Consider the following 260239-nt stretch of genomic DNA (forward strand, 5'->3'; position numbering starts at 1 on the left):
GAGACGATGACATGGTCAGAAATCGTCGCAGAAGGTCCGTCTTCGCTTGAAACTTCCACTCCGACGGAGGAGATAGTGGATGAAGGCCTTTTCTCGTTGGTGGCACTTCGTAAACGCCAGCAACGCTCGAACACTTCGGCGGTCAACGGACGCTCCATGAGTTCCGGCGTTTCTGTGCCTACGAATCCTGAAAAGTCCAACCCTCAGCTCTCGGAAGCAGCGGGGTCGAAGAAATGGCGGCCCACCGCTATGCCTCGACTACGCAAAGAAGATTTCACGATTGTCATCAAGCCCAGAGTGACGATCTCCCTGAAGACAGCCCTGCAGAACGGTGAGCTTGGTGCTTTGCTCTCTGCCCTATGTAAATCCATCTTCGGTGGACATTCTTAGTGTCTGGCCCATCTGGGACCAGAATATTGTCATTGCCACCACTCAAGACGTCAATGTGGCGAACACGCTCTCTCGTGAATTTACACTCAATGCTTCGAAAGGCCCCATCCCGGTGGTCGGACACGCCAAAGTCAACGGTGAAGTTTGCAGGGGGATTATTACGGTCCATGAGCAGGAAACTTCTACCACCCTGAAATCTAAAGTCCAGTGGCGCGGAGGAGAGATAGCCTTCATCCGCAAGCTGGGGAAGTCGACGATTGCCCTGCTCACCTTCGTGGGACACAGAGTACCGCGTTACGTGCACTATAACAGTGTGGTGACTGTGGTGCGCAAATATAATCGGACTATTCCCGCGTGTTTCCGATGCGGCACCATCGGTCACCGTCCGGATTTATGCCCGAATCCTCAAGACAACCGCTGTGGACACTGCGGCGAAACGGTCGCAGTCTTCGAAGACGGCAACATGGCGCCCCACGAGTGCACTCCTTCCTGCATCGTGTGCGGTGGCGCTCATCTTACGGGCTCGCAAGACTGCAAAGCCAAATTTCGACGGCTGCAACAACCGGGCAAGCCGACCGGTCGACGAACCCAACCTCGGACTGCAGTGCCCTCGAGTTCTGACACCACTTCAAGAGCTCCCACGACTAGCAACAAGAGGACGAAAGGCACAACCGGACCAGCGCCGCCGGCGGGCACCTTGCCTGGACGTGCCCCCAAGTCACCTCGGTCAACTAACCCGAAAGCGTCACGGGATACAGGCGCCCCTACATTCCAAAACGGGGACTTTCCGGCTCTCGAAGTGCCCTCCGTCTGGCACACCAAAGAATACGTCTCAGCCCAAGGTAGGCAGCCTAGACGGGCCTCATCCGCCTCCCCGCATTCCCCTACCTTCTCCCCCACCAAAGATTCCTCCTCATCCCCCCCTTAATTCTGACGTCGCGGACCTCCGCCGCGAGCTCGAGACTCTCCAGGCACAAAATGCTCAACTTAACGCCAAAATTCACGCGCAAAAAACGGCTCGGTCCTCCCCGCCCCCTGCCCATGTAGCTCCGGAACCGATGCAAGTGGTGCAGGCGGACCTGACACCCTCTAGCTCTGACGCGCGTTTCACCGCCCTCGAAAACGCCCTTGCCGAATTAACGGCTCAGATATCAAATTTTGGCCAAATTCAAGACAGCCTTCTCAAGGCGGTCACAGCTACGGTTACGGCCGCCGTGACGGCCAACATTAAGACGTGGCTAGAGTCAAACCCCCGGATTTTCCGCCGAACAGGACCCCTCAAAGACGCGAACCGCCCATCAAAATTGTAGGGGGCGCCGACAGCAAGCTCTCTCTCTTGTACAGTGAAACTGTCGGGGCTTCAAAGACAGGACGAAACGCGCCCACTTAAGGGCGTACATTGAAAATCTCGAATACCCCGCCGCAGTCCTTGCACTGCAAGAAACCGGGGCTGCGGTTAAGCTCTCGGGCTATAACGCTTTTCAGCGAGACCCGTCCACCTGTCTTCTAGTCAATAAAGGCTACACAGCGCAGGAAGTTGATCCCGACCTAAATATGGAATATTCGTACGTGATGCTTTCTGTCCTCCCCCTGCGGCGAACAGATAGCCCCGTACTCATACTTAATATATACTGCCTCCCGAAACTAAAGAACGTTACTTTTTCTAACATCTTTAGCGCAGCACTAAGTATCGCGGGTCGCGATCCCCAGATGATAGTGGGCGATTTGAACGCCCCCTGTCCCATGCGGGGCTATCGCAAGGAAGAGCCGCGTGGTCGTAAGTTGGCGGGACTTATATCTACGCTGGGCATCACTCTTCTAACCGACCCGGTCCACCCAACACGTGTAGGGAATTCTGTCACTCGGGACACCTGCCCCGACCTTACCCTCACGAAACACATCCGACACGCAGACTGGATCAACACCGAGGAGACCCTCGGTAGCGACCACTGCATACTGAACACTATCATTTACACTCGACCCTTACATCGCCCCCTTGCACAAGCCAAACTCCCCGACTGGAATGCTTTCCGCCAGGCCCTCCCAGTAACTTCTCTCTTGAAACAAGGCTACTCCACTTGGGTGCACGGACTCATGCAAATACTCCGTTCACACGAAAAACAGATACAGCTTACGGAACGTGCACCGGACGTCGAGAACCACCTGATGCACCTCTGGGAAGCTCGCCGCAGCTTAACCAAACGGTGGCGGCGGCAGAAACACAACACACGCGCACTACACAACTTTCAAGGAAACACGGAGCAGCTAGCGAACGCTTTGCGCTCACAATACCTCAATCAGGATCGAGACCCGCGAGGGACGGATTATTCGTATGCAGGCTGCGATAATCCGGAAATGGATCAGCCTTTCCAGCTTCACGACCTTCGCGCGGCTCTTGCACGAATGCGCAGGGGGACGGTGCCCGGGAGGGATAAGGTAACAGTCAAACTATTGGCAAATCTTCCAGATCGGGCGTACGAAACCCTACTAGAATACATCAACGCCATTTGGACAGGGGACACTTCGTTGCCAGCCGATTGGAAGACATCGTTGGTAACCTTTATCCCGAAGGCGGGGAAATCGGTAAACATAGACAACCTCCGGCCCATCTCCCTCACTTCATGTGTAGGGAAACTCGTGGAAACGATGGTCCGTGACCGCCTCTCGGAATATCTCGAGAGCAAGGACACCTTCGCCGACAGCATGTTCGGCTTCCGACCTCATAAGTCCGCACAAGACATCCTTTTACAGCTTCATCACGAGATCCTCGAACCCACAGAACACTCGCATAACGACGAGATAGTCCTGGCACTAGATCTCAAGGGTGCCTTTGATAATGTTAAGCACGCCGTCATACTAAAGCACCTTAGCGAGACCAACTGCGGCGCTCGTACATTCAACTATATCAAACATTTCTTAACAGACCGCTTGGCCTATATACGCCTACAAGAGACCGAGTACGGCCCATTTGTGATGGGAACACGGGGCACACCACAAGGCGCTGTGTTGTCCCCGCTTCTTTTTAACATTGCCATGGCCGACCTCCCGGCACAGCTGGCGGGTGTCGCTGGTGTTCAGCATGCGCTGTACGCCGACGACATCACCATCTGGGCCACTACGGGAAACAGGAGAGATGGAGAAATGCCTGCAAGCAGCGGCAAGCATAGTAGACCACTATGCCACGTACTGCGGCCTCCAATGCTCCCCGTCCAAGTCTCAATTTGTGCATATTCGAACTTCCCCGAAATGCAAAATCTCAGTTCAGCTTTCTCTCGCCAGTGGCCCCATCCGAGAAGTGGAGGAGATTCGAATACTCGGTCTCTTCATTAATCAACACCGCAAGGCAGGCACAACTCTTGCCAAACTCCGCAAGGTCGGCGACCAGGTGGGCCGGATGGTTCGCCGCGTTTCCAACAAGCGAGGAGGGTTGCGAAGTAAGGATGCGGTGCGGCTCGCACATGCCTTCGTAACTAGTAGAGTACTGTACTCGACCCCATACCTACGCTTATGGAAACATGATGAATATTGCTTGGAGTTAGTACTCCGCAAAATGTTCAAGAGAGCCCTCGACCTCCCGATCTCCACTTCCAACGCTCGTCTTCTCGCGTTGGGGGTGGTAAACACCTATCGAGAACTTCGCGAGGCGCATCTCGTTAACCAATACACGCGTCTCGCCCAGACCGTGTCGGGTCGCCGCCTCTTAGACCGGTTACATATTAAACATGACCACCATGCGATGGAAAGGGTTCGAGTGCCCGAACTGTGGAGACGCGCCCTCTACGTTCGACCCCTTCCAACTAAGATGAACAAGGAGGACCATAATTGCCGGCGCCAGGCGCGGGCGGATGCCCTGCACCGCCACTATAGCTCTAAGAAATACGTCTTCTACGTCGATATTGCAGGCCCCAACCACTCCAGGGGGGGGTGGTACACGGCTGCAATCATACACGAGGAAAGACAAGTGGACGGCCTCTCGTTCAAAGCACCCAGCTCAACGCATGCGGAGGAGGTGGCGATCGCCCTCGCAGCCTCCCATCCCGACTCTAAATTCGTCCTGACAGATTCCCGTGGAGCCTGTCGTAACTTTCAATTGAGATGTATCACTCCTCTCACTCCTCTCGCTGAGATGTATCACTCCTCTCGCCGCCCATGAGGCAGCCCGCGCACTCACCGGGCACCAGGTATCACTTGGGAGGACCTTACCCAGATTAAAGCCCTCTTCTTTCTTTTAAAGACATCACTGAGCACTATCGTGCCGAACACCGCCGTTACCCGGTTCCTATGAAGGGACTGGGTAAAGCTGGCGAACGAATTCTCCTTAGGCTCTTTACAAACATCCTGCTGTGCCCGGCAGTTCTCAAGTACTTTGACCCTTCTTTTGACGGCCGCTGCTCTTTCTGTAGGGAGGTGGCCGACACCTTCCACATGGTTTGGGCATGCAGGCAAAATCCTTCTTTCCCCCCCATCACCCCTTCCCCTGCCCGAGAGGACTGGGAGGCGGCCCTACTCGGCTGCCAGGAACTATCGGCCCAACAAGCCCTAGTTCAGCGGACCTGCGTAGCGGTCAAGACCAACGGGGTTCCGGAATGAGAGACTCCGCCCAGTATATTGCAAGGGGCGCGACCAACTAGAGGTATCTCCCCGAGCACCTCTCTGTATATATAGCCCAATAAATGCTTTTCACCACCACCACCACCACCTGTACACAACGTTAAATAGTCATAAATTATCTGTATCCAGTACCTGTGTCTGTTTGCGTGTGGGCGTAACTTTGTTTTCAAATACCTGCCGCACCCGGTATAGGCGCTGGATGTGCGACTCATGTGGAAAACGCCCGTCGTGCGCCAGATGCACGAGTTTCATAGTGATATATTATCACCGGAAGCAAGGATGTCGCAATGTGATAAGCATATATGACGATCATATTTGATTGGCTTTTAGGTTCAATCTGAGCCTTTTGAACGTATTAAGAGATGATATGCCGCGACGGTGAGTCGTTAAAGAAAGAAGAAAAAAATTACCGACGATTACGTTACTTCCTAATGCGAAATTTGAGCGCAGCAAATAAGCTGTTTCACCTTTTCGATAGATTGAGGCAAAGAAATCGAGCAACACATGTATGCGCTATCACAGAATTTTTTTTTTATTTTTCACACGTATTCCTTTAACAAAGACTCCACTAACAGTTCTTGACAGTCATGAAGGAAGCTTTGTGGTCGGAGAAATAGACTGATATATGTTCGACTTGGTACACCAATGCTTGATTCTCAAAGACGAGATCTATACAAGTGCCTCGCGAGGTTGTCACAGCCGTGGGACGCGTTACGAGCGAGAGGAACGGGATGTTCTCCCGCATAAGTGTTAGGAAATTGCTGTTTGTCTTTATGTCAAGCCGCCACCGATCTGGCTCTCTGATTGCCACCGCACAGGGCGAACGGCAGCGGCAATTTCGGCTCGGGCGGTGCACATATACAGATCCGCCGCCACCGATCTGGCTCTCTGATTGCCACCGCACAGGGGTTGCATTGGAGGAGGAGCGAAGAAAGGAATTAAGTTCGAGCCGGCGCTTTGACAACCGGAGACTCGCAGGAAGAGGGGGGAGGGGGGCGGCGTGTACACCCAGCGGCAAACGATGGGGGCAGAAGCGCGCGCAGCAAGCGGACAACACGATAAAGGGAGGAGGGAAGAGATAGCAGCGACTGACTGATGCCGCTGACGCCGATAGTGAGTCAACCCCAGCTGCGGAGTTGGTTTCAGGGACAGCGCCGCCGATGCCGACACAAACAATATGATACCCTCGCTTCCGCAGCGCTAAGAACCAGGTCTAGCCGTGGGAAGGTGGTCACGTATTCGTCGACGTGCCGGGGCCTACGTGAAATAACCGGCGCGTCGGCAACTGAAGAGCACCCTATCCGCCACACAAGAACAGGGGGGGGGGGGGGGGACCCTTTCCTCCTCTTTCTGCATGGCGGCGACGGTGTTCTATGCAGTCACGATATCTTGACTCTCTAGCGGCGTCAGCGGCATCCAGCGGTATCAGTCGGTCGCTGCTAGCGCTGGGGGGATGAAAGGGGGGCGGAGCTGGTTACGAGGCCGACGACAACGCCGACGACGACGCGAAACCCAGGAACGGACGCCAAAGAGCTGCGCTCTAAAATGCGTGAGAGTCACGCTATTATCAGCGAGTCGACAAGTGTAGCTTCCACTGTCCATCGTGGTGCCAATATAAGCTGCTAAAAGTCACTATTCTGCGTGAGCAACTACTTTGATTGGTATAGCAAAAAAAAAAAAAAAAGCTCAAGGTGTATTGTGCTGTTCGGCCGTGGAAAAAAGAATGACGCGCAACGTCCAACTAATTAAGATGTCCCACTGTTTCCACTTCGTTTATATTCGCAAATATCATATGCGAATTGGCATGAGTAGCGCGAACGTTGCTCATACGTCACGTCAGAGCATACGAACCGCTATTCTTAAATTTGAAAACAGTGTACGTTATCTATTTGACGCATTTTACAAATAATGTACGAAGTGTGCACATTGTCCTCGGCGGTAGAACGCCATAGCCACTGAGCCGCCGTGAAGAATTGCTCTTGGCAATGATTGACAATTTTTTTATTTACGACAATGAAAGCAGAATTACTACTTCAGGCCTTCTTATGCGATTGCAAATTAAGTGAGTAGCTGCATGACAAAACAGCATGAAACCTCTTGCTAAGGCTCTTCTAATTTTCGGGTTGCGCGATACCGCTTGCTCATAAGGCTGTCAAAAAGAAAAACGGTTCTACATGCCAAATCCACAAGGCTCTCAAGAATGTTATATCCGTTGCTGAAGACGAAAGAAGAATGGGAAAAGAAAAATGAGTTTAAAGCGATATAATGCGGAGATAACCGCAGCAGGCCAGCGTCTTTGCAAGAACAAATAGTGTTGGACGCACTGAAGTTCGCAATGAATACCTACGTTGAATAAAGTCTAGCTTTCACAGCTCCGTTTCATTTCCTCCATGGTCGAGCCCGGAACAGTTGAGCGTCATCTGTCGCTTCCTGCGTAAATGATATAAGAAGGGCTTTCGAATGAAATTACGTCGCTATGCAATGACACTCCCCCCCCCCCCCCAATAATAATTCGTGACCGTGCCCACGGAGCTCAGGCGCGTGGTCGCTTACAAAAAAAAAAAAAAAAAAAAAAGTCCGATGATCCGCGTCAACCGAGCGAAGCGTACAGAATAGGAACCGAGCTTGGCTTTCCGCCCCTCTCGCGACAGGCGGATGTCGTGCGTGTAGGCACCGCGTGGCGCAAGAAAACACTACACATGACCATACCCTCACCCCTGCCGAGCCGCGCTCGGGTCTGCTGCTGCCGCCTCTTGTCGCCCTTCTGTCTTGCGACACCGAACGCGCGCCGAGGTTCAACTCGCGCGACATCCACCGGCCGGTGGTCGCTGTCGGACGGGGTGACGTGGCATGCGCGACTCGCTTACTCGCGGATGCGCGCTCGCACCCTTTTGTGTTCTACACAGGCAGCCAGTTGCCATCCACACAGCTGTCAGTTGACACCACCTGTAACCGTTTCTCCGGTTTCAGTCGTCTCCTCTTCACGGAAGCGCTTCCGCATTCTTCTTGCGTAATAGTACGGCAGTGGGTCAAAGGAAATGGAGAGAGACAGAAAGAGAAGAAGAAAAAAAACTGAAAGAACTGTGGGTTCAGGTTTATTGTGTCATTACAGGTGCATATTTACAGAAGATATTATACATAAAGAGGTCCCACAGTTATGAACTGCAGCGGGACCTCTTGTTCTTAGTTACATGATAATATATTACTAAAAAGGCGACAATTGCGGTTATGAGTAAACAAAGAACAAATGACACAATTTCTACAGTGTTAAAACATTCAAATATATGCCAACGTATCAGAACATAAGAATGTACATAATAAGTAACAAATATATACATAGAAGAACAGATCCAATTTACAAGGTAACAATATAAGCTCTCAGGGAACGTTGGTATGATGATAATGTAGGTGAAGATTTCACATGAACCGGTAAGTTACTCCACATTTTCACACTGGCGTTGACGTATCATACGCGGATCTCAGTGATAGCAACAAACGGCTGCTCACGTGCAGTCGTGCTCTTTCCGGAATGGGTCGACCATCGCCGACCTCTGAAATTTCGTATGGTAAAACACCGTCCGTCACCGCTCGTTAAGTAATGAAGAAAAACAATTCGGGCATTCAAGGGACCCCTTGATCCAGGGACAGGCGGGCGCTGCCGGCTATTGGCTATGAGCTCATCGGCGACAGCATGTGGTCGGACCATTCATGACGCTTGCGAAACGCGCGTCAGGGAAGGACGCCGAGCCGATACCAAGAAGTATTCATAGAAGAGCGTTTGGGATGACGACAACCAGAGTTCCCGCTTAACATCGCCAAAGGAAGGCGATGACGGGCGTTAAGGATTGCGTCCGGCTGAGGCAGAATGGTGGAACACTCAAGTGCTCACACCTATTTCCGAATACAGAAGAGGCGGTCTTACTTTTTTTTCCGCACAATGAGGCATATAATTAGTTTCCTTAGTTCTCATTCTTTCTTTTTAATGTATCGTTCTTGGCGTCTGTATCGTTTGGCGAACTATGTGATCGCGTTCCAGGCTTCAGGATAATATTGAATGACGGCATATGTATGCAGGTAGGATATTTTTTTTTTTTTTGATCGCTAATGGTCATGGCCCACGGCTACCTGGAATAAGGAGGCCGCCCACCTAGGGCGCAGAACGCGCTTACTCGTGATAAATGTTTGTTCTGTCTCTTACAACAATTCTATTTCTTGAGATGGATTACCCTAAAAGGGGCGGACATTATTTGCGCCAGAAATCGAAATGCATTATACAGACCAATTACCCAAATATTGGTGATTTTAAATTTAAGATAATTTACGGCGCCTATTGAAGTTGTTTAGCTGGTGAGTTCACAAGTCATATTAGAACGAATTCTGTGTATGACACCAGTTTCGAGATATGCGTTCCCAAAGTGTACTACGAAATGAATTGGTGTTCCTATTATTTTTTAGCTTCAATGCATAGAAAGGCATTTTGTTAAAAAAAAAAGTAAAGGTAACAATTGGGAATTTTTATCGCAAGTTTGACCTCGCTTATCTCAAAACTGGTGCTAGTTTCAAAATGTGTTCTTACAGATGTGAATGTGTCTCGCGAAATCACTGGCTTCAAATCGTAAATTGCGTGATGTACGCTGATGCAACTGGTTAAATTGCTGATTAAAGAAATTGGTAACTATTAAATTATGTATTTTGATTTCCTTGGGATGTATGTCCACCTCATTAGGCAATAAAATCAGCGAGCAGATTTCTGCTATATGCCGCAGACATTTCTTTTTTAATCCAGTTAACTTTTAAAAATTTGGAGGGCGCTAAGCTTCTTCGCCTTTAACACGCGATAGCATTCAAAGATCCCTGACTGCTTCTCACGCTTCCCGGCAACTGGAGCGTATGTAACCGTAATGTTTACCGGGAAACGCTTGCTGCGAACGCTGTGCACGAGGGCGAGCTTTGAAGTGGAACCACGGCCTCTTGCGCGGGCCGCGATGCGGCGGAGGCGAGCGCCAGCTTGAGTTACTGCAAGGAACCGGGCGCGCATTTGCTCTTGCTAGTAGGTACAGCGGGGCGTGGCACTTGTGGAGACGCCGGACGTTTGCGCGCATGCGCGAGTAAGAGTGGGTGTGAGAGAGGAAATTTGGGGGCTTTTGCTCCTTGAATATACGACTCTGCCTAGGCACTACGGAAGAGTTTCGTAGCGCGTGCTGTCTGCATTTGTCCCTATAGACCGTTTCATCGGGCGAGGAGGATAGGGCGCGCTGAGAGCCTTTCCTCCTCTCTGGCTTGGGCTATCCGGCGCGGCGCTGCTTGAAAGTATTGCTGTCGCGTGCTGCGGAACGATTTCGAGATGTTTAATACCCCTGTCAAGCGGGCAAGTTAAGTGCACTTACTGGGAGTGCACTTCGGGACCTTGAGTCACACTTTAGGCAACGCGCTTCTTAACGGGAAAACAGAGTGCACTCCCAGTAAAAAAAAAAAAAAAAATGGCGACAGACTAAGAGCGCGTTTTTAAAGGTGTAAATTAACAAGAGAAAGCTGCTAAAAAGCGATTGTTTTAAGTAGAATTATATATAAAAACAAACTTCATCTATTTGTCTCAACAAAAAACCAAGACGTTTTTATTATAAATCTGTTGCAAGTCAATGCTGGCCAAGACGAATGCCTAGCAAATCCAAAACAACATGGCGGCGTGCGGCGAGGCGGCAGTTGATCCTGCTAGAACAGAATATGAGCAGTTATATATGAGCAAAGACGGCGAGTTCGATATTTAGCTACACTGCAAAATGCCACGCACACGGCTCAAAGCACGACCGGCATGGTCCCCCCCCCACCCCCCAGCACGCTTTCACACCAAAATAAACACGAACTGAATGAACCTGGCGGCACCGCAGTGCCGCATCATTCTGGCGCCGTTAGTTGCGTACATGATAAATTCGTTTCTTTATTGTGCTATTTCGCTTTTCGCTAAACACAAATTATATTGTTAAAAGCTGTTCACTAACTGAAATGAACTTCTGTGTCCTTTTTCTATGCATTACATTTTGCGTCGTTGAAAGCGTTGGCGGCGAGGCTACGTACTCGGCCAGCAAAGTGCGTTCCGTGAACGTACTCCGACTTGAGTGCACTCATCTGAGAGTACACTCCGCTGCGACGTTAAGATTTGGGAAAGTGCACTTAAAAACTGAGTGCACTCGCCGTAAGTGCACTTAATTTGCCCGCTTGACAGGGGTATTAGATGGTACTTTGTGAAATTTACGCCGTGTCCGTTCATATAAGGTCGTCAGGGAAGCCTTTCGGTGCATCGGTAACTACAGTAGGCGGAAATATCTTTTGGGGGCGCAAAAATGTGACGCGTTTTATCAGCCGCGGTGTACGTACATTATCAGTCGCGGTGTGTGTATGTGTTGTGAACCATTTTGCTTATATCGGTTTTAATTCAACAAAGAAAAGCGGTGTGTCTGTATTAGCAGCATGAAATGGTAAATCTGCTCAATATCTGATCGCTTGGCGTAGGGAGTAAAACATAAAGCATAAGAGCGCATGCTCGTGCACGGCCAACCTAAGGCAACCACGAAACATCTAAGCGGCAGGCGCAATCAAATATTTGTGATACACCGGCATCGTTCTCGCGAATTTCAAGTTTAGTAGGCTTCAAATTACCATATGTCTACGCTAGCCTTCCTGCATCAGGCCGATGGCACTGCTCAACAAAGCGATCACTGCGGTTGGTGAACCAGCACGGTGCATATGTAAGCTGTGCGCTTCGGCATTGCCTTTTGGCCTGCATACAGCCATAATATATGAGGGATCGCATAAAAAGGATGCGATGCCTATTTTTGAGGACAAAATTTCCGTAATGTGTGTGAGTGCGTCGTAGAGAATGTAACGAACACAACCGAAAAAGAAATTCGGTTATCATCCTCTTTCTCGAAAAAGCAAGAGAAAACGGGCTAACGCCGCAATAGGGCCTCGCATAGTCACGCCGCACAACGTTTATAAATATGTAACCGCTGATGCGGTATGCTTGGACCATGCGGTATATAGAACAAAGATATATGTAATCCAGCACCTACCACTGCTTAGGACGCTCGCGCAGTTCGTAAACAGTCCCTTTGCTGGACAAGCGTAATTCAGACTGTAAGGTATGCTGCTATCACTTGCCAAAACTATTTTATTCAGGGGCGGAAACCTCATCCATCGAACCAAGTAGTCCCGCGATGTAACCTGCCGCGAACAGTTTGAACGCTTGTCAAAGTATAACATCACAGCTCCTATCGTAGTAGAACGGTACCCACGCTCACGCTGTTACGATCGTCGCGTATGTTTCACGGCTCCTAAACCGCAGCTTAGAAATAGAGGATAATACTGAAATAAGGTCACGTTAGTGACTGGAACATTCAGAAATACACAATTCATCTCCGAGGCTGATTGTAGACTCGAATATGCGCGCACGCATCGTGCTGCGTGTTCCGTCCAACTCAACGCCAGCAGAAATTCCGGCCATGACTCCTTAAACCACTTCGGCACGTCTCACAGAACCGTTTACCACGTAGAAGACGCACGTCATACTAAGCAGACCGCACGACCGCGAAAACATACGCCAGAACCTGCCGCCGAGCGTATACCTGCCATGCAAAAGACCGCTTTCACCCAAGCCAGTATGGCGCTGCTCATAGGCGGCGCCACTGCGTTCACAATATGGCGGCGCCTACGAAAAAACGGTCTATAGGCGTGCCGGCAGAAGTCGCGGGGAGCGGTAGGGCTGAACTTGGCGTCGCAAGTTGGCGGCTGGACGTAATTATATATATTCAATTGTGTTTCTTACTAATTGAACGAACGTGTCATTATTTCGCATTATTGGCGGCGCCTCCAGGACACCAAAGCCGCAACGGGGACACCAAAGCTAGAACCAGGACTGGTCCGTGGGTTGGGGCTCGCAGAGGCCTGCGCGTGCCAGGGGTGTATAAGCGCGGCCAGCCAATTTTTTGTGCGAACAGTCACCGTGAGACTCGTTTTCATAACCGAGCCTCCCTCGGAGGAGTAGCCTGCTTATATGTTTCACTTCTTTTCAAGCTCAGCGAACGCCGTGCCGCGCACATAACTTGAAAAGCCGAAGCTAAACTGACCACCGGTGTCGCCCCCGGTACGAACCTTTAGAGTTTTTGGCCGTGGAGAGACCGTTTAGTCAATGACTGTTCGAGCCACTCACCAAAGTAGGGCTGTTTCTGCAGCCTGCACTGTGATGGCGGTGGTTACACAAAACTTCAAAAGCCCAGCCGCTAAAAAGAAAAAAGAAAAAAAAAGAAGAAGAACGAAGAGACACACGCACTTTGAAATGTGCTGAGCTGCTTTAGAGCTCTACATGTCATAGCCATTATTGCCGTTTAAGCGAATTTTCAGCTAGATCTATAGCGGATTTCAGGCTTGCGAAAAGGCCAATATACTATGCGATGGTGGATTTCTAATTATTTTTGACTGATAGCGACGCTGACTGCGCAATGTAAAAAAAAAAAAAAATCCTAGCAGATCCGAATAATTGGTAGCAGATGGGTGAATCTTTAGCCGGATATAAATGTTCCTAGCGGGTATTGTCGCCTATGTTTCGGACACTCGATACGCTTCATCAGTTTTATTCAGTCGCAGCTATTGTAGTATATGCACTGCTATATTAAGATTGGCCTATCTTACCAGCCCGTTCCGATTCACGCAGCAGTTTTGAGAACTGTCACGATAACCATCAGCCGATCTAGAAGATGCGATAACGCCCCTACAGAGGAACCGAATGTAAACCGCGGCGCCACTCCATTCTATTACCGGAGCGACTGGCGAAGGCATATATCTCGCTATCGCTTCCGCCTATGTGTTTTGCTTAGAAGGCTCACGTTTGTTCATTGAAAAAAGTTTTCTGTCTGATCTCGAGTCGCTCAACTTCTCAATCGCCTGCGCAGCCTGGAAACGACAGGACAATATTATACTGAGTGACGTATATAAGATATAAACGAGAATAGAGGCGGTTAACCGAGGGTCCCGGGGGAGGTTTCATCCACTTTAATTTCCATTAATTTGTCGTTTCTTTATTTTCATTTATTAAGCACAAGTAATTTCCCCTATGTTGTCCTTGGTGTCAGTGTTTGCTGGCTTCTTATATATATATATATATATATATATATATATATATATATATATATATATATATATATATATATATATATATATATATATATATATATATATACGTATGCAATGCGGCAGAGTTTATTGCAATAGAGAACTCTTGGAGAGAAAGTTATAGCGGAAGCTGCTGAATTCAGTCTCCTGGACACCAAAACGTGTTTTCAAGCCCGTAACAGGCACGAGACCAATTTTAATACTGCAAGGAGCGGACGAAAAGATATTATAGATTGCGATAAACATCATCGCTCATCTATCTGCGCTGGCAGATTTAAAAACAAAGGGGAGGGAGGGAAATAAGCGCACGTATATTCCTAAAGTGCTGCCGTTATCATCGACATAACCGCAGGAAACTATAGGATGATAATGTTTAAGTTTTCCGTAAATAAAAAAATGTCCTGTGGTGGATAGCGTAATTATTTTCCCTTAGATGGATTGCTACAAGAGAGGGGCGGGCATTACAAGCACGAGAAATCTAAAGACATATTGAACTAATTAACAAAATTCACTAATGAACTTGTTAAAGAATCACTTTACGGCACATATTACAATTTACGAATTGTCTCCGGTGAGCTTGCAAGACGTATCCTCTTGAAACGAATGTCCAGGATGGCACCAGTTTCGATATATTTCCCACCCGCCGTGGTTGCTCAGTGGCTATGGTGTTTGGCTGCTGAGCACGAGGTCGCGGGATCGAATCCCGGCCACGGCGGCCGCATTTCGATGGGGGCGAAATGCGAAAACACCCGTGTGCTTAGATTTAGGTGCACGTTAAAGAACCCCAGATGGTCAAAATTTCCGGAGTCCTCCACTACGGCGTGCCTCATAATCAGAAAGTGGTTTTGGCACGTAAAACCCCAAATATTATTATTATTATCGATATATTTCCCAAAGTGTGGCACGAAATTCATAGGCGTTCCGGGTATACCTTTGTGCTTCAATGCATAAAAGCGTTTTTTCAGAAAAGTCGCGCCTTCTCACGAAAGGCGAAACATCGATTGCGATAGCAAATTAGTGGGCAGCTATATGAAGTAAGCATAGTAGTTTGACTGGCCATATAAACTTGTAAACATAAATATATTAACTGAATTAACCAGCATGGTGTCACGCGCGCACAAGCAAACATGAACACATCTCACTCGATGACCACGGAAACTCGCTGTCAAAACGCTGGAGTGACGAAACGTGGCAGTAGCAGCGAGCGAATCGGCCTTCACGCTACTTCTCGTATCAAGGCCACTCCGTGATCCCCCAAGGCTAACCAAGCCGCGAAAATGCAGCGCACGACGGACTCAGTCCCCGTCGCAGATGGCTCTCAAGATGCAGCGGCCTAGGCCGACAGGCGCGGCCACCCGGTCCGCCCGGTGAACGCCCCCACCCCTCCCTCCCCTCTCCCTGGAGCTTTGCGCGCGATGGAAGACGGCCCGCATCCTTCCGGCGTTCCTCCCTTGCGTGCGCGAGTTTGAGCCGCGAACGCCGGCTCACCCTCGACCGCACGCTTGTACTCGCATACAACATACGGCGTGCGGCGACGATTTCATTGCCCTTGAACTTTATACGGAACCTCACGGCGACGGTGACGGCAGAAATGCGCCTGGAGTGTCCTTATAATAGCTATCGCAATGAAAGTAAGCTTGACAGATCATTTTTACGGCGAGTTTGATGGTGGAACGCATCTGCCGCAGTCGGCAAAAATCCGCGACCTCTAGCAATGCCAGAGTCGCAAAGCTACTACAGTGGGCACAGAAGTGTTGATTTGACGGTTGACCGCTTCTGTAGTGTCGCGGTGCGCTTTAATTAATGCAGCTCTGCTTCTGCACGCCCTGCGTAATTTGTCTGCTTGACATATTAGCATGGTGCTTATTTTTCAGAAATAGCAGAAACGTACTGTACCGGACCTTGAACAGAAGTTTAGTTTAGTCTTAAGTTTTTAGTTTAGTCGTGTCTGTAGTAGTAGGGTTTCCTTGCCTCCACCAATGGGCGCGCACTCTGTACTGACGTCACGAGCCGGACGGCCGGTGACCGCGCTGATGGAGAAGATGGCCGCCCGCGCTTCGAACTCGGCCGATTCGTGCCAGTCGTGTGCGTCTGCCTCTCGTCAGAGCGAATTCCCAAACTGTTTGTGGCGGTCTATCACGCCGGCGATATTATTTCGAGCTTACGATGCACCATTTCTGCAGCGTGCGTTTATTATGAACCATGATCCGGCGACGAAAGGTAGCAGCGAGCATCGGTGACGCTACGCTACGCGAACTGGCGAGACTGCAGGCTTGCAAAAAAAGCTTGAATAGGAACGAAAAGAAAAACACAGCCTATCACATTCTTGAACATAAGTTTTTTGAAAACACAAAGGCAAGACAATATATAAATCTTATGCTATTTAAAACCAAGAGTATTTATTTAAAAGGATGAATGACGCATTTTTGTACCTCTCCTGCCTCGATTGTCTTCTCACCCCAGGTGTGTAATAGTTTCGATAAACGCGTTGTTTTTTTAAGTACTTGTTAAATAGCAACTGATTCATTTTAAGCTCGGAAAACGAGTAGTAAATGTGCCGTGTACACATGTAAACCGGCGCAATAGCCGTGCAGAGCTGCTCTTTCTTGTTTTGTCCCTTGCAGTGAAGCTAAAAAGCATACGACGCGCAGCTTTGTCGAAGGCACAGGTTATTTTTTTCTGTGCTGTAGTATTCCAATCACGAGAACTCTACCAAACGAGTCATCAAAGTACAATAGTCTTTATTTATACCGATCCCACCCCATGCGAAGGTTGTGCGATCGTTTCCCACCCGCGGCAAGTTGTTTTTTCATCCAGTTTCATTGCCATTAATTTATCGTTTCTTTATTTAATTTATTAAGCACAAGTAATTTCCCCTATGTTGTCATTGGTGTCAGTGTTTGTTGGCTTCTTATGATATGATAAATAAAAATCGGGCCCCTCGGTTAACCCCCTTTCTTCTCGTTTATTTATACCGAGAATTACGCGTTTTTGAAGCACGGTTTTTTGAGCGGGATCATTTTAGTCGCGGGGTCAATCGGCTGTCACACATCGGTCATTAGGGCGGGACCTCCCCTTTTTTCTGAATTTGTACCTGACTATAGCTGAATATGTTGAATGTGCAGGTAATTTCCGCCTCTCTGAATAATCCAGCTCAACGACTAGAAGGATGTTATCTGCAGCAGGCGATTTTTAAAAGTTCCGAAAAACTTGAAAATTGTCGCCCCGTATAGTGTCATGTGAAAATTTTGGTACTGTAAAGGCTTAGGCCAAGACAGTGGAAAAATGGAAAACTAAGACTAAAAGATATAAGACGAGCGAGTAGTTTGCAGTATAAGCCCTTTTAGGTTTCTCTTCTGCATCTGGGAAGGGAATGAAAAGTTGGGCATACAAAAAGAGATGAAAGTAACGCACTATGATCATCATCAGCCTATTTTATCTCCACTGCAGGACGAAGACCTCTTCGTCCGGCAGTCAGCTGACCTCTCCTGCGTCAGCTGACACCAGGTCTGACTGGAAATTTTAATATTCCATCACGCCACCTAGAGTTATGCTGTCCTTGACAGTGCTTTCCTTTCTTTGGCAACCATCCTGAAACTCCAATAGACCACCGATTATTTGCCCTACGCATTACCTGGCCTGCCCAGCTCCATTTCAATCCTTAATTTAAGTCCTTAACGCTGCATCGCCTGTCTGAGTTTTGTTTCGTAATATATGCAACTGGTTACATGTGATCGGTCATTGAAAGAAGTAATTGAATTACAAGGAGCGTTATCGAGTAAACAAATTATTCGTTAAATTACAAAAAGAAATGTGACTGCATGTAGTTCATTAGTTACAAGTCCGGTATGAAGTATTGTGTGACTGACCAATATTTTAAAGCGAAGACATGGCGAATGATTGGCCATATGTCATGGTGTCCAGACACTGTCGGACCCTCCCAGAGAAAGAGAGAGCGAAATGGCTGAAATTGGAAAAAGCTTATGTCCTCACATTTATGGATCCGTCCGTTACCTTTTCGTTGTAGTTTGAGCGGTGCCTTATATTTCACCTTGGCAAGTAGCTCCTCGCATTGGTACGCTATAGCTCGCTCGGTGGGCAGAAATTTTGATTCGTGGGCCTGTATAATGCCATCGTTCATCTTAACACACTCAATGTGAACAACTGTCGTTTATCAAGTCGAGGATAAACAGAGGTCCTCGAGAAAACGAGACATCTAATCATTCGCTTTTGCATTTAAGGACGCCGATATCGACGCACATGGTGTTCCTCTCGCTCCTTTCCTTTTTTTTTTTATTCGAAAGCGTCATGGCCCATTGAGCGAAAAAGCTGGCGTCTGTAGCAGCGAAACGGCACCTAAATTTCCATTGGCTGCGACGCCACGCCACGTGCGCGCCTCGACGTAGCAGAGCGGGGGAGAGGGCACACCTGATGCCTCGCTGGCGCGCCAGGTGTTTCGTGAGGGGAGAGCGCATCGCCGCGACTCCCACGTCACCCCCTCTCTCGCTCTCGGAAGCCTGCGTTACCCACGCGTTCCTTGTCCGCGCAAGCTCTCGCCTGCGTCCTAGCTTCGCCTCGGTTATCGCTATACATAAATTAATGTATAAAAAAACAGAATACATTCTTAAGGGAAAATGTTGGCGCTAGTAAGTTTCGAGCCTTCGACCCCACACTGTCTTACCCACTGGGCTGAACCAGCGCCTTCTATAGGGTAGCAGGGCTGCGCACTTGCCATTGCCAAGCCCGGCGTGACAAAAGTGGTGACGTCAAAATCACCGCGGCTTACTCGGGAGCGTCCCCATTAGGTTCTATGGCAGTCGGGCGAGGTAGCATGACGTCACGGGTAGAAGTACACCGGCCTTGTGCTATCTACAGGCCAAGCGCCTCAACACGCTCGCTTGCCGGCAAGGAGCTGATATCTCGAAGGGCCGCTCAGTGACGTTCAATTGGACATTGATGCTTTCGCATTCACAACTCATAAGAAGTGCGTAGGTGTCCTTGGATTTTTGTTTGTTTGTTTACGCATGTAACGCGTTACGATTATGCGTACTTGTTTTAATTTGTTGAATTCTTCTTTTATTTTTTCTTGTAACCATGCATCGGAGATCTGTCAAGGACGTGCGCTGTACACGTGGGGCCCCGTGCGGTAGCTGTGCCCCCACGAGCCGTGGAAGTCCTATAGGCGAACCATTGGCATTGCAATGTGAGCCTCCCGTCGCGGTTAGTGCGAGGCCATCGCGCTACATGCACTTGGCGCGTGGCGCGTCCTTGCAGGTACGCGTCGCCCCACTTGTTGCATGACGCGCATGTACACGCTGAGCACGGGGAAGTGCGCATGGTTGCACGTGCTCTACGTGAAGCTTACGCGCCCTTCGGAGGACGCCTGTCGTATGTATACAGTTAAGTTTCTGTCCAGAATCGCGTTCTTTATTTTCTTCATTTCTTCTTCAGCCGGCACCGCACTAACGGCAATGACATGCGCCGCGACGGTGAGCGAAGAAAATGATCGGCACTACATAGGATGTATGTGGCCGGCCGTTATTCTGCACGCGTAATGTAAAGAAATTCGTGTGCATCGACGGAAAACTGAAACTTTTTGGTACGAAGAACGAGCTTATATACGAAATCCGACAACGGAAGCGCGGGAATTCGGCCATGAAACCAAGGTTGTAGTAAACTTAGGAACCATTTACACCGGAATGGATGGTTTCAGATGTCTATGCACCACGCCCTTACACGTAACTAATAACAAAACAAGAGATTATATTTTTAAAAATCACCTGGCCTATACATGTTATTTGCGCCTATAAGAAATCAAATCGGAGAGGTTGTCGTAAGAGCTCCTACGGATATATTGAAGCAGACTTTCCAAGTTATAAGGTATTCTAAAACGAATTTACACTTATGTTTCGTGCATGCGAGGAGAGAAAATGCTTCACTCTCAACTAAAATACGTTCATATATGTTCCAGCGCTTGAAAAGTAAAAAGAAAGCGAAAATGTCATCTTTACTGCACGATTACTTTGAAAACCTCTCAAACACTATTGCGCGCACTTTTTTGAGCGTTGGATCCAGGAGGACACCCTTAAGGCACCCCTAGGGAATTTTAAGGGTGCTGAAGGGTGCGCTTTCGAATTGGCGCTCCTATATCGCAGGTGCATGTGTAATTGTTCCTTAGTGCGTAGGCAAGAGAGACAAGTCGTAGTGCGTTTCTGTGAGTGAAAAGGGACACATTTCAACTTATGATAAATTTTTGGCCTGCTGCGCACGCACCCCGGGTTAAGTTAAAAACACGTCGGCGTGTCGGACCTTAGTGGATTGGGTGCGCACTATATATATGCCATCGCTAATTGGAGCCATCGCTAATTGGAGGTGAGATACTCATATTATTTCTGCCTAAATTTCATATTTAGGCTTAATTAATTAACGAACTTCTGAAATATTATAATAATATGAAAAGTGTGTTTTACAAAATTGTAGAGCAACATGAAAAACTCCCGATACAGCTTTCTGTTGCTCAATACGTGCGCTACATAAAAGTGATTTTTCGAGCGTGAATGAAGCCCACGAATGCAGGCAGAATTACCGTGTGGCTGGCCGTTCGATGCACTTTGCATGTATACGCGGGCTTCGGTCACGCTCGGAAAAACACTTTTATGTAGCGCACGTATTGAGCAACAGAAAGCTGTATCGGGAGTTTTTCATGTCGCTCTACAATTCTGTAAAATACACTTCTCATCTTACTATAATATTTCAGAAGTTCGTTAATTAATTAAGCCTAAATATGAAATTGGGCGGAATGGAAACAACAGTCTGAGTATCTCCAAGTGACGGCAAGCAACGTTACCTTGGTTCTGTACGTGGCATTTGCATATCTTTAAATCTAGGTGCATGATAGTTGGGACACTGTATATATATATATATATATATATATATATATATATATATATATATATATATATATATATATATATATATATATATATGAAACCCCGTTATTGCGCGCTGCAGTCTGTTCTATAGCCGACTATGATATAGCCGTTCCGATATTCCCTAAGGTTAGAATAAGCACGCACCAAATGCCCAAAAACCTCTAATGGCAGTCCCACTGACTCAGTTCTTGTGCAGTGAATACCTACGCCAGTGCCGGGAACTGTACAGCTACATGCACGGGATAGAGAAGTGTCTATATAGCGGCGAGTATGGCGTCTGCGAAACCAGTGTATACGTTGACACGCAAGAATGTAGGAACGGAAACACGTGCCCGTGCTTGCTCACTTGAATATGCACGCATCTGAGTCCTCGTGCCCATGCCTTGCCGGCGTTAGTTTCACACCACAAGCTATAGCCGAATCAGTCGGCTGTCCCATAGTTTCTTGTCCAGCGCCCGTCGCGGCTCACGAGTTCGAGGCAAAGGTTGAAGTACTGTGTTGCTGGGCGACACGGACTAGGGAGAGGAAATACTGAGCGAATTATTATTGTTGTTGTTGTTTTTGTTGTTGTTCGCTGAAAAAATGTTCAGTGAGATGAAAATAAGGATCAGTGATGTTAGACTTTTCTATCAGAATTTCGTGGATTACGCACAAAGGTGAACGAATTTCGCTCCGATGTCACTTCATCTTGCTTCCCCGTCATTGCCTTAATAGAGACCTAGTTGTGCCCTGAAATACTATCCAGTTCATACTTACCGCCCATTTATCAATTTTTCCGACGAGACCGCGATCCTCCTTCACCGAAATCAAAGGACGGTGGGGTCCTGATTGCGATCAATCAATCATTCGGATCCGTTCGGCGCCTTGATTTAGAATGTGCAACGCATTGTGTCTGGGCAGAGATCTTTAGTGCTGGTAGTATAATAGACTATTAGTAGGGAGTTTCTTTGTTGCGCCTGATATGAATATTGAGATGTACATGACTATTCTAGCCACTATTGAAAATGTTATGTCGGCCAAGCTGACCATAAAACACCCATAATTGGTGATTTTAATACTCCTGGAATTTCCTGGCAAACTGGTGAAATTTCAACCCATTCTTTTTACTTATGTGCCAAGTCCAACTCGTTACTTGATTTTATGTCTTTTACATCTCTGTGGCAATCGAACGATATCCTGAACTCACGTGACAATGTATTAGACCTATGAGTTAGTAACTCAGAAACTGTGAATGTGTCCTGTGGTGATTTTCCCCTTGTCAAGCAAGATAAATATCATCCCCGCTTGATATTTCATTACAATTCGCGATACCCAGTAGCAGGATAATAAAGGATACATCAACAACCCCGGTCTTTTAATTTCTCAATCGGAGATTACGGTGGTCTTTTCCACTATCTTAATAATGCGGACTCGATTTCAGTAGTAAAACTAAGAGACGTTAATGACCAAGTCATGGCATTCACGGATATTCTTCACGTTGGAATGAAGAACGTTATACCACCTAAAGGTGCTTAACTGCTTTAAATTTCCCCACTGGTTTTCTGTTGAACAGAAAACAGCTTTAAAGCTTAAAGACCGTGCTCACAGGAAGGCACAGCGTACAAATCAGGAACACTGGCACATAGATTTTAAGCTGTACAGGGCACTCTCTAAACGTCTTTACAAGCGTGATCATTCCCACTATATAGCACATGTGGACTTCTAAAAATTAAGAATGTTTCTGGAGACACGTCCGCGAACAGACATCTAACAATACGAAACAAGATATCTCTCTACTTAGCGGCGACGGCCTGCTTGTTTCAGATGTCGCGGGCGCCTTCGTCTTACACTTCGGGCACAGTAACGGAGTTAGTCAGCGCTTCGAATCACCCGTGCCTGGACATCTAGTCTATCAGTCTCAGATGAATTTGTTTTTAAGAGCATCAAACGCTTAAAACCGTCTTTTTCGTGTGGGACACATTCCACCTACTTTGAATAAGACGTACGGGGCCTTGCTTGTTCCAGGTCTTACTTGTACTTTTAATTCTGCTAAAGGCGAACACATTCCTAAAGGCTTGGAAAACAGCGCGGGTAGCTCCCGACGTTAAGTCTGGGATAAAAACTGCTGCGAGTAACTATACAGGCCTATTTCATTCCTATGCGCAGCATCTAATTTTTTCGAGGCAACTCTGCACTCCATAATTTCATCCTCTATTAAAAATACTATCATTCCTCAGCAGCTTGGTTTCATATCGGGACGCTCCACAATTACCAACCTCGTTAGCTTCATGATGCATGCCTCTCAAGCAGTGTATAATAAAGGACAGCTGGATGTCACTTATTTTGGCCTCAGTAAGGCGTTTGATGTCGTATACCACAAAATACTCCTTCAAAAGTTAACAAAACTTGGTGTGCACGATTCTGTCACTGCGCTGATAAGAAGCTACCTACGCGACCTGTACTGCTACGTTAGCGTGACTGGTATGTCGTCAGAACTTCATGCGGTTACAAGTGGAGTTCCTCGCGGGTTTGTTCTATAGGCCCTTTTCTTCTCGCACTGTTTATTAACCACGTTTCAAAACTCTTCAGTTTGGTTATATGCTGATGATGGTGAAACTTTTCAAAGAGGTTTTTCTTTTTTTAATGTTAATGATTGCGCAGCTCTTCAGAAGGACATCGCGAATTTTACGTCATGGTGCGCTGGAAAAAGCTGATCATAAACGCATCAAAAACGAAAATCGTAAGCTTCACGCGGAAGGCTGACAGGATCGTAATTTCTTATAGCGTTCTCCTACCAAAAGCTCAAGGAACTAAGGACCTTGGAGTGCACTTCGACAGCCCTCTGAGCTTCTTCACGCTTAACAGACGAGGCAGCGCGCACTTCGAACTCACAGGACAGTATGTCTTGTGACGAGAGACTTCAAAGAACCCGGGCCAATTGTAACGTTATATAAAAGCGTATGCCTTCCTGTTCTTGAGTACGCCTCTCTGGTTTGGGGCGGCACTTGTAATTCAAGTTGTGAACTTCTCGAAAATGGGGAAAAAAAGTTCACATCCATATTTAAACGTCGATTCTGTCAATTAAAAGCCTTCCATCTCCATGAGCTAACAGACATTCACGTTACCTACACTCACCTGTAGACGCAATAAATCGGATGTTCTTTTTCTCGACAAATTGATACATGGAAAAATCTGCTGCTCGGACCTGCTTTCTAATGTACGATTTTACATTCCGCAGAAAAGCACAAAAAAAAAAAAACAGCGAGAAGGCTGAGCCTGAGAAGTCTTACAGCATGAATAAATAAGTACAAAAAAGATCGTGATCGAGTAGTCAATTCGCAAACTAAAGCTCGCTCACAATTCTAATTACATTGTTTGAAAAAAACATAGAATGCACATATGTGCTTATACAAAGGGAGCAAAAGGTGAAAATTACACATTAAAACACTAATACACACACTAACACATATACACATATACACATAAACACATATACACACTAATAAGCATGCACATAGAATGCTTTTACTTAGAACTATTGCGTGGATAATTGCTGAAAATTGTTTTTTTATATACCCGTGCAATCTATGTGTTGCCTTGTTCTGTTTCATATATGGTATGTAGTTCCACCAATTTCGTACCAATAAATTCTAGCAACCCCTGTCAATATACAGTCAAACGCCTTTATAACGAAGTGCTCGAGTCCTACAAAATCCTTTGTTATATAATGACCACTTCGTTTTAAAAATCCCGCACCGTCCTGCTCTCATTGGAGCAGGCTAAGCACCTTGAACGAGAAAAAAAAACATCTTTATTTAACATGAGCTCCAGAGAGATTTAGTGAAATAATTGGCTAATTTTTTTCTTGCCCACGTTGCCTGTCACAATGTGCGACATGCAGCCAACGTTGTTGCGTCGAAGTTCACAGCATGCTGCGCGGCAGAACGCAGAAACAATTACGCAAAGTAAACATGCATATTGTCTAATGCCGTTACCGCCACCCTTTCCGTCCAAAATTCTTGGTTCGTTTACACAATCTTCATGGTTAGTGCCTTCGCTGACGTTCGCATCCTTTCCACCCTAGATGATTTCAGCGACGTCGTCGGTCTTCAGTTGCGATTGCATCAACTACGTCAACTACGAATGCGTCATAATCAGCTGCGACGCATCCGTCAACCATCGCACCCGCTGATGCGTTACAACAAGCAGCCTATGAGCTGAGCGATCAGTGCAGCATGACTGCATGTATACAGGGTGACCCAGCTAATTTTAGCCAGAGTTTAAAAATATGCGAATGCCACGTAGTTGGACAAAACCAAGATAACGCTGTGTGCCTACGCCATGGAGATACTCAAATTGTATGTTTTTTTTTTCATTCCGCCTAGTTAGATAAATAATCTTAAATAATCAATCAACTTCTCAAATATTATAATTAGATTAAAAGCGCCCATGACAAAATTGTAGAGCGACATGAAAAAAACTCCCGATACAGCTTTCTGTTGCTCAATGCGTGCTACATAAAAGTGTTTTTCCAAGCGTGAAAGAAGCCCGTAAGTGCACACAAAATTGCCGCGAGACTGGCCGCTAGAGGCACTTGGCGTGTTTTCCGCAAAATTCAGAACTCTTCCTACTCAGAGCCCCTACAAACCGCAAATCCGACACTGCGCCACTCCCAGAAATCACTGTGCGAGCCGGAGGAGGCGCGATCCCGCTGGTGACCACCATCCGTGTACTAGGCCTCTTCATGCAAGCTCACGGGCGCAACGGCAACACAATTCATAAACTGGAAGCATGCCTTCAGCAGACGATGCCACTCATTTCAAGAATTGCCAACCGACACTCTGGCATGAAAGAAGCCAACCTCATAAGGTTCGTACAAGCCTTCGTTCTCAGCCGCATCACCTACATCACCCCGTACCTCTGCCTCAAAGCGGCTGAGAGAGAGAAAATAGAGGGAATTATCTGGAGGGCCTATAAACAGGCTCTTGGGCTACCTATAAGAACGGCCAACGTTAAATTGCTAGCCCTAGGTGTGCACAACACCCTCGATGAACTTGTAGAAGCGCACCTTATATCTCAATACGAAAGGCTAGCTCAGAGTGCCGCCGGGCGAAACATCCTCCAGAATCTCGGCATCATTGCAACTACTAGTCGATGCACAGCATTAAAGTTGACATTCCTCACGATCAGAGGCGCCATCTCAAAATTAATCCACTCCCTAAAAACATGCACCCCGAATTCCACAAGGAAAGGAGGGCCGAGCAGTCCAAAGCCCTACATCAGAAATTCCACGCCTTCAAAGACGTAGTCTATGTCGACGCAGCAGAATACATAGAACGCAACTGTATGTCCCTTGCAGTGGTGGACTCCTCAGGTCAAATACGCGCTGGTGGTTCAATTCGCACCAGAAGCTCCGAAACAGCGGAAGAGGCGGCTATCGCTCTGGCAATAGCCTCCACACATTGTCATTACTTTATTAGCGATTCCAGAGCAGCAGTACGCACTTTTGCGAAAGGTCGGGTCTCGGCTCCCGTAAAACACATAGTAGACACCAACCAACACCCACTACCAATCCAGATTATTTGGGCACTAGCACACTCCTCCCTACCCGGCAACGATGCCGCCCACACCGCCGCTCGAGGACTCGCCAAACGAGCACCCGGACGGCTCACGCTAGGATCAGAGAGGGATCGCATGGTCAGTTACCAGGAAATAACTCAGCACTACAGGTTAGCCAGGGCAGTGTACCCGCCAGCACACAAATCGCTTAACAAGCGACAAGAAGTAGCTTGGAGACGTCTTCATACGAACACCTACCCCAACCCCGTAGCCTATCACTACTACTACCGGGACCAATGCCCTAATACATGTAAGCATTGTAAGCAAAAAGCGGATCTATTCCATATTATGTCGTCGCGTCCAGCCGAAAATCACACAAATCACGAAATAAGTAATACTGAGCAGTGGGAGGCCGTGTTGCTCAGCTCCGACCCTGACCTGCAGGCCAAGGTCATCGAGAGAGCTGAAGAAGCCGCCCGGGCACAGGGGCTCGTGGCTGCCTAACAACAAGGTCATCCGTCAATACCTTGTTTTTAAATAAAGTCTTTACTCACTCACTCGCTCTCACGCTCGTAAAAACACTTTTATGTAGCACGTATTGAGGAAGAGAAAGCTGTATCAAGAGTTTTTCATGTCACTCTACAATTTTCCCAGTGACACTTTTCATCTAATTACAGCATTCCAGGAGATAATTAATTAATTAATTAGGCAGAATGCAAAAAAATCTTAGTATCGCCAAGCTACGGCAAACATTGCCTTTGGTTCTGTACAGCTACGTGGCATTCGCATATTTTTAACCTCTGTCTAAAGTTTCTTGCCAGTTTCCCGAATGCCATATATATATATATATATATATATATATATATATATATATATATATATATATATATATATATATATAACGTCATCATGCTGCAAACTCATCGAACATATTATAGCAAAAAACATAACCACATATCTAGAAAAGCATTCAATTTTAACTAACTTTCAGCACGGGTTCAGAAGAGGGTATTCGACTGTCACACAGCTGGTCACTGTAGTTCATTCCTTTGCATCAACCCCTTGACAAGGACGGACAAATAGACATAATTTTCCTTGACTTCCGTAAGGCATTCGATACGGTCCCTCATGATAAATTAATTCTAAAACTTGAAAATGCAGGAATCCGTCAGATGTTTATCTCTTGGATTTCTGTTTATTTGTCTAACCGGGAACAGTTCGTTGAGATAAATGGCGAAAAATCGGGCTGCCTTCCGGTCACATCGGGTGTTCCCCAGGGCAGTGTGCTCGGTCCTCTTCTTTTTGTTCTATATATTAATGATATTGTTAACACGGTTGAAGGTGGTGTACACATTCGATTATTTGCCGATGATTGTGTGCTCTTTAAAGATATTGTTTCTCTCCATGGTCAAACTAGATTATGTTGTAGTTTAAATAATATTCTTGAATGCATGGTTCGGGTGCTGGGGAATGACACTAAACATAGATAAAAGCGTACTACTGCGAATGACACATAAGAAATCACCCCTGCTTTATACATATAAGTTGGGTCCACCACCTATTCATGAAGTCACTAGCTATAGATACCTAGGAGTGACCCTTAACAGTACACTATCATAGAATGATCACATAACTAACACTTGCGCTTCAGCCTTCAGAAAACTATGCCTGTTGAGACACAAACTTAAGAAAGCCCCATCTAACGTTAAAATGCTATGCTACATCTCCATAATTAGACCTAAGCTGTAATATGCTTGCATAGTTTGGGATCCATACACAAAAACTAATATCAATAGTCTTGAGAGAATTCAGAGAAAATAGGTCAGATTTATATTTAACAAATTTTCCAGATGGTGATTCCCCCACCGAACTTATGGAAATTAACAACCTTGAACCACTCGAACTTAGAAGAAAAAAACAGAGACTTGAATTCCTTAAACTACTTCACACTAACAATTTATCCCTTGACCCATCTGAACATTTATCGCAGCTATCGACCAGAACTACACGCCACTGCAGACATGATGCATTAACCCCTTACTTTGCAAGAACAAACACATAGAAGTTTTCTTTTTTTTCTCGAACTGTAACCGAATGGAATTGTATGAATTGAATCCACTTCCTAATCTTGTTTTTCATGGTTCTGTTTGTTTTGTCAATCTGATTTTCTTAGTATGTACCATATGTCGCCCTCCCTGCTTGGACCACGTGTCCGCAGTATTCAATAAATATACATATATATATATATATATATATATATATATATATATATATATATATATATATATATATATATATATATATATATATATATATATACACACACCCTCTGTGGTTGCTCAGTGGCTATTGTGTTGGGCTGCTAAACACGAGGACGCGGGATCGATTCCCGGCCACGGCGGCCGCATTGCGATGGGGGCGAAATGCGAAAACACCCGTGTAATTAGATTTAGGTGCACGTTAAATAACCCCAGGTGGTCGAAATTTCCGGAGTCCTCCACTGCGGCGTGCCTCATAATCAGAAAGTGGTTCTGGCACGTTAAATCTCCATAATTTTTTTAATACATATATTTTTTCTTGCACTTGAAGAAACTTCGTGTGACCTTGAAGAGTTGTTCACTCAAGTGACGGCTTTATATGAGAATTTACAAGACCTCATAGTCGGAGACAGTTCAGTTTTACAGCCTGAGTCCTCTCGCACCACCAAGAATCTGGCGTCTCTCGGTGGTGTAATCTTCCTTCGTGTAATTGGCGTGTATACTTCGCTATCACTAATACTGCTTCGCCTTTCCGGAAAAACTGCAGCTTCTGTATCTCGCTCTTTATTTTTATTTTTCTGTAAGTCCGTGTATAAGCGCTGCTGTGCATGGCAGCCGTTGATTCTGATTTCGAGTGAATCCAGCTTGGCCGCATTTCGGTTACTGAGTTAATTATACAGGGTGCCCCAACTATCATGCACCAAGACTTTAAAAAAGAGCAGTTGCATTACTCGAACAAAACCTAGTGCATATTGTTTCCAGTGCAGTGGAGTAGCCGCCAGTAATTATTTGGTTCCGGAAATTTAATTCAACGATTGCAATAATTTTCTACTTTGAGAAGTACTGTCCTAATTATCAGTGTCAATGAGGAATTTGTCAAAGTGTCAACGAGGCATTTGTCAAAGTGTCAATGAGGCACCCCCAGGCACCCTCAAATGACACCTAACTGCTATGTTTTCAGCGACGTACCGACGTACTAATTACGTGCAATTTTTTCCGACTGGCAAACAAACCTCACGAAATATGAAAAATACCACGTGACTGTGCTCCCACCTTCATCATAAAGCAGCGTCCTCAAATAAGCTGATTAAAAGCAACTGCATTGTCTGTCGCTATTCCTTCCTCTCTATGTCGCACTTATTATCTGTCTCTCAAGGCCGACTGATCACATTGATAACAAAAGCCCCTTGATAACGCGGCCGAAGCGCCGCTCTGACCGCGCACGAAACCCGAAAATCAATGTAATAGGCATAGCATGTTTCAAAATCCCGGCTTTGCTCGCACCGCATCGACAGAGTGCGCGCGCATCTATTTTTCGTGCCAGAAACTTGCGTTGGACCAAAGCCAAATTAAAGTTATGGTCGTGGTTTCCATGAGAGTGTAAACGTGCTGCAAAAACAGGTTCATGGCATAAAATAAAAGCGAAATAAACAGACTGGGAAGCGACTCACTTGTTGAGGAAAGCCAAAACCGATGCGTTCAAGAAAGTAAATAAACACTTCTAAATGAGCCGAATTCGCAATCGGGACGCCTGCAAAAAAAAAAAACAAAAAACATAGTAATGAATAAATAATAAACGAATAAATACATCATATTTCAGTGCGCTCTTACTCTGTATGAATACGTAAGCGCCGTTGAACACCAGCTGCTACCTAGAGGACGTGTTCGAATAGGTCTCCTTCTGCAGCTACGCAGAACTGAGGCTGCTTTATCACATCTTCAGTGTATGGCTTTCTTGATGACCGACGCTCGAATTCTGCGGCAGACATCAGTTATCCGAGTTGTCTTGAGTTGATCTGACGTCCGTCTCGATCATGTAAGCATGATCATTCACATAACCCCAAAGAAAGAAATCGAATGGAGAGAGATCAGGTGACCTAGCCGGCCAAATTACAGGTCCGTGTCTTCCAATCTATTGCGCATGAAAAGTCGAATCCAGCCAGTTTCGTGCTCGGCTGCTGCTGTGTGCTGGGGCTCCTTCTTGCTGATACCACAGAAGTGGAAGACGTGACAGCGGGACTTCACTGACATGGAATCATCCACCACTCCTTCAAGGATTTCTTCCACGTAACGCTGTCCAGTCAGTGTGTGATAGAAGAAAAAGGGACTGATTACAGCACCGGCGTAAATTCCGCGCGCCACTTTAAACGACCACTGGTACTGGTGCCAATTGCGCTTTACCCAGTGTGCGCTGCAGTCGCTCCAATATTGTGCATTATATGCAAATTTACCTGAGCGTTTCTGTGAAAATTTGCTTCATCTGTGCACATGGTGCTGCTCAAAAAGTTCGATGACTCATCGGCTTTTGTGAGGACCCAATTCGAGAAATCTAGACGATTCTACGGGTCCGTATCCTCCAAGCATTGGTGCAGGTTAAGGCGGTACGGGTGAAAGGCCGAGTCATTTAGAATCCTCCAAACTGATGACTCGGAAATTGGCACCTGGGCGGTCACGTTCCGCACGCTAGCATGACTGTTTGAGGCCATAAATGTTAGAACATTCTTGCGTAGGCTATATATGGACTCAAAGATGGAGTCCTCCGCTACTCTTTGTGGAAGCTGCCGGTTTGTCTCAGGTTTTCATAATTTCGGATTATAATCGACGCGTTTGGTCTACCACTGCACACTTCCATGACTTATAGTATATATTTGCGGTCTGAATTCCTCTTGTCATTTGCAGCTCCCAAGGCTAGGATAATTTTACCTTCTGCTCATTAGAGAAACACATGGCGACTGGGACGAAAGAAAACACACCTTTAAACATTTGCACTGACGTTGTCAATTCGCTTTTGTGGTGATAGGTTTTGTAACCGAAACAAGAAACAAAAAAAAAAAAACATCCGTTCACTTTACGTTAAGACAACAGCTATCACAGCTTGTTTCCAACTAACACCAAACGCGACGTGTTACTTCGGCCGAGTTGCGGCAGATAAGGCAATAGCTCGATCACGATATGGGTAGCCGATTCGTCTGTCTGTCCATCTATCTCTTGCACGCAGAAAACTCCTCAGCGCAAACCCATGCGAATGCACGAAAAAAAAAAGCGAAAGAGAGGCGCGCGTTCTTCTGTGTACTTCTTCTCTTACGTGTACTTTTTCTCTTACGTCCGTGGTTTCTTTTTTTTTTTTGTGCAATAATATTTGAGTAGAGGCGCGCGATTGGCTGCGCCAGTAGTGACGTCGTTGCTTTCCGTCGCAGCCGAATGGGCGCGCAGCAGTTCTTCTGCGGCTCCGAAATGGGTAGGCCACGCATCATACCTACTCCTGAGGATCAGGCAGCTTTAGATCAGCAACGCCGCTAGCAGAACCGGGAACGAGCTCATCTACGCCGTGCCGATGCTGCATCCCGGGCACAAGAACAGGCTCGTGCAGCCGAGCGCAAGCAGCAACTACGTACCGAGGATCCGGCAGCTTGCCAAGCCGTCGTTTAAGGAACCGTCGAGATTAACCCAGTGATAAACACCGGGTCCGCACGTTTCAGCTTAGCTGGTTAGCCATATATACGGAGTCCCTGGGCGGTGATGTTTCATTGATGAGGTCCGAGACGAGGCGGGGCAGGAACCTACTTACCTATAGACCTACCGCAAAGTGCGTGGAATGAGGCAAAGAATGCGCTTTGGATTAAAATTTACATTAAATGGGGAAACCCCGCATCCTGCAGGAAGCCCCGTGATGTTCCGTAAATAAAGTCATATTCAATCCACTTGCTGAAGTCAGCATGCCGGTCATTGCGCGCAGGCCAGCGCTCAGGGCGGCGGACAAGTTAAATGCGGAAAACCAGTGCATGCAGAACAATTGCTCACGATAAGTACAGGATATACGCAACTTTTGCATCACAGTAAGCAAGAACACGTCAGCAGTCGGCGTTTGTGAGGCGAACACGAACCGCCGATGCAGTATTTGATTTACGTTTCCTTAAAGGGGTTACACGCATGTGCAAGGGTATTTTTATCATGGTATTTATAAACCGTTTGTCGCAGAGGGAGTCATTCCGGCTGTACAGGTGGATTACCCTAGGATGCGTACATGCGTGACAAAGAGCGATCACAAATCGCAATTTCCCACTAATCAACTTTTTGGTTAATAACACAAGAGCACACGTTATATAACTGATGAATTCATGCCAGGAAGCAAGAAAATTGTGTTTCAGAAACTCTCCTAAACGGTCCAAAGAGCGTTCCTTCCACGTGCGCTGGCTTTGCCGTATATAAGTGGCGTTGGCTAGCGCTCCCAGAGCTAATCTTGAACGCAAGCACCCAAGCACCCAAGCACCCAAGTGGACGATAGGAGAAGAACAACAACTTTATTTAATCATAAATGTGAGTGGTGTATATGGGTGGAGACCCTATTCCAGGGCACCAATGGCTTCTGCGGCTCGCCGGGCCTGCTCGAGGGTCGCCAGCTGGCTTCCCAAGTCCAGTTCGGTGAGGATGGACGACGCGGTAGCGTAATCCTCCTGCTGCGGCAAGCTATCTTTTTATCCACTTTAATTTCTTTGTACCTGATTATTTCTAAATTTCAGTTAAACATAACAATTAACTTCCCCTATGCTTGCTCTGGCTTCATTGCCTGTCACTTCGTTTGTATGGTTATGACGAACAAAAAAATCGAGCCTCTCGGATATCCCCTTATTCTTCTTGTTCACGTGGCCATTTACCAGAAGTCATGAGTCTATGGTTTCAAAGTATACACGTCCCCAAAATGTATGAGGCGTTCCCAAAACAGAGATTGTTTCCACTGCGGATGGTTATCACGGCAGGGGATAATGGAACGATTCCATTCCAACTATTTAATTTTCGCGCCTCTTCAGCAGGGGTGGCGCCAGATCATTTCTGCTGGGGAGCAGACATGATTCTCCAGTTCTGTCGGGGGTGCAGGAGGGCATTACCTCTCTCTCTCTCCCTCACACGCACGCTCGCTCGCACGCTCGCTCACTCACTGCTTTAGAGCCGCGCCTACTCTTCATTGGTCCGAGCGGCACTCCGCCAACGTTGTCACCAGGATCGGCTAGTCGTGAGCGGCGAATATTAATAATTAGTGAAAGGAATGGCTATGTGACATAGCGGCCCAGCTTGCCCAATTTCCTTTTTAATCTGCATCTATAATTTGAGCTAAAGCGTTTCTCTTTTTGCTCCTGCAACACTTCGAAGCAGTGAAGGTGAAGCAAGCGAAGCAGTGAACTAAAGCCGAAGACGAGAGTTGGTTGGAGCGCTGGTGATGCAACAGGTGGTGCACCTGTTGAAAGTTGAAAGCAAGAAAACGCGTGATCGAGAGCACAAAAGCGCGATTTCGATTCTTGGGTGCGGACACCGCGTCCAGGAACCTTCCCTTCCCGCACTGCTGGCCGCGGTTGCAAGTGTCGGCCTGAAGATGCTACGATGCCGTCAGTATCCGTTTCCTTTTTCCCGTTCCTCTCTTTTTCCCCTCAATAAATAACATTTTCCTCTCTCTAGTCGTCCTGGAGTCCCTCAACAAAGTAGTAACTGGCGTTGGTTGGTTTATCTTGCAGATCTGACTCAGCTTCGCTTCCCTGAAACAATACAAGGAAGTGATCAGCGTGGTCGAGGTCAAGTTATGGATCGAGTGTCATTTAGGATGGTAACGCTCCTGCGGCAAAACAGATCCTGCTGGACTATACGCGGCGTCTATCATATATCCCTCTATGTTGATTTTGAGATTTTAAACAAATTAAACCACATCAATCAGTGCGCGCGTTTGTGCGTGTGTGTGTGTGTGAGTGTGTGAGTGTGTGTGTGTGTGTGTGTGTGTGTGTGTGTGTGTGTGTGTGTGTGTGTGTGTGTGTGTGTGTGTGTGTGTGTGTGTGTGTGTGTGTGTGTGTGTACACGTGCGTACGTACGTGCCTGTACATGTTTAAGAAACTCGTTTGGTTTACAGAATGATAGAATATTGTGCAGAGCAGAATACGGGAGAACCACCACAAAATGGGCGTACAAATAGCTGCGATCGGTGAGTTGCGGCATATCTCGCCGGCGCCACCGTGTTCGCTGCAAATACCGACATGCAGAATCACATGCTACCCGACTGCCGCTCTGCTAACACCCACTTCACACGCTACAATGCAATCTTCGCCGTTATCACTTTCGCCGCGTCGCGCGATTTGCTTCTTTCTTTTGAGGGGCTGGAAACGCTTGCATGGTGCCAGCCTGTACACGGTTCGTGCTCTGCAGCTCCCTTCGGCTACCGTCGCGCGAGACCGTGAACTGCGCGCGCTGCTTTGTCGCGTTCCGAGGGCCTCCCGTTGCGCGCAACGCTTCTCATCCTGCGCCCGCTGGCGCGCTTCCCCGGCAGGAGCACCGCCCCCGGTGTGTGACACACGGCGGCCTCTGCGACGCGGTGCCGCTTCCGGCGCGCTCACCTCTTTCCTGCGGAAGCGGGTCAAAATTATTCCCCCATTATGATGCGGTCTCCTGGGCGCCCAGCGTCGAACGCGCCCGAAAGAAGAGTTCCGAAGGGGGGGGGGGAGGGTGCACGGCGGTTGACTACGCGACGGCATGTTCGCCGTGCAGCACAACCCTGACCCGTTTCGTTGTCTCGCCTCCCAGCGGTTTTTTGGCGCGCATTCTTCGGCGCGGGATGCCGAGCGGTGATCGGGGGCTTGCTTGCATGCGCTATAGTGTGAAATTTCATCCATCCAAACTGGCAAAGCGCCATTGTTACTGCTTAGCTGTTGTCGATATTTCTACTACCCCCCCCCCCGCTTTTTTGTTTTCTTTTTTACTCCCTCCCTCCGTCTGCAATGCGTTCCTTCACTGTAAAAAATAAGTTCTATGTAGCGTGGTTATCGGTACTTGTGTGGTCTGCGGTTACCACATCGCCACGTTTGACCTCTTTCGTATTCCCAAAGAACTGCATGCATTCATGAGGGGAGTATAAGTTACTCTCATAAGGGAGCAAACTATGTAACAGATGTTTGGTGTATAGAATGAAGGGAAAATTAAACGACATAAAATATTAGCGAAACTACAAAAAAAGTACTTCACTAAAATTGCCTTACTTTTTCCAGATTTTTCTAAACAAAAATATTACAGTGAGTATAAAGATCCGGAATGTGAGCTCTGCGTGCGAATGTCTTTGCCAGCTTCATATAGCCATTGTTGCAAATGGGTTGCAAGCCCCAAGGGTAGCGTTGGCCTGGCGGCCTGGGGCACAACTGGAAGCATCCGAAGGTCCTGGCAAAGCATGAGTCGACTGCTAACAGAACGACTTGTTTATTATAGCATCGCAAAAGAGTGGCCGGTCAGGTCGACTGAAGTGGAGAGACGGGAGAGCACGTTACTCGACGGAAGAAATCGGAGCCTCCCTCGGCGTCCGGGGCAGCTGCTTTTATACTCTCGGAGTCAAGGGCAAGAAGGAACGGCTTGCAAGAGGCGCCCGTGACGGCGGGGAACGGACACGCTGAGAGACACGTTGAGACAAGAAGTGACGCATCCGCCGGGCCGGCGCCGTTCAGACCTCCTCGCTTCACAGTTGGGGAGCTCCTCTCCCCGGCTGCCGCGCTTTGACAAGCGTGGGCACCAACATGCACACACTCACACACACACACACGAAGACACGTGGCATTGAAACATGCCTGGACGCGCTTGGAGGGAAGCGTTACGGCAGCGCTGAACGGGCCAAAATGTCCGCCGCTTTGAATGAAGCCCCGGCGTCCGTTGCAACCGCGCCGGCTATACCGCGCGTCGTAGGCGAAAGGTAACACCATGCATGCTTAGGCCGGCTACAAATTCAGCTTTCTCGCTAGCATTTGTGTTTAGAAAAGTTCTGTGAGCTATTCCATCTCCTTCGCAGATGCCATCCGCAGCTGAATATGCAGCCTTCAATTGCTGAGAGCTATAAGGGTGTGCAAATATTAGAAACTTTCGAATAATGAATCGAATATCGCCCTATTCAATTCGATCCTCCAATCTTATAGTCACTGTTAGCAAATTCATTTTTTAAATAGTTTTCACATACAACTGTGCATGATCAAACATAAAACTTAAGCGAAAAATGCGACAACTTTCATTGCTGCCATAACGGACAAAATATGCACGGGAAGTTGCGTACAGGAGAGCGCGCTGCGTCACTCATGGAGCCATACAGTAAACTACGATTCAGAAGGGATACTGAGATACTGCTTGAGTACTGCTAATGGACGCTGCACCTGTGCCTTCGGATTAATTCTGAATACGCTTCGTCGCAATGTATATTAGCACCGTCGGCCGCGGACGTTCAAATTAGAGAAAAAGAAATTTTTTTTTTATTTTCGCTCTGCCGTCGGCCGCAGACGACACGCGTTTCTGATTCAGCCTCGACGGTATACACAAATGCCAACTGCCCCTCTGTTAAGGTCATATAATGTATGCCCGCCTATGTTCCGAAAAGTTCTCAATGTGTGAAGAAACTGCTTATTTGCCCCTAATACTCCATTTCTGCGTTCAATAAAACCATGATTCATAATGTGCAGTGTAATGACCAAGGGCGTGGTCGGGATTAGAAACAGCGGGCACGTCCCCCCCCCCCCCCCATAAAAAATAAAGAAAGGAATTCTGCGCACCAGGGATGCCTGGCATAAAATGACGTGTGACAAAACCCGCTTACTTGCAATACTTCTGCAAGGCTAGAAAACAGTTTAGCTCACAGACGCCAAGTGGACCCTGTACTTTTGGCACAGAGTGGATACTATAAATGCCAGGGTGCGCGCGTGCATATCGCGTTGAGTCCTTCGTCGTTCGTATACAATGAGCGCGCTGCCGCGTTCAGTTGCACTCAGCTTAAAGGTTACCGATACGGGTGTTTATGCTCATATGTTGTTTATGCCGACCAACCCCGCCGTTGCTTTCTCAGCTAGGCTAACGACCTGCAACGAAATGGTCCTCTGCGCGCGCAGGTGAACACGTCGGCCGCTTTCGCCGCTGTGTAGTCCTCGCAGGTGGATGGGAGCTACTACGCGGCCCCCTTTCCATGCGAGGCTGGAGATCGGTGACGTTGCACTTGGCCTTCCACCTCTGAGGTGCCGCTTACCGGCGTAGCGGCAGGGCGTCGGCGCAAGAAGCGCAGCTCGCGCGCCTCCACTGCACTGAGACGCCCGTAGCGAAGTCAGCTGCGTGCGAGACTTGAAAGGTCTCCAATACATAGAAGGGAGCAGCAGGTGCCTGCAATGCGCTCGGAGCCTGCAGCTTGAAGGCTGTCGCGCTGACGCTGTTGCGAACGCGTATACAATGTATATCGAACATCTTTGCAACATGTGCGACGCACATAAGCTATATATAAAGACGTCACTTCTGTTATTGCTGTCTGAAACAGCGCTTTTCGAGCCACCACTGTTTCAAAACGGAAACTGCTTGTTTTTCTCCGCCGGTCTTATTATGCACATCTGATCTTGTCTTTCTTTCAAAGCGAAGCTTTTTAAAGCGACGCTTTCTTTGCCTCTTCCCTACACTTTTCTACTACTACTGCTGCTGCTGCTGTCGCTGTCTTGCACGCCGTGTCGGAGGGTGATTGATAACTGTATAATGTACACCCGGCGGCAAAAGTTTACGGACCACGGGATCTCCAAAAACGTTCAATTCCCTAGCAGCCTGATGCAGTAGCCAGTAAAACTGTATACGGCAATGTTGTTAGCACATTCTAGTAGAGTCCTGAAATGCAAATACCAGACTGCGTTGTGAGGTTGCGGAGATATTCAGCTTTTTCTCAGGTCTCATGCCCAGCAATATTTTGTCGCCGGGTGCACGTGGTAGGGACGCGGGAGAGACGTCTGTGAGCCGTTTCTAGCGATAACTTCGAGGGCGTCGCCACAATGCCCTCTGGAGTCTGGAGTTCTCTAGTCGTTGTCACAATGTCTTCTGGAATTCCCTGGCCATCGACACAATGCCCCATGGACGGCTGGAATTACGCGTTAGCACCCCACAAAATCATTGCAGAAGCTGCAGCGCTTACTTTTGTACTCACATGCAACAACAGCCCAGGCGTGAGATCGTATACGTAAGTGGTAGAAAGAGCAGACAGAGAATACCTAAAGCCAGCGCCCTAGCGAAACGGGTGAATAATAGCCACTCTTTACTCGTGGTGGCTTGCATACATGGTATGCATGCATGTATGATCGCAGGATAAAGGGAAGGCGCCGTCGAAAGCATGCATCGGTTGGGGTCTCTTCAAAAAAGAAACGCTACTACTATAGCGACAGTTGCGGACAAACTGTAAACATTTTAGTTCAAGGTATTATGTGGCACGCTTCTGCTATTTCTGAAAAATAAAGATACCGTGCAAGTTTGTACATGCGGACAACTGACTGCAGGACGCGCAAGCGCAACGCCGCACTAAAGCACCACAGCGTCAAGACAACACGCAAGCGGCTGTCCAGCAAACCAACATTTCAGCCACTATGCGATGCGCACGTGTGAGGGAATGGTAGTACTGACTTTCTCGCAGGCTACGAACAATGGAGCACAACAACGCCCTGAGCTAACCTGTCTCAGTGTGTGTTTTCTGTACTGCGTAGACAAACACACGTGGTGCACGCGAGGTCACATTTAACATCACATCACGACTCTCGTAGGCCGTCAACATCACCGCCAAATATCGTCAATGAATGCCAACAGCACATAAATCTTTGCTTACATCGATTCCCACAGTGCGTGGGATCTCCATAATTATTTTTTTTTACTTTTCCCCTTTCCACAACACACCTGGCTGCCTTTTTTTTTCTCACTGTCTGAGACTGGCTATACACCACCTGCGAAAAAGTGCTTGCATTTGGGTTGCGCCCGTCTCGCAGTGTTAGCCGGACTAAAGTTGGGTACCGCCATGCATCCACCTTCGGGGCCCGTATTCGCAAGCTTAAGCAGATCGTACGCTGCAGTGCGATTCGTAAGAGCAGGCGCAGTCATGCCGTCGTAGCGGGGTTAATGATAAACAGTTCTTACAAACGGAAAGCTTCGTGAATTCGGCGCCCGATTCCTTGAAATCCTGTTCCATTGTCACACTTTCTCGCCACTGGTTTCCGCATAGGTTTGTCGGTTAATCCTCAGAGAAATGGCGCAGCACACGCTGGGTAATCGGGCAAGAATCGGACAAGTAGGACCGGGATCAAGAACATAAAAACAACTTTGAGAAATATGTAAGACGTGGCGAAATAAATAACAGGAAATTCTCCAAATGGTGATGATGATGATGATGCATGATACTTAATAATAATAATAATATTTGGGGTTTTACGCGCCAAAACCACTTTCTGATTATGAGGCACGCCGTAGTGGAGGACTCCGGAAATTTTGACCACCTGGGGTTCTTTAACGTGCACCTAAATCTAAGCACACGGGTGTTTTCGCATTTCGCCCCTATCGAAATGCGGCCGCCGTGGCCGGGATTCGATCCCGCGACCTCGTGCTCAGCAGCCCAACACCATAGCTACTGAGCAACCACGGCGGGTGCATGATACTTAAGCATGACACGTACCCACAATGGCAGATGGGCCAGGAATCTGGTGGTTTTTGGAAGTTTACAAACAGTAATCACTAACTTAACTATATAAGGATTAAACAAAGAGATAGGATGGCAAAACTGGGAAATGAACAGAGTGTAATTGAGTAGTTATGCCAGATGAATGGACAATTACATTTAAAAGACAAAGACGATGCACTGAACGACTTTGGTTGGTAACAACTTTATTTATAGTCCTGCAGAGCTTTCGCCGACGGGGCCTGAGAACGGTAATATTCTGGAAAAGATACAATAGCGACAATAAAAAAAAAATAAAGTTGTAATTAACACGACAAACGTCTTTTAGCTTGAAGGAACTCACAAACAGCGTCAACCACACCCCTGCCGCAAAAACCTAGTGACGACACCTCAAGGGAAAGCTGTATACCTAAAACACTTAATTCAGACCGAGTTTCCGAAGCAGAGTTTCAAGGCGCCTTTTTTTCCTTAAATAGCAATCAGTCGACAGATTTAAAGATGGCGCTCAATAGATAATATTTCCTCACAGTAATGGCACAGAGTAGAGATGACCGGGCCAGACCTGTATAGCTATAGAGTTAATGGATGGATACGGCAATGTAACCCAGTAATCGAAACCTCTAAATGTTTTTTTTTTTTTTATGGGCACCCCTGATTCTTCCAGATAAAACCGAAAATGTTGAGACAAAAAGTGTTGTTGTTGTCGTTGTTATTGCAAAACAAGCGGGGTACAGCAGACCACCGTATAATCCACCCTATCTCTCTCTTCGCGCATGTATGCGCAACTCGCAACGTAATAAGCACGCGCGTGCCTGTTGCAATGCTCTGCGAAGTGTGCGTCTCATGCGCACCGCTTTAGAGCGGCTATCTTTCGGGCCTGTACAGCTGCTATTCCCTTTTCGCTTGCGTTCTCGTCCATTGTGCGCATTGCATTAGCCGCGGAAAACAACCAGGGCTCATTCCAACGAGTATACTACTCAAAACGTTAAAAAAAAAAATACAGACAGAAAGTGAAAGGGCTACACATAGCTCCTATTATATTGCCACTGCGAATTAGTCACCACGTAATGGAAGTCGAGTGGCCAAGGCTAGCAGCCATGTGAGTCACGCCGCTACAGCTGGCGCAGCGCGCGCGGGGCAGTTTGAGATTCTCTCGCGATCGGGAGAACAAAAGCTTGGAGCCGCTGGGCCGCCGAAGCGCTTCCTCCCTCTGGTCGAAGGTCACGCCCTTGTTCGCCCTCGAATTTCACGCGCAGCGACCGCGGACCGATGAATTTTTTTGCTTTCCGCCTTTCATTCGATCACATCTGGCGCGCTGCGGCGTAGAACAGGCGCCGCCTAGAAAACTCGCTTCGCTCCCTGCACACACTGGAAAGGCAGAGCCGGTCGACTTATTTGCCAGCTTCGAATCGCCGACTGTTTCGACGAGTCCAAAGGCGCATAAAAGGAAGGGGCGGCCCTCGAAGCACCACTGTTTGAAACGTGCGAAAATCTCCTACCAACGCTTATATTACATGTCCACGGGCGCAAGCGGTGGTCCACGTGGTCTGGGTGCGGCTCGTTGCTTCACTATCTATTTGCGGCCACATTATGTATGCGTGTTTGTCGGTTGTCTTGATTTTATTTTTAGTTTCTTGAGGAAGAAAAGTAAAATGCCAAGAACGGCACTCGCGTGCGGGGGCTGACATGAGCGAATAACTTCCAGCACGGAGGCCTTCCGTTGATAACTTGCCGTTACTTTTGTGCTTCACTGCATAAAACAGCATTTTCTTTAAATAGTAACTGGAACGTTAATGCATTTCGACGGACAGTTTGAAAATTAATATCTCGGAACTGGTGCTGTCCAGAGAATTCGTTCCAAGTGGATACGCCGCGCGAACTCAGCGGCTAAAATTCGCAGATTGAAATGGCGTAATTTAATTAATTTAAAAAGTTAATTAACGTAATTACGTTATTTATTCCGTCGAAGATTTTGATTTCTCGTAGAAGTAATGACCGCCTCATCGAGTAATTTAGATCAAGGGTTAAAATTGTGCTATCTGCCATAGGCAATTTTAAAAGAAATTGGTGCAGCAAAAAAAAAAAAAAAAAAGAAAGAAAGAAAAAAAAAACACCCTGTATAGCATTACACGTGGTCGAAAAGAGTCGTTACCGCTCGGCTCTTACTGTTACCTCCCTAGTCAGATAGCACCTGCGCATGCGCGACGTGGATTAGCTGACACCTTTTGGGAATGGTAACGGTAAGCGGTAACGCGCGGTTTAGCGTCATACGCAGGTGGCATCGCGGCCGGAGAAGTAGTAACGCAGTGGTAAAGCGGCTGCACTAATGCAAGCATTTCGCCGTTATCACCCGCGCAATGTGCTGCAGCTGCGCACACGCTATCTATAGCTAATCCGCGCCTCACAGGTACAGTTGACGCCTGACATGGTACAGGTAACGGTATGGGTCGATCGCTACAACAATATATGCTGAACTGTAATCTGATAGAAAATAAGAAAACGAAAAAAAGAAAACGGTGAACACGAAAACGAGACGACCCGCCGTGGTTGCTCAGTGGCTATAGGTGTTGGGCTGCTGAGCACGAGGTCGCATTTCGATGGGGGCGAAAACACCCGTGGTGCTTAGATTTAGGTGCACGTTAAAGAACCCCAGGTGGTCGAAATTTCCGGAGTCCTCCACTACGGCGTGCCTCATAATCAGAAAGTGGTTTTGGCGCGTAAAACCCCATAATTAATTTTTTTTTAAACGAGACGAAAAAGACGGCGGGACAGTTTGGAACTATCCAATGAGAATCATTGCGGAAGAAGGACAAATATGCCTTCCGGCAAAGCTCCACAAATTGTACATCAGTTAAGCTTCTGAAATCGCACCGCTCAGGAAACTCGTCTCTTTAACACTGAGGCTCAGAGAATTAAGTGCCACGGACGTTCTTCTGCCTAATTATGTGGAAGACCTCAGTAATCTCCCTCTCTGTCCTCGCTTTTCCGCTGCCATGTATTTTCGAACGCAGGACGGCTACAATTCTAGCCACCCTATAGCTGTGTAGCTGTGCACAGTACAGTAACTGTGCACAGTACAGTACACAGTATAGTCACCTGCATACTGTGTACAGTGATTTGGCAGGTGAGCTCCGTCAGTCGTGGAAAGGGAAGCCTTCTGTTCCACGAGGCGATCACGGATACACCGGAAAATTTTGGCCGGAGCTATTTGCTACGTTTGGCTATCTTTATTTCCTGTCTGCTTGCTAACATATGTACCAACTGGGGCGGTGTATACTCGGATGATCACTTTCGCGTGACGTAGTATACAGGGCGCATTGAATGATTCGAGGGGTTTTGCTCAACCAGCCAATCAGCTCAACCGGTTTTGCTCAACGAGCCGATGAGCGAGCACTGAAAGTGAAATCTCCGAAAGTGATCGTCCGAGAATACGTTCCATGGCCCAGCTCACCACTTTGATATTCGGGTATGTGTTTTGTTTGCTGGATTTATTGTATCGTAAGTTGGTGGTTTTTGTGTTTGCAAGGATACTTATGGAAACTGAGCGGATCGGTCTTATACATGCGTGTTCTTTAAAGTTTTACTGAATTTCTGGCTGGATCAATTTCTCGCGGATTGTACTGGAGATTTCCGCCTGCGCATCTGAATCGTTGAGCGAGAGAGAGGAAAAAAAAGAAGAAAAAGGGAAGAGAAAATGCACGCAGACAGTACTCTGCATGTAGCCGAATTATAATGAAGTCTGCGAAGGCTGTCATTTAATATAGTTCTTTATACGCTTAGGAATGCCACAACGGATACTCTGCTGCTGAAATTTACTGCTTTCTGATTTCGCGCCACCGGCGCACTGTTTTTTAATCATGCGTAACTTTTTTCTTGATGGTGCAGCCAGGTGCGCGACAACCCGCCTGTCATCGTTCGATGCGAGAGCGTTCACACGGCTCAATACGATACAGCTTGAACCGCTCCGCTAACATTTCATGCGCCGAGGGACAGCAGAGACCTTTGCAAAACGACGAAGAAACGAAGGGGACGCATCCACGCTTATCGGCTCTGCACAGGAGCGAGGTCAGCGTTGTTGCTTCCCGCTGCCGGCTGGGGCGCGCATGTATGTAGCGTTCTCGTCGATCGGCTGAGCGGACTGCAAGCGCTCAGCTAATGAGAGCGCTCTTACGCATTCAATCAATCAATCAATCAATCAATCAATATTTATTTTTGACAAAACAAATACAAGATGGGTATAAGTACACATTCGGAGGTCCCGAAGTAACAACTGTCGGGGGGACCTCCTAACAAAACATGAAAAGGGGATAGTAGGATCGTGGCAAACAGTGAGTCATGTCATAAATTATACAGTTTCTACATCGGAAATAAACGATAAGATAGAAAAAAAAATCTGTTAACAATATCACAGGTGTATTCACAGAGTTAAAAAGAAGAAAAATAATTGAAGAAAATCTTAAAAATAACATGCAACAATTCAAACGAGGATAAATGGCACGTAAAGCTAACAACGAGGAGAAGTATCAATTAAGGCAAAATTTAGTAACTCGGTAATTGAAAAGTACATTGCGTAATGTTAAAGTGAACAACATACTAATTAATTCTAGGTTTGTTAAATTATGCTACGCGTCAGATAAAGTGTTCATGAAATGCTCCTTCGTTCTACGCTTGAATGATAATAATGTAGATGTCTTCATGTCAGATGGTATAGAATTCCAAACAGAAATGCCTGAAAACGCGACGGTAAATTTCCCATAGTTAATTCTTGCTTTTGGAAGAAGAAGATTGAGTTGAGCTGAAAATCTTGTGTTGTTATAATTGATGAGGCTAGAGCGACTAAAACCTGGAATATTAAACTCGGTATTTATAAGACGAAACATAAGTAGCGACAGCTTATGATTGAATAACATGCGTAAAGGTAAAACATTTAGTGAACGGAATATTCCACGAAATAAGTAAGGTTGAAAATTTATCTGAGCTTTCACGGCACGACACGTTCAACTATAGTCTTCTACGTCGTGCAACTTAGGTAAAAATAAAACGAGTGCAAGGATGCCAGTGATGTTGGCAAACGCCTCGAACATGAGAAACCTGCAACACGAGGCCCGCGACGCCCTCGTGCGCCACTGATCCGTTTTCACCTGCGCAGCCTCACAATTTGCCCTCCTCCCTCTTTTTCCTATTCTTCTAAGGGGGGTTGAGTGGGTGTTGGCCGTCTATCTTTTTAATCATTATTGCCACGTTTTAGAAGATTATGGGGTTTTACGGGCCAAAACCACGATCTGATTATGAGGAACGCCGTAAGTGGGGGACTCCGGATTAATTTTGACCACCTGGGGTTCTTTAACGTGCACCTAAATCTAAGTACACAGGTGTTTTCGCATTTCGCCCCCTTCGAAAGGCGGCCGCCGTGGCCGCGATTTCTGATCCCGCGACCTCGTGCTTAGCAGTGCAACACCAAAGCCACTAAGCAACCACGGCGGGTTAAGGAGTTGGACGGTGAATAAAGCTTTACTTTCTAGATTATTTTTTTTTCCTGTTCAATGCCCAGATGTTTCAGTTGCTTTTCTTCGCCTCAGCTGTGATGAGGCTTAAGAAACCGCAATTTCGTCCGAAAGAGGTAGCAATGTGTTAGACAACATGAAGTAAGGTTCGTAGTTTTTTCGGGCGTATAAATTGCAGTAAATATTCGCTTATTAGTTTAATTAACAAGCGTGGCGTCATGCGCCCACCGGCAAACATGAACAGATCCCACGCGATGACCGCGAACACGCAGTCACAACGCTGCCAATATGAAGAGCGCAATCACATACATAGGCTGCCAGCGCTTAGTGCTGCCTCTCGCTTCGAACGCTCCTCCGAAACTTGCGTTTGGTACACGGGAAGACAGCGCACGCGAAGCCACCAGCCGTCGCCCAAGCTCTGCACCTTCCAAGATACATGGCGCGCGGGCCGCGTGTGCGCTCTGCCGCGCGGACAGCCACGACCGGGCTGGAGGAGCTCGCCCTGCCCATTTATGTTGTATATCTAATAAATATTATTGCGATAATATATAATAAATTCGACATGGGGAAAAACATTTAGGGCGTGCACTGGAACACCTGCGACAAATATGCCTTGTCGTCGTTTCCTTCCCCGTACATTCTTTTCGACTTCGATGCGCGGGGCAAGCCCGGACGAAGGCGTCACTCGGCTGCCCGGCACTCGGTGCGGCTGCTGGAAATTTTCGAAGTTTCATTCTTCGCATTAGTTTTCATCGATCATTTGAAGAACTATACAGCGCGTCTTACTCTTAGCCGCACCACGATTTTAAAGCTTGCCTGTAGCAGAGAGCACAATTCTAACCCTTGAACTAAGTTACTCGATGGCGTGGTCCGAGCCATTACATGTACGAGAAATCGAAAAGCTTAATTGCATGAGTATCATAATTACGGTAATTTTTTTTTGTTACTTACATTACGGCACATATTTCAATGTACAAATTGGAATTCGCAAGGCGTATCCACTTGGAACGAATTCTCAGGACTACGCCAGTTTCGAGATATTCATTTTCAAGGTGCCCGACAAAATGCGTTGACGTTCCAGTTACTTTTGTGCTTCAAGGCATTTAAACGCGTTTTCTTCAAAAAGTAAGCGGAACAGCAGTGCATCTTTACCGCAAGTTTGACGGCGCATATCTCGAAACCGGTGCCATCCTCAGAATCCATTGTTCCAAGTCGATATGCTATGGATCACACGTATGCCTTGCATACTGACTAGCTACAGTTATCTGATTGAAATATGTGCCGTAAAGTGATTAATTAAAATATAATTAGCGTTATTCTGTTAATTATTCACTTAAGCATTTCGATTTCTCGTAGAACTATAATGGCCCGGGCCGCGGCCCTCATCCAGTCCAGATAAAGAATTAGAATTGTGCTATCTGCCACGAGCAATATTTAAACACATGGTACAGATAAGAGTCCCTCCCTACGGCGCGCCTCATAATCAAATCGTGGTTTTGGCACGTAAAACCCCGGCAATGTTTCAATGAAGAAAACACCCTGTATATAGAAAATCGTCAGCAGCGTTGTTCACGACGTGCTGCGGCTGCTCAGCAAGTTCATATTTAGTTGGACGATGTTTCATTTTCGTTTATGCATCGTTCGAGGCAAAGACCTGTCGAACAGTGGGAAGAGGAGGGAGAGATGTCAGTGATGCTTCAGACGTGTTTAGGTGCGTGTGCTCTAAAAAACGTCGGTGCGCTCGCCGGGTGCGTTTCATAAACAGTCATCTGAGCCTGTTTGAAGTGGTGGGCGTTGCGTTTTACGAGAAATCGCAGGGCACAACTTGATGATTCACAAATGTCCACAAGGTTTGGACCTTACGGCCATACAGTGCAATTGCACAACCGAAGTCGTTAATTGTTTTGTAGAAGAGACCTAAGCTCAGAACCGGTTTTGCGGTATGCGTTTCCAAAATGAGGCGCAAATACATATTTGTCGTTACACATGTATAATATTCCAGCGGTGCCCTCCCGACGACTGGCCGCAGTAACTCTAATGAGGTCGCGGGACGATTGCCTAACGTGGCCACACGCATTCCGAGTTGAGCGGAATACACACACACACAAAAAAAAAAAAAAGAAAGAAAAAGAAACCACGCTCGTGAACGTTGAGGAGCTCCAGGCAATCAGAATCAATCCTAGCCCGCTATGGCATATAGCCCGGGCCATGTATCGCTTTGTGACGCAATTATAACCTAATAAATCCTCCTGACCCACTGCGGGACTACTACAGATTAACACGTCAGTCAGTGTATCTCCTGGCACATTTTGACCACGAATTCGTATCAAAACTTGATCTCAGGACCCATACTAAATGCTGTTCCCTGAATAACCTAATTTAATATTAATTGGTGTATTTTTGCTTATTATCTATCTGCAAGTCGCGCTTCACTTGTAGTGCAAGTATACGTCCACCTTCGCGTAATGAAGCTGTAGAGCGACAAAAAAAGAAAAGAAGAAAGAAAAAGAAAGGAAAAGAGAAAACATTTAAAAAAGCAAACTTTATAGCATTTTGAAAAACAAACAGTGATTGCGAAAATGGGGCGATAGTGCACGACATAGGCGGCTGTGGTCTACATGAAATGACAGCTGTTTGCCTTCATGGCAATGGCCCAGACACGCGGCCCTAGCCCAGTGGCTATGGCGTACGTTGCGCTACTGCAGAGCTCGAGGTGGCGGGATGTAATTGTGATGTATTTTGTACAAGAGCGAGTCTGAACTCGGTGGTGCGCCAGACAAAACAGATAGGCAAGAACCCTTGCGCGTGAGCGCCTGTAAGCCTGCCATACAGCGCAGAAGAAAACAAAAAAGAAAACACAATAAAACAATTGATTCGTATACATAATGTCAGGAGTGAGTGAGTATGCGATGAGTAAGTTCAATACCGGCCCCGGCGGCCGCATTCCGATGCGGGCGGTATGAAAAAAAAACCCGCTCGTGTACCGTGCATGACGGTGCACGTTAAAGAACCCCAGGTGATCAAAATTAATCCGGAGTGCTTTCAAGTGCTTGAGCGTGGAGCTCCTGGGAAAGAATGGATTAAGGGCGCATTGCGCTGCGCTGTTCCGCTCTCATGCGCACGACTGCATATGACCGTGGCTGCGCTGACAGCGCTTTGATGGCATGTATGACACACACGCACACAGCTAAGTTCTCTCGATGTTGCTTGCTTCGCCCAGATTACCACTGTGGTCAATATACGTATAAGGGGGCGTTTAATTGAACTATCTGTATGTTCTTGCACGATATTTGTTTTCTTGAGAAATATTTACACGAGGGACACACAGAGACGTGTTGTACGTGTACATCATCACACCATTCATACACGCGAACTATTTGCTTCAGTATAACGAGCGGCGAACGAACAACAAACAAACGAACAAACAACACTATGAAAATGAAACTGGGTCGAATCGGTGGGTCGGCCAGCGCAGGAGAAATTAAAGTGCGGAAGGGGAAATAAATTCTCTTCCAGTACGTGCAAGCGGAGCAACCAACGGCTAACTGCGCACACCGGTTATCTGCCCCTGTCTTGCGCCTGCTCTATTCGGCCGAGTGCGGTTCGAAACCCGAGATACGTACAATCGCTGAGAACGTTGATACTAAAACGTTTCCCGGGAGGCGGTGGTGTACCACGTGCTTTTCTATGAGATCATTGCGTTACTTGTATTGATCCTCTCTCCCAGTGACGTCTACTTCGCCTGAAGCGCGCATGCGCGGGTTTGCCACAGCCATTTTGATTTCGGCTTCAGCTGCCGTCACGGCGAAGTCAAGTGAGGGTATCTGTGATGCCTGTGCGGTGCGAGTTTTGCTGAGGGCTCGAGCTACCTTTTCATCTGGGGGCCGTGTTCGAAAATGAGCGGCAACGACGGCATGGAAAGCCTAATTCCTATCGTAAACAGGCTGCAAGACGCCTACACTCAACTTGGAGCGAGCCTCACGCTAGACTTGCCTCAGATCGCCGTGGTCGGCGGACAGAGCGCAGGAAAAAGCAGTGTGCTGGAGAATTTTGTTGGCAGGTAGGTTAAGCACTGATTATTTCAGTCTTCCACTCCTCCGTCGATCTCCTATGGGATGCTTGCAACGCAATGTAGGTTTTGTTCCACTGGACGCCCCTGCGAGACAACGGTAAAGCGACCGCGTCGGCGTCGTCGGGCGGCCGCGAAGCGGGTAGTGGAAGGGTGGTCTGTTACTGCGTTGAGTGCATTTTTCGAGAAGAGTTGTATATGTGAACGTTAGTCCCCTGCAAAACGATCGGACGCACCCCGCCTTTGCCGCAGTCATACCCGTGAAGCGAACCGTCACTGGCATGATGTTGACAGCGGAGGCGGTGGTTGCGCCGATGTTCCGACGCGAGAAACAAATAGGCCTACTACTTAAAGTGAACAGTAATCGATATTAATTACTTTCGGAACGCCAGTCTGTTGTACTTAATGTGTTTTTGGGCATTGTGCAGCGCATCTGATGCTACTACTCAGAATTTGATGGTAGTGAGTCTTAAACCTGTAGTTGAATTCCGGTTTCGGTAGAGGTGGGTCCGAGTAGCCGATTATGAGGTTTTTCCTGGAAACACCCCCAAGGCTGCGTAAGCTGGTCGTATCGGAACAAAAATATTAGACTAACACAGTTGTTTCGATGTGAGTGCTGATACTTTCTCAGTATTGTCTACCGCCTTGAAAGTGCTCCTTACACACTTTGTGCGTTGAAACGGCTTACTGTAGCGCTGCCGGCGTGATAATGCTTGTCAAGTTCGGAGGCAGCCTTTGTCCTGAAAGTATTGCGATAACGTTGAAAGTCGCAGAGTGAACAAACCTTGAACAGTATATCGATGTCAGGGGCGTATTATTGCGGCATACATGATCGAGAGCAGCGACTATCGGGATTTGCGGAACTTGCGTAACGATGTAAGAGCGCAAAACACTTCACTTCGGACGGCTCACTGTTTCCTTAATTATAATGGCTAAGCATGTGCCGTCGTTTCCAATAATACTAATAGGACTTGAGAAGATCGCTTAAGTACAGATGGCTGGTTGGCAGCGAACCTCTGAATTGGGCAAACTTTTCACATTCTCCTGTTCATAAGGTTTTGGTCAGGACGAAAGAGTTTGCATTCTTCATAAAAAAGGTGAAAAGTATTCGTTTAGACCTTGTTTTCGTACTTCAAAAGTCGTCTTTGAAGGGCAACTGCTATGCATTCATTTGGCACTTGTCCTTACATTTAAGGTAGTTCGGAAATGGCATGTTCTATTACTTTGGTAGGATTCAGACACTCAAGAGGTCCAAGGTAATATGCTAAGTTCATTGTAACTCATCATTGGTGCGCATGCATGTGATGTAGAACCTTAAACATAGGTACTCAGTAGTTGGAGCGAGCTTGCAAAATACCATGTCACTTTTTCAGCTCTAAGTATTGTCAGAAGCACCAGTTTGCAGGTGGGTTTTTGTTTAGCATCGTAACTGCTTATTACATGTAACGAAATAATCATGAGTTTTGAATCTTGTCTCAGAAAGATGGTTGGTGTTTTACTCCCCTGAGCAAAAGTATACGGAAAGGGTATTCTGTGATGAAGCCATTTTTTTTCTCTGCATATGAATGTAATTTGAAATTGAGGACTGCAGTCGAAACCTGACATTGTGAACTTTCCAGTGCACTCGCCGGTTTCAGTTTGTGCATTTGAATTACGAATAAATTACGTTTTTATGACAAGCCTGTGGTTCGTATACTATTGCTTGCAGCTGTACATATTTGTTTACTATACAACATCAAAGAACCCTCTGAAGATAGCACAGGAATATGTATTCAGTCGCAACAGTCCTGAGTTTCGAGCTTATGACTGTATGAGTGAATAAAGAAATGTTGAATGGGGGATACATGGGAATATTGTTTGTATTAACTTGTATTGCTACACATATGCTATACAGGGAAATATCTGCTGATCACACATCACTTGAAGACTTTGCAGATGAACTGACAAAATTCTACGTGCCAATAGCAAGCCCATTCACTTATGTTTCGCTTGAATGAAGAGCTAACACATTCTTGAGGTTCCTTTAAATTCCAAGTTTTACTGTATTGAGCGCCACAAGGGAGGCAATACACATCAATTGCCTGAAGACGGAATATCTTAATCTATCTGGATCAATGCAGTTGAAACGAAGAAAATTTTATTTTAGCATTGGTTTTGGTGATAATTGGTGCCATGTAGGAGGTGACTATGAGGGGCTCCGGGGCCCGAGCCCTCTTCGAAGTTTTCCAGGAGGGGGCGGAGCAACCCCCCTCCCCCCCCTTGAAATGCCAAAGCCTACCCCCTCCCCACCACCACCTAAAGTGTCATCACTAGAGTTTTGTCACCCACATCATTAGACATTTCTTTTGAGTTGCCTCTACCTTTTCACTTAAAATTTTATTGTGGCTAAAAGCTTACTGCGTCATTGTTGGTGGGGAGGTGCATGGCTTTTAATTCATACTTTCGCTTTATTTCTGCAAATCCTGACAATAGGAGAAGCGCATTAGAAGCACCAGCAGTGGCTACTTCATCTGTATTTTTTCACTAACATAAAAAAAAATTCAACTCTAAACACCATGCACAGACATAGTACATTTAAATATATATGCAGGACAAAGTTAATATTTTTTTGAGATGGAGGTAGCCAACTAACAATTACTTCTAATGGGATGTATATCCTATGCCTAGAGAATGAATATGTTGCATGGTCACCTCGCTTCAAATTGCTTTGCGTGATTTTTGGACACTTACGAAATCCTACGGACTTCAGTGACTCCTTCAGCGGAGTCCTTTATCAACGACATAGGAAATGCATGGGAATGATACGTATCAATATTGCTTCTCTTTCCAATAGTAAATGCTCAGTTGCATGCAGAGGTCATAAATATTTGATTCACTCAGTAATCAAACTGAGGCCAAGCTGGATTCACTCAAGATCAGAATCAATAGCAGTCAAGCGCAACAGTGCTTAGATGGAGACTTGCAGTAAAAAAGAGAGGCTGCACTTTTGCTAGAAAGGCGAAGCAGTGTTAGCAATAGCAAAGGAAGATTACACTTACAAGAGACTCCAGATTCCTTGTGGTGCGAGGGGAATCGGGCTGTGAAATTGAACTGGCTCCTACTATGAGGTCTTGTAAATAACTCGTATAAGGGTATCACTTCGGTGCACAATTCTTCTAGGTCACACGAAGTTTCTTCAAATGCAACTGTTATTTAAGGTAATACAGATCTATAAGTGGCGTTCGGAAAGCTGGTTGGGCCCCAGCACCCTCCCCCCCCACCGCTGGAAAAATGAAAACTTTCCACCTATGATTGGTGCCAATTCAACTGCCATACAGCTTTGTTATTGAAGGTCTTCGTCATTGCAAAACAAATTCACTTGGCGCAACATGTACATTTGTCATGGCTTGCATTCATTGCAAAGTGCTGTTCTCCTGGAAACACTAGCCAGAAAAGACACTGCTCTGTTCTTTGGCAATATTAACTTCATTACGACTGTCTCTTTAGATTTGTTGTTAGTTTCTATAGTATTGTACCGTTTTGATTCTCCACTATAAATTTTCAGGACTACTTGTAGTGAGCGCTTCACATTAATTTGTCAACGCACTGCAGTGGCCGCGGCATTCAACCAGCCGCTGAGCACGAGGTTGAGGTTCATTCGTGGCTGCAGTAGCCATGCCCTGACGGGGCTGGAATGCAAAAATTCTCGCATACTGAGCACTGAATGCACATTATAAATAACTCCACTGGGCCAAAATTAGTTAGAAGCCCTCCTTTTTACATCTCTCGCAGTTGCTGTGTCACTTTTAGATGCTGTTCTCAATTCCCAGGTTGTTAAAATTTATACCTCCGTTATGGTACCCGCCGTGGTTGCTCAGTGGCTATGGTGTTGGGCTGCTGAGCACTAGGTCGCAGGATCGAATCCCGGCCACGGTGGCCGCATTTTGATGGGGACAAAATGCTAAAACACCCGTGTACTTAGATTTAAATGCACGTTAAACAACCCCAGGTGGTCGAAATTTCTAGCCCTCCACTACGGCGTGCCTCATAATCAGAAAGTGGTTTTGGCACGTAAAACCCCATAATTTAATTAATTTTAATTAACCTCCATTATGGTGTTTGCATGGCCCAGTGACAGCTTCAGGATATAAAGGTCAGCCAGAATTTAGTTTCGTTTAAAACATGGAGTAAATCAATAGTGATGTTGTTCTTGCCATTGTAACCTAATATGTTCAACCTATGGCTGAATATAATAGGAACTATAATGGTGTGAAGTTTATATTTATTCTCATTACAGTACATGGAAAGGGACCTTAGAACAAGATGCGAAATGTGGCTTTAAAGTATTTGAGGCCAGACAACTGGCTCAGCAAATGGTAGCACAGCATAAGTGTACCAGCACTCATGAAAAAGAGAGTTGGCTCTGTATCATCACACAAATGAGGGCACAGATGGCATCTTGCAGGCAAAATAGACAGACTATATACAGACAGCTTATACAGACAAGGAAGACACTTATCTATTTCAACATTAATTGTTAGGCATTTGATGTTGCAGAAAGGAGAAAAAAAACTACAGAGTTACATGGCTAGTACTAACGAAATATTATAGAAAATTGCACTGCATGGCACAAGTTTTGCTAGTGTGAAAAAAAAAAAAGTTTAAAGTGCTTTCGGGGCAATGTAAGAACGCTTGTAGGCTCCTAGAATGGAATAAGTCTTCTATTGAAGCATTATCTGCTCCAAAGTTGATACCATAAGTCATATTTGTGTTTTACTTCATTTGTACACATGTGTACAATTATTTTTTTTACTAATTTGGGGTTGGGACATCGGAAGTTACCTTTTATGCCTTATGCCTGTTCTAATAGGAATTTTGACACCTTAGTATGTAATTTCTCTTTCAATGCTGTAAATCTTGACCAGCAGTTTTCTGTCGGAATTTCATTGTTTGTTGAAAGAACAGTTCTGAATAAGGGTGTATCACATTATTTATGCTTTGAAATAATCATTGAAAAGCTGCTGTGCACAGATCTTTTCTGTGGCCTAACAGAGTACAGCAGGGGTCTCATATCATGGGGCTGCTGTCAGCCTGCAAAGCCATTCTGTGTGGCATGGTCAATCCCTGAGCTTTCGGCCTTCATACTTTAATTACCTAATACTCCTGACACAAAGGCAAACTAAAGTCCTTTGAATTAAACCCTTTTGTTATACTCTGAAGCATCCCTTACCAAAGGCAGTTTTACTGGCGGCACAAAGGATGGTGTCCTTAAAATGATTCTATAAGCTATACAGGACAAAACAGTGGCGCTGCTTGTTTAAACAGAATTTTGATAGAAGTCCTGAAGATTTAGTTGTGTATGTGGTCAAGGCAAAGTATAAAAAAAAGGGTGAATTGTATTTTAAAGACTCGTTGCAGCATTACAATATGCATATTTGTGAAATGTCGCTTTCCACTTGTGTGTTCGTGTGTTATCAGTCCTGGGGCACTGCCGCTGCCAGATATGGGGTGTTTATGATGCACAGGCATCCATGATGCACACGCATCTGCTCACATGAAGAGGGAGCTAAAACTAGACCACGTTAATCGCATTGCCCTGGCAGAGTCATACCTGTAGGGCTGATTTACGCTCAAACCGGCCATCACCGCAAGCCGCACCGCACACGCGTGGTCGTGTGAAAGATTGCACGTATCAAACACATGTGCACAAATTTCGGTTTACAATGTATAAGGTATACACTGTGTACACAGTGTAAGTGGTGATTTGTGCGCAAGTGCTGGATACGTGCAATTTTTCGCGTAAGCGTGCAGTGCGGCTTGCGGCGATGGACGGCTCGAGCGTAAACAGGCCCGTAAGGAGCCACAAAGTGATGAAGCTGCTAGAGGGCAATTTGGAAGTGTGACGGTGACTACAGTGGCGGCAACTACAATGGTGTCTTGCTCTTGTTTGAAAGTAGCTGCAGCAAAAGTTTCACTGCCAGACAAATTGCTTGACTACTAAGTATTGAAACATTTTTAATATTTACAAGCAATAATAATTGTCAAATGAGGCACCGTTATGTTTCATCAAGTTATCTGTTGAACTGCACAAGATGTTACCCCTTTAGTCTCATAAAGGAGTTTGCATGTATCCCCTTCTGCAGAGGGCCCCCACCAAAAAAGAGGTACTCCCTGCATTAATGCCTTTATGGTAGATGTGCCTAGTCCCACGTGATGTAGTCCATGTAGTGCCCATGTGATGGGATATAGGCAATCATCCTGGTTCCTCCTCTGTGCATGTGACACTGTAGCTTGTGGGGAGTAATGTACAAGGGGCCTGATGTGAGTTAGAGAAGTGTCTGGTACAGTCTTAGGTAGGAAGTTCAATTTGTGTGTGCGTCCTGATAGAACATTCTCATGTGGTCAATTTTAAAGTTGTTAGTAAAAGTTGTGAACTATGAAAATGCTCCTTGTGGACACTGTTAATTTTAAAGACTGTCGGACGTGCACAGCTCTTAAGTATTCTTTTCTCAATTAAATATGCAAGCAAAATGGGCAGTAGCTGCTAATCTGTAGCAATATATAAATAGGGTCCTTTGCTTGTGGCTTGTATGTTCTTTACAATTTGGGGCGGGGGTGGTAAAAATCTAATGTTATTTTAAGGAGTCAAACCGAGGAGAAATCGGGCTCTTTGTTGTCTGGCAGGGAAATCGGGGGTTTTGTTGTCTGGGAGCCTGATGTTTGAGATTTTCCGTTAACCTTTACAAATGATTAACACAAGCAGTGGTCTCCTTTCGGACACAAACATTCAGCTTAAACAAGTGAAATCACTCGCAGGAATGTGTAATGGCAAATAAAGGTGATCACAAATGATGGGACGATCTTACCTCTACAAACCCTCATTGTCAGGCATTGTTACTACATTTAAAGGAACCCACATTAAAAAAAAGCAACAAATAGAGACTGGTCTGGTGATCCCTTCTTTACTTTTTCCTCAGCACTTTTTTGACAAAGGAAAAAAGTACAAAAAGTAGTGTACATGGGCATGCTTCACAGGAGGTGTGATGCTTTTCCTTGTCTTGCAAACCCTTGGATACATACATTATCATATTGACACATGTACTTTCTAGAATGTTATCGATGGTTCCGTCCACTGTCTTTCACCGCAACTTGTGTAATCTGATTGCATCTATGCGCGACGCGAATAGTGTAGAACTTTGTGGAAGACTTGGGTCTCAGCGGTAAATCTGTAACATTCGACGACCGATCTATAAAAGCCGACACGCTTGACCTGCTGATCAGATTTTCGACGATCGCTGACCGTATTTGCCGCTATCGTTGTGTATATGTGTAGCCTGTTTTGTGGGCACAGGTTCACCCAATAAAAGTTAGTTTTGTCGTTCACAGTATCGCTGCTGTGTTCTTCGTCACCACCACGTGACATCTGGTGGAGGTGCTTTACATTCATGTACTAGACGCTCCCGACAAGCCGTAATCCAAGCCCGGACCGCAAAGACAACACCAGCGTCGTCCAAGAACACCGAGCAAGCCGCCGGCTACAGCATCTGCCCCCGGAACACGGTCTTCTACTAGATACGACCAAGAAGACAGTCCAAGAAGATCGTCCAGAAACGACCAAGAAGACATCCCCAATGGCAGCCGCCACGGCCCCAATAATTCTCCAGCAGCCCAGGGAACCACCGACATTTTGCAGTTCCACATTTGAGGACCCGGAAAGCTGGCTGGAAACGTATAAGAGAGTGGCTACGTTTAACAGCTGGGAAAGCGACGACAAGCTGCGACATGTCTATTTTGCATTGGAGGGCGCCGCCAGGACGTGGTTCGAGAACCAAGAAGCCACCTTAACGACCTGGGACCTGTTCCGAAGCGCCTTCCTGCAGACATTCGCAAGCGTCGTACGCCGAGAACGAGCCCAAGCGCTATTAGAAACCCGGGTGCAGCTACCTAATGAGACAACCACGATCTTCACGGAGGAAATGAGCCGTCTATTCTGCCACGCCGACCCTGAAATGCCCGAGGAGAAGAAAGTCCGTCTGCTCATGTGTGGTGTGAAGGAGGAACTTTTTGCCGGAATGGTACGAAGCCCACCGAAGACCATCGATGAGTTTCTTCGTGAGGCCACCAGCATCGAGAAGACACCCGAGATGCGAAACCGGCAATTCGACCGCCGCACCAACTCTACAAACTATGCCGGAGTTCAATCACTGGCCTCCGACGACCTGCGCGAGGCTATCAGGGCAGTCGTACGAGAGGAGCTTAGAAGATCTTCCCGTCGTCGCAGCCTCAAGTGGCCTCGATCGCTGACATCGTCAAAGATGAGGTTCAGCGGTCGCTTGGAGTTCCGGAGGTGCAACCTCAATTACCACAATCCAAGCCAGAAGCGATGACCTACGCTGCTGTCCCACGCCGTCAAGGTCCTCCTCCGCGACCGCGCCCAGGGTCATGTAACACCGCAATTCCGTAGTCCGCCGCTGCCGCCGCCAGCACGCGCACCCGTCGCCCAGCGCACCTACCCGAGGAAGACAGACGTTTGGCGCGCTCCTGACCACCGCCCACTCTGCTACCACTGCGGAGAAGCGGGTCACGTCTACCGACGATGTCCATACCGGGAGATGGGACTGCGAGGTTTCGCCGTCAACGCTCCACGCCCGCAGCAAGGTGAACGCCCTCGCGATATCGCTGACTACCTCGCCGCTACTCAGTGGAGCTCTCGACGACCGTTGCGTTCGCCATCACCAGGCTGCTACCTGTCGCCGCAGCGCCGACCATACACTGGCCCAGCCCGGGGCCGGTCAGCGAGCCCATATCCGGAAAACTAAAAGCAGCAACCGATGGAGGTGTGGTTGCTGTTCGTCGAACTGACGAAGATCCTCCGCCGCCGCCGAAGACGCCAAAGAAACTACCTCGACGACATAACAACACGCCGCCGTCCCGACGAAGTCTGGAAGCAAAGAATGCGACGACAAAAGACGACCTGATGACGTCACATACCAGCCACAGGTCAACGCGACGCAGTCATGATCTGACGCCAAGACCGAACTGTAATGCAAGACAAAGAACCACCGACCTCGACGTGCTTCTCGACGGCCACGCAGTCACCGCCTTAGTCGACACTGAGGCTGATTACTCCGTCATGAGTGGACACATCGCCACCCAGTTGAAGAAAGTTAAGACTACGTGGGAAGGCCCTCAAATTCGGACCGCTGGAGGACACCTCATAATGCCGACTGGAGTGTGCACGGCAAGAATTGCCATTCATGACCGCACTTACCCTGCCACCTTCGTTATCCTCCAACAGTGTTCACGAGACATCATTCTCAGCATGGACTTCCTAAACCAACACGACGCAATTATAGACCTGAAGTCGAAGTCAATAATGCTGTCAGATCATGCGATACCGCCAGAGAGCCTTCCTAGTCACCGCGCCTTGAGTGTGCTCGAAGATCAAGTGAGCATCCCGCCTCGCTCGAGCATTGTTATTTCGGTCGGCACAGAAATACCCGCTGACGTAGAAGGCGTCATCGAAGGCAACCAACGTCTACTGCTCAACCGTGAAATTTGCGTCGCTAGAGGAATCGCTCGACTGCACGGAGGAAACACGAAAGTGTTGCTGACAAACTTCACCCAGGAGTTCAAGCACATCAACAAGGGCACGACGATCGCATACATCGAGGAAATCCTGGAAACAAGCAATGCGTTTGTGCTCTCGGATTCTTCCGCATGTATCCCGACCGTAGTTCCCGAACCAGACTTCGACATAAATCCAAGTATCCCCATGATTAAGCAAGAACAGCTGAGAAGTTTACTTCGACGATACAAAGAGGGCTTTTCGACGTCATCAAGGATTCGACAAACGCCAGTCGCAAAGCATCGCATAATAACCGAAGAGTGTGCTCGACCACTCCGCCAGAGCCCTTATCGAGTTTCGACGCGAGAACGTGAAGCTATAAGGCACCAAGTCGACGAAATGTTGCGCGACGACATCATCCAGCCGTCCAAAAGCCCGTGGGCATCTCCTGTAGTCCTGGTGAAAAAAAAAAGGACGGAACCCTACGTTTCTGCGTCGATTATCGTCGTCTGAACAAGATCACGAAGAAGGACGTATACCCCCTCCCACGGATAGACGACGCATTGGATCGGCTCTGCAACGCTAAATATTTCTCGTCGATGGACCTCAAGTCTGGCTATTGGCAAATAGAAGTCGACGAAAGAGATCGCGAAAAGACTGCCTTCATCACCCCAGACGGCCTCTACGAGTTCAAGGTTATGCCATTCGGACTGTGCTCGGCGCCTGCAACGTTCCAGCGCGTGATGGACACAGTTTTAGCAGGATTGAAGTGGCAGACCTGTCTCGTTTACTTGGATGACGTCGTCGTCTTCGCCGGAAATTTCGACGATCACCTGAGGCGGCTTGCAACAGTACTAGAGGCCATCAAGTCATCAGGGCTCACTCTGAAGCCGGAAAAGTGCCGCTTCGCTTACGATGAGCTTCTGCTTCTAGGCCATGTAATGTTGTGCCATTACCACCAGCCCGGATTCCGAATCTACAAGATGCAGAACTTATCCTGCGAATGCCCTTTGGACAAACCCGGGGCTGCGCCGAAAGGCACCGCGCCCTAATTCTCCCTTGACAAGTCAAGATGCTGAGCCGTCAGGCAGCGGTGTCCCCGGAGAAGCATCGGCAAGCGACATGTCCAAACGTGCAACAAAGTGCTAGACAGCCTGGCGCCGTATTTCCTTTTCCCTGGAGGTCTCTGCGCACGGCAACTTGGAAGCGGGTGGCCAGCGTGGTCGCTGGTTTGACCTCTCGTACCACCGTCGAGTGCTGGCTTTGTATTGGGCCGTTTGAGTAACAATCGTTTCTCGGGGCTTTATAAGTCCCGACGCCGCCGCCTGGAAAAACCGGATCCACCGACCCACCGGGAGCCGAGTGCCGCTCTCTAGTGGAGTGAGATGTGTCACGCGTTGCAGTCTCACCGGACGTCGCCGAGCGGGAACAGTCGCGTTTGCTGTGAGCTCTCAGCCCCCGTGCTGATCCGATCTTGTCCTGTATAATGACCTGTATATAGTGTATAAAGTCCCTTTCGTTATTCTCACCGACGCCTGACTCGGAGTCTTCGCTACCAACGCTTTGTCACGAAACGGGTGACGAGCGCTACGGGACCACCTCAAAGTCGTAATAGTGGTGGCAGCGGTGCAAAGGGGTAACAGTAATCAGCAAATCTGGTGTCCTCCTGGACCTGCAAAAGACAGCTGCCATCGCACAGTTCCCGCAACCCATCGACAAGAAGGCAGTGCGTAGATTCCTTGGCATATGTGCCTACTACAGGCGCTTTGTCAAGGACTTTTTATGCATCGCTGAGCCGTTGACACGTCTAACTAAATGTGATGTTGAGTTCAAGTGGGAAACGCTGCAGTCCGACACATTTGAAGAACTCAAACGACGCATGCAGTCGCCGCCGGTACTTGCGCACTTCGACAAGTACCCCGATACAGAAATCCATACTGACGCCAGTAGCCTAGGCCTCGGTGCCGTTCTAGTCCAGAGGAGAAACGGAGTCGAACAGGTGATAGCTTATGCTAGCTGGTCGCTGTCAAAAGCGGAAGGCAACTATTCGACGACTGAAAAGGAATGCCTCGCCATCGTTTGGGCTACAGCTAAATTTCACCCTTATCTATATGGCAGGCCATTCAAAGTTGTCAGCGACCATCACGCCTTGTGTTGGCTAGCGAATATAAAGGATCCTTCAGGACGACTGGCGCGGTGGAGCCTCAGACTACAAGAATACAACATCACTGTAACCTACAAGTCCAGACGAAAACACTCCGATGCCGATTGCCTATCACGCGCCCCCATTGACCCGCCGCCGCAAGATGATGAGAATGACGACGCATTCCTTGGAATGATAAGCGCGGAAGACTTCGCTGAATAGCAACGGGCAGATCGGAGCTAAAAGGCCTTGTCGAATATTTGGAAGGGCACACCGACGTTGTTCCCAGGGCATTTAAGCGCCGATTATCTTCCTTCACGCTTCAAAACCATCTACTCGTGAAGAACTTCTCACCAGTCCCACCAACTACCTTCTTGTTGTTCTGTCGGCGCTGCGTACAGAAGTACTGCGCACCCTACATGATGATCCGACCACCAGGGACCTCAGCTTCTCCTGGACGCTATCGAGGATACAAGAAAGGTATTACTGGCCGCGCCTAACAGCCGACGTCGCCCGTTATGTCAAGACATGCCGAGACTGTCAGCGACGCAAGACACCACCGACAAGGCCAGCGGGACTACTACAGCCGATGAACCCTCCTTACCGACCTTTTCAGCAGATCGGGATGGACTTGTTGGGACCGTTTCAGACATCAACTTCCGGAAATAAGTGGATCGTCGTGGCGACGGACTATCTCACCCGCTTCGCTGAAACTAAAGCTCTACCAAAAGGCAGCGCAGCCGAAGTGGCGAAATTTTTCGTCGAGAACATCCTGGTGCGACATGGTGCTCCAGAAGTCCTCATCTCTGACAGAGGAATGGCTTTTAAAGCAGAGCTCATGCAAGCCATTCTGCAATACAGCCAGACATGTCACAGGAGGACAACTGCCTACCATCCGCAGACGAATGGTCTCACTGAGCGCCTGAACAAGACCCTCGCCGACATGCTTGCAATGTACGCCGACGTCGAGCACAAGACGTGGGATGTGGTCCTGCCGTACGTAACATTCGCTTACAACACGGCGGTGCAAAAAACAACACAGATCACGCCATTCAAGTTGGTTTACGGCAGGAACCCGACGACGATGCTCGACGCCATGCTGCCGCACGTCACTGACGAGGAGAATCTTGAGTCGTCGCTACCTATCTCCAGCGCGCTGAAGAAGCCCTACAGCTCGCCCGCCTGCGGATCAAGAACCAGCAGAAGACCGACAGCCAACACTACAACCTCCGACGACGCTTCGTCGAGTACCAGCCCGGCGACCGTGTTTGGGTATGGACCCCGATACGCTGACGAGGACTCAGTGAGAAACTACTCCGACGCTATTTCGGACCCGACAAGGTCATCCAACGTATTGGCGCTCTGGACTATGAGGTTGTGCCAGACGGCATTTCGCATTCACAGCAGCGCTGCACACGATCTGAAGTTGTCCACGTGGTGCACCTTAAACCCTTTTACGGACGCTGACGAACTTCCTTATTTTTGTTCTTTTCTTTGCTACGAGTGCTTTTGTTTATTACTTTCGTTTGTTTGCAGCATCGGGTCGATGCTTTTTAAGTGGGAGGTAATGACATGTGTACTTAACTTTATCGGGTGACCACGTTTCGCCACGTAACAAATGTTATCGCACAGCGCAGGACATGCCTGCATGTAAAAGAAGTTTCTGGAATGTTATCGATGGTTCTGTCCACTGTCTTTCACCGCAGCTTGTGTAATCTGATTGCATCTATGCGCGATGCGAATAGTGTAGAACTTTGTAGAAGACGGGCGGGTCCCAGCGGTTAATCTGGAACATTCGACGACTGATCTATAAAAGCCGACGCGCTTGACCCGCTGATCAGATTTTCGCCGATCGCCGACCGTGTTCGCCGCTATCGTTGTGCTATATGTGTAGCCTGTTTTGTGGGCACAGGTTCGCCCAATAAAAGTTAGTTTTGTCGTTCACAGTATTGCTACTGTGTTCTTCAACGTCACCACCACGTGGCATTACGTATTGAGAGCATTTCTGTGTCCTTCCTAGACCTGTCAGGCTTTTCGTCCTTGCATGTTGTCGTCCTGTTTTACTGGTTCCCAATATATGCTCTTGCAACAAAACTAATATAATTACCCTTCTTTGAACGTAATGTAGTTGGGTAAACATCTTCTCCATGTCACAGTTGCAGTCTGCAATGCAGTGAATTACTGCCCTTTACATGTATGTGACGTGCAAGAAGTTTGTTGCAATGTGTCATTGTTGTATTCAATTGAGCACAGATACTAAAAAAAGCAACAAGCTTTCGTTCGCTCAGTGTTGATAGGTGCTGAATATATTATATCTTTATATATGCTGGTTATTGCTTGAGTGTTACACGAGAATGAGGCATACACATTATTTAATGATGTTATAATATTATGATACATTTTAACTACTTGTTCACAAGAGGTGGGCAGTGCTCATGACTTTAACACTTCCATTTATTATTATTATTATTATTATTATTATTATTATTATTATTATTATTATTATTATTTAAAGAAGGGCGGACTTCGAGGAAGAATTGTATTTAGCCCGATTTTCATAAATTGTTTGGGGTGAAAAAATCTGACATTATTGGGTTTTCCCTGTAAACGAAGGACCCTAAATATAAATTATTAATGCATACTTCAATTTTCACAATGCATGGTGATCAGGTTGACTGAGCATGATTGCTAGCTTATAATTAGCAGCATTACATTGGGAAGCATGTGATAACTATAGTGTAGCAGATATGACAGTGCTGTGTAAAATATTGTATTAACTTTGCGGAGGAATTTAGCGACGGGCCTAACCAGGATTTTAATATCTTTAAATGCAAATTCAGAAGGACGCTGAAAGAGAAGCAGTACCTGTGAAATTGGATGTCACCACAATTGATTTGAACTATCAAAACTTGTTTATCACAGAAATGAGTGGGAGTACCGATGTGGCACTGGAAGCATCAATGTGTGTAGTGGGACAAATTTACAGTGCACGTCCTTGAGGTGCATGGTCCTCGGCACACCACTTCACTGTGTTCACCTGGGCATGTCTGTGTTCGACGTCAACAGCTGGGCTTGGGCAAAGTGGTCTATTAAAAAACGATTTAGAAAAAATTGGGGATAATAGCACACAAAACTTGCTGCAGGTCTCAAGTGTCATTTGCTTCTTCAGAGGTTGTCCACATCTGAAATGTTCTGCTTGGCGATCCAAGCAAGTGTATTATGCTGATTTTAATGCTTTCTGTGCTTGAGGGGTCTTAACACCTTTAGTACAAAAGATATGAAAAGTGAGATCAGTACAGTAGACTTCCGTTAATTTGATTTTTTGGTTAATTCTATTTTGACTGAAGATCCCGGCTGGTGTCCATGCATTTTTCTGGGCCCTAACTTCAGTTATCTTGATCCTGAAATTGGCCTTTGCTAGATAATTTGAACTTGACATGGCAGCATGAACGTGCCTAACCCCTTTGGTGTGGCAGCATCTGTCTCGGTGAAGCTTAGGAGACAGTGAGTGCATTGAACAGTCATCTCCTGTCGAAAATGCCTATTTTCTGCCCTAAGAAGATTTTTAAGCAAGAACCGTAGCTCGCAATGTCTCATTATGGTATTTACCTGATTCTAATGCATACTTTTATTTTTTCAAGGAAATTGGGCCGGAAATTGTCGGCACCGTGCAAACGGATACGAAACCAAAACCGTCTTCCCGGCTTTTGTATACTTTACTGCATAACTGGTGTATTGCGGCAAAGTTGACTTGAAAATATCCGAGGACATACGGGCACTTTATATAAGTTGTGAATTAAATACCGCTGAGTGGCCCTTTGGGTTAGGAACTCCTTGCGGGCAAGTGAGCTTGTTGAGACGCTTGGCATATTTTGATTTGGCCTTTCCGAGGCGCAGTTAGAACACTGGCGAGAGCTTGCATGGACAAGGAATGTGCAGATAACACAGGCTTCTGAGAGCGAGGGTGACGTGGCGTCGCAACGATGCCCTCTCCCCCCATGCGACACTTTGCATGCTACTGCGGTAGCAGGTGTACCCTTTTGCAGTGCGCTCATGCCATGGCGTCCCAGCCAATGGGAACTCCATCGCGGCCGGCGCATCACGTGGTGTCGCAGGCAAAGGGGATTTAGGTACCATTTCGCAGCTACAGATGCTGGCTTTTTTGCTCAATCAGACATTTGAAGCTTTTGCATCAAGAACTTTACATGAAAACTGACTTTTAAGAAAACAGCCGCCATTGTGGAACACAAATTAGACCCACGCCCATTTTTCTTGCTAAAAAAATTGGGTGCATGTTAGATTTCTAAATTGTCTAGGAGCTTTAATGCAATTTCTACATTAGTTTTCTGCTTTGGATACATAGAAAGTGGGTGCACGTTTGATTCGGGGGCAGTTTAGTTTCGGGCAAATGTGGCCAAATGAATCAGCAGTGTGTTTTGGCATTTTGTTCTGAATCTTGTTTAATTTGACCTGCCATATAATTAGATTACTTTTGTCAGTCCCATCAGGGTCGAATTAACGGAAGTCGACTGTACAAGGTGCGCACACCACTATGTAGTTTTCAGCCAGGTTGACTGCTGCATGGGGGCTTCAGGTGCCATGTGCACATTTATACACATACTTAGGTTGCCCCACCTACTGTTTTCACCAATGTATCACAAAAATGTTGCACCTGAAATGAGCCTGAACAGTAATCTTGAGATGCAAGGTATGTGTTTCAGCCATGATGCACCTCAAGAAACAGAGTTTGCAAGGCACTTAATGTACTAATGCATAACATGTGCAGGTATCTATAGTTTCTGCCTTTTTATGCTATAACTTGCCGCACAAAGGCTAAACTGCACCAATGATCACCAAAGGACTGAATGTACAAATGTGGCAATCGTGTCTTGGAACCACTGGTAGGTATGAAGAGTAAAGGCATAAAAAGTTGCAAGCACAGTTGTGCACATAGCCACTGGATGGGATACATTGGTGCCATTCTTAAGGTTTACTCTACTGTGTTGTTTCATATTGGTCACTACAAATATAGAATTGTGACGAAGTTAATATTGTGTACACCATTCCTAGGGACTTCTTACCAAGAGGATCTGGAATTGTCACTCGTCGACCACTGGTGCTACAACTGATTAACTGCAATACAGGTAACAAACAGTCATAGTAATATTTCAATTTTCTTGCCTGCAATGTTGTAATTGTAACAAGTTTTTCAGATGTCACTGCCGTTTGCTAGATACTGACTGATTCTCTTCTCTCTTTTCAGAGTATGGAGAGTTCCTGCACTGCCGTGGCAAGAAATTCACAGATTTCGATGCAATTCGTAAGGAAATCGAGGATGAAACAGATCGGGTGACAGGCAGCAACAAGGGCATTTCAAGCGTGCCAATTAATCTCAGGGTCTACTCACCGCTTGGTAAGAAAGCGGATCGATTTTGTGTGCAGTTTCTTGAATAAGAACAAAGAGCATAATCGGCAATGTTAACTGCTAATACATGTGGAGCTAGTCAATACAGAAGGTCCTTATAGGGCACCTACAAGACCATTTTAATGGCTCAAGTAATTGTAGGAACTTTCGTTCTAGTTAACCCGCTGCGATTGCTTAGTGGCTGTGGTGTTCGGCTACTAAGCATGAGGTCCCAGGATCGAATCCTGGCCACGGCAGCCGCATTTCGTTAGGGGCAAAATGCGAAAACACCCGTGTGCTTAGATTTATGTGCACGTTAAAGAAACCCAGGTGGTCCACATTTCTGGAGCCCCCACTGCGGCATGCCTCATAATCAGATTGTGGTTTTGGCACGTAAAACCCCATAATTTAATTTTTTTTTCATTCAAGTTGTACATGTGGCAGATGTCTGTAATTTTTTGTCTTTTGATGCAATGAATGTCAGCAAGAAAATTTTAAGACTTGGCTTGTGTTAAGACCCATATTGAACATTAGGTTAATATATGACCCTTGCGTTTTAGACTTGTATGAAGCTGCTGTAATGCTACTTTCCATAAAACCAAATGGTTAGTGCTTTACCTTAGCCGCGAGTGAAGTTATGTTCGTCATTGGAACACGATTTCTGCTTTTAGGAATTTCGTTGCTTGTCACCTTGCTAATCATTCAGTGTCCCACTAACCATAAATGTCCTGCACTTCTTCCTGCACCTCCCATCACCTTGCTCTTGTGCCCTGTGTTGGCCTCCCTTAGTGCTGAACCTGACCCTGGTTGACCTTCCGGGGTTGACTAAGGTCCCCGTCGGTGATCAGCCTGCGGACATTGAGAGTCAGATCCGGGAAATGATTCTCCAGTTCATTCGCAAAGAGAACTGCCTTATACTGGCAGTCACATCGGCCAATCAAGATCTGGCTACTTCAGATGCCCTGAAGATCGCCAAGGAAGTTGACCCAGAAGGTATCAGGCTGTTGAAATATTTAACTCTTCTTTTTTCTCTTTCCTCTTTTGGCCTTGGGCAGTGCTGAACCTGACCTTGATTGACCTTCCGGGGCTGACTAAGGTTCCAGTTGGGAGTCAGCCCCCAGACATCGAAATGCGAGTGCGGGACTTGATTCTGAGCTATGCCTCTCGGGAGAACACAATCCTTTTGGCTGTGACACCGGCTAATCAGGACTTGGCCACCTCAGATGCGATAAAACTGGCTTTGGAGGTAGACCCGTCAGGTTAGCTCAACCATGCCAATCTTGGCATGGCGTGTGCACAGGTTGGAGTGGTTTGGTTTGTGCTAATACTAACCTTTGTTGCTCAAGTAGTAGTTAAACTGCAACATGCAGGGCATGTAACTAGCTTTAAAAGTTTAATGAGGTCAGCATTTGCAACCAGTAGCTGTAGTAGCCACAATGTCTAGATGCAAGCAGGCATTTGACATGCTAGGAAATGACTGAAGTGTGCGTAAACCACATACACGTATTGGGCCTGAAGGCCCAGACACCTGGAGGTGACCCACAACATGTCTGCCATAATTGAGTAGTAATCATAGCGCTGGTATAAAACACTTCATATGGATTTGTTGTGAGTTGCTAGTGCAAACAAGACTACGGAAAAAAGGGGGGACAGGACAGAGCGCTAGACTTCAACTGACAAGCTTTATTCAGAAAAACACGCAAAGAGGCCACCGTATGCTCAAATATTGGCTATAGTGGACAAACAAGCAGGGGCCTGAATGACTGGCTTAGGAGTACCAGAACACTGTAAATGCTCTAGCAGGTGCTGGCAACTTGGCTGACCACTCCCCAAGATGTACTTGTAAACTCTCCCCGTGTGTTCATAACACGCAAGTGCTCAGACGGTTCGCCAGGCAGTTAGATAGGGAAATATTTGAGGTGTTTTGCATTTCAAAAGCTGCTGATGAATGCGTAAGTGCTCCACCAGTGGCACTCACTGATAAAGAAGTGTTGTACTTCGAGAAGAACCTGGTGTATGCTTAGTAATGGCTTATTGTGGGTGATTATCGGCTTTGTTGCGCATTTGGTTGTCTCCTATGTGGCACATTACGCATCTGTCTGCGCATTTGTTTGAGCATACGGTGGCCTCCTTGCATATTATTCTGAATAAAGCTGGTTAGTTGAAGTCTAGCACTCTGTCCTGTCCCATCATTTTTTTCGTAGTCTTGTTCGCGCTAGTAACTATTCACAGCAGATGCATCAACACCAACTAGCCTAACATTCTATGTTAATCACTTGATATGGAACGTAAGGAGAAGAGGACTACGTCTTGGTGTCATTGAGGATGCTTTTTGATAACTTCGTTGAAATGGCTGCCATCACTTTAGAGTGGCTTGTACAACACTAGTGTTTGCTCATCAGTGTAATCAAGCTGGATGCATAAGAGTAAAATAGCCTTAATGCAGTAAGAAACTGATCTACATTATGAACCAATATTTTTTCCTTTGTCGGTTTCATGTCATTATTTGGCACCTGACGCATATAACAATGTATATGTAAAGAATTCAAAGTGAGTGTCCTCTCCTGTGAGTTGTCTGGGCAGATGTAAAGAGGGAGGAGAGTGGATTTGCTGTGTCCTTTTGTATAAGCATTCGGTACCATTTAGCTTATTTTGGATCTGTGGGAGCCACTTTTCTTGCCTTGTGCATTTATACGTGGATGCATTTCAATTTATTATTTCTTTGAGGAAAATGTTTCATAGTTTAGTTTATTTTAGGAGAAATTATTTCTGTTGCAGTTCTAGCATAATGGAACGTTTTCTTGTACCCAAAGGATACTTAACTACAAATTGTGGACGCCTTGAGTCTGCGGCTGGTTATCTTGGTCAAACTTTTAGAATCAAGGTCATGGCTTTTGTAGTTTCATAAGTACATTTTTGTCTATTCTCAGAGCGTGCCTTTCAGTACTTCTGTTGCAGCAGCTGTTAGCTCTTATGTACAAAAAAAGATGCAGTATTGGTTCAGCTTACCTCTCCTTTATATTTCAGACTTCTGCTGGGTGTAATACATCAGTTAGCAAGGTGAATTTTAAATCATAGTTGAGTTTTGTACGAAAGAGATGGTGACACATGAACTCAGGGTGTCTACCAACCGGGAAAACCGGGAAAACCGGGAATTCTCAGGGATTTTTAGCAGTCTGGAAAAACTCAGGGAAAACTCAGGGAATTTGTGTCTCTGTCAGGAGAAATTAGCTGTAATTTTATTGAAAGGGTCGAAAGTCGCCATAATGCTGGCTCGAGTAACAGACAGGAATCGTAACGAATCGTCTTTGACGCCCTGTCGTCGGCTGGAGGAGTTGCCAGTGTAGAGTCAACGACCGACTTTCCGGATTCCCGATAATTTGGACGGCTTCGCGGCACCCCATAGAGTCAATGTATCAGAACTTCTGAAATTTCGGACGCAAGAACTCTTTGCCGTCCGATTTTCCGGACGTTCTGCACGACCGCAGGTCCGAAACGGCATTAATCAAAGCCACCACCGCTGCCATTTTGATTACCTCGCCGCCTCGAACTGGCGCTATCGCACGCAGATCCGCTGGTAGCCGTAGCCAACACTGCGGCAACGCTACGCCTAGCTGCTTCGAAGTTCGCTATTAAGCTTCTTGCCGTTCGATGCCGTGTTTCTTCATTTCTCCGCTGTCAGCAATAATTCTGGCTTCGAAGCTCGGAAAGCACCGCGTGTTCCATGATGCTGGTTCCGGAAAGTTAGTTTTGCCTCAGTACAGTCATGTAACGCGGTGAAGCATTCGCAAAAGTATTGCAGTGAAGATTAACAAGCGTAGGAAGGGGCAGTTGTCACGGGACACAGTATGTATTCTTTAATTTTACACGCGTGCACCCGCCCTCTCCTGTCACAGTAGGAGCACCGCTATGCCTAATAAGTGTACTGACAGGCATTCAGAGCTTTTCCAGGCGTGCCTGTGTCGGTTTGAGCCCTTAAGAGCAGTAAAAGACATGCATTTATTTTGTCGGCCTGCCTGATTTTTCGGAAGTTATCGCGGCCCCTAGGGGGTCCGAAAAATTGGACGTTGACTGTAAACTGACCATGAGTATGGTTCAAATGGTCCGTAGTGCGAACGCGCGACAAAAGGAGCATGAGAAGAGAAAGGATCGATGCATTGAGGAATGAACGGGGAATGAAGTATGCGAGCGCTTCTTTGAAGGAGCCTGAGCTCAAAAAACACTCTTGGCTGACGCTGAGATGCAGATGTCCCTCATACAAACCAAAATAAACTCTTTAAAGCAGTGAAACACAACACTGAGGCGTCATGCGCTGGCTGAGAGTATGTCAGGACAGTTGAGGTTGACTTACGAGCTGTTGAGAGAGACTCCGAATTGTGACAAAATTCGGGCCTCACACCACTTAGCTTGCTATCAGTTAGTATAAATAGCTCATATTCAAAAATATTTGCTTCTCTATGCATCTCCTTTTTATTTGTATTTGAGAATGTCTGACTCGATTTGCAATTTCTTTCGAAGACATTTTATTTGCTGTGCATTTTACTAACCCCTACCTTCTGTTCCTTTTTTGAATAACATAAACACTACTTGAAGAAAGAGGGTTAACCGAGCGGCTCGATTTTTATTAGTCATATCATAGGAAGCCAACAAACACTGACACCAAGGACAACATAGGGGAAATTACTTGTGCTTAATAAATGAAATAAAGAAACGATAAATTATTGGAAATTAAAGTGGATGAAAAAACAATTGCCGCAGGTGGTAACCGAACCCACAGCCTTCGCATTTCGCGTGCGACGCTCTACCAATTGAGCTACCGCGGCGCTGTTTTCCCATCCACTTTCTTGGGTATTTATGTGCCTTAGTAGAACCCTGGGAGTGTTAGCCAGCGCCACCACTCACAGACCTTGGCGGCGGACATGGAACGTCCTTTTTGCCGCAGGCGTCACGAGATCGTGATCTTTTTGGGTGAAGGCAACTGGCCAATAAACCCACATATGCTACCTGAAGGCATCAATGCTGCCGGATTCGAGACCATCGTTATGTAATAAACGAGAAGAAAGAGGGTTAACCGAGGGGCTCGATCTTTATTAGTCATATCATAAGAAGCCAACAAACACTGACACCAAGGACAACATAGGGGAAATTACTTGTGCTTAATAAATGAAATACAGAAACAATAAATTAATCGAAATTATAGTGGATGAAGAAAACAACTTGCCGCAGGTGGGAGCCGAACCCACAACCTTTGCATTTCGCGAAGGTTGTGGGTTCGGTTGTTGCTTTTTGTTGTTTTTTCATCCACTTTAATTTCCATTAATTTATCGTTTCTTTATTTCATTTATTAAGCACAAGTAATTTCCCCTATGTTGTCCTTAGTTTCAGTGTTTGTTGGCTTCTTATGATATAAACACTACTTAGTATTCAAATTGGATTAAGTCAGTTCTTATAAAAAATTTTTTTCATATGCTTATTAAAGAGTGACAGCATCTCGTGATATGGTTCCCGCCCGTCTTGACATAAAACCTAGTTCTGCATCACTCAGGGAATTTCGCAAAGGCACTCAGGGAAAACCTGGAAAACTCAGGGAATTTGAAAATGTCAACTTGGTAGACACCCTGGAACTGCACATTTTCTCACAAAATACATGTATTTGAAGTAGAGGCTATTTAAAGTTTTTCATGGGGTTCTGGATGCGTGCTTTTTTATTTCATCAGGTTATTGCATCCTAAGGTTACAGCTACAAAATGGATACTTTTCAATGTATGTATTGGGCAGAGTTAATGAAAATGATAGTGTTTTGACGTGTTCATTAGAGCTGTGGGTGCACCTTGCATGTTTGGTATTTTATTTACATTCACAGCTAATGGAGTGTATTACTCTACTAACTTTGTCATTTTCTCTTTCTTAATGCATGAATACATGCTTTTTCATTTAACTTTTTTTTTTGTCCTGCTCAGTAAAGATTATGTGGATATAAAGTAGTATGTCAAAGTGGAGACAGTATCGTGACATCAATGGGTTGGGTATAGACAGTGTGCCTAAGCACTTTAACTACAGTTGTCTCTAACATTGCCGCTTTTAATGCTTTTTTATATAGTATCATGCAATATTTCATACAGAATGAAGTGTTGAAGATATAAAGATGATAGTATATCATTCTCTTGGGTTAAGCAGCATTTATAAGTTTTACATAGCAATATAGCTAAAACATTTTCTAATTTCATATACACTGGACTTTCTTCTAAAGCAAGAAAATATAGTGGGTAGGTACAATCATTACTTTTATAAAGAAAGGTACGTACTGGAGGACCAAATTTCAAGCTTTTTTTCTGGCAAGGATGGCATGGACTTTCTTTTCTGGCATTATTTCCTTTTATATCATTATGATGACTGATCTTAAGGATGGCATGCCTGTGCCATTTTTAAGGCTTATGGTGTGCATATTAGCATGCCATTTGGTGGTTATTGTGACGGTGTAGGATCTGCACTGGAGTTTAATTAAATGCAACTGTGAGTGCTCTGAACCACAGTATTGGAAAATGGTCGATCTCATCTTTTTCGTTCTCGCACTGTCGGCACATATACTGTAACATAAATCCCCGGGTGCAAACGCGCCACAGTATTGGAAAATGGTCGATCTCATCTTTTTCGTTCTCGCACTGTCGGCACATATACTGTAACATAAATCCCCGGGTGCAAACGCGCCGTCCTGGTGCTGCCTAAGGTATATGGGGCTATTCCGAGTGGTAGGGCTTGAGCCTCGATATGTGTACAAGTTCTGTAGCCGAGGCCGCAGACATGGTGGGGGGCAAACACAGGTAGATCTCGTAGGTCAAGTGTGTCACTTGGTGCACCACACGATAGGGTCCAACGTAACGGGGCAGCAGCTTTTCGCAGAGGCCCATGCGACGTGAAGGCCACCAGAGGAGGACCTGTGAACCAGGATCAAAGTGGGCATCTCGGTAGTGGTGATCGTAAAGCATTTTATGAGCAGTCTGAGAAGCTCCAAGAGTGTCACAGGCAATGCGGTGGGCAGATTCGGCGCGGGGAATGGCATCCAGGGCGTAGGAGCAAGTCGCAGGGGAATCTGTGGGAAGCAAGAAATCAAATGGCAGGAGTCAGTTGCAGCCATACCAAGGATAGAAAGGTGAATAACCCGCAGTGTCATGGTGACTAAGGGCAATTCACAGACGCAATTCACAGACCCAATCCTGATGATCTTCCGACACATACTGTGGGGGTCTATCCTGTGCTCTTGGGACAAAGGAACGACAACACAGTAGTGCAAACAGTCACAAGGGTATTTATTGTACCTTTCATACACTGTTTGCTAGCCAAGTTGCTATCCACAAAAACATGCCGATGGGCACACAACAAATCGAGGAAGTCCGACTCGCCGTAACCGGATAGCGAGTGAATATGTTCTCCCCATGCTGGACACTAATGCCTGGTCGTTTGTGCATACGGTCATGCGAACGGTGGCGCATTCAAACGATCGTGTTCGTCCATTCTGGTGTAGGCCTCTCGAGATGGTCTTGCAGAAGCATGGATCAGCGCACGCACGGAATGGCTGCTCCGCTTGCCGACCCAGTTCTAAAGAGAGAGAGCCTATTCCCTGTCGCGCCCGACTAACCCTGCGGTTAGATGGCGTTAGCAGCACAACACTAGCGCCATCTCTCGTGATGCGCTGCAACCAGATCGACCGCTGCCGGCACTAAGCTACGCGGAGAAGTCAGACTACAGGAGACGCGAGCTGTGCAGGAAAAACAGCATATCTGGTCGCACGACTTTCGCGCATCCCCACAATACATACTGAGCATGTCGGTAAGTGTGCTGAGGCGCTCAGTCAATCAATTTGTTTGGGGATGGTAAGCTGTCGTTAACTCGTCATGAGGGGAGCAGGATTGTAGAACATTGTCAATGACTTTGGCAAGGAAGCAACAGCCGCGATCTGTTAGGAGCTGACGAGGAGCACTGTGTTCCAGAATAACATCTTAAAGGAGAAAATCGGTGACATCAGTGGTACAGCTCGTGGGTAGACCTTGTGTGATAACGAAGCGAGTCGCGTAATCCGTGGTGACTGCAATCCATCGGTTGCCAAGTGCTGACACAGGAAAAGGTCCAAGTAGGTCCTTGCCGATACAATAATATGGCTCGCTGGGAATATAGATTAGCTGGAGTAGTCCATCTGGACGCAAGGAGGGTCTCTTCCGGTGTTGACAGCTCTCGCAGGTTGCAGCGTATCGTCGAATGGAACGGTGAAGGGCAGGCCAGAAGAAGCGCCGATGGACGCGGTCATAAGTTTGAGCGATGCCCAAGTGGCCAGTGGTGGGGGCATCGTGAAGCTGTGCGAGCATATCCAAGTGTAGGTGTTCCTCAATGACAACTAGAAGCTTGACGCTGTTGCAATCAAAGTTGCGCCTGTACAACATACTGTCTTCTAAAACGAAAAGCCGGAGTGGGGGGTCCGAGGGTTGTGCAATGAGGCAATAAATAATAGATCGTAAGGAGGGGTCACGATGCTGATCGATGGCAATGTTGAGAAAGTCCGTAATGGGTAGAACACAGGGATCAGTGTCGTCGTCAGGGAGATCAGGTAAGCAAGCCAGATGTCTAGACAGGCAGTTGGCGTCCTGGTGCAGTCGTCCTGATTTATGTCACAGAAAAGGAGTGTTCCTGTAACCATAATGCCTTGCGGCTGAGGCGTCCCGTAGGGTCTTTCATCAAAGATAGCCAATAGAGAGTACATGGTGATCCATAACAACAGAGAAGTGTTTCCTGTGAAGGTAGGGGCGAAACTTTGCCAAGGCCCTCACAAGCGCGAGACATTCACGTTCAGTTATGGAGTAATTCTGCTTAGAACAAGAAAGGAGTCGGCTAATATAGGCAATAACGCGGGACAAGCCATTCTGTCGTTGGGCAAAAATAGCGCCAATGCCATGACCACTCGCATCTGTACAAACTTCGGTTTTGGTGGCCGGGTCGAAATGAGCCAAAATGGGTGGATTCGTGAGTCTAGTAATAAGTTCGGAAAAGGCGACGGCTTGATCAGGTCCCCACAAAAAAGAAACGCCGTTCTTGAGAAAACCAGTCAAGCAGCAGGTGATGTTCGCAAAGTTCATGATGAAGTGTCAAAAGTAGGAAAATAGTCCTATAAAGCTACAGACATCGTTGGAAGCATGGAAGCGGATATTCTTTTACACCATGGCACCTTGTCAGGATCAGGCTGTATGCTGGCAGTGTCGCCGAGGTGGCCAAGGACTTTGATGTGACGGTGCCCGGAATGGAATTTAGCAGAGGTGTGCTCTAGACTGGCATTTTGGAAAGCAGCAACAACAGCGGAGAGGCGATGGAGATTGCTTTCGAAGTTGGGCAAATAAACAAGAACGTTGTCAAGGTAGCAGAGGCATATCGACCACATAAGGCCTCGAAGAAGAGAGTCCATCATGCGTTCGAAAGTGGCAAGGTCATTGCAGAGCCCAAGCGGCGTGACTTTAAATTGGTAGAGCCCATCAGGTGTAACGAAGGCTGTTTTCTTGAGATTGTGTTCGTCCACAGCAATTTACCAGTACCCAGAGCGGAGGTCAATGGAGGAAAAGTAACTGGCACCGTGCGAACAGTCTTAACACGTCATCAATCCGTGGAAGAGGGTAGATGTCCTTCTTGGTGTTCTTGTTGAGATGGCAATAATACATGCAAAACCTCCAGGTGTTGTCCTTTTTCTTCATCAATAAGACTGGGGAGGCCCAAGGACTGGAGGAAAGCTCTACAATATTCTTCTCAAGCATTTTGTCAACCTCGTTTTGTATAATGGATTGTTCGGTGCTGACAGACGATAAGGTCTCCAGTGAGTGGAAAGGGCATCACCTGTGTTTATGCGATGCGAAACCAGGGTGGAACCAGGGTTCGACGTGATGGGTCCTCACAAGTCGATTCTGCAGCAGTCAAGTCAAGCTGAGGATCAGTAGCCAGTGCCGAAACAGTAAATTGTTGCAAGGAATGCAGTGCCGCTAAGGAAATATTCAGCAGAAGAATTTGCGTCAGTGAACTGAAGTTCAGAATGGGAAGGCATGCTTGATTATTTTGAACTGTAACAATGGTGTTGGGTAGTGTAACATGGCGGGTTAAGAGAACGTCCAGAACAGGATGTGCCATATAGTTTGTCAGGGAGAGCAGGGTAGGGCACCATTGAGATGTAGGTTGCGGCATGGGGTGGCAGACGAACGAATTGGCCACATATAAGGTGGGGCTCGTCTGTGGTATCGTCAGCAGTACATTGGGTTAGACCTAAGTGCAGAACGCCGGAAGAGTAGTTGATAAGCACAGAGTGCAGTGTCAAAAAGTCAATACCTAGAATCGGATCATGAGGGCAGTGGTTGATGATGGCAGAGACGGCAGGCGTAACACGACCGGCAATATTAATATTGGCAGTACATAGTCCGAGTACAATAGTACTCGAACGGCAGGTGAGGCGGCAAGTGTGAACATCTTAAGACGTCGGCAGAGGGCAGAGCTCATTATGGATATCTGGGCACCTGTGTCTGTTACTGGAGTTATGGACAGACAATCAATGAGAACTTCGATACAGTTGCGTCGAGGAGCAGAGGTCAAGAGAGGATGTTCGGTCCAGGTCGTCAATGGAGCGTCACCTGCAGGCGCTGCATTATTTAGTTATCCAAGTTGCGACGGGAGTACGACGGAGATGGCGAACGTCGACGAGGCAGTGAGTGGGATTGTCGAGCTTTAGCCGAGGGTGAACGGCTGGGATTATACGATGGAGCCGGGACGTTACCACTTGGAGGATTGGAGGAAGCATAAAATTGGCCGCGTGAGTTATATGCCGAGCTGCAATCAAAAGTGACATTGGGACGTGGAGATGAGTACCAGCTGCTGCAGCAGTACCGAGAGATGTGGCCGACGCGACAGCATGGGAAACGGATGGGCCGGTCGTCTGTCGTTCGCCATTCAGCTAGGTTTTTATAATGCACTGGTGGGTACTGCAGACTCGGTGCAGCTGAATCGACCACTGGAGCATTTGGGAGCGGACTGCTACTTCCTTGACTGGGGTGACCCATGCTGGCAATCTCTTGGATGACAGACTGAATAAGTGATAGGGTCGTCGCGTCATTGTCGAGTGGTCAAGAATAACGGATCGCTGGAGTTATAGCCTCTAGTTCTCGACGGATTATTTCTGTCACGGTATGTGTACTTGACAAAACGCTGGAATGTTGATGCAGGAGGAAGTAGCCGCGGTGTTTTGCAGGCGATCGAATCGCTGAGCAATGCGTCGGCTTTTAGCTCGTTCGAAGCGTCAGCACGCCGCAAGGATGGCATCAGCTGTCGCACAATCCTTGCACAAAAGCAAATTGAATGCTCCATTTGCAGTTCCCTGTAGCACATGGCTGACTTTATCCGATTCTGACATGTCTTTGTCGTTGCTTTTTCACAAAGAGCCAGCATGTCCTGTATATAGAAAATACGACTCCGTGGACGACTGAGCCCATGTCTCAAGCTCTTGTCTGGCTTATTGCTGACGTCCGGCAGGTTTTGCAAATACATCATGCATCTTTTGTTTGCGGACTTCCTAGCTAGTCAGGTCTTCTTTGTGTGTGTCATACCACATGCGAACCGTGCCTTGGAGGTAGAAGATTGTGTTGGTAAGCATGTGTTGCGTCCCATCTGTTTATGGTCGTTGACATGTTCATACCGGGTGAGCCAGTCTTCCACGTTGGTGCCATTTGTGCCGGTGAAAATCCCTAGGTCACGAGGGTGCGATAGCACTAGATGAAGCCTGTGTGGATGTGGACGGGGCATCGTCGTTTGAGGACATTGTGACGGAACCGATGTGGCGTCCACTATGGAGATCCTGCGCAGCGTTGTAACGAGGGTACCCTGCGCCTCCACCAAATGCGACTGTGCAGATCTGCACCGGAGTTTAATTAAATGCAACGAGGGCTCCGAACTGCAGTGTCTGAAAACAGCTGATGTTGCATTCTTGCGCTGCCAGCACATACCATATGTAATAGTACTTGCCAAGAATGGCTTCATATTTTCGCGCGCGCACCCCCCCCCCCCCCACACACACAGACACACAAAACTTGGCTGATTTTCCCCTCCATTCCACCTTAAAGCATGTTTAATTATTGCCTGCTTAAATTTGAAGCATTTAAGTTGCATAACAAATTCCAAATGCATCTGGGAATGACAGTTACTTAGGGTTTGCGAAATGTTTTATTTGCTTTTTGGTGGGGATTTCGGCATTTACTGTCCTCCTTTTTTGACCGTGCGTCACATGTTTGAGGAGCCACTTCAAATCCAGGACTCATTTGACCACTCTTAACTTGACCCAGTGGGTAGTGGTCAGGCCACAACTTTGCTGCTGGAGAAGTCTGGAATTTGGGTTCCCAAGTGCTTGTACCCTCACAGTGGCCTTTAACAGCAAATGCACTTTATATGCTTGTGGTATGAATACAGTCAAATTATGTAAATGAACTTAAAGATCTGGTGCATGGGCTATACTAAAGGTGTCACTTATCAGGCCATCACATATTCCAATCTCTGGTTCACTTTGGCCAGACCTTCATGAATTATGACATCTTAAGTTTTCTGCAGCAAGGCCAGCACAATTCAAGAATAGTGCTGAGTATGCTGTTCAACTTTCAGAACCTCTTTGAACAATATGCAGGTATGCATAACTGATTGATCTTGCATTCTTTTCTGGCATATTAAAGTACTATAAGTGTGGAAAAAATGGTGGGAATCTATATCTCGACCAAATATTTGACATAATTGGCCGAGGTATCACATGTAATGTGCCTGTGCAATGTGTACTAACCTGGTTCCGTGTGTTGCAGCATGTTTTGCTTGACATATTTTGGCTCTTTCACATGTACTCACTGAAGTTGCTTCTGCACCATTTCATTTGGCACATTTGCTGGCTTTCTGAATTGTAGGTCTGCGCACCATAGGTGTGATCACCAAGCTGGACCTTATGGATGAAGGAACTGATGCCAGGGACATTCTAGAAAACAAGTTACTGCCATTGAGAAGAGGTAAAAAGGCATATATTATTATTAAAACAGGAGTGTTTTTCAATGAGGAGTATCATACTTATTCTGTGGTCTCCACTTTTTCAGGATATGTGGGTGTAGTGAATAGGAGCCAGAAAGACATAGAAGGCAAGAAAGACATCAAGGCAGCCATGGAAGCAGAACGGAAGTTTTTCCTTAGTCATCCTGCATACAGGTCAGTTAAAGCATACTGGTAAGGCTATGTTGCATGGCATTGTGGAGGCTACATTTGGCTTATCTTTAGGTGGTTTTATGGCCTTACAAGTCATCATCGTGTGCATTTTTTTTTTGAAGGGGGCTCACTAAGCATCTGGCCTTGGACTGGGTTCTGCCTTCTACTGTTCTGTATTGTGCTAAACATCGTTACCCGCTATTGTAATTCGGTGGTCGTGGCGTTCTGTTGGTGAGCACAGCACTGCAGGTTTAATTCTTGATTCTTAGCGACGTCCACCATATTCCGATGGAGGCTGAAAGCAAAAATGCCTGTGTTATTAGTACGGAGCACATCATTAAAGGATCGCAAGTGGTTGAAATTAATCCGGAGCCCTCCACTACAATGTCTATCCTGGGTAGTGTGTTGCATTAGGGCTTTCAGATAAACCCAAGAATTTAATTCCATAAATATTTGAGCATTTTACCTGCCGTGGTTGGTTAGTAGCGATATTGTCTAGCTGCTACCACGAGGTTGCGGGATCGAATCCCAGCCATGGCGGCTGCATTTTGATGGGGGTGAAATGCGAATACACCCGTGTACTTAGATTTAGGTGAATGCATACCTGCCAACCCTTCCGATTCACCCAGGAGACTCCCTATATTTTACTGAACTTTCTGATTGTAGAATCACTGTCTTATATCTCCCAAAAAGTGGTCGCTGTTCGCGCAATAATGTTTTTTGCGAAACCGGCACCGCGAAATCTACAGCCACATTGTAATCGTCAGCATCACCAACAACGGTTGCACTAGCACCATCGGTATCATCGCATAAGCAGCTGACTACGGTGCCTAGTAAGCCGACCAAAGCTGGAGCCAATGTAGCCCTTGCATTTCATGCATGCTTTCCTCCATGGTGCATCTTGTTGCTGTTGCTTGTGTGTTTGATTAGTGTTGGCTAGGCAGTGTGTGTGCAGTGCACCATGTAAAGTTAGAATCCTCGTGTGCTTGATGCCATGGTGCTATCAAAGCCCCAGAAAAGGTATTTGCAGACGTTTTTGCAATCTTATACTTCTGAATTTCTGTGCTTTTTGGCATCAAGAAAAGAACATTTTGCGTTTTGTACAACATGTGGATGCGATGTCAGCGTGTCTCACGGTGACAAAGGTGACTTGAAACTGCACATTTCCACTGCGAAGCATCAAAGCTATGTTCACACCGCTGAGCAGCAAGACAACATAGTGAACTTTCTCCGGAACAACTGTGACGACAGTGTCATACTTGTGGAGTGCCTGTTTACAGGATTCCTTGTCAAACACAACCTACCCCTTAGTGTCAGCGACCACGTTGGGCCTCTTCTACGGAAAATGTTTCAGAAATGCGATGAGGCGAAGCGTTACGGATGTCGACGCAACTCTGAAACACAACTCAGGAATTCGGACGTGGCCAACCTGAAATTTCACAGGCATCGCTTTCGAGTTTTCGTTTCTTTATTCAGAGTTTCTCTTAGCTGCTGCCCCAAGATTCCAGCGAATCTGCAGAAGATGCTTTAGCTGCTCTTGAAGCTGAGTTTTCCACACTACAGGCGTAGTCTTCCAGAGGACATTCTGAATGAACAAAGGTGGGATGTGCAGTGGTCTATGGTTGGAAAAATGAAAAACACTGATGGAAAACATGTTTCACCGAGTTGCTAAGGTGATGCTGGATTTACTTGTGATACCGCATAGCAACGCAGAGTGTGAGATGATTTTTAGCACGGCGCGAAAAACTAGCACTGAATTCCGCTCGCCAATGGGCAACACAACCCTCCAACACCTGCTGGCAGTGAAGGGACGTCAGTGTGGACCATGTTTTGAGCAAAGCTACTCAGACAAATTTGGGAAGTGAGCAAAGTCTGCTACTGGGGGGGGGGGCAAGGTCCCTGCAAAAGGACGCAACGAACACTGCCTCAAAGTTTGACTGGAACCCCCCCCCGTTGGCGCAAATAAAAAGTATCCCGATTTTTGATCTTGCCAGGTGGTCCCCAGATAAAGAACCCCAGGTGGTCCAAATTATTCCGGAGTCCCCCACTACGGTGTGCCTCAAAATCCAATCGGGGTTTTGGCACAGAAAATACAATTTAATTTGAGCATTTTAATAATGTGAACCTAGCAACCTAACAATTTAACCTAACAACTTAACCTAACTAAATCTAACAACTAGACCTAACAACTTTGGTTAATGAGCTTGGCTGTTAGAAACTGTGTTACAGTTTGCAAGTAGGTGCATATTTTAAAGGAGTTCTTACACATGCATGTTAAAGTTGTAGAAACCCTACTGCGTGCTTCTCGCATGTAAAAGCATGACAACATTATGAAATATTTGAGGTATTTTCAGATGATACTAATACTAAAGTTGTTTTCAAAACACCGGACCGGCCATCATCATTATCACAATGTCATGACACAGAGCAATATGTATTTGTGTAAAATGTGATGCAAGTACTCCTGCTGACATGACATTCCTGCCGTGATATTGCTGTTGCTGTACAGGCACATGGCTGATCGTATGGGTACACCATACCTCCAACGGGTACTGAACCAGCAGCTGACCAACCACATTCGAGACACCCTTCCAGGTCTTCGGGACAAGCTGCAAAAGCAGCTCATTTCCATGGAGAAGGAGGTGGAAGAGTACAAGAACTTTCGCCCTGATGACCCATCCCGCAAAACCAAGGCTATGCTTCAGTCAGTGCCAGCTTTTATTTTTTTGTTCGCCTATTTCGAATCTCCCATTTTGGATCTCCTTCCAACATATTCTTAATACATATGGTAGCCACAATAGCCACTTGTTCATTTTGTTGTTCTCTTGGACTGTTTCATCTCACCTTCCAGTTTCTACATTATGAAACATTGTGTGGGAAAATAGATTTGTACTTGTCATAATTTAAAATTAACTATGCAGCTATTGTTGCCTTCATGACTCTCGTTCCAGTATCTTGCATGTTAATTGTCTGGGGATTTCTCTTTTCGGTTGCCCACTGGGTTAAGAAGTAGTACGCATCTCTCTCCAGGGTGGCCAGGCAAACCAAGGCCAGCAAGTGGCTAGGTGACTGAAGCCCAAAGTGGCATTGCATATCCAAAAGCAGCCCCCAAACCAAGTGCCAAATTTCATCTGGCCAGTTTAATACATAATGTGACTGAATCCCCGTAACTGTGTACTCTAGAATTCTCACTTGTGTTTTGAAAGCTCTCTCAATGTATTTATATCACTGAAGAAAAAAATGCTTCAGAATCATTTTTGTCGAGTGCCATCTCGGGCTGTGCAATAACTGTACTGGTGCTTTCTTCGTTTTTCCTGAAATAAATGTGTAAGAGTGAGTACTATTTATAAGCCACCTAAACAAGCTGTTAAGCAAGAGGATTTGTGAATATAACAATAAAACTGTATATAGAAATAAAGTGAACTGGCCCAAAGAACAGTAACGCATGACGGGGTAATTTTGCAAGGAACTGGAGGACTACGACTCACTTGAGCTAACCTGCTTGTAACAAGCGGGACTGGCCTTTCTATATCTGTGTTCTCGTAGGAAAGCACCTGCTACATTACAAGAATTCTGTTTCAGAATGATTCAGCAGCTTCAGACAGACTTTGAACGAAACATTGAAGGTTCTGGCTCTGCTGCTATCAACACATCAGAGCTCTCAGGGGGTGCCCGCATCAACAGATTGTTTCACGAAAGATTTCCTTTTGAAATTGTCAAGGTAGGCAGGGTTGGCTAAGTTTTGTTCTTTGTTGATTCATTTTTTTTTAACTGGATTCGACTCGATGAGTTTCGTTTTGCTTACTATTGATATCATGCGATTGCCTTTTCAGATGGAATTTGATGAGAAAGAGCTACGTAAAGAGATTGCCTTTGCAATTCGTAACACACACGGCATTCGGGTCGGGCTGTTTACTCCAGATATGGCCTTTGAGGCTATAGTGAAGAAGCAGATTGCCAAGTTGAAGGAGCCTTCCATCAAGTGTGTAGATCTTGTCGTGGCTGAACTGGGAAATGTGATTCGGCGATGTGCTGAAAAGGTGCGTTTGTTTACTTACCACTGCTACTTTGAAGTATCTAATCTTTGTGAATAGGAGCACTGTGGTGTGATGTTATCGTGGAAATTTGAATCATTGTCAGCTGACAGATATTCCTGCTTAAAGGGCCACTGAAACACATTTTATTAAAGTAATGAAATGCATCTGAAATAAAATAGACTATTTGAGAAATAATTTGCAGCAAAAAGTACTTTTCAATGCATTTAGTAGAGGCGGAGTTATAGGGAATCAAAAATCACCTGTGATCCTCTTAGTGGTGCTCCCGTTCCTATTGCAATGCCTTACACTGCAAAGGCTACAACTGAGTGGGGCGGGGCCCACAACGGTCTGCTTACTGAATGTCACCATGGTGCGTAGTTCAAATTTGAATTTCGATGTTCACGTGCACGCCACTACTTCCGATATTGGCACCTACAATGCACCGAACTCTTCGGCTATCCCTCAACTTGCGGTTGAGTTCATTGTGCCTCCATGGGTGCCTCATGCCTTTGCTGTGTTGCATTGTATGGGATAGCTATGCGCGGCTCTGTTTTTTTGCGTCAAGTGGCATGAATAGCACATTTGCTTTTGCATTTATCTCTACGGCTATCACACAATTTCTGAGGGTCGAAGGTGTGGAGATGGGTTTGCGCAACGCTCGCCCTACGAGCGACGGTCAGGAAAGGGCACGACGCTCCTCCACTCTGCAACACACAAAGGCGCTACGGCAAGGTTTGTCGACTCTCCGACACAGTGCAGAGAAGGCTCCAGAGTCAGATCGCCAACAAAGTCGGATTTAATCACCCAAGATACAGCACAGTGTGACAGTCACGGCGCTCACGGGCAAAGGCACACCGCAAGACCAATCGAGTATGTGCGCCCACTGCGCTAGGGCTGACCGGTAAGCGGGCCGCCAAGTGCAACAGTGAGGAGTCGCAGGAGGAAAGGTCCCATGTAGCGAACTCATTGCGGGCCTGTGAGCATCTGCCGCGGCGATGAAGCTCTCAGCAGAAGAAAGCTCGAGTGGAGAAGGCGCACGGGGGCCGCGCCACTCGGGAGGCCAATCAGTGTGCGTCCTGGTCACACTTGCTCGTGCGGTGACTCGAGCCAGGGAGAGAGAAGCACGGTTTGCGCGGGAAGTTAGCTCCGGCGCGCTAGCCGTGTCCGCCATGTTGCCGTTACGGTGGCAGTTCCCGGAGATCGAGCTAAGAACAACTCGCGAGCAGGGCGATGACGCATGGGGAGGTACCTTGATCCCCACAAAGGAAACATTGTCGTGGGCTGGTACTTGGGCTAGTATGTCAGCAATATGCACGTCAGGTTAAAGGTGCAGATATATGCTGGCAATAGCCAGTTTGGAGCACGTGTCTTGCATTTTGGCTGTGATCCGGTGTAAAATGTGGATGTGCGCCATGCACTGCGCACTTCGCTATGTTGACGTAAATTCGATATCTAGATCTGGTGCAGTCAGCATTACCAACAGCGCTTGGTGCACTTTGGCGTGGCTGGCATGGGAATAGAACATGTCCTACCTCATGCCAGAGCCACGAGACCAGAGTGCATCATGCGCTAGTTTGGCTGGCTGGCACCATGCTGGCCTACAGTTCGGGTGCACTGAAGCGAGTGTGCCGAGTTAGCGCCTTGGTCATCCTGCTCTTGCCGGCATGACTTATCCAAGTTTGCTGGCCATTGCCTGGCACGTTGGATACGCCAGACTACAGTCGAACTCACTTATAACAATACCGTATTTACACGATTGTAAGTCGACTCGAATGTAAGTCGACCCCCCCATATCGCTTGACCGGAAAAAAAAAAAAAAAACCCGAGGGCGCATTCAATAACGAAAATTTATTAGTAGCCGACATGGTCACTGGACTACTCGTCTTCACTAGTGCTGCCATCGTCATCGTTGCTGCGGTCCCACAGCGCGTCGTGGTCCAGCGAAATTTCAAATTTGGCAAACGACCGCACCAGGACATCTTGCAGAACAGCAGCCCACGCCAAATGCACGCAACCACACGCAGCCGTCAGGGAGGCTCTTTTGACAGGTCCGGTTGGCGTAATTTCGCAGTCTTCTGCCGCCAGCCACTCTTTGTACTCACGGCGGAGCAGAACCTTAAAATTAAGGCGAAGGTCCGGGCTTGTTTCATGACCACGTCGCACTTCAATGGCAGGGACCGATCACGCATTTCAGCAACGTACGCCGCAAGCTTAGCCTACAGCTCCGGAAAGCGTCCAGACTTCGGCACGTGGGAAATTTCTCACTTGCCGCCACAGGGTGAAAATTTCGCTTCGCTGCAGTCGCCACTCTCGCACCACCCGTTTAGAAACATCGAAATTGCGGCCCCGCTGCGCAGTGATTTGTTTCTTCGGCGTAAAGGATGGCAGCTCTCTTGAACGCTGCTGTGAACGAGTGCCAAAAGATTAGTGGGCCTGCAGCACTCATGACGACTGGGGAAGCATAGAAGTAGCACGTAGCCGGCAGTCAAGTGGAGCGCGTCAAGAAGTTGGTCAAACCAATACCAATGCCTTCAAACAGAGAAAGAGAAACCCGCGAGCGGTGTCTGCTATTCCATGAACTACCGATACTCCCCGCAAGCGCCGCCGTTCTGAGGGTGCCGCCGCAAATGGGAACAGCGGCGCTTCATCATCTATCGACACCCCCCCATGAGTGTTACATGCACTGTAAGACTTTCAAAAATGTTGAAAAACCCTTTCGAAAAGCGAACAAACACGCGGGATAGCGAAAAGATACGGGTAGGGCCATAGAGCAAACATAAAATTGTAACTACGTTGTAGCTTTTGTTGGTATCGCTTTTTTTTGGCGGGCCATGTTTTGGTTTCGATTGTAAGTCGACCCCCCCAACTTCAGACTTTCAAATTTTAAAAAAGGGGTCGACTTACAATCGTGTAAATACGGTATTCATGTTCCACGAAAATTCCATTGTTATAACTGATAGTTGTTATGACCACGTTGCTTGAAAAAAATCAAAATAAGGGGATGGCAGAGCTGATGTGAAATGGCGGGGAGGTCATTGCCCCTCCCCACCACCTTCCTTCATCCGGCTGCTGATTGTGTTCCCTCGTTTAACTGCTTCCTGAGCACTCCGAACGCGTGTAACAAGCTGCGGCTGTCGGTGTTAAAGAATGGCACTGCTATAACAACTGCAAAGAGGGGTCACGGGCGGCAAGCAATATATGAGATCTGCCGAGGCATTGCTTTGGTGGCCCCAAAGGGGCCTTTTAAAAATGTGAGAAGGTTGCCGTGGCAGCTTGTTAGCTTGCAAAATCCAGAAGAAACGCTGAGGCAAGATTGCCACAAGCATCTTGCCACGCACTTCTCATTGGCTTGCACAAGAAAACCCTATGTCCGTCAGCCTTGCATGCTTTACGTGAAGCTTGCAGACATCCTTCTCCAAGGCATCCAGGTGCTCCACATAGTGCAGTGGAAGGTTCCTCGCGAAAATGAGTCCCTGAAAGGAGTAAATCATCTGCCGGGCCTCCTGCGAGGACAACATTGAGGCAGCCTGCCCTACTGCTTCATCGCTGCCGTCATCGCCATTGCTATCCAATAAAAGCATGTTTGCGACAATCGCCTCATCGGTTAGAAGCACTTGTTTTCCAAATCTATAGCTGTGCGCTTTCTTTTCACTGGCAACGTTGTGCATTGCTGATGATCAGCGGGTGGATCTGCCATCTTCCGTTTCGGCGGCGAGTCAAACGAGGCTGTGAAACCGTGTGGCTAGGGAAGATTTCGACACAACCAGCAAAGATGAACATGAGCGATTAAGCTGTTTGTGCAACTGCGCTGAACGAGGAGCCAGCGAGGAATCTGGGAGCAGTACAGTTAGCGCGGTCAATTCGTGTTTCGGAGGGTGGCACGGCTTAGAGCTATGGGCGCAGCCTATTCGTGTTCGGAGGGGTGAAAGGACGACGGGGGAGAGGTGCGCGGAGAAGGCTAAAAAATGAGTGCGCGGTGGCTGTTGGGGCAATGGGCCATCGTGCAGTGACTCGAATTTATTTTCTTTTTTCTTTTCAAGGATTTCATATTTCGCTGCCTTTCGGCACAGACACCCAGCAGCCAGACTTTATTGTTATAACCGATGATGCGGCATTGGGGCATTGTAGTAAGCAGGTAATTTCAACGTCGAAAACATGCAAAAGTTGATGGTGCAGCAGCTTCTCATTGTTCTAACCGATATATTGTGAAAACCGGTGTTGTTAAAAGTGGGTTCGACAGTATATCCGTGCCTTAAGCAATGGATGCCACACTTCAGACTTGCATTCGTTACGAGCTTCGACCATGATGGCAACACACCTTGAAGATGTGCAACTCGGGAGGCAGACAACCTGTTCGTTAGATGTTGGCGCTCGGGCTGGCTCGCCAAACGTCTGGTGTAGTACTCTTGCCTGCAGCCACATCACCCACAGACACCAATCAGAGCATACGGTTGTCCTCGGTGAGCGACCTCGTCACGGTAACTCGTCGTAGCCTTGGTAGCTATGCTACGCAGCAGATACAGCTACATGCAACTGTAGTGGCTAACTACAAGTGTGTATGGCAGGGCTGGAGTGTGCGTGCTCGCGCTCGAGTGCTCCAGTCCGACCGTGCTACATGGTGTGGACCAGCTTTGCCTTGCATCAGCTTTACCAACAGATAGTAGCCACATCCAAATTGTGAATATTGAAGTGCTATCAATAGCTCATTACCAAATGATGTTTGCCAAGCCAGGAGTGGCCAGGAGCATGCGCGCGCTGTCAACTGTATGTGTAGTCTGATCTTTAGTTTTGCGTGGTTAGAGGGTAGTTGAGTGTTCAAAACTAATAGAAATTAGTGAGACCTCAGGCCTATGCCACTGAGAAACATTGTCCAAAGTTTCATTCCTATGTGGGTGTATGCAGCCGATCGTGAGCAGACAATAGTCTGCTTCTTCCGGAAGTATGTAACTCTTACTGAAATTCAAAATGCAGATTTTCGCTTACTTCACCCTGTTTAGTAAACTGCGTCAGTAAATACACCCAGTAACTGCAGAAGAAAGTGCACTGATCCAAACACGCTTCTTGATTGATGTGAACTATCGGCCAGTGGCTACGCTCTATGAGATCTGCAAGCTTACATTCTCTATGGGCTCTGCGCTCTATGGGATCTGCAAGCCAACTGCCCTGAAACGGGTGAGAAGGCCTCTGTTGAAAAGAGTGCTTGAGCAAAAGGTGACTTTGTGTTCCGTTTGTGAGCCCGATGTGCCAAGTACGAGTGCGTAATTTGGCTGAGGTGTTCACAGCAGCATATGCTATCCGCAGAATGTGTTATTTCACAAAGTCTGAGGGGGTTTCTGGCCCCTGTAAAAGGTCCAGTCACAAACATTTATAGCATTCATTGCAGTAAGGATATGCTGGATAGAAATTTGTTGCACTCACTAGCAGTGAGAATTAGTGGTTGCAGAGTATGGCCCTAGTTCTTTGACAAAAAAGATTGTTTGGTGTACTATAAAATAGTAAAAAAAAATGCACTCAAGTAGTGCTGAACGAACACCCCAAACATATCTTTATAGACCACCACCACCACCATCATCATTATCATCAGCCTATTTTATGTCCACTGCAGGATGAAGGCCTCTTCCTGCGATCTCCAATTACCCCTGTCCTGTGCCAACCGACTCCAACTAGCACCCGCAAATTTCCTAATTTCGTCGCACTGCCTAGTCTGCAGTCCTCTACTGCACTTCCCTTCTCTTGGTACCCATTATGTCACGCTAATGGTCCCATGGTCATCTAATCTGCATGTTACATGATCTGCCCAGCGCCATTTTTTTCTCTTAATGTCTATTAGAATATCGTCTATACCTGTTTGCTCTCTGATCCAAACCACCCTCTTTCTCTCTTAAAGTTATGCCTAGCATTCTTCCTTCCATCGCTCTTTGCGCAGTCCTTAATTTGCTCTCAAGGTTCTTTATCAATTTCCAAGTCTCTGCCCCATATGTCAGCACTGGTAAAATGCACTGATTGTACACCTTCCTTTTCAATGATAATGGTAAGCTTCCAGTCAGGAGCTGGCAATGTCTGCCGTATGCGATCCAACCCATTTTTATTCTTCTGAGAATTTCCTTTTCACGGTCAGGGTTCCCTGTGATTAGTTCACCTAGGTAAACGTACTCCTTCACAGACTCTAGAGGCTGACTGGCGATCCTGAATTCTTGTTTCCTTGCCCGGTTATTTATCGTTATCTTTGTCTTCTGCATATTGATCTTCAACCCCACTCTTACTCTCCCTGTTAAGGTGCTCAATCATTTGTTGTAACTCGTCTGCAGTGTTGCTGAACAGAACAATGTCATCGACAAACCGAAGGTTGCTGAAGTATTTGCTGTCGATTTTTACTCCTAAACCTTCCCAGTTTAATAGCTTGAATACTTCTTCCAAGCATGCAGTGAATAACATTGGAGAGATTGTGTATCCTTGTCTGACCACTTTCTTAATAGGTATCTTCTTGCTTCTGACCACACTCTTAATAGGTATCTTCTTGCGTTGTTTGTATAGAATTAAGGTGGCAGTGGAATCTCTGTAGATATTTTTCCGGGTATTTACGTAAGTGGTCTGTACTCCATGATTACGCAATGCCTCTATGACTGCTGGTATCTCTACTGAATCAAATGCTTTTTCATAATCTATGAAAGCCATACAGAGAGGCTTATTGTACTCTGCAGATTTCTCAATAACCTGATTAATGACATGGCTATGGTCCATTGTAGAGTATCCCTTCCTGAAGCCAGCTTGTTCCCTTGGTTGACGTATTTCCAGTGTTGACCTTGTGCTGTCGGAGATTATTTTGGTAAATATTTTATATAATACTGGGAGTAAGCTAATGGGCCTACAATTTTTCAGTTCTTTAATGTCACTCTTTTTGTGGATTAGTATAATGTTTGCATTCTTCCAGTTTTCTGGGACTGCTTCTCACTTATCCTACCCCACAGGGGCGTCTGCGTCAGCAGGTGTTTGGTGTGTTGTGACACCACGTACCCAACCACACGAGGGTTGGACCCTCCTGCATGTAGCCGTGCGCGGCTTAGCTGTGTCTGGAGAAAAGGGGATCCTAGAGGTTGAGCCGATGCTGGGTGTTTGGACCGTTAAGGCCCCCCCCGGCGGAGGCGACACACCTCTTCGGCCTCGGCTTCACATAGACGGCACCTCCAGACTGACCCACCTGGAGGAAATCGGCAGTCACCTTTTCCTGTCCTCCTCTCCAATCTTCGTCTTTCTCTCCCACTTTTCCATCTTTCCTGTCTTCTCTTCACTTCTTATTACTTCCGTATTTCCTGGCGGCAAGGGTTAACCATGTGTAATATATCCAATCTTGGGTATATATATTAGGTTATAGTGGCCATGCATGGCTGGTGTCTGCAGGTATTCTTCCAATCTTGTAGCGTCCCCTCGTTGGGCTCGGTGGTGGGTGGCCACCATTGCCTCGGAATTTTCCTGCTCTATATGGCAAATAACATTCCTCCCCTACCTGATCGCTCCCTGAAGAGGGGGCGCACCGATGAAACATTAATTTTCTTCATGCAGCCAAAACAATCTTTTCCAAAGTACCACGTTGTACATAGTCAGAACGATAAGAAAACAGTCAGAATGATCTCACCATTTGTTGTAGCGAAATCTCTCACTGAAGCAATTGGCCCAGGCTATAAAGTAACGAAGATGGGAAGTGGCGATCTTCTTCTTGAACTCTGCGACAAAGTGCAGTATGACGAACTCTCGAAAGTTGTAGCATTTGGGGAACTTCCAGTCTCAGTGGGCCCACAGAGATCAATGAACACAGTGCACGGGGTCGTCTCAGAAGATGACCTCCTCGAACTGAGCGAAAGCGAACTGCTTGAAGGATGGCAAGACCAGAACGTAGTCAAAGTTCAAAGAATAACATTGAGGCAAGATGACAAGCAAATACCTACCAAACACATAATCATTACTTTCGGAACCTGCAACTTACCTGAAACAATAGAAACCGGTTACTGTAAGCTTCGCATCAGGCCGTATATCCCAAATCCGCGTCAATGCTTCAAGTGTCAGCGCTTTGGGCATGTGTCGCAGAACTGTAGAGGACGTGCTACTTGTGCCAAGTGTAGTTCTTCTGAACACGCTTCTGACATCTGTACGTCAACAAACCACTGTGCCAACTGTGAAGGAGATCACCCCGCCTACTCGCGATCGTGCCCTACTTGGGAAAAAAAAAGAAACAAATCATAGAACTGAAAGTAAAACTCAACCTATCTTTTCCAGAGGCACGTAAGCGTTTCTCACTCCAAAATCAGTCCAATCCTTCCTACACCGATGTAGCGCGCCGGGGGGCAGTGCTACATCTTCTGGCGGCCGCGCAAGTTACACGGAGTGTGACGGCGGTTACGCCATCAGCCCCCCCCCCCCCCCCCCCTGGCGGGAGCAGCCACGGCTCTTCTGCCCCCTACCACGAAGGGCCAGCAGACCTCCGAGCCTGCCGGTCCCAGGGCCACTGCTCATGCAGACAGGCCCAAAATACCCCTGCGCGTGCCCGCTGAGCGACGTCATCCAGCCCCTCTGACGAGGCGATGGATGTAAAAAAACTTCTCCGGCGTCTCAGACACCGAAGGAACAGCGTTGCTCTCTGGAGCACGCCAACAAAAAGGAAATACCCCGCATCAAGGGGCCTTCAAAGGTCTCTTGAGCCAACCTAATTGACCTCTTGACACATACCATAAAACACTTCCAATATGAACACACAGATAATGCATTGGAATGGAAGAGGTTTAATACACGATCTTGATGATATTAAGGAACTCCTTCACAAGTTTAACCCAAGGGTGCTGTGTGTGCAAGAGACATACCTCAATCCTTGACATACTAACTTTCTGAAACAATATGCCATTTACCACAAAGATCGCAGTGACGCTCTCGCCTCGTCAGGCGGTGTTGCTATTATAGTTGATAAGGGTATCGCCTGCCAACATTTACATCTGCAAACGCCCCTTGAGGCAGTGGAAATCAGAGCCGTGCTATTTGATAAGTTAGTCACAGTTAGCTCTCTGTACATCCCTACATGCCATCAACTTTCCACAACAGAATTCCAGAGCTTTATCGCAGAACTCCCCGAACCATACATTGTAGTAGGTGATTTAAACGCACATAACACCCTCTGGGGAGATTCTCGTTGTGATACGAGAGGGCGCTTATTAGAAAAGTTCCTTTTATCCTCCAATGCATGCTTACTAAACAAGAAAGAACCCACATTCTATACAGCGTGGCGAACAAAACGTTCTTATCTATTGACTTAAGTATAACATCAAGTATACTAGTTCCATACCTGGAGTGGGAGGTGATCAAAAATCCATATGGGAGTGACCATTTCTCAATTGTCTTAAAATTAAGAAAAAGCGATAAGTTTTTCCCACATCTGCCCCGTTGGAAGGTCGACTGTGCTGGCTGGAAATGATACAGAGAGCTGACACATTTGACCTGGGATGACATCTGTACTCTCTCAATCGATGATATAGTGTCATATTTGACGGCATTTATAGCTGATGCTGCAACAATATGTATCCCTCCAATGAATGGATCACCCTCTAAACGACGTGTTCCTTGGTGGAATGAGTAGTGTAAGGAAACCCGCAAAAATCAAAATAAGGCTTGGAGTCACCTTCGTGACTGCCCAACTACTGAGAACTTGATCAGCTTCAAGAAAATAAAATCAGAAGGTAGAAGAACGCGCCGCCTTGCCAAAAGGGAAAGCTAGCAAAAATACATCTCTAGTATTAATTCATATACAGACGAAAGAAAAGCCTGGAACAGAGTAAACAAAATAAAAGGCCGCGAAACTCATCCTCTACCATTAGTAAACACGCAAAAAGATACTCTTGAGGACCAGGCTGAGACTGTCTAGGAGCACATTTCGAGCACATTTCCAGTACATCTCATTGCACAGATACATTCCTAAAATTCCGGCGACAAGCAGAACAGATGACTCTGGGTGGGAAAGGCACATCCAATGAAGTGTACAATTGTCCATTTGGAATGGCTGAGTTCCAATCCTCACTGATCTGTTGCAACAAGTCCGCTCCAGGAAGTGACAGAATAATGTATGAGATGATCAGACACTTACACCCTGAAACTCAAAAAACACTACTGTCACTCTTCAATTCCATGTTCTCTGCCGGCTGCATTCCTTCTGTCTGGAAAGAATCAATCTTAATCCCTATTCTCAAAGAGGGCAAGGACCCTTCCTCACCCAACAGAGGCCTATAGCTCTGACTAGTTGTCTATGCAAATTATTTGAGATGATTAACTGTCGCCTCATCCATTTTCTTGAAAGAAACAAGATACTCAATCCCTTTCAGTGCGGATTTAGGGAGGGTAGATACACAACAGGTCACCTTGTCTGCATCGAGACAAATATCCGTGATGCCTTTGTCCACAGACAGTTCTTCCTGTCAGCATTTTTAGATATTGAAAAGTCATACGACACAACCTGGCATTTTGGAATCCTCCAAGACCTGTCTGAAATGGGAGTTCGAGGCAACTTGCTGAACGTGATTCAGTTACCTCTCCAATCGGACGTTCCGTGTTAGAGTTGGTAACGTTCTGTCTCGTCCATTTACGCAAGAGGCTGGTGTTCCACAAGGTGGTGTGCTGAGCTGCACTCTTTTTATTGTCAAAATGAACTCTATCCAGACTGCCATACCACATACTATGTTTACTACATACATACTACATACATACTACATACTACCACAAAAAAGTACATGCGTCCTGTTTTCTAACAAGAGGCATACTGGCGGACCCCGCAATAGATCTAAATGGAGAACGGCTATCTGTGAGCCATGAACACAAATTTCTAGGAATCCTTTTAGACAGTAAGCTGACTTTTGTACCACACCTGAAGTATCTGAAATCAAATTGCCTCAAGTCTATGAACCTGCTGAAGCTCTTGTCACGTACATCTTGGGGAAGCGACAGGTGGTGCCTTTTAAAGCTGCACAAAAGTCTAATATTATTAAACACGCCTTGACTACGGAGCAATAGTCTGTAATTCTGCCAGACCCCGTGCTCTGAAAATGCTAGATCATATTCACCACTTAGGTATCCGCCTTGCTACAGGCGCCTTTAGTGCTAGCCCTGTGCAAAGCCTCTACGTTGAATCAAACGAATGGTCACTGCACTACCAAAGGACATATTTAACTTTCTCCTATGCCATAAAAGTTGTCATGTCTGGCATCCAAGAACTGGGCGGCGTAGACGTAGCGTCGAAAGAACGTTTATTCCTGTTGCTTGGCAGGCAGCCAACAGGTTACATACTGCGCGCGGTGGGCCCGTGCGAGCGGTCTTTTAAAACCAGCACGGGCTACCCGATAAGAGATAGCCGGGCAGAGAGCATGCGCAGACAGCACGCGATAACACGCGTGCTTGGTTTCGCGCGCACACAACATCTCCTTCCTCCTAATGAGCACAAAGTCCTTTTGCCACATTATACAATGCAACTAATGCTATGGCTGATATCTGTCAGGAGGTCGCCGGTCCCTCTGTGGATAGCGTCGCTCCCCTGGAGGGTCGGTCGTTGCCGCAGGGGCCGCAGCTGGAAATGGCTTGTTGGCGCTCTCAGGATCCCTGAAATCTGGAATAAAATCTTCCGTGATGCTCTGCTTTGAGCTGTCGATGCTGAGCAGTAGCTGGTCTTGATGACGACGCCAAATGAGCACCCCATGATTCGTTCTAACGCGAACCTTGTATGAAACGGGGCCAGACTGCTGAATGATAGTGCCAGGGACCCATTTCTCAGGACCTCTGTAATTCCTCACGAGGACCTCATCATTGATGTTGAAAAGTCGCTCACGTGCCTTGCGTCGCACCATATCGGAGAGCTGTTGCTGAGCCACTCTTCCCCCGACAGAAGGCTTGACTGCGTCGAGTCTCGTGCGCAGTCGTCTACCTATGAAAAGGTTTGCTGGAGTTTCTCTTGTAGTCGCATGCGGCGTGTTGCGGTACGTCACCAGGAACGTCTGTAAGGTTGCCTGCAAGGAGTCTTGGGGTCGTCCTTTCCGCAACGCAGATTTCATTGTCTGTACAAATCTCTCCGCAAGGCCATTCGTGCTTGGATGGTACGCTGCACTCACGATATGACGACCACCGAAGCCTTTGACGAAGCTCTTGAATTCTTCGGAAACGAACTGTGGTCCGTTGTCGGTCACGATGGTCTCGGGTACGCCAAAACGCGAGAACAGGTCTTGGAGACACTGAATTGTGTGGTACGCCGTAGTCCTCTGCATGACATAAACTTCCGGCCATTTTGAGTGTGCGTCCACAGCAACAAGGAACATTTTGTCTTTCATGGGTCCAGCAAAATCCAAGTGAACTCTTTGCCACGGCGAAGTCGGCCATGACCATGGATGAAGCGGAGCCGGTGCTGGTTCGTTCCGTTGCTGTTGACACTCTTCACATTTCTTCACGTGTTGCTCTAGGTCCGCGTCGGTACCAGGCCACCAGACGTAGCTCCTCGCGAGTTCTTTGCATCTTACGATACCGGGATGACCCTGATGAAGTTCCTCAAGCAAGAAGGCTCGGTGTTTTGAAGGCACAACTACTCTCATGCCGTACATTAAACACCCTTGATGAACTGTGAGCTCCAAACGCTTGTCGAAGAAATGTTTCAACTCCTTCTCAGCGACATGCGACGGCCAGCCAGCACTTGTGAAGTTCAGTACCTTGCTTAGTAATGGATCACGCCTCGTTTCACGAGCGATGTCTTGGCCTGTGACAGGCAGCGTTTCCAAACGAAGCGAATAAAAAATTTCGCTTTCTTCTTCTGATTGCTTTTCACTGCTGTCGAGCGGCAAGCGCGATAAACAGTCTGCTTCCGCATTATCGGAAGATTTCTTGAATTCAAGAGCATAGTTGTAGGCTGACAGCGTCAGCGCCCAACGCTGCATGCGGGCAGCTGCCATCGCGGGAATGCCTGTTTTCGGGCCGAGAATTGTTTGCAGTGGTTTATGGTCAGTCACAAGCGTGAAGAACCTACCGTAGACGTAGAAGTGAAACTTCTTTACGCCGAATACGAGGGCAAGGGCTTCTTTCTCGATCTGACTGTAGTTCTTTTCGGCACTTGACAAGGTGCGGGATGCGTAGGCAACCGGTCGAACTGATCCATTTATCATTTTCTGCGAAAGAACTGCGCCTATACCGTACTGAGATGCGTCGCAGGCAAGTTGAAGCGGTCGCTTCGGATCATAATGGGCAAGAACTGGAGGGGAAGCCATAGCTGCTTTTATCTCCGTGAAAGCAAGCTGGCATGACGCATCCCACGTCCACTCCGTTGTTTGCTTTAGCAGCCTGTACAACGGCTGTGCCAAAGTCGAGAGACGCTGAACAAACTTGCCGTAATAATTGACCATCCCAAGGAATGACTGCAGTTGCTGCTTGTCTTTTGGAGCAGGCGCATTTAGTAGTGCCAGTACCTTTTCAGGCGATGCGCAAACACCCTCGGCGTTGATGACGTGGCCCAGATAACGGAGCTCTCGTTGAAAGAACGAGCACTTATCGCGCCGGATGCGCACACCGCGTTCCTGCAATCTTGACAAGACGGCTTCCAAGTTACGGAAGTGCTCTCGCTTGGTCTTGCCTGTGACCAGGATGTCGTCAAGGTAGCAACTGACTCCTTCCAACCCTTTCAGCATGTTGTCCATAATTCTTTGAAATATGCTTGGGGCGGACGAAATGCCGAAAGCCAGACGGTTCATAGTATACAAGCCCTTATGCGTGTTTATCGTCAGTAGTTTCCGGGAGCCTTCCGCCATAACTACCTGCTGGTAGGCCCTACTCAGGTCAATCTTCGAAAATTCCTCCCCTCCTGCCAGCGCTGCGAGAAGGTCATCTATCCGAGGTAGCGGGTAGCGGTCTACTTCTAGACAGGGATTGACGGTGGTTTTATAATCGCCACACAGTCGGAGGCTTCCATCCCTCTTCACTACCGGTACCAAGGGCGTTGCGTATTCGCTTGTAGCAACAGGCGTTATGATGCCAAGCTTCTCCATTTTCACAAGTTCCGCTTCTACTGCACGTTGCAGAGCAAAGGGAACGCTTCTTGCCTTTACAAACTTCGGCTGTGACCCTTCGCGAAGGACAAGCTCGGCCTGCTCTTCCGTGATGGTACCTAGCTCATCCTTGAAAAGTTCGGAATGGCTTTCTAGCATGGCTTCCAGCTTTTCTTGCCAGTGCTTTGATATTTCTCTAGAGAGACCAAGGTGATTAAAAAAAACTAGGTTCTTCCAATCCAAACGAATATCTTGCAACCATTCTCTGCCGAGGAGTGCCGGTCCTGTAGAGTCCACGACGTACAGGGGAAGCTCCACGCACTGGTCGTTGTGGCGCACGACGACTTTCGCCAGACCCTTCGGTTTTACTATGGCCCCAGTATACGTGCGCAGCTTTAACGATGCTGGCTGAAGTCGCTTACGTGGAAACAACCTCTGGAATTCGCGCCATGATATGACGGATACGGCTGCGCCGGTGTCAAGCTCCATCGTCAGTAGGACACCGTCAACGTTCACGGGTACAGTAAATGGGTCTGCGTTGAATGATTTAAGTGAGACAGACGACTCGTTTCGGACGGACGTGAGCATCTTCACACGTTTCCGGAGCTTTGCCTCCCTAGCTTTCTTTCCTTTCCTGCAGGCGCGTTGAATATGCCCTTTTCGGTTACAATTGTAACATGTATCGCCGATATGAGGGCATGCTTCGCTAGAGTGATTGGGTGACCCGCAACGGAAGCAGCTTGCCGACATCACAGACTGCTTTTCGCCTCGAACCTTATTCACTTCGTACGCCGGGGATGCGCTGTTATGCGTGAACGCCGCGCTAATCGTTGCAGTTTCCATGGCAAGAGCTCTATCTACGGCCTTTTGGAAGGTTAGCTTTTTGTCTTCCGTGAACAACACACGCTGAATGTCCTCGCGGAGCAGGCCGCAAACGAAACAGTCCCGGAGCGCTTCATCCAAGAAACTTCCAAATTCGCAACTCTGCACCAGCCTTCGAAGTTCCGCGACAAATTCGGTAATGGACTCACCGCTTCGCTGTGACCGCTTGTAAAATTTAGCACGCTCTGCGATGACAGACGACTGCGGTGCCAGGTGATCGCTCAGGAGTTTCAGGAGACTGTCAAACTCTCGTGACGACGGTGCGTCCGGTGCCGTCAGCGACTTGAGCAGCGCGTAGGTCTTCGCGCCGATGAGACTCAGGAACGCAGGAACCTTCTTTGCTACTGGAACATCGTTGACCAAAAGATAGGCTTTCAACCTTTCCTCGTACGAGCGCCAGTCACTCGTGGTCTCGTCGAAAGGTTCAATGTGGCCGATGTGACTCATGACTCACTTGGAAGTTTCGGCTGCCGTGATGCCAGTTTCAGGAATTTCACCGCAGGGAAATCTTCGTGGCGGGAAGCTTTTACACAGAGGCCAGGTTCTTCACACTGCGAATTCCGTACGGCGGTCATCCCATCTTCGTCGCCAATATGTCATGTCTGGCATCCAAGAACTGGGCGGCGTAGACGTAGCGTCGAAAGAACGTTTATTCCTGTTGCTTGGCAGGCAGCCAACAGGTTACATACTGCGCGCGGTGGGCCCGTGCGAGCGGTCTTTTAAAACCAGCACGGGCTACCCGATAAGAGATAGCCGGGCAGAGAGCATGCGCAGACAGCACGCGATAACACGCGTGCTTGGTTTCGCGCGCACACAACAAAAGTTAACTCAGATGTTAAACATCCTTGTCATTCTACTATATGCGACTTGTCCACTGCTAGGCTGTTTCGTAACTGCCCAGCCACTAGGCCTCCTCTGTCCCTCCGGTTGGAAGTACTCTCAGAAAAAACAGGGGTCCCTCTTAAACACAATGTCCTAATGGCTCCTACACAGCTTCCACCGCCTCGGGAGTGGCAGGCTATCCAGTGTGACATCTTTCTTAGAAATATCGAAACGAGCCTCAGGGGCACACATATGTTCACATTTTCTGGAACTCAAGAAGTGCTCATGTGATGAATTTTACACAGATGCTTCGAAGTCTCCAGCTGGTGTTGCTTACGCAGCTCTGGGACCCTCGCTTTCAACATCTGGACCAATAAACCCACAGACCAGTATCTTTACAGCGGAAGCATACGTAATCCTTAAGGCCATTCAACACATACGGCTGACAAATATCGCTAAGGCTATTGTCCTCAGACTCATTAAGTCGTGAGAGCCCTAATTAGCTTACGAAAGCATAAGAATCCCGTTTTGAATGAGCTGTATAGCTTGTTATGCTCCACATATATGTGCAACCAAGCGATTATTCTATGCTGGGTACCTGGCCATAAAGGTATAAAAGGCAACATAGCTGCTGACGAAAACGCTACGTCAGTGAGTTTTAGCGACACAGATGGAAATATCCCCATTCCTGCCACAGACCTAAAGCCCTTTCTGCGCCGTAAACTGAGGAATCATTGGCAAGCACAGTGAGATACAAAAACATTGAATAAGTTACACATCATAAAACCAAAACTACGGAATTGGATAAGTGAGAAAACGGCACGGTACAAGGAAGTACTTCTTTGCCGATTAAGAATAGGACACACTTACAGTACTCACTCCTACCTCTTGACTGGCGGGGATTCTCCTACTTGTAGTAGGTACGACGATAGCTTGACAGTGCTCCATGTTCTTATCCAGTGCCCTGCAGTAGAAACAGAGAGGAAAAAGTATTTCCCTTATGCATATCGGGAAAATATACCACTTGACCCTTGATTTTTTGTTAGTGATGAACCGCTTTTTAAACTGCAAATAGTCTTAGATTTCTTAGCCGAACCGACATTCTGAAAATAATTTGGCCAGGGAATTTTAACACGTGATTACCAGCCCTTGTATTCAAGGGCCGTCTTGATGCTTTAGTGTAACTGTTGTTTCGTTTTCGTATGTTTTTATCAAAATACAACTGCCATCGTCCACGTCCATAACTAATCAGTGTCATTATTTTAATAGCTATATATTTACGTCAGTTACAGCGAAAGTTTTTAGGCCCTTATGCAGCCATGTCACACATACCATAATAAACTTACTGTCCACGCCATTCAGAATAAATCCTTTAAATTACCATTTGTCATGGCGCTCTTTGGCCATAACTGGCCCTTGTGCCATTAAAAACCACATATCATCATCATCATCATCATCATCATCATCATCATCATCGCTTATCCAGCGAGCAAGAAACTTCACCTTTCTTTGTAGTGTAGACATCAAGTTTCTTGGTTTCTTGAACAGTGGTGTCTTTCTTAGGCTGACACAGATTCTGTTTACCAAATATGACTGTTGAGAAACAGCTAAAAGATACTTTCATTTAACTCATTCGGGGGGTCAAAAGATCCTTTCACTCATTCAGGGGGTCTCTGAAAGACCTTTGGTTGAGTTGAGAGGTGTGTGACAGTGACAGCTACATGTTTGTGGACCACTAACATATAGATCACATACATTGTGCTGTGACCTTTAGTTTGTTTTTGATGCTTGTTATCTCATTTTAAATAGCCTGATTTTCTGATAATGTAATTGGGACACATTTTGTCTTGTAGATGAGTCGTTATCCACGACTTCGGGAGGAAACAGAACGCATTATCACCTCACATGTGCGTGAGCGGGAGCAGACATCTAAGCACCAAATCTCTCTGCTGGTTGAGGTGGAGCTTGCATACATGAATACGAATCATGAAGACTTTATCGGATTCACAAAGTAAGTTCAACTTATCTTGAGCTCCAATTCCTTTTCGTCAGCTGTGTGTTGAACTGTTTTGTCTTTCATATTGCAAGATATTACTATGCATGATATGTTATGCACTGTTATGCCTTGATTATGTGCACATGTTCTGTGCCAGTGAGTGCTCTATGTGAATCTTCTTTTACTCAAGTTGCTTTGTCCAGTAGCATGTATGTGTGTGTGTGTGTGTGTGTGTGTGTGTGTGTGTGTGTGTGTGTATGTGTGTACACTCTTTGTTTCTATTGTGATTATTGTAGGTTACTGCTGCTTGGAACTCTGGCCATATTGCTTTTGGTACTCCTAGTGAGGCTAACTGAAGCCTGTTCATGTTATACTCCAGTGTTGCAGTTTGCATGATATGAAATAACCTGGAATGCTTATTGCATGCTCTGTTTTTGGATCTAGGTTCATGTCTTTGGACATTTGCTATGAAGCAGCTTCTTATTTGTGAATGCTGTAAGCAGAGTTGTTCAAGTATTATATCCTGTGTTTGGCTTTTTGTTTTAGTTCTACAGCTACATTTTCAGCACATCCACTTTTGACCTGTGCTTCTTGGCTTCAAAAATTTTTTCGGGTATCTTCTGAAAACAGTTGTGGATTTTTGGTGCTGTGCCGCATTGCAGATCCTCTTGTGCTTACCTCCTTCAGTCAGATCACACAGATTTCCCTCTCCCAATTCTTCCTTTTGTCACAGGCAGCGTTTTCCATGGAGCTAATTTGTTATTTGTATGAAAATGGTGTATGGAACCAAAGCAGTCTTCCTTCTTATGATATTTCCAGCATTGCTATGCCTTATCTTGTTAACAAGTGTCTTTTTATCTGCATCTTATCCTTGATGCTGCTTTCCTCCATGCTTTTGCTTTGTGCTTCTGTAGGTAGTCTTTCATTCCGTGTTTTGCGGCTGTCCCCTGATGCTACCTTAGTCTTACTCTGGTTTAATAGAATAGTGCTTGCTAGTGGCACACTAGTTTTGTGCTTGTTCCTGGTTGCTTCACACTTTGTTGTAGTAGCTGCTGTGGGACTTCAGTGGCTCTGTTTCTTCCCTTTTGTTCACGCTTGGTTCTTTTCCCCCATTGTTCTCTTGGCTCCTTGCAACTCCCCCTTCATGACGGTTCATCTTGTGTTCGTCTGCGTGTGTGTCTGGGCAAAATGTTGCACTCGCAGGGACGATTATCACTCTGGGTGAGTTGGACACATGTTTTAGCGTCTGCTTTTTTGAACGGAGCACGCACCAACAAGGTGGTCATTGGAAGCCACGCGTTCGCGGCCATCATTTGGGGCTCCAAGATGTGAAGGGAGGTACCTCTAAATGCAGGCAGTTTCCTAAGCAGGGGATCTAGAACTTGATCTGCCGATTATGTGCCTACTTTGCAGTTAAGTCTGGTAGGTAAAGCCAGTGACAGGGCTTACCTTGTGGGCATGTCAGTATATTGGTGCCTTGGAATGCATACTTGGAAACTTGCTTCACATTTACCTACATTTGCACAATTTATGCTTTCTAAAATGTTTTACAGCAATATTGTATTGTGCATTATTTCAAAACAATATGAAGAAGCTAGATATTTTTGATTACTTCTGCTCTCTGGTAAAAAGTGTGACAGAGTGACAAAGTTTGGGATGTTCATTGTGTGCTTGTGTACTATATATCTAATTAAAAGTTGGCACATTGTCTGGATCTGGCAAAGGGTGCACTCTGGTGGTCCATATGCCTGCATCTGTGGACCTCTTTGCAGTCATTCAAGAGTTCTTTTTCGAACACTCTGCAGCGGTACCATTTTTATGCAGAGTTCGCAAGAAGTGGTTTTATTTCTGCAGCATTGCTGAATAATATCATCCATTACGGTGTCTATTTAACCCAGCGTACTAAGTCATTGCCCTGGCTTTGTGCTGTGGCATTTGGTCGGCGGACACAAGATTGTGGGTTTGATTCCCAGCAATAGTGGCTGCATTTCAATGGCGCCAGAATGCAAAAACATGAGTGCACCAAGCTTTAATGGAAAAATAAAGAACCACCGCAATAGCTTGGTGGTCATGGCATTGAGCTGCTGAGCATAAGGTCGTGGGTTCAATGCTGGCCTAGGCGGCTGATGGGCATGGAATGTGGAAACTTAGCTGGTCAAAATTAATCTGGAGCCCTCCACTACGACATCTTATAGCCCCTGTGTTGTTAAACCCGAATTCCATTCTTGTGCCCATAAGGGGTACTTTACTGTGGTGTGGTAATGCTCATTTTATCCTCCTGGCTGGAGAGTGGGCTTTATGCTGCAGACCCTACAATAAAATAGTCTGTTATTTTACTAAAGAGGTAGACTTACATTATTTTTTGTAAAAATGCTCTGGCTTGCTCATCTCATGATTCTCTGTAAAACAAGTGGAGTAAGCTAGCCATGTAATGGACGTCTTAACCTTTTCAGGGTCAATGACGTAAATATATGGCGCCGTGAACAAGTTCAAAATGGCCGATGCAGTATATTTACAGCGCCGTCTGTATGTTCAAAAAGCGTGCCAATTTCTTAACTTTTTCTTTTCTGTCATGTACTTCCACTATGTGGGAATACAGGGAATTTTTTTTGGGCGCCTCCCTCTCTGTTTTCGTTGCATGGTTTGTTTTAGAGCTAGTTTGCTCCCATGTGCCTATATACTACCGCGCGCGCGGTGGTTTGGGTTTTGTTCCGTGGGCGGTTTCGGCTTCTTGCGCTTGCAAAACTGATGGCTATCTCGTTACTAATCGCTCAAAGGGCAACCGCTTGTTTCTCGCTCGTTTAGTGCTCACAAAGGTGCGCATAGGAAGGATGTCGCCGTGCATGCTTTCCGTTGCTTCTTCTTCTTCTTCTTCTTTTCTTTTTTTTTTTTTGAGGCTCGCGAAAATTAATTGCCTCTGGTTTGCGATAAGATAAAGATTAGCGGAAGTTTGTCACACGTTTTGTTTTTTTGACGGGCACCCAACCTCACAGTTTTCTTGAGTGAGTGCACCTTCGGAGTTCGATTACGCTATGGATATACATATTAGTGTAAGAGCAGGAACATTTGAGGCTTGCGAAATATTCTCGTGTGCGCATTTTCAAAGCCTTGAACTATGTGTATAACAATGCATCAAATCTTTAATTCTTATAAGTTTATTTTCTTTTTTATTGTTGTTATTCACGAATGAAAAGCACATATTCCAACACAGAATATTTTTTTCTCAATTTACGGACTCCCTAGAAAAATTACGGTAAATTTTTTTCGAAAGAAGTCCCCCAAGAAGAATTGGAATCTGCAATAAAAAAAAATCGACCTTGGGCAGTCGCATATGGCGGAAAAAAATCGACCCTCAAAGGGTTAAGCTAGGAAAAACATGGCTGCAGTATGTAGGACATGTGTTGTATGTAGGACATGCAAGTACATTGGTCAAACGTTAAAAACTGTTGACAGCTGCTGACGTTATCCAAGAAAAATGTCTGCTAGCATGCTCATTTAGGTGCACTCGTACTTGTCAGGCGCCTGACAAAAGCTGACTTTCACTGCTGTTAGATGCGGACTGACATTTAACTGCAAAGAGTTAAAAATGGCATGGGCCTAGCGTTACTGCTTCACGATCGGTTCTATCTGTGCTGCCTTTTTACACATACAAAAAAGAAAACGTGACATTTTCCATCTGTATAGGTAGGTTTCGCTCTTCCCTTGACTGAATTTAGATTGGTGTGCGTTAACTGCACTGCCTTAGCAATGTGCATACTTTCATACATATTTATGCTAGCTTTGAGCTGGCAAATTGGCTGAAAAAGCCATTCGACTCTTTTTCAGATTTGAATTGGAATTTTTGCATTTGTAAACCTTTGTTGATGGTCGCAAGCATTTTGTTTTAGCAACTTTGTGATACAGTTCGACAATTTTGAAGTGTGCGATAATATTGTGAAGTGACTAGTATCTAATGAACTTAAAGGGGCACTAAAGGTGCATACTAACTCGACGTGGACTGTTTAAATACCATCCCAGAAACCTCGTAACGCTTGTTTTGTGCTAAGAAAATACTTAGTTTACGAGCAAATTGCATCTGAAGGGTCCGAATGCCTTTTTTGAAATTTTAATCTCCTGCCAACGGGGGGAGTGGCGACATTGCATGCACCATCACCACCCCTTGCTGCCTGCCGTCGGTGAGTAAAACAGCGCCCGACAGACTGCGGTACCGAGTCAAGACAGAGCGGTGGACTCGCCGCTGCAGCTGATTTTTGGCCAAGTGGCATGCACCGTTCGGGCATCCTGCGACATCACATGAAAGTTGAATTCTCTGCTACTTGCAATTTGTGAGAGTTTCGCGAGCCAGCAAAACCAGCGCAGGACTACGCGATCAGGAAAGTGCTGAAAAGCGAAAGCGTGGGCGGCACAGTGTCGAGCGTAAACCAAACCTTTTGACCGCCCGCATCATTGTCAACGGCAATGTCAGTGAGTTCTTTTTTCTAAAAAATGAAATATAACTGGACAAGTGGCATTTTATTTCATCTTATAATACAACACAAGGATGTTTCTTTGCAATGAGCAATTGAGCACTAGTGACAGAATTTAACTGAGGAGTGCCTTCGTCATCGGGCAAGTGCTTGAATGTCCCGGGGTAGTCTCGAATCATGCCCTGCATTTACCTCAATTTCTCTATTATTAAGGCTCTGTTCACGATAATATTGATGCCTTAGAGATTCTCGAGCACTAATCTATCACTTTAGCTTGACTTAGTATTTGCCTTTAGTGTCCCTTTAAGTGAGCGGAAGTTATTAATAGCTGTGGGACCAGTTCCATGCAGCTTTTCCATGCTTGTTTTTCATAGCCATTAGTCACCGGTGCACTCCTTTGTAGTTGTGCTTGGTGTCGCAGCAGCTAGTGGCAGTTAGTTGCTTATGACCTTAAAATACGTTAGCAGAAACTGTTGAAAATGTTTGGGCATCACATTGGTGCAGTGATGGAACAGCTGTGCCACTTGTGCTAAACAAACCTTTGGACCGCCTCGCACCGAAACAGCATTTAATTAAGTAGGAAATTGCGTCAAACATGTGCTAATTGAAGCTCTCATAAAAGCAAGCTGCAGTTCTTTGTACCTCTGTGCTTAAATCAAATCAAATTATGAAGTTGTTTTAGCCAAGGGTGGCAAAGCAGCAAAGACCATATTAAAGATCGGTACCAGCACAAACAAAAACTTGCAACATTGCATAAGCTAAGCCAGCATTGCAGTGCACATCCACATTAACTAATGGATATGCATGCACGCACTGTGACTGTTGCTGATTTGTTGTTTGAATATAAAGGCCAAGTGCCCAGTGTTTTTAGCTGCAAAAAAATGAAGAATTTGATAACTAATTAATTAGCATTGAGTTGTTGTGACTAGTATGAAGCTTACTTTTGAAGTACGCTGCCTTAACCTTAAGTGAAGTTTTGGAGCAACTTGCAGCTGTCTTGTTGCACAACAGTTCATTGGTCGAAGTACATTTCACCCCTAAAATATCTACTATTTTGCACCTAGCAAGCAACTGATTTAGTAACAAAGGCAACTAGATTTTGTGGCAGTGGGTTGCAGTGGTCACCATATTCAAGCACTGCTAGCATTTTAAAAAGCTGCTTCATAATCTGATCTGTGTATGTTAATTTTCTGTTCAGTAGCTCTGTGTAGGCTTCAAGTGGAGTTTCATTCTGGTGATTGTGATGTCACATGAAAGCCAAGAAAATGATTTAAGAGGTCTTGTTAGAATACTTAATAACTGAAAAGGAAAACTTCTAGCCTGTTTTCTTCTTTCATTGCTCCAAATCACTTTGATGGAGGGACATTGGAAGATTACAAACATGGCAGATGTACTGTCTGTGGTGAATGCAACAGCAGAGTGCATTATGTTCCATTTGTCGCTGCTAGTATGTCACTTGTGGTGAGTCCCTAAGCCTGCTACTTGCCTTTCCTGACCTCACATGCTTACTTTTAAGGATAGTCTAGTGTTTTTGCTACAATTTTGGTCACGGTTAGTCCTAGCACCCCTCCATGCCATATTTATCACCCCATCGTTTGGCTCCACTCAATAGAATCCTCACAGAGAAAGCATATGGCAACCAAGAAGCAGCTATTGATAGCTGATTAGTCACTGAAAACGTGTGAAGCGAGGAGGTAGCTTTTCTCAGAATCGCTAAGTGTTGTGATGCTCGTGGCACTTTAGTGCAGTGGGTTGAAATGATAATTCAGTGAAATATGCAGATATTTTTGGGTAGAAATACAGGAGCATATGTATGCTTTAACAATGTGGAGGCTACTGCGACAATGGAACATGATGCTATTGTGCCTTTGGCCATATGCTCTATTGTTCGCATTTCATTTTCCAGTGATGTAACAATACTAGTAGGCAGCAAAGCTTATAGAAATCTTCTTAAAATGTTTAATCGAAAATGACAGTGAGGCTCTTAACTCTTTCATGACCATAGGAAAATTGGTCAATTCTTGAAGGTTGTAGTAATTTTTTAGTGTTATCATGGTTACAGTGTCAAGATATTTTATCAATCGAAAGCTAAATAATTTTTCTTTGTAAAGATTCTAATTTTAAAACAAGTGTTAGGGCGTAACATGTAATATTACTTGTGAAAAACAACTTATTAAGAAATGGGTAAATATTTGCATTGTTGCATTGATAACATAAAAATGAAACAAAGGAGAAAATCTGAAATATACAAAATGTTTTCGCATCAATTGTCTATAACACATTAAAGGTTTACTGTTTTAGGTCAAAGGAACAGGAGCTGCAAAAATTTTTTTCCACTTCATAGAAACTGCCTAGTGATTCTGAGGGTCTCCTTCGTTGTCCGAACTAAAATCTGATAAACTCCATTCAGCCTAAGAGTCACTACTACTAGATGCATTGAAACAATCACTTGAGGGCTCAACAGAATTGTGAGAATGTTTCTCACACTAAGGTCTGGCGACTGAAGCACCCGACATCATTGCGATCAAATGATACAAACCACTCTTCGTACTGCTGTTAAAGCTCGCCGCCATTTGGGGGGGAAAAAGAAAAAGGGGAAAAAAACACTCAAGAAATGAAACTTCAGTTCTTGGACAATAAAATAGATAATGGAACAAGTTTTTAGAAGTGCCAGTAGTTTTAAATTATTGCATATATAACCCACGCTTCATGGGCATGGTAAGAAAAGAGTTGATAAGGTACACTGCACTATTCTCATTAACCTGAGCTGTTAAACTTCGGGCCACATTTTTTTGTGGGAGACACTTTTACTGATGTGCCAGAAATCAGAAATACTTGTGGTTGTGCGAAATTCACTTTTTACTTAGAACATCTACGCCAAATGGTAAAATAGCTGTTCCATCACTGTTCGTGCTAGTTGGTATCGCTGAGGGATATACTATTGCATGCTGTACATGGGGAGTAGGCTTTGGAGGCAATGCTGGAATCTTAGTTGGAGCTCGGAGTGTAGGCTGCATAATATTTAAGAAAGAAAAAAAGGGAATGGCTGGTGTGCCAGTTTTGTATCGACAGAGGCAGTAATTAATGTGTGTTGCTTTGCTATTACTGCTTAGTAACACAAATGTTTTTGCTGGCTTCCACTGACTGTCTTTTGGTTTCCCTATATGTTGCATTGTTTGTGGTGTTTGTGCTGTTTGGTGTGTTAACTGTCCTGACGAAATGATTTGGCCTTACTTGTTCACTGAATCAACTTCATCAATTCAGTAAGAGTAAGTTGTGACTTAAGCTGAGAAATTATTGTTAACCACCTGACTTTTGTTTTCTTCTCCAGTGCACAACAAACAGCAGACGTGTCGTCAGCTGGTAAAAGGAAACTAGGCAACCAGGTTAGTGAATTGTATGTTCTTAGTAGTGCATTGTAAGTCACTTTATGAAGAATTCTCCTAGTTATAAGTGCTCTTGGGAAACAAGTGAGGGCTGGTAATGTACTGCAGCATGATGTAGCTGGTGTTGGCATTCAGATGGAACCACAAGTTTGCATTTAATATTAAATGGCACGAATGGATTTACTCATTGTCAGATCTTGTATGAGAGCACTTTCGATTAAGTCTCCTTGATCAAGCTGGTTAGCTGATACTACTCTGTCCGTTGCAGTGGTTTTGTTACTAATGCTGCAATGCTATGTGATAGGAATGACTGTGCTAGGGGTTCAGGCTCAGCAGTTAGGTGTACAGCTTGTCATGCTGGAGTGTGCAGTGTTAGGTCAGTACATTTTGTGTCAGTGCCATTTTAACTTTTTTGCTTAACCAGGTGTACCCATGTTATATGTAGTTGGCTGCCTCTGGAACTTGCTCTGAGGGTGCTTTGGCAGCACAGATACCATATTGTTACACAGTGCCATGCTTAGTTTTTCTGACCTTTACTGCCCAAAGCAACAGCCGTGAAATACTTGTGCTTCATTTGAAACAGTAACCTAGAGAAAAATAAATTTCGGTTTCGTGAAAGGGCTTAGAGATATTGAGGTATTCATATGTAAAATTTTTATTTGTGTTAAAGGTACACTTATCATCTGGCTTTTGGTTGCATCATTTTGTTTAAATGACTGGACCAGCTGCTGTTAAAATTGGCACCGCCATAATTTGAGTTCATTATCCTCTGCTGCTCTAATATAGGTCTTTCATCTGTGTCTGTTCATAAGCTAGAGAGACCCCTTCTGATGTGTCAAACTACATTAGTACACCACTGACAATGCTATTTTTGTTTGCTTTATTGAAGAATGCCATTGCACCATAACAGAAAGTGCCAGTATGGCCAGCATTGCAATAAGGTGGCCTTCTTTGATTTTTGCTAATGGTCATATTATATTGTTCATACTGCACACAATTGTCTGGTCTTAGCTTATGTATTTCAATGAAATAAAAATTTAAGTGTTTCATGGTGAAATAGATATTTGAAATACTCGGATTGTTGACGTTTGCACATTTCCTTGGCAATAAACGGTGCAGGGATAACAGCACCACTGCATCCTTTGTTCATCTCTGTGTCTGGTTTCACACTCTGAAAAAGTGAAGATGAAAAAGTGAAAAGTATAGTAACTTCCATGACTGGCTGTGAGGGCTAGCTTCTGTATGGAAATGGTAACGTAATGCATCTTGTAAACGGTAATCCACAAACCTTTTTTAACATATTTTTAGTTTGCTATGCAAACTTATTGATGCATATAATTTTGTAGCGCCCAATGCAGATTCGTTAGTGGTCAAAACTGAAATGACTTGACATTTTCTTTTAATGAAGTAGCTCTCCTTCGCATGTTTAACAGTGAATACTTGCTTGTTTAGTGATTAGTGCCAAGCCTATCTGTCCATCCGTCGCCTCACATCAGGGGCATTGTAAGCGGTGTGGCACCACTGCTGCACGCTTCCAGTAGTTGTTGGCCACACCGGGCGATGGTGCTACACACATTGGAATTGCATGGGGGCTATATAGAGGTGACAGCACAGCCAGCATACACTGCATTCAAAGGTTTATGCTATAGCATAAATGGAATAGAGTGGCACATCACCTTTTGTGGACTGTGGCTGTGGAGGAGCAGTGCAGAAGTGTCACATGGGAAATTGTGCATATTGTGTAAATGGCTGCACCAAGGAAGTTTCTGTTGCTCGAAGGGATAGCGTGCTGTAAGGTGAAGAAAGCCGTGGATTAGACCAATCAAGCTTGTTGGAGGGGAGAGGACATTGCTGTTTGTGATGTGTAGTTAGCGAAAATTTCTCAAATCTCCGGTCCTTATAATTTCTTCCTGTACAAGTGACACAAGAACAAAAGCATGGCTCTGCTGTAAAGTGCACAGATGTGCAACTTGGCACTCATGAAGTTCCTGCTAGTAACAGCGCAAAATATAGACAAGGGACGAGAGAAGAAGACACCACAAGCGCTGACTTTCAACAACGTTTATTCTGAAAGAAACACGGCTTCTTATAAACATTTCAGAATAAACGTTGTTGAAAGTCAGCGCTTGTGGTGTCTTCTTCTCTCGTCCCTTGTCTATATTTTGCGCTGTTACTAGCAGGATGGAAAACCAGCAAGCCCAAGCTGCTATTCTAGCGAAGCTCATGAAGTTAACTTGGCCATGTGTGTGCATGAGTGTGCTATGTTAGCATGTGAACACACTGCACCATTTCATCTGCACAGTATTCTCTGTTGTAGTTACCATCACTTTGCACTTCACGTCTGCCTGGTTCCACTTCCACTTTGGTGCTAGAACAGTCTTATGGTGATATGGGTGATAACTGGGTTATGACAGGTTGAAAACAGTGCGACAATGGTCTGCACAGAACCAAGAAGACATGCTTGTTTATGACCTGCAAGCAAACCTTAGTTTAATAATTTTAGATTGGATAAAGTTAATGGAACTTTTTCATTTGCCTGGAGTGCTTTCACAGTATAAACTACATTGTTTCTCTGTTTAGCAAAATAATTTTGCACTACTGTTTCAATTTATTGTAGTCTTTGTGCATCACACAGTCACTTTGCAGCCTCTGTTAAGGTGAACCATGTTAAAAGGAAAGATCTGTTTGCTGACTGAGTGTATTTTTGGTGCCTGACAGAGGAGCTGTGACACACTTGTTCACCAGTCTGACCTCTTCAAGTGTGTCTGTGTTCCTGAAAAATTTTGTGGTTCATAATCTGAGGGCTGTGAGCATTTATAGGCAGCTTTTTTCACTTAACTTGTTTGTATTGGACACAGAAAAAAACCTGTGGCTTTCTCGCACTAATGTGTGATGAAATGAACTGATAACGACTTGAAATTTGTGTGTACTGCTGCAGTCAACCTTTTAAGAGCTTTGATTGCATTTTAAATATTGGACAAATGCATAAAGCCATTCGAAAGGAACTCGTAGTTGAATTAATTGTTTGTGGCCAGGTATGTTTCAAGTGGTACTGGCTTGAGGAAGGCAACAGCTCACTATGCTGCAAATATATACATGCAACATAGCAAATTTGTGTGGAAGGATGAGCAGTTGATTGCGTGCATGCACATTATGAGTAGTCAGACCATGTGGGCATTGAGAAGCCTGCACACTGCACAGATAAATGCGCATCCTGTTTGGTGCTCCGCTGTAGCAGCCGCATGGGGAGAAAATGGTGTGTATTGTGTGGTAGCACGCTGCAGAAAAGCATGCATGCAGGCAAGGTGTGTCAAGTAAGAGGAAGCACGTTGATTTAACAAAAGCCCATGGGCGCAGAACTTACTGGGTGGCTCCGGAGCTTTGCAAACCAATGGGTGCAAGTGTCACTGATCCTGTGCAGATGCAAACACATGCAGACAAGGAAAATGAGCGAACGTCAAGTTAGGCACGTAAATGCATCATAAGTGAAGCAATGAAATATGGATGGACGCCTCCACAGGCTTGCGATGAAGTGCTCTCTGTAGGTTCTTGCTCATGAAAAAAAAAAAGTGCTCTTAGTGAGGCATGCACATTGTCTCTGCTTTGGACTGATATGAACTTTGGCTAAAATGATAGCACAGTCTCCTGTGAGAAGCCTTGAGAGTACTAGTCATATGCATCTATTCTAAAATCAAGTTTAAATAGTTAGGCTTTGACTTTGGAACAATTACTTCGGTTATGTGAACCCATCCTTAAAAGTGTCCCTTTGACATGCAATTTCAAGGTCTCTAAATTGGTAGGTGAATTGGCAAGGTAGTTCTGTTGTACAGCATTCTGCAAAGGTTTGATGGCTGACATCTTCTTCGCGACTGGACCTTGAGGAGCACATGCAGCGGTAACTAGAGTTGAAGCATGAGGCATTTACACATGCATACCTGCCAATCCTCCCAAATTATTTGTAAATTTTACGAATTTGTGCTCGTTTTACAACTTTACAAAGGCTGCATCAGGTGTTATGAAAAATAAATTCTGTTTCGGAAAAAGATTCATTCATCAGTCTCGGAACTTTCCATTGGACGTTTTTTTGATGGTGAAAGGATGCCAGAAGGGTACTTGCTCTGAGCAAGTTCCTGAAGCAGGTGAAATCTAGGTGAAAAACTAGGTGAAACTGCCCCACCCCCTTTCACCCCCTTTCACCCCCTTCTTCCTTGGTGTCATGTCCAGGGATTTTGCGAATTTCGATGTTCACAGGTTGGCAGGTATGCACGTGCTGTAACAGCTAAAAAACGACCTCACGTTTGTTTTTTTGCTGTACAGAGGAATGACAACCTCAGAATAAAATTTGATTGCATACTATTGTCAGTTGATTGCCTCAGAAATTGCAGTGGAAGTAACCCAATTCATGCCATTATCAGTTAAAAAATTATTTAGCAAAGGTAAGTCATTAGCATTATTACCAGTGTGTAACAATTGCATCTTTTATGATTTTACTGGCACTTCTTAAATGTTGTTCCTGCTTGCAGAGCTTTCAGCCAACTCAATTCTGATGCTCTATTGCAATGATTTGACGTGTAAATTTGAACTTCTCTTGTAGCAACCTCACTAGGGAGAAGCTTGCACAGGGAAAATCTTTGTCTGCGGGGATACTCCAATGCTTGCAGTCAATGAACACACCACTCGCATGTTGAGCTTACGCATTTGCATTTTAAAATCCTTGATAATTTTTAACCGTTCGTGAGATGCTGTCCAAAGACCTTTTAAAACCTGATGCTAGCTGTGCATTTAAAAAAAATTACCATAACAGTTTTCTTAGAAGTGATTTGGAAAATTTTTTACTGCTATTTCCTCTTGTACTTAAACTAAGCTGTGCAACCAGGCATGTTTGTGCAGCATAAAGAGAAGGTGATGAAAGACTAAATAAATTTCAAATTTAATTTCAATACATACAGATACCTGCAATTCCGATTACTTGCAATCTGACAGGCCTGTAATCTGTTTTAGCTAATTGTAATGACCTTTTTCTGTTGCAGTTTTTTGTCATAGCATAATTTATGTTGCTGTTGTTCGTTGACAGTATGAAGCTGTATTTTGTAACAATCATTTTCCATTATTTTTGCCCTTTGTCATTGACTTGGACACTGCCACACAGCCATTATTGCTGGGATCAGCCACTTGACAAGGCACATGATAGGAATGGAAAAGGAAAGTGTTAGAAACTGTGGTTCCTGCTCCCAATTATAGATTGATAGTCAACCCTGCAAGAGAACGTGTTTTCCGCGACAGTCAGAAGCATTATTTTCTAAACTAATATGAAATAGATTGAGCACATTGAATATATTCAAATGCACCTTAATTTGAACTGGCTTCATATTTGTCCTTTTTTGAATTTGTTTCCCTGCAATGAATCGAAGTTTTGAATTTGTTTTCTTGCTTGCAAAGTTTCATGCATGGCTCAATGAAAGTGTTTTACTAACATGTTGCATGACTTGTTTAATTATGCTTTGCATTCCATTTTCTTTGCTAGCATGTGCAACTAAAGCTATTCTTATTCATTGAGATATGCACATAACGCTCTTGCACTTGACAAGCATTTGTCTAATGTCTGCATGAAAGCTTTACTTTGTCAGATTTTTTTTGCTTTGTGATGGTGTGAAAGAGTACACTAAAGAGCTTGTTATTTTGTCTTATTTTGCATATTTGGGTTTCCAAGTTGGCAAGAGTTATGTTTCCTCCCATTTTGTCCCTTTGGTGTTTCCTAGTCGGTTTTCGCCGTAAGTCACGGTCATTCTATTGTATCTCTTTACCTTCTTGCTTTGCAGTTTCTTGTATTTTTAGTTCTCTGCAGCTCGGTTTTGACAGATTCCCCGCAGCCACTTAAAAAGAATTCTGTGCTACTTAAAAAAAAGAAGTGCATGCTGTAGACCTTAATTAACTGCTTTAGGATGTTAAAGTTGCAATTTTTGTTTGCATGAAAAAACTGATCTGTCCTGGAATGGCTGAGCAAATTGTGTTTCAGGGCAGAGCTTGCTTAAGTCTAATAAAAGTGGCTTGTACGGTTGCGACTGGGGGCATAAGTCAAAGCATTGAGCTGCCTCTTGGTGTGATGCTGATCGGTGTGCTGCAGAGGGCTTGGAGCGCTCCTTGGTGCATTGTTCAGAAGGCAAAATAAGGGCTTGAAAGGCCAACTGCAATGAAATTTCACTGTGGGTGTAAATTGGTTATTATAGATGAGCAGTATAAATTATTGAAACAATTTTGGCAAAGCTGCTTGGCTGGCACTTGTCGAATTTTCTTATTAACAATCTTTAATTAGTGCCTAAGCAGATGCATGCACCTGGTGCTTATCACATATGATGCAAGTCCCAGGAGATTGCATCTGAGAGTTTGTGTGCTGTGGGCACTGCCGTATCTCTGAGGTTATGCCGAGGAGCCACACAGCTTCTCTACGTTCTGGGTCATGCATCATTTCTGGCGAGCGGTAACAGTGGCATTCTTTTCAGTATCTATATGAAAAATGTATTTTTGCAAGATTCTGTTGGGCACCCACTTGTATTTCAAAGGTTAAATTTTTTCATGGAAGGTGCTTTATGTCCAAGTTATCTGGATTTAGGCTTTTTATATGGTCTAAAATTTCATTGCAGAGTGCCTTATATCCCTGCTTATTACTGCGCTCCTAGGGAAGTGGTTTGGGAGCAACTTGTGTTGTGAATATCTGTTTGCATGTTGCAAGAGTGCTGGCGGCCGTGTAGCCATTGGCCATTGATTGTTACGCATCTTCGATCTCTTCAGTGGTTGACACATCCTCTTACTCAGTGACACCTAGTGCTTACTTTAAATCCTTTAAAACACACACATGCACGCGGAAACGAGGGAAGGGCGAGAAATTTTGTGAAACTGAAACTAGGGAAACTGTGCAGCGCATTATGGCCTAAGATGCCGCTGTGCCAGAAAAACCCAACTGCTACTACTACTAGGAAAACTGCAGGAAGCACACATTTTAATTGCTTCAAAAAGTCTTTAAAATGTGCACTTGCCATTTTTGGGAACAGTAATTTCAGAAAGCACATGAGCTTTACTTCATACATATTGTCAATTTACTTCACTCCACCATTTTCTTTTTCAACTTCCTCACTTTCCCAGTCTATAGGTGGCATACATAGCTTTTTTTCCCTTCTTTTTAGGAATTACCAATTTGTAAATGTTGACAGAGCAATGAAAGCACCATTGCATGACAAAATAGTTCAGCTGAAGCTTTCCTGTGAGGCCTGTATGTTTGGTCTTGTGTTCTACTGTAGTGAAACCCGCCGTGGTTGCTCAGTGGCTATGGTGTTGGGCTGCTGAGCACGAGGTCGCGGGATCGAATCCCGGCCACGGCGGCCGCATTTCGATGGGGGCGAAATGCGAAAACACCCGTGTGCTTAGATTTAGGTGCACGTTAAAGAACCCCAGGTGGTCAAAATTTCCGGAGTCCTCCACTACGGCGTGCCTCATAATCAGAAAGTGGTTTTGGCACGTAAAACCCCAAATATTATTACTGTAGTGAATTATGCTGTTACTCTAGTGAAAGCACCAATCATATATATATATATATATATATAATATAGGATTTTTTTTTAGCTGCACCGAATATTTAAAACTAAGTCAACATAAATTGCGGGGACATTATTGTGACCATTCAAATGTCTAGATTGGCAGCTTCTAGATAAGTAGCAATTTGTGCAGTTATGTGCATAATTAATAATGGCATGTTCATTAACTATTATCTATTGATCTTGGGGGGCTAAAACAATAAGTTTAGAGCCAGTCCACAACATTTGAGTGAAGCAGTGGCATGTGTATGCCTATGCATGCGTGTTTGAGAGAAGCACATTTATATTTGTACGCATACCAGTAACATTTTAGTCAGTTGTCTGCTTATGCAAATGTGACTTTACCCTTTAGGTGCCTGCTGAGATTGTCAAGCTGGTTGGTTAGCTTGTAAAGCATCTTGCCAATTGTTTCCCTGACCAAGGTTTAAAAAAAAAAGTTAATATAACCTTAACTAATAAACGCAGAAACTTTTTTTCACGGTACCTTGAAATTCATTGATGAGTTCTTTTACTCTGTTGACATTGGCATTTCCTTGTATCTACGTACATCAATAACTTTTAGCCTTTGGTCATCTATTGTTTGTGTGGTTCTAACATTGCGAGTGTACACTTGCATTATTACTGTAGTGGATCACAGTGAAGCGGTGTGAAAAATTCTATTTCATTCTTCTATTTCTAAAATTCTATTTCATTTATTCTTGGGAGTTTGATACATCAATATTGGCAGCTGCAGTATGTATGGGAGTGTGTGGAACATTTTTTAGGAAGGGAACAAGCAGCTGCTTATATTTTTTGCGACTGTGTACGCTTCCTGTTCCTGTTGTAGCATTATACAACAGCAGTGCTGTGGTGATTCTTGATGTTTAGCTTCATTTTCAAGAGTCCCTTGTCAGAACTCGAAGTAATTCCTTTAGTGTGGCCCTGCAACACTTCTTGAAAAGCTATACCAGATGCAAGACAATGCGATTCTTAACACTTGAGCCAAATATTTATTGGAATAAACTATGCCATATGCTAGACAATGCTGCTGTTCACACTTTTGAGCCAAATAGCATCACTCGCTTGCATGCAGCAGGGAATTTACAATTTTGCTCTAAAGATAGCTCATGCTCTCTTGTGATTTCAAATCCTCTCAGTTCTTCAGTGGGTCCTAATGACACATTATGTACACTGCGACTATTGGCCAGGTATCTGAATACATAGCAAAAAGAACATTCCTTTGGTAAAAGTGAGAAAGTTGTCCACGATGCTATTATTTATATCAGTTTGCCTCACAAGACTTATAAAAAGTCAGTCAACAAGAGCAACAAATTCAGTTTTGTACTTTCGATCTTTGGCAACTGTCATACTGTCATACTGTCAAACTGTCAACTGGCTCAAGTTAAGCTGTCCCTTTGTAGTGCAAAATCATGACATTGATAGTTTCATAGAACACCTCGTCTAAATTGCTCTAGTGGGCTATAGTGTACATTTGTGCTTGTGTATCTGAGAATCTGCAACTGTCTAAAGGATGCTTCAGTGTTGGTTATTTCAAGTGTGTCGTTCTAGGGCACGGATAATGTGCATGCAGGATTACTCTTTGGCTCAGTTGTTCATGATGTCATTGGCACGATTGCCGCATTACCCTTGTTCTTGGCTTGCACGGAAATAGGATGACATTTCCAGCAAGTTGTATGTCTTTAGTGCTTGTTGATGCATGCGGTCCACAATGTATAGCAAGCATGGAATTGCACATGCTCTTGTATTATGTTTGTGTAAACAAACAGTTATCCCTTTGTAGATGCATGACATATAATCCTCGATCAGCCATGAAACGGGACATCTCAGAGTTGCAGCATGTTCTACAAAAAGCTCCTTCCTTTACTTGCTACACTATACAGTGTTTTTTTTAGACAATATATTTTTGTATAAAAAGGCACTAAGTGCAGTGAACGGGATGTTTTTGCAGACGAGTTCCTAGGCGAGGTGGACATACTTTGCTGCTAATAATGAGCTTCTGACAACCAATTAACAAAAATTTATTAACTTTCTTATTAGTGCCTTAGGAACAGTGTTTAAATGGCAAAGTTGAAGGTAATGAGCAAAACGTGAACAAGGTGAATGCAGGAGCCAACGTTTCGACAAGTGGACTTGTCTTCTTCAAGGTGACGTATGCTTTCCTCGCCACAGTATATATAGGTAGAGTTTTCAAGAGGGGAGAGGGTGTGAGGTGGGAGAATCCAGAAACGAGGGAAAATGTGTTAGCGTATCGAATTGACAGTAAAGGAACCCTGTGTACAAGGTCAAAGCCAGGGCACTCCCCCCCCCCCCCCCCCCCCCCGGTCTGTCAATTTGTCAACACGCCGGCTGACAAAAAAAAAAAAAGGAAGGAAAGGAAAAAAAAGGGGGGGGGGATACGCCAAGAAATCAAACTAAGTGTTGTTGCCTATAGCTTGAAGTTTAGCATAGCGAATAGATTCTAAAGCTCCCTTTGAAACGTTTATGCCTATTGGTTGCAATGTCTTGAACTTATGGATAAGGTATGATTCTCTGTATTTTCTTTCTCGTTCAGAACGGAAATTTGACTGTAAGATGAAAAGTTTAAGTTCATCAAAGTTATCACCTGGTTGGTTGAAATGCTCGGCGACGGCTTTGGGAAGTTCTTTAGCTGTGTCCGCGCGATGTCCGTTTAATCTGATGTTCATTGAGTGTCCTGTTTCACCGATATATTGTTTCTTACAGAAGGAACATTCAAGCATATAAATCACATCCAAACTTGTACAAGTGAAGCTAGGTTTGACTTCATGTGTATAACTATTTGCGGTGCTTTTAATTTTAATGTCACTTTGAAGGTGCCTGCAGGTTTGCACCTAGGGCGACAACATGCTTTTATTACGGGGGAATGCTGTTGGCTGACTTTTGTGGGCACTAACATGTCTTTAAAGTTCTTGTTAAGGCGATAGGTAATCCTGGGTACATCCGGGAATGCTTTTCGCAGACGCTCGTTACTTGATAATATTGGGTGGTATTTTCTTAGGATGTTGTTTAGGTTTGGGAGTGCATTAGAATATTTGGTTATAAAGGCCGGCGGTCTGTCAGATTCTATTGTGGGCTGCCTCTTCACCAATTTCGACTGTCTCTGCAATCTTGACACGGCATCATAAGCTCTATCGAGAGCAACTTGGGGATAGTTCCTTTCTGCTAGCGTTGATTTAAGGTCATTTAGGGGGTGGATATAATCGTGGTCTTCGCTGCAGATGTTTCGCTTGTCCGACAAAAATTCCTTGCTTGCAATGTCGCGGGTGATGACTGTTGTAGTCTAAATATTGCTGGCTATCTGTAGGCTTCCGGTAAAGTGTCGTTCTCAGTTTTCCGTTTTCTATGTAAACGGTCGTGTCCAGGAAGTTGATCTGACTAGGAGAGTGGTGAGCAGTAAATTTAATACTCGGGTGAAAGCGATTGAAATGGCTAATTAAGTCGGCTAAGGCGCTTGTGCCGTGTTCCCATATTATAAATATGTTGTCAATGTAACGAAGATGGGTGTGGGGTTTTAAAGGGTAGGATTTCAGCAGGTCTGCTTCAAGCTGTCCCATGAAAATGTTCGCATACGTGGGAGTGAAGGGCGTACCCATGCTAGTGCCGAAAATTTGCAGATAGTGTATAGAATCGAATTCGAAATAGTTGAGCGTGAGAACTAACCTAAGGAGCGATAAGTAAACTTCAGGAGCGTGCACTTGAGGATTGGTTGCGAGGGATCTAGAAACGGCTTCAATTCCTTCACTCATGGGAATGTTGGTGTAAAGGGCAGAAACATCCAAAGGGACTAGAATAGCGCGGTCGGAAAGGATTTGGTTGGCGTTGATGCCATCGATAATTCGAAGGAAGTGCGGTGTGTCTTGAACGAAAGATGGGAGGGTGGGGGGTATGTTTGACAGGTGGTGATTTAAGAATTTAGATAGTGACTCAGTAGGTGTGTTATTAGACACAATAGGCCGACCTGGGATTTCTGCTGTAAATATTTCTTCGACCGGAACTTTATGTATTTTAGGAAGAAGATAAAAGCGGCCTGCTGTTTTGTTCTTGGGCATCATGAAGCGATATTCAGATTGCGTGATTAGTCTCCTAGACAGGAACTCTGCTATTGTGCTTATCACAATATTGCTGTAATCTGAAGTTGGGTTAGAGTCAAGTTTTCTGTAATGAGTGTGGCTGCTCAGTTGTTTAAAGGCCTCATTCTTGTACTTTTCTATAGGCCAGATTACGATACTGCCGCCTTTGTCTGCTGGTTTTATTACGATATCATTCCTTTTCGCAAGTTCTTTAAGAATTTGGTGTTGAGCGGGGGTCACATTTTTGCCTTTCCGGCAATGCCACGTTGACTCTAGAATTTCCTTTGATATCAGTTTTAAGTATAACATGCTTTTAAGTATAACAGGTAGTCACATTTTAATGCACCCTCATTTTTTAAACATCTTGAAAGTAGCACCTAGTTCCAAGATATTTATCACCGAATTTCAATGGTAAATCCAGGCAATATTGAAACTGAGCGCTGCGGGGACACCGAAAAGGTGGCCCCGCTATCATATCAGACTGAAACGCCCCATGACAAGAACGAGGAAGTTTGAAATCGGACGTCCTGGCCATTCGCAGCAGCTACTGATGTGTTGCACTTTGCCTGGCAAGCATGTGCGGCCTCGTCGGGGTCAGGATTCGCCGCTGCGTGCTATCATTCAAACTTCACCCCACACTTCTTTACGGGGTGTTGCTCTCTGATGCGCGCAACAGGACATGCTCAGTCTTGATATTGCCTCGATTAAGTCTTGGAATTTCATGAGATTATCTCATATTAGGTGTGATTTTCAAAATTTTTAAAAGATGGGTCTGCATGAAAATGTCACTGCCTCCAAATTCACCACTTAAACAGCTGCCCTAACGCACTAATGAGAAGTTAATTAATCAACTCTTGTTAATTAGTCTTCCGATGCTCACATTATTAACAGCAAAGTACGTCCGCCTTGCCTAGGAACTCGTCTGCAAAGACATCACTTTTGCTTCAGTCATTACTTTCTCGTAAAAAATCAGTATGGTCTAAAAGAAAGCACCCTGTATATTAGAGCTACTGTAAACTAGGGAAAATTGGTGCTCAATGCAGAAGTAGATGTGTGCAAAATACCTCTAGTAGTGACTCAAATGTAAGGCCAGTGGGAATCTCATGGTTTGCTAAGGTTGTCCGTTTCAGAACTGATGTAGTAGAAGGGATGTTATTAGTGAAAAACAATAGAAAAGCACCATATCGTAGTGGTGTAGTGGGCAGAGCACTGTGTGCAACACCACACACTGCTACCCGCCGTGGTTGCCCAGTGGCTATGGTGTTGGGCTGCTGAGCACTAGGTCGCGGGATCGAATCCCGGCCACGGCGGCCGCATTTCGATGGGGGCGAAATGCGAAAACACCCGTGTGCTTAGATTTAGGTGCACGTTAAAGAACCCCAAGTGGTCAAAATTTCCGGAGTCCCCCACTACGGCGTGCCTCATAATCAGCAAGTGGTTTTGGCACGTAAAACCCCAAATATTATTAATTATTACCACACACTGCTGTAGCCTTCAGCATGCATGGAATTGGAGGAGTTGAAGCACAATCTCTTACTTCATTCGAACACTGTGCAAGTAAATACTTAATGCAAGAGGAACATTGGAAATTGATGCCATTTAGCGCAAAATGCATTTCAAAACTTTTAAGTGTTGCTGGCCCCCTTCGATTGGATCGTGGAACATCTTAGAAAGATGTGAAATATATTTTCAAAGGGCATCACATTGCTGTCTTTTCTAGCTAAAAGGCTATGAATGCATAGTGTTTTAGTCAAGTCATTAGTAATCAAATGTTGCTTCTGCTATGCTTGTGCTGCCTTCCCGTCCTAATTTAGCTAGTGTTCCGCCCTAATCACACCCTTTGGTATTGGCACATCAGTATTGACCTCGTCAATAGATTCCACCACATGATTGCTTTGTTTTGTAAAGCCTTGCTGCAGCTGTCGGTACATTTTGGCCAATTTTGAATAAAACGCATGATTGCTGTTGCTAAATGTGGTAGGCAAGATGCCACATTCCTAATTTTTGCCAATGTTTCATTCAACCACATGCAAACAGCATTGCTCAGTGAACAAAAACATTGCTGAGGATGTTTTGGCTTTTGCCAGAGGTAAATCTGGCAAATAGCCATTCGGTTTAGTGTACCTGCACAATAAGCACAAATGGTGGTGAGGATTTCAAAAGGTGAAGGAGAGGGAAGGCAGACACCTTTTGAATGAAATTGTAGGTCTGTTGATGCATGTATATGATTACTCTGAGAAGAGGTTTATTGGCGGCTTCTAAGGCAAAAGCGCGGCCACCGGGAACGGCGAGACAGCCCGAAGCACTGTCCAAAAAAGGCGACAGTAATCAACAGCGCGAGCGGGGCCGAGCCGCGCGTTGGCGATGTGTCTGTACCACGAGGCGAGTCTTCTTCTTCACAATCTCCCCCCGGACAAAAAGAGCCATCCTGGCGCCTTAAGAATCGGGAGGCAGAGGGTCGTGGTAGGGCTTGAGACGCGAGACGTGGACAATGTCACGTCCACGCCGGCGCAAGTCTTCAGGTGGTGACAGTGGCTCGATTAGAAAATTCACCGGAGATGTTTGCTCCAAGACTCGGTAAGGCCCTTCGAATTTTGGGACGAGTTTCGAGGAAAGCCCCGGAGTCTGGAAAGGCACACACAACCACACAAGAACGCCTGGAGCGTAGGTGGTGTTCAGAAGCGTGTCGGTGCGGTTTTCTTTCTGGCGCTGCTGTTGCTCGGCCGTAAAGGAGCGCGCTAGCTGGCGGCATTCTTCGGCATGTCGGGCTACGTCGGACACAGGTAGACACTCGGAGGCGTCAGAACGGTATGGAAGGAGCGTGTCGATGGTATGCGTAGGCTGGCGGCCATACAGGAGGAAGAAAGGTGAAAATCCCGTAGTGGCCTGGATCGCGGTGTTGTACGCGAACGTGATGAATGGAAGGATGCGGTCCCAGTTACCATGATCAGATGCCACGTACATCGACAGCATGTCACCAAGTGTGCGGTTAAATCGCTCTGTGAGTCCGTTAGTCTGGGGATGGTATGCCGTGCTTGTCCGATGAATAATACGGCATTCCGAGAGCAAACTTTTGACGACTTCGGAGAGGAAGGCGCGACCTCGATCGCTGAGGAGTTCTCGAGGTGCGCCGTGTCGAAGCACGAAGCGATGTAGAACGAAAAAGGCTACATCCCGGGCCGTAGCACTTGGTAAAGCAACAGTTTCGGCGTAGCGTGTCAAGTGGTCAACAGCAACTACGATCCACCGATTGCCGTCTGGAGTCATAGGAAGTGGGCCGTATAGGTCGATGCCGACGCGATCGAAGGGTGTGGTAGGGCACGGGAGCGGCTGCAAGGCAGCAGACGGGCGTAAAGGCGGCGATTTGCGGCGTTGACAGTCAAGACAGCACCGAACAAACTTTTGTACAAAATTGTACATGCCGCGCCAGTAGTAGCGGTGGCGAATTCGTTCGTACGTCTTGAAGACTCCGGCGTGGCCACACTGTGGATCGTTGTGGAAAGCGGCACATATTTGTGACCTTAAGCTGCGGGGAATCACCAGAAGCCACCGACGGCCTTCAGGAGAGTAATTGCGTCGGTGGAGCAGCTGGTCACGAATGGCAAAATGAACTGCTTGGCGTCGGAGGGTTCGGGATACAGGGATAGTCGAAGATCCAGAAAGATAGTCGAAAAGAGAAGCGATCCACGGGTCACGACGTTGTGCGGTGGCAAAGGAGTCCATGTCGAGAGATGGGATGGAGTGTGCGGAAGTTGTTCCGCAGGCCGAGTCTGGAGGTAAAGGTGAACGAGACAGGGCGTCGGCGTCGGAGTGTGTTCGCCCACTGCGGTATACGGCGCGAATATCGTACTCCTGGATGCGTAATGCCCAACGGGCTAGGCGGCCAGTGGGATCTTTCAAGTTGGCAAGCCAACAAAGCGCGTGGTGATCTGTGACCAAGTCGAATGGGCGCCCGTACAGGTATGCTCGGAACTTGCCAAGTGCCCATACTAAGGCCAAGCACTCTTTTTCGGTCACGCTGTAATTGGCCTCAGGCTTCGTCAGCGTGCGACTCGCATAGGCGACTACGTATTCGGGGTAGCCTGGCTTTCGTTGGGCGAGGACGGCGCCAAGACCGACCCCGCTTGCATCTGTGTGTACCTCAGTGGCAGCCGACGGGTCGAAATGGCGAAGAATAGGTGGGGAGGTGAGAAGACGACGCAGCGTAGCGAAGGCGGAGTCACATGCAGGGGACCAGGAGGAGAGGGTGGTGTCACCGCGTAGAAGCTGAGTCAATGGTGCCATGATCGAAGCGAAATTTCGAACAAAGCGCCGGAAATATGAGCATAGGCCCACAAAGCTCCGAAGTTCTTTGATGGTCTGAGGCTTCGGAAACTCAGCGACAGCTCGAAGTTTTGCAGGATCGGGTAGAACGCCGTGCTTGGACACAACGTGGCCTAAAATGGTGAGCTCTCGCGCGGCGAAGCGGCACTTCTTGAGGTTGAGTTGGAGGCCAGCGTTCGTTAGACAGGTCAAAACAAGTCTGAGGCGGAGCAGGTGAGTCGGAAAATCAGGCGAGAAAACCACGACATCGTCGAGGTAACACAGGCATATGGACCACTTGAGGCCACGCAGCGTGTTGTCCATGAGTCGTTCAAAGGTGGCAGGGGCGTTACAAAGCCCGAACGGCATTACGTTAAATTCATATAAGCCGTCAGGCGTAATGAATGCGGTTTTCTGGCGATCGGCTGCAGCCATCGGTACCTGCCAGTACCCCGAACGCAAGTCATGGGACGAGAAGAATTCTGCTCCCTGAAGACAGTCGAGGGCGTCGTCGATGCGCGGCAAAGGATAGACGTCTTTGCGCGTTACCTTATTTAGCCGACGGTAGTCGACGCAAAAGCGAATAGACCCGTCCTTCTTGCGAACTAGAACGACAGGCGATGCCCAGGGACTGTGCGAAGGTTGAATAACGTCACGGCGCAGCATATCTTCGACGTGGGTGGTAATGACACGACGCTCTTCGGCCGAGACGCGGTAGGGTCGTTGACGTAACGGCTGATGTGAACCGGTGTCAATGTAGTGCTGCACTTCCGACGTGCGGCCCAAGGGAGGTTGTGAAACGTCGAATGAACTTCTGAAGTGGTGCAGGAGATCAAGAAGGTCGGCGCGTTCGGCAGGTGTGAGGGTATCGGCGATGGCACTCGAAAAAGCATCCTTGGACGTCTCTTCAAGCGCGGAAATCGAAGACGACTGGCCGGAGTCGACATCAAAAGAGTCTCCGGGGACGTCAACCAAAGACGAAGAGTCGAGGAGTTCCACGATGCCAAGGCATTCACCAACGAGCAATGTAATAGGCGCACAGAGGGGATTGCAAAAGTATATATTGCTACAGCCGCCAGCCATGTCAAGTGTTGCGAAGGGTAGTCGGAGAGATTTACGGCTCATGAAGACGTCGGAAGGTGTGAAGAGCACCGTTGCATCAGTGATGGCATCGCAAGAGACGGGTACGAGAGCGAAGGAGCCAGGTGGAATATCTGTGTCCTCGCGCACGGTAAGTTTAGAAGGGCGGTCACAATCTTCGTGCAAGGGTGCGTCACAAGGGGAAAATTAAACTTCGGCGCGTGCGCAGTCGATCACGGCTTTATGACGGGATAAGAAGTCCCATCCGAGGATGACGTCATGCGAGCAGGTGGGAAGAACAATGCACTCGACTATGTAAACAATGCCGTGAATAAGCACACGTACAGTACAGGCTGCGTGCGGAGTGACGTGCTGAGCGCTTGCCGTACGAAGCGACAGTCCAGAAAGCGGCGTGGTCACCTTGCGCAGCGAACGGCACAGTTTGGCGGCTATCACAGAAACGGCTGCGCCGGTATCCACAAGAGCGAATGCAAGAACACCTTCTACACTAATTTCGACCACGTTAGCAGGACAGGCACGAGGACTTAGACAGTTCGAATGGGGCGCAGTTCTTGCCTCGTGAACTGCGACGTTCAGTTTTCCTGATCAGGTGGTGCAGGTCGCCGACGCATTGGGGAGAGCGAGCGTCGGCGAGGGGATGGCGAGCGACGCGAAGGAAATTTTGGAAGGTCAGCACGAGCATACGGTTGGTGGGAAGGAGTGGCGTATTGGCGAAAGGGCTGGCCGCCATACTGGAAGGGCCGAGAGGCGTCGCCGAACGCTTGAGGCCGACGTCGGCAATATCGGGCGACGTGTCCAGGAGTGCAGCAAGAATAGCAGATGGGACGATTATCAGGCGTCCTCCAAGGATTAGCTCTCGGTGCGGTCCAAGATGCAGCATGGGCTCCCGGTGGCACCGGGTGGGAATGGGTCGCGAAAGACGCAGGCGGAGGCCTGCGTACTGCCTGCGCGTACGTAAGAGGCGCAGCCACAGGCAGGACTGGCTGCGCATAGGTGGGAGGAGTCGCGACAGGCTGCACTGCCAGAGCAGAGTTGAGATTCGTGGCTGCAGGCGGCTGATGATGTGCGGAAGGGACAACTTGAGCGACCTCTTCGGAGATGAGAGTGCGGAGCGTGTTTGGAAGACGGGAGGTGGGCTCCTGAGTGAAGGGGACTAAAGAAAGCTGGCGGGCAACTTCCTCACGCACGAAGTCCTTGACCCGTTGAAGTAATGAGCATGGGTCGTACATGCTGTCAAGGCTGGCCACCAAGTCGTCGCTGCCCAGAGCACGCAGAGTCGAAGCGCGTTGCTTCCGTAACTCATCATAACTTTGGCATAGGCTGACGACTTCGGACACAGTGCGCGGATTCCTGGCGAGAAGCATCTGGAAAGCGCCGTCATCGATGCCCTTCAGGATATGGTGAATTCGCTCAGCTTCGGGCATTGCCGCGTTTACACAGGTCCACGACGTCTTCAATGTAGCTCGTGAATGTTTCTGCCGTCTGCTGTGCTCGGGCGCGCAAGCGTTGTTCAGCGCGCAGTTTGCGAACAGCGGGTCAGCCGAACACTTCTGTAAAGGTTGTCTTGAAGATTGACCATGTGGGTAAGTCACTTTCGTGGTTGTGAAACCAGAGTTGGGCAACACCAGCCAGATAAAAGATGACGTGGGTTAACTTCGCTGGATCATCCCACTTGTTGTGCGCGCTCACCCGTTCATATGACGCCAACCAGTCTTCTACGTCTTCGTCGTCTGCACCGCTGAAGATCTTGGGGTCGCGTTGTCGTGCAACGCCGGTGCAAGTGACGGACTGTGGCGTCGGCGCCGTTTGGGATGAGCTGTCGGTCATGGCGGGCGATAGCGTTCGTGATCGCAGCTCCAGGGTTACAAGCGACGGGGTTTGAGTCCCAGCACCTCCACCAATTGAGAAGAAGTTTATTGGCGGCTCCTAAGGCAAAAGCGCGGCCACCGGGAACGGCGAGACAGCCCGAAGCACTGTCCAAAAAAGGCGACAGTAATCAACAGCGCGAGCGGGGCCGAGCCGCGCGTTGGCGATGTGTCTGTACCGCGAGGCGTGTCTTCTTCTTCACAACTCTTTGGCTCAGCTGTTTGTGATGTCATTCTCTTGCAACTGGGCAAACGTTCTGCCTTGATCAAAAAGTTTTTCAAGGTGATTTTAAAACATACTTCAAGAACTTTTACTGTTTATGCATAAATGGTGCTCAGGTTTCTTACACTTTTACAGGGGACCAATGTGGTTGTAGGGCCTTTAGTGAGGAATGTCATCTGGCTTTATGAAGTTCTTGAGTGTAAATTAGCACATTCAGTCATGCTCTGCATCACATTTGATTTTTCAATGGTGCATCCTCTTAAAATTAAGGGGCAAAATTTGAAGGCATTGTCATTAAACCTTTCAGTGCTTTTTTTTTTAAGTTATGCACAACCAGCATTGGGGCGTTTTCTCTCGGATATTATAAAATGAAGCCAACAGTTTATTTTTGGTTTGACAAATGAGAAAACGTATCGCGAATAATGGGAAATGCATTCTTAGTATGTTCCTCGCATTCTTATTTTTATTTTCTGTCTCCTACCTAGCTTTGATCTGATGCTTTCGCATTAGCACTGTCCTGCCGGGGTAAAGAGATAACTTTCTGTAAATGTGCAACAGATGGCAGAAACACTCAACAGTAGTGGCCCTGCCTTATGACATGAATATTTGAACGGAGAATTGCCGCGGTAGCGGGCAAAGTTTGGGATTTCGGTGCGCGCTCTGCGCAGTGCAGCCATGTCTATGAAGGGGTGCATCCTGCAGTGCACTGACAAAAATTCGGATTGAGAAAACCCAAAAAGATAAGAAAATATGCTTCTAAAATATACAACAAATGGTGGAACTACCTCGGAGCTTGCCAACATTGTGTTGCTGTGCACGTTTGACTGGAGAGAGCAGAGAATGTATGGGTACATCAGTGACATGGTGGGGCAGGAATGTGGAAATATACCATACGTCAGTGACACTAAAAGGGTTAAACTTCTCTACATTGAGTCTAGAAAACTACTAGTTGTATTAGCTGAGAATATAATATGGTAGACACTTGTCGTAATGTCTTGGGCAGCTAAAATTTTAGAAGTGATGCTGCATAGACTTGCAAGGTCTGCTGGTATGTTGAGTCAAGTTTCTTGGTGCATGTAATCTGGTCTGATGCATGCATTTTTGCTGTGGTCAAGATAAACTGACTACATAATAACTTTTCTCTGAACATTACATAAGATGGAAAGTGGCAGAAGTTCGGGACATTGCAACACTTTTCATTTTTGATCACTTGAATAACCTTGCAACACTTTTCATCACTTGAATAACCTTGCAAGTAATGTCTTAATTGCGATTACTTTTTAAGCCAGTTGAAAAACAAATTGTAATCGGCCAAGTGTCCTCTTTACAGTGCAGGTAGACTGCTTTGAAACTGTTCTTTTGTTTAATTAATTAGGGTTTGTAGTATCACTATATCTATGCTGCTGGTTATTTTGCCGGCAGCTTGCTCAAAAAGCCTGGTGATAAAAACCTTGAGGCCGAAGTGCTAGCAAAGGAAAATAACGTAATTACTTTGCAAGCTCTGCCTTCTGTGCACTGTTGATATCAACTCTGCAAATTCAGGCTGGTCTATCAACTTTTCCCCTTGGCACTGAATCCTCTCAACTCTACAATGTTCCCAACCTGAGATTGGAAAACAATGGCATAATGCAAAATAAGTACCCTGTCCTTTGTTTACATGTCATAAATCGATGCAGTGAGCTAATTGATGAAAGGCTTTCAATTAACCAAGCTTGAAACAAAATGCACCCACTGGAGATTTTTTTCATGCAGTATAGGGACTTCCAAGAAATGTCAAAGAATTCTGGTGGTTGGGAGAGAAGTGTAGTTAATAAGGACTGAAATTTTTTTGTTTTCTCTAAAGTTTTGCTTGCTTAATGTTGAAAAGGTGTCTCAGTGCTTCATGAATATGCACCCTTGCAACTTTTTAATTGTGCGCAAGTGTCAACTGCACAGAACGTCAGTGCCTTAAAATGGCTAAAACAGTGTGCCCAATTGCACAAAGCACTCCAGTGCAACTATTGTCTGCTGCGCTGTCGCATCAGGAAGACACATATGCCCCGCCAGGGTTATCTTCTGTGCAGCCCTGGTTGCGAAAATCTGGTGCAAGAACAGGTCTAGATTAAGATGTTTCATCTGCAATGCCCTCTCCCCCCGTTTTTTTTTTTTTTCATACTACTGGAAGCCACGCATATGCCAGGGAATAAAGATAAAAAAAAGGTAATTTATGAGAACGTGCAAGGTGTTGTCATGAAGAAAGAAGCAGAAATGATGATTGCAAGTAAGTGTAGCTTTGTGGCCTGGCAATTTGTGGCAGTGCATGATGGGGCTTTGCAGATATCAAAGGCAGGGCTGCGTGCAATCCTGAAGCAAACGGTGTATCTGATGGCATTTGAACTGTAAATTTGCTTTGCTGCATACTGTCGCCAATCTTGTTGTTTTAAGGTGCTGACATGCTGTGCAGTTCACACTAGCACAATTTTATTTAAAAATGTAAGGGTGTAAACACAGAAAGCAAGGTGTTTGCTATTGGACTATAAGTATTTAGCGTTGCCACAGCCATGTAAGCAATACTTTGTAAAACAACATAAACAGTTGCCTAACCCATTCTTTTTGCTTCAATCCTGTTCAGGATTCTCAAAAAAGGCCCATGCTTTAAAGATGCCATATAACTTTCAAAGATTCGAGCCAATTTTATCTCTTTCAAGTGTGAAATATGCAAATAACACTGGTTATTGGTATAGCAAAATATATCTGAAATGTTGCCTTTGCTGTGACATTTTGCTTGCATTTTCGTCACATGCCATATGCACTGCCAGTAAGCCCTTATGTCTAATCTGCATTAGGCAGAGGCCCTATGGGTGGTGTTCTGTACTGTTCAGGTATGGCTGTCCTTTTAGAGGCAAGATTCTGGCATTGGTGTCAGTCTTCTGTGCACTGCCTGTCTTTCCAAGAAATTTACGTTTAACCGAGTTCCACACACTCTCAGGCACACTGTAAACTGGTATATCAGCAAAGTAATACTGCCATGGCTTTAAAGCTGTGTTGAAATTCTTCCACATAGCTTGCAGGCCTTTTTCCACATTTTTTATTTTCAGAGTTAAGGCCTGTTGCAAATTTGAAATGCATACTTTTTAGTTTTATTTTTCTAACCAGTGTATAGATCCTAAGTCCTATTGTAACTGTAGAACGAATGTGTAACTGGTACAAAGTGCTGTTTTCCAAAGCTGTTGTAGCTTGTGCAAGTGTAAGCTGAATCACATTGTTGTGACATCCTACTGCCGGGAGCCCATGTTGAAAGCGACAGTGGTGCATTCTTGCTGTGATTGCAGGGATCCCTTCTTTAGATTGTGTGGTACAGCGCGAAGCAGGGACATGGGACTCAAGAAAAAAATGAGGACAGGCGCCTTTCTTGCGTCCCTTGTCCCTGCTTCGGGCTGTACCACACAATCTAAAAATAGAAAACCATCTAGCCCAAACCATCACCCTTCTAAATACCTTTAGAGCTCAGTACACCATGTGCTGCTTATCACCGTAAATGGCAATTGGTGCTACCACCATGCTTGTCTTGATCGCACGCCTTCGCAGAATGGGCTTTCTATTGAAACTCGATGGGAAATTACCAGATTTCTTGCCATTTTTGTATAGTGAGCATTTTTCTGCTGTATGCTTTGCTATCATCGGTTTTCAAATACAATAGGCAGCAGTTTAAGCGCCATGAAATAGCACTTCAGTGGTATTATTTCCAAAAGAAACTATTCAAGTGGTTTTGTACATACAAATGAACTTTTTGAACCTGTTTAAGTATTTGAATTTGAGTTGGAAGGCCTATTAGTACATGCCTAAGTTCATAAACGTTGACCCTATCATGGTACAAAGAAGTTGACATGGTTTTCAAGTCATGCATATCAGGCCCAGTGAAAACGTAAGAGTAATAAAAATTGAAGGTCCCTCTGACTTGGCTACTCTGTGTGAATCACTTGTTGAAAATCCCATGCGTGGTGCCGCATGAGTTTACGTGCTAGTGTGGTGCTGTACCATTGCACCTTGCAACCCATGTAAATCGAGGAGAAAATTGCAGCGATGAATGAGTTGCGGGCTGTGCTCAGGGCCACACTAAGTGACTTTCTAATTTTTTTGTTTTGCGTAAAAAAGTTGCTTCAACAAAAATATATCTAAATTACCACATTACAAACCCACACTGTGTTCTGATAACCATTCAGCCACCAAACTTGTAACGCTCCTCCTTATGCCTACAACGAGGGGGAATCGGAAAGTGCTTGCCCCTATTTTTTATTAGCCAAAATAAGGTACATACAGGTAATTACAAATATACATACTATTCTGTGTACCTTACAATAATTTTCTGCATAGTCCCCACACTGGTTCAGACATTTGTCCCATCGCAGCACTAAACTTGAGATGCTCCTGTACCATGTTGTTGTCAGTCAGCGACACACACTGCCTCCCCGAATGCTCATTGTCATTGTCAGTCTGCATGGCCTTTTGCGAACTTGCAATGCCATCAGCTCATACTTCTCAAGGTGAGACACCTTTCCCCATATGTGAGCTGCATTTCCCTGTGGATTTTGATGGGCATTCGTCCCTTTCTCCCTAGAAAACGAATCTCACTTCATTGCTCATATGCCGTCGACATGTGAAGCACAATCACCATCTTCAACTGACAGCAGCGCTGTGCAGCGGAGCTAGCAGTAGATAAGGCCGGGCTGGTCCAAGAAAGGTCCACCGATTGGAATCGATATGTTGACTTCTCATTTATAGCCTTAATTTGGCTGAAAAAAAGATATGTGCAAAGACTTTCTGATTTGGCTTCGTAGATTGATTGTTACCAAATGGCATTTTCATCTGCGCACCACTGATAAGCTAGCGCTGCATTATGTCATCTGTTACCGAGAGCTCGTATGTTGCCTTCACTTCTAAAGTAGCAGGTACAAAATAACCATGAGAAAGTGCTGAACTGGCTCCTGCACAACTCCAAATCATTGAGTGAGGTGCATGAGGCATGTGCTGCACTATTAATGGGAGGACGAAAGTGCTGCACTTCCTGAAATAGTTCAGAAAGGGCAGCCAAATAGAAGACATCTGATATGCAGACCTCGTACACAACATTATCAGCAGTGTGGCATGAGAAGGCAAGGAAACGCTACTGCTATAGACACGACTGCAGTTGTGGGCAAACAATATAACTAAGTTCAAGGTGCGGGACGGCACTTTTCTGCTATTTCTGAAAAAAAAAAAACACCATGCAAATTTGTCAAGCGGACAACTTAGCAGGGTGTGTAGAAGCAGAGCTGCATTATTTAAAGCACACCACAGGGTCTAGATGACGCTACAGAAGCAGTCGCATGTCAAATCGGCACTTCTGAGCCCACTGCGGTAGCTTTGCAGAGTTGGCATTGCTCGAGGTCGTGGGTTTGATCCTGACCGTGGCAGCTGCATTTCGATGGGGATGAAATAAAAAACACTTGTGCAGTTACATTTAGGGACGGTGTTAGGGAACACCACGGTGTCAAAATTAATCTAGAGCCCGCCACTATGGCATGCCTCATAATCCGATTGTGGTTTTGGAACATACAGCGCCATAATTCAATTAAAGTTTAATATTTCTGCCCTGATGTGATGTGCCATGTGAGGCAATGACAATGTTAAACTTTCTCAGAGGTTATGAAGTATGGCGCAAAACGTCTCAAGCAAAACACCTCTCCCTGTGTGTTCTGTGTACTACGCAGACAAACAGCAGTGGTGGTGCACACAAGGTATCGTTTAACATCAACTCACCACTCTCGTGTTGTACTTATAGTTCAATCATCACAATTGAAATATCACGGTTAATTATCGTCAGTTAAAACAAACAGCACAGAAAGCTTCGCTTGCATAGATTCCCACAGTGCGTGGGATCTGCATATTTTTTGGTGATGTTTGTTATCCAGTTTTTTCCACACAAGAAACAATTATGAATCATCACCAGCCTGAACCCATTTGCTATTATTGAGGATACCTTAGTAAAAGGCTCTGGAGTTCTTTGAAGTATCTGTAGATGGACATTTTCACATTTTGCCTCCACAGGAGTGAGGCCACTGTGCTTTGGACTTATTTTGCCATGTTGCGTTCAGGAGCTAAATGTCATAACCACTGCGTGACCACACTGGCTGTTCTATGACTACTTAAAATGATTTCCACTGGAAGAAATTTTAACGAGACTGCATTTGTTATTCAAGATATGTGGTTAGAATTGTCTTCTTGTTGGCTTTAGTTGCGATTTCTTTATGCCTTCTCTGGTCATTGTGGCTGTGCAGTGTACCTTAGGAAAGGTCAACCATAGAGCACTGTGTGTGAATATTACTTGGAACTGCTGCTTTTCCGCATTGGTGTAGCAATTTAATAGCATAGACCCACATGTGCTCCCCACAAGAGGAGAGAAAAAACTTGGTGCAATGTGTCGAATTTTGTATGGTGATGTGCTCTGCAAAGTTCACCTCTTCTGCTTGCGGCCCCCGAAATAGATGAGTCTGATAGAGATAAGCAAAGCAGTACCTTTTGCCAGGTTTTGTGGGATAAGCAGCCTGTCATTTTTAACAGGCAGGACGGGAAAGCCTCCAAGCACAGCATCACGTGCATGTGCTAGTGCTTGTCTTCACAGCAGGCACTTAGCTATTGACAGCACAGTTTTGAATTTCTGCTTACACTTGTACACCTTGCAAAATTTTTGGTTTTAACAGCACCTCTAGGCTTATTAAAAACAGTGCTGCTGCTGTACCTGGTTGCAGCTGAAGTTCGGAAACTGCTCCTTTTATACTTACAATCCTGTGCCTTAGTATCTGCTGAGTGTATTGAAATAAAACATTAACTGAAAAAAAAAAATTATATATATATATATATATATGTGTGAGTGGTATCGCGTTAATTTGAACACATTTAATTGGAACTTCTGGTTTATTCTAACTGACACTGTAGTCCTGTTAATCTGATGTGTATTTCAGTGTGCAACAATGCTCGGTAATTCGAATGCATAAGCGTTTGTGAAGGCCAATTTGAACATACCGTGCCGCTGATTGAGGTCTTAACAGCACTCACAACTCGCGAGGCGGTGCATCCAACTCTGCAATGTGGCTGTGCACCGGCTGCTGCTCTCATTTTATGTTGCAAGTACTGTATTTTGGCACATGTAAGCCACACCAAAAATTTTTTAAGTTTAACAGTAAGCTTGGGTTGCAAGTTTTATGCAAATATTGCCTTGAGGTGTGGCTTCACAGCAGTGAAAATTTTGGCCAGAAGTGTGGCTTCACGGCAGATGAGCCACGCTGCTGTGAAGTTGCACTTTCGATGTTGTGAGCTCAGTGCACATGCACTGCCTAACGCAGCGCTGTGCACAAGTCCTCCATTCGATGAGCTTACTTTAATTTGAAGGCCTTTTAATTGTAACATGTTTTTGAAACTCTGAGTACAAATTATCGAAATTCGACTGTAGTAGCAGTCTTGGGCACTCTAACTGTTGAGGTAGTGTTGAATTTTGTCACCATTGCTCAGGATAATTTGTGTGCTTTTGTATTTAACAGACACAACTCAAGTTCTTAAGGATTCGTTTTTAGTAGTCAACTTCTTTTTTATAAAGTAGGAACAATATATTCCACACTAGTGAGTACACCTTTGTAAATTGGATTCACTAGATTGCTACACAGATTGCAGATTTTATAGGGCTTAATTTTGTCTTTACAAATTTCTTTTAGTGTATCTGGGTTGTCTTAGCCCCAGTGTAAAAAAAGCAATTGGACGGGTTAATCTTAGCATGTTGCTTAGGGTCCAACATTGTTTTGAAACCTATATTGTTGATATGTGGTTAAGTTAAAAAAGACAATAAGGTTTTCTTCAGTAATTTGTCATGCATTTGTTTCAGGTGATTCGCAAGGGGTGGATGTGCATCCATAACTTGGGCATCATGAAGGGTGGCTCTAGAGACTACTGGTTTGTGCTCACATCAGAGTCTATCTCGTGGTACAAGGATGAAGAGGCAAGCAGATCTGTCTGTTCTTTATAATTGAAGTTTAATTTACCTCATGTACGTTAAGCACATGCTGAAATTCTCTGCTTGTTTAGGTCAGACTTCATTGTCACATTTTAGAGTTTCCATCAAATTCAACATTCATAGCACACATTTCTAAGTACGTCACTTGTACAGGCATGTCAGCTACTGGTGTTTCTACTTTTTCAGCAGTTTTAGCCCTTTGGTTTGGAGAATTGCTCATAGTTATTTACCCATTGTAAAGCAAACCCACTATAGAAATGAGACTGTTGTCATGAAGACAACCAAGCAAATAAGTTGTGCTTTTTCATTTTATTAGGACTTCGGAAGAAGCTATGCTCCATGTTGATGCCAGGCATGGGAAAAGAAAACAATTTTGGTGCCACATTCGGAAAGGCATGGCTGTTCCAATAATTTTTTTTCGGAAAGAAAATGACTCGGCTTTGCCGAGCACTGTGCAGAACATGCTTTCTGCGTATTTAGTCTTAAGGGTTTCCAGAGTCTAATTTGTCGCCATGGAGAATAGTAGCTAATAAACATTGAAGTTTCTAGTCAGCTTACTCTTGATGTTTTAATTTAAAATTTGGATCTATTAATGAAAGGAAATGTGCAGTGTTCACTGAAGCACATGTTGAAACACTGGCTGCACTGCCAGCTGAAAAAGAATAGGAGGAGGTGGGAGTATATTTTTTAAGCACAATGAGATAGAAGTGTGTTCCTTAGTCACTGTTCAGGATGTAGCTGCCTGCCTTATATAGTCATGACTATATATAATGTAAATCTAGAACCTTCTGTATAAACTGAATTTCTGATATTGTCGCATACTATTGACGGGGAAGAACACAGTACCAAAACTGCGAATGATGAAACTAAGTATTTGTTAGACGAACCTGTGCTCACAAAAACAAGCTACACTCAAAGCACAGTGATAGTGGCGAACACAGTTGGCGATGGTCAAAATCTGATCTGCGGGTCAAGCGCTTCGTCTTTTATACACCATTCATCGAAGGTTCCAATGTAATGGATGGTGCCTGTGTGGTTTCCAGAAACAGCTACGCAATTCGTGTTCCACATACAATCCGATTATACAAGGTTTGGCGAGGACATACACAATAAATGGAATCAACGATAACATTTGCATAAGTTCCAAATCATGCATGTGTGTCTTGCGCTGAGCAATAACATTTAACAATTGTTAGTTGGTGAAAAGCAATCGCCAGAGAAAGGTAAACAAGTGCAGATGTGAATATTGGAATTGCCATACCTCTCAGAAAAGTCTTTCTTCAGAAGTATAATTCCATGCCCCAGTACTGTTAAGGCAGAAAGATTTTTTGACACTGGGTTGCCATTAACCAACTGGTTAGTTTGTTAATGCACAGTGTTTAATATCAGTGTCTAACCAACTGCCTAATGCAACAGACATATCAATAAGATGTGGTTTTTATGGTGCTTGCAGCGGTTTATTTTGGTGTAAAGTTATATTATGCCAATGGGCCCTTTCCATAAAAATCCTTTGTTTGTGGATGGGATCGAATCCCGGCCACGGCGGCCGCATTTCGATGGGGGCGAAATGCGAAAACACCTGTGTGCTTAGATTTAGGTGCACGTTAAAGAACCCCAGGTGGTCAAAATTTCCGGAGTCCTCCACTACGGCGTGCCTCATAATCAGAAAGTGGTTTTGGCACGTAAAACCCCAAATATTATTATTATTATTATTATTTGTTTGTGGATTTTTGAGCTTTGTTGAAACTTTGGCATTTTATTATGTAGAATACATTCAACTCTTTTGTGCCATATTTACTCGCGTAATGAACACACTCGCATAATGAATGCACCCCCAACTTCGTCAACTTAGTCGTCAAAATTTTGATTTTTTTCTCCAGCGTAATAAACGCACCCCCAACTTTGATCCCCTGCAGTCCCGCAAATGGCTGTGCTGTAGCTCTCCCACTTCACTCGATCTGGCTGATGTCATGGCAACAGGAGCAGCAGCCGTGTGGCGCCTCCTTGCCTTAGTGCTCTTCTTCTCTTTTTTTCTTTTCTTTCTTTTTTTAAGTTATGCCAACCCCCTTCGGTCGCTTCTTCCAACACACACCCCCCCCCCCTTCCGCCGCCCTGCCAAGCGCATTGTTTTTAGTTTGCTTTCCTTTTTACCTCTGCGCGGCATGTACTTGTTTTTGAAATATTTGTGCACCCAAGCACGATTCACGAACAGTGCGAGTGTAAAGACATCGCGGCACCCAAGCACACAGCAAGCGAAGATCATGAAACTGCCCACGCCAGCCAACGGTCACTTCCCGCGGATACGAAACTTTAAGGAGCCGGCGCCGCCTTGCTGGCGTCACCGTGCTGGCTCTTTTTCCATCTTCTTTTTTCTTTTTCTCTTGAGCATATTTGTCTTGTCGTTGCCCCAGCGCACGATGCGTGACCGGTGAGAGTCACGAGACATTTTTTAAACAGCAGCAGGCAACGAACGGCACCATCCATTGCCAGTTAAGGCTTCTTTACTTCTCCCTTCGGTTGCATCAGGTGCAACACTATAGGATGCACACAAAACCGAAGGGACTGCCGCGCACACCGCATACAGAAAGCGAGTACAAGTAGCGTGAGTCTGCCCATGCTGGCAACCGCCCATTGGTAAGAAAACAAAACCACGAAACGTAGCAGACCTGGCTCTGACGGAATGGTTCAGCACGGCTCACTGAGCAAGCACGAACAGACTTCCTCTCTCCAAAAGAACAGTCATTCACTTTTACTGAAGCACGGCTCACTTTATTGGACCGAAGACCGGAAAGTTTCCTGGTGTGGAAGAAGAGGTCCTAGAATATGTCCGGGACCTACGAAAGAAAGGCTGTGTCATTTCACAGGAAATGATCAGGATACATGCGCGAGCCACAGCCAGGGAGCATGGCATTGCGAACACTGCTTTCAATGCGAGTAATGGGTGGACGACATGATTCATACGGCGCAATGGACTGTGCTTGAGAAGGTACACATCACTTTGTCAGCGACTGCCTCCTTGCTATCAAGAGAAGGTAGTGGACTTTCACAAGTTTGTGATACGCCTGCGGCAGGACCAAGAATTTATTCTCGCAGATTAGACCCGCCGTGGTTGCTTAGTGGCTATGGTGCTGAGCTGCTCTGCATGAGGTCACGGGATCGAATCCCGGCCATGGCATCCGCATTTCGATGGGTGCGAAATGCGAAAACACTTGTGTACTTAGATTTAGGTGCACGTTACCCCAGGTGGTCAAAATTTCCGGAGTCCTCCACTACAGCGTGCCTCATAATCAGAAAGTGGTTTTGGCACGTAAAACCCCATAATTTAATTAAATTGTCGCAAATCGGGAACACCGACCAGATGCTCGTCAACTTTGACATGCCAATGAGTAGGACGGGCAATGAAAGAGGAGCGACGGCGTGTGCTTGTCAAAACGACAGGCACCGAGAAGCAGCGTTTGACGGTAATGCTGGCTACCATGGCAGATGGCAGGAAGTTGCAAAACTGTGCCGAAGGCCAATTTCCCATCCGGCACGCACGTACAAGCCCAAGAGGAAGGTTTGATGTTGGCCGAACTAATGGGTGGTTGGGTCCGGACTGTCGGGACAGCGACCTGGCACCCTGCTTCTCCCATCTCTCCTCGTGCTGGACAGTTTTCGCGGCCACCTGGGAGGGAATGTACGCCGTCAACTAAGGAGCTGTGTACCGAGATCGCCATCATTCTGGGTGGACTCTCTTCGGTGCTGCAGCCCCTTGATGTTTGTGTGATCAAGCCGTTTAGACAGTGTGTGGCGCTTGTACACAGACTGGAGGGCGCACCCTGACGCCGACCGGCAAGGTGAAAAGTCCGTCCATCGAGCTGCTATGCTCCTAGATCTTGGACGCATGACACTCGCTGCCAGCTGACTTGATCTCTAAGAGTTTCAAGAAAACTCTAATCGCAAATGGGCTAGACGGCAGCGAGGTCGACCAGTTGTTGGAGCACTATGTGGAAGTGGCCAGCGACCTGGACAACAGGTCTAGTGATTCTGACGAAGAGTGAAGAATAGAGAAACAAAGATGAGCAAAGTGCAACAAGAAAAGCTGTTTGTAAATCATGTAAGCACATATTTGCCGCAAAAGGTAAGCTATATAAGAAATTTTTTCTTGCATTACTGCATTTTTTGTTCATCCTGAAAAAGTTTTCGAAAAATTTACCCCGCATAGCAAACGCACCCCCCAAATCTGCAACTGTTTTTCAGAAAAAAGTGTGTTCATTACGCAAATGAATACAGCAGTTTTGTTTTATTTTAGTTTCTTAAAGTGCAGCTTTCATAGGCCTTTGTTGTAAGTGGCATTGCATCGTTTCGTAATGCTCACTGGTTTGTTAAAATACTGTTTGAGTTGCACAGTGACCAGTTTACAGACCAGAATTATATTCATACTAGTCTATTCGTTTTTTGCATTTTCCAACATTTTAGGAGAAGGACAAGAAATACATGCTCCCTCTGGATGGCCTAAAAATTAAGGACATTGAAGCTGGTTTCATGTCTCGAAGAAACACATTTGCACTTTTCAACCCTGACCAAAGGTACCTTTTCTTTACTTTCCTGTAACGTTTCTTTACATTCAAGAAAGTTTCTTTGCAGCTTTTCATGCAGTGTATGATCAAAAATTGAAGTCTCAAATGCAGTACGTAAATATTTTCCCGGTAATCCAGTTTTGGATATGAAGTACGTACTTTCACGGGTATTTTTAACAGTGCTGCTGGTTTCTGTACTTGTGGGACTCCTAACAGTAGTGAGATTTCTAGCATACTTCTGTGGACTTAAAGACTTTGATATTTCAATGGTGTGCTCACCAACAGCTCTCTTCAGTCCTTGCATTTTTAAAATTTGTATGACCGAGAGTTCGACCTATATCTAAGCCCCCCCCCCCCCTCTCGCCCCTTTCCGCTGTTTCTTATAGTTGAGGCCAAAATAATGCACAATTCTTTTTTTTTTTTTTGAAATGTTGCAATGTAGTGGGGCTAACGAAGTTGGGGATATAATACTAATGTGAAGTAATCCTGCTTGCTGAATGCTTAGGTTCAGGAGATGCAGATTAATGACAACAAAATATTTTTCCTGTGGTAACTTATAGAAACTCAAGTGTTACAAGAATTCAGTGACTCCACTAGAGCATTTGCAGTTCAACGTCAAGCCTGTTCTTGGCAACTTGCTGCTTTGGAAAACTGTCCACTGCATTCCCTTTTGTAATTTCCAAAAATATGCAATTATCTGACAAAAGCTCGATGAATATACCCCTGCTTATGGCGCCACATGGAACCACAGTTAAGAAGTGCATATTTGGTTGTACTCCTAATGTGTCACTGTTTCGTTCATGTAAGTGTTTTGTTGGGGTGTTCTATCAGCGCTTTCATATATGTGGCACCTATAGTCCTTGTTTGGAAAGCTGCATTTCGGCAAGCTAGCTATGCAGTACTTCTTAGATATTGTTTGTGTGGTTAGGCGATGCAAAATTTTCCTCACATTATCTTTCCTACTGGCTCATATTTGACATGGTGTTATCTAGTGTCCACATGTTTCGTGAAATTGTTTCAATTGTTGCCTAATGGACATGCAGTATTTCGAAAGATAAACTTTATTCTTCACTTAGTGTTTATGACAAATTAAGCAATTGGCTATGAAGCAACAGCTGTCATGCTACGCCTTGCATTGACGTAGGAAAATAAAGAAGCAATCCTCATTGCAATTTGCAAGGTGTAGGGTTGTGTTATGGCCATTCTAAGTGAGTTGGGCTATGAGAGAGCAGCCTGTGATCAAAAGACTGTTCATGACTCCCACTGGAGGAACGTGTACAAGGACTACAAACAGCTGGAGCTATCGTGCGAGAGCCAGGAGGAGGTGGACTCGTGGAAGGCATCATTCCTGCGAGCCGGCGTGTACCCAGAGCGGGCACAGAGCGCCGCAGGTGATGGTGAGGGGGGCTCAGATGGTGCGGGTTCAGAGGGTGGTGGATCGTCCATGGATCCGCAGCTTGAACGCCAGGTGGAGACCATCCGCAACCTGGTAGACTCCTACATGCGCATTATCACGAAGACCTTCCGTGACCTGGTGCCTAAGATCATCATGCACCTCACCATCAACAATGTGAGAATCCATGCTTCTTGCTTCTGTACGGCCATATCGGCCTATTTTGTGGCCAGTTCTTTGCCTTGAGCTTTCAAACTAGTGACAGCTGTCATGCTCATTGTAATGTATTCCTTGGGCTGGATAATGCTTGCATAGGGCTTGTGATTACTTTGAATTGTGTTGTATTATTTGTAACTTCATAAGATAGTGACACTTCATGCCTCTAGTATGTACAGGCGCCGACAAAAGTGGTATACTCCACGCAGATTGCTACTGCAGCGGCGTCGCTCGGCATTTCGGCGAGCTGAAGCACGAAACATTGACACGAGTCAAGCGACATGCCTGCAGACAATAAAGGGCACCCATTGGCTGTGTCGATCCCAGATGCTGCCTGTAGATAGCGTTACGATGCAGTTTGCCGTAGAGTTACTGTATATGCTACCAAAGGTAGCAGAGTTGTACGTCTGTTTTATCACGCTGCTATCGCCTCTATTGGCAGAGCGTCATCACGTGGTAGTCAAGCAACCGTGCATTGTGGAGAAGCAGATACTCGGGCCAATTTTTGTACTTCCCGCTGCCGCCGCTGCAGCGAACTGGATTGACACAAGTTATCGCCAGTCAAATTCAAAGCGAATCCGGCCAATCTCGGCGTTCGCTGTTTGCGTGCGCGCTAGATGCGGAGAGCTAGCTATGTAGCTATGTCGATGTAGCTATGTCAGTCCTGTGAGAGAAAAACTTTCACTACAATCCCATAGAAGGTTACTTTTGGAATCCCTGCAGTGAAAAGGCACATAATGAAGTGGCACTTGCAGGTGTGGCTGATATCCAGTGCCTGTAGTAGGTGGGTACGTTTCTACAGCAAGTCCAATGGGGTACCAGTGTCGAAATACTAATGGTTGGTCATTGATTCACCAGTAATATTTTAGACTGCCTACACGTTGAGAGCTTTTTCACATAAGCAGGTATCCCTAATGCAAAACCCAGTACCCATTATCCAGTGTTCAGTGCAGCGCCGGATTATGGGCCCAGTGCCGCGCGCTGGATGCTGGGCAGGCGAGGCGTACTCAGAGGCGCTGGGTACTGGTGCGAAAAATAGCTCTAGTGCATTAAATATGCGGTGCCTTGACACCATATATATTTTTTTGGAATACAGAAAGCAACAAAACACATTTTGGTGCAATAAAAAAAATAGATAAAGCCCCGACCAGGATTCGATCGTCGGACCTTCAGATCCCAAGCCCGGTACTTTACCACTACGCCACGCCAGGAGGCGAACATGAGCGGATAATTTGCCATGTCAAGGATTGAGAAGCAGTTTTAGTTTGACAGAGATGTCTCGCTCAGTCATGGTAGATGCGCTATCACCCAGCAACTAAAACTCACGCCTGTACCACAAAGAAAATTTTGCTGTCCGTATTCAGTAGCATGCTCGGAAGTGCCACAACATCTATTTTCACTTGTGACTGGCATTTTAACTTCAAAAAAAGTCCTAAATGAACTGTCGACCCGGGACGCAGTATGAGCTGTTACTACTGATTTGGATAGCTGTTCCTTGTTCTTCACGCGAAGGATATGCAACGTTTTCTTAGTTCAGTGATGCCTTTCAGTCGACACGTCTGTCTAGTCATATATCTTCGTCAGAGAAGCGCAGGCTAGTGCTGGGAGCCTTCAGCGACAGCACCTATATACCCGTGTTTATGACTCGTCACATCGGCGCTCATCGCTGCTTGTGCTGGCACTGTAAACATGAAAAAATGGTTTATTTAAGAACACCGATGTGAAAGCTGAAATATAGAGTGATTTATCCTTGTTAGACTTCTTGATTCCTGAGCCTAGGCGCACCGAGAGCGTGCAGGCGGACTCAGCGGATATGCTAGGCGTAAGCTTCGGTGGGGACCGATCTCAGCGCCTTTTTCTTGACGATCTTATGCAGTCAGCTGTTTCGATGCGCATTGTTTGCATTTAGGCGGAAAAGCAGTCCAAAAGCCATGCAAAAGAACCCACGGTCGGTCAACGATACGGTAGGCATGCCACCTGCAAAAACGAAGTGCGGCTTCGCCGCATATATTTGGTTGCTTCCCAGGCAAGATGGCGGACCTACAAGCAACTTTGCTAAACTCTAGTTTGCCGTTGCTCCGGCTCCCGCTGCGTGGAGTATACCACTTTTTTCGGCGCCTGTATAAGCTGCAGTTTGTGGCTGCTCTGTGGGTCAAGTGTCGAGCTTTCAATAATTGGTTGTAAAGAGTAAAGTTAAGACATTGACTTGTTTTCAAGTGTTGTTTTTTATCTATTCTGGCGGAGGGTACTACAATATTTTAAAATATTCTTTATGGAGCTTGGTTCTTCACTTTTCCTATAATGAACGGTATTTTTTAGGCGTTAAATGTTTGCTGGGTAATATACATGGTATAGTGGCGCTGAAAGACAGTTTACTTAAGCTTGTGCTTTTGTGTTCTTGTGCAGACTAAAGAATTCATCTATTCAGAACTACTAGCAGCACTTTATGCTTCAGGTGATCAGGTAAGAAATAATTTACTCTTGGAATTTTCAACTATAAGATTGTTCCGCATCATATAGTGCCAGCATTTTTACATTTTAGTACTGCTTAGTGCCATACTATGTATATACATTTCATCTGCATTTTCTTTTCTTTAGAGCTTAGTCTTGGGTTGGCAAGTGTACAAACGGGCTGAAAAGTTCTTGACCCTGCCAAGAAGGAAATCAAAGTGCCAGGAAGCTTGCAGCTTGTTCAGTGTACTCTCTAGTATTCTGGTAGCACAATTTTGAATAATTCTTTATAGTATAAAGTATCAAATACTGAGCCCAATACTGCAAAAATCTGGAAATGCCTGCTCTGGTCTAAAATTACTGAAAACATGATGCACATTGATTACAGTGCCCTTAAAGCACTACCCCCATTTTGCCACTCGTGAAAGTTGCTTAAGAGGAAGCTTTAGCTCGGGTGTTCCTATCTAAATGCACGTAAAAGGAGAATTAGTTTTTCTCGGCAACCACTGCACCAAATTTAACGAGGTTTATTGCATTTAAAAGAAAAACTTAATATCTAGTGACGGTAGGTTTTGGATCTTTGATTTAGGTCATCAATTTTTTATTAAAATTTGACAACAATCAAACATTTAAAAAAAAGGAATTGTCAAGTTTACAACTCTAACTCGGCAATAACAAATGACATCACAAGTCTGTGAATTGCATCTAATAGTACATCTAAAGCGGACAAAATGAATATGTTACACATAAATAAAAAAAAAAATAGTAATATGGAAATACAGCTTTTGCAAAACCCATGTACGCAACGTAACAAATTCATGTAAGATATAAATTAACGTAACAAATTTGTCCGTACCCACCGTGGTTGCTCAGTGGCTATGGTGTTGGGCTGCTGAGCACGAGGTCACGGGATCGAATCCTGGCCATGGCGGCCGCATTTCGATGGGGGCGAAATGTGAAAACACCCGTGTACTTAGATTTAGGTGCACATTAAAGAACCGCAGGTTGTCGAAATTTCCGGAGTCCTCCACTATGGCGTGCCTCATAATCAGAAAGTGGTTTTGGCACGTAAAACCCCATAATTTAATTTAATTTAAATTTGTCCGCTTTGAATGAGCTAATGGATGCCGTTTACAGTACTGCAGTATCTGTTCTTGATGCATTTGTAAACTTCGTGCTTCTATTCTTTTTAACTTTCGAATTTTTGAAAATTATTTTTACAAAATTCAGGGCCTAAATCGAAGTCCCACTTCCAACAGTACTAGAATTTACCTTTATCTCTCAAATGCAACAGATTTCATTAAAATTGGTCCAGGGGTAATCTCAGAAAAGCGTTTCTGTATTTTACATGTATTTGAATAGGCTATGTCAGAGTTGGGCCCGAGCTAAAGCTTCCTCTTAAGCAGATGCAGTAGGCTCTGCTATCATTGCCAGCTCACAGAAAAACGCACATCTCTGATAGCCTTGTGAGTGTGAATAGAGTACATATAGTTAAGGCACTGCAGAAGTAGTGATGTGGTTGGCAGGTTGATTTTGCTTGATTTTTTTTGTGTGTGTGGATAACTGATGAACTCTGCATCAGCCTGTTGGTTTGCTTCTATCTGAAGCTGTGTATGTACATGTGTGATGTATGGAGACATTAAGTTGTAGTGTGGATGTATAGTGCCAAATTGAGAAAAGCATGATTTTGAATGAAGGGGAGATAGGGAGACAATTTTTTTACTTCATTAAGCAGGGATTTGTTATTTTGAGGTTTGACTGCATTATTCCAGTGCTTATTAGTGTGAAACATTTAATGAGTGAAGTTCTTTTCTAGTGTAACTGCAAAGGACGATACTTAACTATCAAATGAATGTGCTGCATGTAAAATTGAATGTGAGGGATTTCTTAATATTACCTGTATACACTACAAAGGTGGGTGCTTTACATAGCTATAAAGCCTACCTCACACTCAAAGCACTGGCAAAACAGTGGGAGCGCACCCCTCCTGAAGTTGCAGTTTCAGGCTAAGATGCCCACTACCAGCTTGAGGCTCTGAAGTGAGACACATAGCTTGTCCTCACTTTGCGATGCATAAAAGAGGTGCTTTATGTGTGCGTTGACTCACAATCAAGGCATAGAGATGGTTACAGGACTTCAGTCAATGAAGGGAATTATTTCCTGATATGTACAAAAGGCAGGGACAACCAACCATTACAGCAGTCTTTGGAAGTCCTGGTCTATGGGTGAAAGTGCCCATGAAGTTCGTTCAGCTGCATGTGGCTATGGCTATAGTGAGCTAGGTCAGGGCACCACCTTGTTCTTTGGAGTATGGGATGAGGTGCATCCGAGTGTTAAGATATCCAAGAGCACCGAATATAAATTTACCAGGTGACATTCGCTCGGTACTCCTTTGCAGGAGAAAAATGCCAAGGCAAGGGTAAGAGGGGCTTGCTGCTCGGGCCTTGTTTGTGTGCGTGGTACATGGTATAAAACGAGCTGTGCAAGTGGGCAGCAGGCTGTACATTCTGCCGGTGGCCCAGTTAGTTTGACTGCAATGCAATTTAGGATCGTGTAAAAAGCCTAGTTTCAGATAGCGTAAATATAAAGCAGCCTCTGTGCAAAATGTTACGTTTGAAATGAGAGTGGATGTGTTGGGAAAGGTTTGCAAAATTAGATGTTTTTCATACCGAAACTTCAAAAGAAAGTTACTGCTTGCCTTAAGTGACGCATGACTCGGAATGCACAACTCCTCGGCGTGGCCTCCGAGATTAGGCACTGTACACGGTTGCCTACAGCGTTCTGAAAAATCTCAGAGAGGTGATGTGCTGGGACTGACATCATATCCACTAAGTGCCGGGTGCACGTGTGATCTGCATGTGCCATTTAAAGGCTTCCAATATGAAAATCAGACAATTACCAGTGCTGCAGCTTTGCCAGAACACCTTCAATAGTAGGTACTACAGGGTGTCTACCAACCGGGAAAACCGGGAATTCTCAGGGAATTTTAACAGTCTGGAAAAACTCAGGGAAAACTCAGGGAATTTGTGCTTCTATCAGGGAAAATTAGCTGTAACATTATTGAAAGGGAACGAAAGTCGTAATAATGCTGGCTCCAGTAACAGAGGAATCGCAACGAATCGTCACTGACGCCGTGTCATCGGCACGATGTATTGCCAGGGTAGTTAACGACCGATTTTCTAGACGCCCGATTTTTCGGACATGCCCGATAATTTGCACGCCTTTGCGGCACCACCACGTACTCCATATAGTCAATGTATATTGCCCTGACTGCAGGTCTAAAATGGCATTAATCAAAGCCGCCACCGCCGCTATTTTGATTATCTCGCCGCCTCGAACCGGCACTCTCGCACGCAGATCTGCTGGCAGCCGTAACTACCACCGCGGCAACGTTAGGCCTAGCTGCTTCTATGTTCGCTATCAAGCTTCTTGCCGTGCGGTGCCGTGTTTTTCATTGAAAGAAATTGTCGCTATCACCAATGGCACCGACTCCGCCTTTGTAATCCTCGCGATTGGCTTTGAAGCTCGCAGAGCACACACACCGCGTTGCGTAATGCCAGTCTCCGAAAGTTATCTTCGCCTCAGTACAGTAGTGTTAGGCGGTGAAGCTTAATAAGCGTGGGAAGGGGCAATTGTCACGGGACACAGTATGTATTCCTTATGTTGAATTCCAATGGCGGAGTCGGAGCAGCCGACGGACTCCGCGAGCGAGCACTCGACTCTGGCGCAGAGCAACGCCTCCAGATCCGCGAGTGGAACACCACCTGCGCCGCCGGAGCAAGGCGGAAGCGGGAGTTCTATCACAGAGTTGCCCAGGATACCTTGCGTGTTGTCATTTCCTTCCACTGTTTGCTCCCAGCACCGTCGCACCAGTCACTTGTCTCTTCAGCGCCGTTCACCTGTTGTTTTTTTAAAAGTGCGGAATGGATATCTCGTCAAGCGTGCAGCAGCTTTTGCTTCCTCGCGAGTCGTGACCGGTGGCGCCTCCCAGCAGACAAACGTGGTAAAGGCAATACGTCACGCAGAGTTCCGGTCCACTCCGCCGATTTTGGCGGAGCATCTTTTTCTGCTCCACGGAGTGACTCCCGCTCTGAATCCCCTCCGACTCTCTCATTGGAACACCTTACTCCCGCCCTCACTCTGCCATTGGAACAAACTTGTTCCGAAACGAGCAGAAAAACTTACTCCGACTCCGCCATTGGAATTCAACATTAATTATACACACGTGCACCCCCATCCCCTGTCACACTACGAGCACCGATATGCCTAGTAAGTGTGCTGGCAGGCCTTAAGAGCTTTTTCGGGCATGCCTGTGGCAATTTTAGCCCTTAAGGGCAGGTAAAGACAGGCATTCACTATTTTTGGACTGCCCGATTTTCGGATGTTTATGCGGCCCCTAGGGAATCCGAAAAATCGGACGTTGACTGTAAAACTGACCAAAAGGATGCTTCAAATGATCCATGTGGTGTAAGCGTGGTAGAAGGAAGATGAGAACAGAAAGGACCGACGCACTGAGGAATTAACGGGAAAGGAAACGTGCCGCCGCCTTTTTGAAGAAGCTTGAGCTAAAAAAACTAAGTGTTGGCTGACGCCGAGATACAGGTGCCCCTCATCCAAACCAAAATAAACTGTTTTAAGCAGTGAAACCCAACACTGAGATGTTGTGTATGGGCTGAGAGTATGTCAGGACAGTTGAGGTTGACTTCCCAGCTGCTGAGAGAGAATCTCACTTGTGGCAAAGTGAAGGCCTTATACCAATGCGCTTGTTTTCAGTTGATAGAATTAGCTCATATTCGAAAATATTTGCTTCTTTATGCATCTACTTTTTATTCGTATTTGAAAATGTTCGACTCAATTCGGAATGGGTTTTACCGTTTCTTTCGCTGTGCATTTTCCTAACACCTTCCTTCTGTTTTCTTTTTAAATAAAATAGATATTACTCCTTACTATTCAAACTGGATTAAGTCATTTTTTTTTTGTTTCAGCATGCTTACTAGAGAATGACAGCATCGAGCAACGTGGTGTCAGCCTGTCTTCACATAAAACGTAAAGTTCTGGCTCATTCAGGGAATTTTGCAAATGTGCTCAGGGAAAACCTGGAAAACTCAGGGAATTTGGAAATGTCAACTTGGTAGACACCCTGTACTACTACTCGCTGAATGCCAATTTTAGCCAAAGGGAAATTTCATTGCAGTTCGCCTTTCAGGTCAAAATGGCACTTCTCCGGCGGTTGCTTAGGGTGTATGGCGCAAATCACATTTATACCAGAGATGTGGCTACAAGACCTTTCTTGTAGTAAAATTCCCAGTTGGTTTCTGTGAGTTTCACTTGGTCTCAGCTTGTTCAAATTGGCGATTTTGCCATAGCCAGTTAGATATGTTGATCCTATGTACACATTTTCTTTTTGAGAACTTTGAACCCTTGGCCATAATGTGTAAAAATTTTGTATTGTGATTACTATAGTTGACTTAATGCTTGCTTCTCACTTAAAGCTCTGCCCAAGCTTTCTCGGTGACTTAATAGTGGATTTTAGGGAAAGCCAGATTGCAGAATTTCCCATGTGTATTGTAGCAAAACATGCAAAAGACAGTGATTATACTAGAAAGTGAATGAAAGTGCTTCACTACAGGATGGAGAAAGAGAAAAGGCCGTGACTGAGCAAAATGGAATGGCAGAAGGGGACAATGAAATTCACACAAAAGTGCAGAAGACAGCAAAGAGCATGAGACTTCTGGGGTATTTACTACAAATGGAAAGTATAGGGGAGTATGTGAATGTACATCTGTCTAAGAGCTTGTTTTTCTACTTCTAACTGCAATTTCAGCTATCCCAAGAAGTCCGCAGTTTGATGGGGGTGAAATGCAAAGACACCCATGTACTTCGATTTAGGTGCGTGTTAAAGAGCCCCAGGTGGTCAAAATTAATCTGGAGTCTCCCACTAAAGCTTGCCCTATAATCATATTGTGATTTTGGCATGTTAAACCCCAGAATTCAAATTATTTAGCTGTCACAGAAAGTGCAGAAGTTTATTGCTTCACTTGCTCTGCATAGCTAACCTGACATGTTAGCTTGCTAATTACAGGTGCTATACATGCAGTGTTCTGTGCAGTCTGACGTTTCTGGCTTTTTTGGTCCATGTGGAGATTGACAGCATTGGCATGTGTTGTGCAGACGCAGCTCATGGAAGAGAGTCCTGAAGAGGCACAGAAGCGAGATGAGATGCTACGCATGTACCATGCCTGCAAAGAAGCTCTGCGTATCATTGGCGACGTGTCCATGCAGACATCTTATCAGCCAACACCACCGCCTGTCAAGGATGACTGGCTCAAAATGCAACCCCCTGATTCTCCACGGTGAGCACAGCTAGCAGGCACTATACTTGTCATGTGTGCTTTGAAGCTTAATCTCAGACTCTGTGCATTCTTACTTTACGGTAACCTTTTAAATTTCATTCATCATTGTTCTAACTTTCTCCAGGTGAGCAAGTCGACCAGGGGCAAAATTTCAAGGGGGGCAGGGTGTGTACCAACCGGGAAAACCGGGAATTCTCAGGGATTTTGAATAGTCTGGAAATACTCAGGGTAAACTCGGGGAATTTGTGCTTCTATCAGGGAAAATTAGCTGTAATTTTATTGAAAGGGAACGAAAGTCGCACTAATGCTGGCTCGCGTAACATAGAGGGATCGTAATGAACCGTCTTTTGACGCCGTGTCGTCGGCTGGAGGAGTTTACAGTCAGTGGCCGACTTTTCGGACGCCCGACGGCTCCGTGGCACTAGCACGTACCCCATAGAATCAATGTCTAAGAACATCTGAAATTTCGGACGCAAGAGCCCTTCGCCGTCCGATTTTCCGGACTTTTTTCCGTGACCGCAGCTCCGAAACGGCATTAATCAAAGCCACGATTGCTGCCGTTTTGATTACCTCGCCACCGTGGCAAACGCTAGGCCTAGCTGCTTCAACGTTCGTTATAAAGCTTCTTGCCGTTCGGCGCCGTGTTTTTCATTGAAAGAATTCGCCGCTGTAAGCAGTGGCACTGACTCCGTCTTTGTGGTCCTCGCGGTTGGCTTCGAAGCTCGGAAAGTACAGCGCGCTGCATAATGCCGGTTCCCAAAAGTCAGCTTTGCCTCAATACAAAAGTGTAACGCGGTGAAGCATAACAAGTGTGGGAAGGGGCAATTGTCACGGGACACAGCATCTATTCCTTAATTATACACGCGTCCATCCATCATCTCCTGTCACAGTAGGGGCACCGATATGCCTAAGAAGCGTGATGGTAGGCCTTTCCGGATGTGCCTGTGGCGATTTGAGCCTTCAATGGCAGTAAAAGACACGCATTCATTTTTACGGACTGCCCGATTTTACGGACGTTTTCGCGGCCCTTAGGGAGTCCGAAAAATCGGACGTTGACTGTACAGCTTACGAAGAGGATGCTTCGAATGGTCCGTGGGGCGAAAGCGCGCTGGGAGGAGGACGAGAACAGAAAGGACCTACGCATTGAGGAATGAACGGGGAAGGAAGCCTGCCGCCGCTTTTTTTCAAGGAGCCTGAGCTTAAAAAACAGTGTTGGCTGACTCTGGAATGCAGGTGTTCCTCATCCAAACTAAAATAAACTCGTTAAAGCAGTGAAATGCAACACTGAGGTGTTGTGCACGAGCCGAGAGTATGTCAGGAGAGTTGAGGTTGACACACCAGCTGTTGACAATCTCATTTGTGACAAAGTTTGGGCCTCACACCAATAAGCTTGCTATAAATTGATAAAAGTAGCTCATATCACCTTCAGTCACGGCATGCACATTTGTAGAAGCGACCTATTTTTGCCATTTCTGTGCAGTGGTAACAAGAAATAGAGCATGAACAGCTTACGGCAAATTGAGCGTTCTGTTAACCTAAATTGCTTCCATTTTCCTTCCGAGTGATATGTATCATTACAGAGTATTGCTTTGGTGAAGGCACTACCATGTTTTACGTGACACTTGGTGTAGGGCACGTTGGTAGCAACCTTGAAATATATAAATTTTTTTCTTGAAATGCTTGAGACTAATGAATAACTTGGGCATGTAGTTCAAGCGGGGGATTTAATCCTTTTTATGAAGCGTAGCATGACTGACTTTACAATATTAAAATATTTAGTTACTCTATAATGAGTCATCATAAATTCTCAAGTCATTCTATCACCTTGATTTGCTTTCAGTCGAGTCAAGCACCACCTATGTTTCACACATATGTATCGACAGTTGATCATAATTCGTGACTGAAGTGGATATTCGAAAACATTTGTTTATGTATGCATCTCATTTTTATTCATATTTGAGAATGTTACACTCGATTTGCAATGTGTTTTACCATTTTTTTTTCAATGTTGTCTTATTTGCTGTGCATTTTACTAACCCGTCGCTACAGATTTTTTAAAATATAAAATAAATGATGCTCTTTACTATTCAAACTGGATTAAGTCATTTCTTAGCATGCTTACTAGAGACTGACAGCATCGAGCGACACAGTGTCAGCCTGTCTTGACGTAAAACAAAGTTTTGCGTCACTCAGGGAACTTTGCAAAGGCACTCAGGGAAAACCTGGAAAACTCAAGGAATTTGTAAATGTCAACTTGGTTGACACCCTGGGGGCACATCTGGTGTTGTCTAGTTTAAGAGAAAATGAAATCCTATCGTGGGAGGCCTAGGCCCAGCCGACTGAGCTGCTGGTGCTCATTAATGTTTACTCTCTCTCTCTCTCTCTGTTGGAAAGAACATTAACCTATTAAAGATACGCTAAAAAGAAAACTAGAGCAAATTGAGTTATGCTGTATTGATAAATCCTGCTTGTACAATACCAACAAAGCTACTGCTGCCACTTTTCTGGTTTGGTAAGCTAAAAAAACATAAAAATGAGATGGGTTGTGATACAGCCTTGAAGTTCCCTTACCAGCTCGCTGTGAAGTCGTGGATTTTGATGGTGTCTGCTCTGGGCTTAAATTATTGTTTATCGGTAATGATGGTCAAACATTTGCATTCTCTTTCAGTTGTATAGCAAGGCAGAATCACCAGTCACATGACTACTATGTGCAAGTGTGTGTGTGTGTGGGGGGGGGGGGGGGGTACATGACTGCCTGGAGATACGAAAATTCTTTGAAGTGCCTGTGGCAGCTTAGGTGGAGCATCATGATCGTGACAAGTCGCTGATGTGCAGGCCGGCCCCTCCCTCCCCGGGGGGTCCCCGGAGGAATGTGGGATCTTCCCGGGCACCCCCCCCAGTCCCAGCGGCGGCCAGCCGGCCAGCCCCAGTGATCCCATCGCGGCCCGATGCAGCGGGCAGGCCACCCCCGGCAGCCCCACCCAGGCCTATCAGTGCCGGTTTCCAGGCACCCCTTGTGCCTTCGTGAGTATAATGCCTCCAGCTTTTTATCTTCCCCCTTACATATGCTCACCTGCGTACTAGCCCACTACCAGCACTACTTGGTTTGGTTCTTGCAGCCTGCATAAGTCCATTTGGCAGTACGCAGGGTTTAAGTTCGTGTGTACTCATGTTGAGTGTATTAGGCTCAAAAGTAGCCTTGTGATTTTGGTTCTCTAAAAAAAATTGTGCGTATCTTGAGTCATGAAATCTCTGTTGCAGTAAGTGGGCTAAAGGTAAATATATTGCGTCTCTAAGCTACTGAGTAGTGCAGTCACAAGAAGCCAACAAACAGACGCCAAGGAAAACATAGGAGGAATTACTTGTACTTACTAATTGAATTAAATGATAAATTAACGGCAATGAAAGTGGATTGAAAAACAACTTGCCGCAGGGGGGGAACGATCCCACATCTTCGCATTACATGTGCGATGCAACACTTCGTGTGCATGCGATGCAACACCAGATGTGCCCCCCTTGGGATTTTGCCCCTGGTCAACATGCTCACCTCCTGGAGAAATGCGTAATGCGAAGACGTGGGATCATTCCCCACCTGCGGCAAGTTGTTTTTTCATCCAATTTCATAGCCATTAATTTATCATTTCTTTAATTCAGTTAGTAAGTACAAGTAATTTCCCCTATGTTTTCCTTGGGGTCTTTGATTGTTGGCCTCTCATGCTATGATTGATAAAAACCGGGCCCCTCGGTTAACCCCCTTTCTTCTCGTGAGTAGTACAATGGTATTCTGAAGGGCACTACAATGCCGTCAACTACAGTTGATTTCGAATATACCTAACCCGGATATATTGTTACGGAAGGTTGAAAGAAAAGAGGAAGTAGATGGCGGGACGCTGGCTGCTGCGTGTTGTTGGTGGTCAGCCATCTTAACTGCGCTGACTCATTTTGTATATATATTGTAAATACAATCTTCTATACTCCCAACATTCCCGTAACATATTGGTGAGAGGTGCGGGGTACCACAGCTGGAAACCGCGCTCCACAGTGGACGTCGCATCACCTTCCACACCATGAATGACTGTGAGAACTCGAGATCAATCTCGTTGCCGCCTCTTACGTCACCGTTGCATGCTAAGTCGCTGTCACTTTTGGTTGTTATTGTGCAACCCAATGATCCTGGAACTCTGCGGGACCGATAGTGCCGACGTTGAAGAGTGGGTGGCCATGTACGAACGCGTGAGCGGAATCAACAGATGGGTCCCTACGCTTATGCTAGCTAACCTGTTGTTCTACCTAAGAGGCACGGCAAAGGTGTGGTACGAAAACCACGAAGAGGAGCTAACCAGCTGGGACCAATGCAAAGAGAAATTGACAGAGTTGTTTGGCGAACCAGCCGGCTGTAAAATTGCCGCAAAGCAGGAACTGGCCTCCAGTTCCCAATTCCCTACGGAGTCTTATGTCTCATACATCCAGGACGTGCTGGCACTTTGTCGTAAAGCCGATCACGACATGAGAGAAGCTAAGACGGTTGGGCACGTGCTTAAGGGCATTGCTGATGATGCATTTAATCTGCTCATGTGCAAAAGCTGCTCTACAGTTGATGCAATCATTAAAGAGTGCCGACAATTTGAGCAGGCCAAAAGCCGATGCTTCTTGCAACCATTCGCCAGACTTCCCAATACTGCCGCAACGTCAACGTGTGAAGATCAACCCGCACATCAGCATGCGTCACCATCAGAGGACGTGCTGCGAATCGTTAGATGTGATCTGGATATGATGGCACCCGCAGATTTCTGTTCGCTTAGCCCTGATGCTACCACATCTTCAGTTCCCCTCGTACAAGCCATTGTTCGCCAGGAACTTGAAAACATTGGTTTACATTCTGTGTGTGTTGTCGCCAATCCCAGAGCTAACAAACGCCCTTCTACTATTTTCACTCCACCCCGACGCTTCTCTCCGCGTTATTGCAACCCGACTGAGTGGAGAACTGCGGACGACCAGCCGATATGTTTCAGCTGTCACCGCATTGGTCATGCCGCCCGATACTGTCGCAACTCGTGGCCCTCAACACCTCGCACGCCAACCAAGCTGAGCTGTTTTGATAGAAATGCCCGCAATGTTACGCCCACGGCCGAGTCTAACAGGGCCAACAACTCTGTTAGGAACACGTGGTACAGCCGCTCACCATCGCCGCCCGGACATCAGTCTCGTTCACCGCAGGCACGTAGCCTTTGGTCCCCTGTGGCTTTCGGCCGCACCCTTTTGGAAGACTAGGTAAGCCCTCGGAGGTGGTGCTGCATTGCCGACTACTGCAGCAAATCCTCTGTCTGTGCCCACAAGAAGTGTAATTGACGTTAAAATAGACGGCGTGCCTGTTCAAGCACTCGTTGACACTGGAGCCCACGTATCTGTGATGAGTGCTAGCCTACGTAGACGTTTAAAGGGACACTAAAGGTTACTATTAAGTCAACGTAAACTGTTGAAATACCATCACAGAAACCTCGAAACGCTTGTTTCGTGCCAAGGAGAGACTTATTTTAAGAGAAAATGCGTTCTGAAGCGTCCGCGTACCTCTAGCGCAGTTCAAATCGCCCGCCCTCCGATCGAGGAGTACTGACATCATGGTCTCATAGTGACGTTGCGCCATCGGTGAGTAGAACGGCGTCCGCAGACGGCGCTACGGCTTTTCTGCGCAAAACGCGAACGCGCGGCCAGAAACAGAGCCAAGACAGAACCGACAGCAGAGCGAAAGCGGGAGTATGGTGGCTAGCGGAAGGAGAAACGAATTACGTCCCACATCATGTCCCACGGTACACGGAGAGTCCGTTTTCGTTAAACTATAGGCTGCGGCGAGCTCGCAGTGTGGTCGGCGTGGTCTTATGAGAAGCGAAGAGCCTTTTCGCACTCGCAACAGGACATAAAAATGTGCGAATCGACGCAAAACTCGGCCTAGAAACGTGCTTCGCCACAACCAGGGCTCAATACGACCTAAGCTGGCACGACCCAGATGTCGTTTCCCGCACCGCCACCAGGCGCCGCTACTATACCTCAAACTCCAGCGCAAGATGCCCATAAGCTGGTACTTCATTCTATGACGCTAACTTCGACGCTCGTCGCAATGGACCCTGACACCTACAGATTGGCTCGCGATGGTGGGCTCAACTTCAGCGATTTGAGCACCGACGAGCGCGACCTGCTGCTGAGGGCTCGCACTGCTGGCGTCGTTGCGTACTACGACGGCGGCCTCGACACCGGCTCTCCGGAGTGGGAAAGCAACGAGGGCTTCCCGCGACATCACATGGACGTGGCATTTTCGCTGCTTGTTCCAAATGAAAGTTTCGCGAGCCAGCAGAACCCTCACAGCACGACGCGATAACGAAACTACTGAAACTCCAAAGCGTGCGCGGCGCAGAGTCGAGCCCGCAGAGTCGAGCGAAAACGAAACCTTTCGAACACTCGTATTACTGAAGGGTAACGTCAAAATGTTATTTTTTTTTAGAATCGAATAGACGTAGACAAGTAGCATTTTTTTCCGTCTTATAATCGAATGAAATGATATTTTTAATACGAGTAGTTGAGTATTAGTAACACAAATTATGAGGAGTCCTTTCGTCATCGGGCTAGTACCGGAATGTCGCTGGGGGGTCTCAAATCGTGTCATGCATTTACCTCAATTTCTCGGTTACTAAAGCTCTGTTCGCGATTATATTGACGCCTTAGACGTTCTAGAACATTGCTCTACCACTTTAACTTTACTTTCTGGTAACCTTTAGTGTCCCTTTAAGAAAGGTCCTCACCCCAGCGGCTGCGCGAGTGCTTGGTGTGGCCGACGGCGGGGTGCTGGTTGTTCTTGGAATGTGTACTGCGCGTTTCAAGTATAGCCGGCTGCCTTACTTAGATCGACAACTGCCCTCGCAACGTTATCGTTGGATTCGACTTTTTATCCATTAATTCAACTCTCATCGACTGTGCGACCGACGTTCTTCAGTTAGAACTGCCTCAACTCGTCGATGCTCCGAGCACCGCCCCACCACACTTGTGCTCGCTTCACGATGTGCATCTGTCACCCAAGGCAGTTACTTATATCACTTTGACCACGCAGCCAAAGGTTCGTGACGGTGAATATGTGCTTTGCCCCGTCATCGACTTGCTTTTGAACCGGAACGTTGCTGTTCTGCATACGCTGGTCACGGTTACTAATAACGACGTCGTTCTACCGCTTCTGAATTTCAGCCTGTGTCTTCATGTGATTCCGGCCGGCATGTTTTGGCCAGTGTTTCTAGTGGTTCCGAATTTGACATTGAGAGTCTGAATGCCGAGAGTGGTTTATTAGCGCCAATTGCAGCCCACAGCTGTGGTTCCTTACCGGATGACTTCGTGAAAATGATTGCACCTGACCTCACCTCTGCACAGGCCACGGGCATACGTCTCCTGCTTGAATCGTACAGTCACATCTTTGATTTCGGCGACAGGCCTTAAGGCCAAACATCTGTTGTTCAGCACCGTATGAACACTGGAGACACGAATCCTATTCGTCAGTCCCTAATCATGTATCGCATGCTGAACATCGAGTCATCCAATCGGAAGGGGACAAAATGCTCCGCAAAGGGGTCATCGTGCCATCAGCCAGTCCTCATGAAGAAGGAAGATGGTACCTGGCGTTTTTGCGTCGATTATCGCCACTTAAACAAGATCACACGAAAAGACATCTACCCACTACCACGCATCGATGACGCCTTGGACTGCTTGCACGGAGCTCAATACTTCTTATCCATCTATCTTCAATCCGGCTACTGGCAGATTTCACTTGATGAAATGGACCGCGAGAAGACTGCCTTCATCATGCCGGATGGCTTATATCAGTTGAAAGTCATGCCCTTTGGCCTATGCAATGCTCCTGCGACATTTCAACGTATTATGGACTCTCTTCTGCGAGGCTACAAATGGACCACCTGTCTCTGTTACCTTGACGACGTTATTGTTTTTTTCTCCCACATTCGGCAGCCACCTTACCTGACTCGCTGCCATTCTTGCAGTCTTCCGAAAAGCCGGCCTCCAACTGAACTCCACGAAGTGTCAATTCGGGTGCCGTCAGATTACCGTGTTGGCGCACCTCGTTGACGCATCTGGTGTCCAACCAGATCCGGAAAAAGTTTGCGCTGTACGCAGTTTCCCTGTGCCGTGTTCTGCTTCTGACATGCACTGCTTCGTTGGCCTGTGTTCTTACTTTGGCCGTTTCGTCAAAAACTTCACCGATGTTGCTCGGCCTTTGACAGATCTTCTTAAGAAGAACAAGTTCTCATGGGGCCCAAAGCAGGCTCACGCGTTCGCCGCTCTCATCGGGTTTCCGACCACCCCTCCCATACTTGCCCACTTTGATCCATCTGCACCGACCGAAGTCCACACTGCCGCAAGCGGCCACGGCATCGGCGTTGTTCTCGCCCAACAGCAGAATGGTACCGAGTGCTTGATAGCTTACGCCAGCCGCCTGCTGTCACCTGTTCAGAGAAATTACTCCATCCCCCAGCGGGAGTGCTTGGCTTTAGTTTGGGCTGTCGCCAAGTTCCGGCCATATTTGTACGGCCGCACGTTTTCGGTTGTTGTAGACCACCACGCACTCTGCTGGCTGTTTTCCCTCTGGGACCCGACAGGCCGGCTTGGTCACTGGGCTTTGCGGCCGAGGAATTTTCGTTTGTTGTCAACTATAAGTCTGGACGTCTGCACAAGGACGCTGACTGCCTTTCTCATCACCCCGTGGATCCCCCTGATCCTGCTGCCCATGATCCGGTGACCTGCTTAATGGCTTTTACTGACAAGACCGACATGCGCGCTGAACAACAATGCGACGAATCCTTACAGTCCATCATCGCTGGAGTGCAATCTGGCTGGAGTGCAACCGCTGGAGTGCAACGCCACATGCCGCATGTTCGTTCTGCACGACGGCATCCTCTACCACCACAATATCAACCCTGACGGCCCTGAGTTGCTCCTTGTCCTTCCACGTCATCTGCGATCCGTCACTCTCGAACAACTTCACGATGCACCGACGGCGGGACACTTTGTCGTTTTGCGTACATACGACCACGTACGACGCCGTTTCTTCTGGTCAGGTCTCTACCGCTTCGTGCATCGTTATGTCGCAACTTGCAAATTGTGTCAGCGCCGGATGAAACCTCCCTTGCCACCTGTCGGATGATTTCATCCAATTGAAGTTCCCTCTGAACCGTTCTTCCGCGTAGGCCTTGACCTGCTTGGCCCTTTTCCGGCGATGACTAGAGGGAATAAGTGGATCGCCGTCGCTACTGATTTCGCGACACACTATGCAATAACAAAGGCATTGCCGACTAGTTACACAACAGACGTCGCAGATTTTCTCCTCCACGACCTCATTCTCCACCATGGTGCACCTTGACAGTTACTTACAGACCACAGCCGCTCGTTCTTGTCTCGAGTTGTCGACGACCTCCTCCGCTCTTGTGCCACTGAGCACAAGCTGCCCACCGCCTACCACCCACAAACGAACAGTCTTGCGGAACATCTCAGCTGAACAATCACAGAGATGCTGTCGATGTACATCTCAACGATCACTGCAACTGGGACGCCACGCTGGCCTACATGACGTTCACTTATAACTCGTCCCGACATGACACCACAGGATATTCACCCTTTTATCTTTTGTATGGTCGCAACCCCACATTGCCGTTTGACAGCATCCTTCCTTCTGTGCCATGTGTTGCAACTGAGTACGCTCGTGAAGTCATCGATCGCGCTCACATGGCACGTCAAGTCGCCCAATCTCGTTTATTAGCCTCGCAGCATATACAAAAAGAACGTTGTGACTGGTGCCATCGCGATGCTAAGTTCGTGCCAGGTGCTTGGGTGCTCCTTTGGTCACCGTGTCGTCGGGTTGGCCTCTCCCAGAAGCTTCTCTCTCGCTACACAGGGCCGTTGTAAAGTCGTATGTCAAGTTAACGACGTAAATTACGAGATTGCGCCACTACAGTTGATGCATCTTCAAGTACAAAGCCTGTTGACGTCTACGTTTTGCTGCTGAAGCCATACTTCGCTCTCAATTCTTTGCCTACCATGCGCCGAGACGGCGCTTCACCACCCGGGGGTCTTGTTACGGAAAGATGAAAGAAGAGAGGAAGAAGAAGATTGCGGGACGCTGGCTGGTGCGTGTTGTTGGGGGTCAGCCATCTTAACTCTGCTGACTCATTTTGTATATATATTGTAAATACAATCTTCTATACTTCCTACATCCCCGTAACAATATCTAATCATTGTCTGTATTGAACAGTTGTGACATCCCCTTGAAAATCCCATGCTAAAGTATAGCGCTGTACTACGCTTGTATCAAACTTGCCTTCACCACCACATTTGATATATTAAACACTGCACCGTGCTGCACCCCTGCAAGTGTGCTTCTCCAAATTGGAATGTGATCACTTGTGCTGGCGGAAATATTCAGTGCCGGTGAAATGGCACTGTTTTGGCAGATGTTATCAAACAATACATTGTATCTGAAGGGCTGTATATGGCATGAAGGAAAAATGAGCTAGTGCTTGTCTTGTTATCGTTCATTAGTTCGTTAGGAGCAAAGGTATCAAGCACGGCATCAAGAATGTGAAAGGCCTCTTGTTTTGTTACGTGTTCCACAATAAAGTGTGGATGACCTTTGATCTTTTCAATGAGTGGCTCTGTTCATGGGATACTGAACTGAAGAAGTCAGCACCGCCAGGTTTGTCTTCTTGTAGGCCAGGGGTTTCTGTGAATGGCATTTTAGAATTTCGAAAGCGACCAAAACAAATTGAAGCCCAACTCCAACTTGGGCATATTTACATTAGTTTGGATAACAAAGCCACTGCATGCTGCATTCATAAATCGTAGAAAGACAACCATTGCATCAACACTAAAGCTCATCACTGTGCGATTTGTGGGTTGCTGAATGTGTTTCATTCATGCTCACAGGGTTACGGGTGAGTGGGAATGAACTATGATGTTCTGTAAACTGAAAGCCACTTTCTAATCTAACAGTGTCTACTTGGTCATCCTGTTGCCTACTTATGATGACTGGGCATTGAAACCACTTTTGACGCTGTTGTAACGAACACATAGGGGCTCACTCATGTGTGATTTGCAGTACAAGTGCACCAATGGCTGCACATTGCCTAGCCATACATGCTGATTTGCTTCCGCACAGTGTACATGTCTACATTATCCTGAATAAATCTGTGCAGCAAACACTTCAACATGCGCGAGGCCCACCACGATATTTTGGCTGAGCGGCACGTGCTTTTAGGGTTTGCGTTGCGATCACATGGGACTCTTTCGATTGTAATTGAGCCTGATTGGGATTGAATTTTCAAACCATGATTGACTTCGTTCTGCAGCTTGTGCAAATGAGCCAATCAAGAACTTGGAATTCAATCCCAATATGGCTCGGTTGCACTTACAATTACCCAGTTTGACTAGGGTATCAAAGGCCAGTTTGCAGCGTGAGTAACATGCAAGGTTTGTGTGCAGAAAATAAGTAAATTTTTGTGTGTTCGACATGGCCTTGGGGAAACAAATCGGTAAATTCCCACTTTCCACAGTCCCAGGGAAATTGTCCGAGATGTGCGGAGTTTTCATACTAACTTCGGATAGGCATATTTTATATTTCATATTATCGATAAATTCAACTATTTTGGGATTCGCTTTGAGATTTATATATCTGGGATGGCCTGTACTGTACCTACTTGAATCTAATGCACACTTTCTCTTGTAAAAAAAAATTGGCATGCACTGAAATCCAGTGTGGAAAAAAGGCTCAACCAGCCATAAACACTGTTGTCCATGGTATCAAGCCTGCCTTGCATGGTGTTTTCTGCATCATTGCACGTAAAAAAAAAAAAAAAAAGGTTGCATGCACCTTTGCACACGCCACTAGGCTTCATGCAACAGGGATGTTTATTCATCCCAAATGACAGTGCGAAGTCAAAGCATAGTCAAAGCCCAGCTGCAGTGGCTACTGCTTTCACTGCGCACCACAAATAGCATGTTGATAAAAGGTAAGTGAATTAAGTAAGTGAAAATAATGCAAAAGTTACAAAACTGCCACGACTGGTTATTATCCAGGTTGTACAGTAGCCATGACAGGTCCTTGCTTCAGATTGGTGGATTTGAATGACCTACACATGACTTTGGAAGCCAGTCAACTGGTGCGTTTTGATGCACTTGCATAACGCCTTTTATCTTTCTAGGCTAGAAGCTGCTGCTGCTGCTGCTGACAGGAAAATGCACAGGTCCATATAAAAACTTCGCTTGTGTGCGTAATCAAAGAACTGAAGAAAGTGAAAAAAAACTAGAGAGATTTAGCTAAATATGTGATAATTGCTAAATATGAGCTAATTCAACTCCAAGTGAAGCCCATTCATTCACAGTGGGACTTTCAGCACAGCAGTTATCACTGACTTAGATGTCAGTTAATAAAGTATGTACATATTGTCATCATGCTATTGTTGTTGACGTCGTCCTCATACCACTATCATTGTCGTGCCATTGTTATCGCGCCGCCGCCGCCGCTGCTGCCGTGCTGTCATTGTGTGGTTGTCACAAAGTTTTCATTATCATTACGTACTGTCTTTGTTGTTATGTCTTCGTTGTCGTGCAGTCATCCTTGTTGTTTTCGTTATGCAGCAGTTGCCATCGGTGTTGTGCTGTCTTTGTTGTCCTTCCCCCTCCCCCTCATTGTGTTGTTGTGCTGGTAAATGCTTTGCACAGTAAAGCACTTAAGGTTGCCGAAAGCGTCACCGTTTTTCATAGAAGAGAGGATACTAAATGTTCCTTCATCAGAGGGTGGGGCCAAATAGGTCTTCCCAGACCCTGTTGGGGCGTTGAGGATGAGGTGCTGCAGTTGGATGACTTCCTTTGAATCTTAAGTTTTCAGTCAAGACTGATGTGGTGCTGCACAAAGCACTCTGTAAAGGTATGAATGCTCAAGTATTAAATGGTTATGACTGGTGTAGTCAAAGCTTTTATGGCTTACAGTGGCTTATTATCAATTAAAGTTGTATAGCTGCTATTAGTGAACAGCAAGCTGTCAATCTAAATTTTTGCTAGAGGTTTCATTAATATGTTGCTCCTGTGCACAGCACTGTTAAGATATTAGGTATTTTATATACGTATCTTTAACACATTCTGTAGGGCCTTTGGGGTGCTTATCTTGTGCTTCTGGTAGAGCTATTGCTATTCTTACTCATCTTTTTGCTCCTAGGAAAGTATTTTCTGTGTTCTATCTTGTGAAAGAAGAAAAGTTTGGGACTTTGCTGGGGAAAGGACCATAGAATCATGACATTATGGCCCATTCTAGCTATCATTCTTCATGACATGAATTTGCTCCTTCGCAGACGCATTGAGACTGCTAAACTAATGCCACTTTCTTATCTTGTTTCATAATGTTTCCATGGAAATTTATTTGCCTTGTGTCTGCCTGTATTACAGTTTTTTAGTATCTTTTACTATGGCTTATTGTTTAATAGGAAATTTTATTAAAACATGTGCAACTTCCCCTTTTTGATGTAGTTTGTATTTACTGAAATGTGAAAAGCATTTAGTTCACTTAGTTTGTGATATGGTTTGCTGATGCTGTAGGGTTTGAGTATTGCCTTTAATTTGCCATGTTTTCTCTGTTCATAGAGGTAATGAATGGAAGAAGGTTTCATGTTAAACTTCTTAATATGTTGTTATGTACAATAGGGCTATGATGGAGCAATTTGACCAAACCCCACCCACCACGGTAGCTTAGGCTATGGTGTTGTGCTGCTGAGCTTCTAGTCGTGGTTCAATCCCAGCCATGGTTGTTGCATTTTGATAGGGGCGAAATGGAAAAAAAAAAAACTCTTGTATTTGATTAGGTACACGGTAAGGAACCCCAGGTGGTCAAAAATAATCTGGAGTCCCCCACTATGCGTGCCTCATAATCAATTGTAGTTTTGGCACGTAAAACTGCATGATTTTCAGGATTCAGTTTTTTAAAATTTGAAATATGGAGACAAAAAGTACTTGAATTAAATAGATTTCTTATCTTCTTTTCTGAAAAAGAAAAGGCATAAGTGCATTTAACATGCACAACCGCTTATTTAAAGAAACCCGCCCCCCCTTTTTTTTCTCGAGAAGTGGGACATTTGGAGAAGGGGAGGGGTAGGGGTGGAGAGAAGTCTTGCAGAAAGGTGCAGCATACAAGCTGGCTGCTTTGTTGCTTGATTACAGTGCTTTGTGGCTCACTGTACAAATCTGAAGACATAAAGACAGTGTGGTCATATGGTCTCATATAGATGCACCAATGCTGCTCTGAAATTATGGGCACAATACAGCATATGTGGCTGTCACTCCATGACTCTAGAGCAGGCTAGAGTGGACTTGTCATTGTCACCACCATTGTCAGTTACTGCACATTATCTCGTTGCCTTTCATGTGTTCAGAGACTGCCTGCATGCTTCTCTCCTTTGTTCAAATATAGCTGGAAAAGTTATTGTACTCGTAACCACCTCCACTGAAGTTTTTGACATCCTCACATAGCTTCTCTCTGGTACGAGTCTTCAGGCCACATATATGATCTTTGTCGTAATAGACATATAGCAAAGCAGACAGCCAATTTTTTTCATGCTTAATCATTTTCCACATTGTGGTGAGAATGCACAGTGGCTAGGACATTGCAAGTTATACAGGGTGTCCCACATAACTTGAGCCAAGAATGAAAGGCGCATCAGAAGCGAATTGAACTGAATGCATACTATTCACAATCGCCTATAGTAAATAAGACAATTTTTTGTTTTCCCCATAACTCACTATTTAGTTAAGTTAAATTACCCAACTTTTTAATTATTGGCTGAGGACCCCATGTATGTATGATACGCAGATTTGTAGAGCACCTTCAGAAACCACCAATCGAATTTCTTTCCCTTACTATACGTCTCGCATAGTCCTTTTTTCCAGGTTGCAAAGGAATCCCATGAAATATGAAAAAAGCCACATGACTGAGCGCTTGCGCAGTGGTATCGTGCTGCTCTCAAGCGTGCATTCGGTGAACGAGGTCGGCTGCATCGTGACTGGTGACGGTGAAGTGGCAGGACATTCTTTATCTCATTAGCAGCACTCAGCCAGAAGCTTGCGCTTTCGCCATCATCTGACGGGAGCCGACCTTGTTCACCAAACGCATGCTCGAGAGCAGCACGATCCCACTGCGCAAGCGCTCTGCCACGTGGCTTTTTTCATATTTCGCTGGCTTTCTTTGCAACCTAGAAAAAAAGACTATGTGAGAGGTATAGTAAGGGAAAAAATTCAGTTGGTGGTTTCTGAAGGTGCTCTACAAATCTGAGTGTCATACTTGGGGCCCTCGGCCAGTAATTAAAGAATTGTTAATTAAACTTAATTAATTAGTGATTTATGAGGAAAACACAAAAAATGTCTGAGTTACTATAGGCTATTGCGAATAGTATGCGTTCGGTTCAATTTGCTTCTGACGTGCCTTTCATATTTAAATTCTTGGCTCAAGTTATGTGGGACACCTTGTATAGTGAAACCTTGTTATAATGCACGAGAAGAAAGGGGGTTAACCGAGGGGCCCGATTTTTCTTAGTCATATCATAAGAAGCCAATAAACACTGACACCAAGGACAACATAGGGGAAATTACTTGTGCTTAATAAATGAAATGAAACGATAAAATAATGGAAATTAAAGTAGATGAAAAAACTTGCCGCAGGTGAGAACCGAACCCACAACCTTCGCATTTCATGTGCGATGCTCTACCAATTGAGCTACCACGGCGCCGATTCCCCATCCACTTGGGTATTTATGTATCCTAGTAGAACCCTGGGAGTGTTAGCCAGCGCCACCACCGGTGGGTTCGGTTCCCACCTGCGGCAAGTTGTTTTTTCATCCACTTTAATTTCCATTAATTTATTGTTTTGTTATTTCATTTATTAAGCACAAGTAGTTTCGCCTATGTTGTCCTTGGTGTCAGTGTTTGTTGGCTTCTTATGACTTGTTACAATGAAGTAGCATTTGACATGAAAATGCATCCGGTATATAACAATATTTGTTATGTGCATATAGTTGGATCTTGATATGTCGAACCTCAATTTAACGAAATTTGGGATATAATAAACTATTTTCACTTCCCGATCTTAGTTCCATTGAAAACTGCATATTTATTTTTGCAATTTAATGAAGTAATCGCATGACATGGTTTCGATATAACAAATGTTTCGCCTGTTTCGCTTGGAGCCTGTATGGCTTCTAAATCTAGCAAAAGACTATAAAAATTTCAGCCAAGGTAAAGTTACTTGCAAGCGTCATCCACAAGAAAACTTTAGTGCCGTCAAAGTGCACGCGCTGGGACACGGCATGCAGGAAACACTGCTACACTATTTGTCGCTTTGGTAAATGACTTGTGGAGGTCGCAGGGCTTGTGGCAGCTTGGAGTGCTTGTAGAAATATGAGCTGACGATTCCTTCACCCAAGGAGGGTGGGGAACATGTACCGTGATCTCCAGCATTAGGGTATGGTAAAATGGTAGGGTTTCGTATGTGGGAGGTTCTGTGTTCAAATCCTGGTGCTGCCGGAAACCCACCGGTTTATCTAATGGGTACTAGAGATGTACCACGACCCAGTGATTGGTTGTTTATATGGATTCTCATCTCGAAAGGGGGCCCCTGTAGAGATATGCGAAGGTCTCTGGGCACACCTTGTCCCACCACACCTTTCGTGAAATAGTCGAGCATCTGCTGCTGCCAAATACCTACCAGTAAAATAGGTATAAGTGCTCTCCTGGCCTGGTGCTCGGCCACTACAGGAGCTCCAGATGCTTGTAAAGGTCACCCACATATTGGGAAGTTGGCCGAATGGGACCGCCAGACTCCTTTTCCAAGGCGCTGTGACGCGAGTTTCTTAAATCCTGGAGTAGGATATGTTCAAGTTTGCCCGGGCGTGCATGACACAGATAGAACTATAAACCTTACTTTGTGTAGTTGTCTCTTTGCTACTTCCATCAGTGCTCCACCTTTCTGGCAAAACTGCCACATTTTATTTTCTCGGGAGGAATATCCATATTATTTTGCACTTTTGTATTTAATTTGTGGGCGCCACTTGATGACAGCTGCCAGCACTAGGTGTAGTTAGCCATGGTGTCCAAGATTTACGGTGCCGCACGATGCAGCACACACAAATCTTGGACGCTGTGAGCCATGCCAATGCATTGCTCTCTGCACAATCTACACTGCTCGCGCTAGCACTTGTAACCACACTATTATGGCCTGACCTTGTTGCGATCTGTTTTTAAGTGCCTACTGACAAGATCCTATCCATCAGAAATGTTGTTAAAATTTGTTAAATTATTTTTCTGTTGAAAATTTAAAACCTTGAATTAACAAAATTAGCGATTTAACAGACATTTTTCACTTGAAGTACAACTTCGTGGTATCAAGGTTTGACTGCACACCAGTATCAGCAAGCAACATTTTCGATTTACTTCAATTTATATTTTATAATTTGTTATATTGAGGTTCAGCTGTATGTCAAGTTGTCCATATTTCATTTCTCCTCAAAGGCCTGAAGCCTTTGAGGGGGGACATAAAGACATGTGAACTTCAATGATTTGAACAAAAATGCAAAAAATACAGCAGAAATGCAGTCAGTGAAGTAAAAAATACAATTGATAATACATCGAAAATATAAAGGTAAACAGTACACAAAAAGAAATATTGTAGCAGGCAAATATTTATTATCATATGTTAGTGTAGGGAACAGTGCTAGTCCGAGGCTGCATAGTGCATTCTTAGTTTTTCAAGGAATTCTTTGCGTTCGGTGTATGCCACTGTGTTCTGGGAGGGAATTCCACAACACTATTGCATTAGGAAAAAAAGATGAGTTCATATATGCTGTGTGGCCGTTTACACGTGCTATTGCATTTAGTAGTGTGTCATGCTATTCTTTGTATATTGATTAGTTAAATAATTAGTCAAGAATAATCGACTTCTGCAGCAATGAAGTTAGGCAAGAAATTCCAATCGGAAAGTTGTAGAGCACTTTGTGAAACATCCGATTAGGCAGTTTCTAACTTTCTGTCTATTAAGTATTACAGTTGACTCCTGTTAATACGAAGTTCACGGGGACCGCAAAAAACTTCGAATTAAACGAACTTCCAATTAAGCACAAAACACAAAAAACAGCACTTTATTTGTGGCGAAATCGAGTATTTTCTCTAAGAAAAATAGTCGGTCATCTCGCTTTGCTTCTTCTTGCCGAATCGCGCTGCTGAAAGCAAGTTCTGCAGGCTGTAGATGTGGCGGAACGCTTCTTCCGCGTTACCTTCAGCGGCAAAGAAGCGCTCCGCAAGAGCAAGGCCCGCAGCTACATCGGCAGCCTTAGGTTGCGGCTCGCCTTCAACGTCATCGTCGCTTTCCTGGGTCGCTTCCTGGAGCCGAATAATCTCTACAATTTCGCTATCCGTCAGCGCACCGCACGTTTCGACCACCTTGTCTACGGCGACGTAATCTTCAAAATTGACGTCCCCGAGAGCATCGCCAAAATCAGTGCCGTCAAGCTCACTTGTTGACGCTTCCTCGCTGAAATTTCAGAGGCATCCTCCGAAGAAGCTGCCACATTACCACAAGCCCTGAAGCAGTTTGCGATTGTTTCTTGCTTCACACGATCCCATGCTCGCGCCAACATGTGGATGGCACTAAGCAGGCTCACCTCGTACTTTGTGGAGCTATCCATACACAAAATCATGCGCTCGAGGAGGTGCCGCCTGTACAGGACTTTAACATTCTTGATGATGCCTTGGTCCATTGGCTGCAAAACAGCCGTTGTGTTTGCAGGCAAAAATGCGAGGCGTATTGCACTCAAGGCTGGCACATTCACGTGTGCACTGCAGTGATCGACAAGGAACAACACCTTGCGGTTCGAAGCAGCAAACTTGCGGTCCAATTTGCTTATCCAGCTCTTGAAGATTTCGGCCGTCATTTACGCTTTTTTGTTCGCCTCATAGTCCACAGGCAGCGTCTTCACGCCTTTAAAACATCTCGGCTTCACGGCTTTCCCGATCACAAGTAACCGACATCGTTCCGTGCCAGTCATGTTTGCCGCGATCAGCACCGACACTCTCTCCTTGCTGCGTTTGCCCCCAGCACAGTCGTCGTCCTTGAATGTCAGGGTCTTTTCTGGTAGAAGCCGATAGAAGAGTGCAGTCTCATCTGCATTGAAGATGTCTTCCGGTCTGTATTCGGCGAGATATTCACGCAGCTTTCCGTCCTTCCACGTGGCGCATGTTTCCTGGTTAACGGACGCCTTTTCACCACACACGCTCTTGAAAACCAGGTCATGGCGATCTTTAAAGCGCGTCAGCCATCCATCTGACGAAACGAAGTCATCGATCCCCAACATTGCTGCAAGCGTTCGGGCTTTCATCGCAACGATGTCTCCGCTGAGAGGCAGTTTGTTGCTCCTGGCCTCCCTAATCCAAACCAGCAGAGCCTTCTCCAACTCTGGGTAAGCGCCGGTGCGCATTCGCTTCCGAGAAGTCTTGAACTTGTCGTTCTCAAATGCATCCATTAATGTGCACTTGTTCTTGATGTAGTTAGAGAGCGTGTTCGGCTTGATCCCGTACTTCCGCACTATGTCTTGTTTGGCGGCACCTCCCTTCTCAACTTCCTTCAAAACCTCGACTTTCGTTTCCAGGTCGAGCGTGCGATAAGAGCCACGGTTTGCCATGGCTATAAACTGCGCGACTAGGTACAGTCAATTCCGAATCACTCGTGGAACAACCTAGCCTACGAGCTTCCCGCACAAAGGCGCTCGACCAACACACGCCTTGACATACGCTGCGCACGCTGCAAGACTAATCTCGCACAATCTCGCCACTGCCAGTATGCAGCGCTGCGTGCACCTATGGCACCCGCGTGGCCTCCGCGATCAGCTCCGGCCACGCGCGGCAGCCGCGCGTGGCCTCCGGCGGTAGCCGCTTCGCCTCCCGCCGGAGTTGATCGCGGAGGCCACGGTAGCCGTAGCAATGAATAATCGCGCCGCTCCAAGAAGGATGGCGTTGTGGGCGGCTGCGGTGGCGATGACACCAACGCGGAGCACGGAACTGTTGCAACACTTGAAAAATTGCACATTCTACCAAAGAATGACGGTCACCTCGAGGATCCCGGCTGAAAATTAACTTCCAATTAAACAATATTACTGGATGAGGACTTCGAATTATCGAGCGATTTCTTCTATAGGATTACATGCAAAACTGTCGGGACCAGCACTTCACTTCTAATTAACCGAAAATTCCAATTAAGCGGCTTCGAATTATCGGGAGTCGACTGTAGTGTTTTTCAGCTTACTGCGGATGCCCATGAAATACAAAAAATACCACGTGACATACCCGCTTGCACGTCGTGATTACAGCGTTTGTATGCGGACAGCTCCAAAACTGTCCGCATACAAACGAACATAGCATCTAGCAGGGCATGCTGCTGCTTAAAAGGCAACAGAGCAGTGACAAAGGCGTTGGCTGTGCAATTTGCGCCAGTGATGTGCTTCCCTCGCAGTGGTTCATGATAGTGATAAGCAGACGCAGCAGCAGCACATCCGGCTAAATGCTATGTTCTTTTGTGCGTGGAACCCTTGGGAGCAGTGCAATCACGACGCATAAGCGGGCATGTCACCTGGTGTTTTTTTTTTTATTTCATGGGCATCCTCGGTAAGCTTAAAAACACTAATGCTTAATAGATAGAAAGACAGAAACTGTTTATTCAGACGTTTTACAATCTGCACTGCAACTTTATAATTAGAATTTTTTTCTAGCTTCGTTGCTTGGCTAATTAATTTTGACTAATTATCTAATTAAGCAAAAACAATAATACTGTGACACACTACATACAAAGGGGAGCAACATGCATTTGGTCGCGTTGTCTTTGAGTGCATTGGCATATTTTTAAGCTCTGGCTAAAGTTAGCAGAAATACCCTGCCGATCACCCTAGCTACATAGTACAAGGAGGCAAACGGAGGGACCATATGAACTTCGACAAGATTAACCACATCATTCGTCGCCGACTCACAAATTCATCGAAATAAATTGTTCTAATTCAAATTTGCTTTTTTCAAGTGCCCGATAATTAGGACAATTCTGCGGCCCCTTTTCTTGTAAGGAAAATAGATGGGCACTGGACTTTAAAAGGTCAAATTTCAATACAATGACATTTCTATATAACGAAGCCAATTGCTGATTTTACCTACTTGGTTATATCATGGTTTAACTGTACATCTCTCTTGCTACGGTGTGAAGTAAAACAAAAACACCTCAGACATTCAGTGTGTGTGTTTTATTATTTCTCTAAACATTAAGTTGTCTATTGAACCAACAGATTATACAAATAACAGATGTTGCCTTGAATAATTCTCGAAGTCACATGTCACTATGAGTGACGTCGCAGCACAAACACGGGTACGTAGGCGCACTAGCAGGTATGCGTCACCCTCCGGCTTGGAGCGCCGAGCCCATGAGGAGAAGGGTAAATGGCGTTCGGTTTGAAATTTCAGCTCTTTCTGTGGCATGTAGCGATGTAATACTTAGCAGACACAATTGTTAGCGCGCATTGTATGCACTGCATTTCTCCGCTCAAAATGGCCAGACCTGGTGAGGGGTCTTTTAAAGGGTTTTAAAGCATGAGCTAATGCGAGAGTGAGTAACACTATCTCTCATACTAACGGTATGAGAGGTAGCGTCACTGAGCCTACGGCTGCATTTCATAACTAGCGCTGAAAGTATGTGTACTGGGTACTGAAAGTACTGTGTGTGAATTTTGAAGAGGTTGATAATTCAGTGCCCTCACACGAGTTGCACCCTTTACAGCATTAGTGCAATGAACGACAAGTGCCATACTTTTTATTAAAGTACGTGGAAAAACTTTGTGTTTTGTGACTGCGGTGTGTATTGCTGGTTGTTGCCCTCTGCAACGCTAACTGTTCTTTTCTTTGCTCCTTTTCTTCCTGACCTCTTTCCTTTCCTGCCCACCTCACCACTTAAATTTGGCTCCTTTCTTTCTTGCTTTGTTGATGCTGTAACAAATTTCGCACTTGCTTTATGTAACCCACTCTTCCCTTTCACTTTTCTTTCGATGACTCTTTCCCTCATAATCTGGGGTTCCTGTGTGTCGTTTGCTTTTGTCCCCCTTTCTGTTCGTCCACTCCCCTGTGGACTGGTTTACACACGTGACAGGCGTGGCTCATTGCCGAGCGTGCCGCCACGCGTCGCTCAGGGGGCCGCGGATATGATGCTGGACGCATTCGGCATGCCCATGAGCAAGTGAAGAGCCCCAGCGGGCAGGGTGCAGCGGGAGCCGTTCGCTTCTGTGGCTCCAACTGCTTTGTCCTGGGCTGCCCGCTCTGCAGCACTTCTTCCCGCACCTTGGGCCATGGCAACCTGTCTACAGTGGGGCGCTGCCCCGGCTGCTGCACCTGCTGCTCCCTGTGCTCGAGGGTGGCCAGCAGCCACCATGCCCACCACCCTTCCTCTTCCTCATCCTCTTGACAAAACCCCATTCTCTCTCATGCACAGCATTTCTTGTTGACCTGCAAGGCATGGCTCCACAGGGCTCAGTGTTTCCACCTTGCTTACTTGCCATTGTCTAGATTGACGCTGTGTTCCGGGAGAGGGAAGCATTGCGAGTACACCAGCAAGGGCAGCAGAAAAACGCAGAAGGCTGCATGGCTTATCTGGGAGGGCAATTTGAGGATGTCAGAATTGCGAAGGAAGTGCCGAAATGTGGCTTTGCCTTCTTTCTCCTGGAAAGTCATTCACTCTGCTTGGGAGAGGGCGTGTAAAAAATAAGATACTGCCATGGTGCATGGTGTCATGGTGCCTTGTGCATCAGCTTAGATGTCTGGCTGAAGTTCAAGTAATATTTGAGGCATGCAGCCTATGCACTTTGCAACAGGAGGACATTCTGCTATGATGTTTACCTGCAGTGCTGTTTGCGCCATTGCATCTAGTAGCTGCAGCTGGCAGGCAGTTGTTTGTTGCCAAAAGTTAATTTCAAGGCTTTGGCAGAAATCTGCTATTGGATAGAGGAAAATTAGTGTTTTGTCACTCTTGTTGGGCATCTGCATTTTTTGTCATGCTTCTACTTCAGCCAGGCCCTAGGTGAAATTGAGTAGAGCTTGCCTGTTCAGAATTGTGGCCTTTAATTGGACTCGTCTTGTAGCCAGGAGGGAGTGCTACTACTAATATGTTAACAAGCACAGGTTGTGGTTACTTGAGGCACTGGCTATATGCAGGCTGGTATTACAATGGTAGCTGGTTTATTTTTGTTGCTTCCTTTCAAGATTATGGTGCATTTCTTGAGATCAAGAATTGCCAGAGTAAAATATTTATCATATAGGCTTTGGTCAGTGCTGTGACATTTCTTAACTTGGAACACTTCTTCCAAAAACTTGCGGTCCTTTGATGGGTGCAGCAACACAATATCGATTGTGATAAGCTTTGGTTTTATGCTTAATTGTGCAAAATTTTCATTCTTTATAAAAATATTAGGGGTAGTTCAGCGCTTGTCTTCGTCCCACCTTGTTTGGTGCACTGGTATACCACCAAAATGCAGCAACATTGCATAACCAATCTCATTCTGCCATGCTGGCCTGAGATTTAAGTTGTGTTGAAATATCTTAGCGCCATTCCTTGCACATTTATTGCATTGCACAGTGCCTTCTAAAGCTCTGAAGCATGTGCATGGCAGCTGGTGTTAAGTTTTATTCGGATCGCATGCTCCCGTCATCTTGTAACACATAACATGCACATATTTCTGTCTAATGCATCTGAAAAATGAATGAGCAAAAGTGTAAGATTACAATCTTCCACAAAATACTAAACCAAGCTATGGTATCGTGTGAAACTGTTCATGCAGTGAGTGAAAAAATAACATTGCACATTCATGGTGATGTGCGCTAATAGCTGTGCTGCTCTTCAGTTCAGGAACAAACTTTATGGTTGCCGTATATACTAGATGTTTAAAGCACATTTGAAGACTTTGTTTCAACTGTTCAGTTGTTCTGCCTTCTGTGTACCCCTTTCCCCCTTTAAAAGTAAGCCTGCTGAATTTTTAAGGAGCCAGCATGGCCAGCTGCTTGCACTCAATAGCAGTGCTTCTCTCAAACTGGCTGCCAGCAATTATCCCCATGAAGTATACAGGCTTGCCCATAAATGCAACACATTGCCTGTTTGAGCAGACCAGTACATCTGTGTTAATGTTTGTGTTCAGCTTATGTATCAAATCAAGGGCATGGACTAATTGCAAATTGCTTATTGCTATTGCAAGCTGTGGAATGCATTGCTAAAAGTAACTTAATGTAGCCAAACTATGAAGGAACACTGCCAAATTTATGCAACTGCTTAGTCAACCATGGAGCTGAGCTCCATGGTTGACGAGGATATCGCTGTCAGTGTATTTTGATTGGCTAAGCCAGGGGGTAGAATGCCCATAGCTCCAGTGAGGTGTATCACACTAAAGCGAAAGTATGTGTGAAAGTTACCAATTGAGAATACAGCCCCAGCACTACTGTGACATGAAAGTGGGAGGCTGCATTGGGCTTTTGTGCAATTTTTTGGTTTTTCTTATGTGGGTTCTGTAGCCCAGCAAAGGCCACATCTAAAAGAAAGCAACTTAAAGATACGCAGCTCACTGGAAGTACCAAAGGGGTTGCCTTTTTTAAATTTCCTTTTAATAAAGGCTTCTCTCCTTACTGGGAAAAAGGCTACACAGTAGGTAGCAAGCCAAAAACAGCTGAAACTTGTGTTTTCAAATGTGCAATAAAAATTTATTGATGTTGTGGCTCTAAAGTGAACAATCGAAAACTAATGAGTGATATTTACATAACAAAAAAATACAGGAGGCTTCAAGTGACTGCTGAGATAATAAATTGTTTTTATGCGAGTAAAAGGCCTTGCTTAAAAAAAAAAGAAAAGTAAAAATGAAAGAACTTTGCACCTTGCTAGCTGCAACATCTTTTTTAATACAACGTGTCGACGAAACGAGTGAGAATACACATATAATCGCATAGGTCACATTTCAGTGCAAATTGCTGTCTGCAAGGTATTTGCAGTCAACATCACATATCCCTGCTACTTGTCTGCCTGTATTGGCTAAAGTGATGCCATGGAACATGACACAACCATGATTGTGCAGTTTGCAGTTTAATTTCCCACCTTTACTTACATTGAATACTCGTTTACTAATAGTTGTGTGCAATGAAAGGAAAGAAGAAAGAATTATAAGTAGTCTCTGATGACTGAGAAAAATGGAGCCAGGCAAGCAGCAGGGATTGTCAAGCTTGAATTGAAGAGCCTAGCATACAATTGGTGCTTGAATGTGCACATCATGTATGTGTGTATTCTTTCCTGTTTCACTGCCAAACTTCATCATATGGAGCTGCCCACCCAAGTGGTCACTGCTTCCTTATTGTTGTAATATTGGCCAGTAGTACCTTCTATGTAAGCTCAGTTGGATCTCTTCAAGAACGCTAGTATTAAGTCAGCATTTCTCCAACATTCTTTAAAAAAAGTGCATATTTATTCTGTCACACATCAAATTTTCCCTGATTTATATCTTCATTTTATGTTAGAGATACTAGCAGCACTGTATCACTTTTTTCTTTCATTATTCACACGCCTTTGCTGCTTGTGTAAAGGCAAATGGCTGCATCAGTGGCTTTCATTATTTAATTGTGGTCAACTCTCATTGAACCAAACTCCTGTATGCCATATATCTTTGTTTGAATTACCCATGATTACTGAAAGAAGACATGCACACAATTTAATTTTATATATGCAAACCCATGTATAATGAGTTCATTATACTTGGGTAAAACAGCTGTGTGACAGTGCTGAAACACCCCATTGTGACCTAACTATCATAGCAGCCTGTGTAAGTAACACAACAAAACAACAGGATCTATCTCTCTATCAGGTTATGCATTATATTGCACCTTACCTGCTCATCCAAACATGCTGACAAACATACTCGAAAAACGCACGGGAAAAAGAAAGCTACTGGTCTTGCTTTTATGGCACAGGTTGTAGGCACTCGACGTTCGATATATCCAATGTCCAGTTCACATTAAGGGATTTATAGTATGTGAATATCGGTTGAAAAGCTTTGCTTATTTGATATAATGCATAAATTACTGTACCTGAGTTACAATCAGGTGTGTGTGTGTGCTGTATCAAGTTCCAAGTGAAAATTTGTCTATTTTATACATTCCTCTTGGTGTTACACATAGCATATCTTTAACATTATGTTCACTGAAATTCTTAATGCATATCAGGATGCACTGTTTTTTGGGGCTGTTCATTTTATACACAGAATTTTTCGGTTTGTGAGTGCCTAAACCTGCAATGAACCACTCCCCTGCAGAAATATATCATATGAATGCTGTGAGCTGTTGTTAACAATAAACCAAGTCATGATGATTGTGCAAGACTTTGAACCGTGAAGCACAAGTTTGCGTTGTATTTTGACAGGTGTGCTATAACATGCCAGTGTAGGCTGTGCTGTGCTCTCGTTTTGACAGTTTGGTGCGATGTCACATTGCAAAAATGGCTTGTTGAAGAGCTGTTTTTATGGATTGTAGCATTTTGTCTTTAAATATATATCCCTCCATGTGTGTTGTGAGGCTAACAGCATGGGGAAACACAAACTATTTGTTTTTATGGATTGTGGCATTTTGTGTTCAAATATATATCCTTCCATGTGTGTTGTGAGGCTAACAGCACGGGGAAACACAAACTATTTCTTGAAGTGCTTTGTTTGGATCTGACTGAAGCTGTTGTCAAGTCTTGTTCTTAAATGTTGCAAATGTTGCGCACATAACATGTAGGGACAGTGACCAGATCAGTTATTCATGAAGGTCTGAGGGAACAACAGAACAATGCATGAAGCATGGGAGAAACAAGGCCCTTTTCCCTACTTGTCCTCATCCTACCTGTCCTCGCCATTGTGCATGTAATGTGGTAGTCACCCCAAGGCAGAGCGGGTACAGCTTTCCTGTGGTAGCGCTTGTGTTGCTAGTTGTGATCGCAACTATAGGTGTGAGGCTGCAGAACTTGACGTCCGTGTAATGCACTAGGATATTTTTGGAAGCCAAGGTCTGTTTTTAAGTTGTCTAAGCATGGTGGGTCTGCCTTGCAGCATTGGAATACGTCTTTCAGTTGAAAAATCCTTCTTCTGTATCGGGAATAAACATTAGTCTTGCACACCAAATGAATACATCAATTGGTATTTAATGTAGGTGCTCAAGGCAGACTGGCAGCAGCAGGAAGTTCAAATGGCCAAGCTTTGTGCGGGAGCTTTCCACTTTGTCTTGCTTTGACAATGCCATGTTAATACATGAGCTTTAGCAGACCTTCTTGGTTTTGCTGACATATGGGAAAGGGGCTTTTATTAGTATTGATGTTTCCAATTTCTTTTAATTAATAATGTTTAAGTTCCATGTGCATTCTAAGCTATCACTGGAGTTTTAATTTGATTGATGTCCTGTCTGCAATATCATTTGAACATGGAGACAACCAGAAAATTTCTGGCATGCAGGGAAGGTGCACAAACTCCCACCATGAAAATAGATACAAAGCAACATAAGATTTAGATTTGATGGTAAAATGCATACAAGGGCATCAAAGATCTTGTCAGTCCGTAATAATATTAGCTTATGCTGAGGAAGTGACATTAGCTGTTTTTGCAAAGCCTTTTGTCAATTATTGCTTTACTAAGGCTGGCAGTAAATTATAGGTCCATTCTAATGCGAAATGATGCTATTTAAAAGCAAAACACAGTGTTATAATGCTGCTTTGCTGGTAATTCACTGGTGCCTGCCTGTTCACTTGAGATTGCTCTTATTGCTCTTATTAATGTTACAGCTGCTAGGTGATAGCAGCTGTTTGCTAGTAGTTGTAGCCTGTCACTCGTTGGCACTTTCCCGGTGTCATAATTTTAATATTAATTTAAACATTTCACTTGCATAAATTTAGGTAATATTTAGCCTAGTATAAAGCAGTGATCTTTAATCATTTAATAGAAAAGCTGTCTAGCCTATAGATTTGGGCACTACATTATCAAAGACCTGGAACAGATGTTGCTATGTAATTTTATGCATGATGTGCTAGGTGGCAACTCTCCTGTGGTTTTTTCCTGATGCATGTATCCCACAGTTACTTCTCTGTATGTTTCGCATAGCTCTTGCTGCTTTTATTCCACTACAAGTGCTGAGTGGGGCAGCTCTGTGCCCATAGGCTTGAAAGGTGTGCAGAATCGACAGCAATCCAACATTGTCTCGGTACTTGTGCTTTCATTTCTAAAGTTTACTCTGTTCGTGCATTGTTCGATATTTTGAAGCAGTTCTTGTGGTTAAACTGCACTGTTGGGAATACCCCCTGTGCTCGCTCTTTGGAGAAAAATAGCTGTCTTCCAAGTACAGCCACCCTATCTGCAGTCTTGTTGTTAGGCTCTTTGGCACACTGATAAGGGGTAATAAACTGGTTGTGAAGGAGGGAATATTATTTGCAGTCATTAAATTAATGTTTTCGAAACATTGAACAGGGCTTCTGCGTGTTGGCTTGTTTAGCTCTTTCTTTTGCAATCTCTTTGGTTTATAAATGGCTAGAACTCTTAGCAAAGGGTTTGCACTATTTGAGTTCTGGTTTCTGTCATGCATGAAGCACATTTATGCTTGTACACCTATGCATGTTTTACTAATGTATGTACAAGTATGTTTTCATGCATACTCATGTACTTAAGTTCATACACAATGCATGTTCACATACATATGAGTATGCTTTCATCTTTGCCGATATATGAAAAGAGAACTGTTACTTGTCATGCTTGACGTGCATTCTGAGGCATTGCATGATACTGGGAGACATTGGGAGAACTTTGGTGTGTGCTGAAATATGCAAGGGTTTGGATGTCTGTGTGTGGAATGAGTTCATTAGTGCCTCATTCTCAGAGCCAAAACTGCTGGGGTGGCATTCAGCCACTACTGCTTCAGTGCTTGAAGTGTTAAGCTTCCTGCTCCAGAAGCATTGTTGTTTCTGCAACATTGTTTCTTGTTTGAAAGTTTGTCGAAGAAACATAGCTACCGCTAGCAGGTTGCCATTCATGTCAAATGCAATGCTCCTTCTTCATATGTCTCGACATGCTGCTGTTCACCTGACAACACACCTTAGCAGGTATTTATGCGCTGAGACAAGCTTGAATTATGCTTGACGTTTTAGTGTTGACCATAAACCACTGATAAGTCAAACATGGCAGGTGCATAAGTTACTAAGATCGTCAATGGGTCTCGAATGAATACCGCTTCTAGAGCTGATTACAAATTGCTGTTGCTGAAAAACTGTTGCATTGCTACTGTGCTGTCCTGTTCTGGGCCGTAAATACACAATTTCTTTGTGTTGCCCACTTCCTTGGGATGTGTGTGTAGCATGCATGCAACAAGGTTTGCTTTTCGTAGATAAAAGGAAGTGTGGCACGTTGACATTTTGAGTCTTATTTAGTGCCAGTGGTCTCATCTACATTTTTTTATTTTCCGTTTAGCGTCACTTCTGCTCGTATTTCTTACTGACCTCTTCGTTGCATTCCACCCTTGTGCCCTGAGCTTCTTTGTGCTTAAATTCTGCTCAAATAGTTTTTGCTCTTTGTATTAGCAGTAAGATGTGTTGCTTTTTATTTTTTTAGTGCAGATACACAAAAAAAGTGAGTTTTTTCAGATTTTATTGCCACAATAGAGGTCTCTTCATGTGGCCATTCATTTGACGAAGGAACGTTGCTTGGCAAGTCGCGTTTCAGGCAGACAATCATCCATCACTGTCCGGAAACACTGCTTTGTAATTGTTGTGAAGTTGCCCTAAACCTGAGTTTGACCTTTTGCTGTTGGTGAGAGGTGGGGAGTGCATGCTTGCTGACGACCATATTTTTTCTGGCTTGCATCTTCTAGGAGTTGTGTGGTAGGAGAAGCTTAATCTGCCTCTAAGGACAAAGAAAAAGTTGGAACTTCTGGCTGCATTGCTATATGTGCAACCCCTGTGTGCATTGTGGGATCAACCTTTTGTGTGTACATGCTTGTAGTTCTTATTAGCCAGGATTTGCTCTTAAGTGCAAGTCATAATTTAAAGGTATGCCCATTAACTGTAAAATTCCACGTCTGTCATTGCAAATTGTAACCATGTGTGACATGTAACAGTACTAGACGTGTACTGTATGTACTAGTGACTGTATGTGACAGTGGCCATAGAAACTTGGAAGCTTGTTTGCACAAGCTAAATTTGAAAGTTTGTGTGGACATCAGGAAAAATAGATTAATATGGCAATTTGTTGCACTGCAACTGTAGAAAACAAAATTTATTACATATCCATTATTTCAGTAATATGCAACAAAATTTACAATGTTGGTATTTAGATATTTTTATTTTTTATTATTTTTTTTATTTTTCTTTTTTGTGTGTTGGTGCAGTTGCTAGGCAAGCATATGTAGTTTTGACTGTTATGCAGTCTTTTGTGGGTTCAGCCATAGTAGACTTTTACCTTGGGAAATGGTGTTGATATTTTAAAACATTATTGGCCCTTGGTGAATGGTTTTGAGTGAAAGTATGGTAATTAGTGTGATTACTGCTAACTGCATCTGCCAAACTCCTGCTTGTGTAAATCACTGTTTAAATATGTAGGCTGTTCTGCAGCATTGTCTAGTACTTGTGTCAATAGCAAATAGTAACTACCTACTATCTCATTAATTAGCAGACATTAGTGAAGGGTTGTAACTGCAGGGAAAAAAATGAAGGAAAAAAAGAAACTTGGTGGCCTGGTACATAATTCTATAAGAAGCATGAGAAATGAAACAAGCAAAAGGGCCTAGCATAGTGAATCGGTTCTGTTATACACTGTAGCCATGCTACCGTAGTTTTCTCCCATACTTCTCCAGCAGTCCTGTGTCACTGTGAACTAGCCCACCGTTTTGCCACTTTCTTAGTTCTTAATACAAGCCTTATTTTTGCTCTTGCGTCCTCCCCTGCGTAGAAAAGTTCTTGCTTGATTTATAAAAATGTTACACTGCTGTTGTATCAGAGCTTTATTCCTGCTTTATTACACCTGTTCTGCATGCATGAGGAAACTGCAACTGAGCCTAATAGCATAGCTAGCAGCTTTCTTAACATGCTACATTTGCAACCACTTGTATGGAAGGCTGCATTTTGGCTTTGGTGTTTAGTGAGAGAAACAATGTGGTATTCACAGTGGTTGCTGACTAATAACCGCTTAAGTAGTCTGTACCTCACCAAGCACTATTTCTGCATGTTTTACTGGCAGAAAGTTCACTACACATATTGAAAATATTCAGTGTGCATAGTGTGGCTTGGTGTATTTTGTGAAGCCAAGAGACAGGATTGGGTCAGTTTATGCAGTGTATTCATGGTAGACTTGCAGCTCTTCTGCATTTTCTTGTTGAGCTATTAGTCCTTCCCATTAAGCCAGGAAGAGTTTAAGCTATTTCGCTTGTGCTTGTTGCTCCTGCCACCTTATATGGTTACTGCATTCCAGCTGTTCGAAATCCGAGAAGCTTTGCTTTATTTTAAGTGTACAGCTTTTTGCTTTCTTTAGCTTTTCGAAAAACCATTACACATTGATTTGTGAATCACCGCTCTCTGACTGAGGCATATCACTTTGGTCTGTTTTCCTTTGTTTTATGGCATTGTAATCATACACTGACACCAAACGGAAAAGTTGAAGCTTTACTGTGTTTTTTTTTCCAAGAGATTTTTTTTACAGCAAAGCTAGGTGTTACTTTTTGTTCCCAGTTATTTTTAGTTTATGCTGTTCCCTTTTGTTTGTGCACAACATTTAATGTTTCACACTATTACTGTTTGTTTTACTTTGCAAAAACAGGCGCCCTGTTCCATCAGTCCCTCCCAGAATCCCCGACCGGCCACAGGTTTCATCTTCACAATGGCCCTACTGAGTTTTCCATCCTTGTGTTCTGTGGAGGACGACCAGCCCAAGAGACTGATTAGAACAGAGAGCACTGTGAGAAAGGGCCCGGTGAAGCTGAGATGTGGTCCAAAGGCAGGCCATGGGAGGAGGGTTGGTGGCACGAGGTGAAAATGTGGGGAAGGACCGAAAGAGAAGCATTCCAAGCAGCAGCGTGGCGCATAGGGCAGCCAACCGCCTGTGATCCCTTGGCAGGGACGTCCCTGTCTACGTCACCAGAGGTTAGGCGAAAATCCAGTGCCCTGCTAGTCCCGACTCTGCCTCACGTTTGTTTGGACTGTGTAAGTTTTGTAATGTAATTTCCTGTGATTGATTTCTTGGTCACTGTGAATTGCTCTTTCTTTGTGCCACTCGTATTTTTTTATGTGCTCACTCAGTCTGCCTGACCAGTATACAGAGACATGTGGGTACAGTGTATTCCTCCCAGCCTGTCACTGGCTGATGGGCTGCCCATAACGAGCACCATGCCATCTGCTATGGTTGCTTCACTTAGCCATGGTCCTTCATGTTACCTACCTGTGTGTCCTCATTTCACCAGTCCCCCGCCCCCCCCCCCCTTTCCCTGAGGCAGTTCAGCCATGTTTTTCTTGTGCTGACTTTTGTGGTTATGTTTGAAGAGAAGGTATTTATTTGGCAAGGCGCATTCTTAAGGAAAGGCTCCATGCAAAATTGCAAAGCTGCATGAATCCCAGTATGTGTGCCCTAATATGCCCTCACATAGTGAGTTGGCAATTTAAAACTGCTTTTTGCAGTACCATGTTGACTTTCTTTGTGTATTTTGTAGGTACAAATGGCTTTTGATTTTCAAAATTCGATACCGAAGCTTATTTGCAGGTAAGAGCAAAGAGGATTCAGGTTCCTCAACTGGTGTTCACATTCAGCACTGGTGGTGGGGAAGCCATTATTTTATCCTCTTTTTGAGCAAGTGGAAGTGCTTATTTGAAATGTTTGGTTTTGAATGAGTATCTTGCCCTATGCTTGGTTGAAGGGTATTTATTTCATTGTTGCACAGTTTATTTGCCCTACTTTATACAAGCAGGGCAAAGTTTAAAGAGATTGCTTCTCTTGCTATGTAAACTTGCATGTCATTAATGTACCGGTTATGCTTGCATAGTGAGCACACATGTATTGGCATTGATGTCTGAAAAAAAAAAAAAAAGGTATTTTTTGTGTGTGTATCCAGAGTGCAGCATAGAATAAGAAGCTTGCCTACTATTTTCTTGGAAGATATGTCAAGTTGCAGTAAAGACAAAGTGAGTTTTCTTCTTCAGGGTGTCTAGGACGCAATTGTAGTCTGTGTGCTCTGTAGGCTCAGATAGCATTCTAGCAGAGCAATGCCCCCAACTGTTCCCACATGCTAATTATAAAATACCCGAGTAATCATCAGCAGCATGAATGTCTCAGTACAGCCGGGCGCGCACATTATGCTTGCAAAAGGAAGTACATACTGTAAGAATGTATGATATGACGACAGTCTGGGGACCCTCACACCAGTGGTGTACACAGGTGCAGCAATGTGTGTTTGAAGTTGTAAATTAAAGTATCAATGTTGGCGAACTTGCGTGTCCTTTCTATTGACACTTTTGTAATGCATGCTCCTTGGCTTATGAACTGGTCTGGCAGTATACTGTAGATCCTCTTCGGGCCTGTGCTTGAGTAAGTATGCTTTCTATTTCTTCTTACTTTCGCAAAAAAAAAAAATTTTACATGGGCGAGTGTGTACAGTTAGATACCTAGTGAATGCCTGTGCTCTAATAGGCAGTGACTTTCCATTTGAAGTAAAAAGTAGGGGTGTTCAAATATTCGAATTTTCTAATCAAATTGAATACAGATTGAACACAAATTCTAAAGCACAAAGTGGGGAACCATTTGAGAAATCTGCCTGTGTGGACATTGCAGCATTACATTGATGGCAAATACATGCAGCCAGGGCACAGCCTATCCAACTGAAAACCGATGCAAGCATGTGCAAGCCTGTTTGGTTGCATTTTTGGTGTTTTCATTCTACCCTGTCATTATTTTCAGAAATCTTGCTTTGAACTCGAAGCAGTGGTTTCTGCACACTAAATTATGTGTTGGTGGACCAAATTCAGAGTACGCTCTTCCCAAATGGAAAATTGATTAGTTGCATTGTACATTGGTGGGCATGTTGTCACTTGTTACTACTCACCACTTAAATGTTTGGCATGGCAGAAACACTGTAAGCACTCAACAGTAAACATGCATAGTGCATTACGATTCATAGTATTGTAGCAGCACTGCATGACTGAGGCAGAGAAAGAGGAAGTAGTGGCTGCGTGCTTTGGCTTGGTGGTACTCTGCGCCGGCTGGGCCTTACCTGTGGCTTCCTCCTGGGCCTCATTTCACCCTGGCAATAAACATATTTCGTAACATCTTGGTAAACCTTGGACGATCCTGGACTACCCAGCTCTACCAACTGTCCGATGGAGGAGACGCTTGGCCGGTTTACGAGCACAAACAGCAGACATGGCCGATTCCAGAGAAGGCAGTGACGACCCCATCCGCGGCGAACCAGACAGCAATGACGAAGGGCAGGCTGGCTACAGGACACTGCTGCGAGAGCCACCCACCTTTTCGGGGAAGGCGAACGAAGACGTCGACGACTGGCTGAAACGCTACAAAAGAGTCGCCACAACCACTGGAGCACTACGAAGCAGCTCGAAAACATATTTTTTTTTTTTTTCATGCTGGAACCACACTCCTCTGGTTTGAAAACCACAAGAACGTTCCGACAAGCTGGGATAATTTTGTAGAATTCACCAAGTGCTTTGGGGACCCGATCTCTAAGAAAAAGAAGGCTGAGCAGATGCTTTCCCGACGAGCTCAGTTACCCGGCGAAACTCTTACAATGTACATAGAGGCTGTTTTGAAATTATGTGCCATCGTAAGCACCACCATGACAGACGAAGACAAAGTAGGACATCTGCTTAAGGGAATCTAATTTTCTTATAACAAAGGAAGATCTTAGTACTTCGTCTGATCTGGAAGAAACACTGCTGGCCGTTTGAAGTGCTGAAAATGTGCAGGTTTGGACCAAATTTTAGACGCTTGGACAATGTCACTACTATTGCGTGTCCTTTCCAGCCCATGACATCTCCACGGTGATTTGGCAAGTGGTTAAAGAAGAGCTTGAACGCCTTAATGTTGTTGGCGACGCTCATGTGTGCCATCAGTGTGCATTTACGATCGCTCACATCAGCCACCGGCCACGTCAGTTACTGAGAGCCTCACAGAGCCTATGCTGATCATCCGGAAAGCAGCAACTTGCCACTGTAACCGACAAGTCTGGTATGCCGGCAAGATTCACCGTAACGATTTGTTCTGCGGGCTCCTCCTTCCAACAACCAGCCTGCGAGTTAGTTTCTACTCGTGCTACCCATGTCACCGGTGCTGCCCGTGACAAGCCGCGATTCCCGCATTTGCTACAGCTGGTGCCTTGACACATTGCTAGGTATTGCCACCACTGCCAGCAGTGTGCTCCATGGTTTAATGTCTATACACCCCGTGTGGCCGCTGACGAGCCCTGGCCGCATCACAGTTCCTTCCAGCGGCTGCAGCAGGCACGCGCTAACCGCAGCGACTCCCCTGTTTTCGAGCGCAGCCTCACACTGCCACAGACACGACAGTGGCGCTCTCCGTCACCTAGTCGCCGCTCGTCACCGCCACCTCTGGGAAACTAACTGGTGCGACCGACGGGGGTGAGGCCGCAATGTATTCATCTTCATCAAGACCCCCTTGTGCAATGATGTTTAAAAACAGTGTGTGCTTCAGTTGGCAATGTGAGTACTTTAGCTTTAGTTGATACCGGGGCTGCAGTTTCTGTTATGAGCCTGTCTTTTAAAAATCCACTTGGACAAAGAGATGTTTTCTTGGGATCAGAACGCTACCTTTCGCAGAGTTGGCGGAGAAATGTTATGCCCACTTGGGGTCTGTTTGGTTTCAGTTATGATAGGGGACCAGACATTTCAAAGTAAATTTACTGTGCTTGCACACACAACGCATGGCATTATTTTAGGAACTGATTTCTTGCGTGAGTGGGGGGCAACATTGGATTGTGGCACTGGCGCAATTTCTCTTCGCCGCAACGTGCGAACTTCAATGACAGATAACACTAGTGATGCCGCGGGCGTTCTCTCTGTGTCGCAAGATGCGTTTGCCCCCTCGGACTGCAATGTTTGTACCTGTCAACACCACTTCGCTCTCATACGGGTTCTTGTGGTTTAGCCGAGCTCGATTAGAACAATGCGCTGAAGAAAAATGTGATAGTCCATCGCTCCCTCGTTGTCACCACTGATGGTTGTCTCGTTTGTGGACAGTGAACGTTTCAACTCAATCCATAACATTGCTGCTATGACTTGCACTGGCAAGTTTTGACGAACAAGCCATTGTCAGCGTCGGAACGGTCGAAATATCAACTGCCGAAAAAAAAAATCTAACCCCAATTATACTGGCATGATAATTCAGTTGACTTTAAGCCCATGATTAACAAGTTGCTATCTTCTAGTGAGCAGTGTCTGCTTCAAGGAGTGCTCGCTTGCTGTACCACAGTGTTTGATTTTGCTCAAGATGAGAGCGTCCCATACACCACCGGCATCTCGTATGCAACACCGCATCCATACAGGGCAAGCGAAGCCTTATCGTGTTTCGCCTTTAGAGAGAGAAGTCATCGCCGAGCAGGTCGAATAAATTTTACGGAAAGAATTCATTCAGGAATCATGTGGCCACTGGGCTGCTGCTGTGTACCTAGTCAAGAAAACAACTCATGGAGGTTCTGCGTGCACTATCGCCGCCTAAACACCGTCGCAAAGAAAGACGTGTACCCCCTACCACAAATAGACAACACCGTCGACTGCCTCCACTCCGCGTCGTATTTCTCTTCTGTTGATTTACGGTCAGCATATTGGCAAATTTCAAGGCACCCCTCGGACAAGAAGACAGCCTTTGTGACACCTGATGGTCTCTTGAGTTCAATGTTATGCCCTTTGGTCTATGCAACGCTCCAGCGACATTCCAGCGATTTATGGATACGAATTGCTCCGCACACTCAAATAAGAAGTTTGCATATCCCATTTAGACGTCATTATCTACGGCCAGACATTTCATGAGCACAATCAGTGCCTGTCTGTCGTTCTTGACTGTATCCAGCTAGCTGGCCTTATTTTAAACTTGAAGAAATGTCATTTCAGTGAGTGTCAGGCCCTCGTACTAGGCTTCCTGGTCGACAAAGACTGCATACGACCAGACCCTGAAAAGATAGCAGCGGTTCGCGACTTCCAACAGCCACACACGGTGAAAGATCTGCGAAGTTTTTTGGGCCTTGGGTCATATTTCCGGCGGTTTGTCAAGAATTTCGTACAACTTGCCTCACCCTCGCGTCTCTCCTTCACAAAGGCACCCCATGCTTGGACTGCTGACTGCGAGTCCGCGTTTGGGAGGATGTGCATGCGTAAGCATTGCGCAAGGATGTGGGATCATTCCCCACCTGTGGCAAGTTGTTTTTTCATCCACTTTCATTTTCATTAATTTATCGTTTCTTTATTTCATTTATTAAGCACAAGTAATTTCCCCTATGTTGTCCTTGGCGTCGGCGTTTGTTGGCTTCTTATGATATCGCTTGTATGGAGTGACAGCAGCATGTGCCCCTTGCCAAAAGCCCACATCTCTCTATGGAGTCGTTCTGTGACCTGTGTCTTCTTTCTAGGCTACCACTAAAAACATTCCCTTGCATTAATTCAAATTTTGTGCACTGACCTGTATAGCTACACCTCACACACTGTAAGTGATACCACCTCTGCAATTGCTAGGAGTGTTACAAGCGAGCACATGAAATCCTGTGATGCTCTTGTGCATCGACACAAAGCTACATCCTCAATGTGCCAGAGTAGGGGGCACTCGCACTTAAACCACCCTAGAACCTAGAGCCAACCTACAGTAACTCTAAGCCAACCACTGCACCTTTTCTCTCAATAAACTGTTTCTCTTGGCATGTTTAAGGGAGCAATGGACAAAAAGCACCTTCAGAAGTTTATGCAGTTTTGAGGACTTTGGGGCCGTGCTGTTTCCCACATATTGAAAATTGCATCGGCAAAATATTCATGTCGGTGAGTGTTTTGAAAAACTCATCTTGCTGGTCAGTGTCACCTGAGCAGTATCCGTGAAAAATAGTTTCCAACCTGTCCTGGCACACCAAAGAATAAGACTTGTGCTGCATATACGTTGGGAAGCCTCACCACCTTTTCAACTCTCCAAAAGACATGCATCCAGCGGCCAATAAGAGGGCTAGGGTATAAGCTTTATCTGGAAGTACTCCATGCCACTTATGAATTTGTGGAAGAACTAGGTGTGCCCTTGACACTTGTGCATCCCTTGTTCGAGCCCATCATCGTAGAGTGCCACATTTTTCAATGCTTTTAGTGCGGTATCTTCAGGTACTGCTTACTACAATAGCAACTGCTAGACAGCGTTTCCCGAACTCTAAACGCCACGTGTTACAGTGCCAAACGAATTAGACGCCAAACTGCGACCGTTATGCAAAATTTGAGCAAGAACAGTGCAGCGGTGAGCGCAAAACTTTTTTCCAATGACCTGCAGCAAAATGGTCAAGACCGTGTATGAAAGGGAGATATTTTTAATGCGGGCCTGGGCATGGAGGTCCAGGTCACGGTGGCCATGGAAAAGGAAACTCCATGACGGTGGCCCAGGGCAATGCCTCCTTTACTAGATGCCCGCCACATCGCTCGCTTTGCCATTGTGGCGGCGGTTCCCTTAGTTCAGCATGAATTCCGTGAGGCGGCGCTCGTTACCTTTTTAACTAATCGTGGTATGCACAGTGCTGGAGGTGCAAGGAAGGAACGGAGAAATTGCCAAGGACGTTGTGGCTGTTAATTGTGAAATAAGAAAGCTAAGCCAGGAGAAAGGATTTGAAGTGGCAGACATAAACAGAGAAGTGCATAGAGCAGGCTTTGGCGGAGGCTTTACACGAGATGGCATTCACTTTAATTGAAGGCTAGGAGCCGCGATCGGCTGGCGCCTGGCAGGTCGGGCAGTAGCTTTTTTAGGGGGTCCACTGCGCCTCAGGGCATAGGGGTAGGTAGAAACAGTGCAGAAAGTGCAACAATAGAGGCTGACGCCAATAAAATGGCCGCTAGGAGGTCCAGGAAGAAAACTACAAAGAAATTTAACACCAGGATCAGGTACATAAACATGCAAGGCGGTAGAAAGAGAGTGAGGTGGTTAGAAATAGAACAGCAGTTAAAGGACGAAGAAGTAGGTGTATACGCGCTATGCGAAACTCATCTCGGGGATCTAGAAGACCCACCGTTTATTGAAGGCTACGTCTGGGAAGGGAGCAATAGAACAACGGAGAGGAAGGGAGGAGGAGTAGGTATGCTCATACACCAAGGAACAAATTGGCAAAGAATAAAGTTAACTTGCAAAGAACATGTCTGGGTATCAGGTACAATTGCCGGTAAAAAGGCATGGCTAGGAGTAGTTTATTTAGGGACAGGGGGCAAATGCAGGCAAGAGAACAAAGATCTAGTGAAGTGTCTCGATGACGAGATAAAGGAGTGTGGAGAAGGTGCCGAAATTTGTTTGCTGGGTGACATGAATGGCCACATCGAGGATCTGGATGGATACACAGACTGTAATGGGAAGTTGATGCTAGACTTCTGTGAGCGACACAACCTAGTTATAGTAAATAGAGAAACTAAGTGTGAGGGACAAATCACATGGGAGTCCCGTAACAGACAAACGACCATTGACTACTGCTTAATGTCGCAGGGGTTGTATAACAAGCTCGCAATAATGGAAATAGACGAAGAGGGGAAGTACAGCCTCGGAAGTGATCATAAGCGTATTAGTCTACAGTTGGGAGCCCTACTCAAAAGAGAATGCAGGGAAGCCAAAAAGAGTACGCAAAATTAAATGACGCGCAAATAGCGGCTGGCATAGAGGAAGCAAAAATAAAGAAACATCCCATGGAAAGGTGGGATTATAATCAGTTAGAAGTACTCATTAGCACAAAAAAGAAGTAAAAGGAGTAAACCGCTGGAGAGGAAAGGGGAAGCCACGAAGTTGGTGGAATAAGGAAATTAGAGAGGCCATCGAACGACGACGGTGGGCACCTCTGGAACACAGAGAAGCAAAGAGGGCGCAGTTATCTGAAGAGGAAATAGGCCAAAAATGGGAATATTATCGACAAAAGAAACAAGTGCAGGTCCTCGTCCAGGCTAAAATAAAGCAGTCCTCTGATCGCTGGCTGGCTGAAGTTCGCGATGCAACTAAAGGGGGGTCAAGAAAATTCTGGAACCATATAAGCTGGCTGGGTAAAGCTAATCACAGAAAAGAGAAACAGATTCACGATGTCGAAGGAAATTGTTTAGAGGGGGATGACGCTGTGAACTACATTGGTTCAGTTATAGCAGAATCATTTAGGAAAGACGATAGGGTAATCGCCCCAAGTGATGGAGCAACACAGAATAGCATAATAGAAAACAGCTTAGAACTGACCAATCTTAACTGGAAAAAGGCAGAAGCAAATGTTCCAAAATGCACGTCCGCGGGGATAGACGAAATTCCAATCAAGTTAATTAATGAACTTGGCCCAAGAAGCAAGGAAACGCTGATAAAAGTATTGGAGGCAGTCATAACTAAGCCAATTGCGCACAGCTGGAAACAGAGTAAAATGAATTTCATTTATAAAGGGAAAGGTGATAAGAAGAAAATAAAATCCTTCCTACCAATTACGATAACATCAGTTATATATAGGGTGGCGATGCAGGCGGTGAAATTAAAAATGCAGTCATGGGTAGAAAGTAATAGAATACTCGGAGAACTTCAGAACGGGTTCAGAAGTGGTAGGCGCTTAGATGATAGCCTGTTCGTGCTTACCCAGTGCATAGAAATAGCTAAGGCGGAAGATAGACCTCTCTATTTAGCCTTCCTGGACATAAGTGGTGCATACGACAATGTGAACAGGGAACTCCTGTGGAACATATTAAAAGCTGAAGGTATCGGTAATGAGGTAATTGATTTTCTACGGGAACTATATCGAGAAAATAATGTTGAAATAACATGGGAAGGAATTAAGAGTACGACAACTGTCGAGGTTCACAAAGGATTAAGGCAAGGTTGTCCTCTATCACCGCTGCTGTTCATGCTTTATATGATAAGCATGGAAAGAAGGTTACAACGAAGCAATCTAGGGTATAATCTGTCGTACAGATTAGATGAAAAGGTTGTTGAGCAATGACTACCGGGTTTAATGTATGCGGACGATATTGTGCTGTTAGCAGATAGCCAGGAAGATTTGCAAACTCTGGTTAATTACTGTGGGGACGAAGGAGACAGTTTAGGTTTCAGTTTTAGTGCAGCTAAGTCCGGTGGAATGTTTTTCAACGATACAACTGATCAGGAGCTTACAATACAAGGCCATGAAATACCCAGAGTGGCCGAATACAAATATCTCGGGGTATGGATAAACAAAGGGCAGATGTACACTGAAAAGCACGAACAGTCCCTCATAGCAAAAGGGCGAAGAGATGCCGGGATAATGAAACATAAGGCATTGTGGGGGTACAACAGGTATGAGGTACTGAGAGACATTTGGAAGGGAGTAATGGTGCCGGGGCTTACTTTCGGGAATGCGATCCTGTGTTTAAGGGCAGAGGTTCAGTCGAGACTAGAAGTAAATCAGAGATCTGTGGGAAGGTTAGCACTAGGTGCCCATGGGAAAACCGCAAACGAAGCAGTACAGGGAGATATGGGCTGGGCATCGTTCGAAGCACGGGAAGCTCGGAGTAAAATCCTATACGAAAAACGTCTGAGGAAATTGGACGATAACAGGTGGGCAGCTAAGGTGTTTAAATACCTATACAGAAAGAGCGTTGACTCACAATGGCGGAAAAGAACTAGGAAGCTAACCAGTAAGTATGCCAGACCATAGCCGCCTATATAAACATATAGGCGGCTATGGCCAGACACGAGGACGAAGAAAGACAGAGCATTAAACGACAGGTTAAAAATGCGCAAGGTAAAAATTGGATAAATTCAATGGAAAAGAAGCATAGTGTGGAACTATATCGATACTGGAAACAGCAGATCAGGAAGGAAGCGTTTTATGATAACTCAAGAAGCAGTGCCCTACTCTTTGAAGCTAGATCAGGATGTCTTAGAACGCGGAGCTATAAAAAGAAATTTAACGAAGAAGAAGACACATGTACTGTGTGTGGTAAATATGTAGAAACAATGGAACACCTCATACTAAAATGGATGGATGGATGGATGGCGGCTATACCCTTTGTAACGGGCGGCGGCTGGCGCCACCTAGCATTTTGCTCCCCTTCCTATTTTATTATTATTCTTTTTCCCCTTTCTTTATATCCTCTTTTCCTTAACCTAGTTTTCACTCCCCTCCTCCCCCCAAAATAACTATCTAACACAGTAGAGGAAACATTATCTCCCCGATTTATAGTATTATCTATCCCTTGACTTCCTCCACCAATCCTCTAGCCTCCCCTTCGTTACTGCCACTCTTTTCACGTCTATTTGCCCTCGTTCCCCGGGAAAACCTAATGCCCCTTCCATATCTGCCACTGTTCCCTCTGCCAGGGTTGGGCGAAGGTCTGTGCATCTCGGCACTATATGCTCAGTGGTCTCCATTTCGGTTCCGCATGCTGTGCACTGAAGGTCCACGTCTTCAAATTTAGCCCTGTATGTTTTCGTTCTCAAAACCCCTGTCCTAGCTTCGCGAGTTATCAAATAAGAGCTCTCTCTGTTTTTGTGACCTATACATTGATAGCGCTGGCTTTCCGAGCATTTTCTTCCCACATTTTTCTTTCCGTCTCCTTCACCTCCTTTCCCACACTAGAACCACGTTGGACCCCCTCCCTCGGCTGTACGTATCTATTCCTCAGCTTCCTAGTTCTGAGTGTCCACTTTGTGTTCAAACTTTTCATGTACAGATATTTGTATACTTTTCCTGCCCACCTTTTTTCCTCCAGTGCTGGGAGTCTCTGTTCAAATTTTAGTTTACTTATTGCCTCTCTACCTTCGAATGACGTCCATCCCATGTCCCCCTGCACTCCCTCATTAGGGGTGTTCCCGTGTGCTCCTAAGGCCAACCTGCCTACACTTCTCTGTCTCGTTTCCATGCATGCCTGAACTTCCGATTTCATGCACAGTACTGAATTTCCGAAAATGTGATGGTATCAATCCCGATGTCGATGCGGCCAGAGTCACCCTTCCCGAGGCCCTAGGGTTCAGAGATAATGATAGTCATGTAAATAAATATGCGGTGGAAATTAGCAAAAGGCGATTGGAGGATTGGTGGCTCAAAAGCAGAGAGGTGACATAAGGTTAAAAGGGTAGGAAGACGTGTTTAAAGAAAATCAAGAAATTCAATAACACACAACACAGATAAAAATAAAAGGCAAAATAAAAATCTGAGCATGGTGGCAACTGCCATCGCCCCGTTTCAAAGGGGACGCTCCTACCTTCCATCCATCCATCCATCCACAGTTTACACCCTTTGGCTTGCCCCTTCTGAACTCTTAGGCAAAGTTACACCCTTTGCTTGCCCCTTCTGCCACACAACAATAATCGTTATCTGCCTTGATGCGTTTCCTTTCTTTAACGCTGCGAGCCCGGAACTTTCCAGTAACGAACGGCACGCGCGTTATCAGAAGGCGCACTCCAAAGGGTGTAAACTGTTCTATGCTGATAACGAGCGTGCCGTTCGTTATTGGAAAGTACCGGGCTCGCAGCGTTAAAGAAAGGAAACGCATCAAGGCAGATAACGATTATTGTTGTGTGGCAGAAGGGGCAAGCCAAAGGGTGTAACTTTGCCTAAGAGTGTGCCACACAAAAATAATCATCTGCCTTGATGCGTTTCCTTTCTTTATCGCTGCGAGCCCAGAACCTAGAACCAGAACCGCTAGGGCGACTATGGAGCATGTTTTATTATTTATTATAATGTGAAAACGTCCACCCAGCGGTTGATTTAGGCACCAAAGGACTCCTTCAAGCCTTTGGGTTCAGAGAGAGGATTCAGGATTGGTGGAAGAAAAGTAGGGAAACGACAAAAAACGGAGACGTACAAAGGCACAGTTCGCAATAGTGGATCAGAAAATTTGTTTGTGAGATTTCATAGTGTTTTTTTCTTTTTTTATTGTTTAACTTAGGTACACTCTAAGAACAGTTTACACCCTTTGGCTTGCCCCTTCTGCCACACAAAGATAATCGTCATTTGCCTTGATGCGTTTCCTTTCTTTATCGCTGCAAGCCCGGAACTTTCCAGTGACGAACGGCACGCGCGTTATCAGAAGGGGCACTCCAAAGGGTGTAAACTGTTCTATGCTGATAACGCGCGTGCCATTTGTTACTGGAAAGTTCTGGGCTTGCAGCGATAAAGAAAGGAAACGCATCAAGGCAGATGACGATTATCTTTGTGTGGCAGAAGGGGCAAGCCAAAGGGTGTAAACTGTTCTTAGAGTGTAGGACATTAGGCAGTATAATAGCAAGGGCTTGGTGGCGCAACCCACCGCCCCGTTCCAAAGGGGACGTTCATAACATTCATCCATTTATCCACTTCCGGCGGCTGCCGAATACTTCCGCCGTTCATAGCGCCGATATGAGCGGGCGTCTGTTAGCGAGCGTTCTTGCGGGCCTCCGAGACCCTAATAGATCCATGGTAGTCTCGGAGGACGCAGCACGTGATCTAAGTTGCAGGCGTTCGCCATAAGAGGCGCTCGTTGCCTTTCCGAGGCTAAGTGGCGCGCGCCGCCGCTGCCCGATTCAAAGGATTGAGCCTCAATCATCCATTCATCCAAGAATAGTTTACGCCCTTTGGAGTGCCCCTTCTTCCACACAACGATAATCGTCATCTGCCTTGATGCGTTTCCTTTCTTTAACGCTGCGAGCCCGGTACTTTCCAGTAACGAACGGCACGCGCGTTATCAGCATGATAGCATTTCCTGTCGGCAATGCCATCAGGCTGATAACGCGCGTGCCGTTCGTTACTGGAAAGTACCGGGCTACTGCTATCATGCTGATAACGCGCGTGCCGTTCGTTAGTGGAAAGTACCGGGCTCGCAGCGTTAAAGAAAGGAAACGCATCCAGGCAGATGACGATTATCGTTGTGTGGAAGAAGGGGCACTCCAAAGGGTGTAAACTGTTCTTAGAATGCAGGAGATGAGAAAAGCGAAAGAGCACGGAACCGAGTTTACCGGACAACGCGGCAGACATCTAGTAAAGGAGGCATTGCCCAGGGGAAGGCTAGGCCAATGCGACGCTTATGCAAGTATATGTAAATATAATGCAATACAACATAGTTTCTCAGAAACTCTATGCAATACAAGTACATACGTATCTATAAACGTTAGATCACGGTGGGCTACGCGTGCCTGGCTGCCAGGCCACACATAGAAGAAAGAACCACAGGCCAGATAGAGTTTCATACGATGCCGAGACGTTCATTTGAGGGATCGCTAGCCGTTTGTGCGCAGGCATAGAGTAACATACAGCGTCCTTGATCACCCGCACCGGTGCGCACCGGGGCGCCTTGGTGCTGTTTGGATCCCACCGATGGCATCGGTTGTTGGGAACTCGGCGCTGACGCCCGTGGTTGTACCTGGGTCGCAAGCCCCAAGGGTAGCGTTGGCCTGGCGGCCTGGGGTACAACTGGAAGCATCCGAAGGTCCCGGCAAAGCATGAGTCGACTGGTAACAACAAAACAACTTGTTTATTTTAACATCGCAAAGAGTTGGCGGTCAGGTTGACCGAAGTAGAGAGACGGGAGAGCACTTTACTCAACAGAAGAAATCGGAGCCCCCCTTTTGGCGTCCGGGGGCAGCTGTTTTTATACTCTCGCGGTTGAGGGCAAGAAGGAACCCCTCAATAGACGAGCACGTGAATGTACAATGGGCTAATGGTGACGCACACTGTCGTAGCGCTGCCGGTCGGGCACAATGACTGGAATGAGAGGGTGATCCCTGCTGTCGCATCGCCTGGTTCGGGCACAATGACTGGAATGAGAGGGTGATCCCTGCTGTCGCATCGCCTGGTTCAGGCACAATGGCACATACACTCACACACGCACATGAAGACACGTGGCATCGGAACATGCCTGGAAACGCCTGGCGGGGAGCGTTGCGGCGACGCCGCACGGGCCAAAATGTCTGCCGCCCCGCCGCAGTCGCGCCGGCAAAACCGCGTGTCGCAGGCGAAACGCAACAGTGCGCACTTTCATCCTCCATCAACCGCACCTATGCGCACTGACGTGGCACTGACCATCCTCGATCACCGGAAGCGCACCCTGTTGGAGCGGTTTTCCGTTGCCCCGTCTCGCACCGAGAAAATCTGCGGTGCGCCGGGGTGCAATCCCAGCAAGCACTGCGGGACGAGCGACGTGCGCGCGCACTGCCGACTGCAGAACTAGCAGAACCGCGGACGCTCTGGCCCGATAGCTGTGGTACGTTGGAACGGAGTTGACGGAGTTAGCCAGTGGATTTGTTGGAGATGAGAAAGGAAGAGCTGCTAGTTGCTGCAATCGATTAGCTTTTTTGAAGTTCGTCTGACAGCGAAGACGACATGCTGCTCGACCTCGCCCAAAAACAATGTAGATCGAAGCGCGGCCGAAAGTGGACAGGTTCGTTGAACGGGTCGTCAGGATTAATTATAAAATCCATTGGTGTTTGCTTGCAACCAGGTATGTCGGAGCACGCAGTTTGACAAAGTTCGAGCGCTTGCCGCAGATGCTCAGCACCTGCAAACAATAAAATGTGCGCGCTCGCGTGTTCGCGCACATTTTGCGCGCCAGGGACAAAGTAGCGCTGCATGCAAACACCGTGCGTGGGGTGCAGTTTTGTCCTCGTTGTTGACCCTCCCAGTGCGTCACCACGGCAGTGCAAAGCGCACCATTCTGGGTTAGTGCAGCGCAGAAACCATTCAGTAAAAGAATGAAGGCCAACTGAAACTTAAGTCTTAAAGAATTTTTTGAATAGATTATACGCATTCAACCAAAATAATACACGCAAAAGCAAATTATAGTTCACCATGATTTGCGGATAGGCTTTTAACATTTCACATAGGAATATTGAAAAGAGTCACACAGTACTAAATTTCTTAACCTTGAAATTGCAAGTTTCATTTATCTAATGTGTAAAGGCGATTTTTTTTTTTTGCACTCAATATAGCAGTGCCCGTCAGTTCATGCCCGCTGGCATGATGAGCGGCATCGGAGCTAACTGTGAAAGAAGCCGACGACGAACGCGTCCGCGCGGTTACGCCAAGGGACGCCGACGCTGCGAATCAAGCGCGTCGGCTTTTATACATGACTCGTCGAAGGTTCCAACGTAATCGCTGGTGCCTGCGTGCCTTCCAGAAAGTACTACACAGTTGGTCTCGTGCATACAATCTGATTAAACAATGTTTAACAAGAACATAACTGGAGGTAGAATCAACGATAATACTAAAAAAAATAAAATATGGCGTTTTCGTGCCATAACCACGACCTGATTATGAGGCACGCCGTAGTGGGGGATTCCGGAAATTTTGACCACCCGGGGTTCTTTAACGCGCACCTAAATCTAAGTACACGGGTGTTTTCGCATGTCGCCTTTCATCGAAATGCGGCCGCCGTGGCCTAGCAGTCCAACACCATAGCCACTAAGAACGATAACATTCGATTAAGTTAAAAAAAATTGACAGTCACTTTAGTATACGCCTAGAGATCGCCACTGAGTCTGCGTGGTTAATACCATATGTTAGAACGGTCGTGGCAAGTCTATGACGACCATGAAGACACATACGCAAATTCATTGAATATATATATATATATATATATATATATATATATATATATATATATATATATATATATATATATATATATATATATATATATATTAGAGTGCAGAGGAAGCTTTAGCTCGGGCCCAACTCCGACGCGGCCTATTCAAATACATGTAAAAACGCAAAAACGTTTTTCTGAGATAACCCCTGGGGCGATTTTAATGAAATTTGTTGCATTTGAGAGAGAAAGTTAAATTCTAGTGACTGTTGGAAGCGGAATTTTGATTTAGAGCGTGAATTTTGTTAAAAGGATTTTCAAAAATTCACACGTTTGAAAAAAAAATAGAAGCACAAAGTTTACAAACTAATAGCTCTGCATCAAGAACAGATATCCTGATTCTGTAAACGGCATCCATTAGACCATTCAAAGCGGACAAATTTGATATGTCACTTTACATCTTAAAGGGCCCCTGAAACGGTTCGGACAAATTTTGTAGACGCGTAGGGTACAGCTTAAGTAGAACATTCGCACCACAATTTAAGTGAAGCGTTACGTATTAATGGAGCTACAAGCGATTAGAAGTTACCCTCCTCCCCGTCCACGCTTTTCCTCCTCAACTCGTTCGCCGAGCGAGCGGGGCTACGCACCGCCTTCACTGGTCCTGCGTCACGATGCGACGTCACATCGTCCACTTCCGGTTGTTTTGGAGCCCGCCCCCGCCCGCGCGAGACCTCTCCGCTAGCCGCTTGGCTGTCGACCCCAAGCGAGAGCTATCGAAGCAGCGTGCGTTGCGAGCATTCTGTCGTAGCGCCGAACGTGTCTGGTATTCCGTTAACCACAGGCAAGCTGGTCATTTCGGCAAATCAATGGAGGCATAAACTCAAGCTGATGAAGGAACTTTGGCGTAGACGTACGTGAGCGGCGTGATCGGTCTACACGGTCCAGACACTTGTTGGCGCAGCGCTTAACCAGCCAAAGAAAGCGCTAATATATTGCTCTAACCAAGTGTAAAATATTTTAAACATTTATAAAAACAACGTGTCGATGATTACATTCCTGCGAAAAATACGCACCAGCAGCAAAGAAGAATACGCTTCGTTGCTGCTACTGTGTATGGTTGCGCTCTATGCCACCAGGTGGCTGCACCGTGCAGACCATTCACATTTGCCCTTCTGCTCATCTCGGCTCATCCCGTTACGGCACAGTCAAGCGGCCAGACCCTGTCCCCTTTAGCTTACGTTTGCCCTAATACGGGACTCGCGAAACGCTGTTGCGTTAGTAATCTGCCGGTGTAAAGTGACGGCCACAAACGCGCAAATCCTGGCGCCGATCGGATAGCGGTAGTCCGATGCGCAGCAGCCAGTTCGCTCGTACGCTGCCTTGCAGAGGGACACGATGTCGCAGCTTGACATATTGCCAGTCGCTACGTTTGCAGTCCACAAGGCAACAAAGTCGAATCATAGTGCTCGCGAAAAGACTGAGACCAACTGTGACCGCGGAGCTCTCGTCAAAATGGAGTACGTTGTAACACAAGCAGACGACACTTGCTGTGTGCCGGAAGTGCTTAAGTGTACTGAAAAATTGTTCTTGTGCATTCTCTTTATGCCACTTTCTTTTCATAAAAACAAATTAACTAACATTCCAACTATTACGAAGATCATTTGTTTACCATAAAGTTGGAAAAATTATCGATCACGCGCCCTGGTCAGCCAATCGGATAGCTCGCCCCACTGACGTCGTATGGGTGATTTCGGTCATATGGGTAGGGGCGGCTTAAAATTCCGCCGAGCAGTGCGCTGCGATCGGCAGCGATGTGCATTTTTAAAACCTTATAATAAATTACACGTTTTACGCAGAGCACTTAGATGTGTCAATTAATGATCAGAAGGACCTACTCTAACGACTCAGTACGTTTGTAGAAAATCGACAAAAGCGTTTCAGGGTCCCTTTAAGTGAATTTGTTACGTTGTTTACAAGGGTTCTGCAAAAGTTGTAATTACACATTACTCCAATTTTTGAGGTTCATGTGTAACATATCAATTTTGTCCGCTTTAGATGTGCTATCAGGTACAATTCACAGAATTGCGATATCATTTTTTATTGCTGAGTTACGGAGTTGTAAACTTGATAGTTTCGTTTTCTGAAAATTTGCGATTTTTGCCAAGTTTTTATAAAAATTTGACGACCTAAATCGAAAATTCGAAACCAACAGTCACTAGATTTTAAGTTTTTCTTTTAAATGCAGCAAACCCCGTCAAATTTGGTGCAGTGATTGCCGAGAAAAACATATTTTCCTTTTACATGTATTTAGATAGGAGCACCCGAGCTAAAGCTTCCTCTTAAACCACACGTACGCTTGCGGACGTGTCGTCTCGGCGCAGACGGTGAGGCTCGTACGCGTCGAAACGCGTGGTGATCTCGGGGAATAGCTCCTCTCTGTTATCACGCGCTTAAACCCAGACCACACGTACGCTTGCAGACTCGCCCAAGCTCGCGTTCACGCGCCCACGCATGCGCAGACAGTGGGGCATGGCTCGTACGCGTCGAAACGCAGCGTGATCATGGCGTGATCTCGGAGAACAGCTTTTCTCTGTTATCGCGCTTGGGTTGCCTCGCGTCGGCGCGCCTGACTACGCAGCTACGGCGCGGAACGTTCAACTCTCGGTGAAGCAGATTTATATCATGAAAGAAAGTGCTTCTTTCCTATTTGTGGTGATCTAACAGCTATAAAAATATAACAATTGCGTTTTTAGATATCGAAGCATTTTGAAACACTGTCAATAACAAAACACGAACCGGCGTCTGCCAAGGCGTCTGTGAGTGAGCCCAGTGAGCGCGCGCTGTCGCGCGTCTCTGTGGATGCAAACCAGGGGGGGGGACACTCCCCGGTTCCGGTGGCACAGAAAATTGGCGCCATCTCTGTAATGGGCGACGCAAAAATCCGTTTCCCTTGCACGGCCTCGTAGATCGTCGCGCGCACGCGCGCCGATCCAGGTGTCCAAGCCCTTCCCCCCGCTCAACTCCTCTCCTTACGCCCTCTCTCGTAATACCGTCTCAACTCCCTCTCCTTCGACTGTCTACGCGCCCGCGCCGCCGTGCCATCCCCGCCGGCCCGGCTGCTGCTTAGTCCGCTACATAACGCTTTATTTTTGTTATCTACTGTCATCGAGATGCGTGCGCTGCTGTGCGTTGACCGACGTGGCTAGTTTCGTCAGTTCTGTGGTCATCGGTAGCTGTGTGCTTGTGCTCCGTGATGTTTCACCCGTTTCGACTCGTACCGCTCGTGCATCGTGCAGTAGTGCACAAACACCTCAAAAACAAGTCCTGCAAGGTTGTTCCGGGTGCCTAAAGAAAACAGGTGAGCGCTCAGACCCAAGGACATCAGAAGGCGCATGTACACGAATACAGCCCTGTCCATTTGTGTACTCCATGAGGCTCCGGACGTCGTTGCGCCTTGATTGTGCTACACTTGCCTCTTCCCGGTAGAGAAAGCTGACAAATAGATGTTCCTCCTCATTGTCACCTGGTCTGTGACTTGTGTTTTTCTGTGCCAAGTCTCATTCTGCAACTTCAGTAACTTGCCCAGCTTTCCATACCGCCCTCAGTGCTTTTTCTGTGTATCACGTTCTACAAACCAACTAACAGCTGAAAAATTACTGTTAGTGTTTGTGTACTATCTCAGTAACCCCCGATGGGAAAACCGCGCGAACAACCTTCATGTGTAGGCATGATACTCTTTTTTTTCCTCTGGAAAGCATGAGCATTGCAAGTGTCCTACATGCAGATTTTTGCAGTGCGTGTTTATTATACAAGGGAGAGCCCAGTAGGTACGACTTAGTGCCTTAAGTGACGTAATTTTATTGCTAAGCATTGCATTCGGGTAGAAAGAAAAGTCGTGTTGGCCTGTTTTACCTGGTCTTTGATTGAGGAATAAGCCTTTCTGCGAATGTTTTCTATGTGCTGCTGCAAAAGCCGACTACCTTCTGTTCCCCTTGCCACCGTTACTCAAGTTGTGGACAAGTGCAAAATAATGTGATAATGTGTGTTTCAGTTTTTAGTACGTTATTTTTAGTACGTTTTAGTAGTATGTTATTTTTTTCTGCCACGTTTTTTTCAATTTGTTCAGCAGTAATGAACATGTCAAGCATTTCATATACTTTCGTGCAGATTTATAAGTAAGCTTTCTTTTGGTATGGCTCTCAATCAAACAATGCTAGCATTTTATTCTATCTTTCAGGTATTTTGCGTGTCATTGTTTTTGCCATTACTAGTGAGTTTTCCCTTTTTATAGTTGTCATGACTATGTCATACATGTCGTCCAATTTTGTGCAATATCTTAGTGCACATATCAGGAGCTCGTCTACATTTAGGTCTTGAGGACGTTATATAAAAATCTTGTTTTATATGTGTGTACATGAAATGGCCTTCGCGTTTTCTAGCACTTTCTTTTGTTATTTCACCATCTGTGAACTCTTGTCTTTAGTACTCTTGTATATGTCATGCACCTCTCACTTTTGCTCATTTTTTGAGCGTGTATCACACCACGTTGTAAGAAAAATCTCTTTTCGGAAACGAAGTCAATAAAGCGAGACTAAACATCTGTTGTGTTGGAAGTGGAATTTTTTTTATGTCCCGGCACATGCTGGTATAATATAAGTATGGGCAAGACTGCGTGCGTGCCAACGCATAGCCCAAGGCGCACCACGCGCCAGCTCGCAAGCAATGCCAATGCGCGGCGTAGCGCGCGCATTGCTTGCGAGCTGGCGCGTGGTAACAAGCGCGCTATAAAAAAGAAGAAAAAACGCGCCGCTTACGGGTAAAAACAAAAAAAAAGTGAGCGGCGCGCGCGGCATGGGGGAAAGGGGGAAAGGGAGTGGAGCGGGTCGGCATAATAAAAACAAAAAGGAAAGAAAAACGTTTGGGAGAGGAGGTGCCGCGCGGCTGCTCTTGCTGTTGCCATGACAACGGAAACAATCACGTGCGCCGCCATTTTGCTTAATGCGTCGCCCATTGGTTAGGGCCGTAACTGAAGGGGACCTTGGCGCTAGCGTCGAAAGAGCGTCTGCTCGAAAACGGCCAATGGGATGTATACGGAGTGTCCCCCCCCTGTGCAAACCGCCATTCCTTGCGAGACGCGGGCGCGAGCTTGCGCGCGTCCTCAAGCGTACGTATGGTCTCCACTTCCGTTCTTGCGGCGAACGTCAACGTAACCAAGCGAACGAGCACAACAGCGAAGGATGAAAGAGCAACGCGGAGCGCAGCGGGGAATAAAAGTCGGCGATAGCGAAGAGAGCGCGAGGAGGGTATGGGCGAAAGCGAGAGACGAAAAGCGTAGTGCCGCTCTAGAACACCATAGTGCCGCACAAACCGTGTCCTGCGACGATCGCTACGAGATGGCGCCAGAGTACCGCGTGTCGTCTGTTCTTTTTTTCTTTTTTTAAAGGCGAAAGCCTTTCTAGGCTCATGATGAAGTTTGTGTCAGCAGACCTGACTGCCGGAGTGTCCGCCGAAGCATCATCCCGCCATATGGGGCGCTATTCTGGACATTCCGCCATTTTCTTCGGTGCGTGACGTAGGCGCGACGCAAACAAAATGGCGCTGGTGGCCCAGTTTTGCTTATGTAACGTGACGCCAACTTGACGTTTCGCCTAAGAAATTGAAATGAAGGCACTGAATGTAGCGTTATCAGTAAAGCAAAACAGTTTTCCTCCGCAATAAAAATAAAGCAGCTATCTCAAAGCATATGATTATTCGGTCGAAAACGCTTCTCGCTTCCGTCGTCTGCTGCGTACAAGACGTCGTCTGCTTCAATAGCTAGGATGCGTGTCCCCGGAAAATGGAATGAGTCATCGCATGTTGGCGCCAACGCGCTTGTTTTCTTGCTTGAGACAGCATACGCGACCTACCAGTGGTGATGCGCGCACGTTCTAGGCAACGTTATCGCTATCTCGTGAAACGCAAGTGACTCAGCCCGACTCGGCTGGCTGAGAAACTGCTGAATATCACCGATAGCGTTGCACACGCCAGAGATATCCCCTAGCGCGACGCAAGCGCCGGCGCTGCCATCTCTTGTTCATTTCGCTGGTTACTCGCACCGCGGGAGGAAACTTCAAGGCGCCGCCTTGCGTACATTTCTTTTTATAAATTAGAAAGATGCCGTTGTCCTAACTTCTGATTGTGCGAAAAGGCATTAATCTTGATTACAATACAAATGCAGCAGTGAAAAGTGGACAACATTGCCGAAAGTTTTCTATGTTTAACCAATATTATTTCGTATAAACGCGTTCTTTTAAAAAATGATGGCCCCAAACACAAATGCCAACACCACCCGACAGCGACGCAAACACAATGAGCACGGGTTATGAACAAAAGATTTTCGTGGCGCCAAACGACGGGGAAAATGTGGCGATACGCATTCCTCTCGGCTGCCATTGCATATGGCTGCTCATTAGCATAATTCGCGCGGCTCGTCGCAGCAAGAATTATGGCGGAAAATCTCAGCAATGGCGGCCCAGCGCAACGTCACGCATCGTCAAAATGACGTTTACGAAACAGCCCTTCCTGTGACGCTCCTCACGAGATATTCCTTCAGCCAATCAGCAAGCTGGCATGGCGCATATCTTGGATCGCCACCACATATTCGCGCAATTGCAGATGCATTGCACTGGCTTCTGCACGCTACCGCTCGCATTCTTTTTGAAGCGCTAACATCACAATATATCTGCCAAGGACCAAAAAAATGTATTAGTCCATAAAATTTGCAGCTCCACGTCACCATTCGTCATCTTGATGAAAACGCGAAATGACGTTTCGCAAAACTTCCGTTTTCCGGCACAAATTTCCAGGCACGTGAGCTCTACACAGCCAATCAGAGCGTAAACATGGCGGATAATGGCGGCCGTGCAGCCGCCATGCGTGTCCAGAATAGCGCCCATGAAGGCAGATTAAGAATGGAAAATTATTGATAGTGAGTTATTGATGACGTTATAATAGAGATTGGGGGAGGTTAATAATGACTACCAACGACTCCGAAATGACCATTATGTCTAGTAGTAAGTAATAATGACTACTAATGACTTGTAATGGCTACTAATGACTGCGAAATTACCAATATGTCTAACGACGGCTTGTAATGACCACAATTTATTACAAATTCTTAGTAATGATGCTTAGTAAGGACTACTAATGACTATGTACAAATGACTAAAAAATGCTTAGTAGTGAGCAGTAATGACTAAAAGAAAGAAGAGAAAGAGGCAAAGAGAAAGAGAGGAATGATAATGGCTCGATAATGCGGATAGCAATTTATACGGTGTTTGTCCATACAGAGCGGAATACTGCCATCGTATTTCGGATCGACACGGTGGTTCCGCTATATTTGTTTCACCTCATATTAAGTATAAGCGTAGGCTTGACTGTGAATCGGTATGGATTGAAACTGACTTACAGCTGAATTCTCATAATCGTAACAGTTTTATTTTTGGTTGTGTATACCGTTCCCCTTCTTCATTTATCCCTGATTTTCTGGGTGAACTCTCCATGGTATTGAAAAAAAAAGCATACGTGCACATTTTATTGCCGACCATGGCTAGCCACCATAGAGGAAGGAAACTGAGGAGAGGCCCTACACTCTTAGGCAAAGTTACACCCTTTGGCTTGCCCCTTCTGCCACACAACGATAATCGTTATCTGCCTTGATGCGTTTCCTTTCTTTAAAGGGGTGGAGACATCAAAATTTTCGTTCATGCGTTTGTTGATTCAAACGTTGCGTCATGCTTCAGGGAGCACGATACACACAGCGGGATTCATATATATCCGATAAATAATTTAATAATAGCATTATTATACCGAGCGATTTCGGTTTGGGTTTCTGGGCTCCGGGGGATGCTATGACGTCACAGAGGAGGAAACGCAACATGGCTTGGTCACGTGGGCCACAAAAAATAGTGACGTAAAACTATGCTGCGTCGTCTGCTCGCGCATACGCGTGCTCTGCCAGCAGAGGTCAACTGGCGATTCAAAGTGCATGTCGCGATTATTATAATTATTGCGAAGAGCGACAACAACGGTAAGAAAATATTGCGGCTTGTGAGAGTCGGTGATTCATTCCGAAGCGCCGTAAGCTTTAGCTTCGAAGTGAACGGGAAAAGGCCTAGCCACGATATCGGCGGCGCCGAACGATCAGAGGCGGTGAAGCTGCCGTCGGTGCACAGAGTGACCACTCCTCGGACGCTGATTGGCCGCTTCGCCGAACGGCTGCCGCACAAACGGGTCCCGGGCCCGTGCTCTCTACAGCTAGGAAATCTGGCCGTTCGCGAGCAAAACCGCCGTCGCACGGGGGCCCGCGAACGGCAAACGGCGTGCGGCGAGTTTCCGTGCCGGTAACGTGGACGGGCCTTCACATTGAGAAAGGCCAAGCGAAGGAGAGACCGCTCCGAGCTGCCGAACTATGCGAATATGCGAGGAGAGAAGCGGACAACACGAACGCCGCATATGCTGGTCCCTTTCGGAGTCGGCCGGCTACTGTTTTACACTCAAACGTGCAAAGGCCCGTCGGCACGGCAACTCGCTGCACGCAGTTTGCCATTCGCGGGCCGCCGTGTGGCGTTCGTGTTGTCCACTTCTCTCCTCCTGTGTCTGTGTCTGCACGCCTTACCCCTTCTTTGCATTAAGAAAGGATTTCTATATGCCTGTAGCTCGGTCATATTGGAGGTTATGCTCGGTCGCTCGGCTCAGCAGGCTCCGTAATCGGCATTTCATCGCTACTCATCATACGTCACGTTTTTGTGCTGGTGTGCTATGACGTCAATATTTTCGTTCCTCCTCTGTGACGTAGTAGCTGCCGCGCTAGCGATGGGTCTCGATTACGAGAAGGAGTTTTTAATGACTTTTTGGAGCGAAATTAAAATTATTTTGAAATGTTTGCAGCGTCCGATACCTCGTTCTGGGTGTCCTTGCATACGGAAGCAGCCTACAACATGCTTTTTATAGCCTCAGAATTTGGTGTCCCAACCCCTTTAACGCGGCGAGCCCGGAACTTTCCAGTAACGAACGGCACGCGCGTTATCAGAAGGGGCACTCCAAAGGGTGTAAACTGTCCTACACACTCTTAAAACGGTTGCACCCTTTGGGGTGTATATTTGTCCCACAACAATAATCGTCATCTGCCTTGCTTGCGTTTCCTTTCCTGAAAACTCGGCGCTCGCTACTTTCCTGTCGAGAATGCTGCGTCACACTGATAACGCGCATGCCGTTCGTGACTGGGAAGTACCGGGCTCGCAGCGTTAAAGAAAGGAAACGCGGGAAAGACAGATGACGATTATTGTTGTGGGACAAGATAAGCCCCAAAGGGTGCAAAATTTTCTAAGAGTGCACTCTTAGGCAAAGTTACACCCCTTGGCTTGCCCCTTCTGCCACACAACAATAATCGTTATCTGCCTTGATGCGTTTCCTTTCTTTAACGCTGCGAGCCCGGAACTTTCCAGTAACGAACGGCACGCGCGTTATCAGAAGGGGCACTCCAAAGGGTGTAAACTGTTCTATGCTGATAACGCGCGTGCCCTTCGTTACTGGAAAGTACCGGGCTCGCAGCGTTAAAGAAAGGAAACGCATCAAGGCAGATAACGATTATTGTTGTGTGGCAGAAGGGGCAAGCCAAAGGGTGTAACTTTGCCTAAGAGTGTAGAAGAAAAGTGTGGAGGAAATGACGTAGTAGGTTGTCCTTTTTTGCTGTTTTTTATTTCTTTGATGTAGCGGCCACGCCTTTCAGGCCACAATGGCGGCTTTGTTATTTTTCTGTGCGCTCACACGCGTTGCTCCGTAGGTTTTGTACCTTGGTAAAGGCGCCGTGCGGGCAGGTTTGCATTGTTCTCCGTGTTTTGTTGCGCTGCGTTATCTGGACCGTGCTCTACCCGATGTTGCTGTGGTCAGGTGGGACAGGAGGAACTAAAGTTCGTGAAATAAACGCGCATGCAACGCTGTACGCAATGTACCACGCCACGGCAATGGCAACGGACGAAAGAATATCAGCGGGAAATTTTGCCCCCTTTGGCGGAATCATGCAAAAGTGCTAATGATTGTTTGGTATTGCTGCGGAGCGCGCGGGTCCGAGCAGCACGGTTGCGCGCAGCGCGGCGTGGTTTCGCGAGAAATGTAAACAAGAGAGGAGAGCTGGCCCGATAGGCGGAGCAACGCCATGAGCAACGCCAACTTCCGGCTTCACTTTGGCTTCACAAAGAGTGACGTCAGGGCCTTTCATGAGTTTTCTTCCTCCATGTGGCCGACCTACTAAATGAACTTGTGTTTGTCATTGGTTTCCATCGTATTTCTCACTGCACGTGCAAAAAAAAAAAAAAAACAGAATCGAAACCGAAACCGCTGAGCTTGAGTCACGTGCTCACTTTTGGGTGTGTTGCTGCTGGCGCCGCGCCACTCAATCAATCGAAAACAAACATGGCAGCTGTAGCAGTGCGACGCACTGTCTGTGAATCGCGCGGCTTCCCATTGCTTGTGTAGAGAATGTACAGTTTGTGTTCGAGTAAGGACCTCCACGATTTTTTCACAATGTTAAGCACTAAGCAGGACGATCGTGCACCCTGACAAGAAATGGGAAACGTGTTTGTCAGCAGCGGTGATTCCCTCAAAGAGATTGCACTGACCCATTTCAGCACTCTGCGTTTTTCCAAGAGAAGGTTCACAACGACAATCGATCATCTTCCGGATTATGTTCTCCTCAACATCTTCAACTATCTTGATTTTCTGGAGCTATGTGTTATCGGCCTGTGAGTAAGCGAAAAATGTTTCAATAGATTTTGTTGTGTTGAACGAGAAGGTGGGTAACCGGTTACCTAACATAACCGGTTACGTTAGCTGCTGCCTTCGACATTTGTGGATTAGATGTACGCAGCATCTGCGGTTTATAACTCTCAATTTCCTGCCGCTAGTGGGACAGTTATAATTATTTTGCACGACATCGCGAGCGACAGCAAGTGAAGGGACTTGTCGGTACAATGTCAGCACTGTTCGATTGTCTGGACTCTCTGACACCTGGCGTGTTTCAAAGTGTCTACTGCGTAAACCCGTAGTGCAATACTTAAACCCTCCACATCGTTTAAAAGTTGCACATTTTTCTTAGCTTATATTCCGTGCTTTACCGTGCAATTGAATGCATTTTACTTGCGTAGGGTCTGCCGCAAGTGGTACGCGCTGTCGCGGGATCGCACCCTGCATCGACGTGTGGACCTGTCGCACGTGCAGCTGACCCCCAAGCAACTCAAGCTGCTGCTTCAGATGCGTGCCATGCCTCCTGCTGTTGAGGAGCTGCGTGTGTTCGGCGACCACCACTGCCTCTGGGCATGTAGCGTGTCGCCGCGCGCCCTGAGGCGCATTCAAAGTCGCTGCCCACGCCTCCGCCGCTTGCGCATCCACAATTTCAGTTTCCGTTCTTCGTCACGCGACAAATGCGTGCGCCTGGCCGACTTTCCTGATACTCTGGAGCACCTGTCTCTGCGCGGATCTATTGTTGGCAGGTCATCGTTCTTCAAGGCGAGTCGGCAGGGCCAGAACCTGTCGCGGCTACAGGTGCTCGATTTGGGTCGCTGTTTTTTTGTGGCTGATGCAGAAGCCAAGCCTTGGCCCTGGCTTCCTAGTCTTACACAGCTGTACCTTGAAGGCTGCCCTTTCCTGGATAGCACTGGATATTTTCAGGACATGCTGCGTAAACTGTCTAAGCTAACACTACTTGATGTGGAGGGGACATATATTGCTGAGAATGCTTTGGAAATAGTAGCATCTCACTGCTCTCTGTTGGAGCACCTCTACGTGGGGTGTACAGCAACGAAGGATAGTTCACTAGCCTCCATGGGCAACTTTGGTGGGATGACCAAGTTGCAGTCAATCTGTTTGGTGCAGACCCAGGTTACAGATGTGGGTTTGCTGCACCTGGCACGAGTAGCACCTGAGCTAAAAGTTGTAATGCTCGAGATGGACCAGGGAATGTCAAACCAGGGCATAGCTGAACTTTGTGACAGGCTGCCTAGCGTAGCTATCCGGATTGGCGAATGCATCGGCCTTGTGTCAGCTGTTTTTCGGCATGAAGGTTGTGGCCATTATGAGCTGCATTATGTTGACAGCACTACATGACCACCTTCTTTATGCTCAGCTTTCGTCTCACTCCATGAAAGACAGACTAACATGTCACTCTTCTTAAATTCATCATGCTGTATTAAGCATCACAAAATAGCAAAAGCATAAAGTGCAACATTTTTAGCACACCCTTCATTGCCTTCACTTGCATAGCAGGATTTTCTATATTTCCCTCGAAGTGTTCTTAGCAATGTAGAGCTTAATGTGAAAGTGAGCATTTGATGCCTGTTACTTCTACAAAGGTTTTCATGTTAAAGTAGTTGCGGTAGTTATAGTTGAGAAACGCCTGTTCTTTTTTCTCTTTGACTTCTCACTTCAAGCGTGGTGCATTGTTTTGTCACTCCCATATTAGCACTATTTGACATTTATCTACAAAAAAATTTAATATTGATTGATGATATATTTATTTCAGAAGTGATTATTAATTAAATAATAGTTCTGCTCACTATGTCTACAAGCTTGGCTGGGGTCTGGTTATCATTGGGCCTACCCCACCACACAGTCTGACGATCATGACCATTTGGTTGGGTAGCTCACTAGAAGCTGCTGGCTCATGCGACAGTAGCATCAAGGACACCCCCTTCTCACCTGTCACAATCTACATCTGTCTGCCAGTATTTTTATTGCTGTGCTTGACCCACAGTTTCATCCTTCATGCATCAAAACACAAGTGCATGCACATAGCATCTGTGATCTTTCATGCAACATTTTTTACATGTGATGCATCTTGGTTTGGCTAATGATGCACTTGCATTTTTATACTGCCTATGTGTACATGAGTAGCCTCTGCAGCAATGCCAATTCATTTTTTCATTGAACTTTGGGCTGCTTGTTGTGATTGCTTGTGGTATTCTTCAGGCATTGATGTTATTCTTGGCTTTTAAGATTTCCAGAATACATCAATTTACTGCGACATGCTCAATGTTATTGTTGCCTTGCTGTACACATGCTGACAAATAAGATATCTCTGTCATGAATGCTGCAAGATCAGTGTCTGCAGAAACATCTAAACAGTAGCAGCATTTTAGGCATCTCACCTACTTCTTCCTGCGTTAATGCGTGATGGAAGAGTTAAAGCTGACTGTACCACAAAGGCTACCATACAATATTCCTCTCAAATTTTATGACTGCATGTTTTTGTGCAGCAAGAGATCAACTCATTATCTCACTCTCATTACAGCAGTGCATGCTAAGGTCGTATAAATTCTAATGCTACCATGCAGTCTGCACAGCTTTCTCATTAATGTACTATTACACTGACTGCTCACGTCTTCATAGCTTTTCATCTCCCTTCCTGGCATACTTTACACCTTTAATTTAGAAATTCCCTAAGACAATGAGAACTGAATGTTTTATTCGATAGCATCTGTTAAAAACACATTATTGTTCCCTTTTAACTTTTGCGGGTGAAACCTTGTTCAGATTCTATTTATTACACCATTAGTAATGTTGGTGTAGTTTGTAAGCGAGACAGCGATGAATAGGGGTGTGCAAATATTTGAAACTTTCAAATATTGAATCAAATAAATCCTATTGAATTTAACTATCAAATTGAATAGTCACTATTTGATTATGTTTTCTAAATGAATAGTAACTATAGGAAAATCCAATAATTTTTCTAATACTTAATACAACAGTGGCACCATTTGCCGTGGCCATTCGAATAAAAAAATATATTTTTTGTGCTCTGCTATTACATACCCTCCCTCCCACATACATACCCCTCCCTCACACGCTATCACACTATATACCCCGACATCTACCCGAGCCAGACGTGCAAGGTCTGTAAAACTGAATCGGCAACACTCCCCCACATGCTATGGGAGTGCAAAGATCAATACCAAGACCTTAATCCCGTGACCCTCTCGTCGAGATGGCACGCCGCCCTGCGCAGCTCCCATCTCGACGACCAACTCTGGGCGACCCAGCAGGCCTACGAAGCGGCGAAGAGGCAAGACCTCGACGTCCCATCGTGGGAGGCCTAGGCCCAGCCGACTGAACTGCTGGTCGTCATTAAAGTTTACTCTCTCTCTCTCTCTCTGCTATTGTGGGGAGGGAGGAGGGTGCAGATTGCTAGCATTTCTTAATTGATGGCAAAGGTATACACAGATATTCATTCGCTAAAAAGGCTGCTTTTCGTAATTTCATATTATAATGAAAGGACCGCATATGCCCTGAAGAGCCGCGACTTTATGAACAAGCTGCTTAGTTAATTGTTCCTAATTATCCCTTTGCACTTTTAATGAAAGAACTGCAATTTACTACTGCCATTAAAATGTGTCAAAAGTTGCAGTTTGAGCATATTAATATACTGATGGAGCAGATAGAGCACAAATGACATGCAGTGTAATTGCCACAATTTTATAATGTTGTGAGTACTGGGATGTGGAATTCTTCTATATTAATGGTGAGAAAGGTGTACATTATTTGTGAACTATTGAAAAATATTTTATATTCGATTCAATTCACTGCTGCCATAATTAGATTCATATTCATTTAGTTTCCGACACTATTTGATTAGTATTCCATTCGGTTCAACCTACTATTTGCACACCCCTAGTAATGAGTGCATTCTTTCTTTGATGTGACCGTTATCATGCAATCATCTTTTTTTATGTGTTGTATCCAGGCTGTGTGTTGACATGGTATTGATTTGTTTATTGTGGAGGCAATAAACAAAGAGTTCGACTCAATTTTTTTGGTCTCCTCATGGTTGGAAAGCAGTTTGATCATAGGATATACGAGTTTTGTATGTTTAGATATTTATTTATACATTTTGACACTACATCTTCCTTCTTTAGTATGTACCATTGCGCTCAGTACAAGTTGCAACACAACGGCCCATTACTGAAAGGGCTCCGAGATTGCATGGCAGCGCTGCCACAAAAAAAAAAAAGGAAAACTAAATGCCGTTTCAGTTACTGGTAGCACCCCATTAACAAGCAAAATGGCACCTGTTATTTTTCTGAGTGAAAGTACGAGTGCTGGGTGTATAACATGTTGCAACTCATATTGAGTGTGATAGTACATCAGTGGAATGTATTGGGCTTTTTACTATTAATCTTAGGCTAGGTTGTGTATTATGGCTATTCTTTCGTGATGCCACGTGATTGCTTGCTCATGTAAGAAAATTTTTTTTTAATATTGTTATCAGCTTGCCCACTCTGGATGATCTGAGCTTGGCACCTGCAGCTCATTATAGGAATTAAACAGGCTTACCATGGGTTTCAAAGGTGAATTTTCAAGATCATTTATAAATTTCAGTTGTGTAACTGTTGTTGTATTTGTATCAAACTATGCCATAAAGCAAATCCTGCTACATACTGCTGTGCAAACCTGACTTTGTCCAATTTTGTGCAAGCTTGCATCAAATGGTATCAATGCAACTTGCTACTGCCATCAAAAAGTGTCCAAAGTTACACACAAGTATTGCAAACTGCTCATGGAGCAGGAAGAGCACAAATGATTTACTACTGCCCATCACACAGAGCTTCTATATTGACGCCAGCATTATAAGGGTGTGAAGAAGACATTGAAGTTCACCTGCACTATGGCTGTGCAGTTACATAGGCCACCACTACACCCAAATGGCCTGATTAAAATGAAGCATTTTGTTGTCCGACTATGTGATGATACTGTTGCTCTTGTATAGAGCTGAGTTATGCTTCCATTTCTCACATAGCGCTTGAACCTCTACTTTCCAAGTGTTGTCGTGTCACATGTGGTTAAACCTCCATCCTTTATTTCCTTCCTAACATCTTTGACAAATCTGGATCCATAATTCTGATAACTCCATCTGATTTTATCTGAAGCTGCACAATTTTTCACTTCAATCAGGGCGTCAAATTGAACCAATGTTTTCTATGCCCTCTTAGAACCGAACCAGAATTTTTTTGCTGGAACCATTCCGAGCCAGTTTGACATAAGTTCAGTCCATGTTGTGGTTCAGACCAGAGACACCGCTGATAAAATTCTCCAATCATGCCTTATGAGAGCAGATGATGCCTGTTGCAATGCCCAGAGTGTCGCCTTCAGAGTCACGTGGCTATGCACTGTGATCTCATTGGCTCACTCAACTGCACGTAACGTTGGGTGTACTCAACACATGGCTGGTGTGCACTGACTAGACAGCGTCGCCAACGCTGCATTGTTGAGGAGGATGATTGTGCTCAGGGCACCTGCTGCACATGTTCCGGCAGAACATAGTACTGGTCACATTGTAACAGCTGTAATTTCAGTCACTGCTGTTGCTTTTGCAGCATGATCGGAGCTTCATAGAAATTCTCTTGGTCAAGCACAAGCGGAAAAAGCTAAAAAGAAGAGGAGTTGACTGTTTTGCGGTGCTTTACAATTAATAAGCCATATTGGGAATTTATAGGGTCTTTGTATAGCATTTGTTTGGTTCCTTTTGTTTGTGAGGCAGTTTGTATGCGTGCTCTCTAGTAAGTGAGTACGGGACATGGTTCAATAAGGATTGCCAAAAATGTGTATTTGTCCGAGAGCACTCCAGGGCTTAAAGTCTCCCTTCAGTGGAGGGGGGGCCATCATAGGGTGGTGGCCAGTATAGCGTGCGCACACTCACATGCATATATATTCACATTCACTTTATTGTTCACTTTATTGATGCTGAAAAAGCCAACTTCAAGCAGTGTAGTAGAGACAACTTTCTCTAGAATTAAATTTTTGTAGGTGTTCTTCAAATAGTTATATTATTAAGAAAAATTTGGTCTCTTATTTAGTGTGGCGATTCAATCAAGCACTTAAAAAACGAATTAGAATTTTGGAAACATTTTTTTTTCAGAATTAACTGGAGGTAAAGGGTTTAAGATCTGAACTCAAATCCAGTAAGTCTAGCTGCAACATACACAGAACATTAGCTGCCTTGCGTCATTGACAACCTCGGGCACTACAACAATATATTTTAAGGTTTTGCACCTACTCGCATACAAACGTATACAAAATGCATGAGTCTTTAGTATAATGCAGCACTCTTAATGTATAACTCAACGAATGAAAAGTAACTGGTAATCTAAAGAAACAGGTGAACTTTCACTAATTCTTGAGCAGGTAGCTTCACCCTCGGGTGGCTCATGAAACAATATGCTATGCCATGGATCTTAGTTGAACAAGCATGGTGACGGTCATGTGCAGTGCCTGGGGGAAATACATGCTGCAATACATCACCTGCTTTCCTGTTTTAATTTTAGAATAGGGGCCCCAAACGTTTTGGGGCCCCAAAGAAATAGCGTCGAAGCCACTGCGTATGCGCAAGACGCAAACTCCGTTTGGGTTTTGCGTTGGGAACGCTATTTCACCGATTTAGCGGGACCCCAAATAGCGGTCCCAAAAGCTTGGCGTCGGCAAACATGGCGGCACCCATCGAAGCGACGGCTCTAACCTAGCACAAAACTGGGTTCGATTCGCGGTAACGCGTGAGGTTCGCAAGCTAGGAGAAGTGACTGCGGTTATCGCTTTCTCTCAACTAGCGTGTGTTATGAAGATTGGCTCATTAGACGCCGCTGATTTTGAATTCGATTGTGGATTTTATGGTTCGTAGGCCTAACACGGCTAAGCTTGGCTGGTGAAGGCTAGTAAAGTTGGTTTGCTCAAAACTAAGTGCAACTAATTGTTTGCTGCTTACAGAATAACCTCTAAATTGTAATTAAACGCGAATACACGCAAGTCAAGATTATTATTCCTATCATAAAATGGTATATTTTATTTAATTATTTCTAATAGCGTTTCTTTGACGCCGTAGTGGCGCTGTCAGCGCAAGACGCTATCCGCAAACGTAAAACCCTATTCTAAATCTCTTCACTCCTACGTGCCCCAACGCTAACACCCGCAAAGCTCTTTGGGGCCCCAAACTATTGGGGCCCCTATTCTAAAACTCCCTAATGTGTAAGCATTCTTTGGTGAGTATCCAGTCCCGTCATACAAAAAGTGTAATGCCTTGTATCTGCACAAAAATGAGTAATTTGCAAAGTTAAGACATTTCATCGTCATATTAGTGTAAAAGTAGATTATCAGTAGGTTTGTAAGCAATGAGGAACATATTAAACAAATAAGATAATGCTGTTGCGTTCTCCAGGGTAGCGTACCCCACCGCTGCCAAGTTGTTGCGACGCCTGTTTATCGAAGCTCGACCGTCGTTACTTGCGTAGCGTGGCGTCGTCGGCGGGCGTCAGGCATCCGGTAGACCATGGCGACCAGGAAAGGACGAGACGATGGCTAGTGCGGAACTTGCACCGTTTATTCAATGGTTGGTGAAAGATGAGAGGAAGAGAATGAAGTGAAAATGTACATTGCGGGGCCCTTTAATTGGCTCGCTAAAGTCGTAGGCGGGATCTTGCTTACGTCAACGTCACGTGATATGCACTGAGCTCCACGGTGTTTGGCGGCGGCACCCACTCACACGGCGAAATTTCACGAGCCCGCCACCGCAGATGGCACCAGTAGGTCCGGGATCGTAGGCGCTTATTCTTTCTTCTAGGCGACGCTGGTTCGCGGAAGTTCTCCTGTAGAGCTTGACAGTTCGTGGAAAGGGCGTCTGGTTGTGGATAGGCGGCTGATCCGTTGTCTCAGTTGTCGTTTTCACGAGCGTGCCTCTGCTGGCGGCAGCCCGGGGTCCTGTCTGGTTCGCGGAAAGGGTTTTCACGCAGACACACAAAGGGGCCTGTGAACACTGCGGGGCGTCCGCCAGACCTGCATCCACTCGAGACAACCATATCGAATAAGATATCCATTCTTCGTTTCGCTTAGGCATGCACACACGAAGGGACTTGTAAGCTCTGCGGGGTCATCCACGCGAGACAACCATGGCAAATTAAGAATTCATCCTTCGTTTCGATGAGGCGTGGTGGTAGAGCATCCTTTTTGCCCAGGGTGTTACACGCCAGCCGTAACAATAGCTATAGGGATACATAGGGCTCCTTAAAAATGCACGTGGAAGCTTGTAGTAGGGGTGAGCCAACTGAAATATTGTTGTGGGCGAACTTAAAATTTGAGCTTGGGCCAACTTAAAATTTGAGTGTAGGCCAACTTGAAATTTGGGTAGGGCCAACATAAATTGGGGGTGGGCCAACTTGAATTTGCGTGTAAGCCAGCTGGAAATTTGGTTTGGGCCGACTGAAATTTGGGGGCAGGCTAACTGCATATCATACTGACAGCAAATAAAGACGGGGACAGCGGGAGAGAACACATAAACAAACGTGTTCTCTCCCGCTGTCTCCGTCGTTATTTGCGGTCAATATGATATGCAGTAAACACCAACTAGGCCAAATTGTAGTTCTTCTGAGGCTAACTGTAATTTGGGAATGGGCCAACTTGAATTTGGGGGTGGGGCAACTTAAGTTTGGGGTAGGCCAACATGAAATTTGCGGCTGGGTCAACTTGAAATGTGGGGTGGGCCAACTGAAATTTGTAAGTGGGCCCACTTAAAATTTCAGCATAGGCCAACTTGAAGTTTGGGTTGGGCCAACTTAAATTTGGGGGTATGTTTACGCATACATAGACAACAACTCCCGTGGAGTTTCTGCATTTTTTACTCATGCCACATCATCCAATTAATCGCGGTGAAATGGGGTTTATTGCAGCTCGTTCGAGGGATCGCAGGTAGCTCTAGATCACGAGTCCTAGCGCTTCGCATCAACAACCCAACCTCGGGTCTCGCGCCGCAGCGGTGGCAGTCCGCACTGTGCCACATGCATATTACCCACTACAACTTCCCCGCGGCGAAGAGGAGCCATCCTGGCGACCTAAGGTGATGATACGATAAGGGGGTCGTGGTACGGCTTCAAGCGGCTGACGTGAACAGCCTCGCGGCCACGGCGGCGTTTGTCCGAAGATGGCGTCACCGGTTCGACCACATAATTCACAGGCGAAGTACACGCGACGATCCGGTACGGACCTTGATACTTCGGAGCAAGCTTTGGGCTAAGGCCTGGAGCTTGGAAAGACAGCCGAAGCCAGACGTGAGAGTCCACGGCGAAAGACTGTGTGGGCTGATCGTTGTCGTGGCGATCTTTGTGGATTCCTTGGGTATCGGACGTGAACGAGCGAACCAGTTGGCGGCACTCTGCAGCATGGCGAGCAACTTCGGAAAGAAGGGTGAATTCAGAGGCATCCGGGTGATATCGTAGTACGGTGTCGAGGGTAGTGGATGGTTCACGTCCATAAAGAAGGAAAAATGGTGAGAAGCCTGTGGAAGCCTGAACGGCGGTATTGTATTCGTACGTCACAAAAGGGAGGACAGCGTCCCAGTTGGAGTGATCAGACGCAACATACATGGTGAGCATGTCCCCAAGAGTGCGGTTGAATCGTTCCGTTAGACCGCTTCTCTGTGGGTGATACGCCGTAGTGGTGCAGTGAATAGTGCACGCGGCGAGTAGAGCTCATTAATAACTTCGGACAAGAAGACACGGCCTCGGTCACTGAGCAGTTCTCGCGGTGCGCCGTGCCGTAAGACGAAATGCCGTAAGATGAATGCGGCGACGTCGCGAGCAGCAGCCGAAGCAAGTGCAGCAGTTTCAGCATATCTTGTGAGGTGGTCTATACTGCGACAATTATCCAACGATTTCCGTTAGCACTGCATGGAAGAGGCCCATAAAGGTCAATGCCAACCCGATCAAAAGGACGTGCAGGACACGGTAAAGGTTGCAGAGGGCCTGTCGTATAAGAAGATGTCTTGCGTCGCTGACAGGCTGCGCATGACCGAATGTATTTGCGGACATAAGAATACATGCCGCGCCAGTAGTACCGCTGGCGGAGCCGCTCGTAGGTTTTCAGGACGCCAGCATGGGATAAATTAGAGAGTTAGAATTGCCCCGCAAGGCACTACTGGTAATAAAATCACCGCCAGCGCTTATATGGAATCGGTGCTGCAGCGCTACAGTTGACCTGGCGCTAAGAAAGTTCTGTTTTACCCGAAGGGCTAAGCAACTGCTGCTGTACAGCAGAAATAGCGCTATACGGCAGCTATACGGGCGTCTCTGAAAACTGGCTTGATGAGAAGCGTCGCCAGCGGCATTGCAGGTGGCGCACGTCGATGGTGCACGAGATGAGACCGTTGGCGTTTGCAACTTGAAATGTTATGTCCGTTCCGCTCGGACCGCGGTGTGGTATGCACGCAGCTGCGCAGCAGGAACGCTAGTATCTGCCCACGGCGCTCATTCCAGCAGTGGAACGCTGCTCTGGCTAGCATAGCGAAGAATGAACGAGCGAACGCGGAGCGTAGCGGGTGATGAAAGAGGGCGATAGTGAAGAGAGCGCGAGGAGGGAGGAGGAGGGTATGGTGAAAGCGTAAGAAAAGCGTAGTGCCGCGCAAGACGGGCTCTGCGGCGACGATGGCTACGAGATGGCGCCAGAGTAGTGCGCGTCGTCTCTTCACCGATGACGCCACCAATACCATATACGGAAACAAAACGCTGCATTAGCGATCTGTCTGCGGCTACTGCTGTGAATTGCGCCTACGCGTCATCCACGCGCGGCCTATCGCGATCTCCCGATTACCAAGCAGCCGCGCCACACTTAGCTCCGTTTGTAACGTGCCACAAGAGACAGATTATCCGCGCCAGCCAATATATTGCTATGAAAACACGTATAGAGCTGCGCTCAAATTTCGCATTAGGTAGTATCGTAACCGTCGGGGATTTTATTTTTTACGGATATGAACACGTGTACTTGGATATAGTTAAGCGTTCGATCAGGTATTGCATTTCTTGTTCTACAGTACAGTCTACGAGCACGAGCAACTCTAAGAAACTAATGCAGGGGAAAATTTGTAGGAGTAGAGGGACGCGCATTGGATCGCCGCACAGTCCACCACGAAGAACCCGGCCTGGATGTACAGTTTCAACAGTGCATGGCGCCAAACCTTTGCGACTCCCCTGTATGCGACCACTGTAACTGTGAATGTGAAGAGACCGTGGAGCACTTCGATCCTCTGTTACTGCACCCGATTTGACGTCCAACGTCAGCCTCTTCAGAGCACACTCAGCCAACTGGACGGTCGACCCTTCACAGAGGCAAAGAATCTGGATGCTTGGCCATGTTCGTATCAACCTAGAAAGCTATGCTAGTGCAAAGGAAACCGGTCTGCAGTGCTTCTACACAATACTCAAGCGAACTTGGCTGTTTCTACAATAACCCGTTTAAACCCGAATTAACAGTTTTAAGAAGCTCTGAACCGCTTAGAACCGTTATTGGCGGCGAGGAGTTACGGAGTCGCCATCTGTCGGAAGCGCCTCCCTTGCGTAGTATGAGGGATCACGCGGCGCGCTCCTCATAGGTGTCGCTTACGGTGCTCAATAAACACACCACGCGGCAGCCCTCCTGGACATTTGTGTAGGCACTCTCAAAACGAGGGAAGTTTTTGACTGTCGATACAATGAACTTGGGCAAACTGAAAGCGCAGAATCGTTTACAGACGCTATCTCTTCACCGAATACGTACAGTGAACGCCACTGCGCGCGGTCGCCGCGATGGAGTCTCCCAAACCGGCTACTTGCGTGAAAGGTAGCCAAACCCTGAGAGTATAAACTATGTGAAATATGTTCTTATAGAGGGCTGTCTGTATAACCAAATGGAGAACAGAATGGAGCCTCAATCCAGCTATTGCACGGGTTCGCAGCGACCGACTGCCCGTCTGCACGCATGTCCGCGCACAATGTTTTGCTTTCGCTGTGCTAAAGCTGTCCTAAAGCTCACCATGCCGTGAGCTTTAGGCCACAGCATAAGAGCAACCATTGTTGCGTGGACGCTATCAGCAGGACTGTTCAAAAATAATTCCGTCATAGAGACTTCGACGCCTAGCTACGGCGACTGTGATGTGCCGTCGCGACGATTCAATCTTCTTTTGCCTTCTAAATTCTTGGAAATTTCAATATTATTTCTCAAGTTGTGTCGAACTGTATGTTTATCGGTCTTCTCAGCGTCCGATATCCCTCTGCTTGTTTTTCGTAGTCCAGTGCATTAATTCATAACACAAACATGACCATATGCCGTGCCTTTTTCTAATGTGCGTCTTACTGCTCCCTTTCCGTTCCAGTGAAGTTGCCAGTATCTAGCATCAACAAGTTCATAGACCAAACCGTCATGACATTAGCCGGGCAGCGGGCGCGGGCGAGCGTCTCAGTGCGCGTTTTCTGCTACTCACGGAACATCGCGCAGTCCCGGCGCCGTAGCAGAAATGTACCTCGCGTCTGGGCTTGCTGCATACCCGAGTTGTAGCCGATGGCTGTCTTCCGGTTCTAAGTTTCGCCAGTCAAGCTTCACGCAGCTCCTTGCCCTGCGGCTACTTGTGAATAAGGCTGACACTGGGCTCCGTTGCGTACGTCTGGCACTGCGGCATCGAGCAGTAGCCTACCATGCTGCACGCCTCCAAAGGCAACCACTGCCTATTATAGTAGTACTTTCAAATGTTGTCAAGCAGACACCCAAGGCGGTAAAGCCTCACCACTTAATCAGAACCGCGGCGCAGGTGGGACTTTAAATTTACTTTCGTTTTCAGCTCGCTTCGGCGCTTCCGAAGCAGCCGACGCGGCCGCTGTGTCCACGTGATCCCTCATGCCACGTCACACCGACGGTGGCGCCAGCTGTTCCAGTGGTGGTGCTCGCCCCTAATATTTTTAGCTCTGGAGCTGAACCTGTTGTGAACCGAGAAGCGTGAGCTCGAACCCGAAACGAATAAAAAAATTACGGTTCGACATTCTGCCTAAAATGCTGCAAGTCAATTACAATACCTGTGTAGGGATGGTCGATTAATTTTTTATTCGATTAACAATTAATCACGGATCATCTTAGCCTTTAATTGATTAATAGTTTTTGATGCAGAGTTTTTCCTCAATTAATTTATTAATCGATATTTTAGGAGGGCCCTTAGAAAGGTTGAAACCGAGGTATCTATTTTGTAAGACTCTATATTAATGTTTGAGGGGTAGAACCAGGATAAAAATACATTCGTATAAACGTTTGATCAGAACTACTCTTTATTTGTTAAATACTAAATATAGTTGGCCCTATATAGTGGCTTGTGAAAAGATCAACAATATATGGTATAAAATGGAACTTAGGTGCAGAATCGAATAAGATACGTATGACACTCGTGAATCACTGTACTACAGTACGGTTAAACAAGAATTAAGAATGATGGCAAGTGAAAGATGAAGTCCGACTAAAATGCGCAAGAAATTGCAATATGCAAAGGGGAAAATAAAAGCACTGGTTTATGTTTTTTGAAGCACATGCTCTTTCCTACAGAGCGAAGGAATTCCAATTGTCTGAGATGCTTGGATGACAACCAACACCTCCTTTGAATGGTCACACAACTAGCGTGCGAGAATAGACGCTCTCGCGCTACTGATTTACTGGAACTGACAAGAACTCCATTGCCGTGTTAGATTATGCTTCAAATAGGCACACATGCAGTGCCACGTCTCCAGTTTACTGGGAGTGGCACGACGATTAAGGACTCGGTTGCTACAGTATGCCTTGAAATGCGAAGGCATTTGGCTTCCCGACTTTTGAAACATTGCACCAACGTAGTTACGGCGAAGTGCCTGATCGACAGCGGTCGACATGCTTGGCCGAGACGCAGGGGAGGCCCAGTGCATGGTCGACTGTGGTTTCCCTTGGAGGACGCCCCTTTTGCACTTAAATGAAGGGGGCGTGCAGCAGGTGGTATCTGACGATTCCCGTTGCCGGCTTGGAATAGTGCATACCACATTTATGATATTTGGCAGCCTTCGTCTTCGCATCTTCAGTGAAAAAATGTCCGCACTGCACTTCTCTTTTGATTGCATGGCAATATGGCATGGCGAAGGTAACACACAATTACACTCGGGAAAATACAATGGCCAGGTAAGACAGGGCACAAACCGCACGTGTTTTTCGCCAGCGGCCAATCCACGCACAAGGGTTGGATGGGGAGGCGGTAGACGGAGAGCCGGAGAGAGAGAGAGAGAGAGAGAGCTCCGACTTCAGGAGACTTGGCCGCGTGTATTAAGAGAGAGGAAGCGCTCGGCTAGGCATCAGTCGGGACTAGAACAGTCGCTCGCAGCAGTCGCCCAGTTCCTGCTCGTCCTAGTACGATTTCAAATGTTTCGCGCCAACCCTGTGTAACTCTCGAAAATAATTAATTGAACATGTTTGGTCGATTACGTCGATTAAGTGCAAGGGGAACATCGATGAATATTAATTGTTTTGCTGGGCACTTTTGATCTATTAAGCGTTCATCGACATTACCAACTCTATACCCATGCCACCCACCCCTCCCCTCCTCTTCTCGATCTATCATAGCTTGGTCGAGGTCCATTCAAGCGTCTGTACTCTGCTACGTTTTCCAGGTATTGCTGACAATTATTACGCTTGTTCTGCGGAAGCTGCAAGGAGCATATACACTTAAAAATGTTTATACTGGTATTGATTTGTTCGTTTTGGGGAGGAGTAATTTAAGTTGGACGATGAAGCTGTTTTCAGCCTCAAATGTTACAGATGTGGTTAAGCTCCCGGCTCAAAACAAAGCCTTTTTTTATTTTAGTAACAATAGTGTTCACTTCAGCAAAGCTTCACGCTTCAGGTCAGTTAGCTTCATCTCACTGGTGAATGTGCTGGGGAATTAGGGTGAATGGTAGCGAAGTGCGCTGCGCTCTTTGCGCCGCGAGAATGCCATCTAGCCACCATACTGTGGGTTTTTCCTACCCCAGAGCTGTGATCCACTGTTACGAACTGTGTCTTCGATCTCTAGGCTGAGACTGACGTTGGTATTTTGGAGCAGATGAATGACGGAGTATCGGTGTTGGAGAAGAAGCGAATGACTTTGTAAACGTATTTACATGTATTTTACAAGTTGGAGATAGCTGACAAATAGCTGGCGAATAAGGGACGTATATACGTTTTTATCCAGTGCACTGCCTGACTGCATACAGGCAGTGGCGCCAAATCTGAGCCGGCTGATTTCACTGCCATGCTGGCTTGGGCGAATGCTGTGTTGAATGCGATGCACTGCTGCCAACTCCAGAGGAATTTCCCTAGATCTGTTCATTTTAAGTCTTAATTGTTTAGGAAAATAGGACAAATTTCTCGCTAGTACATTGAAACGGCGAAACCACGGACATTACGGCATGTTCTTTATGTTCAGTCACTATTAGCATGCGAAGTATGACTTGATCGTACAGCAGCAGAGTGAATGCATCTCGTCAAGTTGTCGGCAGCGTGTAGATGCCCGTTCTAGGATTTTGCCGTATGTACATCTACTGTCGATGTCTCTGCACTCTGAATGAAATATTTTGCGTAAACGGCGAAACAAATGTGGGCTGGAACGTTAAACAAAGCAGCACGCGAATATCTGAGCGCAAGTGAACACTATACCTAGTGTTACGTTTCGCCTACGACGCGCGGTATAGCCGGCGCGGATGCAACGGACGCCGGGGCTTCATTCAAAGCGGCGGACATTTTGGCCCGTTCAGCGCTCCCGTAACGCTTCCTGCCAAGCGCGTCCAGGCATGTTTCAATGCCACGTGTCTTCGTGTGTGTGTGTGTGTGTGTGTGTGTGTGTGTGTGTGTGTGTGTGTGTGTGTGTGTGTGTGTGTGCGTGTGTGTGTGTGTGTGCATGTTGGTGCCCACGCTTGTCAAAGCGCGGCAGCCGGGGAGAGGAGCTCCCCAACTGTGAAGTGAGGAGGTCTGACCGGCGCCGGCCCGGCGGATGCGTCACTTCTTGTCACATGTCCGGGCGCCGCCGTCACGTGCGTCTCTATCGAGGCGTTCCTTCTTGCCCTCGACTCCGAGAGTATAAAAGCAGCTGCTCCCGGACGCCAAGAGAGAGGCTTCGAATTCTTCCGTCGAGTAACGTGCTCTCCCGTCTCTCCACTTCGGTCGACCTGACCGGCCGCTCTTTTGCGATGCTATAATAAACAAGTTGTTCAGTTAGCAATCGACTCATCCTTTGCCAGGACCTTCGGATGCTTCCAGCTGTGCCCCAGGCCGCCAGGCCAACGCTACCCTTGGGGCTTGCAACCCAAGTGCAACAACTGTTTGTCAGCGGTGAGATCGCGACAACGGAGGCCAGCAGCACAACGACCATCCGGGAGCAGTGCAACGAGCCCTGTGTGATGACTGGTTGCCTGCAGCGGAACGACTGCGCTGAATTCTTGGCTGCGAGGTTTGGTGAGTGCGGGACTTTCTTCTTCTGAGTTTTGCCAGGCTTTTGTTAGTGTCAGAAACAGAGCTGGTAATTGTGGTTGTCGTTGCTGCCGGGTTAGTTTGCGGCAGTAGAGAAAGCAGCATTCAGAGCAGCCATGGATTGGAAGTCGTTGCGCAAACCGAAATTGCTGGAGCTTGCAAGAGAGTTGGGTCTGGATGTCTCAGACAAACTCAGAAAATCAGAACTGCTAAGGGCTATTCTTGAGTTAGAAGCTGAGGATGACGAGCTGTCGGAATGCCTTGAGACCATTGAGGAGAGGGAGACGGCAAAAAGAAAGGAGCGCGAACGTAAAGAGCAACAAGAGAAAGAGGAGCGCGACCGTCAACACGCTTTGGAAATGAAGCGTCTCGAGGTAGATATGGAACGCGCTCGTAATGGAAGTCAGGCACACGGTGCAGGAGAACGAGTGTCGTTCAAAATGACTGACCTGATGCGGCCGTTTAAGCTTGGAGAGGACATTGGTTTGTTCCTGGTTAACTTTGAGCGAACGTGCGAGAAGCAGGGGTTCTCTCGGGAAACGTGGCCACAGCGCTTGCTCACTTTGTTACCCGGCGAGGCGGCCGACGTAGTCGCTCGCTTGAAGAGAGAGGAGGCAGAGGATTTCGACAAAGTGAAATCGAGTCTGCTAAAAAAGTACAGGCTGTCAGAAGAGGCGTTCCGTCGGAAGTTTCGGGAAAATGAGAAAGGCAGAAGTGAGTCATATACAGAGTTTGCCTACAGGCTTATGTCAAACATGCAGGAGTGGCTCAAAGAAGAAAAAGCGTTTGGTGACCACGAGAAAGTTCTGCAGTGTTTCGGGCTGGAATATTTCTATAGTCGGTTACCTGAGAACGTGCGGTACTGGGTCTTGGATAGGCCAGACGTTAGTACGGTGGCTAAAGCCGCCGAGCTAGCCGAGGAGCTTGTGACGCGTCGGGCTCGCGGAGCTAAGGACGGTCAAAAGGGTGAATTTGGCTCCAAGTTTGAGAGGCCAAAGTTTACACCCATGAGAGCAAGGGGGGACACACGTAGTGCGGATGCGAGTGAAAGCAGTCCGACCGAACGTAAGGAGACGGCGGCAGCCGAAGTCGAACGCAGAAAGCGGTTCGAGACGAGGGAAGCGCGCGTTTGTTATACGTGCCAGAAGCCGGGTCACTTTTCTGCGCAGTGTCCGGAAACGAAAACAAAAGTCGTGTTTTTGTCATTATGCAGCACTGACGAGAACATGAAGCTTCTCGAGCCTTACATGCGAGACCTCCTCGTGAACGGGAAAGAGTGCCGAGTGCTTCGTGATTCCGCAGCTACAATGGATGTAGTTCACCCCTCTTACGTAGAACCCGATATGTTCACGGGCGAGTGCGCATGGATCAAGCAAGCCGTGGAAGCTCATAGCGTGTGTCTGCCCGTAGCAAAAGTGCTTATTGAAGGACCTTTCGGAGCACTTGAGACGGAGGCCGCAGTGTCATCTATACTGCCCCCCCCCCCCCCCCCCCAGTACCCGTACCTATTTTCGAACAGGTCCGATCACCACCTGCGCGAGAAGGGGCTTTTGTTTGGTGAGGCTAGCGTTCAGGCCTTAACCAGATCGAAAGTTCGGGAGCTCGCTGCAAAGGCGGTAGTTGCGGGGTCGACGTTGTCGAACAATGAGAAAGGGTCGCAGGCGCAGCAAGCTGATATTCAGAGCACGTCCGAACTGAATAAAATTGAGCCTGTAGCGTTGAAGGCACCAGATACAGGAGAGGAAATGCCCGACACGGGAAAGTTAGAAGAGCTATCTGCAGATTTGCTCATCGCGCCTACGTCAGACGGACTTAATAGGTTGCTAAAAGTCAGCCGGTCGGCTTTGATAGCCGAGCAAAAAAAAAAAAGGATGGCAGCCTAGAAAACATGCGCTACAATGTCAAGGAAGGTATCGCCAAGAAAAATGCTCGTTTTGTGGAAAGAGGTGGGGTCCTGTACCGGAAGTATCTAGACCGCAGGGAAGTGGAGTTCGATCAGCTGATCGTGCCTCAGTGCTACCGTCAGGATCTGTTGCGCTTGTCGCATGGAGGTTCGTGGTCCGGACAACTAGGAGTTAAGAAGACTAAGGACCGTCTCTTGCAAGAGTACTATTGGCCAGGGTGTTTTCGGGACGCAGACCACTTCGTGAGGTCATGTGACACCTGTCAGCGGGTGGGCAAACCAGGGGACAAATCGAGGGCGCCGTTGAGATTGGTACCTATCATTACGGAGCCTTTTAGACGGCTCGTTATTGATACAGTGGGACCTCTGCCGGTAACAACCACGGGGTACAGACACATTTTGACTGTGATCTGCCCAGCGACAAAGTCCCCCGAAGCAGTGCCGCTTAAAGAGCTCAGCTCAGTTGAGATAGTCAATGCACTACTGTCCATATTTGCGGGAGTTGGTTTTCCTGCGGAAATTCAGTCAGATCAGGGCACAGTGTTTACTAGCGCTTTGACGACAGCCTTTCTCGAAAGGTGCGGGGTAAAGCTGTTACACAGCTCAGTGTACCACCCACAGTCGAATTCCGTTGAGAAGCTCCACTCCGTCATGAAGCGCGTGTTGAGAGCCTTGTGTTTTGAACAACAAACTGACTGGGAGCTGTGTCTGCCTGGGGTGATGTTTGCATTAAGGACCGCGCCGCATGCGGCTACGGGGTTTTCGCCAGCTGAGCTGGTGTACTACGGTCGCTCGCTGCGGTCTCCGCTTCGCATGCTTCGAGACGGATCACTGCCCTCTCCAATGGCTGCAGACCATCTCTTCCACAAATGGCCGCCTCCTGCGCTGGAGCCTCGCTTTGAAACAATATTCCTATGAGGTGCGTTACAAAAAGGGGAGTCTCAACGGTAACGCCGATGGCTTAAGTCGAGGCCCCTAACGTAGGAATCAGCCTCAAAGTTGTTTGTTACTGATGTTTTCTTCCTGAGGCAGGATTTTTGACATATTGCTATTGTTTAGTGTTTCAATGTGATGACGTGCTTTCTAGTGCAATTTTCCAATTTGTGGACGCGTTCTGAGTGCTGCTAGACTGTAAGGAACTAGGCAGTAGTATAAAAGGGGAAAGAGCCTGGCAGGGCTTAGTGAGGGTTGTGTCGTGCTTGCTGACTGAGCGGTTGAGTTTCGGCGTAGTTCTAACGCTTGCTGGGAACGAGAACAAAAAATGGTAACTCTCCCGAAGTCACTTTGCAGTGTCCTGTGTGAACCTGAACGTGAGAACGAGGCCTTCTCTGTGCGCTGCGCTCAAGAAACGCCGAAGGACGACCGAATTCGGTTATGAGCATCATCGAGCGACATCCCTCCGGACAGCGGATGCAGTCGCCTGTCCATCGGGATCTCCTTCTCCCGGCGGGGCGGTCTGTTACGTTTCGCCTACGACGCGTGGTATTGGCCTCGAGCTCCACCACTGGAAAAGCTGGCGCCACCGTCGGCGTGACGTGCTATTAGGGATCACGTGGACATAGCGGCCGCGTCGGCTGCTTCGAGAGCGCCGAAGCGAGCTGAAAACGAGAGTTTCAATTCCCTCGTACGCTGCGGTTGTCATTTGGTGGCGAGATTTTCCCGCTTCGAATGTCTCCTTTACAACGCCTGAAAGCACTAGAATAGGTAGTCGCTGCCTTTGAAGGCGCGCAACATGGTAGGCTACTGCTCGGTGCTGCAGTGCCGGACGTACGCAACGGAGCCTGGTGTAAGCCTTATTCACACGAAGCCGCAGGACAAGAAGCTGCGTGAAGCTTGGCTCGCGAAACATAAAATCGGCAAACAGTCATCGGCTACAACTCGGATATGCAGCAAGCACAGACGCGAGGAAGATTTCTGCTACGGCGCCGGGTCTGCGATGTTCGGAAAACGCGCGCTGAGACGCTCGCCCGAGTCCGCTGCCCGACTAATGTCATGACGGTTTGGTCTATGAACTTGTCGACGCTATAGATACTGGCAAGTTCACTAGAATGGAAAAGGAGCGGTAAGACGCACATTAAAAAAAAGGCATGGCTTATGATCATGTTTGTACGTGTTATGAATTAATGCACTGGATTACAAAAAATAAGCAGCGGGAATCGCACGCTGAGAACACCGATAAACATACAGTGCGACGCAACTCGAGAAATAATATGGAAACATCCAATAATTTAGAAGAAAAAAATAAAGATTGAATCGTCGCGACGGCACATCACAGTCCCCGTAGGCGTCGAAGTCTCTACAATGAAATTATTTTGAACAGCTCTGATAGCGCCCACGCAACAATGGTTGCTTGTATACTGTCAAATGCTCATATTCTGCGGCCTAAAGCTCATGGCACGGTGTGAAAACGCGCTCACAGCGAAAGCAAAACATTGTGCGCGGACATGCATGCAGACGCGCAGTCGGTCGCTGCAAACCCGTGCGATCGCTGCATTGAGGCTTCATTCTGTTACGCCCCATTTGGTTATACAGACAGCCCACTCTAACAACATATTTCACATAGTTTACTCTCAGCGTTTGGCTACCCTTCACACAAGAAGCCGGTTCGGGAGACTCCATCGCGGCGACCGCGCGCAGTGGCGTTCACTGTACGTATTCGGTAAAGAGATAGCGTCTGTAAACGATTCTGTGCTTTCAGTTTGCCCAAGATTATTATTTAGACAGTAAAAAACTTCTCTCGTTTCGAAAGTACTTACAGAAATGTCCGGGAGAGCTCGCGCGGGGTGTTTTCAGTGAGCGCTGACAGCAAAACCTATGAGGAGCGCACCGCGTGATCCCTCATACTACGCCAGCGAGGCGCTTCCGATAGATGGCGACTCCGTAACTCCTCGCCGCCAATAGCCGGCGCGGATGCAACGGACGCCGGGGCTTCATTCAAAGCGGCGGATATTTGTGTGTGTGTGTGTGTGTGTGTGTGCCCACGCTTGTCAAAGCGCGGCAGTCGGGGAGCTGTGAAGCGAGGAGGTCTGACCGGCGCCGGCCCGGCGGATCCGTGCCGCCGTGCCCGTGTCCGTGCCCCGCCGTCACGGGCGCCTCTCGCAAGCCGTTCCTTCTTGCCCTCGACTCCGAGAGTATAAAAGCAGCTGCCCCGGACGCCGAGAGAGGCTCCGATTTCTTCTGTCGAGTAACGTGGTCTCCCGTCTCTCCACTTCGGTCGACCTGACCGGCCGCTCTTTTGCGATGCTATAATAAGCAAATTGTTCTTTTAGCAATCGACTCATGCTTTGCCAGGACCTTCGGATGCTTCCAGCTGTGCCCCAGACCGCCAGGCCAACGCTACCCTTTGGGCTTGCGACCCAGATGCAACACTAGAGTCACTGGGAAAACAATTTCTAGTTACATATACCTACCGCCGAGCACGATAATGCGGTGGTGGCGCTAAACAGCAGACTATGCTCGCGTATACTAAAATCATACCTGGAACCGCCCATAGGCAAGGAAACCTTGCACAGGATCCTCTGGTCATATGATTGGGTGAGTGTTGCTTTCGCGGAAAGATGAATATCAGCCGCGTATCTTCGTGTTTCGCTGCAAATAGAGAGTTTTAGGGGCCCCTAGCGCTTGGGTGCGTTTGCATACGCAAGCAGAAACACGTTATAGGTTAGCGGCCCCAAACGCAAGCCGCAGTGAGGTCGCATGCGCTCGCAGCGCCATCAACGTCTGATCTTTGCTGCGTTATCATTTTTTGAAACATGAAGTCAAGCATATGAAGTAAAGCACGTAAAACTATTCTTATTAAAAGCAGTTAATAGAGAGGTTTCGAGTGTCCGGTATTCAGGTAAACGCAGGCTGGGGCGTTGGGGTGGAGCCATGAACGGGAGCGGCCTGCATGGTGCAGCCGCCTGATGGCGCAAAGCTCAAACATACAAAAACACCTAATATTGCAGTAACCAAGTGTATTTTACTTCGCTGCGGGTGTAAATTTTTGGCAGCAACAGAATTACGCCAGGGCCGAAAGTTTACACCAGCAGCGAAGTAGAATATACTTGGTTACATCAATATTAGCTGCTTTTGTCCGTTTGAGCTTTGCGCCGCCAGGTGGATGCAGCATGCAGGACGCTCCCGTTCATGGCTCCGCCCCAACTCCCCAACTGCGTTTATCCGAATATCGGACCACGCTAAACCTCTCTAATAAATATAAAAACGACGTCTGTCGACACTTGGCGAAACATCTATTAGATTATCTACCTGCTAGCCACTGGCAAGTTCTACACAGCGAGTGACGTGGGTAACGTGACCACTTGGGGCAGCGATGTTTTCGGCCGGCCAAACAACCCAAGGAAGCAAGTAGACGTAGCGGTCTGCGCATGCGCAGTACCGTCGCCCCTAGTTCTTGCGTACGCAAGCCGCTTGCGTCCCTAACCTAAAACTCTCTATTTGAAACTTTCTCGCAGTTAGCGGAACCCCTGACTCCCCTTACAAGGGATGACCCGCCATTTGCCTGGACAAATGAGCAACAGGCGGCTTTCGCTGAACTACGACAACGTATGCAGTCAGCACCCGTCCTGGCGCATTTTGACGACGACGCTTACGCCGACGTACATACTGACGCCAGTAACATCGGTCTTGGCGCAGTACTCGTCCAACGTCAAGATGGCAATGAAAGAGTAATAGCTTATGCTAGACGCTCGCTGCCCCGTGCCGAGGCGACCTAGGTAGGGCATTAGGCAGTATAATAGCAAGTGCTTGGTGGCGCAACCCACCACCCCGTTCCAAAGGCGACGCTCATGACATCCATACCATCCATCCATGGATGTTATGAGCGTCCCCTTTGGAATGGGGCGGTGGGTTGCGTCACGAAACTCTTGCTATTATACTACCAAATGTCCTACCTAGGTTTAAAAAAAAACACGATGACCTCCCACAACCAAATTTCCTGATCCCCTATTGCGAACTTTGCTTTTGTACGTCTCTGTTTTTTGTTGATTCCCTACGTTTCTTCCACCAATCCTCCAATCGCCTCTTACTAATGCCTATTGCGGACATGATTGCTTTTCCACTGCTCTCGCTGAACCCAAGGGCTTCAAGGATGCCAGTGGTGCCTAAAACGACCACTGGGCAGACGTCTTCACATTCTAATAAAACATGCTCCATCGTTTCCCTAGCTTTACCGCAGCAAGCACCTGCTTCTTCTTCCTTCTTATATTTCTCTTTATAGGTGCGTGTTCTAAGGCATCCCGATCTCGCTTCTAAAAGTAATGAGTTTCCCTTTGAGTTATCATAAATTCTTTCTTTCCTGATTTCGTTTTTTCCTCTCAAGTAGTTACTCATGGCAAGTTTCCTTTCCATTGCCGCCACCCATGAGATTATTTCAGCCTCTCTGACTTTCCGCTTGACCGTCTTTGTTGCTGTGTTGCCCACCCTACAGGCCACATACTGCTGGTAAGCTTCCCAGTTCTTTTGCTCCACTGTGAATCAATGTTTTTCCTGTACAGTTATCTGAACGCTCTCCCAGCCCATTTACTTTCTTCCATATTCCTCAGGCGTTCTTCATACTCAATTTTACTGCGAGCTTCCCTCACTTCAAAACTAGTCCAGCCCATACCACCCTGCACAGCTTCATTTGTTGTCTTCCCGTGAGCGCCCAATGCGAGGCGTCCCACTGACCTTTGGTTCCCATCGAGTCCTGATTATACCACTGATTTAAAGCAAACAACCGCATTTCCAAAAGTAAGTCCTAGAGCCATTACACCTTTCCACATGCCTCCGTGCACCTCGTACCTACTGTATCCCCAATGCGCTCTGTGCTTTATGGCCGCATTTCTATTCCCCTTCACTATTATTCTTTCTTCCTGTGTTTCCATATATCTATTGCCTTCGTTTATCCATATACCAAGGTATTTATATTCTGTTACCCGAGGTATTTCCTGGCCCTGTATTGCGATTGTCTGTTCACCGTTTTCATTGAATACCATAACACCTGATGTTCTAACACTAAATTTCAAACCTAAATTGTTGCCTTCCTGTCCACAGATATTATCCAGACGTTGCAAAACATTTTGCTTGTTAGCTAGCAACACAATGTCGTCCGCATAAGATAAACCTTGAAGTTGCTGCTCTACTACTGTACCCGCCTGTTTGTATGAGAGATTGAACCCGATATTACTTCCTTCTAGCGCCCTCTCCATCCTCACCATGTACATAATAAACAGCAGCGGGGATAAAGGGCACCCCTGCCTCAGTGTCTTGTTGATATCAACTTTCTCCTCGCTCCTCATCCCTTCCCATTCAACGCAAACGGTATTTTCTAGGTAAATCTCTCTCAAAAGCTGTAGAAAATCGTCACCTAAGCCTTCCACTTCCAAAATATCCCACAAAATGTTGCGGTCTACGTTGTCATAGGCTCATGTAATGTCTAGAAAGGCCACATATAACGGTCTCCTTTCTACTTTTGATATTTCAATATACTGAGTAAGAACAAATAAGTTATCATCAAAACGCCTATTACCTATTATGAAGCCATTCTGAAGTTCTTCCAAAATGCCATTATTCTCTGCCCATGCTTGCAGCTTTAATTTGATTGCCTGCGTTGCTAGCCTGTATATTACCGATGTAATGGCCAACGGTCTATTCGAGTGAATTCTATCTGTCGCCCCCTTACCTATATAAAGTAAATTCATTCTACTTTGTCACCAACTGTCTGATATTCGTCTATCTTTTAGAGTTTTTTCCACGGCTTTCACCAGAGCTTCCTTACTTTTTGGTCCTAATTCATTAATTAGCCTAACGGGAACCTCGTCTAGCCCTGTGGCTGTGCGCTTAGGAATATTCTCTTCAGCTTTCGTCCAGTTGAAATTTGTCAGCACCAGCTGCTTTTCCACCTGGCTCTCTTTCAGGCTCTTTTTTTCTTCAAATACAACCTCATCCTTGCCTTGGAAAGATTCGGCTGTTATTTTTCGGATGTAATTTATCGCCGCTTCCCCTTCCATTTTGTTTCCGTCTTCGTCTAGGATATGTTCTTGTATTGTTGTTGACTTCCTGCCTAATAATTTTATGTGGTTCCAAAATATTCAAGGTGCGGCCTTCTTTTTCTCACGCATTTCTGACAACCAACGTTCACTTTCACCTTCTATCTTTGCTTGCACCAGCATTTGAACTATAGACTTTTTATCCCGATATATTTCCCATTTACTGGCTACTTCATCCTGCGGCAACTGCGCCTTCTTTGCTTGCCTGTGCCGGCGTGTCGGATGGATGGATGTTATGAGCGTCCCCTTTGAACAGGGTGGTGGGTTGCGCCACCAAGCTCTTGCTAATGTACTGCTTAATGTCCTACCTAGATTAAACAATAAAAAAAGGAAAAAAAACCATATGAACTCCCACAACCAAATTTTCTGATCCCCTATTGTGAACTGTGCTTTTGTACGTCTCCGTTTTTTTGTCGTTTCCCTACTTTTCTTCCACCAATCCTCCGATCGCCTCTTACTCGCCGGCGGGAGAGCGCCGCATGCGGGGCAAAATTCAACTAGCCGGGTGTACATCTCTCCCACCTGTCGTTCATACCGCCTTGATTGCCTCTTGCACTGCGCGTGTTTGGGCACGTTTCATACCGCGCGGTGTGTGCCTGCGTGTGTGCGTGTATGTGTGTGGACGTTTTATTCGAAGGACGATGTACACGCTTCTATTTGCCTTTAAGAAGATCGGTGCGCTTGGCGATTATTTCCATGGCTGCAATGCGGCGAAAGGGCAGCGTCTGCTTAGCCATGTGTGACGCTCAGCAGGTAATTGGAAACAACATCGTATGTGCCGCCAGAAAAATCGTCGGCACATGCGATGCGTGTTAGCTACAGTCATTTTTGCAGTTTCCCACAAAATGTTTGCTACAAATTCGTGTTGTCTCTGATGGCGACAACGGACTTCCATCGACACTGTGCGGAAATATACAAAATATATCGCCGCATAGCACAAATACGACATGCGCACACAGCTTTAACTAGTACGTCCCCTAAAATATAGAATAGAGGCAGCAGCGTAAATAACGTGGCCATTATTCAACAGTGGTCAAGAGACGGAAGTTCAAAGTATTAGGAATCATTTCTGCTTCAGCAATCCCGGCGCGACGAAGGCGCTGGTGTGTATCGTTCAGTAACTCGATCGATCGGTGCAGTGGCGATGCAGGAATGAACTCCGGTCATGTTCAATGCATCGTGCACATATTCACTTTCTGGGCACGCGTGAACTCCGGCCCCTGCTAGCGCAAGTAACAGAAGTGGTTTCCATTCTCGGGCAGCGCACACAAAAACCAAACACAAGAAAGAAGACAGGACAAGCGCTGGTCTAACAACTGAAAGTTTTTATTTGAGAAAAAGGATTATATGCCCAGTAATAGTGAAGTTCGTGTGGATTACATGTAAAAGCCGTCATGCACTTGCGAGTGATCAATGAACGAGGTCGCTTCGTTTGCCAGTTGTTTACTTTGTTCGGTGCACCCGCAGTAATCCATGTCTGCCGTCTGCTTTTTTCGTACCATTTTCTTGTGAATCGCCAGCATTTCCCTGGTGACATCAATCCTTTCTTGCTTACATTGCTGTTGTGACAGTTAACAACACAATAATAGTTTCCAGTCATCCGAAGAGGCGCCGTCGCAAACAAGATACGTTTCGCGCGCAGCGCAAGCTATGCGGGGGCGCTACCTTGAAGGGAAGCGGCGGAAAAGTACACCCGTGGGAGGTGAAATCGTTCCGCCAGGGGAGAAACTATTGTTGGCGTCCAGGATGAAACTTGGCGTGCGGGCGTCTATTTGCGTTTTTCGTTGGTCAAGGCACCAAGTGTGCGCGCGAAAGCTACATCGGTGACGTTCAGTCGAACTAAGATTCACGAGTGCAATGCTGAAAGTCCGCCTCACCTCGTTCTTCTCGAAGGTTCCGCTGGGCACTAAGCATTTGGAATGAACGGCTTCTCCACAGACGCAAGAGCAGTACCACTCATCAAAGGCAATGCCACAAACGTAGTTTAGCAGCTCGACCAACGAATAAGCAAAGCCATACTTTCATGTCACGTTGAACAGCAGCCCCCACTGCTTCCTCACGAAGGCTTGAGCGCCCAAGCAAAACGGAGGTGGGTTCTAACGAATGCTGAATGGGAATGGTAACTGCGCTGACGGAACCTACTAAACTGGAGAAACTCGGACAGCGTCGAACTTCCTCGCTTCTCGCAACAACGCAGCCCACAGCACACCTTGTTTGACCTTGGCCGCAAGAGAGAAATGGAATGCTTACATGGCATGCACTATATATGCTCGCAAGTACCCGGATGCTTCGCGCTTTGCAGCGATCCATGCAGCGATCCTTCCACCATTTCCCTTACAAGCCTGCTTAATGCTAACCAGAGGGAATACGTGAAGGAGGGTGGGGTGGAAGGAGGGCGCCGGTAGTCGGAAGCAGCGACACCGACTTTCGCTTAATACTTTCGCTACCTCTGCAGTGCTCCGCGGAAGACGTGAATAAAAAGAGGCGCGCGTTCGTGAAAGGGAGGGGAAAATCCCAGTTACGTACGACACAGAGCCGCGTATTCCCGCGCTTGATCTTTTTTTTTTATGCGCTCGTGTGATGTATCCAGTATCATATGGCCGTCGCCGCCTCGAATTTGTATGTTTTTCTTTGTGTTTAGGTCGGCAAAATAAAGATAATTTACTCAGACTCATTCACAAAATATAATGTTACGCGAAGGACGAGTCAGTAAGACGAGCAACTATTTACAGGTTATATTTACAACAGCGGTTGCAGCGCTGACCAGTTAGATTCAGAGCGCGAGCCCAGTTCGTTCTTCCTCCTCTTGTCTCGAGTGATGGCGCCCGGGAGCCTCGTTCAAACAATCAAATACCACACGCGTGTAGCATAATCCCCCTGCAGCAGAAGCGACGTCCCGGAGCGTCTAAATGCCATCACTTGGAGGATGATACTGCTTCAGTCGTGTAACGTGCACGATATCACTGGACTGGGAAGCAGATGGGGCGTCAGGGGCGATGTCGTAGGTGACGGGAGTCACGGGACAAAGCAATCGGTATGGGCCTGTGTAAAGAGACAGCAGTTTTTCTGACAGGCCGACCTGACGCGACGGAGACCATAGAAGCACCAAAGAACCATGTGGGAAGTGCACGTTTCGGTGTCGCCGGTCGTGCAAACGCCTTTGGCTCTCTTGGGATTTCAGAAGGCGGTCACGGGCAAGTTCCCCTGCGTAGACACAGCGGGCGATGGCGTCAAGTGTATATTCACTGGTCTGTGCCGCGTGAACAGGGAGGGTTGTGTCGAAGGGCAGTTCTGGTGCTCGTCCGAACAGAAGGAAAAATGGGGAATAACCTGCTGTGTCGTGGCGCGAGTAATTATACGCAAATGTGACAAACGGTAGAGCGAGGTCCCAGTCAGTGTGGTCTGAAGAGACATATTTCTCGAGCGTGTCTGTGAGAGTGCGATTGAGATGCTCCGTGAGGCCATTTGTTTGTGGATGGTATGACGTGGATAGCTTGTGCCTCGTGGCACAGGACTGCAGGATGTCCGCGATACCTTTTGATAGGAATGTCCGGCCACGGTCTGTGAGAAGTTGTCGCGGAGCTCCATGTAATAAAATCACGTCGCGTAGAAGAAAATAAGCGACGTCTGTGGCGCAGCTTGTAGAAGGCGCTCGGGTGACGGCGTAGCACGGGGCGTAATCCGTGGCCACAGTGATCCACCTGTTCCCAGAGGTACAAAGAGGAAAAGGGCCAAGTAAGTCCAAACCAACCCGAAAGAATGGTTCCGCTGGAATGTCGAGTGGTTGAAGGGTACAGCAGGGAGCGTCGATGGTGTCTTGCGTATTTCTCACACGCAGCTATGTATCTTCGAACGGAGCGAGTAAGCCCTGACCAAAAGAAGCGTCGGCGGATCTGGTCGTAGGTACGTGGCACACCCAGGTGACCGGCAGTGGGGAGGTCGTGAAGTTCGTCGAGAACAGCCGAGCGAAGGTGTTTAGGGATCACAAGGAGTAATGCAGGGCCGTCGGGGTTAACGTTGTGGCGGTAAAGTATGTCATCTTGAAGTGTGAATAAGCGAAGGGAACTGTCGGCAAGTGACGATTCCAGGCGGTCAATGATGACACGCAACGACGTGTCACGGCGCTGCTCGTCGGCGACATGGAGCAGTGGAAAAACAGACAGAACACAGGCGTCGGTGTCAGTATCAGACGCAGAGGTCGCGTCTTCGACTGGATAGCGAGAGAGGCAATCTGCGTCCTGGTTGTTGGCGTTACGACTTGTTACCCCTGTGTAGGGATATTCTTGTAGTCGGAGGGCCCAACGACCGAGCCGGCCAGTAGGATCCCTGAGCGACGAAAGCCAACAGAGCGCGTGATGGTCTGTGATTACTGAGAAGGGCTTGCCATATAAATATGGGCGGAACATTGAAACAGCCCAGACGAGAGCAAGACATTCGCGCTCGGTAATCGAATAGTTGCGCTCTGCAGTTGTCAGGAGGCGACTATCGTAGGCTATAACGCGGTCGTGTCCGTGCTGGCGTTGCGATAAGACGGTGCCGATCCCATAACCACTGGCATCGGTTACGACCTCTATAAGTGCGGACGGGTCAAAGTGTGCCAAGACCGGTGGATTAGTGAGAATCGTGATAAGGCGTGAAAATGTGGCAGCCCGAGGGGAACCCCACGTAAAAGGCATGTCTTTCTTCAGAAGTTCAGTGAATGGTCGAGCGATTGCTGCGAAATATTTCACGAACAATCGGAAATAAGAACAGAGCCCCACAAAACTCCGGACGTCTTTGACAGACTGAGGTACAGGAAAAGCCGTTACTGCTCGAACCTGCTCCGGGTCGGGTTGTACTCCGGAAGCATCGACGAGATGGCCTAGCACTGGAATCTGTCGGCGCCCAAAGTGGCACTTCGATGAGTTTAATTCGAGCCCAGCCTTGCGGAAGACGTCAAGGATAGCTGCGACGCGCTCAAGGTGCGTCTCAAATGTAGGAGAAAACACAAGGACGTTGTTGAGGTAACAAAGGCAAGCTGACCATTTGAAACCTTGAAGCAGAGAGTCGATCATCCGTTCGAACGTGGCTGGGGCATTGCATAAACCGAACGGCATAACCTTGATTTGGTAGAGGCCATCTGGAGTGACGAAAGCGGTCTTTTCTTGGTCTTGCTCATCGACGGAAGTGCGCCAATAACCAGATCGAAGGTCGGTGGACGAAAAGTATTTGGTACCGTGAAGACAATCAAGAGCGTCGTCGGTTCGTGGTAAAGGTTAAACGTCCTATTTAGTAATTCGGTTTAGGTGGCGGTAATCAACTCAGAAACGCCCCGTGCCATCTTTCTTTTTGATGAGCACTACCGGCGACGCCCAAGGACTCGACGAGAGCTCAACAATGCCTCTGGCGAGCATCTTGTTTACTTCCTGCTGAATGACTTGCCGCTGTGCCGTGGACACGCGATACGGTCGGCGGTGAATGGGAACAGCATCAGCAGTGTTTATCCGATGCTTAACAAGGGACATCTGACCAAGTGGTCGATTGTCGGTGTCAAATATGTCGCGGTAGGAAAGCAAACGGCGATATAGGGCGGCTGCTTCGTCAGGTGCGAGGTCCGGAGCGACCATGGGACGGAATGAGCCGTCGAGGTTCAAGGCATCCTGCAGGTAATCAGGAGGATCTGGAGATGCGTCGGCTGCAAAAGCAGTGACGTGGTCGTCTGTCACTGACCGGAGCGTTGCCACAGCTATGCCTTCAGGTAACACTTGCTTCGTCAAGCCAAAATTGATAACGGGGATATACATCCGATTAGCGGCAAGGGTTACGACGGAGTGTGGCACAGAGATATCGCGCGCCAGGAGGACATCACGAATAGGTGCGACGACATAGTCGCCATCAGGCACGGTTGCCGGTGAGGCCAATTCGACGAAGGTTAGTGCTTTTGGAGGTAAGCGAACAAACGCTTTAGTGCAGAGGGTGCTCGGTTGATCGGGGCGAACGTCTGAAAGAAGAGGAAGCTCGAGGCACAGCGTACCGGGCGGAACAGTCGATGAGGGCAGAATGCGTCGTCAGAAAGTCGAGCCCGAAGATAGGACTGGAACTTGGCGGCCAGCAATTCGTATGCGAGCAGTGCACATACCCCTGACGGCAACAGTGGCGCCATTAGCGACGCGTATACGGCTCGAGTGATGGCAGGCGTAAGAACTTTTTTGAGGCGAGGACATGGGTTAGCGCTCATTATGGAGACTTGGGCTCCAGTATCAATTAATGCTGTCAACGGAACACCATCTACGTCTACTTCAATTAGGTTTGTGTTGGTGAGGAGCGTCAACGGAGGATTTGGACAGGACGAACGTAATGCAGCACTACCTCCAAGAGCTCCATGGCCTAGTTTTCCGTCCGTCGTTCCGGCCGTCCGTCGGAAAAGTTGCGAGGTTGGGGTGACAGGGAGCGACGGCGTTGAGGCGACGGCGATAGCACGGAGGAGCGGCTGTCAGGGGCATCAGAAGTAGGGTACAGACGTCGAGGTGAATAACGGCGAGCGTCGGCGTATGAGCAAGGTGCAGGTAATGAGCTCCAGTACGGCGGTATCTAGGTGGTGCGGCAGTGGCGGGATACATGACCAACGCGGTGGGAGCGAAGACAGATCGGTTTGTCGTCAGGATTTCGCCATTCAGCAGGATTGCGTGATCTGGGAGCGAAATACTGGTCATTACAGGTTGTGGAGATGGGAATGGGAGCCAAATCAGGTCGGGAGACAGAGCAGGTGGTAGGGATGCCAAGGTTTGCAATTTCTTGCCGCACAACTGCTTGAATAACGGAAATAGTGGGGACCGCTTGGTCAAAGGTACCGTCAGGGGGTCGTGGATGAAGGGGGGCCGGACTCGCCGCTTCAATCTCATGGCGAACGATAATAAATAATAATAATAATAATAATAATAATAATAATAATAATAATAATAATAATAATAATAATAATAATAATAATAATAATAATAATAATCCTGTTCTTTGTCCACTGCAGGACGAAGGCCTCTCCCTGCGATCTCCAATTACCCCTGTCCTGCGCTAACCGATTCCAACTAGCGCCCGCGAATTTCCTAATTTCATCGCTCCACCTAGTCTTTTGTCGTCCGCGATTGGGATTTTTCACATGACGCGATTTTCAGTCAGCGACACAGCGAATTCCGTAGCTCAGCGACCGCCGCGACGTCATGGGCTCTTTCCGACTGGATTCCAACAAGTTGGTCGCGCCGTCGCTCAGTCGCAGCGATCGGCGCGATGTGGGAAGGAAGGAAGGAAGGAATGAAATCAACTTTATTCGAGGTCCTGCAGGCCACGAGAGCTTTGGGCTCTCATGGAGTGGGCGTCTCCCACGACGGAACCGGGAGGTTGAGTTTCCTGGCGGCGTCGTGGACCTGCTGGACGGCCCAGAGTTGGGGAGCTAGTTCTTCGCTCCGGATTTCTTCCTCAAGCTTGCGCTTGTCCTGTTCGCAGTTGATGTGAGCTTGCGAGCACGGCCAGAGTAAATGATAGACGTTAAGGGATGTATTGCAATTTGTGCAGTAAGACTTGTCGTAGAGCTCAGGCATGTAATGGTGTAGTCTGTTTTGCGTGGGGTATGTGTCTGTTTGTAGCATTCTGAGTGTAACCGCCTGAGCTCGTGTGAGCGTGCGGTGTGGCGTGCTATACTCTCACGTTGTAGGTAGTAGTGTTTCGTGATTTCATTGTATGTAGTGGGGGCGTCCTTGTTCTCCGAGTGGTCGGGTGAAGCCGCGCGGTCTGTAAGCGCGCGCGCAGCCTCTTGCGCCGCCTCGTTAAGGTTGGGGACGTCGCCGATCTTTGGTCCTAAGTGTGCCGGGAACCAGTGTATGACGTGTTTTTAATCTCTTTCTTTGTAAAAATTCTGAGAGCCTGTGCGCAGACCGTGCCCTTTTGGAAAGCTCTGATAACAGCTATGGAGTCGCTGTAGATATGGGAAAGATTGTCGTTGGTGAGCGCAACAGCGATCGCAACCTGTTCGGCCTTTTCAGGCTTCCTTGCAATTACCGTGGCTGCATGCCTTGTGGATCCGCGCCCGTCCACAACCGCCACTGCGAAAGCTTTGTTTCCCGCGTATGCAGCCGCGTCCACAAAAGCTGAGCGTTCGCGGTTCGCCAAGGCTTGGTTAAGGAGGAAATGTCCTCTCGCTTGTCGTCTGCCCTTGTTGTTTTCGGGGTGTACGTTTCTGGGTATAGGTCGGACCGTGATCTTGGCACGGATGTCCCGTGGGAGGTCCGCAAAGTCTTTTTCTGTGTTTCCTTGAGCAAAGCCTAGCTTCCCTAGGATCGTGCGCCCCGGAGGCATCGTCGAAAGCCTAGCAAGCTGGGCGCGCTGCTGGGCTTCGGCAATTTCTTCCAGGGTGTTGTGCATGGCCAGGCGCCCCAGCTTCTCGTTGCTGGTGCTCTTCGGAATGCCGAGGGCTTGCTTGGTGACCTTTCTAATTTGGACATTACGTCTGTCTCTTTCGGATCGTGACCAATTGAGCATTGCCGCAACGTATGCGAAGTGACAGGTGACGAACGCGTGTATAAGTTTGGTGAGATTATGTTCCTTGAGGCCCCTGTGTCTACCTGCAATTCTTCTGATGAGCCCGATAGCGTTGTTGGTCTTGGTGATGAGCTTCTGAACCGTAGAGGCATTGACGTCTTTAGTCTCTACGATCATACCCAGGACTCTGATTTTGTCGACGCACGGTATGGCGTGTCCCGAATTGGTTCGTACGGTAATTTCTTCATTTTACTCGAAGTCTGACGAGTATGGCCTGCAGCCCTTCCACGTGGGTCTGCGTACGAGCAGCTCCGACTTGGATGGCGAGCATCTGAGTCCTGTGGGAATTAGAAATTCTTCTACGGTATTCACTGCTTCTTGCAAGATGTACTGCACCTTGCCCGGGTTCCTTTGGAGACCCACATGGTGATGTCATCTGCGTATATGGTGTGCTCGAGCCCGTGGATCTGTCCGAGTTTCTCAGCAAGTCCCGCCATGGTAAGGTTGAAAAGCATAGGGGAGATGACCGAGCCTTGGGGGGTGCCCCTGCTCCCCAGCGAAAGTGTCTCCGTGGAGAGGTCGGCAAATCGGAGCGTAGCCGTCCTGTTCAAGAATGACTTGACGTACGCGTGGAATCTAGCTCCGAGGTTGAGGTGGGAAATGGTGTCCACAATGCATTGGTGAGAGAGGTTATCGAACGCTTTCTCTAGATCCAACCCGAGAATGGCCTTGGAGTTTCTAATGGGGTAATCAATGATTTGGTGCTTGATTAAAATCATGGTGTCTTGAGTTGATAGACCGGGTCTAAATCCGATGAGGGTGTGTGGTAAATGTCCCTTGTTTTCAAGGAATCTGGAGACTCTGTTCAGAACGGCGTGTTCCGCAAACTTACCCACGCCCGACGTGAGTGATATGGGTCTGAGGTTCTCGACGCCCGAGGGCTTGTTGGGCTTTGCGATGAGAACCGTGGTGGCGTTCTTACATTTCGGCGGGACCCTACCGGAAGCCCAGGCCTGATTGATTCGTTCCGCTAGGAACCGGATGGAGTCTTCGTCCAAGTTACAAAGGGCCTTGTTACCAACACCGTCCGGACCTGGGGCCGATGTGCCATTCAGGTTTTGAAGGACGGTCCTGATTTCTTCCAGGGTGAAGGGTTCGTTGAGGTCGGGGTTGTCCGCGCCTGTGTGCGGGGAACCGGGTGCCTCAGCCTCGTTTTCATGGCTGCTCGAGAGTGGCATATATCTCTCGGCAAGTCTTGCCATAAATTCCTGCTCGTTGGAGTTTTTTAGTTCGCGTTTCGCTATCTTGTCAGCCGCCTTGGTCTGGGAGCTCCTGGTTTGACCTTTGTTAAGAAGGTGTTTGAGCAGGTTCCAGGTTATTCCCGATGTCATGCTGCCATCGGCCCTTGCGCATACTTCGTCCCAACACAGTGGTGCTCAATGTCCTTGTTCAGTAGTGCGATCTTTTTCCTAAGTCTTCTGTTGAGTCTCTGGGTACGCCATTTCTGCAATATGGATCTTTTCGCCTCCAGCATGTGAGCTAGCTTGGCCTCCATCCCGATTGTCCGGACATCTGTTTCTATTTCTTTGGTTGCGTTGCGGGCGTCCTGCTTGAGTTCTTGCGTCCGTTGTTCTAGTGTAGCGGGCTTGTCGGTACGTTCCTTCCTTACCTGTCTAAACGCATCCCAATCCGTGTATGATGAAACAAAGCGCCGTCAAAATAGGCGCTTTCTTGTTTTACCACGCGTTGGTAGCTCTGTGGAGCAATGTCGCGCACCACTTTTAGCTATGTTTAGGGCATACCCACCAGCGTTTGCAGCTTAGGAGCTTCATCAACATTTTTATATTCTTCCGCTTACACAATTCGTTTAAAAGGAGAAGCTGCACGCTATCCAGGTCGGCAGAAGGACGCCGCTTCAACATAAGGCACGTACCCACTTGATCGCCACCGTCGTCAACCTCTTCATCGCTACAAATGGCTCCAGCGGCTTATACATGCACACTCAATATCAGCTTGTTCTTCTGCAAAAGAAAATACTCATCCAGGAAAAAAAGTTGTGGCTTCCATAGTAACAACCAAAACAGAGTGTACTAAACGGAACCACCCCACCGAAGTCGCACAAGCCGCCCGCTCATACATGCGGTTTGTGCAGCGCTTCACTCACCGTATCTGCAAGCTGCCGTAAAGTACCAACGCTTTTAAGCGTTAAAAAATGGTGTACTTATTCTATTATCGAATAAATATAGAAAAATTCGAATATTTGACTAGTTTCCATGTTGTTTTTATTAATGATGCAGGCATGGATACTTCGTGAGCAGGAGGCAACCTTGCGCATCGCTGCGACGGAAATCGCGCTGCCGCAAACGCATGTGAAAGCTGTCAGCGAAAATCGCTCTAAGACGTGCGCGGCAGAACGATTTTTTTCCCCGATCGCGCCATGTGAAACAGCCTATTGCGTTTTTCTTCTCTTGGTACCCATTCTGTAACCATAATGGTCCAACGGTTGTCTAAGCGGCGCATTACATGACCTGCCCATCTCCATTTTTTCCTCTTGATGTCAGTTAGAATATCGTCTATACCCGTTTACTCTCTGATACAAACCGCTCTCTTTCTATCTCTTAAGGTTATGCCTGGCAATCTTCGTTCCATCGCTATTTGCGCGGTCCTTAACTTGTTCTCAAGCTTCTTTGTCACTCTCCAAGTTTCTGCCCCATATGTCAGCACTGGTAAAATGCACTGATTGTACACCTTCCTTTTCAATGACAGTTGTAAGCTTCCAGTCAGGAGCTGGCAATGTCTGCCGTATGCGATCCAAACCATTTTTATTCTTCAGTGAATTTCCTTCTCATGATCAGGGTTCCCTGTGATCAATTGACCTAGGTAAACGTGTTCCTTCACAGACTCTAGAGGCCGACTGGCGATCCTGAACTCTTGTTCCTTTGCCCGGCTATTTATCATTATCTTTGTCTTCCGCATATTATTCTTCAACCCCACTCTTACACTCTCTCTGCTAAGGTCCTCAATCATTTGTTGTAACTCGTCTGCATCGTTGCTGAATAGAACAATGTCATCGGCAAACCGAAGGTTGCTGAGATATTTGCCGTCGGTCTTTATTCCTAAGCCTTCCCAGTTTAATAGTTTGAATACTTCTTCTAAGGACACACTGAATAGCATTGGAGAGATTGTGTCTCCCTGTCTGACCCCTTTCTTTATAGGTATCTCCCTGCTTTTCTTGTGTAGAATTTAGGTAGCTGTAGAACCTCTGCAGATATTTTCCAAGGTATTTACGTAATCAGCGAACTATACGTGTGACGTTCTCTTGAAATGGTCGTGTGGCGGTAAGAGCGGAGCAAGAGGACGTGGCAGGGGTATTTGGGAGCCGGGAAAACTGTGGGACGACGCGGCGGCTTTTGGCTAATTCGAAGCGGCGGCATTCTTTGACCATGGCGTCGACGGAAGAAACGTCGTTATAGACGAGCAAACTGAAGGCGTCGTCCGCGATGCCTTTTAGAATATGGCCCACCTTGTCAACCTCGGTCATGTGCTCGTCGACTTTCCGGCAAAGCGCGAGCATTTCCTGCATGTAGGAGACATACGATTCGGTCGACGACTGGACACGGGGGGCTAGCTCTTTTCGCGCAGCCTGTTGGCGACCTGACGGGTTGCCAAATAGGTCGCGAAGCCACTCTTTGAAAATGTCCCAGCTGGAGAACTCGATCTCATGGGTGCGAAACCAGACACGCGGTGTCCCGTCCAGATAAAAGATCACATTGGCAAACATGATGGTTGGGTCCCAGTGGTGGCTTTGGCTAACACGCTCATATATGCTGGGCCAGTCGTCGACGTCAACGTCATTTTGGGCGGAGAATGTCCCAGGATCACGGAGACAAGGAACCGTAACGTACGGTGTGGTTGGCGCCGCAGGTGTAGGTGGCGACGGGGTGGTTCCATCGGAAGCCATGGGCGTATAACGTGAAGCTATTCCAAACTTTTCTATTCCAATTCTGCAATCAGCCCTCCGCGATTGGTCAAAAACATTTTTGGACCCTCCCCCCCCCCCCCACTTCACCTGTCTGTCACGCGACGTCATGAAAACCGCGATAGCTCCCCATCTGATGTGACGTGTACAAATTGATTATGCATGATTTGACCGAATGAAAGAAAAATAGTTATTTCCGATTCGACGCCTTTTCGCCATTAGACTTGGCTATTGGTCAAAAGTTTTCGGGCTGCACCCACTTCAGCTGCCGGTCACGCGACGTCACAGAACCGCAAAAACTCACCGCGTCAAAGTGACGTGTACGCGTTAAGGATCCAATAATATATACCGAACAAAACTGAATTTTCTTCTGAATAGCCACAGGCTGCACCGTTTCGGAAGGAATAAAATATGGCTGCCGCCGATCGCTCAGGCACTGGCTACTCGCACCTGCCGGAGAGCATGGCTTTATTTGCGTATAATAAAGCTTCTTGCGTGGCCGTGTAGCGTTTTCAAACACTTTCGACAAGTTTACGACCTCGTTCTGCCAATTATTCTTTCCCGAGGATCCGTGTTAGCGTCATTATTAAGCTTCCGTTGCATGCTGCCGCGATTTTTGACCAGCCACCGCAAGCTAGGTAAGGCAAAGCGGACCAATCGCAGACGACGGCACCACCTCTTCATCCGGTTATCGACTTTCAGGGCAGTGGCTCGGCCCCATTGAATGCCTCTCCACTTGAGCATGCTCCTCGCCTCTTGTGAGCCAATTAGATAAGACAAGCTTCTCAGTGTAGGCAATGTTATTCATTTTTCAAGCAAACAAAAGTGAGCTCCTATGAACGAGGAGAGCGTTTGATTGGTCTCTTCAGACAACCCTGCGGGTCACCGCCCGACGCTTGCGTCGGCGGTTACGCAAATTCTACGTCAGGAGATTGGAATAAAGACATATTGGAATAGTTTTACGTTATAAGGCCCCATGGCTGAAAAGACGACGGTGCGACCGCTTCGAAGATCCGTGGCGAGGACGGGGAACGTTCCACCTCCACCACAATGTTACGCGAAGGACGAGTCAGTAAGACGAGCAGCTATTTACAGGTTATATTTACAACAGCGGTTGCAGCGCTGACCGGTTAGATTCAGAGCGCGAGCCCAGTTCAATACTCCTCCTTTTTTCTCGAGTGATGGCGCCCACGCGCCTCGTTCAAACAATCAAATACCACACGCGTGTAGCAATGTGCATACAAGCCCAAAAATCGTCGGGCACTTTTCTTGTCGGTTGGAGCTGGAAAAGCAGTAACGGCAGCAGTCTTCTCGGGATCGGGCCGAACACCTGCCGCGCTCACGACGTGACCAAGGAACTTCAGTTCCTGGTAACCGAAATGGCATTTCTCTGGCTTGAGTGTAAGGTTAGCCGATCGAATGGCTTCGAGCACATTCGGAAGGCGTCGAAAGTGCCCGCCTAAAGTTTTCGAAAAGACAACGACATCATCGAGATAGACGAGGTAGCTTTCGCATTTGAGGTCAGCGAGAACGGTATCCATCATTCGCTGGAATGTGGCTGGAGCGGAACAGAGGCCGAAAGGGAGTACTTTAATTCGTAAAGGTCGTCCGGAGTCACAAAAGTAGTTTTCTCGCGGTCCCGCTCATCTACTTCAATTTATAAGTTTCTCTCGAATGCTTTTGAAAATATAATTACAACATGTAATCATGTATAACGCGGCATAAACGAATTGCCCGGGATTCGTGACCCAGAAAAAGAAAATCGCAGTTTCGCCCGAAAAGTGAAGCATCGCTTCTGATAGCAAATTAGTGGACAGCTAGCTATACGAAGTAAGGATAGTAGTTTTACCAGCCGTTTAAACTTGTAAACATAGGTGTACTAACTAAATTAACAAGCATGGTGTCACGTGCGCACAAGCAAACATGAACACATCTCACTTGATAATTAAGAGCGGAAAATCGCAGTCAAAACGCTGGAGTGAGGAAGCGCGGCAGCAGCAGCGAGCGAATTGACCTTCGTGCTGCGTCTCGCGTCCCAACACAAACTAAGCCGCGAAAACACAGCGCGTGGCGGACGCTGTCCCCATCGCAGATAGCTTTCAGCATACAGCGGGGCGGGCGCTTTTCACGGCGCTCGACGTTTCTGCGCCGGCGCGAGTAAGCGCGGGTGCGAGAGAGAAAATCTGGGGGGCCTTTGCTCCATGAATATGTGAGTCTGCCTAGGCACAACGGAGGAGGTTTCTTAACACGTGTTGCATGCGTTTGTCCCCTAGGCATGCCGGTCGAGTTCGTTTACGCTCCGCCGCTGGCTGCCCGCGCGGTGAGGCAGTGGGCACGGACGCCCCATTTGGTGATCGCTGTGTCTGAAGGGGCAAGGTTCTGACTGGTGTTGTGTAAGTCGCGGGTCGCTTTTTTAGTCGCGAAGATAGATTGAATTTTTTACAAGCACTGCTCCAGGAGGGCACATTTAACCGGCAAACAGAGGCCTCAGGATAGTGCCTGCGGTTTTATTAAAGCAGGTGGCGCAGGATCTCCAGGGCATCCAAGCGGTAACGGGGGGATCAAAGCTGGAAGCAGGGCGGCCCGTGGGTTGGGGCCGCGGAGGCCGAAGCGTGCCAGGGGGTGTTCGCATAAAAAATTGGCTGTCCGCGATAGCGGACAGCCGATCTTATACACTCCTGGAACGCGCAAGCCTCGGCGAGCCCCAACCCACAGACCAGTCCGGGTCCCCGTTGCCACTTTGGTGCCCTGGAGGCGCCGCCAATAATGCGAAATAATGACACATTGTTTTCATTAGTAAAAACACACGATTGAATAAATATAATTGCGTCCAGCCGCGAACTTGCGATGCCAAGTTCAGCACTACCGCGCCCCGTGACTTCTGCCGGCACGCCTAGGGGCAAGCGCATACAACACGCGCTAAGAAACTCCGCCGTAGTGCCTAGGCAGAGCCGTATATTCAAGGAGCAAACGTCCCCCCATTCCCTCTCTCGCACCCGCTCTTACTCACGCATGCGCGCAATCGTCCGTCGTCTCCGCAACTGCCATGTCCCGCTGTACCTACAAGCAATTGGAAATAGGCGGCCCGGGCAGGCACGCGGCGTCCGCCCGGGCCTCCGGAGTAGAACGCGCCGCTCTCTTTCCCCTCCCCGGAGCTTTGCGCGCAACAGAAGACGGCGCGCTTCCTCACCACTTTCCTTGCTTGCGTGCTTGAGACAGTCGCGATCGCCGGCTCAACCTCGCACGCTTTCACTCGCGCATACAGCATACGGCGCGCGGCGACGATTTTATCGCCCCTGGATTTTATAGGGAACCTCACGGCGACGGTGACGGCACAAATGCGCCTGGATTGTCCATATAACTGCTATCGCAATAAAAGTGGACGTTCAAGAGACAGCTAGCACACTGAGCGGCGAGTGAATTTCCTTGACGTCTACGTAAACCAAGTTACAACTCTCCTTGTCACTGAGTGGCAGGGCCTTCCAGTAATTGAATTTCAGTGGCCGCCCAGGAAGGTGAAAAAAAAACACTGCTTTCTATTTGATTGCGCTGATACCATTTTGCAAGAAAGGATCAGTCGTCTCTTTTACCTACAATGTCAATAGCACTGGTGGCACGGATATAGTTGTGAAGGCCATAAAAGGAAGAGCAGGAATATGGACGTCCTTCTTGTTGGTTCGTGCAGTGCCAAGCAGACATCGTGCCAAAGCTGCCGAGCCACAAGTGGGAAGGAAACCAAAATACTGAGGCCCTTGTTTGTGTTTAATCTTGACCTTTCAGCGTATTTGAGGCTACATGTAATTTGTCCCATTTTTCCACCCCTCGTCCCCCTCGTCCAAACAGAAAGGGTGCAGTGAGACACATTTTCTTTGTAAATTATCATTTTTCAAGCATTTCCAAAACGGCCTCGAAAAGAGAAGTGTGCAATCGAAGCAGAATGTCTGTTGTAAAGTAAGAGCAATTAAGCCTGGATCTGTGTTAGCCAATTTAATTAACATGGTAACTAAATTAGAATGTGAAAATTGCACGCATATATATATATATATATATATATATATATATATATATATATATATATATATATATATATATATATATATATATATATATATATATATGTGTGTGTGTGTGTGTGTGTGTGTGTGTGTGTGTGTGTGTGTGTGTGTTTGCAGGAAAGAGACCACGGACCTGTTGGAATTTCGGCTGGTGTTACGTTTCGCCTACGACGCGCGGTTTTGCCGGCGCAAAACCGCGCGAGTTTGAGAGGCCGAAGTTCACACCCATGAGAGCAAAGGGGAACACACGTAGTGCGGATGCGAGTGAAAGCAGTGCGACCGAACCTAAGGAGACGGCGGCAGCCGAAGCCGAACGCAGAAAGCGGTTCGAGACGAGGCAAGCGCGCGTTTGTTATACGTGCCAGAAGCCGGGTCACTTTTCGGCGCAATGTCCGGAAACAACACCAAAAGTTGTGTTTTTGTCATTATGCAGCACTGACGAGAACACGAAGCTTCTCGAGCCTTACATGCGAGACCTCCTCGTGAACGGGAAAGAGTGCCGAGTGCTTCGCGATTCCGCAGCTACGATGGATGTAGTTCACCCCTCCTACGTAGAACCCGATATGTTCACGGGCGAGTGCGCATGGATCAAGCAAGCCGTGGAAGCTCATAGTGTGTGTCTGCCCGTAGCAAAAGTGCTTATTGAAGGACCTTTCGGAGCACTTGAGACGGAGGCCGCAGTGTCATCTATGCTGCCCCCCCAGTACCCGTACCTATTTTCGAACAGGTCCGATCACCTCCTGCGCGAGAAGGGGCTTTTGTTTGGTGAGGCTAGCGTTCAGGCCTTAACCAGATCTAAGGTTCGGGAGCTCGCTGCAAAGGCGGTAGTTGCGGGGCCGACGTTATCAAACAATGAAAAAGGGTCAGAGGCGCAGCAAGCTGATATTCAGAGCACGCCCGAACTGAATAAAATTGAGTCTGTAACGTTAAAGGCACCAGATACTGGAGAGGAAATGCCCGACACGGGAAAATTAGAAGAGCTATCTGCAGATTTGCTCATCGCGCCTACGTCAGACGGACTTAATAGGTTGCTAAAAGTCAGCCGGTCGGCTTTGATAGCCGAGCAAAAGAAGGATGGCAGCCTAGAAAACATACGCTGCAATGTCAAGGAAGGTATCGCCAGGAAAAATGCGCGTTTTGTGGAAAGAGGTGGAGTCCTGTACCGGAAGTATCTAGACCGCAGAGGAGTGGAGTTCGATCAGCTGATCGTGCCTCAATGCTATCGTCAGGATCTGTTGCGCTTGTCGCACGGGGGTTCATGGTCCGGACACCTAGGAGTTAAGAAAACTAAGGACCGTCTCTTGCAAGAGTACTATTGGCCAGGGTGTTTTCGGCACGCAGACCATTTCGTGAGGACATGTGACACCTGTCAGCGGGTGGGCAAACCAGGGGACAAATCGAGGGCGCCGTTGAGATTGGTACCTATCATTACGGAGCCTTTTAGACGGCTCGTTATTGATACAGTGGGACCTCTGCCGGTAACAGCCACAGGGTACAGACACATTTTGACTCTGATCTGCCCAGCGACAAAGTTCCCTGAAGCAGTGCCGCTTAAAGAACTCAGCTCAGTTGAGATAGTCAATGCACTACTGTCCATATTTGCGCGAGTTGGTTTTCCTGCGGAAATCCAATCAGCTCAGGGCACAGTGTTTACTAGCGCTTTGACGACAACTTTTCTCGAAAGGTGTGGGGTAAAGCTGTTACACAGCTCAGTGTACCACCCACAGTCGAATTCCGTTGAGAAGCTCCACTCCGTCATGAAGCGCGTGTTGAGAGCCTTGTGTTTTGAACATCAAACTGACTGGGAGCTGTGTCTGCCTGGGGTGATGTTTGCATTACGGACCGCGCCGCATGCGGCTACGGGGTTTTCGCCAGCTGAGCTGGTGTACGGTCGCTCGCTGCGATCTCCGCTTCGCATGCTTCGAGAATCGTGGGAAGGCAGGGGCGACGACCCAGTCGTGGTGGAGTACGTGCTTGAGCTCCTCGAACGCTTAAGAAGGGCACAGGAGTTGTCAGGTGAAGCAATGGCAAAGGCCCAGCAAAGGGCCAAGGTTTACTATGATCGGACCGCCAGGGCCCGTCGTTTTGAGGTGGGCGATGAGGTCATGATATTGCGCACATCGCTAAACAACAAACTAGACGTGCAGTGGGAGGGCCCAGCACGAATTGTTCAGAAACTGTCGGACGTTAACTACGTGGTGAGTCTGCCAGGAAAGCGGAAAGCACAGCAAGTTTACCACTGTAATCTGCTCAAACCTTATAGACAAAGGGAAACAGTGGTGTGCATGATGGTAAACGTTCCTGAAGAGCTTCCGGTCGAGCTTCCGGGACTAGGCTCAGTGACGAACAGGGAAGACACCGGTCAAGTCATTAGTGACCTTATCAGTAAAGCACCGCTGTCGCCTGAGCAGAAAACCGAACTACACCAGCTCTTACAAGAGTTTCAAGGTCTGTTCTCTGAGAGGCCTGGTAGGACTTCTGTCCTTACTCATGACATAGAACTTACCTCCCCAGAGCCAGTACGATCCAAGGCGTATCGGGTGTCACCCCGCCAGAGCGATATTATGGAGGCTGAGGTAAAGAAAATGCTACAGCTCGGTGTTATTGAGGCAGGTGAGAGTGATTATACCTCCCCTTTGATTTTAGTTGAGGTACCGGGCAAGGAACCTCGTCCTTGCGTCGACTACCGCAGGCTTAATTCCATCACTAAGGATCAAATTTATCCGATCCCTAACATCGAGGAGCGCCTTGAGAAAGTTAGTAGCGCTCAGTTTATTTCCACCCTAGATCTTGTCAGGGGTTATTGGCAGGTTCCACTTACAGAAGAGGCTAGTAGGTATGCGGCGTTCATTTCACCAATGGGAACATTCCGTCCTAATGTGTTGAGTTTTGGTTTGAAGAACGCGCCATACTGTTTTTCAAGCCTCATGGATAAAGTGTTGCGGGGACAGCAAGATTTCGCTTTACCGTATTTAGACGACGTAGCGATATTCTCCGCATCCTGGTCTGAGCATACGGCACACTTGCGGGCAGTATTAACCCGCCTGCGCGAAGCGGGCTTGACAGTCAAGGCTCCCAAGTGCCAGTTAGCACAGGCCGAGGTTGTCTACCTCGGTCACGTGATTGGTCGGGGTCGTCGCCGCCCCTCTGAAATAAAGGTGGCCGCTGTGCGAGACTTCCCGCAACCGCGCACGAAGACCGATATTCGGTCGTTCTTAGGTGTCGCCGGCTACTATCAGAGGTACATCCCCAGGTACTCTGGTATCGCGGCTCCCCTGACGGATGCTCTAAGAAAAACAGAGCCCCAAACAGTCGTCTGGGACGAGACAAAGGAAAGAGCTTTTAGCGCCCTAAAGAGCGCCCTAACAAGCCAGCCGGTGCTACGATCGCCAGACTATACAAAAGGGTTCGTTGTTCAGTGCGATGCTAGTGAGCGAGGCATGGGCGTTGTACTGTGCCAACGGGAAAATGGAGAAGTGGAACACCCCGTCCTGTATGCTAGTCGTAAGCTGACCAGTCGTGAGCAGGCGTACAGTGCCACCGAGAAAGAGTGTGCGTGTCTCGTGTGGGCCGTTCAGAAATTGTCATGCTATCTAGCCGGCTCGAGGTTTATCATTGAGACGGATCACTGCCCTCTCCAATGGCTGCAGACCATCTCTCCCAAAAATGGCCGCCTCCTGCGCTGGAGCCTCGCTTTGCAACAATATTCCTTTGAGGTGCGTTACAAAAATGGGAGTCTCAACGGTAACGCCGATGGCTTAAGTCGAAGCCCCTAACGTAGGAATCAGCCTCAAAATTGTTTGTTACTGATGTTTTTCTTCCTGAGGCAGGATTTTTTGACATATTGCTTTTGTGTAGTGTTTCAAAGTGATGATGTGCTTTCTAGTGCAATTTTCCAATTTGTGGACGCGTTCTGAGTGCTGCTAGACTACTGTAAGGAACTAGGCAGTGGTATAAAAGGGAAAAGAGCCTGGCAGGGCTTAGTGAGGGTTGTGCCGTGCTTGCTGACTGAGCGGTTGAGTTTCAGCGTAGTTCTAACGCTTGCCGGGAACGAGAACAAAAATGTGAACTCTCCCGAAGTCACTTTGCAGTGTCCTGTGTGAACCTGAACGAGAGAACGAGGCCTTCTCTGTGCGCTGCGCTCAAGAAACGTCGAGGGACGCCCGACTTCGGTTATGAGCATCATCGAGCGACATCCCTCCGGACAGCGGATGCAGTCCCCTGACCATCGGGATCTCCTTCCCCCGGCGAGGCGGTCTGTTACGTTTCGCCTACGACGCGCGGTTTTGCCGGCGCGGATGCAACGGACGCCGGGGCTTCGTTCAAAGCGGCAGACATTTTGGCCCGTTCGGCGCCGCCGCTACGCCTCCCCGCCAAGCGCGTCCAGGCATGTTCCAATGCCACGTGTCTTCATGTGCGTGTGTGTGTGTATGTGCATGTTGGTGCCCACGCTTGTCGAAGCGCGGCAGCCGGGGAGAGGAGCTCCCCCAACTGTGAAGCGAGGGGTTCTGACCGGCGCCGACACGACGTATGAGCCACCTTCTCTTCCCATTGTGCCCCAGCGGCGCCGACACGACGTATGAGCCACCTTATCCCATTGTTCCCGAGCGGCACAGTCACGTGCTCGTCTATAGAGGGGTTCCTTCTTGCCCTCAACTGCGAGAGTATAAAAGCAGCTGCCCCCGGACGCCGAGAGAGGCTCCGATTTCTTCTGTTGAGTAACGTGCTCTCCCGTCTCTCTACTTCGGTCAACCTGACCGCCAACTCTTTGCGATGTTAGAATAAACAAGTTGTTTTGTTGTTACCAGTCGACTCATGCTTTGCCGGGACCTTCGGATGCTTCCAGTTGTACCCCAGGCCGCCAGGCCAACGCTACCCTTGGGGCTTGCGACCCAGGTGCAACAACGGGCGTCAGCGCCGAGTTCCCAACAACTCGTGCCAGCGGTGCGATTCCAACACTGGTCTACCAGCCGAAAACGTTAATACGTCTTCCAAAAGGTTCGCGGTCTCTCTCCTGCATAGGTTATGTCGGGTCCTGCGGGCTGAACTTTGAAGAAACCCCTTATATATATATATATATATATATATATATATATATATATATATATATATATATATCATCATCAGCCTAATTACGCCCACTGCAGGGCAAAGGCCTCTCCCATACTTCTCCAACTACCCCGGTCATGTACTAATTGTGGCCATGTTGTCCCTGCAAACGCCTTAATGTCATCCGCCCACCTAACTTTCTGCCGCCCCCTGCTACGCATCCCTTCCCTTGGAATCCAGTCCGTAACCCTTAGTGACCATCGGTTATCTTCCCTCCTCATTACATGTCCGGCCCATGCCCATTTCTTTTTCTTGATTTCAACTAAGATATCGTTTACCCGCGTTTGTTGCCTCACCCAATCTGCTCTTTTCTTATCCCTTAACGTTACACCCATCATTCTTCTTTCCATAGCTCGTTGCGTCGTCCTCAATTTCAGCAGAACCCTTTTCGTAAGCCTCCAGGTTTCTGCCCCATATGTGTGTACTGGTAACACACAGCTGTTATACACTTTCCTTTTGAGGGATAGTGGCAACCTGCTGTTCATGATTTGAGAATGCCTGCCAAACGCACCCCAGCCCATTCTTATTCTTCTAGTTATTTCAGTCTCATGATCCGGATCCGTGGTCACTACCTGCCCTAAGTAGATGTATTCCCTTACCACTTCCAGTGCTTCGCTACCTATCGTAAACTGCTGTTCTCTTCCGAGACTGTTAAACAATACTTTAGTTTTCTGCAGATTAACTTTCAGACCCACCCTTCTGCTTTGCCTCTCCAGGTCAGTGAGCATGCATTGCAATTGGTCTCATGAGTTACTAAGCAAGGCAATATCATCAGCGAATCGCAAGTTTCTAAGGTATTCTCCATCAACTTTTATCCCCAATTCTTCCCACTCCAGGCCTCTGAATACCTCCTGTAAACATGCTGTGAATAGCATTGGAGATATCGTATCTCCCTGTCTGACGCCTTTCTTTATAGGGATTTTGTTGCTTTCTTTGTGGAGGACTACGGTGGTTGTGGAGCCGCTATAGATAACTTCCAGTATCTTTACATATGGCTCATCTACACCCTGATTCCGTAATACCTCCATGACTGCTGAGGTTTCGACTGAATGAAACGCTTTCTCGTAATCAATGAAAGCTATATATAAGGGTTGGTTATATTCTGCACATTTCTCTCTCTCTCTCTCTCTCTCTCTCTCTCTATATATATATATATATATATATATATATATATATATATATATATATATATATATATATATATATATATATATATGTATGCTCTCCTGTATGCTACGTTTTGCTACGGTCTTCGCGAACATACGAGACCTGTAAATTGAACTACTTGAAGAAGCCACGTAGTACGCAAATCGGCTGCACTGACTAAGGCAATAGCATAAGTTTCACTGAATATTATAACTGCGTCGTATCGGGCGTGCCGACAGCCAAAGCCCAAGCTTTGATAAACACACTCTGTTATGAACAATAAAAATTGGGCGCTTTCGGACGAAGAGCGAAGGCATTGAAAGCGATAGCAAGGTTTAGCAGTGCGCTGAAACTCCTCAGATGGTGTTCTAAGAGCGGGGGAGCTGGGGGGGGGGGGCACGTTGGCGCTACACGGCACGCGGGGCAACTGCTGCTGCGCACTAGAAGCAGCGCACTGGGATTTACTAGGGACACGTCCCAAGGGTGTCATGATGAGGAGCACCGCCACCGGTGTGCAAGCCAGAGGAGACCGAAAGAAAACCGTCAGTGCTTGTAACTAGCAGTGTACTGTCCGTTCCGCTCAGACCAATGTATGCACCACGCTGTGGCCTGCACACAGCTCGCGTTCCACTGAGGCCGTGGCACACAGCTGCTCAGCAGGAACGCTATCGTTTGTCCCCGCAGCGTTCATGCCAGGAGCGGAAGGCAGAACGCTGTCCTGGCTCCGCTGCAGAGCCGATTGAGCGGAGCGTGATAGAGCGTCTCCTTTTTTTTTTAATTCGTGGATTTGCCAAAAGGAATATGGACAAGAATTAACAGAAGACATCAAATGAGTGCACACAGCCCTGTTTGGTGCAGGTACTGCAGCAGCTAATTGGCGCACGTTATCCAACTGGTAAAGTCATCTGGCACATTCGGCTTTAGCGTGGCCTTCCTGATCATCTTGCGCCGAATATCCTTAGTACCAGGGCACAGCCACAACAGGTGGGGTATACACCGGTGCCGGGCTTTTCGGACACGCTATAGGATTGTCATTTGCAGATACCCAGGCGCGGGTGACAACAAGTTTCAGGGCCACCCCAGCCCGAAGCCTCCAAAGACAAACTTCACCTACTCGAGAAAGGTTGCGGGGAAGGCAGTAGACAAACGGAGGTATAAGTACACGTGTGACATGTTTGCAGTCACAGTCACTGCGCGTCTCTGGTGACCTAACCCCCCACGTTCGGGCCGCGCCTGCATTGTGGATACCGTGACAGCACG

The 260239-nt window shown here is 46.5% G+C and overlaps 2 protein-coding genes and 1 non-coding gene across 10 annotated transcripts; 2 read left to right on the plus strand and 1 right to left on the minus strand.

The window, feature by feature from the left end:
- Positions 1–49621: 49621 nt before the first annotated feature.
- shi (dynamin-1 shibire) lies at positions 49622–185672 on the plus strand. Of its 8 annotated transcripts, none has more exons than XM_075688379.1 (20): positions 49622–49919; positions 66689–66762; positions 66882–67031; positions 67812–68015; positions 79979–80077; positions 80162–80270; positions 82777–82971; positions 83850–83988; positions 84101–84307; positions 101907–102064; positions 103253–103270; positions 109847–109901; positions 115661–115672; positions 136964–137077; positions 141551–141660; positions 142921–143221; positions 145667–145723; positions 151883–152064; positions 154900–155088; positions 184014–185672. In XM_075688379.1, exons 1-20 carry the CDS (start codon positions 49756–49758, stop codon positions 184084–184086), a joined length of 2610 nt encoding a protein of 869 aa, XP_075544494.1. In that variant the 5' UTR covers positions 49622–49755; the 3' UTR covers positions 184087–185672. The 8 variants fall into 8 exon arrangements, with proteins under 8 accessions (XP_075544494.1, XP_075544484.1, XP_075544511.1 ...); XM_075688369.1 differs by having other exon boundaries at positions 141551–141659; positions 142917–143221; XM_075688396.1 differs by lacking the exon at positions 115661–115672.
- TRNAS-UGA (transfer RNA serine (anticodon UGA)) lies at positions 167801–167873 on the minus strand. Its single transcript has one exon. It is a non-coding gene; the product is annotated as a tRNA-Ser (tRNA).
- Positions 185673–210351: 24679 nt separating the features above from the next.
- On the plus strand, positions 210352–215409 carry LOC142578826 (F-box/LRR-repeat protein 12-like). The gene is made up of 2 exons (XM_075688445.1): positions 210352–210711; positions 211114–215409. Exons 1-2 carry the CDS (start codon positions 210536–210538, stop codon positions 212069–212071), a joined length of 1134 nt encoding a protein of 377 aa, XP_075544560.1. The 5' UTR covers positions 210352–210535; the 3' UTR covers positions 212072–215409.
- Positions 215410–260239: the final 44830 nt, after the last annotated feature.

This window comes from Dermacentor variabilis, chromosome 1 (assembly GCF_050947875.1).
Source record: "Dermacentor variabilis isolate Ectoservices chromosome 1, ASM5094787v1, whole genome shotgun sequence".
NCBI classification, from domain to species: Eukaryota; Metazoa; Arthropoda; class Arachnida; order Ixodida; family Ixodidae; genus Dermacentor; species Dermacentor variabilis.

Excerpts from the sequence above, each read along its gene's own strand:
- shi (XM_075688369.1), top strand. The coding sequence starts at position 49,756 with ATGAGCGGCAACGACGGCATGGAAAGCCTAATTCCTATCGTAAACAGG. Across the intron at positions 66,763-66,881 it reads ACTGATTAACTGCAATACAG|AGTATGGAGAGTTCCTGCAC; the intron begins GTAACAAACAGT and ends CTCTCTTTTCAG. Across the intron at positions 155,089-184,013 it reads CAGGCACCCCTTGTGCCTTC|GCGCCCTGTTCCATCAGTCC; the intron begins GTGAGTATAATG and ends TTGCAAAAACAG.
- LOC142578826 (XM_075688445.1), top strand. The coding sequence starts at position 210,536 with ATGGGAAACGTGTTTGTCAGCAGCGGTGATTCCCTCAAAGAGATTGCA. Across the intron at positions 210,712-211,113 it reads GAGCTATGTGTTATCGGCCT|GGTCTGCCGCAAGTGGTACG; the intron begins GTGAGTAAGCGA and ends TTACTTGCGTAG.